Here is a 288,358-nt window from a genome sequence, read left to right as displayed (position 1 = left end):
GATTTTTCGTACTTTATGTCCAACTTTCCCGTTCTGTCCGTTAATTGGATTTGCTTTATTCATAAATCTCAACCGCGTGGAGTGGCGCTTTGTCTGAATGCTGCAAATTATTTGTGCAAGAATTAAAAGCACTAAAAGGTCGACATAAACGCACGTGCGTTTCCGAATGACGGTGGAGTTAGTCATGGTTAACTCCAGTGGTTGGGGCCCGTTTCTTAAAACTTGTCATCAGTGACAACTGCCACATTCCTATGACAAATTTGCTCTCAGCCAATCAGATGCAAGGATTTCAGTAGCTTGTCACATCTATGACAACTTGTCACTGATGACAAGTTTTATGAAACGGGCCCAATTGCACTACACAGCATTTATTTGATATGTCTATAAATCACGAGACATGAAAACAGAGTGTCCCTTAGAATTACAAACCCATTAGTCACTAACGGTCTTGATGAGCGCGTCTACTGAGCATTTGTCTACCACTCTCGTTGGCCAAAAGGCGGTTGAGTTTGTGTAACTATGTTTATGTTGCATGCATGATCTAGAGTACAGTTCTCATTTTAAATGTCTGCAGCTTTTGACTGTGCCTAAATCGCGTTTCATCAATGTTGATCCCTGGTCCAAAGTACACATTGTAGGGTATTCTCAGGAGAAGGCTAATGATCTTAGCAGTTTTCTGTTGTTCACAAATCAGTGTAATTTCCATGCATAAGGCACAACCTGTTGTTATAGATTGGTGCCTCATAACTCAACTCGAGCAAAGTGTCATAATGTTGAACCATTATACCTGTAAACGAGACATGGTGCACTATATTGTCAGGCTGTCCGCACCATTTATAGCATGGACTCTCTCTGACAGTCATTACGGCAGTAACTCAATTAAACGCGTGTACATTTTATAGATCTGCTGTTACACGATAACATAGTGTTCACTCCACCTCGCTGCATAGGCCTATGTAATAGTAATAACGTTGTTCAGACTTAAGATTTTTGTTTAGACTTGCAGATGTTGTATGTTTGTGTAGATGCGGATATATATGTATATAATTGTATATACGATGTAATTTACCGAAACAAAAAGACTCACATCACTCAACACAAGCACGTAATTTCACAGGGACAATCATAATTGTTATTGCAGTTAACAATGGGAACCTTTGGGAAAAAGATCTAACATGCAAAAAAAAAATATTGGACATACCTTGGAGTAACAATACAATTTGCATAATCTGAACAGTCATGTCTTGGTGCTACTGACCTCACTGGTATGTGAAAAAGGGTGAGACTGCTAACATTTCACAAACATCAGGTTTTAGGTCAGATTAATTAAGAACCCTTACCATCTCTCCGAAGCTGTTGGAGTTCTAGAGTTTGATTTGTAAAATATTCACTAAAGAAAAACTTGAATGCGGTGTAAAATTTCACTTTCAGTAGTTCAGCGGAGGCGGCTAACCCGGACCGGACGGGTATATGCGCAAAGAGCTTATGCGGAAGTATAGGTATGTGTTGCTAAGCAAGTAAACAACTGGAGCATAAATCAGGAAGATATATGAAAATACGCATTGTGCTGTTTGATAAAGCTTGCCGCACCTACCAATATGTATCAATACATCACTCGTGGCTTGTAATTCTAGAATGTTTGCCGCGCCCATGTTCTCTTTCGGTATTAGTCAAATCTCGAAGTTTGAGAAAATAAGGCGCGTTTTTTTTTTCCTGTTTTCAATCAGTTGTCATATTAAGGTCAAGAACTTCGTGATATTTGTGCTTTTTTGACCCGTAGGAGTATCCTTTTTTTTTTTCTTCAGATAAAGATGGCATCAAGTTTTGAGAGATGGTGCTTGAAGAAAAGACGGAAGCGGAGTAGCAGAAGTCGCCTTCGAGAGGAAAGTCCATGGACCGCGGAGAGTGTCGCTGGAAATTGTGGCACCAAGTTGTTCTTGAGGCATTGCCTATCGGAACACTGCAAAAACATCGGTGTTAGATTTAACACCGATCAAGTGTTAATAGAGGACCACACTCACAGGTGTAGAAAGTATGTTGTGATGGTGTTGAAGAGTGTTCACCTGGCACTTCGTGGTGTTAATTTGATACTGTAGCTGGTGATATTTTTGACACTGCGCGGGTGTTAATTCAACAATGCCACCGCATGGTGTTAATTTCATATTGGTGTTAATGTCAATGGCAAAACACCCGTCCAGCTTCAATAGGAGACCACACCAACGTGTACATGTGTTTACACCTTTTTTTTTTCAAAAATCAAGTTGAAGTTCAAAATCAACAAGAAGAACAGTAACTAAGAAACTATTAAAAACAGTTTTACGTTTTGAAATGACGCCAGGAGATGTTAATCTAACACCATAAATGAGCACCGGAAATTTAACACCAGCTCGATGTTTCATATGAAAGACCGGACTTTTTTTCAGTGAATTATCTTTCGTAAGTTCAGGGCTGTAGTCTGTCTGTGTTAGGAAGTACAATGCCGTCTGGTCTGTACACAGACTTCAGGATAATAAATCGTTGCAGCCTTCTTTCTTTCTTACTCGACTGCGCACTACACAACTTTCGTCCAATACCAGTTCTGATGTGACTAGTAGACAGAGCTGAAGTTCAAGGGGTTACGGGGATGACTAATTTGTCAAGGATGCGGCAGACAAACTGTATCGTACGGGAAGCAAGAATGGTAAAGCGTCTGGGATATTGATTGGTCGATTCTATTTTTGACCGCATATAAAAACGGAACTATTCCGCTGGCGACGCCGCGCCGCGCCGCCGAGTAGACTCCCGACTGGGTCCTTGATTCCCTGCATGGAGCCGAGGGGCTGCGGAGCCCTCAATAGAACATCAAAACAACGGTTGTGTGAAGAGGGCGCCCTCAACTTTGCAATCTGTACTCAAACTGATTGATAATTGTCCTAAATTGAAGTAAATAAGCACCGAATTAATCCGTGTTTATTAGTATAGCCACGATAAAAATCATGGGTATACATACTCGGGCAGGACTCGAGACTTCAACCTTAAACCTACGGCCTCCTGATCTGTAAATTAACGTCAATCTCAAAAAGCGACACCATGAGAACAAGTGAATAAAATTAACAGTGATGCTTCTTCAAGTTCAAATTCAAGTTTATTTATTTTCATATCCAACAAATCAGAGATACAATGTAATGTTCGCGTATACAAATAATGTCACGAAATCAGCACAACAGTGTGATGAACATAATAACATGCAATAAAGACACAGGTAAATTATCAACAGAGATACAAATAAATGCTATATCATTATGGTAAACACAGAAACAAAATTGCTGGGAATGGTGCGGACTGCTAAAAAGCAGAGCTTGTAGTATGCAGTCCCCTTATTTAAAAAAAAATCAAATTGCACCGAAAAAAAAAAGACAGAGTAGTACACACATACATGCACACGCAAGGACGCACATTAACAATCACGAGGCAGCTCTCTTGTACGGGAAGAAAAGTTGAGTAGACAGAAAGATTAGTGAGGAAGGTATGGCTATGAAGAGTCCGAGGTGGACAAGAAAGGGGGGAAGGAGAAGGAAATGGTGGGTCATAACCAGGGCACTACAGGCACAGAAGTTTGGGCTTGCTGAGGTACAAAAAGTAGTAAAATTAAACGGGAGCAACGATGTTGAAAATCAAGACTAACAAAAGAGTAACTCACTGTGTTGCATATTTTTTTTTTTAATAATTCTTTAACTTTAGGAAAAGTATTAAGACTTAAGGCATCTTTCAGACCATTATCAAGAGAATTCCAGATTTTTTGGTCAAGAAAAAGAGAATAAAGATTTTGTAAAAACCAGCCTAGTCAAAGGCAAATGATATTCATCGGATTGACGTGTCGGATTTGCATGAACAGTTCCGTTTTTCATAAACATGGAATGAAATACAAAGGGGAGAAAATGGTTGGTGAGTTTATACATGAATTGTCCTAATTGCAAACGGTATAAATCATGAACTTTCAAAACATTATTTTCGTGAAATGAATCATTAGTATGACTTTTCCACGATGCGTAACAAATGATACGAAGAACTTTTCTTGTTTTCAGTATGTAATAATAATATTCTTTCTATATAAGTAGAAAAAGTACTTCCCCATTCGAGCATCCCATAATTTAAGTAAGGTAATAACAAAAGTAGAGTATAACATAAAAATAATTTTTTTTTAAGACAAAATTTAACTTTGTTTATAACATCTATATATTCTTTGAAATGACGCGACATATAGAATCAATACGTAAATCCCAGGTGAGTTTATTGCCCAGAATCAAGCCTACAAAATTGATGGAAGAGACTTCTTCTTTGATATTGTCTTCCAGGAAAATATTTCTCAGTAAATTTTCCAGAGAATTACTGAAAAACATACATTTGGGTTTTTTATTCTCAGATGGATTGACAGTTTGTTCGCTCTTATCCATTGGAGTAATTTCATTAATTCAATGTTTACAATATCAATTAATCGATCTGGATAAAAAATCAGATAAAAATACATTAGTGTCATTCGCAAATAATAAAAATAATATTCTTGTTTTGGTTTCTTTGTTTGTTTTTCTGCGTCTGTGTGTGTTACTAAGTTTTTCTCTTGTTTTGTTTTGTCTATTTGTATATATGTTTGCTTTTTTTCTATTGTCATGGGGTGTTGCGCAATGAAGCGATCTACGAGAATCAATGAGTGCATAATTTTTCTTTGTGCACCACTCCAATGACGTGATGATGATAACATTATTTTATTTTCATGTTATTCATTTCAGTTCCAGCAAATGCAATATTGCAGTAAGACGTTTGAATACAGTGGACTACCGTTATAAGTCCTCGAGACTGGCAGTTTTCTTTTGTTATACAATGCATCGAAATCTCGTTATAACCGAACAAATAAACAATAAAAATACATAGAGTGGATAATGTTGCGATCTGAATTTTGACTTTGTTGTAACCGAAATTTCGTTATAACCGTCTTCGTTATAACGGGATTGCACTGTACTCATATTTACACAAAATCATTAACACATTATAATAGGGGGAAATACTGTGAACCAAAGTACTTTAAATGTTGTGACCTTTATGACAACACCGAATCAAAATTGTTGGAAATGGGGGGGGGGGGGGGGACTGTTAATTGTAGTTTGCACTCTCCTCATAATGATGATAATAGCAATATATAATGTTATGGTAATAATGATTACAGTAATGACAATAGTACCAGCAGTAATCACCATAACAATGATGGATGATATAATAACATAATAATACGCACATATACAAATGTAGCGCCTGTGTCATGAACGTTTACAATCACCTACTCATTTACAAACAAAAGACAAACTAACACTGCGTGAGTGATTAATTATGGACGAAGTCAAAGTATGGAATCAAGTTATGCAAATCCATGTAGACTCCTAATTCAATAAACATCTAGGATATAGCCTAGAAACACAATTACAAAGCAATGGCACAGTACATAAATAATCGATTAAACAGATTGAGGTAAGTTTGATGTTGATACTAACGAAAGAATCAATATCACAGTGTTTCTTAATGACCGGAGACAGAAGTGAAAGCGGAACGGAAGTGTTCGTGTAAATTAAGCGAATTTACCGAGGGCATTTGCAAAGATCAGAGTTTATACATGTATAACGTCACATTTTCACGGGGCGACAACTGTCAGCGTTTCTTGCCCCCTGAAACTGAGCTAATTGGTGGTACTCATTTTCAGTTAAGTAGGCTATACTGGGCAGAAAATCATTGGTATAGAACCAATGAGAAGATGAGGTGTAAGACAGTGACAATGAAAATGGACAAATTGAAGAAAAGAAGATGAAATTATGAGATATGATGCAAGAGAGGCAGTTAGTGGAGGAAAAGAAAAAAAGGAATCAGAGTAAAAAATAAATATCATTTTATTCCCTCGTTCAAACTTTTGTTGTCAACAGAGACAAATTACACCCTAGTTTCTTTGCAGTAAGCTGACAGATCCCTCGAATTCGAATTTTATTATCGTCATTTTTGTCAAGTTGATGAAGGTACAAAACGTATAAGTTGAGGGGCCTAGCTCTAACACGGGTTTGGATCTGGGAACAGTTTGGACCCAACCTATTACATTCTGTTTCCAAATTGCTGCGGTAGGTAAGAAGACTGTGAGCTAAACAACGTTAACTTTGTGTCTCCCTCTTATATTTGGGTATATCCTCGTATGTTAGTATAAGCTTCCTCTTTTGCAGAAATCGTGAACTTGAATAATGATTATACTGTACAGTATGTCCCCCAAAAAATACAGTCGAATTTTTGCATTGATAACACCCAATATTACGATTAAACCGTCTGAATGCTAGTTCAGGGTCTTTAAATATAACATCTTAGCTCTATTTTGCAGAAAATCCCATTCAGTTTGGTTTAGCGGTCACAGAGAAATGTGGATTGCTGTAAAGCATGTCATGAGTCTGATTCTTCCAAGTTTAGCGCTTGGGTGCTCTTGGAACTGCATATTAATGTGTAAACACAATAGACAGAACTTGGAGGGAAGGGATTCCCGACATGCTCTACAAAAATTCTCATTTCTCTTTGACCAATGAAGCAAATCGAATGTGATTTTCTGTAAGATGTGGGCATGTATGTAGTTTGATACCATGACATTGTGTTTTGATTAATTCGCTATTTTGAAAGTATTGTTGCGAAAGGCACCGTTGTAATTTTTTAGGGACATACGGTATAATCATTCTCCGTCGAAATGAGTTTGTTGGTAATTCTAAGAGCCTCAAGCACCGACAGCTGATCATTCATGAACTTTTGCATTTATTCTTGCATTTCGTTTCTTTCAATTGTGACCCATAAAAACCAGTTTCGGGGGGAAGGGGGGCCTTAAAAGTTTTTCCCCAATATGTTTTGTCGTGTGTCAGTGTAGTGTGAATTGACCACACCTTTCTTCGATCCATACCAACCATGCATCGTCATATCCGGCGAGTACTTGGAGGCTTCGGGCTTTCGGCCAAGTGTTTCGGCGAGCGTGCGAGTGTAATGCGGGGCATTCCCACAGCACAGGCCCACGTACGGAATCTTGAGCTGGGCACAGCGTTCGGCAAATTCCGCTATGTCTCGGCGCGAGGAGAGCAGACAGTTCAGGTCGGCTGGGAAGGCGCGATCACCTTCACACAAGGGCATAACAGGATTGAGAACAACGTGAAAAAATAGAAAAAAAAAGTGCATATAACATGATCATCCATTTCCATCCACTTTTTTGTGGGGTTAAATTTCTTGAAATTTACAAAATTGTATCACTGTCCATTGTTTGTTATTATTGATATGTGTATTCAAATGATATGATCATATGTGTTGGAAATGAAATAAAACGAAACGAAACGAAAAAAGTAAAGTCATACAAATTTCCACATACAACATTGTGATCATAATCATCTTATTATGCTCTTTTGCATTTTCCCCCGTCGACTTCAAGTTTGTTCTGCCTGCTCAACTAATTATACTCCTTGACTTTTTGGTGTGTGTGTGTGTGTATGTGTGTGTGTGTGTGTGTGCGTGTGTGCGTGTGTGTGTGTGTGTGTGTGTGTGTGTGTGATCCTGGCTGCCTGACAAAGGCCATACCTGTCAGTACAAACCTTTAATCAAATAGAAATATTGAACATGAAACGACTATTGCAGGGTACAATGACCACGTGACAATCACAATTATAAAATGTTTGTGCATAACTTCAAAAATTTGAATTCAGCCTGACAGACAGGAATGTGTTTTTCTTGTTTTTAAAAAAATAAACATGAGAACTTAATTATTTCAATAAGCCATTGTACCTGAAGGCAGAATCAGATGCTCTTATGACATTTGATACAAATTGCAATGATGTAAGTGATAGTTTTCTGTTGTTGTTGTTTTTTTTATAGAAAAGGTCGTCTTCCTTTTTTTCTTGTTAGACACAACCCATGTTAACACCTGTGGGGCATTTCGTGAAGCACTTTATCCTACAACTTGTCGGACAAACCTGCTCTCAGCCAATTAGATGCAAGGATTTCAGTAGCTTTTAACATTTTGTCAGACGAAATATCTGACAAAATGCTTCATGAAATGCCCCCCCCCCCCCCCGAAACACTTGAGAAGGAAGGATGGCCGGTATCTTTTAATACGGAGACGATGCGCGAATTCAGTCTGTTCGACACTCTCTCAAAGGTTTCCATGGCAACTTACCAGTCTTCGGATCTGGGATGGACGAAAACGAAGGATATTCTTTCGTTGTTCTGTACGTCACAGGTAGGACAGCTAACGGTGTCTGGTGATGTATGCATAGATAAAAAAATAATGAACAGTCTCTCAGTCAGTAGAGTGTGTAATTATTGTTCCCTTATTGATACACGCATACATGTGCACAAGTACCCGAGAAGATAAATAGAAAGAAAGATAGAAAGATAGATTGATAGATATAGATAGATAGGTCGATTGATTGATTGATTGATTGATTGATTGATTGATTGATTGATTGATTGATTGATTGATTGATTGATTGATTAATTGATTGATTGATTGACTGAAAACAGATAGCAGGAAAACTTGCAGTTTGGTGAAAAGTAAATAAATGAAAAGACAGAAAATGAGAGAGATAAACACCGAATATATAACATTTATACGCCAAACGCCAATTTAAGGAGATAGAGACATCAAAAGATTAAATCTACGAATTCATGCCGTGGAATGACTTTATAATAATGGAATAAATGTAAAAAAGAATACATGGGTAGAGTCAGTTACATGTACACAGAGTCAAGATGATAGAGAAAGTTGGAGAAAGAGAAAGAGGGGGCGAGAGGGAGAGAGGGAGGAGCGAGGGAGAGAGAGAGAGAGAGAGTGGGAGGGGAAGGGAGGAAACCAGAGAGGACCATTAGGATAATCATTAAAAATTTCCATCATGAATTGGTAGAGGACAGGCATGATATAATGTGCCCGGAATAATGTCTATTTACCACTTGTCATGTATATTATACCATGGCAGGTGGTAACGTTGGACTGACTTCAAATGAGCTTTTTTTTTTGGGGGGGGGGGGTGGAGAAGAAGAGATGATGACGTATTAGTCGAGGGAAGCTAAGTTCGTGATCAAAATGTGACATTTTAATGTAACATTTTGTAAACCGATGGAACACTGATGATGAAACGTCAGCATTTGAACATTACGGCCCGAATTCACGAAGGTGGTACAGTCTTTGTCCATTGTTTAAACCATAGACAAACGTATGGAGCGCCAAGTGTCGCATGACCTCTTTCGTTACGAAATGACTATTTCGTTAACGAATTATCATTTCGTCGACGAATATTAACAATTCGTAACGAAATGACTGAATGACTGAATTCGGGCCTACGGTTCCAAAACAAATTTTGACACTGGGGGCATCTCGACATAATCAGGGTTATGCATTACTGAAATTGCAGTGCTTACAAAAGATTGCAAAGATGATTCTTAATCACTACTTTATCTTTATCTTGTCCAAGTATATATATATATATATATATATATATATATATATATATATATATATATATTCTTTTTTTTTGGTGGGGGGGGGGGTTATGGCATATATTAATTCGTCAGATGATGTAAGACTTTAGGGTGATATGCCCCACATCATTACAAAGAAAGGAATTAAGAGCTAGAAAACTGTAAAGATTATTTTGACAAAGCCAGCTTAACGCGCATTTTTCTACACTTTGTAATTTCAGACTTTATACAGGTGATAAATTATAATAACACAAGGCATGATGATTATGGAGTTACCTTTATACCGTCGTTGAGGGCACTCTCTACAAGAGTCATAATAGTTTCAGGACCTTGCGTGCAGTTAAAGCCCACGACGTCCGCTCCAGCGGCGGCGAGCCTGCGCAGCGCTTCGTTAAACTCTACCCCGTCGATGGTGCATAGTTTGCCCTCAGCGTTCCGCTTCGGATGGGACGAGAGAGTTACGACGGCCGGCAGACCTGCAGCGGGTAGACAAAAAGAAAAAAGGGAGAGAGAGAGAGAGAGAGAGAAAAGGATAAATCACACTACATCAGTAACCTTCTTTAATTTGCATATGCGATTGTTATCCCTATATGTGACCAATATCCGCAACGCTCTTATTTTTGTCGAAACGTCATAAAGCTTTCGTCACTGTATTTACGCTTGAGCTTAAAGCAATTGTTATTTTAACTTGGTAAAACAAAAAGAATTTTCCCTTTCAGATGATGGCACTCACCTTTACCATGCTCTTTGATGGCCTCGGTAGCTAGGAGCGCCTCTCCAAAATAGCCAAATGTCTCACCCACGATGAAATCGGCTTTCTCTTCAACCGCCCATTCTATCTGTTCCTGTGATAGAAACATTTGCCATTTGAAAAGCATTTGCTTTCTCTTTGTTTGTCAGAAAGTGTACGAAATCAATATTGTCTTAATCATTTAAACACATATAACTCATGTGCACGTTTTTCTTAAAACAACAATAATAATAGTAATAATAATAATAATAATAGTAGTAGTAGTAATATTAATAATAATAATAATGATGATGATGATAATAATAATAATAATAATAATAATAATAATAATAATAATAATAATAATAATAATAATAATAATAATAACAATAATAATAATAACAATAATAATAATAATAAGGTCATATCTATCCAAAGTAGCCTCTTCAGTGATGCCACTGTTCTGCCAGAGGGCCCATTATTAGGACCCTAGAGTTGCCAGGTACCCATTTTATTCCCCGGGGTCGAAAATGGTGCGTAACACACCTTGTCCAAGGACGTAAGCACTGGGCGGGAATCGAAGCCCATTGCGAGTCGGGAGTCGTATCCACTGTGCAACAGCACCCCCACCGTTCTATACGCTGTACATGTATTCGATAAAAACAGCTATTTGCATTGTCTATTTTGTATAGTTTTTTTTTTAACCATCGCACTGAGGTCACATTGGGGTAGGTGACGTGTGGTCTGACTCTATGGTGTTGATATGTATGATAAGGCCAAGTTCGACGCCTCTATCGTCGAAAAATGCCCTCGCCTGTTGCGACGCAAGCACATGATTTTTAAGTGCTTTGTTGTTTTTTTTTCGGGGGGGGGGGGGAGGGTGACGGCGCTACATGCCGAAGGGGTTAACGGTCAATCATCCCCTTTAATAAAGTTCCGCTGCCTCTACTATTTTAGCTAAGAAAATTATAATAGTGATCACTACGTAATACGCATACCTCCCTCGGTCCCTGAATGATAAAGAAAAAGCAAGAAAACAATCGACGAAACAAACACATGAACACAAACAAATAAACAATCAGACACATGAACATAAGATTTGTGGACCCTCATGCTCACTCTGAACATGTCCGCCGTCTCCCGTCTCGCTTCGTCGTCGTCGGGTTTGTAGACGAACGTGTTGGAGATGTCGCCACACATCAGCGTCCCTGTCTCGTCGGCGACCTCGCGGGCCATCCGGAGGGCGAGTCGGTTCTGGTTCTCGAGGTCGTTCAGGCGTCCGACGATGTTCATCTTGTGTCGATTGCCGTAATACTATATATTGCGACACACAGGTGTAATGGTCAGAACACCGATGGGCAACTTTCAATACGAACATTACTTCGAGTTGGCCAATAACGTGAAAGCATAACAAATCACCTGTCAGTAAAGTAAGCATATAAAGCACTTCCTGCATGGCTTCTGGGCATAGACACATTGTTTTTGAAAATATTCATTGGTGGAAAGAATGTAGACACATGATATCTTACAGTGTAGTTTTGAGTTCAGAACAGTATCCTGAACTTATGTATATATGTGTTAAGTATATTATCGAAAACATGTCATGTTGTATTCACCAACAGTTTATTTCGGCACACCAAACATAACTTTGCTGTAACCTTAACTGTCAGTGAATACAGCATGAACTTTGTTTCAGTTTTGTTTTTGATGACATTATAACGCCAACACGTGGACAATTCTCTCTCTCTCTCTCTCTCTCTCTCTCTCTCTCTCTCTCTCTCTATATATATATATATATATATATATATATATATATATGAGTTCAGTCCAACTTTAAAGGGATGGTATAGTTTTGGTTGGGATGGGGAATTGAGATTTTAATTTTCTGAGAGATGATTAGAAACCACTTGTGAAATATTAGAGAGCATAAATTTCTGCAAGAGAGGTATTCAAAGTTTATTTGATGGTAACTTGTTTTGAAACGACCGAGATATCAAAAAACAAACAAAAAACCCTACAAAACAAAACAAAACAACAAAGTAAATCAGAGTGGTTCTTATAAAAGGTGGGTCTCATTTTTTTTTATTAGAACTTGTTTGTTTCCATGTGAGTGGAATACTTACTCCAACTTTATGGATAGTTATCTTTATAACCATTAGTACTTCACGTTATCAGTAATTTTTATGACTTCAACGTTATTTGCAGGAAAGTCGCGTCCAAAATTAATCTGTTATCATATTCATTTACAACCTCTATAATACAATGGGCAAGATTAGTATATTATTAAGTAGTCCCTTACAGTAAATGCTTGTACAACTTCACTTCCGGCGTGCACAAAATCGCGGTACATCTGCTTGACCATGTCGGGATGTTCCACTACTACCTCGGGGGTGAAGGGACCGGCCTTTAGGTAGCCAAGACGCTCGAAAGCGAAAATGTAGCCCTCGGCACAGATAACCGTCTCTCCATCCTCAATTCGTTGTAGGAGACCTGAAATCACAGCCAAAGTATAATGGTTGAAGTTTGCAAAATAATATATATATATATATATATATATATATATATGTGTGTGTGTGTGTGTGTGTGTGTGTGTGTGTGTGTTGCCAATGTAAGTCTCTTGCACCACCGCGCCATGTTTAGTCTTAGCCTATTGATACCACTATATATATAATATATATTTAAGGTATGTATCATGGCTCGATATTTACTTTTTCTTTTTGCGGCCCCGAACCACTTTGTCGCCGCTAATGTCGGGGACAGCATGCGCTGACAGACAGAGAAAAATCTGCTCAGTTTCAAAATTTGAATTCAAAATTTGAAGGATTCATTGGTAGAAAATGAGCTAAAAATAATATAAGTGGCTGTCTCTATTCTTAAGCATCCGTTGATCCGATTGTCAGGCGAAGTAAAATAGGCATGCCTTTTATAATGTTTCACGTTTCTGAGAGCATCTTTATTTAATTGGACGTCTGTTGATGTTTGCGATGTGTAGTTAACATTTTCGACATTTGCCTTTTCCATAGACCAGTTTTGAACTACGTTTGGGAAATCAGGCCAATTCGGGTTTAAAAATTGATACTCTTCTCCTTTCGCAAACTTATGGCACAGGCCGCACAGCTTACCTATCAAGCAAAGAAAGTGCAAGGAAATGTACCGAATCATTAAAGCATTAGATGAAATTGTCTCTACAACACATGAGACTCTTCGATTGAACGTGCTAGGAAATAAAAAGGATTGCAATGTTGTAAAGTGTCCAAATGTATTCGTTATATCACTGTATCACTCTCAAAGACGCTTGGCTAATTGTCTCTGTGGGCTTTGGCCCTTGGTGTATGCTTCAAAATAATTCTCTCTCTCTCTTTCTCTTCCTCTTCTTCCTATTTTTTGTTCCCTTTTTTCACACTTTTGCTTTCTTTTTTTTTTCTATTCCCGACTTTCCCAGTTTCCCGCACTCTTTAGCCCTTTTTACACTTGCGTTTCTTAACCCCGTACTTTCTCTGACCCAGGACTATCGTTAGTCCCGTTCCAATTTTTTCAGCTTTTTACACTCGCCAATTAGTCCCGTACTAAGCTCTTGTCCGGGGCTTAGGAGAAAATAGACCTTGTTACACTCGTATTTCTTAGTCCGGTACTTTCCAAACCACATGAATATTCATGATTACGCTGTGCACTGTACACGTACACGCACGCACCGGCAGCACTTGATTACCTCGTTTCTGATTGGTCAGTGGGGGTCGGACTTCGTCTCCGTCGCTTAGCCCAGGATTATTTTTTCGTTCTGTTTACACTCACTTGCTTGGCACCGCAATTGCGGTGCTAACCCTGCTATTTTGCAGGGCCAGATAGTACGGGATTATCGGTGGGGCTAGCCCACTTTGGCAAAAACGAGTGTAAACAGAAAGTGGACTAAGGATAGTCCCGTACCAACGGTGGGGCTAAGCCCCCCCCCCCCCCCCCTTACACCCACCGTTGGTACGGGACTAAGCAAAAATTTACAAGTGTAAAAAGCCCTTTTGTAATTTAAAGCTTTTCACCCCCACCTTATTCCCCCTTTCCCTCGGAGGCACCCACATGATACAAGCATAGTCTTTTGAGTGGGTACCTCTACTCCTATTCCGGAGAATAAGTTATTCCACCTTTGAGAATAGATTTCGGGGAATAAATCGCGTCATTTTACGTCACGAGGGCCTGATTTGCATAAGAGGCGTAATAAGTCGGCGGAATAAGCGGTGTAATAAAGTTATTCCACCTTTGAGAATTCGGGCCTGAGAGTATAATTATACAGTGTATGTTTCTTTTTGTACTGATCATGTAGACATGAACATGTTCTTATCCCCGTCTGGCTATGTACAGTATATTCTCAACGACTCGCATGTCAAATTTATCATATTGTTTCTTGTATCTGTTGGAAAAAGTGAAAATAAAGTTTGAATTTGAATTTGAATACCACAGCCCTGCCAATTAATGGGTTACATTTTTTGTTTTGTTTTTATTTGATATTGTTCTTTCTGAAAGAGCGTTATGATAAGCAGATGATAATAACATAAAATAAAGACGTGCAATTTCCAGAAAATATGACGACATAATATAAAACGTTGGCGTTCAGTCAAAATAGTATAAAGACTTGCGAAGTGAAGATGCTATGCACAGACCTTTGTAATGTTAATTCATGGAGTCGATAAAATGCTAATACAGTTCGACCTCGATTATCCGGCCTCCTTTTATCCGTAAATCTTTATTATCCGGACGCGTTCACGCAGTGAAGGACTATTTTTTCATCCAAAAATTGAGAAAAACAGTGACTTTCATGGATCTATTCCACTAATTTCATAAGATATGCATGATAGGTTTCTCAATATCTAATGAGGTAAAATATGTACGATTTTCACACAAAGATATACTTTATTTTTGTGAAGAAGGGACTTCAATTTTGCGCAGGCTAGCATAGATTACACCACCGTTGCGGGGTACGCTACCTGCCTAGCTGCCAGTGCACTGGGACGGCAGCTTGGACGGCAGCTGTATACATGAACATTGTGTCTCCCATGTCCGGCCAATTCGCTTATCCGGATGAGCGCCGGTCTCGACATGGCCGGATAATCGAGGTCGAACTGTACATGTATATCACATGCCAATACATGTATATCACAATCCGGGTACCACAACAAATGCACAGTGACAATTCGAGGGTCCATAGCACAGACAGTGATCATGTCCGTCTTACCTTTAGTCTTGGACATGATGTGACGTCACAAGGTCGACACGAAGCTCTTCGTTTAGGCCTGAGAGAGACAGGGGTTGGGAGAGACAGGGGTTTAGCGGTCGATGCCACAGCGTTTTTCATACAGCTACCACTTCGTGGTATATTGAAATGAATGAAGACTGCCAAGATCAATTGAATACGATATTGTGCTGCAGAGGCCAGCTGTAAACTTTTGTACCCGAGACTATTCCATTAGGTGCAGAGGGAGTAGGCGGGTTGAGAAAGGGATTTTCTTGGATTTATGTCCCGGGTTTGTGTCTACAATTTATAGACCATGTGATGAAATTTTTAAAACGTTTTGTAGGGAAAAGGATGTGCACGTGTATTTTTATATCACAAGAGGACGGACGCAGTATAAGAATTACGTAGGAACAGTAACTTTAACATTAACTTAGCGCTCAACAGACACAAGTTTTCAGATGGGTATCTGTCCAATCTAAATTCTTGAGACATTAACCAGTTCACACGATTATTGCATGTACTGTAAAGTAAATTAATATTTTGGTGCGTCCTTGCAACAAGAAAGGAAGGCTTTCAAATTCAACTGCAGTCAAAATAAACGCGCACTTTGATCGAAGCGACTTTACAGCCTTCAGTTGATATTTCAGTTGATATTTGATATGCATGTATATGCAGCTTTATTTAATGTATTTTTGTGAAAGTAATTATAACCCCGTGTATGTGTATGTTTCCTTTGTCCAAATTGTGTACTACATGTCGTAGGCAAACTGTATTAAATACCTCCAACTCAGATTGTGACGCGTGTATATTGAATGGTCATGAAGACGAAAGCATTTCTAGTGAATATATGACTCTTGATAATGTGAATTATATTCTTCCAAATGATTTTAACGACTTGATGAATAACATTTGTGCAGAAAACAACAATGTTTTGTCAATGGTACATTTCAATTGCAGAAGTGTGAAGAAAAACTTCGATAACCTTTGCAGCATTATTGCCAGTATTTCTTGCCAATTTTCATGTATAGCATTGTCAGAAACCTGGTTAACAGATGTTGATTCTATTCATATACCAAATTATACGTTTTTTGGAAGTGGGAGAAATGATAAACGTGGGGGTGGGGTTGGATGTTTGATAAGACAAGATTTACGGAGTAAACGGCGCAAAGATTTAGAAGTTTTTGATTCATGCATAGAAACCATATTTATAGAAGTATCTTTTAAAGCAGGTAATATTATTTTTGTTATTGTTTATAGGCCACCTGGGCAAAGTGTATATGACTTTTTATCTGCATTGGAAAAACCGCTAAGTGCAATAAGTTGTGAAAATAAACAGTGTTTTATTGTAGGTGATTTTAACATAGATCTTTTGGCCACCACTCAGCATGTCCATAGTTTTATTGATCTTTTAACATCTTTTTCTTGTATTCCACTGATTCTAAACCCGACAAGGATAACTCAAGAGACGGCTACTCTCATTGACAATATATTCACTAACAATGTTGAAAATATTTTTAAAAGTGGTATTCTTGTAAATGATGTTAGTGATCATTTAAGTGTATTTGCAATTGTCAATCATCAAAAAGATAAATGTTCCCAATTTAATTTATGTAAACGTTTTGTAGATGATAATAGTATTAATAGATTCAATAGTTTATTACAATCTGTAGAATGGAACGATATAAATGAAAGTAATGATGTTGACGGAAGATTTGATATTTTTATGACTAAACTGTCTACTGTTTATGATGAATGTTTCCCTCAGAAAGAAGTATTGTATAAAAAAAAAGATGTAAATCCATGGTTTACAAAAGAATTGAAAAGAATGTGCAGAAAAAAACATATTTTGTATCGTAAATACATGAAGAACCCAACAGATTATAGGAAATCGGTTTATACCCAATACAGAAACATAGTTTCCCGTTGTATTCGTCAACAAAAGAAACGTTATTATAAAAGCCGCTTTGATAAAGTACGTAAGGATATGAAAGGGACATGGCGTATAATAAATGATATTTTGAATAAAACAAGGGACAAAGTGCAATATATACATCTTCAACACAATGATAAGGACATATCTGATCCTCAAGAAATTGTTAATTTGTTTAATGATTACTTCAGGTTTATTGGATCCGATATAGTAGATAAGATACCGAATACATCCAGAAAATTCAATGATTACTTGTGTTTTAGAAAGTCTTCTGCTTCTTTTTTCATGAAACCTATAAAGCCAAAAGAATTATTTGATGTTGTTTTAACATTTAAAAATAACAAGAGTCCAGGCTGTGATGAAATTGATTCTTATGTGTTAAAGCAATCTATTCAAAATCTTGCCAAACCACTGTGCAGTATCCTTAATCTATCTCTTGAACAAGGTGTATTTCCCACATCATTAAAAGTTGCTAAAGTTATACCAATTTATAAGAAAGGTGATACTTTTAGTATATCAAATTACAGACCAATCTCTATTCTATCTGTTTTTTTCCAAGCTATTCGAAAAACTCGTACATAAACGTCTTCTTTTTTATTTGTGTCATGCTAGGATTTTATATCCCAAACAATTTGGATTTAGACCTGGGTACTCAACGTATATGGCTCTCCTTGACTTTTGTGATAGAATTGCACAGGCATTTGAGAAAAAGGAGTTTGTTATTGGTGTCTTTTTAGATCTTTCTAAAGCATTCGATTGTATAAGCCATGATATTCTTTTACACAAATTAAGTTTTTATGGTGTTAGAGGTATCGCTTTAGAATGGTTTAAAAGTTATCTACAAAATCGTAAGCAGTATGTATATGTAAATGGTTATTCTTCTCCAACTCAGAACATTAATGTTGGTGTGCCACAAGGCTCTGTTTTAGGTCCGTTACTTTTTGTATTGTACATAAATGATCTGCAGTACTCAAGTAGCATTTTACACTCAATTTTATACGCAGATGATAGCAATTTATTTATCTCTGGCAATGATATCACTAGTACCTGTGCAATATTGAATAATGAATTAGCCAAAGTTCAAGATTGGTTTTTAGCAAACAAATTAAAGCTGAATATTGACAAGACATCATGTATGATATTTAAAACAAGAAATAAAGTGGTAAAAGTTAATGATATTGATATTTGTATTGCAGGTATCAGCCTTCCCATTGTACATACAGTAAAATTTTTAGGAGTTATACTAGACGATCATCTGACATGGAAAAATCATGTTGAGGATGTATGTTTTAAAGTATCTAGGGCAATTGGGGCAATAAATAGAATAAGTGCAATAGTTCCTCCTGCCGTACTCTTAAGTTTATATCATACCATGATCTTGCCTCATTTCATGTATTGCAATATCATCTGGGGGAACTGTGCAAAATCTCTTTTAAACCGTATTTATATTTTACAAAAACGTGCAATAAGAATTATTACCCATTCACAGCCCCAAACCCACACAGGTCCCTTGTTCAAAAAGCTAAAATTGCTTTCTGTGTATGAAATTAATAAATGTGTTACCTGCACATTTGTATATTCCTATATTAACAATATCTTGCCACATTTTTTAGACAACTGCTTCATTGAAAACAATACTCGTGTTGTATACAGTACTCGTCAAAGTAATAAGTTATATATTCCATTTTATAAATACAATGCTTCTAGACGTACTATAAGGTATGCTGGCCCACTTTTGTGGAATAATTTACCAGACAACATTAAAAGTACCATTAGTCTTTCGTCATTTAAAAGAAAGTATAAACAATTTCTTTTGATTTAGTAATTTCGTTTGACACACGCATGAATGACTTAGATAATATATTGCTTGCCTAATCACTTATTTATTGTAATGTTTTGTCATCTGTATAGTCCCATGTATTCTGTAATGTTTTGTTCTGTGATAGTAATTAATAATCGTACCATTTTTAATTGTCAGGGATCAGCCTTTGAAAGGCCTTTATGGCCTATTGTTGATTCCTCCACGTGTTATACATTTATTGCATTGCATCTTGCATGATGTAAGTTGCGTTCACGTAATGCTTGTATGTCTTTTTATCTACCCTGTGGAAATAAATGAAATGAAATGAAAATGAAATGAAAACAGGGCCTATACCCGATGCGATAGATGGCGTGCCTTTATGTGCTCTCGTGTATGCCTGGGTCATAGTGTACCCTAATTGTGGTATTGTTGTGTGTACCAAAGTGGTAGAGTATTGCAAATTACTATTAATGACATAAAGATAAAAAGATACAAAACATAAACGGTATTTTGCTAACACTATAATACCAAGGTAAAAGTCTGCAAGGTGGTACATTTAGTATACGAATGGCAAAAGCGTATTAAATATAATACGATCGACAGAACGAACGTTTCTCGTTGCGAATGTAACTACGACATAACTTACCAGTGTTATCTTTGAATTCTGCTCAGGTGGTAACTATACACAGCCCTGACGCTCTATACAGAAGTGGCGAATCAAGTGGTAGCTTTTTGAAATGGCCGCATATCGGGGTTAGATGCCCCGAGTTTATACCCTATCCATTCGGTAGCATTGTGTGATAGCGCCAACAGGTGATATGAGTACTCGCTGGTCGCACTGTATCAGTGGTGAGTATCTGAAAAGGGTTCACAGAAGGGACCTACATGTAAGCCTAATATCACCGGCTTCTATAGTATGTTATAGAGGTCGGTACCTAATATCCATTCCCAAGCAGGAACTTGCGTTCAGTCCTGTGAGAAACGTGTTTGATACAAAACGTCAATGAAGGTTTTAGAATAGCGGGTCTGACAGTGTTGGTCAGGTAATGATATATATACACTATGGCATGGTATTGACCCTTTCTGCGCCATGGACGTTGGACGGTGTGGAGGCCTACAACCAACAAAGAAGGTTATTACAAGGTTATCATAATTTTCTTTTATGGGGTTGTCAGTGCCAATCGGCATTCAATGCATGCAAACGGTTTAAATGCAATCCAACGTCACCCTCAAAGTATAGCTCTTAATAATTGAAGGCACAAAGACAGAACAGATGTTCCATCGAAATCCGTATACATTTTTTTTTTATTGTCTTGTTTGAAGCGCCATGAGCACTGGTCCAAAAGGTTGACCTGTGCGCTAAACAAGTACATAGCCATTATTATCAACAATACTTTCAGTGCCTCAATACTTTAATATATATATGTATATATATATATATATATATATATATATATATATATATACATATATACATTTTTTTTGGGGGGGGGATTTGTTTGTTTTTATGTTTCTTTGTTTGTTTTTTTGTTTTTAATGAATGAATGAGGTAGCGAATAGAAAAGACAAAGGAGTACTACACAAGACATAACAAACTAAGAGCCTTTAAAGGAGGAATCCAGGGTTTTTATCACTGTTTAATCTATAGGGACTCCATTTACAATCAATACAGATAGATAGCAATTTAACTTGGAATACTCATGCGCAGAATATTACTACAGCAATATCTAAAACAACTGGTGTTTTAAGGAGAATAAAGTATTTGATTAATGATCAAACTTTAATAATGTTATATAACACTTTATTTTTACCATATGTAATGTATTGCAATATTGTATGGGGCAACTGTAGCAAAAGTAAATTAAATACAATTTTTATTCTTCAGAAAAAGGCTCTTCGTATATGCACACACTCAAATTTTTTGGCTCACACCGATCCTATATTTCATCGCCTAAAAACTTTAAAAGCCCATGACATACATATATATCTAACTGCTATATTCATGTATAAACACACTCGAAATTTATTACCATTTTTTCATAATGCCTTAGTAACCAATGACCATATTCATTCATACCCAACCCGTCGTTCCCATGATTTTCATTTAAGTAATCCAAAGCTTTTACTTGCTCAAAAATCGATTAGACATCACGGTCCGGATACATGGAACACTCTTCCTGAGGAGTTGAAACAATGTGCCTCCTTGTTTTCATTTAAAGCAAACTTAAAGAAGCACATTTTATTACAGTATACTTCAAATACAAATTAAAAACAAATAATTCATATGATTAATGTTGGTCTCCCAAATAGCAACATCGCATACCGTTCCCTTTTTCAGCAAACCAATTCGATTATTCTACATTCCAGCATATCTGCCCTTCTGCACTTTCTAGCACTTGCACGCACATCCACCACCATCACGTTTTTCCCCTGCTATCTTCGCAGCAGAATTTGTATTGTATTGTAGTATTACCAGTATACGCCCCTACCTTTTCCTCTGGCCGGCCATCTTTTCAAGCTATGCTTACAATGGCGGCCCTCTGCATTATCGCTCCATAATTATAATTGTTGTAATCCCCGCTGCATAGACATGCATACTGTATATTGTATCATTAATTACCTTTTATATCTTTGTTTACGCAAGTCAAACGACTCTGTTTTGAATCTATTTTGTATATTTTCCACATATTCATGATCATGTGCCTTATGTATATTGATTTGCTGATTGATTTGTTGATTTGCAGAAAATAAAGTATCTATTAAACAAATTAACTGCAAACTGTACCATAAATGGCTCGTTCTGATGGCTGACATCTCTATAAGAATGTTAAGAATGAAAGACATTTCATCATGCAAAACTTTGAATTCTTGAACATTTTATTCACATTTATCCACATCAGGTACAATGTATAACCAAGAACAAATAAAGTTAAGCGATTTGGAAAGTTTTTGCTTTTTTTTTGGTTTTGTTTTGAGTGTCTATAATTATTCGCTAATTCTTACGTATAAATGTAACATAACATTTATTATCTATTAGAAGCTCAGAGTTTTCTGCTGAGAACATTGATAGTGACATTAACGTTCAGTAAAGCTTTACGATGACGATGTACATGAACCTGGAGAACATCTTTATCGTGCAAGCTTAACCTGCCAACAAAAAATACAATTTATACTAATGTTGCACTATATCAAACTATCAGGGTATTCTTTCCTGTAGAAATGTTCGGCAGAATTATAATTATCAATATCATAATTATCAATATCTCTATTCTCAAGCGAGCTGATGCGATGTGCACTTACTCAGCACATAATCTATGGACTTTTTAAATCATTAGTGACACTTCTACAGTTTCCATAACAACTTTAACCGACAATCTATCCCATACAATAATCTTTGTTACACTCTGATGTCATATATATATATACATATATTAGAGTATATATATATATATATATATATATATATATAATATATATATACTCTAACTTCAGACTCATAGCAGAACACCCGTAGCAGAACACTCAGCCATGACCAGACAGGGCATAATACTTATAGCCCAAGACAGAAGATGAGCACACGGTGCTGTGATGCAGGACATCACGTCAAATTATACACGTCCCAGATCCTGATGAAGGCCTGATGACAGGCTGAAAGCTCGACTGATTAAAAGGGAGACTCAAGATCGAGAGCAACGTCCGCTTCAAGTCTAATTTCTTTCAGCATATGCTACCCACAATGAGGCACCGCGTACGTTTGGGAAGGAAACTATCTCTCGCACTATATATATATATATATATATATATATACATATATATATATATATTACATTTTTTAAAAGGTATAATGATTATACTCAACGTATTGATCGTTGTGTTGGTAGTAGATATTATAAGAATTAAAAAAATGAGCATGCATACTCGGGCTGGATTCAAACCTTCGACCTGGGACTACATTTCATAAAAAGTTGATATGATAGTAGCAACTCTTGCTGGAATGTCAGACGTCATGGTAAAGATAAGAATCCAGCTTCCTGAATGACTGTTGCTATGAAAAGCTGCCGTTCTAGCAAGAGTTGCTATCCTATTATCTTTTATGAAATGGAACCACGATCATCGGACAGGTGTCTTATCCACTGGACCACCGAGCTTCGTCCGACAGCCAGTGCTGGTTTTAATCCTTACAGCATGCAGTGGGTACTGCGTAATGATATTCTTGCGTCAAGATGTTTTTATTGCAACTGATCATCATCTGATAATAATTGTTTACGTCGATGTTGGGCAATTTGCCAATCAGTTGCAATAAAAACGATTCGAAGCAGGAATTTCGTCAATTTGAATATATCATACGTATTTATCATGTTTATATACATTGTAGTTTCTTTGCCGTCACCGTATATTTCATGAACCGTTGTGAAGATGTTACAATGACCTCATTTCACACAGTAGATATTTTCAACAAACAGTTTTATGTACAGAACATTCTGATGAAATACCTCGTTGCCCAAATTTACTTGACTTATCATGGCACTCGGTGAACACTGCACTCTAATCACTTTTTTATAAACTTCAATCAAAGAGGTCAGTCGAGTGATTTCTCCTTCTTTTGCAGATGTTGGGCAAGTCATGACAGAAATACATGTAGATCTGAAATTAAGTAATATCTTTCAAATAAAACTAGAGAAAGAAGAATGATTAAGTAATTAAAACATAGTATGGTTGTAAAGATTGATCCAAGGTCCCCGTGGAAGTTATTTTACTATAGATCTTATCACCCTTTATGCCATCTTACCCATTTTATGACAAAGGTGAGTACGTGACTCGGATATTGATGAGATTCCCCCCTCCATTTTTCCTATTTGGAGAGACTTTAATAGTCCATGAAATATCAAAAGTCCAGGAGTCACAAGAGACGTTATTATAAATGAGGAAAAAAAAAAAACCAAACAATCAAAATCTTGTAAAATATATCAGAACGTATTGCTCACGGCTTTATATGGCTTCATAACCCATTTTATGAACTTATCCCAATTATCACCATAAGAGTATAAAGTTGACAACTCAATAAAGATCGCGTTCACAAACTCTGAAATTAATCCGCATTATTTTTCATGAGCGAACTTCTGAATGAGACGGATAAATCGTCATGGTCCTCATGATAAGTGCACACACCTCATCAGATCATGTGATGCTGGGGGGGGGGGGGAGTGACCATTGGCCTTCGAAAATATCTTTTATCATTACTTATATCATTACTTTTATATACACCAACTCCCTTTGACTTCGATGTGGATATTGAGTGGATAATCACAGCATCGAAATTAAGCGGATTGCTCTATTACATATCATCCTACTCCAATTACGACCAAGTATAGATGCTGATTTAAGATTATCCACATAACTGAGTTTACCAAAAAAAAAAAAATAAATAGGGGGTCAGTTTTATATCTAGACAAATGAATATTTTCTTGTCATGCATTGCAGCGATGTAAAATATTCTTCTGCTTTGTATTCAATTAAATATGCAATTAGTATCTATTCGATAATTTTCCTGTTTATTAATGTAACAATGAATTAAGTCAAGTTTTGTTTTTTTTAGCAAATTTATACAAGTTCATCTTAAACGAATGTCATATACTTCTAGGAAATTTTCTAGGTAAGAAAAAAATAAAAAATAAACTTTTCCGCTTACAGGTTTAATAATAACGTTTATGAAGTTGTTCCTTTCTTTTCTTTCTTTGTTTTAGTCGAGGCCTTGTCACTGAATTTAACGATTCACTGTAGATGCGATAGTGTTATTGTGTATCAAGAAAGTAAACCTGTGTCCACCTTTGCCATCAAACTTTGCTCGGCAAAAGTTGAACGTTCTATTGTTTTCACATGAGAAAAAGAAATCTCCATCATTTTATTTATCAACAAACTTCCCTTGTTACCCTGTGGTTATGTCCACTATGATAAAACTCACAGTGATTCGATTTCATCTTCTACTAGTTCGTCTTGGTGAGTCCTATGGATTGCCTCTCTAGGTAGTAGGAATTCAGCTTCTCCTTGTTGGAGCCAAACATTCCATGGAGTGACATATCGGGCGAGTATTTGGAAGCCTCAGTCACCCGACCCAACGTCTCGGCCAGAGTACGAGTGTAGTGGGGCGAGTTGCCGCAGCACAGGCCGACGTAGGAGATCTTCAACTCTGCGCACTGACGGGCGAATGTTTCGATGTCGGTGCGAGAGCACTTATGAATATCCAGATCAAGCGGAAAGCATTTTTTCCCTGTGGCAAGACACAAAAATAGACATAAAAGACATACGAACAAAACAAAACAAAACAAAACAAAACAAACAAGCTTAGTTTTTCTCATACATTTGTTCAATACAAACTTCGGGTTAAATATATTCATTTACTATAAATTGGTGGATAAAATCATAGACGTGGTCGAATCCATGAAAATCTTGATCTAGTCCAGGCTAGGCTCCATAGAAAGTGCACCTAACCTTGTTTTTTGATATGTACAATGTTTTTTGATGGCTTCTTGTCAATTCGAGGGTGCTGATTCCAAATCTGATTGATGCCACTCGCGTAACCTTGAGCATTTTCGGCAAAATGCAAAAATCCAAAATGGCCGCCAGATATGCTAATTTGGCCATGATAATCCCAGTTATGTCAATTTTATGACCGATTATTCCATCAATTTTTTTTTAAATATTTGTTCCTTTAGTAATTCTATGTGAACATGCAAGAAATTTTTCATTTGAAGTAGGTACATTTGGTGTTTTAAGCTTATTTTCAATTCAAAATGGCTGCCACTCCTATATTCATGTACTATATGAATGGCAAAACATATGCATAGAAATAGAAGACGAATTTGCTGTATTTTCAGTCACTTACCTACGCCTTTATCAAGTTTTGCATGTGCAATGCAAATCTGATGAGTGCCACTAGCAAGCAAGCAAACAAACAAACAGAAAATATATTGTCTGTAGGCTATGTTCTTAATACTAAACTTCAAAATGGATGCCACTCATGTACCCCTGTACAGTGTGAACGGCAAAATGTACATGGAAATAAACAAATTTTCCTTTTTTTCTGTCATGCAGCTACATTGTCTGTCAATTTGGGTGCTGATTAGAAATCAGAAGGTTGTTACTCACAAAAAGCTGTTTTATTTGTGATGCAATTATCCAAATTTGCTACCTCAATCTGGATTTTTCCTTTTGAATTTGGAAAAAAAAAACCCACCAAACTTGAATTGACGCCAACATCAAGACCGTTTATCAGGAATTATTAGATATGAACATTGATACTTATTTGCCTCGAGATGTACACCTGTTTGCTCCCACCTCTGCTGCTGCCCAGCTGTTGCGACCGCGACCCCTTGCAATCCTGCAATTGCCTTACAAAAGGTATTTAGGGGTCACTGGGTGATCTTTCCATAGAGACAGGGTGAAGACATGAGGGCTTGCTTGAGCACTCCTTTACTGAAGATTCAAAGCCCAACCTTACCAGCAACCATCCACAGAGCTATCTGACAATAGGCATGCTGACATTGTTGCCTAAATGCAGCCATGGTAGGTGAAAGGCTTCATTGTTCTCGAGGTAGATGGATTTTACCACCAGTATTCTTGGAGAGAATGTATTTTCGTATGATGTCAAGGGAGCCTCTGAGATCTGTAAAGTGCTGTCTCATTTTGAAAGCAGTGCTATAACAACTTCACACTGCTTGTCTTTAATCTTCAGCACTTGCAGATTCAGGATTGCGCAGAGCAGCTGTGTTAGGACTCTGAATGATGGCCTCCTCCAGGGTGGCTGTAAACTAACTCCGCTCCTTTTTAACATGGTGACATGACAACTCACTTCATGTAGGAAGTTTGCTCGTGCAGATGATCTTGCCCTTACGTCTCATAGAAGGTCCTTGGATGACATCAGCTGAGTACTGACCCATCTCAAAACAATAGAGGAGTACTTCACCTTCTGGAGACTTTGCCCCAGCCTTTACAAGATTACCATCAGGCCCATGCCTTCCATCTTAGCAACCATCTTGTCAACGCTATGTCCAAGGTAGCCTTCTGTGGCAAGCCGTCCAAGCACAGGCTAGGGAAGTCCACCCTCCTTCACTGGCACTCAATCACTCTCCCTCCTTAATACGCTGGAAGGAAAGCATTGCAAGTGTCACCAGTGCCTCTATGCATACCCTGACCTTCCAATCACGATAACCTAAGGGCATTTCATGAAGCGTTTTGTCTGACAAATTTGTCTGACAAATTTGCTCTCAGCCAATGAGGTGCAAGGATTTTAGTAGCTTATAATAGTTTGTCAACAACAAAATCTGACAAAACGCTTCATGAAATGCCCCTTGAACAACCTGCCATCAATGCGTCTGAAATCCCACAAGCCAACCTTGATTTCCCTCCCATCACTTGAAAGCTTTGACCCCAAAACTGGATGGTGCAGATACTGGTTTGATGCCATCTCTAATACCACCCAAGTTACCTACAATACTGTCTCTGGCCTAACAACAAAGCCAACTGGCTTCAACGGGTGGTGAAGCAAGTATTAGTCTTCATGTCTTCATCCTGTTTCTATGGCAAATAATCACCCTCTGACCTCTGAAGAAGTGCTCAACATCATCAGATGTGGTGGCAATTAAGGCAATTCCAGGGCTGATATGCATCTTTAGCCTGAGAATCCTGCAAATTTGGGGCTAATGTCGCCTCCTGTCAAATATCCAAATAAACAGATCTTTGAAGACAATAAAAATGACAGTTTTAGTTCTAAGGTAAGACTGAATGACCTCATGATGTCAAAGTGTAAATTATCAACACCTGGGAACTGTGAGAGAACTGAAGGAGGTACCCCCATTGCTCCTTGGTTGATGTTTAATGAATAGTTTGTACGGTATTGCGTTTGGACAGTTTCGTTTATGCCTTCACCAGTTTTTCTTGTTGTTTTAATTCAAGAAGAAAATCAAGTTTGCTCGATAATATCAAGGCGGTACTCCTAAATTATGTCATATCAAAGTGATGGAGGTTATGATCCATATTAAACTCGAATCACGACCCCCCCCCTCCCTGTTTAAAAAAAGAAAAAGCTACATTTTAAAGGTTTTATAGTTTTTGCCATTAATGTCCGATGTGTTTTTGTACGTAACCATGTATCTCTGCAGTACTGTACAGGATTTTTTCGTACCTTATTAATAATGGTTTTAGGGGAATGCATATTAGAAGCTTTGCTTTCTAACTTCCCCTTCATTTTTAACATTATTTGATTAAAGGGATCGTATAGTATTGGTTGAAACCTAATTTCAGGCTTCTAACATTTTTTTGGTGAGATAATGAGAAACCTCTTATGAAATATGAAAAAGCATGTAATTCGATGAGGAATTCTACATTTATTTGTTGAAAATTGGTTTTGGAATGGTTGAGATATCCAAAAAAAAAAAGGGAGGGGGGGGGGCGAATCTGATAAAGTGTGGGACCCACACTTTAGTACGATCGCTTTGTTTTACTTTGTTTTTGGATGCTTCAGTCATTCCAAACCCGATTTTCATCAAATAAACAATGAATTCCTCTGAAAATGGTATGCTCTGTGCTATATCATAAGTGTTTTCATGGTATCTCGCAAAAAGTTAAAAGCCCAATTCTCATCTCCACCAATGCTGTACCATCCCTTTAATACCATGCATCTAGGCTTCTTAATATATTGTGTTAGTACGTGTATTACATTTTTATATTCAACCTGCATGTAGAATATGATGGTATATTGGTTTTTTTTTTTTTGCTTGATGTTTAGCGCACTTTTATTCTTTGTTGAAACGAAGTAAAAGCTATGAAATTGTGTTAAATGCTTGTGAATATTAAATACTCAAAACTCAATTCATAATTCCGAGTAAGAATCCTAATTCATGTGGTAAATTGGGACTTTTGCATTACAAAAGAATAACTTTTTGTTAAGAACATCTTTTAGATTTATGATCAGCACTAAATCTTAATAAACAATGTAGCTGCATGTCACAACCCCCCCCCCCAGAAAATTGGTTTGCTATTTCCACATTTTTTGCCATTCATATTGTACAGGAGAATAAGAGTGGCGACCATTTTGATTTTTGCATTTTGAAGAATAAAAATGCATGTAAGCCCTCTATATTGTAAGTGGCACCCAATATATTTGTATTGCACACGCAACAGTTTATAACAGCGTAGGTACAGGACTGGAAATACAGTAAATTTGTTCCATATTTCCATGCATATTTTTTGTCATTCATATTGGACATGAGCATAGGAATGGCGGCCATTTTGAATTGAAAATGAGCTTTAAATGCTAAATGAACCTATATGAAATGAAAATTCTCTTGCAAATGCAGATGGAGTAACTCTAGGAACAGAAATGTACAAAGTTTGGTGGAATGGTTGGTCATAGAATGCACTTTATTGTGATTATCACTGCCAAATTAACATATTTGGCGGCCATTTTGGATTTTTGCATTTTGCCGAAAATGCTCAAGGTTACGCGAGTGGCATCAATCAGATTTGGAATCAGCACCCTGGAATTGACAAGAAACCATCAAAAAACATTGTATATATCAAACTAGATATATCGCTACGGCTACTGATATGCCTCCGCCATAATGCATGGTTCTCCTAATAGGTCTATAGTACAATGTCTTGACAATGTGTGATGACAGTTTCACACAATTGGCAAAATATGAAAATGACAGGTTTGACACAAATGTGCTAAATATTCACTTTCCTAGAACTAGGTTCAAAATGTCAGAGTGCAGGTATTTGGGGAACTGATGAATTTTACTTGACTTTTGACCCTTTTATAAGTTTATGCATTGAGTAATTTTCAAGGTATTGAGAAAAAGTATAATTTCAGTATCAAATGGGAAAATAGCATTATCTAAACCTGGTCTTTGACCTTTGACCTCACAGTTCCACAGAGAATCACTGTTAGGTAGAACATGCATAAATATGTAAGTTTCATGATGATACCTTGAGTTACTTTCGAGATATGGAGGAAAAAGTACAATTTAGCACTTTCACTTGACCTTTGACCTTTTGACCTTTGACCTTTTGGCAAGAAACTTCCCCAAAAATATATATTGGGTAATACAAGCCATACATCAAGTTTTAAAAAAAACCTTCAGGCATATTGCATTTTAAGGAAAGTAGTGATATTTTGAGGAGTTGACCTTGACCTTTGACCTTGAACTTTGACACCCTGACCTTTGACCCATGACCCCAACTTCCCTAGATAATCACTGCCCATCGGTACAAGCATATTAAAGTTCCATGAAGATACCTTGAACCATTTGCGAAATATGGAGAAAAACATGAAATTTCAATTTTTTTTCACAAAATAACCTGTGACCTTTGACCTTTGACCCTGTGACCCTAAAATCCACACAAAGTATTATCCCCCAAGGATATACCCTCATGCCAAGTTTGATGTAAAACCACCACACGGTTCTTGAGATATCGACAAAAACAAAACGGGACGGACGGACGGACGGACGTACGGACGGACGTACGGACGTACGTACGGACGTACGGACGGACGGACGGACGGACGGACGGACGACCCGAAAACATAATGCCTCCGGCCACTTCGTTGCGGAGGCATAAAAACAAGGTTAGGTGCCTTCTAGCCTGGACTAATCTATATATATTAATAGCTTGAGTGCTTCGAGCGCCGATTGGTACCGAGAACCCCATAGCATTGTCCGCATTGTCCAAAGTCCTTATGGCAAAGAAAGGGCTAAACGAGGTGATAGGTACCATAAAATCGTACTACATTAACGTTTCACCGCCTGAAGATCATTTTGATAATAGAGTTTTCTATTAAGAGGCATTAATGATATTTTATGAAAACGATTTTGCTTAGATGACATATCAAAATAGATGGAAAATGTCAACAGTGTGGTGTAGACTAGATAATCTACATGCGTTTATTGAGCGTGAATTAAACAAGATTTTTGTTTTTCGTATCTGACATGTCAAATATAATTGAAATTATATATAATGTTGCTTTTAACATAACAGGAATGCATTTGTTAAATGCAAATAAGGAGACTTAATTAGATTTGCTCTTGACAATTACCTTTTGGTTTATGCACAATACAAGAAATAAAACAGGAAAAGGAGCTAATAGTTTCTTATTCTTTTTTTAATCTCGGGAATTTTTTTTTTTTCAAAGCATTTCCATTTCCATTTTCTGTAATGTGGTATAAAATGTTTAATTATGGAGACAATAGATATCCTGTTGGCGTAAAAAAAAAAAATGTGATCAACATAATATGTCCAAAGATTGTTTAAAGACAGTGGACATGATCATGTAACTTTGCGTAGTTGCACTCAAACATGAAATGATACTTTCCTTGTCGAGGTAATAGAACAAGCAGTTAGCATAAACCAAGAACAACACGTCTGCTGAGAATGAGAAGGGCTTTAAGTTGTCTCAAAGTGACAACTTAAGCCTTTATCATTCTCAACCGACGATAATTTTACTGTACATAAACGTGCTAGGCACTAGGTGTCTTGTTCAAGCAATTCCATACTTCACCAAGTACCTGAGGTAGGATCAGTAAGAACCAGGAAAGTTGGTTCCTCTTCGCTCGTCCGGTAGGGCACGGGTAGAGCAGCCAGTGGTGCCTGTATGGTGCAGGAAGATAGGAGAAAAATAAGGGTCAAAGGTTAACGGTGAGAGAATATGTGTATCCTCTCTTTGGTGGTCTCTACCATCTAAGTTAGCCACTGAAATTTTGCTTCGTAATCACGGAAGATATCTGACCGATTCAGGACATGGAGTATTAAGATACAATCATTATGATGCGACCACTATCATGTGTCGTTCAACAATTCACTTCATTAGAGTTGCAACTGATTCATCAATTTGAATCACTCGATTATATCCTGATGGTGTTAATTATGTCGGCCTGATGATTACAGAGGATTTGTAAGAAGAAGTTCCAAATGACGATCTAACTGACATTTATCATGACAACAATCATCATAATCATGACATATAGTCTTCATAAAGGAGCCTATTGGCCTCCCATCGTGTTAAAGTAAAAAAAAAAAAAAAAACTAAAATTCTACTAACAACACAAACTATCTCGTGTTTAGTTTTCAAGTAAACTAACTTGTTTGACTTCACTTCTGAAATTTATATATATTTGCAGCTAAACTCTGCTAGGAGATCTAGATCTGCTAGACTCTCTTCGCTCCAAATTTGTACGTGTTTTATGAATCTACTTTAATTTCTAATCTGAACGAATATAGAAGCCCTAATGCAATGAAAACGTGTCCAGCCTCCAGATGAGGTGTATGTTTTGAGACTCTGCCTCATCAACCACGCCTAATTAAGTTCTGACCAGCCAGGTGTGACATCTCTTTTAGATAAACAATAAATCTTCCCTGATATGCTTTCCGGCGTATCCTTTGATTCGACAGTGCTATTGGTCTTTGATTGATAAATATCATTTACAGGTAGTGCGAGACATGATTATGTACACGTACTACCTACCCCAATGTCACCGTTGGCGGCGTTCTGTAGCACCGGCATCATAGACTTTGGTCCCCGGAAGCAATTGAAGCCGACCACATCCGCCCCTGCAGCCACAAGTCGTCGCAGGGCATCGTTGAACTCCACTCCGTCCATCGTGCACGGTTTGCCCTCGTCGTTCTTGTTCAGATGGATGCCGAGAGTGATCACAGCCGGGACCCCTTCCAGAAAGAGATGTAAAACTTCATTACCTCTCCCGAGAAAAAAAAAATCAATTTATAGTCACCAATCACAACAAATAACGTTACTTTGTATCACGCCTCGTTTTATTCAGTCGATTGTCCACTGATCTGTATCCTTCTATAAAGTTACAAGTTATTAAATTGTGAACTTTTAGATCTAACTTTTAGATCTAGAAGTCACAAATTGTATATAGTATAGGCCTACTCACTTTAATAGAGTCATATCCAGGTCGTTCCGCTATAAAGAAATGTTTCTTTATTGCAATCTTGATAATCTTGACTCCCAGCTGATGAGAGAGGGAGAGGTGAGGCATTCCACAAACCTTTGCCATACTCCTTGATAGCTTGTAGCCCTAGAAGGGCTTCCCCGAAATGACCAAACGTTTCTCCGACGATAAAGTCAGCTCCCTCCTCCACAGCCCACTCGACTTGTTCCTTTAATGAGGGATAGAGAGGGGCGGAGGAGATACAGTCATAACAATGTCTTTGTTTGTGATGAACTTATCTATGTTAGAGTAATTGATCTTTGATCGCTGCGTCACTCAGGTGTAATTGGTTCACGGCGCTTCAGCACGCAGACATAACGGCCAAATATTTGGAGATGATAATATAATATTTTCCTTATTTTTCTTTTTTTAATCTCAAAATGTCACTCAGGTGTAATTGGTTCACGGCGCTTCAGCACGCAGTCATAACGGCCAAATATTTGGAGATGATAATATAATATTTTCCTTATTTTTTTTTTAATCTCAAAATGTCGAAGAGAAAAAAAGAAACAACGACACTGTATTAGATCCAAGGAACAAATTCTTTTTGAATGTCTTTTGTCACTAGCATACCTTCACAAATAAATGCACGAAACGAATAAACCGTACACTCTAATAATTTTACACATTGTGTGTAAAGCAAGAACTCTGTATCCGCGAAACATATCACAAGTACTCAGAATTTGGTTTACGAGAGCAAACGATTCTGTGGCTGTTCCAGACCCATTTTTTTTTTTGTATGTGTGTCATTGGGCTTTTAGTAAATGCTGCTAAGACCTATGGTTTGCTCAGTGTGAAAGGTCACTAGATTTCCATCAAAGTTGTGAAATTGTATAGTTTAAAAAGAAAATTGTTACTCGCCGTCTGTAGAGAGTAAAGCCCGCCGCATACTAGTCGCACGACTAAGCGACTTTGGATCTGAAATAAACAAGCGTGTTTATTCTGAGGCTATTGTGATTGATTTTGGATCCAAAGTCTGTTAGTCGTGCGACCGTAAGTCGTATAGTTTGTCTTAAAGGGGGAACTCCAGTCCAAATATAAGTTAGTCTGATGAGAAAAGTGAAATATTACGAGTTCGGATGAAAATCGGATAAAAAATAAGGAAGCTATGGCATTTTGAAGTTTTGCTATTTTTGGGGGAAACAGTTCTTGAACAGTTGATATGAATATGCAAATAGCAAAGTGAGCATGTCATTCCCTCACAACTTGCCATATAGTTTGTACATAAAGTTTTTAAATTTCCAGTTTTTCATTCAAACGCAATTATGACCGATGCTCAAATCCAGGTATATCTAACTGATCACTATTATGAAGTTATTCAACCAGGAATAACATCATGTTTCAGACTTAAATGACAAAATCATGGAATTCTCGTTAATTTTTTTGTACACGATCAATAGAAAATTGTGAGGGTACGACATGGTTAGCTCACTCATTTGCATATTCATATCCACTGTACAAAAATTGTTTTGCAGAAATTAGCAAAACTTCAAAATGTCATAACTTCCTAATTTCTCATCCGATTTCAGTCAAATTTTTACTGTTGAACTCGTAAGATTTTACTCTTTTTTTCTCAGAATAACTTATATTTGGACTGGATTTCCCCTTTAACTTTCAGCATATTTCTATTTGACTAACCTACCTTGAACAGCATCTTTGTTTCAGCGATAGCCTCCTCGTCGTCGGGTTTGTACACAAATGTGTTGGAAATATCGCCGCACATCAGCGTTCCGGTCTCGTCAGCGACCTCGCGGGCGATCTGGAGGGCGCGGCGATTCTGTTTTTCGACATCGTCCTCGCGTCCGATCAGCCTCATCTTAGAGCGATTACCATAGTACTATTCGTTTCAGACGGAAACAATATCTTTGGTTACAGTGTGAAAGGATCGACAATCATAGATGTGTTGAATGAAAACCTTAACGATCTTAAACAAGAATTCTGAAACAACAATTTACATTAATCCGCACAGCATAAATTCTGGAGATGAGTAACATTATTATGCTGTGACATGATCAATCACATCAGAGACATAGGCCCGAATCCACGAAGGTGGTGGAGCGCCATGTGTCGCATGGCCTATTTCGTTGACGAAATGTTGTCATTTCGTTACGAAATGATCATTTCGTCGACGAAATGACTGATTTCGTAACGAAATAGGCCATTTACCGTGAATGCTTGCACAACGTCACTTCCGGCCCTGACAAAGTCTATGTACGTCTGCCTGACTAGATCGGGATGGTCAACTACGACTTCGGGTACATAGGGACCTGCCTTCAGGTAGCCCCTGTGCTCAAAGGCGTAAAGATATCCCTCCGCGCAGATAATCGTTTCTCCGTCCCGAATCCTTTCCATTAATCCTGCGGTTAGAAAATTGAGCAACACAAATATGTTACCATTATATCTCATTCCCGACAGACAAGCACATTATGCTGATTTAAAATGCAGCCTCAACTATTATACACTCAATATGCACCCACACGCCGTCTCGAACACACAGGCAAACATGCATGTCTGCACAAAATATGTGAAGTTCTCCCTCCTTTTTTTTCCAGAAATATTTGTACGTTAACAATAACGCAAAGCCAATATATTCATATTTTCCTCTCCTTTTTCAAAGGCGTTGTAGCTCTCACGCAATGTATACTTTTACGTGGTAATATTCTGTATTCATATGTATTTTCGCCAACATGCATTAAAAATGAAGTATATTTTGTTTCTTTGCCTTACGCTTTCGCTTACGCTTTGTATGCTTATTTATTTCGTTTGTCAATCTACGTGATCCCTTGTGAAGAATACACACACACACACACACACACACACACACACACACACACACACACACACACACACAAATAAATGAATACAGAATATAGATCAAAGAAAGTCCTGTCTAGTTATTGTATTGCGTATAGCTAACATTTCTTTTTAATCTGAATTTTGTTTTCACCAAAAAAAAAGGGGGGGGGGGGCACTAGAAAATATAACAAAAGAGACTATCGCGAGGTTTTTCTGTTAAGCCCAATGCCCATCACTGTGCGACCTGAGCCTGCGAGCTGGTGGCGAGCTGGTGAGAGCTGTATGGGGCGCCAAGTGTCGCATGGCCTATTGCGTTACGAAATCAGTCATTTCTTTATAATGAAATGAAAAATATTGATAATTTCGTTACGAAATGATTAACATTTCGTAGCGAAATAGGCCATGCGACACTTGGCGCCCCATACAACTCGCACCAGCTCGCCACCAGCTCGCAGGCTCAGGTCGCACAGTGGGCATGGGGCTTCACATTATATTAGTGCTCCCCCTCTTTTGTTTTTTCAATGTAAGCTCTATAAGCAGTACAATCGACGAGACTTTGCACGAATACACCATGGAGCATGTGGTTGTCAGTCTCCTTGTTCTGGTCAATGGAATACGAGACATTGTCATGAATTTTTATCAATTTTGTCTTGCCGTTGGTTAATGAGGTTTAAGTAAACGATTGCAATAATTCCTGTTTAACTCTACATACAACCATCTCCGGTTTCCTAAAGGAATACCAAATGTACAAATACCATGTCAGACTGTATATCATATTCCCTCGATTCGGAGTCATGTAAGTAAGTTTTGGGATCCTTTTGTAAATGGTCTGTAAATGTTTACCGTGTCAATAGAAACAACAAACTCTGGCCCATATGTTCAATTGAGTCTGCTATTTATCCAAAAATTAGACAAAAAAAAAAGAAAAAAAGAAGCGTAGAGAGTTTATGGAAAGCGTTTGTAGAATAAGAACTCTTTAACTTTGAAGTTTTGCGTGTTTCAGTATTTACCATTATGGATTTTTTTTTTAATTCACTTTAATGTAACCCATTTAAATCCTATCTACTGAAAAAAAAAAAATACTCCCGTTCCTGAAAAATTCACGATCATGAATTCTACTGTCAATTTCCTCCTCAATTCAAAATGTTTACTTAAAAACAAACGCATCCCTGAAAGAAAAAAAAAAAGATCTTCTCAAGCACCAACGTCACATAATAACGCTTTATTCCAAACCAATCCCGTTTGATACGCAAACCATATCACCGACCTATTATGAATACCTATTTTTTAAAGGCACCTTTAATAAACAAGATGTTGAGTTGCACAATGGCGTTGACAAAAATTATCTGATACCAAATTCGACCTGTCAAAGGTATAAATTTGATCGAAACACAAGTGATTTCAAATAAGATGTACCCTACTTCACGCGAACTCGCGGTTACGGATTTTGTGTCTGCGTATTATGCTATATACGAGTACGTCTTTTATCTTGCCTGCCCTTTGATACACATAAAACACATGAGCATATACAGTTTTTACTATATCCTACAATAAATAGAATGTACATTTTGGTCTGTTTATGCAAAAATGACAACGGCGTTGAAAAAAGAAGACAAACTCTTGTATATAGAAGGAATGGATAAATCTACATACCTTTCGACGATGGCATTGTGGTAACCGATTTGCACTCTGTAAGATTATGTGTTCGTCTTGATCTTTTCCTCTTATTTTGTGAATAAGAAATCACTCAAAGGCAGAGACTATGCTTAGCTTAGATCGTAACCAACCGTTCTCTGGCGAATGGCATGCTTGCGCGCAGTGGTTGATATAGATGTGCAAACGAAAAAAAATTTTTTTTTTTTTCTTTGGCTGCAGCCAAGATGTCAATGAAGTGTGGAATCTGGCGGTGTGCGGGGACGATGGGGTGGGGGATAGGGAGTTGGGAGCTGCAGCCCCCGCCCCTAGAACAATAATGATTTCAACAAATCACACACAGAGAAGACAAAAATGGTATTTCCTGTCGAACAAACATCGGGACCTCAGGGGAGGGGAAGGAAGAGGGAGTATTCACCCGTGACCCAACCACACATGAGCACTCACAATCTGCCAACTATGGAAAAAAAAACCCAAACAAACAAACACGTTTAGAGGTCCCTAGATCGTACATGTAGTCACTCTGTCTTTGTTGAAGTGCGATTGTATCTCATTATGCAAGCAATTCCTTTTCATGAACCTAGTTGGTCCCTTGCCAAAGACACAATGACGAAATGGTGAGCCATCCATAAAATATTAAACAAGATTTCTGCAGACCGCTGAGGCAATGAGATCTTCTCTAAAATTCCTTTTCTAGCTCAGCCAATTGATAAAACATAATTGAACTTCCGTAGACCGTATGGCGCTACTTCCCTGGTTTGCGCGCCGCTTCCTGACTGTTGCTATTATAGTCACGGACATGGGGCGGACAAGGAGGGTGTCGAAATCTCCCTTCCTCCATCATTGTGTGTACTTGGGACACACCATTCACCAGTTTTCCACTCAGCTCCTTGCTAGGAGGGGAGCTAGATCTTTTACGTGCGTGACTTTTGACTTTCTCATGGACATGACCTCCATTTTATGCTAGGTATTTAAAAAAAATTCCCACTTTTGATCCTTAATAATTTGAAGACTATGGATCAGATAACACTGTCATTGATATGAGTAATAGCTGAATAGTGTACAATTTAGTTGGAGGTGATTTGGATATGAAAACATGAACCTGTTTCGTTAAATCCATGATTGATTTTAAAGTTAAGTTCCAAATTTTGGTCAAATTTGAACCCTCTGTACAAAATTGAACTTTACACAAGAACCAATGATGTGTATGTGAGTGTGTGCTTACAATGACCCGGAACAATAGACATGAATACTAGGAATACCACCTTTTCACAGCTTTGCTGACTAGGCTTCTGGACTCATGCTCCAAGGCACATGAATACTAACCCTAATTATGCATGATGGACTGCAGTGAGCACTGCTAGTCTGAATTCATGCTGAAGGATAAAATGCATGCACATGAAGAAATAAACACATGTTTACATGTGCTTGCAAACACTGCATTTCAGGATGAATAAAGACTAGCTGTGTTAGTCAAGGTAGTGGAATTTCTCATGAATATGTAATAGAGCATTCCAATCCCGGCCATTGTTCAGGACATTGTCAGGGTGTTAATCACACACTCCCATACACATCGATTGACCCCTGTGCAAAATTAAAATTTTGTACAGAGGGTTGAAAACAGAGCAAAATCTGAAACCTAACTTAAAAATAAATCTTGAATTTAAAGGGATGGTACAGTATTGGTGGAGATAAGAATTGGGCTTTTAACTTTTTGCGAGATACCAAGAAAACGCTTATGATATAGTACAGAGCATACCATTTTAAGAGGAATTCAAAGGTTATTTGATGCAAATCGGGTATGGAATGACTGAAACATCCAAAAACAAAGTAAAACAAAGCGATCGTAATAAAGTGTGGGTCCCACACTTTATTAGAATCACTCTTTTTGGGATATCTCAGCCATTTCAAAACCAATTTTCATCAAATAAACGTTCAATTCCTCATAGAATTACATGCTCCTTCATATTTTATAAGAGGTTTTTCAATATTTCATCAAAAAATGTTAGAAACCTGAAATTAGGTCTCAACCACAACTGTACGATCCCTTTAATGTAACTGATGTATGCTGTCATTTCTAAATTACCTCCAACAAAATTGTATATTATTCATCTATTGCTCATATCAATGTTAGTGTTATCTGATGTATAATTTTTGAACTAGAACTATTGAGGATCAAAAGTGGGAAATGTTTTTTTTTTTTTTGTAACACTTAGTGGCCCGAATTCACGAAGGTGGTACAAATGAAACCATGGTTTAAACCATGGACAAAAACCATGGAGCGCCAAGTGTCGCATGGAATATTTCGTCACGAAATCAGTCATTTCGTCGATGAAATTATTATTTTGTAACAAAATGACAACATTTTGTAACTAAATGAACATTTCGTCCACGGAATGATAATTTCGTTAACGAAACCTGTCATTTTATCGACGAAATGACCAATTTCGTAACAAAATATTCCATGCGACACTTGGCGCTCCATGGTTTTTGTCCATGGTTTAAACCATGGTTTTGTTTGTACCACCTTCGTGAATTCGGGTCAGTATGTCCTATGACATCTACAACGTTGTTTTCATTTCATTGGTCCACGTCCTAAATACAAGCTTGGCTTTTGAGTGGAACACTCTTTTTCGTCATTATGACTACTTAGTTTGTTTGTTTTTTTAACCATGACAAAGTGTGCATTGTTTCTTTTTTGATAATATCATTCGTGCATATACTTTATATTGTATTCGACGAACTGTCCTCGTCAAATGAATGAAAGTCAAATTGACAACTTGAAAAAAAAACCCCACAAAATCATATGTCCATGGTCCTATCGGGGCCACGGCACCACGACGCGCAGCGGCGCGCAGCGGCGGGACAGGGTGTTTTACCTCTTACTGGCCTGAAAATGCACAGTAATTTAAAGGTATTGTTTACCATTTGGAGCAGTGATAAAAACTGTTTGATTTGTCATATTTGATGCATATGTGTAGGTCTTATGAAGATTTTGCAATGAAGCCTAAAATACAAGGAAATAGCACTATTTTTCTCTGCAAACCACAACTGTATAGACGGTTTACTCTAAACACAATTTTATTATAACTATTATTCAAATTTTGTATAGCAATACTTAACATTGATTATATTGATTAACATTTCTACATTGGTTGTCTCTATTCCTAACTCACATCTTGTGTGATTTTGAAGCCTTAAAGCTGGGCTTTTGTTTCATCTGCGAATAGCAAATAATGCCTTTAAATTTGATAATCTCTCTGGCCCGAATTCACGAAGGTTGTACAAATGAAACCATGGTTTAAACCACGGACAAAAACCATGGAGCGCCAAGTGTCACACGGAACATTTCGTTACGAAATCAGTCGTTTCGTCGATGAAATGATTATTTTGTAACGAAATGACAACATTTTGTAACTAAATGAACATTTCGTCCACGGAATGATAATTTCGTTAACGAAACTGTAATTTTGTCGAAAAAAATGTCCAATTTCCTAACGAAATATTCCGTGCGACGCTTGGCGCTCCATGGTTTTTGTCCATGGTTTAAACCATGGTTTCATTTGTACCACCTTCGTGAATTCGGGCCATTGGGACTCACACCCGAGCCATTTGATGGCATGGTTGAAAGATATACTAAGCAATGTCTCCACCCATGCGTATCAATGCCATTAACATTTCTCCCGATTGCCCCCAAAGATTTATAAACTTCCATTTTCTTGCAACAATAGGACTCCTGAATCATCTTCTGTCGAAGTCCTGCCTGGGTAAATTAAGTTCACTTGGAAGTATTCTATGCAAAAAATTTAAAAAGAAAATCACTTGTCTAAAGCCACAGGTGTAACCTTTGCAATATTCCAGAGAATGCAGATCAAAATATCTACAAAGTGTTACTAGTTTCGCTTAAATGCTACGTAAAGGCTTGATTTAGATGGTAGAAACAGGGTCATTAATTTGTAGAGAGAAGTATGCGATATTGTAATAGTAGTTTTTCGTTCTCCCACAATATTGCGAGTGCATACAGCATTCATTTCTAAGTGCTGCTTGCTCGTCGCGCTTCGTGTAGTGGAGCGGATTCCGTAGCTTTGTGTTCGAGGTTGATTCAAATGGTATCGACGCGAGGGCGCCCACTATTGTGTTGCAAATCAGATTCTGTTCGGCAATTATTTCCACCACGGTAGTTTTGCACACAGCTTACATTGATTCAAAACAACTTCTCCGTTTTTTTTTTTTTGTTTTTGTTTTTGGATTATGGACACCGGGGAGAAAAATATTTCTTTATTCGTGTATTCTGATTTGATAGCCTGTTAGTGATGAACGGTGTCTGAACTTATATTGGTAACTTTGCTTATCTGTTCACGTTCTGCGAATAGTTGTAAACACTGTTGATAACCTTTGGAGCATAACCATTTTGAACTTGAGAGGATTGAGTGAATGCGCATCCATAGTTGGCATTTTTTTGCTATCATTTATCATTTTGTTGTTGTTGTTGTTGTTGTTGTTGTGTTCTCAATACCTGGGACCACTCTTGTTGCAAACTTTGGTTGTCATTAAACTGAAGTGGGTTTCGCCGTGACTGACCTTATAGGTTAGGAGGTTATCCTCAGGTTCTCTGTTTTATTTGTTTGTTTGTTTGTTTGGTTGGTTGTTATTTTTTTTTGAATGACCTCTCCGTAAGCTCTTGTCTATCCCACCTACTCCATGCGTGTGTTAATTACTCAAGTCCCGCTGGCCACACGTTTATGTAGGGTCCTATATAGGTGTCTGTCGAACGAGAGTTAAACGGAGGGTGAGCTTTGCTGTTTTTGCGTAGTAAAGTCTTCCAAAGCAGGACTTGATGACATTCTGCCAAGTGAATCTCTCTCTTTCTCTTTCTCTCTCAGCATCACCTGCTGGAAAGAACACAGTGTCCCACAGTGTGAGAAACACAGTGTGAAATCTCTTTACACTGTTAAATTAAATTAAACAGTGTGAACACAATGTGAGTCATCAATTCACAGTGTGAAACAAAGCATTACTATGTGAACACTATGTGAAAACCACACCACAGTGTGAAATCATGTTCACACTGTTAAATTCGAGCGTTTTCATATACATGACATAGTCGACTTTGTGCACATACCGTGAACACACTGTGGGACACTGTGTTCTTTCCAGTTGGGTCACCTTCGAATTGCCCGAGTTTCTATCCCCCCTGTGCTGTTTCTCATCCACGATAAGCATTCGATCATACCAAGGCCTTGGGAAACTATGCAAATTTATACGCATGATTATTGCACAAACACACTTACACGCACACACACACACACACAAAAAAAAACATGCTTTCCTCGCCAGGATAAAGCGTTTTAATGCCATTTTAGGTTTTAATCTCATTCACTTCTGTTCGTTATTGATCAGTGACTACCAGGAAAGGCTGGTTGACTATCAGGTAAAGTCTGATTGACTATCAGGAAAAGTCTGATTGACTACGGGAAAGACCGTTGACTATCAGGAAAGTCTGATACAGTATTCCATCACGGACAAGGCACAACTACTGGCTAGGATGTCTCTATGGGGGCCGGAGGTGTGAGTTTGCGTCAGTGAAAGACAAGATGAGGTGGGTCTCTGAACCGTTTATCTTCGTGATAGTAAATCGGAGCATGACGTTGGCAATGTAAGTCCATTGAAAAGCTATCAGGGATTCATGTTTGTCATGTTTTTTAAACTAATTTCATCCTTTCATCTTTGGCTCTTCACCGTGGAGGGAACCAGTCCATGGATGCGTCGTTGCTACGCCAAACGCGCACATACAAACTGCGCGGTTACCATCACTGTGGCAACAACTACCACCAGTTTAGACGCATTCCATCACAAGCAGGTTAGTTTTGAAATCCGTCCGACCAGGAGCAGACGTATACCCTTGTGTGTATGTTCTGCTTCAGAAACGGACTTTTAATCTAACATCACATCGCATCCTGGTCGCTGATGAAGAATGCGATGACTAACCTGTTTGGTGTCTTGTTTCAAAAACATGCGCTTTCCTCGCCAGGATAAAGCGTTTTAATGCCATTTTAGGTTTTAATCTCATAAATATATATATATATATATACATATATATATATATATATATATATATATATATATATATATATATATATATATATATTATAATACATATCATAGCCACCAGATAGTTGATGAATAAACTTCATCAGCTCGATATACTGTAGCATTTTGTTATGCCGAAAGTTCGTTGATCCGAAAATGAAATAAAGGTTCGTTATTTCGATGGTCCATTATAGGAAGCACCTTCTTTTCATTTTTGGATCAACAGATCTTCGGAATTATGTACCTTAATTCATTTCCGGAACCTTCGGAATACGCCACAAATTAATGCTCGGGTCAAGGAACCCTTTTCTATTTTCGGTTTAACGAACATCTTATAGGTATACGGAATTGTTGTTTTTCGGGAAAACGAACCTTCGAAATAACGCAACTTATTTCATTATCGGATTAACAAGCCTTTGGAAATACGAAAGATCACCCCATATCAACGTCATAATTTCATATGCAACTTTAAGTACAATTGTCTTATACAACACAGGCACGGACTGTCATGTAGCGAAATGGCTCATGGCACTGCTAGATCATCGCGACAATATCAAAATACAGTCAAGCTAGAGAATCACTATAGTTCATCACTAAAAGATACAAACATTTTTTTTCAAGAGTTTTTGATATTTTATTCTTTTCGCAATTCTGCATGCAACACACCACAATCATTACACTAGGAAACTTATCATACATATATACACACATTGATTTGAACATTTAGATCTGCATGCACGTTCATACGTTGAATGCATTCTATAACTGTTGAGCCAATAAACAACCATCTTCCAAAATGCGAGACATTGGAAGAATCCGAAAGAACTTGATCGTTTTAGGCTCGTACAACCTAAGGGAGGAAGGAAGACGCGAATATCGAACCTTCAGTCCCCTCATATAAACACAATGTATTTCTATCTAATACGCTGATAATAATGTCTACAAGAGTTCTGATGTTCAAGTAACTATAACAATACGGCCTACATGGTATGACGTCAGACACAGCAGCAGCAGCAGCAGAAGAAGAAGAAGAAGAAGAAGAAGAAGAATTAATTGTCCTCCAATGCTCCAAGGATTTGATCCTCTTCTGTTACGCAGCCATGAGTTCAATCTCCCGGTATATAGACGTGTATAGGTATCAATGTTTGTTTTTTGTTTTGTTTTTCTGTTTTTTGCATTCCGTGATAAGTCAGAACACTGTTTGATTGAAAGACTGACTGTTCTTTGAAGTTAGGGGTACCACAATGTGATGTCAGCACAAAGATCGAATACCTATGCGAGTTACGTGTAAGGAGAAGAATAATTAAGTCCATTATATATAAGTGCCATATTTGGACAAAGGCGAGAATGGATTCTTATAAATCTTCACAGTAGGCCTTGCTGCACATTCTGCTTGGCTTCAAGTCTTTGAATTTTGACTTCTTCATATCGTTCTCGCTTTTTCGACAGAGGTCTACTTTAAAAAAAAAATAGACATCAAATATCTATATGAAAGAGCAATTGAAGTTGGAAGTCAAACTGTAAAATTCTCCTGCATAGGGGATTATATCAGCCATGGAAAGCAATAGGTAGTCAAAACCTACGAGACGTATTTTCATTTACGCAGAAAACGATAGATTTCGTAATGCTTTCATAAAATACTGTGGTCACGCAAACAATGATGTGCATCAGTATTTATTCATACATTTCATTGTTTGGGTACCTTGTCGCTTAATACCAATGATATAACTTATAGTAAAGTGGCTTTCTTTTCTACTCGTTCGTCTCAGTGAGTCCGATGGATTTCCTGTCTAGGTAGTAGGAATTCAGTTTCTGCTGATTGGAGCCAAACATTCCATGGAGTGACATATCAGGGGAGTATTTGGAAGCTTCCGTCACCCTACCCAACGTCTCGGCCAGAGTACGAGTGTAGTGGGGCGAGTTGCCGCAGCACAGTCCGACGTAGGAGATCTTCAACTCTGCGCACTGACGGGCGAATGTTTCGATGTCGGTGCGAGCACACAAGTGAATATCCAAGTTCACAGGGAAGCATCGTTTTCCTGCGGTGAGACATGAAAAGATGGAAAACACGCTTTCTCCATTAAACACAAATACATAGCTCACTTGGTAGCTTTACGAAGAGACTCTTTGCTTACAATTCTTTTATTTTTATCATTTTCTGAGGGGGTGTTTTATTTCACGTTTTGTATCAGTGCGACTCTACACCATGTTTACGGTGAGTTCAATACATGCAGTGGAAAAGGACGGACAGAATGATCGGGAATGTAATCACAATCGGAATTTAAATGAGAAAGTTACGAAAATTCAAACTTCATGTGATTACAAGAAAGAGACGAGTTAGTCTCAAAACCACGCATGCATGTAGAATCCTCATCAAGTTTCCTCTATACTTGAAACGAAATCCAGCATAATTATATATGCCAAGTTCGATCACGTACATCCTTATTACAAAAATCCTCAACGGGTATCAATTTTCCCCTTCGAAAACCTCATTATATATCAGACTTTATAACTTATTCAGACAAAGTTGTGGTCAACGCCCGTTGAAAGACGAAAATTCAAGTACCGCGGAGTTATTGTTTGCACATGCACGAAATTGTATTTTTGTGTAAGGCGCGAAATTATGAAATCATGCTATCTTCGCCGAAATTACAAAATGAGCAGTTGGTGTGCCGCACATCATGTACTGAGTAGGTTCCCTATATGGTCATAACATGATTTTAATTTGCTCGTTTACCCGAGGTGGGATCAGTAAGAACCAGGAAAGTTGGTTCCTCGTCGCTCGTCCGGTAGGGCACGGGTAGAGCAGCCAGTGGTGCCTGCGATGGTGGGAGGTCGAAGGTCAGAGGACAAAGATAATAATTATGAGAGAACGACGTGTTGCCTTGGTAAGTTTCTACTCTTGAAGGCATATACCATTTGCAGATAAAACAAAAACCAAGCATTAGTGCTTCAAAATAGTTCTAAAAGGCGAGTTAGGGATAGAAACAACCAAAGTAAAAATTTGAACCAGTATAAATTGTTAAATATATACAAAATGTGAACAATAGTTATGTTTAAAAAAAAGTTTCCAGACTAAACCGTCTACAGTTAAGGTGTAATGAGAAAAATAGTGACATCACCTTATGTTTTAGGCTTTACTGCAAAAATGTTGTATGGTAGGACGTATTGTAATACATTTGACCTACACATATGCATCAAAAGTGATATCTTGAATATTTTTTAAATCACTGCTCCCAAAGGTAAGCAGGACCTTTAAAGTCTGCGGCTCAAATTGCACTACGTACAGGATCTGTAAGGAGACACTTGGTGAAAGACCATTTCAAAACATTGAGTCGAGTATGAAACATTTTCATAGTGATATGAATATTAATGTGTGGTAGGTCTATTATCATTTATTAGTTTAGGTTCGGGTATAATGCACCATTTATACCAAACTCGTTGGAGAAACTTTAACACTGAATCCAGGACTTCTTTTAAAACTTTCCAACCAATGTTCTTCCACAAGAGTGATGATTAAAATGATTAATAGTAGTGATTATGATCACAATATCAGCATGATCACTTTTTTTTTTTTTTTTAGAAAAAGAAGGATTTCCTCTCAAAAGTAGGCTCAACGTAGGCTCCTTGGTGTTGGTACATAACAAGTTCTAAAATACAGGTACATCTATAATTTGGTCACTCTGGCTTTCAAGAAGGGACTGTCTGGTCTCTAAGTTGAAAAGGTTTTGGGTTGATTTGGTGTGATTTGATTTTGATTTGTATTTATTTCCACTTTGAGTTCACAAAAGTATGAAACAAACATAACTAATTTACAATGAAAATTTCAATTATTACTATACAATATTTTTTCCATTTTTTTAACCAAAATAATTGAAGCAATAATACATGTACTAGTAACATCACTAGCAACACTTGGAGTAAAAAGAACCAAAGTGGTTGAAATAGCGTGAATTACTTAGTCCCACGGAAAAAATCAAGTGACATCAGTATGATATAAATAATACAATAAACGGAATATATATTGGAATGGCATAAAGAACCAAAGAACCGTTTTGTAAAGCAGTTCATCCTCGTCAACCGTATGGAACTAGTAGCTCATATCAACCTGATGGTTTTCATGTTTTCCTGCTTTCTCCCGAATTTACATAGAGCAGCCAGACCTTAATACGTGCTATACCTACCCCAATGTCACCGTTGGCTGCGTTCTGTAGCACCGGCATCATAGACTTTGGTCCCCGGAAGCAATTGAAGCCGACCACATCCGCCCCTGCAGCCACAAGTCGTCGCAGGGCATCGTTGAACTCCACTCCGTCCATCGTGCACGGTTTCCCCTCGTCGTTTTTGTTCAGATGGATGCCGAGAGTGATCACAGCCGGGACACCTGCGAAAAAGATAAGTGAATTTATCAGCATTATTCTAGGATGTTGACGCAAATTTGAAGTGTACTTCTTTTTCATGGTAAGGAATCGCAGAGATGTATATTGATATAGTAAATTAAACTTCGTTACAATTCACCTATCAACTCAGCCTGTGAGCTGCTATTACTAGATATCCATCCGCAAGCAAACACACGGTTTTTCTTTGATATGGTTCGAAAATTAACAGTTGTGCCGGAATCATTATAGCTACAACATTATTCAAGACAGTGATATACAAAGTACAAAGATTAGTTGATTTGAAGAGACATTCTACCCAAGTTAGATATAAACACGTGTTTATTCTAGTGAAGAAGTCAAAGGATTATTGCCCTCCCTCTAGATTCGACTTAGCAAAGATGACTGTGATATGAGAATTATATTCATGACATAAAGAAAAGTAAATGTATATCCCTATACTGCAAAGAACACAGTGTCCCACAGTGTGTTCACAGTGTGATCACATAGTCGACTATGTGAAAACGCGCGAATCTAACAGTGTGGAGATGATTTCACACTGTGCTTTGGTTTTCACAGAGTGTTCACATAATGATAATGTTCTGTGTCACACTGTGAATTGATGACTCACAATGTGTTCACACTGTTAAAACGCTCGAATTTAACAGCGTGAAGAGATTTCACACTGTGTTCACAATTGTGTTCACATTGTGTTTCTCACACTGTGGGACACTGTGTTCTTTCCAGCAGGGATGAGAGGTTGAGAATTTTTAGAGATAAGATTTGGGTTAAAGGGATCGTACAGTTTTGGTTGAGACCTAATTTCAGGTTTCTAACATTTTTTGGTGAGATAATGAGAAATCTCTTATGAAATATGAAAGAGCATGTAATTCTATGAGGAATTCAATGTTTATTTGATGAAAATTGGTTTTGAAATGGCTGAGATATCCAAAAAAGAGCGATTCTAATAAAGTGTTGGACCCACACTTTATTACGATCGTTGTCAGTCATTCCAAACCCGATTTTCATCTAATAAACTTTGAATTCCTCTTAAAATGGTATGCTCTGTATTATATAATAAGTGTTTTCTTGGTATCTTGCAAAAAGTTAAAAGCCCAATTCTTATCTCCACCAATACTGTACCATCCCTTTAAAGACTAAGAGTCATCTTGAAAAGACGGGCCGGGAGTAGTCTTGATATTAGAAATATTCATAATAAAGAAATAGGAAACATCTATGGTGCTTCACAAACAGGAAAGACACTTTCAGGAGCCGATCTTAAGACGCTTTCATTAAAAATGGACTCTTCAATTGTTTAGTCACAGATTGTGTTTGTAAAACCATGTGATAGCAAATAATTGATTGATAACACGATGTAAGGAATCTTATGTTATCTAAAGAACGCCAGTCTTTATAGTTTAGGGCAAAGTTTTTCATATCAGTAATAATGTTGCTCAACTATAGATACTTGTGAGTGTTTTGTGAAATGATACTGTAATAATCCTTCCCAACAATGTTTCTTGTTTTAGTGTAACACATTCATACTTCGTTTGTTATTTTCTGTGTGATTGAACAGAAATAGAGGACAGGGAAAGACAGAAAGAAAAAAAAAGAAGAAAGATAGATGGTAAAAGAAGAAGAAAAAGACAAAAAGACGCACATACAAACCTTTGCCATATTCCTTGATAGCTTGGAGTCCTAGAAGGGCTTCCCCGAAATGACCGAACGTTTCTCCGACGATAAAGTCAGCTCCCTCTTCCACAGCCCACTCGACTTGTTCCTTGAAGAAGAAAGAACGAGAAATACAGAGATATACATAATTATACAGAGAGATGGATTTAAGTAGATAGTAATTATATTTTTCGTTGCTCACCAGAACCAAAAACTTGGGGCCTTTCATGAAGCGTTTCGTCAGACAAATTTGTCGGCCAAATTTCCTCTCCGCCAATCAGATGCAAGGATTTCAATAGCTAATGACAGCCTGTCAGAAAAAAAAATCAGATAATTAAAACGCTTTGTGAAATGCCCCCTCCCCCTGATCAGCACTCAAAACGTTAACTCTTAAACAATTTAGAGGTTCTTGTTTTGCAATTACAAGTACGAAAGTAAAGGACAAACAAGTCAAGTATCCGCAAAACTGGCACCGAATAAACGGATGGTTCAAAGTCCTCCTCTTCTTAGGGCTATTATTATATTGGATTGACTTCCTGACCGCCTTTTGTTTTTGGCAAATTAATTCTGTTTTCTGATATGTGCTTTTTTGTGCACGTCATGAACTCTTTGTCTTCCCCGCGCGCTCTTGCCAGTAGATTAAAAGAGTACGTTGTACGTTGTTCATTAGATACCGCCGAACTTTTTTTTTTTTTTATAGCTCTTCATCAATGTCAAAAGATCTTTGATCAGCTCGCCATGAAAATGTCCTTGTCAAGCGAATTGAGGAAGTCGATAAAATCGCAACACTGCTGTCCCAGGTAAGTCACCTTCCCGCGTCCACGAATTTGTTCCACGTACCTTGAACAGTGCTTTCGTTTCAGCGATGAGTTTCTCGTCGTCGGGTTTGTAGACGTACGTGTTGGAAATATCGCCACACATCAGCGTTCCGGTTTCGTCGGCGACCTCGCGGGCGATCTGGAGGGCGCGACGATTCTGCTTTTCGACATCGTCCTCGCGTCCGATCAGCCTCATCTTAGAGCGATTACCATAGTACTGCAAATGTTGCAGAAGGAAAACATACTTCGATAAAACATCTACATCTTAAAAGGACAACTATCGAGTCTTGGAAGTATTACAGAAGGGAGGGAAATACTGGTGGCACAACAACATGTCACACATTCTGACAACAAAACAAATCACCACCACAAGGAAATCAAACTTGAAGTAACAAAAACTTAATTCTTCCCTCGCCTATAACGGCATCGTCCCAGTCTCGATCTATCTTTTTTCCAACGTGTGCCGAACAGGCCACACCCCCTTTGTACAAATGCATATTCATGACAGAAGGGAAACCTAAATAGTTTAAAACAAGTTAAACGTGCCGCTAAATTCATAGCATTTTCTAGAACTGAACGAGTTACGGTAAATGCTTCAAATATTATCTTTATCAACTATTAAAGTGAAAGTATTCGACAAGAACTGTTAACCATTATTGAAGAGCTTAATTGCTTCCAAAAGGCGCTAAATCCATCATTTTCAAAATCCATTTTCATACCGAATTCGAGAAGATTAAGAGTTGAGAATAACAGCCATTGCTCGTGAAATATGACATCCGAACATGAGAGCAAAAATGTAGCATCTACACCTGCACAGAAAAAACACACATTATAAAGATACATATAAAATATAAACCCCATGTATAATATCCAGATTTATCTTAACCATGTCAATATCTTACCGTGAATGCTTGCACAACGTCACTTCCGGCCCTGACAAAGTCCTTGTACATCTGCCTGACTAGATCGGGATGGTCAACCACGACTTCGGGCACGAAGGGACCTGCCTTCAGGTAGCCCTGGCGCTCGAAAGCAAAGAGATATCCCTCCGCGCAGATAACGGTTTCCCCGTTCCTGATCCGTTCCATTAATCCTGCAATTGGAATGTTGAGCAATATGAATTTGTCTTCTTCCGTGTCATTCATATTTCAAACATGTGCATAACAGCACTTTTGATCCCATGTGTTCATTCTTATAGTAAAGATGCAGCCACGAAGTTAACAGAATGATGCTGTTGTGAATCCAGTTCTACACCATGAACTAACTTCCTCCAATAAATGGAACAAAACCTAACAGACAGAATGGTAAAATGTTTATCAAAATCAGATTTCTTTTTATTTCATTTCATTTATCAAGTTTTTGCTCGACATTGACTACGTTCGTGACATAACTATATCTAGGCCTACAGATCGAACGATAGAAAAAACAATGTGAAAACCCCATGTACAACATAAACTTTACTTCATGATTAAGGTACATCATATTCATATTTGATCTCAACGGCATTTTGTGGTCGAACCTACAGAAAAGCAGATGCGGGGGGGGGGGGGGGATATATGGGTCCCCAGAAAAGAAGTCTTCGCGCACTTATCTACGCACAAGCGTGCGTAGACACACCAACACACAATGGGAAAAAAAAAAGGAAAGAAAGAGACGAGCTCCCAAAGTCTGTCAAAAAGAAAGCATTAGACAGATAATAATGTGTTTACTTTCATCTTTTCATTTTCAGATAAAAGAAATTAGCATCGAAAATTAGAAAGTGGGAGAAGAAACCAAATGGACATAAAAGCAATCATGCCAAGCAGCATATCTCAATCCCATATCTCTTTGAATTACTTATCATATCAATCTATCTTCCAAATTCATGAAATTCTTCCGTCGAGATGTTTTCATTGCAACTGATTGACAAATTGCCCTACATCGACGTAAATAAGCACTGAATTGATCAGTGTTTTAGTAGTAGCCATGATAAAAAAAAAAAATCATGGGCATACATACTATTTTTTTTTCAGCGAAAGTTTTGCTCGAAGGAAAGAAATTTATGAGATTATAACAATCGATCTCTAGTGTTCATTTGCCGTAACCATGGTAACTGCTCTTTCCTGAAAACATGTAAACAGTACACGATTCCAAAACCTCATCTATCGTCTGAATTAGATGAACCCTTCATCATTTCGTCGGTAGATTTCTTTTTGAATCATTATTACACTTCCACAGGTCTCTGACAATCAGACATTGAAAAAAAGTGCCTACCACAGACATTTCTTTTTAATTATACTTCAGTTTACAGGGTTTTCCGTTATCACATTATTATACTGATTTGTGTCACTCTGTGTATGTATATTTTTTGTGTTTTTGGAAAATAATAATTTGAAATAAAAGAATGAAAAATCTACAAATTCGTGGATTACAATAAGTATTGGTCGGAAAATGCACTGCATGTACACCTTCACCATAGCTGAAATGCACAACATGATTGTACGTCAGGGAGAATTGCAAACCAGTATGATTAGGATTAATAAGAAACCTATGAAAATATAAGGACAGCATGACTCTCAACATGTATTATACACACAAATATGATAGTAAAAATATTCAACACTTTCACATGCGCAGCCAACCATGTTTATTCATACCTCTCCATATTATGTTTACATACATTCCTATTGACAAAGAATATAATCAAATAGTCTAACACACATACACACACACACACCCACACACACACGCACACACACACGCACGCACACATAATCACATGTAAATGTATCCCCGGGCATTTCTGTCTGGTTTGCTTCCTAACAACCACAAGCGATTAAACCCATTATTGCTATTAAGAATAAGAGAGTAGAACAAGACAAGAAAACATGAAACTTACCTTTTGAAGCTGACATTTCGGTGACTAATACTTTTCAGCCCAAAAATGATAAGTAGTTTTAGAAGTTTTTTGGCGGCACGCACGAGTCCGACTACTTCGCTTGATTTTCCTGGCGCACAGTTCGCTTTCCGACAACGTTCAAGTCTGAGAGTGAAACAACGGTAAGAAATCATGTTTTATACGGCGGATCAAAAGATAAACAAAAATTCTGCAAGAGCAAATGTATGAACGTAAACCGGTCAAAGCCAGTATTACACAGTAGCTTTGTCCGCGTTAGGTACATAATTTTGACCCTCTGGCATGGCACCCTTTTTTGTTGTTGTTATCGTTACAACAGAAGTACAATCTTCGAACCTCACCGAGCAGAAAATAAAAAGAAACTGCTGAGTCGGCAAAAACATCATAATCTGACTTTGACCTTTAGGACCCTGGGAGATAAGTTCATCGAACAAACGGAAGGAAAATACGTTGACGATACGTACACATTTATGGTTCGGAATACAAAAGTCATTATCATGCTTATCTTATCTCGACATGAGCTTACATTGTTGACATTATGACAAACCCTCCCGTTATACGCTTGCCGAGTCTACACTAGTATATAAAATATATTGGGTAGCCAGTATCAACGCGTGCCATGCAGGCGTTTTGTTATTGGAATAAGATCACAAGGACACTTACATCCTTTTGTTGCGATATTCAAAGATCGGAGATAACAAAGGAAACGAGATGTAACCAAGAAAAAAAAAGAAAGAATACGCGGTGAAATATATTCTGCAAGACTTTCTTCTAAAAGATGTTTAGAATGAGAATGATGTACGTGCCGCCATGTAAGTGGGCATTCTTATACTCGGTTGCTTGGAGCGTACAAACTACTCGAAAGGTGCGGTCAGACTGGCAAAAGATCGAGAAATTTTAAGATCTCGAAGTTTTGCCAGTGTGACCACAAACTTCCCGCGAAACTTCTCGATCTGTTTGCGGGCGGTGCCTCCGAAGCGCGAGGCCATTGTCATGTACAGATGTGCATTGTTACGTCACTATCACGTTAAACCATTTTATATTCCAAATCAATGAAACTCCTCCACTTTGCTTCTTCATGTATTGTCTTCATTATCATCTTTGATGTGTCTTATTTATGATTGCTATCTTGTTTTTTATTACAATAATTATTGATTCCTATAAATAATTCTCCAATCTTAGAATTTTTGAATGCTACACTTTGACTCCTTCTATACCAGTTCTTTTGTCTTTGTGCTATCAAGTTGTGATCGACAGTGGCGAACTGTGATGAATGTTGCGAGAGTAAATGAAAGCGTCGGATGCAACGAAGACTCAGACACACACATATACACAGACACAGACACACACACAAATACACATGACCACATCACAAGCAGTATTATCTGAGACTAGAAAACGAAGGTGACACGGCAGAAGACGAAAAAAAAAAAAAATGAGTACAGTTCGACCTCGATTATCCGGCCATGTCGGGACCGGCGCTCATCCGGATAAGCGAATTGGCCGGATATGGGAGACACAATGTTAATGTATATAGCTGCCGTCCAAGCTGCCGTCCCAGTGCACCGGCAGCTAGGCAGGTAGCGTACCCCGCAAAGGCGGTGTAATCTATGCTAGCCTGCGCAAAATTGTAGTCCCTTCTTCACAAAAATAAAGTATATCTTTTTGTGAAAATCATACATGTCTTACCTCATTAGATATTTGCGAAACCTATCATGCACATCTTACGAAATTAGTGAAATAGATCCATGAAAGGCACTGTTTTTTTCTCAATTTTGGATGAAAAAAAAACAAAAAAAAACAGTCCTTCACTGCGTGAACGCGTCCGGATAATAGAGATTTCCGGATAGGAGGCCGGATAATCGAGATCGAACTGTACAATACTTAATTGAATTAAAATCAAGTGTTGTGTGATTATGTTACAGTCAACATAAACTGCACACCTCCATCACATCGAGACGAAAAATTGTGTTTCATGAAGCTGAAATAATAATTATCAAACAATGTACAACAACTGGACAACGTTTCTTTACATGATATACATTATGTTAAAACCATCGTTACACAGCACCTTTTGTACGTACTGATGCTACATTATGTTTTCCGTCCTCCCTCTCATCTTCGTTTTGTTACTTTACAAGTTCAGTGATAGAGTCTGTAAATGAATATATATTTCTATACTTTGTTATTTGTAATATGGACATATGTTATAATAGATGCATACACAATGTATATTCATTGGTGTGCATGATCAGATGTATACGGAGACGGCTTTTTTTTTAATCTTCGGCTATCTGGAGACATCACAGATGAATGTATACAAGTAATGTAAACAAGGGAATAATCTATTTTGTAGGCTTTTATTACGAGCACGTTGGTAAGAGCCCTTAAGACAATTAGCCCTTAACCCTATAAAGCCCAAGGGGGGCACATTGTGCCCCCCCTACCAGATTTTCATTTGCCACTCCTTCGCCCTTAGTCCGATTTCAACCAAATTTGGTGACTTTTCCTAAAATTTATTATTGCGAACATTTTGATATATAATTTAGCTATATTGGGTGTTGCTGGTTGCCATGGCAACCATAAACTGACAACCATGTCAGTCAGATTTTGCATCTTTTTTCTTTTTTCATTTCATTTTACAGCATTACAGTGTATGAAATGGGTGTTTCTTGGCTGAAATTTGTTGAAGGAGCAAAAGTTGAAGTAATTATGGTCCTGGAAAGTTTTTCTTATTATTTCCTTTGTTTTTTATGTTACAAAGGCATAAAACAATAGATATAATAGAGATAATTTGAAAAGAATAATATTTTCTAAAGATTTCCCTTCTATTTTGTGTTATTTTGATTCTTTCACCCAAGTTATGCTTCTAATATCATTAGTTTATCATATCTTCAATTTGCAATCTCAAAATTCCACTATTATGCAAATTTAAATGTCGTAACTGTACATGTAACCGTCCCAAACATTTCATATCAAGTCTCATAATGTATTTCTTTATGTTGATATGAATAGCGCCCTCATGTGGTGACCTTGAGAAATTTCAACCATAACAACTAATAAGATTTTGCTTGCTTATCATTTGAGGCAAATATGAAAATGATTGGTGTATAATAAGACATATATAATGGGGATAAAGAAATTATACAGAAAAATCATGTTTTTAGCATATTTCCTATGTATTCCTTTATATTTTGGTAAATAGCGCCCTCCATGGGTGACCTTGAGAACATTCAAATGTACCGTCATGTAGAGTATAAGTTACTCTACCCATGTGCCAAATATGAAGATGGTACATGAAATAATAAAAAAGTTATATAGGGGGGCACAATGTGCCCCCCCCCCCCTTGGGCCTGCGAGGGGTCAAAATAGCTTGGGCTTAATAGGGTTAAGACAATTACTTCTACCGGTCCTTCTTTCTGGAATGAGTTAGATTCTGTTCGGCTGCAATCAAGTTCTCTAAGTTCCTTTAAGCAAAATCTAAAAACCAATTTTTAAAAAATCCTATGTATAGTTACTTGCCGCGACCATTTTGATATATCTGTTCTTATTCGCAATGATGCCTCGCTCGGGTGACTTCATTTGACCACATTTCTTTGACCAAGAGTGCAATTTTATGGAGCATTGAATCCCTGAGTTTTACCTTGAACATCATAAACTATTTTGTACATTCCGTATACATGGTATAGAGTTTATCATAATCTCGACATACCGATTTTCGCTTGTGTTTCGTCATTTTTCGTAATTAGCATGTTGTACTAAACGCTTATATTATTTCTTTGGAACCTACACCCTACAAGCATTGCTTTTTAGTATGGTTCCTCATATTTACACATCATTATAATACTGTCCTTATACATTTGTGAATGTTGTGTTATACATATTTTACTCCGAAATCAAATGGAATATGAAACCTGAATATGGAATGTGGAATATGGAACTTGAATAAAAAAAAAAGAAAAGAAAAAAAAAAGAGCAGGGTAATGGAAAACAAACTTCTCCAAGTTGGGCTTTTCACGGGAGGTCAACAGTCAAGAGCTATGGCACTATTTGATAAAACATCTAAAATACCGACATAAACTGGTCTGAGCTGGTAAAATAAAGACAAGACTTCGTTCAGAGCACAAAAGCCCTCGTGATGTGACAGTGCATTAACCCAAACTAACGCTGTATCAACTTCACCGAGGGTTGAAAAATGCTGACTCGGCAAAAAAAAGAAAAAAAAAAAAAAGAAGGAAAACAAATCCAGCGTGATATCCGGACAGAGATTTCTATCATAGAACGATTAAGGGGAAATCACGTTTATGTTGTACGTTAATGTTAAAAGAAGAACAAAAACTCTGCAAAAGCAGACTGTAACGTATGAACGTAAACCGGTCAAAGCCAGTATTACAAACAGTAACTTTGTCCTCGTTAGGTACATAATTTTGACCCCCTGGCATGACCCCCTTTTAGTTGTTGTTGTTTTTGTTAAAACAGAAGGATAATCTTCGAAACCGTTATATACCGAGCAGAAAAAAAAAAAAAGAAGAAATTGCTGAGTCGGCAAAAACGTGACAAGCTGACTTTGACCTTTAGTACCCAGGGAGATAAGTTCATCGAACAAACGGCAGGATAATACGTTGAAAATACGTACAACGTACATACGTTTGAAATGAAAAGTCTATCATGTATTATCTGGAAGTGAGCTCACATTGTTGGCATTATGACAAGGATGGAAGGATGTTATTACGGTGATATAATTATATCTACACAAACATAGCTGATCGTAAATGTCTGGCTTGGTCTTATACATTATGTATATATCAGATTTTGTCCTATAACTATTCTCATACTTATGATTTCTAATGTTCGCCCCTGGCAAAACCTATTAATCTGGTAAGGGTGACAAAATCTATGTACATATTAGGCTAACATACCTGGGCCCTGTTTTATGAAGAGTTAAAATTGATTATATAGTTGATTTCAACTGTAAGTCTATGGCAGCCTGTGTGTTAAGGAAATTTTATCTTTTGATAAAACAGGGCCCAGTACTGGTTGTGGGCATGAAAGTTATACAGAACATATATTATACCCCTTCTGCTCCTCTATCGTCTGGATGCGGTGATTATTCAAATTTATGTTTTCTGTGCTGTGCGGTTTATTGAGAACATGGGCATGAAAATATTGCTGCTCAGGGTTATACTTATTTGTCCTTTTTTTGTCTTCCATACTCTCTCCAAGTTAGATTTGAAAGAGTTGAGTGATGTGCTGTTCACTGGAAACAGCTATACCTAGTGGTTTACTTTCCACTCGCTCTGCGGCAACTCCTGTCACTCAGTAAAAGGCACCTATACAACCACATTAATTAGGTAACTGACATTAAAGTGGAAGTGTATCGTAGCAGTGACAGTAAGGTGTGTTTGTCAAAATGTTACTGACAATCATTAATTTGGTAATGTATAAGACCACGTCCAATTCAAGCTTAATTGCTCACGATGGTGGTCTTTTGCCTTTAATTATCTCGGTATTCCCTGAAAATACCTTGTATCTTAAAGGAGACCTCCGGATGATTTTCAAATTTTTACATTTGAACATATATAAATTAGTTATACTGGGTACAGAGTTTGAGGATTTATAATGATTGGGATGAAAAATAAGAATGTTTTCGAAGTTTATAATAAATTGCAATGAACAAGGATGATGACATGGCAGCCTCACCATAAGAATGCATGAGATGTGGCTCAAGGAAGCAGCACAAAAGAAGAAGGCATGCATAGATTACACACAGGTGAGCTTGCAAGCATGCGGTATTGTAATGGATGACACTGCTACATTTCTGAGATATGTGAGGCTCCTATGTCATCATCTTTGTTCAGTGTAATTTGTTTAAGGTTTTTGAAAGTACTGTTTCTCTGCTCAAGAACCACAATAAATTCTACAAATCTATACATGAAGCTGTTGATTTATGTACTACATGATGTGAAATTATGAAAATTGTCCGGAATGCCCCTTTAATGTATGTTTCTGTATTATATATTGTATTATATATTAAATTATAGTGTACTACTCAATAGTGTAATTGCTTATGTGTATGTATTTGTGTAATGGTATCATGTATATTATCGTTTTAAACCACTGCACTTGTTATTCTTTATCTTTGTGCTTTTTAAATTCGTATACAGTTTGTATGTGATTGAATGCGGAAATAAATCAAATCAAATCAAAATCGAATGTTAACTGGGATTTTGATAAAGTATTGTTTATTGTGTGTGTTTTCTTGATTGATTTCATGTTTATTTCTGATTTTTTTTTCTTTTACTGTGACTGTGTCTGGATTTACAGAGAAAATGAAACACGGCCGGACACTGACACACACAATCAAACTACAAGGTCAAACCAGGGAGACTGGAAACCTCCCTCTCTTTCAAAACAGTTGTACATAAAGAAAATACGCTGATAGTTATGGCTTTATTTGTAAAAAATCGATTTAATGTAATACGTTGTGATGACGTGATATAATCGCGTAGGTCTAGGTCAAGACATATGTAATATGTTTCAGATTCAGTTCCAGTTTGAGTAATGTCTTCTCTGATTGTCTGGTGTGTACACGGACGCATCTCAGTATGTATATTACAGTACAATTGTATTTTGTTGCAGTATCCGATGTAACAAGAATTTCCATGGTGGACAATAAAGTAAATCAATCGATCAAAACGTTATTCTGCCAATCAGAATATCACGTGAACGCACAATACTGACATGCACCCCCCCCCCCCCGCCTCCCTAGCACGATGTGTGGCTACTTCTGGGGAATCTGACCATGGAGGTGTTACGCGAGGTGGAAGACTGAGAAACAAGAGAGTGAGGATTGGAATTGAACAGTACAGTCAACCTTGTCTATGTCGAACTCGCACGAGTTGAGAAAAAAAAAATCGCACAAGTCGAAAAATTCTACCAGAAATGAATATAAACACGTGTTAATTCTATTACGCACGTCGAAATTCACGCAAAGTTGAAGGATTTTCTCCGATCCCTTTGGATTCGACTTAACCGAGGTTGACTGTACTTCCGCCTGGCTCGGGGGTCAAAGCATGCGCTTCGACCTTCGACCTTCGGACAGGCGATCGACCGGACATCCAAAGACTGACCCCTGGTCTGATACTTCTTGAGTCACTTTTGATGAAGACAAACATGGAAAACATCTCGATTAAAAAAAAAGAAAGATCGTACCAAGCCCGAGAAAAGTACAAGAGCCTATCTGTATAATGATCGAAAGCACAGTAAAAACTTCTATTAAAGATCATTATATTTCCTGAGAATAGTTTAAAAATCTGTATACTAATTGACGACACATTAAACATTTCGACTGACGATCATGGTATACCTGAAAATAGTGTACCTGTATAATGATCGCGAGCATATCAAACATTTTGATAAAAGCTCAGGAAACACCTGAAAATGGTGCACATGTATAATGATTGACAACACACCACTCTGACAATTTAACGGTAGCAAGATGTACGGAGAGAGATCTATTCAAGATTGCATATTATTGTCAGAAACGCTTTTAAGTTCAGCGATATCAACACCAGTATCCACCTGTGATGATATACATGTACCTCCATACCACTCAGTACTTGCAGAAATTTTCAGCTGCAAGCACACGCAGAATTAAGGCCATTACAGCATGGTCCATATTACTAAGTATGATCATTATCTAAAATCACAAAATTGCTGTCTAGTTCAAGGTAAAAATGATTCGGCACCGAATGACCAGTTTCTTCCATTAAAGTAAAAACCGTGCTCTTGATAATATCGTATATCACAACTCTATAGCAGATTGGCGCGCTGTAAAGCTTGTTGAAATTGCCTGCCCGGTTTTCAATCCAGTGCGATTCAATTCAATTCTATTTCATACTTTTTCGTAAGAGGTTACATTGAAAATAACATGAACACATAATTGTACTTTGTCAATAGTAAACATACAATGATATACTTCTGTAATTATTCTCCCTCACTCTCTCTTTATTAGTCTTTCTCACTCTTTCTTTTATATTTCAGAATCATGTGTTTTTAGGCGTATTGGGAAAAGATATGGCTTAGATTTAAGCATAAAACTATATATACTCAAAATTTGCGACGTCGGCAGCTCAGTTGACATGATGCAGCAATGATAATTATGATTGTAGTATTACCACGGAACCCTGGTATTAACAGACTGACGTCGACCGACAACTATATAGTGGGTGTTTTATGGTGCATATCACCACATTGAATGTTTACGAATCAGCAGTAGATTCATGGTAGGCGATTCCCCTGTGGTATCTCACTTTGCCCTCTGGTATGTTGTATAGGGGTTAGAAATGTAGAGGTAATAACGCATTAAATCACAGTCCACAGTCAAGGCATAAATATTTAAATACTGCCAGCACTAGAGTCCCCATGGGAGCTCGAAACTGCGTTAAGTGAAACGTATCTTTTTATACGGCACTGTATTGCGCAACCAAAGAGACTATAAAGGGATGAAGAAAAGGTTCAGGGTTTCTAGGAATGATTATTTTGAGGTTGTTTTCTCTTCTATCCAAGAAGTAGATTCAAATCTACCTGATGTATTCACGGTTTGCTTTTTTGTTTCGATGGATTTTGATTTGATTACTTTACACCCATCTACATACAGTAAACCTCGAGCAGGACAGGATAAAATCTTATGCAAATGTCAACTTGGAAGGGTAAGTTGGTGGATGATACGGTATTCGGCGGTTATCTCCAGTCATCTCTGAGTTGTTGATGAGGGTATAGGACAATTACCCCCTGGGCAATTACCCCGGATCCTTCCCCCTGACCCTAACCCTAATCCTAATCCTGAACCTATAATCCTAACCCTAACCCAAACTCTAGCCTTAAAACCTACCCCTAACCCTAATCTTTACTCTAACGTTATCACTAACCAGTATTTAGCCGGGGGGTTGGTTGCCCTCGGCGGTTAATTGCCCTGATACGGTTGATGAAGTTCACGTACGCGTAGGATGACATGACACTGATTGCAGACTTCGTGCACTCTTGGGGTTATATGACCTTTGAACTGAACTACTTTCTCTCTTCTTCGTGACATCAGCATTGAACCGGCCTCAATCTTGGAATGCGTGATTATATTTTGAGTCATATCCGATTTATAGCCAAGCTCCGTTTTCTATGTGTCTTTATAGAGTAAAACAGATGGACAATGCAAAGGTCCACGGAAGTTTTGGGCATGTTCAGATTATCTACTTCCCGTCGCGTTTCCACGTGGTTTGGGGTTTGTCTTTTCCTCTTTTTTTTTTCTGCTTTGGACTTCTTCTAAAGACACATTGAACGCAAGAAGCACAATTTAAACCGAAAAATATAAACTTGGTGTTAAAAAAAAAATATAAACAAACAAGAAGTGAACTGCTTGTTATGAAAGATCTCATTAGCTGTTCCTGGTATTGGTGGGGATGAAGTTGAAAACACAGATTCGAATATTGAGGCTTCGGAACAGTCGGCAACAGCTGACCACGCGATGTATGTCAAGGGGGCGTCACACACCCACGCATGTATGCTTGGCAAAACGTATTATACTTGTGATATCTTTGCACACGACACGTTGAATCGCGCAAGTTTAAAAGTAACACCAGGCCAAAAGACTTTGGCCCGAATTCAAGGTGGTACAATCTTGTCCATAGTATAACCCACGGACAATTTGTATGGAGCGCCAAGTGTCGCATGACCTGTTTCGTTATGAAATCAGCCATTTCGTCGACGAAATTATTATTTTGTAGCGAAATGACAACACTTCGTCGACGAAATGACTGATTTCGTAACGAAATATTCCGTGCGACACTTGGCGCCCCATGGTCTTTGTCAATGGTTTAAACCATGGACAAGATTTTACCACCTTCGTGGATTCGGGCCTTTGTATTTGCTAGGTGATAGATACACTACTAAAAAACATAAAGGACAACTTTGTCATCTCAAAAAAAAAAATCCTGCCGATTTCACAACAGACAACATTTTGTGCAGTTTTCTGTCATTTTACCGATCTGTAACGAAACATCATTCAATGCAATGATCGATATATCGCTAGCCCCGTCATACACCTAGTCACAACTCCCGCAAGTGAAATGCCTGATAACAAATTAATGCCTAAATAACATTTTCTAAACTTAGTTGGCAACTTAGACCTAAAATCATTTTGACAAAGGCAGTGACATAGGTAAGTTGTTCTCTCGCAAATGTCAACTTACGGGAAGAATGTTAAAGGATATTCATACGAAAAAATCGACACACTGTCGATGCGTCGCCTTTAAAGCGATGTCGACCCCGATGTCGACTTACGCGATGTCGACTTATGCGAGGTTTACTGTGTACGGATGTGCAGAAAATTGTGCTCACCAGTCACACAAAAGCTGCAACGACGCGCAGAACCCACTCTTTTTAGTATTAGTTTAAACACATGGAGGCATTTCATGAACCATTTTGTCCGACAACTTTGTCGGACAAATTTGCTCTCAGCCAATCAGATGCAAGGATTTCAGTAGCTTTTAGCAGTTTGTCAGACAAAAAAAAATATCTGACAAAAACATTCATGAAATGCCCCCTCTTTATTGCATGAGTGGACTCGATCACAAAGTCATGCCTAAACCACCGTAAAAAACATGAAGAAAAAACCCCTCTGAAACACAAGAGGAATGTAATGATAGGGCCTATATCTTTTTATAATTGTTTTTCTTACCCTCGCTTCTTCTCTTCTCTTTTGTAGTCGCCTAAGACGCTCGTGTTTTTGTTTGTTTGTTTGTTTGTTTTACGTACTCATCATCACTCTTACAACACACAAACGGTTTTCTGTATCTATAGGACCTCTTCACATTGAGTTTGCATCGTCTCTAATTTCTTCGGGAATTATATTATGAGCTGTGTTTTCTTAAAATTCTTTCGTCATATCAAATTTGTTATTTGCGGGGTTTTTCGGTTAAACATCTCTAGTTATTCTTTTCGTCAAAGTAATAGGGGTTCAGTTTGCCCGTGTCCGTTCCAAAAATTCCATGCAGCGACATGTCTGGTGAGAATTTGGACGCCCCGGTCGTCCGGCCAAGAGCCTCAGCCAGGGTTCTGGTGAAGTGGGGTGCGTTGCCGCAGCACAGTCCCACGTATGGGATCTTGAGTCGGACGCAATCCCGGGCGAATTTCACGATGTCGGTCCGAGAGCAGAGAAGGCAGTCCAAGTCGGCAGGGAAAGCTTGTTTGCCTGCAACGAGAAACAAGGTACCTTGAATAATTTGCTCACTCACCTGACCATGGACCCCCACATATGAACATTCAGCGCCCATTGATTAATTCATGAACCTGTTTCTGTCAAAAGTGCCACAAAAACATTTTAAACATGCTGTCTTGCTTTTTATCATCACCGCCGACGACCAGCCTGGATAAGATCAAGGCAGCTCTTTGACAAATTCAAAACTACATGTTCAGAATATAACAAATCTATAAAAAAAAATCAAGAAAAAGGTTACATGACATTTTCTCCTGCGACAATATGACTGCACCCGTGAAATTTCTGCACGCTAAGCCAAACATAAATTCTATCCAGAAACATCACCCTAGCCCTGATAATAATCCCCACATCAAACAAGACCTAAAACCCTATACCTAACACTAACCCTAAGTCCTCGGAGAAAATAAGAGCGGAGCAATTGTCGCAGGAGCTAATGTCGTGTCACCCAAGAAAAATGGGCAGTTGCAGTTGCTGTAAAGCAATTTCAGTTGCGAAATGCACGTACTTTGCAAGAGAAAGCGAATATTTTGGCAGGTTGATTCTGATCTGCAATCCAATTTTCCCAATTTTTCCAATTTTCGAGCATTATTTCAAAGTAGAAAATGACAATATACAGTGGACGACATGATTTTTTTTTTCTTCATTAAGCAACGTGACATAATAGTGTCAACAAGTATACTCTTCAGTAATTAACTTTGAAACACAAAATTCGTCACGTTTTGAGGTTTGCTGCTACCCATACCATGGTCCTTATTCAAAGGTAGTTTGAGTGATTCACTTCGGCCAAATAAGATCGAAATAAGGGAAACGGTCCTTTTATCACTGACGATTGACGATTACCCAATCGTCATTGTCCAAACATCTGAATGAACTCATTAAGATGCACATAACTAGGTGGCGGCCGTGATGATTGATCTTTGAAAAGGCCTCCGTTAAAGGGGCATTCCAGATGATTTTCATAATTTCACATAATATAGTACATAAATCAACAGCTTCATGTATAGATTACATTTTTTTTGTGGAATTTATTGTGGTCCTTCAGCAGTCAAACTAGCGACCCCGTTTACAGTGAGTGAAAAAGCGGGGCTCGGCCGCGGCCGAGCCCGGCCTTTTCACTCACTGTAAACGCAAACTGGACTAAATGCGGTACCAAATTTAGTCTGGCTACCAGACCCTCTGCCCGTACTATTTCGCTATTCAGGCTATTAACTAGTATGTAAACTAGTATTGTTTAGGGTGGTTTTGTCCTGCAGAGGTTTTTGCCTTCGGCAAAGGCGGCGACTTTGTCGCGGGGCGGCGACTTCGTCGCCACGGCCACGGAGTCCAGTTGGCAAAGGATCTGGAAACCAGACTATACCACATTGCGACCGGCGGCGCCCTCCCAATAATAGTGTTTGTTTACAAGCAGAGCGCCACTACGACATAATATTGAAAGGTTTGAATTAAAAGCCCGGATCGAGCCCACAGAAGTCTACCGAGTTCTGTGGCCGAGCCCGGCACTGTAAACGGACAAAATTGCGGGGCCGAGTACATCAATTGAGGCCGGGCACGGGCCGGCCCTGCACTGTAAACGAGGTCCTATACTCTGAAAAATCTTACTGAACAGTGTAGATGACATAGGAGCCCACTTATTTCAGAAATGTTGCAGTGTAATTCCATTACAATTCCTCTTGCTTAACAAGTTCACCTGTGTAGAATCTATAATGCATGCCTTCTTCTTTTGTTCGGCTCCCTTGAGCCCAACTCATGCATTCTCTCATGATGAGGCTGCCATGACATCATCCTTGTTCAGTGCAATTTGTTATAAATTTTGAAAACGTTCTTATTCCTCATCCCAATCACTATAGATTCTGAAACTCTGTACTCAGTCTAACAAATTTATAGTTGTTCAAATGTAAAATTCTGAAGGGGAGGTCCACGCTCAGACCAACAAGTTCAGGCTGAGGCTTTATGCAATGTTATCTCTGATTCTGCTCACATGCCCACAACATTTTCCTCCTATTTTTATTATTTCCAAGTGCATACTAGCAAGTACATACTTTCTCAAAGTGATACCAAATTTATGCCATTAATATCACAATGAACGAGGCTCGAGCACAGGTAAGGAATGTAAGAAACAAACACACAATTATCAAACTTTTCCACTCATTTTAGCGAGGTATCACTGTCCTAGTTACAAAAATACAGCAGATCTTACTTACCCTCAAATAGCCCAGTTAGATCAGTTAGATCTGATCAGAGATCAGATCTCTGCCGCCGATGGCGCGATCGCCGCAAAATTTTGCCTGAACATAGAACCGGATGTTGACTACAAGATTACATGGTCACAAAATAAAACGTATTGATTTTCTATTTTTGTAAATTAATTTTGCAAATTCATGCATGAAATCATATTTTCACTTGTAACTACATTAAAAAGACTGAAGGATTGTTAATTTTTGTGTAAGAATCCCTCAAGACACATCGAACAATTTTCTTGTACAAAAATATCACAATCAAAATCAATTTCTTTTGTATTCTTTTTTTTGGCCAAAATTTGTTGCACTTTTTCAAGCTTATCTACATTAGAATTGATTAATTTAAATGATTAAAAGTTGACATAATCTAATCTGTATCAATTTAACAGAAAAAACCCCACAATTTGCATTGGATTTGCACACGATAATTACCATGAATTTGAGCTGTTTTCAGGTTGACATGCATATGCAAAACATTGCATAACTTCATGCAGAACGGTGTACCTGGACATCACAAATTTGGTCTGAAAATATGCGGGAGACTTCAATGAAAAAAGGTCTTGAAATGACGCGGCAAAATCTTTTCGCGTTGCGGAATCATGGCGCGAAGTGTCGGGGGGGGGGGGGACCCCCCCCCCAGTAAAGAAATGGTTAAAGACTTTCTCAAAATGCGTTAATTTGCATTTTGATCGAATCGTTTTATTATGTATTACACACTTTCTGCTGTAATAGTCATTGTTGATTATCTATATATCTCTGTTCAAATAGTTGAATATGTACTTTGATATTGACATAAATTGTAAATAAATGCATCTTGTACCTGTTTTTGGATCTGGGATGCTGAGGAAAGAAGGATGTTTGTCCGTTGTTCGGTACGGCACGGGTAACACAGCAAGCGGGGCCTGCAACGAAATGATCCAGTGCAGGTAGGTCAACGACTTTAGCTCCCCTCTAAGTCAGACAGCATACAGCCACGACATGGCAGCGGACTACGCAGTAATAATATAGTTTTCATGGAAGACGTCGTCGGCGTGTCGCCATGTGCAAATAAAGCGTGATATATGACTCACAACATACGAATTTCTTTTGTATGAGTAGTGAACCCGCAGTCTTCCATTGAAGGGAACCCAAACCCAAAGAGCAATGTGGATTAGGTGAAAGTGGCAACATTAGTAGAACACATCAGTGAAAGTTTGAGGAAAATCGGACAATCGACGCAAAAGTTATAAATGTTTAAAGTTTTGATGATGGAACCGCTGCATGAGGAAACTACTAGAGGTTATAACGTTTGTGTGGACAAAAATCATAAAGAAAACATAAAGAAACTTTCACAAAAATTCACTTTTCTACCATGATGAAAGAGCACTTGGCTAACCGCTTTTAGAAAGCAAGGGGGAACTCTACCCTTAACATACCGGGTATGTCAGTATCAAGTTGATGGAATGTGTGATTTTCGTGAAAAATGAATGTTTGTGGAATTCCCTTTTAATCTTCTTTATATTGTTGTCCACACATACGTCATAACCTCACGTGGTCTCCTCATCCAGCGGTTCCAACACCAAAACTTTAAAAATTCATAACGTTTGCATCGATTGTCCAATTTTCCTCAAACTTTCGCCGATGTGTTCTACTCATGTTACTGCTTTCACTCAATCCACATTGCTCTTTGGGTTTGGGTTCCCTGTAATGACCCTGAATGAAACATAGGACGAGTTTCGAATTTACAAACTAAAGTGAAACGTGGCATTCATTTGATACCAAACTCTAATGACATAAAATTTTTCGTGAATTCTATAGATTCTATAAAAACTTGTTTTCCCAATGGTCAACTAGGCATTTCTTAAGAAGCCGCCATCACGCCTTCTTACCTTTGTGCACAATACTGTAATTCTGTAATTTTTTCTGCCAGAAACAACAAGTCATTTTGTCATTTCTTAACGGATACATGTCAGCAAACTACAAAGGGTTGTATCCCATTGATTATTGGCTGGGTCTAATTTGTATTACAGTGCACTCCCGTTATAACGAAAGCAGTTAAGACAAAATTCTCGTCACAACGAAGTGAAAATTCCGGTGATCAAATTACCATATCTTTTTACACGTAACAGTTCGTCTATCACGAGATTTCGATGTACAGAAAACCGCCGCCGAGGACTTCGTTATAACGGGAGTGCACTCTATTTAGACTGTCTGAGGCTGTCTGCCAAATCGTTTAATTTATACCATGTATCATGCCGAATTACTTCTATTTGAATGTGAATATTTATATGTGAATAGAATTTCTTCGTGAGAAACACAAAAGTCAAAGTCAAGATTACGTACCCCAATGTTACTCTGGACCGCACTCTCAACGTACTGCATGATTTGATCGGGACCTCGGGTGCAGTTAAAGCCGACCACGTCGGCTCCTCCAGCTACAAGCTGCCGTAGTCCCTCGTTTAGCTCCACGTGGTCAGGGGTATATACCTTACCGTCCTTATGTATCATGTAATGGCTTCCCATTGTTATGACAGCCGGAACCCCTTCAAAATATATAAAGACCGGAACAAGAAATTATGAAGATTTTTCCCTGTAAAACAACAACCAAAACAACCCCCCCCCCAAAACAAACAAACAAACAAACAAACAAACAAACATGTTGCAAAGTGAAGAATATAAACGTAATATAAATCTTCATTTTAAAAGGGCTCTAGCAATTAGTGATGCAAGCAGAAAATGGAGTTGGACTGCTCATTTTAGAGTATTCACTGATGGAGAATTCATATTTTGTAAATGCTTTGCAAAGCTCACGAGATAGGTACAAAGAGAGAGAGAAAAAATGAACTTTTCGACAAACACACCTAATCACTGCTTGATCATGAGAATCACTCGTTTCTATCGTACTACACATTTCGTAATTTGCACACAGAAGGATACTGTCTCCGTGTTCTCAAATATTTGTTTGCTAGTTACAGTAATTTCGTATACTCCAGCTACAAGCTGCCGTAGTCCCTCGTTTAGCTCCACGTGGTCAGGGGTATATACCTTACCGTCCTTATGTATCATGTAATGGCTTCCCATTGTTATGACAGCCGGAACCCCTTCAAAATATATAAAGACCGGAACAAGAAATTATGAAGATTTTTCCCTGTAAAACAACAACCAAAACAACCCCCCCCCCAAAACAAACAAACAAACAAACAAACAAACAAACATGTTGCAAAGTGAAGAATATAAACGTAATATAAATCTTCATTTTAAAAGGGCTCTAGCAATTAGTGATGCAAGCAGAAAATGGAGTTGGACTGCTCATTTTAGAGTATTCACTGATGGAGAATTCATATTTTGTAAATGCTTTGCAAAGCTCACGAGATAGGTACAAAGAGAGAGAGAAAAAATGAACTTTTCGACAAACACACCTAATCACTGCTTGATCATGAGAATCACTCGTTTCTATCGTACTACACATTTCGTAATTTGCACACAGAAGGATACTGTCTCCGTGTTCTCAAATATTTGTTTGCTAGTTACAGTAATTTCGTATACTCCAGCTACAAGCTGCCGTAGTCCCTCGTTTAGCTCCACGTGGTCAGGGGTATATACCTTACCGTCCTTATGTATCATGTAATGGCTTCCCATTGTTATGACAGCCGGAACCCCTTCAAAATATATAAAGACCGGAACAAGAAATTATGAAGATTTTTCCCTGTAAAACAACAACCAAAACAACCCCCCCCCAAAACAAACAAACAAACAAACAAACAAACAAACATGTTGCAAAGTGAAGAATATAAACGTAATATAAATCTTCATTTTAAAAGGGCTCTAGCAATTAGTGATGCAAGCAGAAAATGGAGTTGGACTGCTCATTTTAGAGTATTCACTGATGGAGAATTCATATTTTGTAAATGCTTTGCAAAGCTCACGAGATAGGTACAAAGAGAGAGAGAAAAAATGAACTTTTCGACAAACACACCTAATCACTGCTTGATCATGAGAATCACTCGTTTCTATCGTACTACACATTTCGTAATTTGCACACAGAAGGATACTGTCTCCGTGTTCTCAAATATTTGTTTGCTAGTTACAGTAATTTCGTAATTTCGTCGGCGACCTCGCGGGCCATCCTGAGAGCCAGACGATTTTGCTTTTCGAGGTCGTCTTCCCTGCCAACAAGCTTGAACTTGGAACGGTTTCCGTAGTACTGTGTGACGTGGAGATAATACAAGCTCTAATTTAAAACTTTAAAATTTAAAATTTAAAATTTAGATTTTTACGATGTCTCATAGGGCTCACAATTAGCCTTGGCCCTGTTGCCCAGGCCCACTAAAAATTGATATTTATGTTAAATTCATTCGAAAAAGCAAACTAAAAGTTCTGTTAACGTTCGATATACAAAAATGTTGTATATATGATATATGTAGGTCTATATGTATATGTATATATATATATATATATATATATATATATATATATATATATATATATAGAGTTGTGTGTGTGTGTGTGTCCTGTAGGCATATTACAAAAAAATAAGAGAGACAGAGAGAAAGAGGGATACACTAACTGATTTGCCACTTTTTTTTTACTTGCTCCTCACCGTGAAGGCTTGCACTACGTCACTTCCGGCCCTGACGAAGTCCCTGTACATCTGCTTGACGAGATCGGGGTGGTCGACCACGACCTCGGGGGTGAAAGGGCCGGCCTTGAGGTAGCCAAGGCGCTCGAAGGCGAAGACATATCCCTCCGCAACAATGACGGTCTCCCCGTCCCGGATCCTCTCCATCAACCCTGCATGGACATAACCATTCCATTGTCATCATTTGCATAATATATAACTACGGGGTTATGAGAGTAAACTCACCTTTCAGTTTAGACTCATGAGAAAAAAAAAATAAATACAAGCAGGGGGGGGGGAGGGGGAGTCGGAATATGGCAAGAATTGTAAAAATCTAATCTTATCTCTTGATACTGTAATTTCACATTCTTGATATTGATATTTCATTTATTGATATTATCGAAAATTAATTCATCTTGTAAAAAAAAAAAAATCTTGACATAAGAATTTGACATTTGACAATATTCGTAACTAAAAAATCTTTTCTTGATTGGCCTTGTTGACATCACGAAATAATTTTCTTTATTTTCTTGTCATTAAGAATGCTATTTGTTGATAACACTAAAGGAGAGAGAGAAAAAAAGTCAAATTCAAATCACGTATTCAACGTATCTAGCTATACGGGCAATGACAAGGTCAGAAGGTAAAGGTGTCTCCATTACACCCGCATAGCCCCGCGAGGGAGGAACGGAAGAGGTATTGCTTTGTTTTTCGATCGTCAATATGCCAGTAAATCATGATTTGCCAAATCTGCAACGCCATTATATGCTTTAAAACGTGTTCATAGTCCAGATTTATGGGCGATTATCAGAGTATACAAACTTTGAACCGGGACTCGAAGACAATGATGAAGTGTTTGGATACAGAGGAAAGTAGCCTTTGTTGTAAAATCGTTCCGAATCTGTGCGATGTATGCCCATATTTTATCCGCGTTCCACATATTTATCTCCTATATTCATCTCTATAAAATCAGACACCTTAAGCACCTTGTGTAAGCCATGTGTACAAGTAGAACGAATATCAAAGACAGATTTTCTGTATACGTGTCAATTCAGAAAAAAAAAAAATCTTTGTTCTTTTTTTTTTCTTTCTTTTTTCGATTTCCTCACTCTTTAATTCGGACAGGGATGTTCATGAAGGTTGTTGTTGGTTTTTTTCCAGTTGTAAAGTGCTCCAATATCAATGGCGGTTATAGTAGGAGTGGGCGTGTTGGAAGATTGAATTCACTTTGACTTCGCAACTGTTAATGGCAACTTAATTCACGTCGATCGGGTATTTAAAAAAAAAAAAAAAAACTTTGGCAATTTATAACAAAAGTTTACAGTCTCTCCCATTCATTAATATTGGATGTCTCGTTTTGATCATGCCAGTGAGTTTTAGTTCAACAATGTATCACAACTGACTTGCCAAACTGCAATGTGCTAAACCTGCTTTCAATAGATCCTCAGTCCTCAGCATCACACTTTTCCCATAATCCCATCTTTAAAAAAGTCTTTACAGTGGCTATAATAGAGTCTGCAAAGGATAGTATATATATCAATTCTTCTCAACATATGCAAACCAATGCACTCTTGGCAGGGGAGAACTGTATAAAACCTCTAAACAGCATCGCCTATTCTCTTTTGTGTTTGGTCTAAGAAGGAAAAACAAACTCACAATAATCGTAAACATTACCTGTAATGATCGAGGGAAACAGGCCATATATAAGCCAACAAATTTCTCTTTCGCTTCAACTTTCCACAACACCCTCACTTTGACCCCGCTTCGAAGAGAAAAATTCAAGAACGTTCCCTATTATCACATTGTATTACGAATATAATGCTATTATGCACAATATGCACGAAAATCAATAGAGTGACTTTTAGCACATTGGAGCTCTTTAACCCTTGGAGAAAAAACAAACAAACAAACATCGGAATAGTAGGGTTCAAAGGTCAGCTGACTTACTAAACTGCGCTGTTGGTATCGAGGGACCTCTTATAATAGAATGGATCCTTGCAGATGTGTACACAGAACCAATCATCTACGATTAGTATCTCCAAATTGGAATACTGATTTGCTTGCAATGAAGAGTTTGTTTGTTAGTTTGTTTGTTTTTTATTCTCCTTCCCCATCTCGTAACTTCGCCCTTGAACAAGATCTGATTCGTATCTTGTAACTTAATGTTCTGCTCTTTTTTTTTTTGACAATTACTCTACATTGTTCAGTGATTGTGTTATTTTAATCATGTAAATTGTTGTAAATAGTGTGATTTTGTATAATTTTTCAATAAAACACAAATAAAAAAAAGAGTAACCCTTTGATCAAGCAATCTATAATGTAGGCCTGATACAGTGGCATACGAAGCATTCGCTATAATGTGGAAGTTTCTGGACTCACTTTACGCATACCAAGTGTTAACAGACCCGCAAGACTTGCTTCGTAGAAATACAAGCACAATTTGTTTCAGGATCAATAAGGAACCATTGAGCATTACAATTCTGGCGTAACTGAAAGGACCGTTGTTAAATAGCAGTCTGTTAGTACCGTATCTTGTAGATGAGCTATTGTTTGCAAATGTCGTATACCCTCGATAATCAGCAAAACATCAGCTCTTGTGATTCCGTTCTGTGTCTTACGAACCCGCATTTATTTTGATGACTTGTTAACCCCATCCCTTCCCTCTTCCGAAAGAGGGAAAAACTCGAAAGAAGTGCCCTACCATCTGTTAAGAGAAGGCAGAACATTAGCTAGCACTGACAAATGGCACCGAGGCCTTTCTCACCTTTTCACCAGGGAGGTGGGAAGAGATTCACCATCGATGTGAAAGCCTGCCATAGGCCTGTCCTCACATCGCCTTTCTCCTACAGTTGGAGTGTCCTTGAATGGCAACAGACTTTCACGTTTCGATTTTGATTTGGTTTTGCATGTTATTAAATTTTTTAAGTTTTATTGTTGTTGTTGTTTTTTTGTTGTTGTTGTTCTAGTTTCAATACCAGGCGCCAATCAACATAAATGTGCATGTTTAACGTTCCTTTGATTCATCTTTGGCAAATATTCACTAAGAAAAATCATATCACACCTCCTCTTCTGCGGAGTAGGGCCTATTAAACTTCCAAACCGAGGGGAAAAACGAGACAAAAATATCACGCGAGAGGTTGTTTTTACTGTCTCTCCCTTTCTCTCTCGCTCTGCACATCGGAGAAGTACAAGGGAAATTGGTATAAAACATTCAATGAGGGCAAGAACATGGAAGAAAAGATGATCAATAAAGCGACATGGGAATTGGGCTTTTAACTGTTTGCAAGATACCAAGAAAACACATGAAATAGTACAGAGCATACCATTTTAAGAGGAATTCAAAGTTTATTGATGAAAATCGGGTTTGAAATGACTGAAACATCCAAAAATCAAAGTAAAACAAAGCAACTGTAATAAAGTGTGGGTCCCACACTTATTAGAATCACTCTGTTTTGGATATCTCAGCCATTTCAAAACCAATTTTCATCAAATAAACGTTGAATTCCTCATGGAATTACATGCTCTTTCCTATTTCATAAGAGGTTTCTCATTATCTGACCAAAAAATGTTAGAAACCTGAAATTAGGTCTCAACCAAAACTATACGATCCCTTTAATGCAGGAAACAATAATTCTGCGCGAGCCGTGTATTGGCCTGCTCATGATAACATCACCTCTACTGAAGATCATGTGACCAGTCAATCGCAGCCGGGGATGGGGGAGGCGGGGGTGGGGAGGGGAGATGAATTAAGCAGCATTAACATGTTAATCGTTGTTGGGCTTTAACATGTTAATTGTTGTTGGGCTTTGAGTGATCAGGGAGGCGTCTCTCTTCCACCTCCCTGGAGTGATTCCAGTGATTACTAGTTTAACCGTTATCATTGGGGTAACCAGGGAGGTGGACCTTCCACCTCCTTGGGGTAACAGAATATCAGAGCTGTGAATACGAGTCCAGGCTACAACTGGCATGGTCTTTCTACTATAGCTACTAGTACTACTGCTATATACAAAGTACTATATATACATAAAGGTTTCAATAACAAAATACACGGAAAGAATATCATATAACCTGCATTGCATGTAATGATTCTTACCCTTTGTTGGCATCTTGTGACGATTTCTCTTGGTCGAGTATCACAGCAGCTTCGAGGTGAGCTCTGGTGCACGTTGCTGATTTCTTGATGTGAAAAGTGAGTCAGTCTTTTATACGATGCACCCCTGTATACTGTAGTTATTCCATCGAATACCCTGGGCACTCTGCATATACATGTACCGATACAACACAAAGAGGGATAGTCATGGCATTGGCATAGAAGCGGACAGTTCATTAAGCCCCGCACAGAGATCAAGGGGTGCGATTCACCTGACTGCACATAGTTTGCTATTATGAAACCTTTTACACGTTTTTTGTTGTTTTTTTTTTCACTGCCAGCGAAGCGAACCGAAACGCATCCAAGCAACGAGGGGGGGGGGGGGGGCATTGACTAAAGCCAACACGAAGGTGGAAATTCTTCCCGAGGACCAGTAGTACATGTACAGTGCACTCCCATTATAACGAACACGGTTACAACGAAATGCAGGTTACAACAAAATAAAAATTCAGGACGCAACATTATGATCTCTATGTTGTTGCTGTTGTTGGTTTTTTTTTTATTTTGTTGTTGTTGTTGTTGTTGTTGTTGTTGTTGCTCTTGTGCTTTTTGGGTTCGGCCATAACGAAATTTCGATATTGATATAACGAAAGAAAATTGCCAGTCCCGAGGACTTCGTTATAACGGGAGTCTACTGTACATGGAGTACGGTCAAACCTGCCCTAGCAGCCACCTGTCTATAGCGGCCACCTTTCCGGAGGCGGCCATTAAAAATCCCCCAAGGAGAAAAGCCATGTTATAGACCATGCGTACATCGGCCACCTGTCTAACGCGGCCTGCGGCCACCAATTTTGCCTCCCGTGGTAGACTTTAACCTGTCTACAGCGACCACAGACGCATACGGAGCCGCAGTCGAGCCGATAATTCAGCTCGTTTTTCGGCTTTGCAGCCGTACCAGTCATTCATGGCTAGCGTTCAGTCATGGCCACCGCTACATTCACCCGTCATTCAGTCATAGTAATGCACTTAAAGGGCCCCTGAATTCCACATGCATGTTGATTTGTGTTGATTTATGATACCCTCAACATCACTTTTGCGGTGAAACTAATATCTAGAAACATTCCATATAATAACGATTTTTTTTTCTTCTATTTACTTGGGAACGCCCACACACACACACACACAAAATCCTTCCAAACCAATATTCCTCTTGTGACCTCATCTGTCAATCATTGCTAAAGTACTGAAATGTTTAACAAAAGACATTGGAATGCACCTTCCCCTCGACTCAGCATAACTTGCATGTTTCTGTCATCAGGGAAGGTTTGGTCACACAGACGGTCTCACAGCTACGCCTGTAAATAAAATAATTAAACTTCCGGCTCTGTTACTTTGCTGTAGCTATACAGTTTATTGGGAGCATCAACTACAGAATAGATTAAATAAATGATAAATATGAAAAAATATATATATATTGATTACTACACATTACATTCAAATAAATTATACTTGACCCATCCGACCCCTCCCTATCCGCCGGCATTACTATAGAAGTGCTCTCCGCCCCTGTTTAGGCTGCTCCTATTATTACCGTTTATTACCGTTTCGTGAAAAAGTGGAATTTTATAACCAGAATTGGTGAAATGTTGCCCTTAAACCAGCTACTGTGTCCGATGCTTGGAATTAAGGTCGAAAAAGATTCAAGCAAGTACAGTTTTTCGAAAGAGAGGGAGGGGGAGAGAGAGGGGGAGGGAGGGGTATAGCATGGGGAGAGAGGGAGGGAGGGAGAGAAACTATAGTAGTCGTCAGTACCACTTTATCATCACCCCTCTTTTAGCCCTTGTGGGTGAAAAAAAAAAAAAAAAACCAGAAAAATATGTGCCGCATATCTTAGATGTAGTTCTTTTCTGACAAATTTTAATCTGTGAATTTTTGAACTGTGATTATTTTCTTTTCACGTGTACAGCGGCAGGCCTATGTGGGCGCCCCTATACATAGCTGAGGCACTTGAGAGTGTGTGTGTGTCTGTCTGTCTGTATAGTTCTGAGCATTTACACCACTTGTTAGTTTGAGAATAAAGGTCACTTGTTCGTCAACGCAGATGTAGCAGAAACTCATCAATACAAAAGGAGGCATAATCCCGATAGCACACTACTCAGCCATGGACATTCCGTTGTCGCATAATCGTATGGTGTTGTTCATAAGATTATAATTACATTACAGCATTTTCGATTTATATGCCTGCTGATGAACTTAATCTGCCGTTGTGATGGTACAAAATTAATTTACCTGGAGTGGTGGGTGCTTCTTATCCGAGCATAAACACTGAACAGCAATAATAAGCATTGATAAAAGTAGACTTTACTTCTAGACTATTCTTTTCGAAAATTAGAACCGTGCAAGGACTGGAATTCCTGGATCCGCCCCTGTCTAGTTCTTCAAAATAGTCCTTTGCCCTTAAATGTCAGTTAGAGATAGAAACAATCAATGTAAAAATACTAATCAGTATAATCAATGTTAAAGGGTATGTACAGTTCAGGTCGAGGTGAGGATTTAGCTTTTAACATTTTACAAGATAATCACAAACCACTCTATGAGATGTCAAAGAGCATGCAGTTCTAAGGGGTATCAAAAGTTTATTAGATGAAAATCGGTTTTGAAATGGCTGAGATATCCAAAAACAAGGTGAAACAAAGAGATCCTAATAAAAGGCGTGGCCTGTCGCCTTTTATTATTATCACTTTTTTGGATATCTCGGCCATTTGAAAACCAATTTTCATCAAATAAACGTTTAATCTTTCTTAAATTACATGTTCTTTCATATTTCACAAGAGGTTTCTCATTATCTCACTTAGGAATGTTCAAAACATGAATCTTCACCTCAACCAGTACTGTACAGTCCCTTTAAGTAATACAGAATTCGAAAAACTTTCATTCATTTCATTCATTCTCCCTCTCAGCATTTTACTAAGCGGCTCAGGTTCTATAAATATATTCAAATTCCCCCGGATTATTCTTTGTCGCAACTAGCAACGTCGTTTACTCTTCACCACTGTACTTGATTCATAGTCGAACTTATAGAATAAAATCTATGATGATTTCTACGCGTAAGAAACTCAGTAAAATGTACACAATAAGCTGCAATAAGCGAGATAATATTATAAACTCTAATCTTCACAGCGTCAGATGATCCTACAGTCCCACCAACTGATTTCTACGTTACAATGCATTAAGTTGCAGGCAGAATGTGAATGAATGACTCGAATTCTGTGGATGTCGAGAAGGCGTAGCCTTTTCGATCTTGAATTACAGTTATTCAACACTCATTTCACTAGTGTATGTGACACATATTGCAAATTTTAGCGTACTTTTCAATACCTACCCTTGTTATCGCCAATGCGCCGTTCAACGCTGGCTCTTCGATCGTACACAACAGACAATTGTATTGTATACAGTGTATTGACCTTGGCCTTGGGCATACTAATAGCAGGATTCATTTCGTCAGCTGCAAGCGCTGCAGTATAATACAGCAGGAGCCTGTAATGTAAAATGCACTCAAATAGATTTTTCTCTTGCTAACTCGATATAAGCTCTTTGAATGTACTTCAGCCGACTACACGCAGTATAAGTGTACGATAAGAATTAGGCTCGTCTACAATGATTTATTTCTTTGAAGACTGAGAAGAAAACCAAGGGTAAACTGGGATCAATGTACAAATACTAGGGCCAACGCAAATTTCTTTCAGCAAACGGATTACACGCACGTGTTTTGCGCTTCACGATCGTAAGTCGAGTTTCTAGCAAAGGCAGGACTTTAAATTTCTGGCTTAATATCAAACTTTCAGTCTTGGAATAGATATCAAAGTAGGCCTACACTGCAGGGGCCACAGAACATTTAAGATGGGGGGGGGGGGGGGGGAGTGATGTGGCTGCTGGTTAATGGTGCCCCCCCCCCCTTCCTCCCCCCGCCCTGACTAACGGGAAAGAATCTAAAGGACGAAATTCACTTTGTAAATATTGGTGTGTCTTTTTCCGACCTTTTTTTTTCGATCTTCGATCTTCGTTTTTGTAAAACCATTTTTTTCTTTCTTTCTTTTTTTTTTTTTTTTTTTTTTTTGGGGGGGGGGGGGGGGGGGACTGCAGCCCCTGCACTCCACTAGTACTGTTATCATGTCAAAGGTATAGGCCTACTGTTCACCACTGGAAGCAGCTCATAACATACAACCGAATTAGGCTCGTTTATCACCTCGGTCATGTCATCATTTCTCTAAACATCATACAATTATGTCTTTTTTTATGAGTGAAAAATATTCTGTTAAACACAAGTTCTCCTCAGATGTTCCTCTTTTAGTACCGTACATAGGCCTGCCATTGTGTCTATTCTCTTCCTCGTCTGCATTCTTACCGGTCTTATAATTACGTTGTTTTTTGTTTGATTGTTTGTTTGTTTTTTGCAATATATTCAATCCAGGTTGTATTCTTTCGTTACTCTTATATCATAGAATCCAGTTTGCTTGCGTCCATGATGGCAGGTGCTGTAGTTTCCTTTTTTGTTTCTTTTTTCCTTCTCTTTTTTCCTTCCCAATTTGAATTCATGTTAGTTGACATTGGTTCGTTTTATTTTGTTGTGTATCGGTTTGTAGCTTTATTCATTATTGGCTGTCTTATGTAGGTTTTCTGAGGGTCCATATCATACAAGCTTTGCTTTTTTTTGTGGGACCCTCCATTTCCATCCTCATCCTTAATAAACTCGTACTATGATTATGCATATGTATAATTATAATAAACGAAAATACAATTGTGGATTTTCTCCCATCTGTTACACATTTTCACATGTAGGCGTACTTTGTTAAATCACGTTTTGTTTTATTGTTTTTTTTTTTTTGCAAATATCTTCTGCTTGTACATTGTATGTAATTTCTCTGTTTATTTGATGGAAATGAAAATGAATTTGAATCTTGAATCTTGAACTTAAAAATGTTCGAGTTATCACATTTGATGCGTGATGATTGTGTAGGTCAGTTGTATCACAAAACATCTTAAGCAAAAAAAAAAAAATTGGCAATAAAGCGTAAAATACAAGGAGATATCACTATTTTTCTCAGTAAACCACAACAATAGACGGCTTTTATTCTAGAAACAATTTTATTACGACTATTGTTCACATTTTGTATATTTGACAATAGTAACATTGATTATACTGATGGATATTTTTACATTGATTGTTTCTATCTCTTACTGACATTTCAGGACTTTTTTGAAGTGTAAAGGGGGAGGGGGCGCAAAAAGATATCGTTGTCACTTCTATTTTTAAAGCACTAATGTTTTTTTTTTTCATCTGCAAATGGTTAATTATGCCTTTAACTGTTTTGTGCCATATAATTTCTTATTGAGTAGGTGCCTTTACATCATGACACAATCATGATACCGAAATTATAGGCCCCTATATGAACATGGGTTGAAATCGAAGGGATTTCTCACAAGACACTGCAGTTAATTATGATACCACAATACAAAGTAGCACAAAATCATGATATATGATTTTGTAAGACTACACAATTGACGATTCAACACATTTTCACCATGATATCCCAGTCAAAACTATTTGTTCCCATTTTCACAATACTGTCAACTTTGGTGTCAGCCAAACATTGCCGGACTGTGCGCTAAAGTCCTCTTCAAAACTCTCGTACGCCAAAACTACCCCTTGAACATAACACAGTTGTAGTTTCGAAGACATCAAAGTAAACGTCTTTTACACTATGTAGAAAACGGGTGCTGTTCGTTATTCCGAAAGTTTGCTATTCCGAAGGTTCGTTATTCCGAAGGGTCGTTAATCCGAAACACACAAATTCCCTATATACCTAGACGTTCGTTAATCTGAAAATGAAAAAGGGTTCGTTAATCCGAACATTTGTGGCGTTATTCCGAAGGTTCGTTATTCCGGAGATTCGTTAATCCGAAAATGAAATTCGGAAAAACGGACCTTCGGAATAACGAATCTTCGGACTAAAGAGCCTTCGGAATAACGAGCTGTAACCGTAGAAAATAAGTAGGTTGAATAGCAGTGACACCATGCATGGACAGGCCTAAAATTTGCGAAAGTGATAATAGCAATATGAATAATGCTAAGTAAGAACTTACGAAATAGGTCTTGGTAAGATTAATGATATCTTCTCCTGTTTGAGTGTAGGCCAACTTGATAATGTTGTCTTTGTCATTATCATTTTAGTGTCAGTCTCAATTTTCTTTCGCTTTCGCTAATTATTTTGCCTCCCTTACTTCCTGTAAATTTGCTAACATCTTCTACTTATCCTTTTCTCGTTCTTCATACGCTTTTATTTGTGTCTCTGATTATCATCTCATTAAAGGACAAGTTCACCTTCATATACATGTGGATTAAGTGAATGCAACAATATTAGTAGAACACATCAGTGAAAATTTGGGGAAAATCGGATAATCCGTTCAAAAGTTGTGAGTTTTTAAAGTATCTACGCAGTCACTGCTGAATGAAAAGACTACTACAGTGTATGATGTCACATGCCTACGACGACATAAGGAAAATAAACTGAGAATTTCACAAAAAAGTGCACATTTCTTAAACTTGTTACCGATGCATGTTAAGGGTAATATTATTTCCCCTACCTTCTGAAAGAGAGCAGTCGAGTATTCTTTTGTTATGCGAGAAAAGAGAAAATATGTTGATTTTTCTTTATTCTTTCTTTATATCGTTGTACACACGTGACATCACAAGCTATAGTAGTCTTCTCATCCAGCCGTGACTGAGCTGAAACTTCAAGAATTCATAACTTTTTAACGTATTGTCCAATTTTCCTCAAACTCTCAACGATGTGTTCTACTAGTATTGCTGCATTCACTCAACCCACATGTCTATGAAGGTGAACTTGTCCTATAAGTCGTTTCTCTTATTCTTGAACTCTTTCAGCTCCCTTCTGCTTCTTCTAGAAATTCTTTTCTTCAAGGTAGTACTTGTTCAGTTTGCTTTTATTGGTTCCAAAGAGACCATGCAGCGACATGTCTGGTGAGAATTTGGACGCCCCGGTCGTCCGGCCAAGAGCCTCGGCCAGGGTTCTGGTGAAGTGGGGTGCGTTGCCGCAGCACAGTCCCACGTATGGGATCTTGAGTCGGACGCAATCCTGTGCGAACTGTACGATGTCGCACCGAGAGCAGAGTAAACAGTCCATGTTGACAGGAAATGCTTGCTTGCCTTCAATGAAATAATAATGCACAATGATACCAATTACGCATACCTACTTCTGATCAAATAAACAGCTTATTTGTTTTTATTTCTATATATCCCTATATTGTGTAGAGGGTATCATCCTATTTCAAATAATGTGATGAATGAATTTGTGAATTGTTATCACCAAAACTTATTTGCATAGAAACAACTAATAGGACCTACATAATTATGTAAAGCAGAATGTTCTTGATTTGTTACTTTATGTATTCTGTATCATTGTTGTATTTTGTTACTTTATGTATTCTGTATCATTGTTGTATTTTGTTATTCTCTTGCAGGGCCCCCAAAGAATAAGGGTGTATAAACCTCGGATGGGGATACCAGTGGGTAAAGAATACTGAATAGATGAATAAATAAAAAATGATAATATTTGGTCAACTTTGCTAGTTCATGAATTCTTCCATCACAAATGGGGCTCCGCTGTTGACCTATATTTCGGTCACAAGTAATTAGTATCCCAGTTAACCAGGAATAGCAAAGTTTGTTTATTTTTTTTTCTGGAAAAAAGATTGTCCCCTTATTGTGAAAGATTCATTTTAGATACTAATACAAACGCTGAGCGCACTATACTTCCTATTTCTTACACTCAAAGCCGTAAATAACGTTTTCATCATTTAGGTTATAGACACGTTAGATTTAAAGTCAATAATGTTGTCGTTGACATGTAAACTTACAAAGTTGAGTTTTACAGCACCAAGCGGCAGGGGATAAAAAATGTTTCTAGGACTTGAATCTCGCGGGGTTGTATCGTAATTGATAAATTACCCAATAAATTACCCATTAAAGGGCAGATCCAGGGATTCCGTAAAGGGGGGGGGGAGGGGGAGGCGCCTTGGCAAAATTAAAGGGGGTGCATGCACCCCCTCCATTTTTGTTTTTATTTCTTTTGTTTTGACAAAAAAAAAAGGCGCGCCTGGTGCCGTCCCCCTCCCCCCCCCCCCCCCCCCGATCCACCACTGCTCGGCATTAAACCATGCAAGTACTAAGTAGATACCTGTCTTTGGATCTGGAATGCTGAGGAATGACGGATGCTCATATGTTGTTCGGTATGGTACGGGCAATGCAGCTAGCGGGGCCTGCAGTAAACAATACAATGAAAAATATTGTTATTTTGATAAAGCACAAAATCAATTTCGCAGAATAGGCTTGTGTATCATCACTGTGCAGAGTAACGTGACCTTTTAAAGAGGAAATCCACTCCAAAATGAATGAACTTCAAAAGAAAGAGAAAAACAGAACGATACAAAACTAGAAATGTTGCTAAGGCGACTGGTATGATAATAATAATCATAATAGTGTATACTTTTATAGCAGTCCATCAAAAGATGCTCATGGCGCTTTTAGTCTTAAGGTTAGGAGAAGAAAGAAAGAAAGAAAGAAAGAAGAGAGAGGGAGAGAGAAAAGGAATTATGTGACATCTTCACTTTTGTTTTGTTTCCTACAACATGTTAAACAGATATGTTTTTAGGGATGATTTAAATGATTCCACAGAGGATGAATGGAGAACAGTTACAGGGATATCTTTTCAAACTTTTGGTCCAATGTGGGAGAAAGAACGAGTTCCCCATGAATGCTTAACCTTATAGGTATCTGAAATGAAAAGGAAGTAGAGGATCGAAGTCTGCGAGGAGGGTTATAACAATATAAAGAATTCTGGAGATACTCGGGTGCAGTTGAGTGAACTACATGATACACAAGAAGAGCAATTTTGAAAATAATTCGCTTTTCAACAGGAAGCCAATGGAGAGAACGTAACACTGGCGTAATGTGAGCAGTTTTCCTACTATAGGTCAGTAATCTTGCGGCAGAGTTTTGAAGACGTTGTAGAGCGTTGATTTGTTGTTGTGACATGCCGAAAAACAAAGAGCTATGCCTCCGCCATAATGCATGATTCTCCTAATAGGTCCATAGTACATGTGGACAATGTGTGATTACATTTTCACAATATTGGCAAAATATCACAATGACATGTTTGTCACAAATGTGTTGAATGTTCACCTTCCTTGACCTAGGTTTAATTGGATGAATTGGAGAGCATGTATTTTGGGGATTTAAGGACTTTAACTTGACTTTGACCCTTTCATAAGTTTATGCATTGAATAATTTTCAAGATATGGAGAAAAAGTGCAATTTCTGTATTGAATAGTAAATTGTTGCCATCTTCATCTGGCCTTTGAACCTAAAATTCATAAGGGAATCACTGTCAGGCAGAACATGCATAAATATGTACTAAGTTTCAAGATAACTGAGCCACTTTCGAGAAATGGAGGAAGAAGTAAGTTCAGCACTTTCACTTGATCTTTGACCTTTTGACCTTTGACCCTTTTGGCTAAAAAAAAAAAGCTTCCCAGAGAATATCTATTGGGTTATACAAGCAAACACCTAGTTATAAAAAATGAAAAATAATCCTGCTGGTATTGCATACATATGAGGGAAATAGGAAAATTTTAAAGTGTTGCCCTTGACCTTTGACCCCCTGACCTTTGACCCCATGAACATCAAATTTCCTAGATAATCACTGCCAGTTAGTACATGGATATACTATGTTCCATGAAGACACCTTGAACAATTTACAAGAAACGGAGAAAAAAGTGAAATTTTGATATTTTTACATGACCTTTTGACCTTTCACCTCATGACCCCAAACTTTAACCAGAGAATATTAATTGGGTAATACACATATACACTAAGTTTCAATGAAATATCTTCTAGCATTGCATATAGATATGGGGGAAACAGTGAAATTTTAAGCATTTGACCTTGACCTTTTGACCTTTGACCTTGAGCATGTGCACCCAAAAGTTGATAGGCACAACCTCACCCCCTAATACAATGCCAAGTTTCATTACGATACCGCAAAAGGTTTTTTAGTTACGCTGTCCACAGTTCATTACGGACGGACGGAAGGACGGACGGACAACCCGAAAACATAATGCCTCCAGCACCACTACGTGGCGGAGGCATAAAAATGTCAAAAATCAGATAAGGAACGAGGAAGATATATCTTGAAATTGAAGTTTATTTATTTTGGGGTGGATTTCTCCTTCAAGGAATTTTGCTGAGGGACGCTTTGCAAGCATCCGTTGATTTTCAAAAATCAGTATGCATGTGTCGTGGCTCCTCTGTTCGTCAACAATCATGTATATGCTCACAATACACACAGAAATGAATGCCAAGGGCTGCTTTTGCAGAATATCGTATATATGCTTATTTAAGACAACATGAGGAAAGTCTTTGGTTTGAACGATTTTCTCTGAAGATACTCTTTTATTTGTCTGATATTACTCCAAATTGCAGCAAAATACTAAAATCAGAGCTCGGATAGGGTTTGTTTGTTTGCTTGCTTGTTTGTTTGTTTGTTTGTCTTTTTAGAACCCCTTCCTCTATCTACAGAACGTTTACAGGTCGACTTTGGTGGCGTAAAAGTGGCTTACCCCGATGTTGCTCTTGACAGCTCCCTCCAGCAGCCCCGTGATTTGCTCCGGACCGCGGATGCAGTTAAAGCCGACGACGTCGGCTCCAGCGGCAACCAGCTGTCGAAGGGCATCGTTGATTTCCACACCTTCCCTTCCTATGAAGAATTTGCCGTCCTTCTCGATTAAACGGTGAGTTGCAAGGGTCACGACAGCTGGAACACCTTAAGACGAATTGAGGTGAACTGAAACGTAAATGTGCCCATCAGACTGCATCACACACATGGGCCCTACATACACAATTTTACATTATGATCGTTATAGGCCTGCACGTAGACCTTTATGTATGTATGTGTATGTATGCAGTCAATTCCCTTTATAGCGAAGTCCTTGGGACCGGCAGTTTTCTTTCGTTATATCGAAATTTCATCATAACCGAAAAAAATATAAGCAATAAAAAACATAAAGTTGATATGTTGACGTATGAATTTTTTCTTCGTTGTAACCAGAATTTCGTTATAACCGTGTTCGTTATAACGGGCGTACAGTTTGTTTCATTGTGATCTATGTTATGATATCATGAAATCATAAGCAGTAATCAAAAGTCTTTACCTTTTCCGAGCTCCTTGATTGCTTTCGTCGCCAGCAGAGCTTCCCCGAGATGGCCAAACGTCTCGCCAACAATAAAATCGGCCCTTTCTTCGACAGCCCACTCGATCTGTTCCTATAATGAGTAAACCATTCGCCCCGAAACACGAAATTACTGTTTCAGTCATTATCATCGTCTTATTCTTGTTATTCTTGTTCTCTCTATTGGTTTCATTGTTGTCACATCTTCGTAGTACATTTTTCATGTTATCATATCTCTTATACATTAAAAAAAAATATTGTCTCGTCTCGTATGATTGTCACAGCATTTCGTAACTAAATGTTATATTCTATCATTATGAAATATCATTATACACGTATTTATTAGTGCTTTCAAGAACTATTTTTGTAAAGCTGGGGTCCAAGTGTGCATACTTAGACATCAATGTTTTCTTTCATTCGTACATTAGATTTATACAAGGGATTATCGAACAAAGAATAACCTCATACAGCGCCCATTTTTGCAAGACTTGACATGCTTGATTTTCAGAAATTACGCACTTTCAACGAAATACTGCTTACAGTCTCATGCTTTGAAATTCTGAAAAACAAACAAACAAACAAACAAACAAACCACCAAGGTGATTTCGAGGAGAGTCTTTTACCTTAAATAGCGCCCAAGTTTCAGCGATGGCTTCCTCGTTGTCCGGCTGGTAGACGAAGGTGTTGGAGATGTCTCCGCACATTAGCGTCCCTGTCTCGTCGGCGACCTCGCGGGCCATCCTGAGAGCCAGACGATTTTGCTTTTCGATGTCGTCCTCCCTGTCGACCAGCTTCATCTTGGAACGATTACCGTAGTACTGCGTGACGTCGTGGAAAAGATATACACGTAAATTTGGAGAGGCTGCCATATAGCAGAGCGTAACATGAATCATGATTAGAATGTACTCAAGATTTTCCATTTAATGGCAAAGGAATATGATTACTTTTCTGCTTGTGATTCCTCTTACCTTTTCATTTCTGTGTTTTGTTTGTTTGTTTGGTTGGTTGGTTACCTTTATTACTGCATTTTTCAACATTTCAGTACAAAATAACATCATTGATAACCATTTTTTAACATCATTGATAACAGTATAGAGTTTTATTTGTGTCATTTTATTGCGCATGTATTATTAAAAAAAAAAAAAAACCAGAAAGAGGAAATGATAGTTCTCCTCATGAGAGACATGGGGGGAAGGACACAAAGGAAAGTATTTCAAATTAGCTCTGAAAAGTGCTAATTTATTGCTTGACTTTGTACCGCTCACCGTGAATGCTTGTACAACGTCGCTTCCGGCCCTGACGAAGTCCCTGTACATCTGCTTGACGAGATCGGGGTGGTCGACCACGACCTCGGGGGTGAAAGGGCCGGCCTTGAGGTAGCCAAGGCGCTCGAAGGCGAAGACATATCCCTCCGCGCAGATGACGGTCTCCCCGTCCCGGATCCTTTCCATCAACCCTGTTTGAAAATCAAAAGGACGTCGATGAATCAGGCATCAACATTCTAACATTCAAACTGTAAAAAGAAACAAGAAAAATAAACAAGAATCAAAAAGAAATCAAACAAAACTAAACTAAAAGGCCCTTCCATTAGGACTGTGAGAAATAAATGCGTGCAGGCTACAGTATGTCCTCCTGCTTAAAACGACGCGGTGAGAAATTCATCTGACCTGCTATGCTAAGTATTATTTTTCTTGCTGTTGTTTTCCCGGGGTTAATTTATTTCATGTGCATAAATTGTCATTAAATATACTCTGTCTTGATTTTCGTGGGCATAGTATTGTCCGTCTGCGTTAGAAGAAATGTACATTTCGAGCATTATTTTGTATTTTGAACTAGGTCTGGTAGATTGGTAAACGTTAGCTATTGCCCGGCTGGCAACTGCCTTTGGCAGCTGGTGTTAGTTAAGCCGCGTCTTCGAGAATGATAATCTTGAATTTGCTATCTGTATGAAGGGACTCTTTTCTATAACTAGAGTATCACAGTATTATTACACGGGTAAATATTTCCCCATAGAGACGTGTGTTAGAATTAACCCCCCCCCCCCCCCCCGGAAAAAAAAAAATCTGTAAAATAGCTGAGATAAATGATCGATGAGGTGTTTCATCTTCGGTAACCTGAAAAAGTGAGATATTTTTTATACCCTTTCATCCATCAAATTTCCAAAGGGGGTTCTATAGCTTAAACTCTACTCAAGGGTCCGCAAAGCCAGTCTACGAGTTCTTTTCACACACACACAAAAAAAAAAAATCACGTATTTTCTGTACATGCACCCAATAAAATAATGTAGTCTCTTCAAATTCCATGAGAAAAGCTTTCATCTTCCAACCAAAATGCAGTTTGTACAGGAATTCATGCTCAATATCTGCAGCCATTCAGTTTCTGCCATAATATGCCTTTTCTAATTTTTAATTAAGGTTTTTTTTTCATTTATTTTAGTATCTTTGGTACGATTTTGTGATGCGGTCAGGGATATTCCATTATATTTACAGGTGCGAGCCCTATACTCTTGAGCTCACACCTGCAAATAAAATGGAATGTCCCAGACCCCTTCACAAAATCGTACCAAAGATACCAAAATAAATGAAGAAAAAAGAATTTTATAATTAATAATCAATAATGCAGTTTGGCAAAATACTGAATAGCTGCAGATATTGAGTATTAATTCCTCTACAAACTGCAATTTGGTTGGAAGATGAAAGCTTTTCTCATGGAATTTGAAAGGACTATATTTCATTTGGTGCATATACAGAAAATGGGTGATTTCTTTAGTGAAAAGAACTCGTAATCTGGCTTTGCGGACCCTTGACCTCCCTGCTTGAACAGAGTTTGAGCGAAAGAACCCGCCTTGTAAATTTGATGGATGAAAGAGTATATCTCACTTATCCAGGTTAATGAAGATGAAACACCTCATTTCTCCCAGCTATTTTACAGAATTTTTTGAATTTGAATTGTAACACACGTCTCTATGGGGAATTATTTACCCGTGTGAGCACTCCTAGTAGAGCAGTTAAGCCCTCAAAATCATGAGAATTGTGCAAAATTTGACTAAAGCATGAAACTTTCACTAGTGTTAGTACATACCATAAGATTCATCTTAAGATCGGGAGTTAAGTCTGATTTGACCTCTGATGACCTCCAGAGGTCAATGAACTTTAAATATCAGGATATTGATGTTTGGATGCATTTGTGAATGATAGGCCTAGATCTTGGTTAGGCTGCACTAAATATGTATTTGTAATCAAATCTTCCGTTTCCACAGGGCATTGACAGGTTTCTACCTTTGACCTCTGATGACCTTTAGAGGTCAATGACCTCAAAATACCATAATATTGATCTGTGATGTTATTAGTTAATGATAAACATGGTTAAGATGTGCAAAACAAGCATATCTGTTTTACAATGAAATTGTCTTCATATTCCAAAGAACAAAGACAGGTTTCTACCTCTGACCTCTGGTGACCTTTAGAGGTTTTTATGACCTCAAAATATCATTACTGTATATTGATCTGTGGTATCATTAGGTAATGAAAAACATGGTTAAGATGTACAAAACAAGCATATCTGTTTTACAATGAAATTGTCTTCATATTCCAAAGAGCACAGACAGGGCTCTATATACCTTTGACCTCTGGTGATCTTTAGAGGACGTACAAAACAAACATATCTGTTTTACATTGTAGCCCAGATGGCTACAACATATAAAATAAAGAATAGAATAGAATAGAGAGTAAAAGAAAACAGAACACTGCATTCGTTTTCCTAGACACCCTGTGACGTCAATATGCTCAGTATTTTCCCCTTCTTGGAGTTTATGAAATCGTTTATCTTCCTTCCAGCTATTTTTTGTCGAAACTCCCTCTCCCAAGAAAAGTCTATGGTCATAGGAATTTATAAGTTAGACATTGGCTACTTTCCCCGCTAGTGGTCAGTTCCAATGGCTCTCCACCCCCAAAGTCCCGCACCAAATTACGGGGAATGACATGATGGCGTTTTTTACCCTCTGATCCCCAAACATATATATAAATGATCTTCTGAGCTGGAAGGTCGCCCTCCTGCCAGAATTTATCCCTCTAAAGGGTTTTTTTACACTTGCAAATTTTTGCTTGGTCCCTAAAGGTGCGATCACACATCGCCGGTTTAGATGGCGGTTCATGGCGGTTCTCAAACCGCCGTGAACCGTGTCCCAATGATGGCGGAAAGCACTTTGACTACGTTCTCAACACGTTTTGAACACGGAGCAAACGCGGATTGACGCGGTAGTAACACGTATCGTCCCGGAAGGTGGAGGAGTCCATACCAAGCCCATGTAGTTGGATGCAATCAGAGCCCTTTCATTTGTCCTCAATGGGTTTCAACAAGGAGCGTTTTGCTTTGTTAGGTAAACACAATTCTAAAGAAATTATGAAACGTTGTAATCCCCTGTGTTTTACAGATTGATATAAATGATGCAACAAGCGATTATCTTCAAGTTTCAACGTAACTTTTCTCTTTCTCTTTTAATTTTTAAAATATCCGTATTAACTGTCATTAAAAAGACATACATATCAAAGAAGAATCCAAAATAGTTTCCAGAGTTTCCTGTTCATTTGTAGGTTTATTTATCAAGTGATGTACAAGTACTTGCTTGTTTCAACATCTCTCTTTTTCAAAATTTTTCTTAATTAAGTTTTAACATAATTATTTCGCGTGTTGAATTTAAGATCTTGTTGCTTGTTTATCCATGTTTTCACAAAATTGCTCCTTCTTATCTTTCACAGCTTCTCGTGAAATATGAGCCTAGGAGAGTTCCTAAATCGTAAGGGGAATCTGTATGTGATACCCTCGATCCATTACGAGAAACTACTATGGCAAACGTGGTTTATGCCGCCCCAGAACTGTTGAACAGCATCCCAAGTGATAGAACATGCAAGTTCCATCAATAAGTCCAAAATGTTTTAAATACTTAACTGTTAAAATAGTAACATAGTGACTGTAGATGATGATATATGCAGCATGTTACTGTTTCTGAAATTACATTTTCCTGTTTATCTTTTTGTTCCCCCTCTAAAGCGCATAGAGACCTTGCCAAAGGTATTATGCGCTATATAAGAACGGTAATGATGATAATATAATAATAATATCTTTAACAACAGTCAATAAAAAGACATATTATGTACATTATACATTATCACAGAAATATAGTATTATGTGCATAGTTTCCTCTTTACTTACAGGTTCATGTAACATAATAATGGTGTTTTTTCAAGTTTCAACATTGCTTTTCCCTCTACTCTCTTAAGTTTCAACATATCTGTATCAACATGCAGTCTTACAAAAATGGCATACATAATCACGAAAGCAGAACCCAACATATTTACATAAGTCTTCTGTGTGTAACACGTTGCTGGCCATCTTAAAAGCTGTTAACCTTTGATAAAATTATGAACTTACCTTTTAATGTAAATGATGTACCTATTCAACATACCTAACAACTTTTTGAACATTAAACTTTATTTGTTACTGATATGTGTTAAAGAAGTAAGGAAACTGTAGCATTTAATATATTTGCCCGATCTTGCATTATGGGTTTATCTTTGCTTTTGTCTCCATTTTTTATTGCTCCGCCACGAAGTGTCGCCGGAGCCATTATTCTCTTTTAAGTTCATTGTTTCTTTTCGCTTGAAAATTATGGCGGTGTTAACACGGTATTATCACGGATCTTGCGGTGCAAACACGGAGGATGCCGTTCTTAACACGATGAACGGCGATGTGAACACGGTCCATTTCAAACCGCCAAGACCGCCACGAAAAATTAAACATGTTTAATTTTTCTGGCGGTTCCCCGCGGTTCCCCGCGGTTCTCGGGGTTCATGGCGGATGGGTGACGGATGACCACGGTTTGTATACGGTGTAAACACGGTCTTTGGCGGAGCACGGCGATTTGCTGAACCGCCATGAACCGCCATCTAAACCGCCGATGTGTGATTGCACCTTTACCGACGGTGGGGCTAAGGGGAGGGGGGAGGGGGGTTGTTAGCCCCACCAATAAGGAATTCATTTCTAGTGAACACCACACCCCAATATAAGATTGAGCCAATGAAATGCTTTAGGGAAAGGAAGTTTGTTAGCATATTAAAAAAAAAATGTTTGATCCGAGAAATCAGTTATAGTGGCAAGCTGTAAATGTGATGACAAATCCAATACTAGTTTCTATGTATCTGTACAATAACATGGTCGCCGGCTTGAAAAAAGTCGTAAGGAGCTTTTAGGAACTTACACAATAATGACGTTGTCTTCATATGAATAGATTATATATAATATATATAAGAGAGAGAAATCGTTCAAGAGGAATGACTTCATTTACGTTTGAAGACATTTCAAGAGATGTAGTCTGATTCGTTAAGGGGCAAATCATTCTACTGTTTGCAGTCTTGTAAACATACTTGTATCTTTAGCGAAAACTGTTCGAGTCCGTGGACGGTGACAAGTAGGCCCCTTTAATCAAATTATGTATGAACCAAATGGTTTCTTTTGAACATGTTTTGTGTTGAAAAGTTCTTGGCAAAATTCCAGGAAAAGTGTGTACGTGAAAATTCCGATTATCAAAGCATGTGACGGGGAATGCAAACAGTACGTGCGAATGCTTCTATGTTTCCTACTAAACTTAGTTTTTAGTGGGGAAAAGAAAAGAAAATAAAAGTCTCGCTCTACCGTGTCTACACCACAACGCCTACGGATATAAGCTGGAGGTGGGTTGGAATGTCTTGTTTAGATAGCACCAACCTAAGTACAGATTAATTGGCACGCTCTCTTTTGAAGAGAAACAACACTTTGTTTCACATTGTTAGTGGGGAAAAGAAAAGAACAGAAAAGAAAAGAAAAGTCTCGCTTCATGAGAGATGTTCAGATCCCGCTCTACACCACAACGCCTACGGATGTCTAGGCTGGAGGTGGGTTGGAATGTCTTATATAGAGCACCAACAGTAATTGCATATTAATTGGCACGCTATCTTTTGAAGAGAAACAATACTTTGTTTCACTCACGATGATAGCAGAACGACAATTGATAATCATCCGCTCGTGTGAAATCAAGCAGAAGTTTTTCAAAAGATTTCAATAGGCATCTTGGTGAGTTACAGTCTGTTAAACATGTCAATATAATGTGAAAAACAAATTGAAGGCCACCTGCAATAGGCCACTTGCAATAGGCCACCTGCATTACAGCCTTGCATTTTCCGACATTACAACAACTTCACGTGAAATAGTCAACACGTTCCACATTATACTCGTGATGGAGAGGGAAAACAATAAACAACAACATTGCAAGATTGATGAAGACAACAGACGGGAACTGATTCCACGTAAAATACATAAACATGTACTTCTCCATGCCAATGGAAGACTCTGATGATCGCATACAGTGGCTGTGCACCTGGAAGAACGCTGGTCTGACCTCAGGATGTCCATTTGAAGTGTGGTGGAGATCTGTGTGCCGATCCGTGCAATGTAAGCTCAATCGCGTGCTTCACTGAAGACGCAGATGCTGCCCTGTCTTGAAAGAGATCGAGGGTATAGATCTAGACCAATTTCAGCAGGAGGTTACACTGAATCATCACTTGCTGGCAGAGAGTTTTAAACGGATGATATTACCCGCTGCCATATTACACTGATTCACACATTGGATGCAAACCGGATGGCGGCCATATTGGAAACAAGCAATATTTGGGCATGGGGGCACAACTCTTGGCCAGGCCCAATTGTTAAGGAGTATCGAGTATAAAGAAGACAATAAGAGCAAATAGTTGTTCCACTCCTATTTGGAAGTGAGGTACCTAAAGATGTCATTAAAAAAAAAATGCCCCAAGTTGCCTGACTTAATGACCTAAGATTAACTGGATGACAATAGCAAGACACAGGATTACTTCATGTAGAATGCATGTTAGGCCTCACTGTATCAACGGTCGTTTTCTAGATGGTCCATGACGTCACTGTACGCTCCAGGACCATGAGTCATTCATCGGAACCATACAGCCCACGAGCTCGAAACTAGGTAGCATTGCCCATGAGCTTGACACTAAGTTTAGGCAAACCAGGCCCCATAAGAGTCAGACACATGAGGGGGGGGGGGGGGGGGGGGCAGGGAGGTCCACAAGACCTATACACTTATTAGATTAAGCTCTCTGAAATACAATATTAATCTCGTACTCTGTTGGATCAGGACGTACATTGAAGAGACCCTGGATACAGGCACCCTTATTGTCAGGATATAGGGACTATAATCTTTTTCATAATTATATAGCTGTGAGGCATGATAAACTGCTGCCTAATGTAATACTAGTAATGCATAAGCAAACAAGACAATGCCATTATTTGCTTTCCTTTGTTTGATTTTTTTTTTTCTGACGCAGTATGCCATGTATTTATTCTTTGTGTGCTCCAGGCACGCTAGGTACCCTTTGGAATTTCGAAGTCTGTGTATGAGCGCAATGACTGGCTTATGTGTGAGTTTTGATCGATTGATATTGTGTGTATGTGTGTGTGCCTGTGCGCTAACCTATATGATATTTTTTTTTTCTCTCTCTGTTCAAGAAAGCTGTTCTTTCCACTGTACTGTTCCCCTTTGGCAAAAAGGAACAAAATAATCACAAAAGTGTATTTATTCCCTTTTTTTTAACGACTTGATAGAATTTATCTTAATTAGAATAATAGGGTTCCTAACTAAAATTTGACTAAATGATGTTTCAGGGGCCCTGTCCTTAACCGATCGACGTTTTATCTTCAGACGAACGGGCTCATGAAGGACCAAGACGAAGGATTACATTTCACGTCACACAGCACGCGTTAAGTTCATGGGTTAATCGACGACGCTGATTTTATCAGCTGTATAAATATTTGATGGAACAAAGTGGAGAGACGTTTTTTTTTTGTTTTTTTTTTTGTTTTTTTTTGTCGAAGATCAATACAGAATTTGTGTTCTGTTGCATTAATGTGCTCTTTATACGTTATTAGAGGTGATTCTACATATTCTTTTCAAAGCTAAGTGATGCCATAAAAATTCTTTTTACTTTACAGAGGTCAAATGGCCGACTTAATTCGCATGTGACGCGATGCATAAAGTTAAAGACCATATAATGTGGTTGTCTGTATATCACTATTAATGTATTGAGAAGATTCTGTTAGTGCCCCAGGTATTTTTGCCTTTCATTTTTGTTTCTCTTTATTTTGGTCCTACGTTGCATCTGTGCTCCTCATCTTTACACTCCGTTCAGAATTTGGGACCTACGCTTAACAAGCTCGCTTTTAAGTAGGTTCCATCATATTTCTTTAGCAGTTTAGCGTTATACATAGAACCAAACGTACGATGATTGGCCGCTATATGTTTTACATGCTTATATTAATTTACTGTACATCCAAGCCGGATATTATGATTCACTATGTTTTTATTATATTTGATGTACATTCCTTCATTGAGAAGTACGAAAATAAATTGAACTGAATTGAATTGAAATTGAAATATAATCAAATTATGAAGTAGTCGAGTTTATGCGCTTTGATGATTAATATTGTTGCTTTTAGTTTCTTATTGATAATGTCTTATTAATTTCTCATCATTTATCGGTGAACACAGTGATTCGGTACCATGATACAAGGAGTTACGGTTGAAAGTGTTATAATCTCAAACAAAGAACATACATAATTAATTACCGAGTATGAAGCGAGGTACTGAAAATAAAGGTGGATAATGATTATGTGGAAATTACAGTAGTAATTACCTTTCGATTTTGGCATCTCGACGCAATCGTTTGTCGATGACGATCCAAAATTAATGATGTAACGAGACTGTGATCCGGTTGACTCTTGATTTCTTGGGTTGGGTGGCCGCGCTCTGTTCATGCAAGATCTTGAGCAGTGTTGAGTGTAGCTTCGATGCAGTGACTCCGTGGAGAGTTGCGTTTCGTAATTGTTAAATCCGACCTTTGCACGTCGTGTAACACAAGTTCACGTGGCTATAATATTCCTAGGAAGGACGGTGCTAGGGTATGAGGGAACACTCGGAAAGGACATGAACAATTCAAACATGAATGCGACGGGGGGAAATTAAAAAAACAAAAACCAACAACGATGAAGGGGATGGAATAACGACCTGTATGGAAAGTATGTCAGCAATGACGAAGGGAAATAGAGACAATAGTAACAGTAGTTCGTTGTAGTTCGTTGTCCATTTTTGGCAAAAGGAAGCAAGTGAGAAACTACAGTATTTTTACCTCATCTGAGTCGGTCATTTATATTAACAGCCGTTGAAGATTCCGACGATTTGACTTTAAAGGCGCTCGTCTCTATCACAATATGTCACATTATAATTCACAAAGTTGCTGGAAGAGATAAGTTTCGAGTTCCTATTTGAAGGCATTAAAGTTGGATTGGTATAGAGAGTTCCAAACATGCGAGGCAACCGATGAAAAGGCTGTATCCTGTAATGATTTAGGTATAGTTGTTTGACACTTGAAGAATGCAGTCCATAAGAGATGATGTACTCCTAATGAGAATGGCATACGCTATAGTAAATGTAGCATTACGCTGACCATGCTGTCCCAACAAGTCAAGGGGTGATTTTGAAATCCTCGTCTGATCTTCATTTTGAAATGGAATGAAATGAAATGAAATTTATTCATATCCCACATATAGGACATTATATCATACATATGCAGAGTATAATGTATACAAAATATCATAACTTTTTTTTTAATATAATAACAAATGTGGAGGACTCCACTAAGAAGCACTGCTTGTAAAATGTAGACCCCCTACGGTTAGACAATATTATGAAAGAAAAGGCAAAGTGTTATAACGAAAACACTATATATACTAGATGCGCAAGAGCTCAAATAAATTATGAACCCTGGTATGGATATACAATACATGTAATGTTACATAGTACAGGTTAATGTACAAAGTGTTTACCGAGTGCATTTATATGCCATTAAAATTATGAGTGAAACAGAAGATAACCATCCGAGTATACGTAATGAAAATACTTCCAGAAAACATTGGTTAAATAATACAGACATTTCATTACCATGAAATCGATTATTAATACTTGTCAAGAAACTTTTTTTGGAGCTTCCTAGGCCTACTTAAAGCTATCAAAGCTTTGAGCTTGTTTCAACGAACGATCGAAGGAGTTCCAAAGCTTAGGACCAGTAAACATACAATTTATGTTGCAAACACTAGTTCTATTTTCAGGAACATAATAATCATTCGCTTGCCTTGTTGAGTAATCATGTATAACTTTATCCTCTTGGAATTTTCCTAACATCTCTGCATTTTCTTGCTTATTTGCTCTTAGAAAGAGATTATGTCAAACTGATCGATGTAATTTGATCGCAGGAAAATGATAGGCGCTATAGATAACTTTAATTAGGTGATGAAGATGCAGGAAGTTGTAACAAAAAAAAAAGAAGAAGAGAAACGAAAGAGATAGGTAGGATATCAGTAAAAATGCAGCATGATGGAGATAGGTGGTATAGGTGGTTTGTGAGGATAGAAAAGGTGAAAAGTATGGCAGTATTCCATGATCAACTTGAATTTTGATCAAAGACGCTTAACTACTATCTGTGATTTTGACTATCGCTTTTTACTACGAATCAGGAGAGGGGAGAAAACGTATGATGATACGTTTTTCAGAGAGAGGAAATACCAAAAGAATGATGATAGCAATATTGAAAGGTAGAGTTCAATGCGGTGGTAGGGATTTTGATGGATGAAAGGGCGCAAATAAATTGCAGTGATGAGGGAGAAAGCATTTAGAACTATACATGCATCATTATGCTCACGGGACAACAATTCTTGATTTTTCTTTTCAATATCAATTTGTCATTAATCTCCATCCCACAAAAGTTGAAACAAAATACAAAGCATGCATTAGATGAATTATTGTTTTACAGTTTTTGTGAGAAATGCATAATGGAAGGATCATAGGGTATATGATAAAATGTAATTGTGTGCAATTACGTGGAATAACAAAGAATTTTAAAAGGGAACATATATGAGGAGCGTGCTGTTCTCTATAGGTAATGTTACTGAAGAGGGTATATAATATTATGGCCATGTCTAACAAAACGAGGAGAATAAAGTTCACGCGCTCACAACCTTTGAACCAAGCAACCCTGGAGTAAAAATCAGTCATCTAATACCCTAGAGTATAATACTATGACTAAAGTATTATGCTCTAGGTCTAATACCACGTTTAGGCTGTCGTCACACTGTCCCGAAGTTGACACAAGATGGCAGTACGAATATTGAATTCACTAGCATCTGTCACACTGGCAAAAGAACGCGAAGCTTAAAAAGATCGCGATGTTTAAGATCTCGAAGTTTCGCCAGTGTGACCACAATCTTACCCGCGAACCTCAGCGAAACTTCTCGCGAAACTTCCCACTCAAACTCAGGATAATTATTTCCCCACCCCGGCCCCGCCAATCTTCTTGATCTTTTGCCAGTGGGAACGCTAGAAACGGAAACTTCTAGAAGTTTGTCTCGTACCTCAGAAGCTCTATTGTGACGTACAGGTGCTCATTGCTGTGTGATTAACAATCAGAAGGCGCGCTCTTTCTTCTTTCTTGCACATACAATGACCCAAACTCCTCGATCCAAAGATCGACAAGTTTGGCTACCAGTGTAAACGAACGACAAAAGGTTGCGAAGACTTCGCGATCTTAAATTTCTCGATCTTTTGCCAGTCTGACCGCGCCTTACACTGGCAAAACTCCGAGATCTTATAGATCGCGCGATCTTTATACTTCTCGATCTTTTGCCAGTGTGACCGCGGCTTCTTGTGTACTATGTCCCTTTGCGCTCAAGAAAGGGAAAATTACGAAACACAAACAATTGCAATTACAATGATACCAACAATGGCGGCTCAGGCTCCAGCAGCAACTTCGTCAGCAATGGCAAAATTTTCGTGTTTTCTTTTCAAACTCCTTCGTTCGTATTGGTTTGGGGGTATTAATGAAAATTCACATCTTCCTGTACATTGTTGTCTTGGTATGTGGTTCGGACTTGTCGAATGCCATCGTGATGTGACCATCTTTGGCATCGTACTTGATCATGATCGGGGCCAACTTCAAACGAAATTGAATATTGAAAATACGTATTGCCATCTTGTGTCAACTTCGGGACAGTGCTTACGCCTCCCTTAGTTCGCGAGCTTCGCTCGTGCTCCTTTAAATTGGCGGTTTGTTCTGCCCGAGCGCTATATAAGATCAGAGAGGCGCGGGTAATTTCGTCATTTTGCTGTCCTAAATTCGAACTCGATAACGGCGAATGGTTTGATGAGCAAACGGAGCGTTTGATTTCTAATGTTCTGTCCCGTTTTTATTGGCAAGTACATAATTGTGAAAACGTCCAACTGCATCAGAGAAAAAAATCCGCTTTTATAAAGAAGACGATAGGACATTATTGCCGATCTACAAGCATTATGCCGAAAGTCAAAGGTAAGTGCATTGAGCTCCCGAAGTAATATTCATGTTTGCTCCGCTCAGAAGTGATTATTGTGGTGTATGCCTACTTGTCTCGCAACACATAACATTCATGCCTGCTTTCCGAGACAAAGCCACAAATCTGAACGCTTGTAGGTTCTAGTGCGTAAGTTTGAATCTTTTTATCCCAATATCAATTTCTTGTTAGGACCCCATGGAAAAACAGCCATGTCTTCGTAGACAGAGGTGAATGGGCAATCCTACCGTACATATTCATTGCTTGCTTTTTGTTTTGTTTTTTTCTCTCTTGCTTTCTCCCCTTTTCCTTATGATGTATTTCATTTTTTTTTCTTCTGTTGGATGTTTGTATAGTGCCTGTCATACTTTCACTGTACTCTTTTTTTGCATGGATTTACGATGAATAAATAAATCAAATCAAATCAAATCAAAGTCATGAAGTGCTGACATAGATTTGTTCTACATATCATTATCTAGTCCTTATGATGAGTCAAGTAATCTGAATTTACTTCATGTGGGTCCTTTATTGAGAATTAGCTATAAAATCTAGTTAAATGAATTAATGAATTTGCACAAAATTAAGCAAATACGCATTTTCGACAATTTGAGACGTTAACTTGAATAGTTCAGTATGTTAAGAATGACAATTATATGGACAGGTTACTGTATCATTCTACATTATCAAATACAAGCAAAATTTTATAACACTGAGGGTAAAAAGATACGACACTATACATCGGACAAAAAGTGGTCCGGGGGCATTCATGAGTTAACGGATACTTATTCGTAATTGGGAGGGCGGGGGTGGGCCAAAGGGATGTGCGTTTCCAACACAGCTGTATATCCAACTGAATGTCTCATGTTTATTCACCATGTTTGTCTGCTTTCTGTGGGTTTTTTTTTTCTTAATTGTGAGTTTTTGCTTTTATTTCTCTTACGTTCTCTTACATTTTTATGTTGTCTTTTATCCGCACGGACCTGCGGAAGAACAGTCTCCGGACTGAAGTATGTGCCGTGCTTAAATAAATTAATGAAATGAAATGAAATACGCATTCAAGTAGGCCTATACAGATATTGGCTGCTCTTTTTTTTTTTTTTTTTTTTTTTTTTTTTGAGGGGGGGGGGGGCATTGTTGATATTATTGCCCCAAGGGACCTCACCTGACATCCTGAATAGGCCTACTATACGACGTGAGGAGCTCTCTCCAAGCAGGTGTCAAGGTTCATAGCATGCAGTTGATATCCTGAGGGGCAGTAATTTTATCAACAATGCCCCGAATGATAAGAAATCCATATCTGATTTACGTATCGAACACATTTAATTGCAATTGAACTTCATGTCAACTGGGAAATGCTTTATTTGTTTATGCTGCAAAGTCGAAAATCGATCGGTAAATAAATTGTCGTCTCGGCTGGCATTGATTGATTAATTTGATTTTGATTTTATTTTATTTCTGAATTTCTTTTTCATACATAAATGAAATACAAAGTCAATTGAACTAATTCGAGCACAGTATAATTTGAATCTGACAGTTAAAACAGATTAATGATAAATTCAAATATCCAACTTTTTTTCTAACACAACATTTGCAAAATGAAAAAAAAAAAGAGGCATTATCAAATGTATATTCAAACATAGGATCCCGTGTATCTGTCGTTCAAAGACAAATCAAAGGTCCTGTTTACTTTTAATTGGGAACAGTGATTTTAAAACAATCAAGATATCACATTTGATGCATAATCTTAGGCCTGTTGTATATATGACAAAACATCCTACCATATAACATTTTCGCAATAACGCCTAAAACATAAGGAGACATCAGTATTTTTCTCATTAAACCATCACCGTAGACCGTTAAGTCGGGAAACTTTTTTTATTATAACCATTGTTCACATTTTGTGTATCTAACAATATTTAACATTGATTACACGGCTTGTATGGATTCAAATTTTTACAGTGGTTGTTTCTATCCCAAACTTACATTTAAGAACTACTTTAAAGCACTAATGCTGAGTTTTTGTTTCATCTGCAAATGCATTGGCGCTTGTTGTTGCTGCGATGCATCGGACAAGGGTTATCTCCGACGTACCTCTACGAATCTTGCCTATTCCATATGGGGAGGGTGGTTTCAATGAATTTGTAATATGCTTAAAAAGCATCGCAAAGAAGAAATGTTGGTGAGTAACCGATCAAAGGAGTGATTATATATCAAAGCACTGCGTACCACATATTCCCTGTCCATAGGTCTACGTGTGTGAAATTTGTGCACCGATTGACTTATGGGTACAGAAAGGGTGAAAACAGAAGTGAGATAAATCGAATCCCGGTCAAAACAATCTTACTCTTGTCCTCAGTTTCATACTGACCATTGTTACTCTATTTCTTGTTCCTGTTCTTTCTTTTTTTTTTATAGAAAGACAAACTGTTTCATGCTGGCTGTTTTTTGTTTTATTTCATCTTGTTTTCTTTTGTTTTGTATTGTTTTGCCTCCCCCCCCCCCCCCCAATAGGATTAATGGAGCGTATTCGTGACGGGGAGACCGTCATTGTTGCGGAGGGATATGTCTTCGCCTTCGAGCGCCTTGGCTACCTCAAGGCCGGTCCTTTTACCCCCGAGGTCGTGGTCGACCACCCCGATCTCGTCAAGCAGATGTACAGGGACTTCGTCAGGGCCGGAAGCGACGTCGTTCAGGCATTCACGGTGAACATTAAAATCAATCCATTGATTTAATTACCTTGAAAGTTCATCATTCCAAATCTTCATCGTAATGTTATATTCTTTCATTTATTCGCATGTACCAAGGAGTCAGTACCGAAACTTACGTGATTTCTGTAGATTATGTACCATACCAGGTTCCCGAGATCAATTTTGTTCTATAGAGAAAATGCGTTATGTATTCTGTATGTTCTTCTAATTGTTACTATTTTTTCTCTCTCTCCTCCTCCTCCTCCTCCCCGCCCCACCTTTTAGTATTACGGACATCGCTCCAAGTTGAGGCTTGTCGGCCGGGAGGACGACGTTGAAAAACAAAATCGCTTGGCTCTGAAGATGGCCCGCGAAGTCGCCGACGAGACGGGTACGCTCATGGCCGGCGACATCAGCAACACGTGGGTCTACAAGCCCGACGACGAGGAGGCGATAGCGGAGTGTAACGCGATGTTCAAAGTACGCCTCGTATACAGCCACGCGTACTGTCTAAGTTCCCTTTCACCCAAAGGCAGGGGCGGATTCAGGGAGGACAGCAACCGGCGCACGCCCCCCCCCCCCTTTATTTTTTGTTGAAACAAAAGAAATAAAAAGAAAAAATGGGGGAGGGGTGCGTGCGCCCCCCCCCCCCCTTTATTTTTGTAAACACGCCCCCTCTTTACGGAATTCCTGGATCCGCCCCTGAAAGGTGTAATACGAAGACATCGCGACCCATTCAGATAAGGGTGACGTCACAATGTCCCAAAATTGACACAAAAATGACCATACGCATTCGCAATTTTCAATTTCATGGGGCCCGGACTATACCGAACAGAAAGCATTCTTGTAATACCCTAACACGAACCATTGTTTGTAGTCGATATACCCTCTAGTTTTTCACGACGACGATGATGAAAATACATGTAACTACGGTAAGTGATATGATAAATAACTTTTATAATGATGATAATCATAAGGATAATCATTGTTAGTAAATGTGATAACAGTAATAAGGATACTGATTACAAACAAGAAACAAATGATAATAATGCTAATAGCAAATATGACGATGACAACAACCGCACATCATCGTCGTCATCGTCATCATGATCATACTCATCTTTTTTTTTCCAGGAGCAAATTGAGTGGGCCGTAGAGGAAGGAGCAGATTTCATCGTCGGAGAAACTTTCGACCATCTTGGCGAAGCTCTTCTCGCCACCAAAGCGATCAAGGAGTATGGGAATGGTTTGTAGAAATATAGGGCCCTACAACTTAAAGAGATGGTATAGTTTTGGTTGAGATGGGGATTCAGGTTTTAACTTTTTGCGAGATAATTAGAAACCACTTATATAGAGCATCCAATTCTAAGAGGAATTAAAAGTTTATTTAATGAAAATTGGCTTTGAAATGATTGAGACATCCAAAAACAAAGCAACACAAAGTGGTTCTGATAAAAGGTGGGTCCCACTTTTCTTTAGGACCTCTTTGTTTTTGAATATCTCTGCCATTTCTTGCAAAAAGTTAAAACAGGAATTCCCATCTCAACGAAAACTATACCATCTCTTTAAACACACATCAACGTATATTGAGGTAGTTTTCTTCCTGAAGGGCCCTTATCAAATTGGCAACACCGAATTTTACGATTTATTCCATATCAGAAAACATTAGATGTAACTGGTTATATTCACTATAAATCTTCCCCAAATCAGAAAAGTATTTTCGTATTGCTATAGATCTTGTGTTGCCAATTTATGGATCAATTTATTGAGTTTTGGCTGTTAATAAATCTGCAGCCAAATTTGATACAGTGAATTCCCCTTGTCATGAAGTCGTCGGTTTCTTTTGTTATATCGAAATTTCGTTATAACCGAGCAGTGAAGGATAGAAAGATATATAGATGATAATTTTTGGACCTGAATTTTTTACTCCGTTGTCACAAGCATTTCGTAGTTATCGTGTTCGTTATAACGGTATATACGTGCACTGTATGACCGAAACGGGCCTCAAACGAAGGACATTTCTTTAAAGTCTTACATCATACGAAATGCTGACAATAAATAGAACAAATTATGATGAAAACATACACCAAACCACAGATTTGCCGTCTCTGGTACCTGATGAGTTAGAGTTGCTATGGTAACTGCAATTATTGCAAATTATCAAATAGGTCCAAGATGTAAGCAATCTTGTGTGTTCGTGTGTATTTATCTATGTCAATATCACTGGTAATATAATTTCACCTGCGAACATGCAACTTGCCCTTAATATCACATATTTTTGCCATCACCGCAGCATTGTCATCATATTATCCCCGGTTATCACTGCTTTACGTGAAGGACACGATTTGGCTTGAATCGAATTTTGTATAGGTGTACCGGCTGTCATCACAATGGGTAATCACTACAACAAAAAGACGGCCGATGGCAAGTCGTGCACGACGGACGGCGTCGAGTTCAACGAGGCCTTTCGCCGCCTCGTCGCCGCCGGAGCCGACATCGTGGGTTTCAACTGCCAGCGAGGCCCGTCCACCATGATGCCGCTACTGGAGAACGCCGCCAAGGGCGATATTGGGGTAAGAGTTCTACGACTGCAGTCCTAACTTCCACTTCCGTCGAAACTGTGAATCCGCTGTCATTAAAAACGTCATCTTGGCACGGATACTTCTTTATATCCCGATAAAGATCCCTTCCTCAAAACGTCTCATGTTCTACAAAATGATTCAAGGTTCACGTGAGCCAATGGGGGATTGCCCGGACAACATAATAATCGAGCAATGACTGCCGTAGGCTTCATGGTTACTTGCAATGACATGGCCTATATAGGCCTATTTAGTCGGTCAACTATTAATGTAGGCCTATGTCACCTTTATACTTTAAGTCCTCAAAGAACACTCGAGTGAGCACGGGGCCATCAAAGATATGCACAATAACTTTTGGATAATCATGCCAATGTATACAAAAAATGGGGAAAAAATGACCATGGGCAATGACCTTTGATCTTGTTCGCACAGGCGCCACTTGCTTCCATGCCCGTTCCGTACAGAACCACCGAAGAACACCCGACATTTCTCACAATCACTGACCCACTTACTGGTATGTATCATCCGCTTATCTTCGAAATACCTATAAAAAGCCCGCAAAAGAGGAGAATTTCGGACTGTATAGTACTCGAAGTTTAAGTTGATTCTAACCAAATAACGGAATAAGCTTTAAATTTTTTAATACTATCGAACCTTCGGAATAACGAACCTCATTTCCTTTTTTTTCCCAGGTTGACGAACCTTCGGAATAACGAACTTTATTTCATTTTCGGACTTCCGAACCTCATCTCATTTTCTTTCTCGGGATTAACGAATTTTCGGACTAACTTAACCTCATTTCCGGACTAACGAACATCTCGGTATACGAAATGTTTGTGTTTCGGACTCACGAACCTTCAGAATAACAAACCCTCGGAATAACGCCACAAAAAAAAAAAAAAAAAAAAAAAAATGTTCAGTTCAACGGACCCTATATTTCACCTTCAGACTAACAAAAGTGTAGATACACGGAAGTTGTGCCTTTCGGATTACAGAGCCCTCTGAATAATTAACATCTTCCATAATTTCATCTGCTTATTTTTTTTGTACGTCACCTTCACGTTTTGTTGTTGTTGTTGTTGTTGTTTTTTTGTTGTTTTTGTTTTTGTTTTTGTTGTTGTTGTGTTTTTGTTTTTGTTTTTGTTTTTTTTTTTTTTTGGGGGGGGGGTTGTCAACACAAACCAGGATTCGATTATTACCTAACAAAGTGTAAGCAATCATCAAAACAGATGTATATATCACCGTGTAGATCTAATATTAATGTCCCCATCAGATAGTTGCAGCAACTATCTGATGGGGACATGAATACCACCATATTTTGCCCCCCCCCCCACTTTTTTTTTTCACCCCGAAAGTGCATAAGTGGCACTAGAAAGAAAGAAATAGAAACCTTGAGCGTGGTAAGACTTTGTTTTTGTGCTGAAAACCTTTTTTTTTTTTTGCTTGTCAGCTCATGAAACCCGGAAGTGCCTCCCCCTCCCCCTTTTGAAAACGTAGGCAATGGTAATTTCTTTAGAATAACAACAATTACAACTGCGGAAATGATTATCTCTAAATGCCAGATTTAGAGCGCTTTGAAAGGATAATGTGAAATTTTAGGATCAAAAGTCTCCTTTGGATATTATAATCAATAGCGTGCGGGTAAATCTATTACATCGTTGTGTGTGTGTGTTGTTTTTGTTTTTGTTTTTTTTTTTTTAAATTAGGCTTTATTAGAAGGCTGCCAAGGTGAAAATTATATAATTGTTCTGGAATCGTCCGGGGGAATCGTCTACCACTCGGTCTCCGTGTAATAATACTATGATTATGAACTAAACATAATAAGTTTCGAACTAATAACACACAAAGCATCAAATCAATTTAGGCCCATAAACTTCCAAGAAAGGGAACATGGGATTTTTTTTTCCACTAACGCTCTTATATGGTCCGAACAGAACCAATGGATGTGCCAAAAGGCCTAAAGTACAAAAGGTGAAAATTTATTTTCATTCCAATTTAGGCCTACTGTGAACTGGAAAACGTGACCAAAAATGTAGATGACAGTTCCAGCACTTGAAAAAAAAAATGCACGCAAATTTCAGAATGAATATTACTGCATTTCCTTTCTCTCCTCCTCTCTTGACAAAAGGGAAAAAGGCTTTTCCAGCTGATCTCAACTGTCTGCTATGCTCCAGGAGTGACATAACGAGGTACGCCCAGCAGTGCGCCCAGCTCAAGATCCAGTATGTGGGACTGTGCTGCGGCAACGCTCCTCACTACACCCGAACCCTGGCCGAAGCGTTCGGCCGGGTGACAGAGGCATCCAAATTTTCACCCGACATGTCCAAGCACGGGATATATGGCACGGACAGCACCAAGCTGAACACGTATTATCTGAACAGGCTGGAACAACTAGACTAGTTGTCTTATACGCTCTTATAAGCTTAAAGGGATAGTATAGTATTGGTTGAGATGAGGATTCAGCCTGTAAATTTTTGCAAGAAGCTTATAGATACCATTTTATGAAATGTAAAGAGCATTATGATTCAAAGAGGAATTCAGAGTTCATTTGTTCATTCGATGAAAATCGGTTTGTAATTTGCTGATACATCCAAAAACAAAGTAAAACAAAGCGATCCTATTAAAAGAAAGCTTCCACCTTTCATTGGGATTGCTTTGTTTTGGATATAATCTCAGCCATTTCAAAACCAATTTTCATCAAATAAACTTTGAATTCCTCTAAGAATTATATGCTCTTTCTCATTTCATAAGAGGTTTCTCATTATCTTAGAAAAAAAAATCATCATCAGCGTTGGAAACCTGTACCCCCAACTCAACCGAAACTGTGCCATCCCTTTTATTATGCTTATTCTGATGATGTAAAACCGGTGAGCTGTAGTCGCTGCTACATTGGCCGTCCCACAAAATCACATCCTCAAAATATTTCTAAGGTCATATTTTACAAAAGAAAAAAAGAGAGGAGATCAACATACACACTTTCCACTGAAAACGTCCAGCTTGGTCCATATAATAGGACTAGGACCTATATGACCTAATGAAAATGACCTAAAATGACCTAATAACAAGTGAATTCTGACACCAAGTTCATGTTCAACTCACACGTTAAATACTAAGGGCCAATCTCTATACAATTTTGAAATCCCATGTGTTTCCTTTGGGTCTGTTGTCCTAACTTTTCAAGTTTCGGGCTGTACTACAAGGCATGCTGATTGAAAAAAAAAAAACTGTGTTGTTTCATCATCAACAGATCAATATGCATATTCCTGGAGGCTCTTCGAATGCTTGTACAACGTAAGAACAAACGAATGAATGAATGAATGAATGAATGAATGAATGAATGAATGAATGAATGAATGAATGAATGAATGAATGAATGAATGAATGAATGAATGAATAAATAGATAAATTAAATGAATAACTAAACAAATAGATGATAAATAAATAAACACGAACGAATGAATACTATACATATATGCGTACATAAAGAAAGAAACAAATAGATAATAAAATACGTGATGTGCCATGACGTAGTCCTTCTATACAAATGGGTTTAAGTTCACTTGCGTGTGGCCGAGTATAGTCCCAACCCTGTACCATCTGCAGGAATGCGTTTTCAAGCAACGCAGTACAACGTCTGATCTATTGATATGCCCTGGTATCTCAACGGATTATGACATAATGTATACGATTGATTGCATTATTTTTTTTTTCCCAGCATGCCGCTGTAACTCGTTTCCTGTTCAGCCTATTGCTGGAGCTGTCAACTGCTTTTATCATTATGATGTTTGTCGTTTAATCCTTTATGTGCTTTGAGTGTCGATTGACGTAGAAAACTCCGTGCATAGCACCATATACAGGCTGTCCAAAGTATGGGCAGAACGGGTTAACTTTATGCACATCTTGTCACTGGCAGAAATCCCAGTGTGTGCAGTGAGGGTCAGTGCCGCAGTGCCGTATATTAAGAGAGTCTGGCCAACTCGGTTTTTGGCTTATGTGTTTTGAAGCCTGTGATTGGTCAAAAGCTGGTCCCGTGATCTACAGGCGCCATGTCGTTACTGAAGTGCGCTCATACGCAGTGCCCATTGTTAACTACCCCTTATTTGGCTTGGTTATTTGTTACGTCTTAGCGTACACGCTAACCCTGTACCCTGTAACGCGTAATACGCGCGGTAACGACATGGCGTCCAAATTAGCAGTTGGCCAGACTCTCTTTATATACGGCACTGGTGAGGGTTAAAGATTCATTGAGGATATTTCCTTTGTTGAAGTGTACCTTCTCTTTTGACGCTGACAGTAATGAAAGATCTTAAAAAAAACCCACAAGTATCTATTTAATTGATGATCAGCAACGGTAAGGTTTACTCAAATCAAAGCTGGAAAGTCTACGACAGAGCAAGAGCTACTGTATCGAAAGATATGAAAAGTAGAGTATCAAATGCAACAGAAAATATCATGTTTGACAATCATGGTAACACAAAACAAAGTAAAAATTGTCATAAGCATTATATCACCACCATCATCTTTATTATCCATTATTATCCATTATTCTCCATTATCACCATCACTACGTGATCATTGTCATCAGGAAGTGTGTGTGGATTTAATGAGTGCAGATGGGTTAATTCTTATCTTCATTTCTTAAAGAGGAAATTCAGTCCAAATATAATTTAGTCTGATAAAAAAAAGAGTAAAATCTTACGAGTTCAGCGGTAAAAATTTGACTGAAAATAGATGAAAAATAATTTACGACATTTTGAAGTTTTGATAATATTTGCAAAACAGTTCTTGTACAGTGATTATGAATATGCAAATGAGTGAGCTATATAACCGTGTCACAACCTCACAATTTTGCATTGACCGTGTACAAAAAAAAAAAAATGATGAAAATTCAATGTTTCTGTCATTAAAGTCTGAAACATGATGTCATTCCTGGTTGAATAACTTCAGAATAGTGATCAGTTAGATATACCAGGATTTCAGCCTTGGGCATAATTGCGTTTAAATGAAAAACTGGAAATTTCAAAAGTTTATGTACAAACTATGGCAAGTTGTGAGAGGATGACATGCTCACTTCGCGATTTGCATGTTCATTTTGACCGTTCAAACAACTGTTTCTTGAAAAATTAGCGAAACTTCACCCGAATTCGATCAAAATGTTACCGTTGAACTCGTAATATTTTACTCTTTTTATCAGACTAACTTATTTTTGGACTGGATTTTCCCTTTAACTGTTTGTTCTTTTTTTTTTAATGTATGCTAATTGATATCTGGGTTTCTTTCCACTTCCATAATGGCATTGATATTCTGATTGTGTATTTGCATGATACATAATGTATATTGTTTGATTCACTCTCCTGTTGTATGATAATAGCTAGAAATTTATTGTATATGATAGTATGTTCCGTGTTTCTCCATAATGTATAAATCCATGTAAACCTGCAGGGTGCATACCTTTAGATACAAGTAGCAGTTTTGTACAACTGAATAGACCAACCCCGAGGATAATGTCAAGAAAACAAATATATCAATATATCAATAAATCAGTATTTTGATATCAAAGAACGAAAAGATTACGCAGTCACCGTTCTTGTTGGACCAAGGTTTCACTCCTCGGCATTTCATTAGATATAAGTGATCAATGTTTAAGTATTTAACGCTTCTCTTATTGCTTGCTAGACTTTGCTATCAGCAGGTCAGTGCAACAGATAACACCGTAACGGGTGTGTGTCTGTTAAGTTTATTCATTGTAGGGACTATAACATCCGTCCTCGAAAACGATCGGCCCTGCCGGAAACTTGGCACCGTCCCCTAAGCCTGTGTTACAGGACGCGCTTTATCGTTCAAACAAAATACCCTTCTCTACATACAAGGTTTGTATATCTACTCATATGTTGATATACCATGTTAAGTTCAGGGACATAGGAAAGTTTGCGGATACTTCCCCTGTTCATGGCATCCACAGCTCACAAAACTGCTGAGTTGACAAAACTACATAAAGTAGTTCAGAGGGTTCAAGTAAGTCTACCAATGTTGTTGAAAAGAAGAGGAAAGAGTCATGTGACTACGGACTTTGGAAGTAAACACTTTTCTCTCGCCTTGAGGACCTGGGAAATTTTATAGGATCGTGTTATTCCAGCGGGAGTTGACATGGAACATGGCGGGCTGTTACCATCGAGATCAGCTGAAGATCAGAGGACTTGAAAGCACCCCTCTCCTCTCCTCTCCTACGGATAATTCCTAGTATTAGTTTGTTTGTTTGTATGTGTTTTGTCCATTGGCATGTATTCTGTTAAAGAGGAATGAAACCCAAATATATACGTACGTCTTGATTTGGTGAATACAGCAGCAACATGAGTTGAACACATCAGTGAAAATTGAGGAAAATCGGACTATCCGTTCAAAAGTTTTCATGAAGTTTTGACGCTTTGGTGCAGCCATCACTGGTTGAGAAGCCTAATACAACTTTTGTACGTCACATTAAGGAGAATGATATTTTAAAAATGTTTGAAATAAATCAATGCATTTTCACCTTTTTCTTTTTAGCACAATAAAAGAGCACTTGACTAACATCTTTAAGAAAGCAGGGGATATTATTGGTTATTACTCTTAACTTATTTCAGTAACTAGTCGAAGGACTGTGCACTTTTCATTGAAAAAGAAATACATCCAGCGATGGTTTCACCTTTATCTGACTTGATTGTCATTCGCTTCTTAAACATTCTGCGGATGGGATCCGAGACCTGCACGCGTGACTCCCACTATGCTGAATCTCCGAAAGCAAAGTTCGTGTTCATTTAGTATTATGTGTGTGTGTGTGTGTATGTGTGCGCGCGCGCATGTGTGTGCATGTATAATGTGTACATATTGCCATTTACACATATCTGTATAGGACATTATTCTCGGAAGATGACTTGTCTTGATAAAAAGTTATGCCAGCTTGCAAGATTCATCTCTCTCTCTCTCTCTCCCTCTTCTAATTGGTCAAATTCTTATCGCTTACTACATAATGTCTGTGCGTGTGGTATGTTGTTCTTGTTCAGTTTGAACGGAGCTTTTCACGTGATGTCGCAGTAATCCAGAAATTAGCTGAGTAATGTGATAAGAATGTCATTCATAATATTATCTGTAATCTACACTGTACATTAGTACGTTGCCCTCTGGCGCAAAAGGCCCTATGAGTTCTGCTAAAAAAAAAATTAAACAAACAACAACAACAACAAAAACAAAAACAAAACAAAACAAAACACAAAACACAAAACACAAAAAACAAAACAAAACAAAAACAATAAAAAACACAAAAAACAACAACAAACCAAACAAATCAAACAAACAAAAGCAAACTAACAGAAAAAAAAAAACTAACAACAACCACCACCACCTTTCCCCTTAAATCCGCTCCTGACGTTTGGTGATTGTTGCTGGTGATTTTGGACCAAAGAAAGCACGAATAATAACATTTTGAAAACTTACTGGAACAATGTAAAACCTTTTATCTTTCAAGAACATCTTTCTCTCTTCAAATAAACGTCGCTAAATGCACCTTGCTCAGCCAGTTTCCCTTTTTTTGTCTTTTTTCTCCATTCTTCACATAAAAAACAACTGCTACAAGAACCATTCTGTCAAAAACACTAAATTTGAATCGAAAGATCTACCGAGTATCAGCACCTGCATCGCGTAGATGCAGATTATCGGGTAAAGTAAAACCATATTGTTTTTGCTTAATAACAACTACAATTGCCCGGCAAAACTACCTCATATGGGTAATAATACATATTATTCAATCCAAGTCTATCATGCTACTCATTATAGTAAGACAGCTTTAAAAAAAATTAACAAACATGACTGTTATAACGAGTAGAATCTGGCACAATTGTGGCGTTTCTGCATATACCTCTGCACAGCTTGCAATCAAACTGAAGTACTTTTTTGGGGGAAAGTTCCCAAAATGTAGCGTAACTGCTTTCGATGTCACTTCATTTCAACACAAATCATGCATTTTAAGATGGATATTAGATCTTCTCTTTTTCCGTTTTCCAATCAAAATGGAAACGCATCCGTGCTACTCAACACGTGACAAAAAGTATTTCGGAAGGGTGCTAACATAGCTGATATAATGCGTTTCGGTTTCATAAGCATTTTCTTTATAGTGTTGTGGTTGTGGGTGATATAGACTGTTTATTCCGATGGTCTCCTTAACAGTGTGAATGGAATGATTAGTCCGAAGATCCTTGAACCGCTGAGTTCACAAAATCAAAAGTAAGTATTATACCACTAAGCAACCGCTCATGTGCAGATCAATTAAGGTACCGCAGAGGTTTCAGTTCCTTATTATGAAGGTTTGTTATTCAGAAGGTTCGTACATTAATTCCGAAAATGAAGAGGTTCATTGTTCCATAGATCGTACGTTGCGAAGGGTTCATTAATCGGGGAAATGGAGTCCGAAAATGTTGTCATTCCGAAGGTTCGTTAATCCTAAAACGAAATAGTTTAGGCTCGTAAGGAGGATCAATTACTGTTAGCACGCTCCCTCTTTTTTTTTTTTTTCTGACTAACGAAACATCGGAATAATGAACCAGTTTTCATTTCGGATTAACGATCCTTCGAAATAGCGAACCTCATTTATAACGAGCCGTATTACATTTTTAGTGTAACGAACTTCCGGAAAAAAACAAAAATCTTCGGAATAATGAATATCACCCACTGAAGACACCGCTCACTCCGTGTAATTGCGAGTTGACATCGCGTAAAAAAGTCGACAGATCGACAGATACATGTACATTGATGCAGAAATGAAAGATCTAATGTATGCATTTCTAGTGATGTAAATATACGGTGCACACCCGATATTATAATGAACACGGATACATGTATAACAAATTCCGATTTAATACACAGAAGTAAAAATGAAGGTCCCAACATTATCCGCTCTATACAAATATTTGTTACTGTTTATTTGTCCGGTTTCAACGAAATTTGATATTATACCGACAATGATATTTTTCGCTGTATATCTCTTGTATGTCTATCATGTCCACAGGGTTCCCACAGGAATTTGAAAACAGAATTCCATGACTTTTCCATGACTAAATTGCTGCTTTCCATGACTTCCTTTCTGGCACGGTTTCCAAAATCAGACACGTTATGATGGCCTCCACCTCCCCTCACAGCCATCCGTTCCACCCACTACAGTGTATCTTACTCATGACATGTACATCTATTATCATTAGTATATGTCCCGGGAGTTACGTAGAATTTGGGATGTCACAAAACTGGGAAAAATGGAAATCATGAACACCAATTATTATAGCAGAGTATGATCACAGAGTATGAGAGTTGCGAGACACAACAAACTGGAAAGCTGCCATAGCCAAGAGGTAAATGCAATTCCATGACTTTTCCATGACTTTTCACACATTTTCCAAATTCCCTGACTTTTCCCTGACTTTCCATGACCACAAATTTTTCCAGGATTTTCCAGGATTTTCCATGACTGTGGGAACCCTGTGTCCATGTATTTACGTCATACGTGTGCTTTGTATATGTATGTATCAATGTAAGGTGTATGCATGCAAACAAAACAAATTTCCAGAAACGGACAATAACATCGAATTGAATTTGAAATTTCGCTATAACGAAAGAAAACTGTAGGTAACGAGGACTTCGCTTAACGGGAGTCGACTATAATTGTGTTTCTATCGTTCTCTCTTTCTTAGACATACGTTGCCTCGATATCACAATGATAATAATGTAGGTCCTTCGTATACCTGTACATAAATTGCTTTTTTGAGATTTTTTTTCTTTAATCCTAGAATGTGAACGCATTTACACTGTTAACATACAACTGCATGTATGAAACAACGAGAAACAAAATTTGGTTGAACCACAGTTTGACACTTTATTATACAGCAATACATTGGCACTTACAGCGTCACATTTAAAAACAATATTCCATGAACAAATAATGAGAGCGAGTCTCACTCACAAACTGCATCATAACTGACTCCGCATTCTCGACAAACATAACTCACTCATTCATAAATACATGCATAAGACATTATTCTTTTCAGGACAAGCTTCTGAAAACATAATCAAACTTTATAATTAACAAGTTCCTTGCGGTCGTGAAAGAGATTTTGCATTTCATCTGAATCATTACATGATCTTGTTTTAAAATCCCTTCTTCTCTTGTAATTTCCATCACAAATTCACATATTCGAAACTTGGGATGACTTCATACCGCGAGTACGCAGCCGGTTGATGAGGCAACATAAACCCCTCGCTACCGCCGAGAGAAGAGCGATACAAGAGTCCCTAGATAACAGCTGATTTCCAGACCGAACACGTGCACGTATAGTCAACCTCGCCTTATTTGACGTCGCTAAAGACACAGAAATTGGCTAAGTCGACGAAAACTATACCCCAATGCCCGATGGACATATCAAACACGTTAATTTCTATTGTGTAAGCCGAAATTACATAAGTCGAAGGATATTCTCCCGTCCGTTTGGACTGGACTATGAGGTTGGCTGGATAATTTACGTATAGGTACAACGATGCACAGACGTATAGGAAATAATACAGTTGAGTTCCCAAACGAACATGAAGAAAAAAGAAAGAAAACGTGGATGTGCACACATTTTTCCCTTTAAAACAAGACAATTGCACTGACATCGTGGAAAAAAAAAATATGGAATGCTCTTAACCATGTGGGCAGAATAAAACTGTAACTACAGGTATACGGAAAAGACGACACTGTTCATAATATTTCTCTTCCTAAAAATCAGTCTTTAATGTATACTTCTCTCTCGATTCCGTGGTCACCACTTGTCGCACACTGGCTGCCATTAAACATAATATAATTATTTTAAAGGTTTTTGTGATGCACTGAAACTGGGTAATCTCCATTCACACCGAACAGTATACAACACATACAACCCTCCCCCTCCTGAAAAAAAAAAAAAAAAAAAATGGCAAAGCACAGGACATTTTGTCAGAGAAATCAGCAACTTGCCTTGTAAATATCCCCACTCACTGAAGAGAGAGTTGCTGTATTACTAAATCGCAGGGGAGGGGCACACCTCTCCTAACATGCCTAAAGGCTGTGATTTTTTCCCCCCACGAATTCCATTTGATTTTTTCTTTCCAAACTACATGAACTGTCACAGACTTAAGAACAAAATCTTGTATGATTGAATCTAACTCTTGATGAAACATGCCCATACTGTAGCGTGACTTCTTTGAAAGACCTGTTTGAACGCCATATAATGCTCATCACAAATGCGGAGGGGCAGACTCCTGACAAGTCCGCTCGCAATCTCAATGGGCATCTCAAGAAGATGAAGTAACCCTCCGCCCCCTATACAAAAAAAAACAACAACAACAAACAAACAAACAAACCAAACCTTTGGGCTAATTTAACTATCTCTGACATCATTAGCGACAACCATGGGGTAATTCAAGACACATTTCATTTTTCAACCATCAAAAAACTTTGACAAATTCAATATATGTACTACCTTGGTTCTACATGCATTGACAGAGGGATTTTTTTTTTTCTGAAGAAGGATGATATCATACCTGGATTTAACAATCAGAGCAACATTTCATGAAAGTTGACAGCCCTGACATGTTGTCGTTCTCTGACAATTTCAGCAAAATCCTTGGTTTTGATTGACCAGCTCTGGTCAGTGACTGTTACTATGTCAGAGACTAGCAACTTGCCAAGACAGACAACTTTTATGAATTTGTGCCCAGGTCCTATCTCTGGTCCCCTACGAGAACCTCAGAATTCATTTCCACATCTGGACATCCAACACCCAATATGACTCTAAATGAACAATCTGTTGGCATTGCTAAAAAGAGATGGATTTGTGAAATGACCTACAGATGAAGTAGCAGTTGAAATTAAGCAAAATGCCCCATGGACAACTGACACGCCTTCATCGGGACGTTAGCTACTACAGTATCATTTCAACTAACTACCCATGAGCAATTGATTACTCTGAACATGTAGCGTGCTGCTGGTTTTTAAAACCTATGATATGTATTGCACTAGCCATTTGAGCATGTTGTGACTATTTTAAGGCCTCGACGTACGCATAACCTTTGCATAACCTTTGCTTAATCAGAGTAGAGATTCTGATAACACACATTCATAGCTTAATTGTCCTCAATATGCACTTTCAACATTTGAGTTGACATTGTACATGTTAAATGAGCTTAGAACTTGAGGTTGAAGTTCAGAGGGGTACAACGGACTATTTGCATTAAGGGCGAGTTTACATCCAACAGATAGGCTTTGTGGATTTGGTGAATGCTGAAATACATTGTATTAGTAGAATACAGAGTGAAGTTTGGGGTAACTTTGGAAATCCGTTTGTAATTTTTTAATGAGTCCATATGCCATCATTGCTAGACAAAACGGCTATGAGAATATGTATGCTCACATTGGTGGGTCAAGATTATAGAAGATAAAACATGAATTCCATGTATTTACTGTTTTCCAACAGAGTTGTGTGTAAGAGCACCTGACTCTTTCAGAACATAATATGTCAGTAAGAAGTCAAGGAAATTGCAACTAACGGACAAATTGTCCTGCGTCGATACACATTTCATTAATTTGAAAAGATGAGGGAATGCTCACTTTTCCGGTACACAAACATGACATTTTGTTGGATTCTCTTTGGACACTCTATGTAATTATTCTTCCACTCTGCGACATCACCAATATTGCTGCAGCCTTCTTTACCAGCGACAGTTCTGCATGGCTTTAACCACAACTTTGGAATTTCATACCTCTGCACAGATTGTCTTCAAACTTCATTAAGTGTTATATTATTCCTGCACTGACTGAAACCGCAAGTCAGTTTGGAGAACGACTGCTCTTATCAGAGATATGTTTATCAACTTCAGGGGGGGGGGGGGGGAGGGTTTGAATCAATCCCCCTCAACAACATTTTACGTGACTATTCCGCCGCGCGAAATTTGTTGACGGCGCCGTTCGCTGAGTTTTTACTTTGAAGTCTCGCGCATTTTTTGACACCATTTTCGCGAAAGTTGCGCATACCGTTATGATGCTGCATGACCTTTTATACATGCCTATCAGACCGAAAATGGCTCAAAAACGTGATTTTGTGTATAAAGTCTATGCAAATGGAGTTTTCTCACCTTATTCATAAAGATACGAGTATTTTCACTTTCATAGGCTGAAATCAATTAATTCTAGCATAATTATGCTTGAAAAAGGTTCTGTCATAAATTTTGCAAAAAAAAAAAAGATCAAACAAAAGGTCAAAAACAAAGAAATACATAAGGAATTCATAAAACAATAAAATACATAAGAAATAAAGTTTGATACCAGTTTTTTTTTTCTAGTACATGTTAGGAATGCTAAAAAGAATGATATCACCAAAAATTAGGATTCTAGGAGCTTTACTTTCTGATTTAGAGCAAAATGTATGATTTTATGCATATATTAACATAATTAATTAGTATAATGACAATTTCCATTTCTTTTTGTATAATGTGCTAGATTACGCCACAGGTAATGCATGTGCCAATCTCAGTGGCGATTGCGTGATCGACGGCCAAGATCTTAAGGGGGGGGGGGGGCGGTTGAAACAACCCCCCCCGGGCCACAGAACACCCAAAAGAGCCCGGCCTGGTTAGGGTTAATTCTCTTCCCTTTTCTTTCCATTTCTTCAATGGTAAAATCTTGCAATAGTTGAACACTTTGAATACTAACAGAAAGTCATGGTGTGCTGTGATTACCAATTCTGGGCCAAACTTTGCTGCAGAAAGTGTCACCTTGCCCCATTAAATTTGTAAGTCTGAAATTTTCTGTATATTTTTCATGTCAGACATTGAATATGAAGTACCTGATTTCATTAAATTTGCTCAAAAATCAGAAGAATATTGACCCGAATTTTCAAATTTGAGACAGAAACACCATTTGCAATCTTCTGAAAAGTTACTACCATTAAACGACCCATAAAAAATCCAGCAATTCAGGTTTTGTTAACCTTGTTTCAAAAATGTGCAATGGTATATGACCCAAATAGGGTTTCAATGAAAGAGAATTTTTGGAAATACATGTACAATTCACGAGCAAAATATTCCTTAGACGTAATGTCTGGAGTTAATTGAACATATTAAGTAGATACATTTGCATGTGGCTTCTGCCTCTAAGAGGATCTGAGGTGGGGGGGGGGGGGGCGTTCCCCCCCCCCCTTTAATGGAATTATGGATCTGCCCCTGAGGACGACTACATATCTGTAACATCTGCTACAGAAATGCTGCACTAAAATTCCTGCAGTCCACTCATGTGAATTTCATCTCAGAAATTCAGCATATCATAGTGTTCCTTATTTCTGCATCTTTTGTTGTTCTTTTTTGTGCCCATAATTTCTTAGCACAAGTATAGATTGAAACATATACACATAAATACACACACACATTAATCATAAGAAGCAAAAGAAAAACAAAATCACTTAAATTACAATAAAAGGGTGATGCTACAAAATGAACAATGAAGAAACTAACAGAGTTTGAAAAAAATGACTAAAATATCAAAAGATTTAGATCAAAGAGTTCAGGTTCAGGTGGAACAAAGATCATGATCACACACATTGTGAATATGAACATATCTCGATAAATCTTGACAAATACGGTACAAGCAAATAAATAACATACATCTGAGGTGAAATTCTGTTCATAAAGCAATTTTGCGGTCAATGGGAAACAACAGCTTCAAGCAGCCTCTGCCAATGATAACAAGAAAAATGAAGAAAAAGAAGAAAACTGACAAGTAAAACTGATCATGCTGTGATGTAAAAGTGACAATTGGTTTACCATGAAATTGTAAATTTCACCAACAAAAACAAGTGGAGAGAATATTTCACTGTAGTGAGCCGACATGATATAGTTGCATTCCACAACAAACACAATGAAGGTAAGCCTGTAAATATCACTGACAGAGAATTAGCTTTTTCATTTGTCAGAACTACACATCACTGCCCAGCAGAAGGGCTCTAGCATAAAATTCCGACACAAAGTCAATTTTGGTTTGTGACATAATTTGACTGAGTTTTGAAAGCCCTTTCATATGATTGATGTAACCATCATTATTGTGATTTTTGAGCCTGCAAGCCCTAAGGCCCGTCTGCCAGGCAGGCAACAAAAACCAGTATCATGCAGACAAGGACTGACACCACATATATTGTACATGCTACAGAGGAAGTCAGACATCCTAAAGGCAAGGTTAAGAAACTTGTGACTTCCCAAAAAGTGAGCACTTAAAATAATTGAGGTTAGAAAATGCTGTATATATTCCACACAAAAAAGACATATTCTGTCATATCAACTGGCATTAGTCAATGTGCTTTGAGGGGAACACATATCTATTCAACTAAAATTTACGACAGGGGCCATTTACGCACGGACACTGTAGCTAGCTGCACAAAACCATACACAGCACTTTGGTGTCTTTACACCTCATGCGTACAGAATATACCGAAATTGCTTCCTATAATTTTGTGATGTACTGCTTCTTTCATGTCATGTGCAATTTGTTTACAGAAGAACATTCTCCTTATGAGAACACTATGAATAGTAGTCACCACCACATGATAGGTGACTGGTATTTGACTGTTAACCCATATAATACAATTAAAGCCAAAACATAGATCTGGTACGCCTGCAAAAGTTGTCAAATTTCGCTCCCAAATGTGAATGTATGCCTAAGAAACGTGTGGAATAACACTGTAATAACAAGATATTCGATGGTAAACGACGCAAATGCGAAATAATAACCAGAAAGGTTCGCTGGAGTCGCAGTCTCAGAACTTACCCGATCGGGGTCAGGCTAAACTCGGACTAGGGGACAACTCGGCCTAGCTTTGACGGTGGGACGAGATGTCCCTCTGGATTGTACAGCGTTGTACTATGGGAGCGACCTGTAGCGCTTCGCGTTCTGGCTGGTCACAGTTATGGTCGGAGTTGATACCAAGGACACTTAACTGAAAAGACAGGAAAGTGCGCGCTAATCCTGTACAAAACAAATGGACAGCGCGCGGTCCTCAAGCGTATTATGCACATCACCCGAGACGCGCGGCTGTCTTTGAAGTTGTTTTGTTGTTTATCAAGCTTCTTTGATAGTCTTTTCAGTATGGCGATCACGAACTGCGTGTAAATTGTCTGAAATAGGGCAGAGTATTCCCTGAGACCAAGTTAGTCTGGATCCTTCTGGAATAAAAGTCGGTATACCAACTCTTATTTTTGATCTCGAAATACTCCAAAACAACTGCTCATTCCGGCAAATCGCGTCAGCCAGGTAAGTTTCTTGGTAGACTCTTTCGATATATTGCAAGCAAATATGAAATGTTGCCAGACGGGTTCTCAAACCCTTATCAAAACTATGTTTTCACTTTAACTACGTGTTGGTTACTGTCTATTCTCGGAGCATGTGAGAGTAATGATCTTTAACAATGTAGTGTACAGTGCAGTTAAAATGAACATGTTATGACGAAATTCCAGTTAAAATGAAGTAAAAATTTAGGCTCTAGAATTATCAGCTGTATGTTCTTTGTTTACTTCATCAGTTATAATGAAATTTCAATATAACAAAGGAAAACTGCCAGTCCCAAGCCCTTTGTTATAATGGGAGTCCTCTGTATTAATTGGGAGGAAAGTAACCTGTCCTGTCCGTGAAGGCATACTCAGACTCATAATAAGTGTGTGGCTTCTAATAGATTGGATGCAAAACAGCAGTGAGAATGTCCTTTCTGTGATCAGCAAGGAGCTGATACGTGATCGCATGGCGATATCATTCAAAATGTGCACAAGTATTTGTTGACCAGACATACATTTTACCAACAACCGGCCACTGATATCTTCTGAGCACCAAAGGAGTTTACACTTGTAATACACATAAAACAAAATGCAGTTTCGTGTACACCATTGCAGAGTGTGCTACATCTTAACCTGTTGAGGACGGACTAATTCTGCTACAACACGCATTTCCCATAGACACCTGCCCCCTGCCCGACTATACTCAGACTCATCCTCAACAGGTTAATACAGGATGTCTACATGTACAACATAATGCGACACAAAGTACTACAGAGTACTACTACAGTACTCCATTCATGTTGGCGTTTCATAAGACAGGTGTTTCTTTTTCCCACCAAGAAATATCTACAGTGTATGTGATATAGACACACTGTCCATGATGATACGCTGGCATGGAATTCAGATATGATTGGAGCTTGAGAGCCCTGTAACTTCTGGCAAGTCTGCGTTTGATGACCACATTACAAGACCACATCGATTGATGCAATCACTTTTGCACACACCCTGCATCGACAGCACCATAGGTGAGCCACTATTGGTTCATCATCTTATTCAGACCTTCTCAATGGTTCATCGGAGAAAGAGGGTTGGGAGATCTGCTGGTTACAACACACATTCAATAATGGCATGTGGAGTATTCCTTCCACCATCAGTGGCAATACATAGCCTGAAGTATTTACTCCTTAATTCAGAACATGGCTGAAATACCCCTTGGCTATTTTTATAGCCCTGATGACAACAAAAATAGACACAAGCCACGTCTGTACAATTATATGCATAAACTATTCTGTGACAAATTTCCCTCATTTCTCATAAGAACGTAACAAAACAACAACAAAAATTGACATGACCTTACACTTGAAGACACCTTCTCCGAGTACAAGACTTGAGTACATAGTCATAAGAGCTAGTCCTTGTCAAGAAAAATAAATATCCACTTGTTGGAGGAGGCGTAATCTCTTGGCATGAGAAAACAAGTGTCTGAACAGTTTGAGGTATTCCACTGAGAATGATCATGTGCGTACACTGCTTCAAGGTCCGAGTCCTGAGTTCGTGGCGGCGTCGAGAATCATAAATCGAGGGCCTCCTTCAGGAGTTTGGCTATGTCCTTCTCTTCATCCTCCCCTGGCCCAGCTGAAAAAAATATATGACGAGAAGAATCAAGACAAAAAAATTATTACATTCTCACCTCATTTCATATAGATTTTCTTGTACATTCAGAAGAGCTTTCAAAGCATATTCCCAATCATGACAGCTGTTGTAAAGCGAGGCTCACTTTACTCATACACCCCTTTCTGTGCCAGGGACTTTGCATAATGTGTATACGGTTATATGGTTTCCTGTGACAATCGGAACTCGAAGCACACAATGGGTTAATGATACACCGGACATGTTGTCCTGTACCAGGATACACAGCCATTTTTTACAATAGACCAGTTTACTAACATTGTCGAATTTTATGCATGACATTCTGATAGTGAACATTCTTCTTGACGATCGGAAAGCTTGCCCGAGGTTTGCCCGACACAGCAACAACTAATGCACGCAAACTGAATTTCAAGTATCATAAGCTGTTTTTGAGGTACAGGCTAATGGAATAGTTCATTACTACTTCAGGATGGAAGAAACATCCACGTCTAAATTTGAATGTTACTGATAGTTTACGGGTCTATTTAAAGGAATACATGAATCAGCCAAGGAGGAAAGGGTAAGGTTCAAAGTTTTGTTTAGCTGAACCTGGAGTTACTGATCTCTTGCTCAAATACTATGAGCAAAGAAATTTTTGTGGAATGAAATTTTCGCAAATTGGAAGCATCGGCCTATTTCATGGCATGAAATTTTCACGAATTGCCACTGGCATTCAATGCTTAAAGTGTCAACAAGAACTTTCATGTGCATTTTAATTTCGCAAATCTTGGCTCTCATGAAATTCACGAAATTAAAATGCACATGAATATTTCTGGTTTTAAAGTATTCTCCTGTTCTGTCTTGTTATAGGAATTTAACAATATAAATTTCTTCTTCTTGACATGACCCACAAAAAGACAATTGCTTTGAGTTACAAAAAGCCAAAAGTGTTGAGTCAGCAGGAAAAATTCAGGCCCACAGGCCTGTGACAATAAAGTACCCAGACAATGATTAACAATATTGTTCAAACAATGTGGTTCAAGGGCCTGCATTCAAACAATGGCATGTATAACCTCATGCCCTGTGCTCCAGAATCAAGCTTGTAGAATGAAGTTTCCTTTTCATTTGTTTTTTTCCCCATGTGCATACTGAAATACAGAGGAATCTATCTACTGCAGTGGAATACACCAATACGACATGGCTGCCATTAGCAAGTACTGTATAAGCTGTTATTTTCGTGAGGGTTTATTTTGTAAATTTCACAAATCACAGCTGGATCACGAATTTAACAACACACGAAAATATCACCACAAGCTATTTAAGGTAACAGCGCATTTACACTGACATCGCTGTCAATTTGAAAAAACAACATCTCGCAAAAATGTCTGTGACCTCCTCATTTGCGAGAATATTTACGTGAAATTATCAGCGTCTACGGTACACAGTTTGTATTCTAATGTTTACACCAAATATTTCCTGTGTTGAATGAATGTGGTCATTGCCCTTTCCCTTATGTTCTGCATTCTTGTTATTCTGCACATCACAGCTGCATGCACCTGAACTATTAAAACTTACTACTAGCTAGTGGCACTGCAGCATTTACGAAAGAAAAACAAGACAGCACAAGTAATGAGTGGACCAAAGTTTCTGAAATACTAATTTCATGTTTTCACCTAAAATTTACTCATGAGATGGCATTGCAGAATTCATCAAGATCTATATCTACAGATAAACTTGGTACATGTAGGCCGTGCTTGCTCCCACAAAATACAGCAAATATCTATGTGTCGTATTCCATTTGGTCTTCAGCCTCATGGAATATGGCACCAGACTGCAGACATTTGCCCGTATTTCTTGAACAACCTGGAGATAACTGATATGATATCTTCATATTTCAGAGACTTATAATAGCGAGTCACTATTCATATCACACTAAGCTCTTGGGCCTTGTATTATGGGCTCAGATGTGGTATTCCATCCACTGCAGACTTTGGTCATCCAGCCATCAAAAAAAAAAAGACCTTACAAAACTCTTTGCCCAGATAATTTGCATGATGGGGAAACATTGTAACTGTGCAGCTTTGTTAAGCCTTTGCGCTAAACTTAAAGCCAAAAGTCTAGGATTCCAATTAGATAATTCTGAAAAAAATGGGATATTAGATTGTATTAGTTTTGAATATCAAACTCTGAACGCTTTAAAAGTGAGACTGTCTGAAGTAACTGTGGATGTTTAGATACCAACATACTTTGGATTGTTAAATTGTTTTACATCCTTGCTAGGATTTGTGGGCTACAGTTCATGCATTGAGATGGCCAATGCACCAGCACATTTGGTATTAAAATGACGACATACATGTACTAGTAACTGATCCCTCATCCATCCTAAACTCTCAAAAAGGGGGAGAAGAGGGGTAATAAATTGAGAGATCCCCTCGCCCTGAAATAGACCCTATCGAGGGTTCCGAAGACTGACCTGTCTTTCCACTGGTCATCTGCCTTTCCAGCTTAAGCTTGTAGTTGGCACAGGACAGCATTCCCTCCTCGATTGTGTTCCTGCTGACAAGTCGGGTGACCGTTACATCTCTGGTGGACGAAAGAAAAAAGTCCTTAAACTGTCACTGGAGGGCTAGGACTGTACTATAACACAACAGCTGACACTAGCATCACTCGTACATACACCTTGCAATGAGGAAGTTGTTATTCTTAGCTGTAATTATTGCCATAATAATAATTATTATCATTATTATTATTATTATTATTATTATTATTATTATTATTATTATTATTATCATCATTATTATTATTATTATCATTATTATTATTATTATTATTATTATTATTATTATTATTATTATTATTATTATTATTATTATTATTATTATTATTATTATTATTATTATTATTATTATCATTATCATTATTATTATTATTATTATTATTATTATTATTATTATTATTATTATTATTATTATTATCATTATTATTATTATTATTATTATTATTATTATTATTATTATTATCATCATTATTATTATTACTACTACTATTATTATTACCTCCGCCAAGGGAGGAGGTTATGTTTTCGTTACCATTGTTTTGTGTGTTCGTTTGTTTGTCCGTGTGCAAAATAACTCAAAAAGTAGTTAACGGATTGGGGAAAGGTTGAGAATGACACAAGTAACAAACAATTAACTTTTGGTAGTGATCCGAAAATTTGGGGGGAATTCATGAAGGATTTTTGATATTTTGGCAGGTAGGGTCAGTGAACTTGGGAGTTCAGGCTGCGCGTATTTTAAGTTTGCATGCGCGCACTAAAGTGCGTGCTCTAGTTTCTGCTAGGGCGAGGTGCGCCGTGCATCTGAGGGTTTATGACGTAACAAAGGCTTCTATATTGGGAAATCGGGCGACTTTCAGCACACAATGCTATATAAGTAGGCCCCCTACGTATGGGTGGAAATCACTGATATCTCTATGAAAGAACAAGATCAGTGGTGGAAATGAGCTGCATGCTTGGCGGAGGTCTGCGCTCTCAGAGTGCTTCTCTAGTTATCATTATCATTATCATTATTATTATTATTATAACCTTTATAATCTTTATTATCATTATCATCATTATCATCATCATCATCATCATTATTATCATCATCATCATAACAAACATTTTTACCATTTTTACCTAAGTAGTTTTTTAACGCATGAAGTTCATACAAAGTACAACCTATATTTTGCAAAAAAGTAAGAAAATTATGCATTTGCAGTTCTTGAAAAAAAAAAAATAGTGTCTCATAAATTTAGTGAGAACAACAGGTCTCACAGTGTCATAGATTTAGGAAAAACAACAAGTCTTTTACAAGGCTCTAAAGCAAAGAAAAGAGATAGAAATCATGGAAGAAAGCATATTTGACATTGGGGTGTAAGTTTCAAATTTTAAAGGCATAATTTACCATTTGCAGATGAAACAAAAACCCAGCATTAGTACTATAAAATAGTTCTACAATCTATGTGAGTTAGGGATAGAAACAACCACAGTAAAAATTTGAATCTGTATAACCGATGTTAAGTGTTTTTAAAATACACAAAATGTGAACAATAGTTATAATAAAAAATTTTCCAGACTAAACCGTCTACAGTTACGGTTTATTGAGAAAAACACTGATATCTCCTTTATATTGTAGGCGTTACTGCAAAAAAATGTATATGGTAGGATGTTTTGTGATACGACAGACCTACACATATGCATCAAATGTGATATTTTGGACATTTTTGAAACCACTGCTCCCAAAGGTAAACTGGACCTTTAAATCTGGCCAATCAGAGCCAAGGGTAGTTTACCTTGTCTGGCCAACTCTGTGGCAGCGGTCTTCTGCCTGCTTGTCGTTGTACGGGTTGAAGTCGATGTCGTGGAGGACGACGTAGCTGGCCGCCGTCAGGTTGATGCCCACGCCACCTGCCCTCGTTGACAGCATGAAAATAAAGACGGAGTCGTCCGTGTTGAACTTGTCGATAAGTGGGCCCCTGGGGAGAAAAAGAGCAGGGCATGGCTTGTCGTGTTTCTTATTCAACTGAAAAGCATGAAATATTATTTTAGAGAATAACACTGTGGGTACAAAAACTCCTCCTCCTCCTCCCCCTCCCCCTTCCCCCTCCCCCTCCCCCTCTGACTCTTCCCCCAATGACCACCAAATTTGACTAATTCATTCCTACAATTTGTCAACAAAATCAGATGACTTCACGGCAGACACAAAAGAGCAGTTACCTTCCTGTAATTTTGTTTGGTACAAGAAATGCACTGATTGCAGCAATACACCGACCAGTAACAAGAATGCACACACACACAATTCAATTATCACATACTTTAAAACCCAGACAAACTAAACCCCATCTGTTTTGCATACATTGTGACATTCTATGCAAAAAGGTATGAAGGACTGGACAGCACGGCACATATTTTTTCACAGTCCTGCAGTGATATCGTGATGCAATATTACTACTATGTGTACGTGTATGTACTAAGTGACCTTGAGAGCTCCATGACATTTGCAACTACAACAATATTGCTCCCACGAAATATCTCCCTGCTAAGCCAAACATAAACTCTACCCGCAAACAAAACTGTAACCCTAATCCTAATTCTCACATTAAAGGGGCCCTGAAATCCAAATGCACGTTGATTTGTGTTGATTTATGATACCCTCAACATCACTTTTGTGGTGAAACAAATATCTAGAAACATTCCATATATTTTTAACAATTTTGTCTTTTATTTTTCTTCAGATTACTTGGGAACGCCCACAAAAAATCCTTCCAAACCAATCAATAGTAATATTCTTGAGATGACCTATCTGTCAATCATTGCTAAAGTACTGAAATGTTTAACAAAAGACATTGGAATGCACCTTCCCCTCAACTCAGCATAACTTGCATGTTCCCTCACCATGTCTTTTGTTAATCACATTAATATGACAGAAACAGGCAAGTTGGGACATGCTCCTTTCACAAACCTCTCAGACACTTGCGTCTGGCCGTCCATCCTCAGGAACTTGTGTCCTCGCATCTTGAGGTAATCCTCCACTATATCTAGCACGATGACAAACTGGCTGAAGAGAAGGACTCGGGTGCCCTGGACATGTAAGAAAAACAAACAAACAAACAAATTACACAGTACACTATTAAACTAGAAAAGCACTCGGAGAGTGCAGAGCTCTGCCAAGCAGCTCATTTCCACTCATAAATGAAAGCTGAAAATCGGCCCTATATCCCAATGATTAAGAAGACTTTCTGTTGTGTCTCAAGAGTCTACAGCACCTCATCAGCAGCTTACTGGACCCTGCACTCTAAAGCACAGGCTCATTGCACATATGCACACCTCAAATACATGCAGCTTGAACTCCCTCGTTTGCTGGCCCTATTTGCCAAGAATGATAATCTTTCTAAAAAGAATTTGAAAAAAGTACTCTTGATCCAGACGGTTATTTGGATCCCTAACAAAATTTAATCATCAGCTCCTTGTGTCATTATCAAACTTAACTACAAGCTTCATCCAAAACTGTTCACAACATTTTGACTTATTTTGCAAACAGACAAAAAACAAACAAACAAACAGACAAATGCTGGCAAAAATATAACATCCTTAGTGGAGGTAATAAGCAAATGGACAAAACAATAAAAAATTAACCAATCTTTGATCAAATCATCCTTTCTTTTTCAAGGATTCTTATAGGACAAGACCAGAAGGTGAAAATTAGCATTGAACAAGGGATAGATCATGAGAAAAGGGGCTTGCAAAATATACAGACACAGATAATATACCAAATTCAATAACACTTTGAAATACAAATCAGAATGAATACAAAACAATATTGTTCTTCCTTGGGAACTGGTCATGCCATAAACCATGACTGACTGGGCAAAATATGTGATTTACATCTTTTTATAATGTCATGCTCTCAAATCAAAATGTCAGTAACAAGATTATTTACAGAGAATATAATACGTACAACCAGAAATTTTTGCAGGCCTGAAACTTTTGCAAATTTTGCGAGAAAATTAAAATGCATCCAAAAGTATTTGTCTACACAATGCATTAAATGCCAGTGGCCATTCGCAAAAGTTTCATGCCATTAAAAAGGCCGTCAGCTCCAATTCGTGAAAGTTTCATGCCACAAACTTTTCTGGTTTTACAGTAACTACTCTAGCAGTCAACACCATTCTTATATTGAGGCATATTAAACAGAAGAGCTACAGAAAATACCAATCACTGTAAAAGTGAAAATTTTCTTGCAAGCAATTCTTCTTACTCAGCCTGGTACGATGAATTTCGTATATGTTTTTAATTCCATATATTAAAACATTGCATAGCATTCACATGTACAACATGCGAAAATTAGGACTTTTGCGCTTCTTTATTTTTGCTCGAAATGTGTGAAAATTTCAACAAAGCAAAAATTTCCACTTTTACAGTGATTCAAAGAAGAGGATCAAAGAAAGTACAGCCACAAATAAAACTAGTGGATTACAATCACATCTACTGTTCCCACCTTCTGCTTGAGCTCCGGTAGCAGCTTGTCAAGGTACCTGAATTTACCCGAGTCCAGAATGGTTTCCTTGTCCAGCCGGTACTCAGAGATCACGGCGTACTCGTGGCACAGGCGGTGGAGCTCATAGTCGTTCATCACCTGCATGTCCTCAAAGATGTAGTCCTCGTTGGCGTCATAGTGGGTCGGTTCCTATGGCAACAGGAATGACTAAAACTTGTCAACAAAGCTGGGTTATTCACACTGCTGTCGTCAAACAATGACTGGTAGTTTTACATCACAAGCGTACACTAACAGAAAAAAAAGAGAAACTTTAAGGAGACAAACCACATTTATTGACATGGATGGATAGAACAGCAAATGATCATCAGCAGGACAATTTTTGCTGATACTCTGAATGAAATGTTCTTAAGTTGGAAGAGCTTGAAAGAGAAGTTACCATCTCTTATTCAATTTGCAGTGAATTCATGTACAATCACGGAGCACACAATACATTCCTGAGTAAACCATGCCAATGTTCCATAAAATTTCACCTAATGAATCTTTCTTCTTCTTCTCCTTTCATTTGGCAAGATGCACTCGAATGAATGTTGCCAATTTGCTGCTTTATTACTAATCACCTGGGAAAAAGGTCAAAAGGTTTACATCATCCTTGCTCACTTTCAACAGAGTGTGTGAGACAGAGCACTTCAGCAGGTGCTCACTTTGTTCTTTGCAAGAAGTGAAATACAATCTTTTCCGGTGTTAGATTTACCATTGTTCATGTGTGTGGCTCTCCCACACGTATATGTAGGGCTGTCATTTTCATCCTCTGGGACAGAGTGACTGAACCTTTAACCCACTGAAGACCAGTCCCGAGAATACTTCGGCAGGTGTCTATGGGAAACGTGTGCTATAGTAAACTCAGCTTATTCTCAGAGGGTTGATAGTGGGGATGACATACGTGCAATTACACACAGCACTGCTCACACAGACTTACTGTCTCTCGAGCCAAAGCCTCTTGACGGTTTGGGAGACAGACTATTTAGTAAAGCCAATTCCCTGTCCCCCCCCCCCCCCCCCCGCCCCCCTTCATCTTAACCCATTGAGGATGAGTTGATTTTGATACAATGCACATTTCCCATTGACCCCCGCACAAGGCATACTTGTGACTAGTCTTCAATGGATTACGTTACAGCTGACTCACCTTCAGCATGAGTTTGGCCATTTTGCGTAACTTTCCGTCGTCATAGCGACGCCTGATGAGGAGAGGATGGTTGGCCTGCTTGCGAAGCTCCATCATGGCCGACGACAGCTTGCCGGCACTCATCTTGCTCTCACTCGACTTCAGGCTACGCGAGAGGGTGGAGACCAAGTCGGCGTAGCCACGAGCCTGTTCCTCCGTCATGGCGGAGTGTTCAACGAGTTCCAGCTTCTTCGGCAGCTGCTTGAGAACCTAGGGATACAATTTCCAGAAAAGAGTGTATTTAATGACCTATGTGTATTGCTAGTGTGGGTGTTAATTCTGTGTAATGCATGTGGGTTCAGTCCAACACTGATGAGACATTATTTTGAATGAGGAATGAAACTTAAATACATGTATACAATACTAGCATGCACATTGAAGGAATGCAGTAATATTAGCAGCACATATCAGAGTAGTTTGAGGTAAATCGGACAATCCATCTAAAAGTTGTGAACTTTTCAGGAAGTTTTGGAGCAGCCATTGCTGGATCACAAGACTATAACACTATGTGATGTCATGTATGGGAAATGACATATAGAAAATACATCTGTACACAGAAACTCGAGACATTTTCACTTTTCTAGCACAATAAAAAAACAAAACACAAAAACACTGGACTTTCTTTTTGAAAGCAAGGGGAATAATATTACCCCCAACATATAGCACGCCACTCACAAGTCAAGAAAATGACTGTGTACCTTTCAGAAAAAAAAAATGGAATTTTGAGAAATTCTCTTTATACATGTATAAAAATTGTTTCTACTGTTGCACATTAGTATAGGACGTCACAGACTGCAGTAGTATTTTCATCCAGCAATGGCTACATCAAAACCTTAACCCTAACTAGGCCAGGCTTTTTGTCCTGTTCTGTGGCCGGGGAGGGTTGATTCAACCCCCCCCCCCCCAAGATCTCGGCCGTTGATCGCGCAATTGCCCTGAAAATTGGCACATACATTACTTGTTACATAATCTACCAAATTATAAAAGAAAAAATTTAATTTTTAATTTTTTATATTTTATATTAATTAATATGCGTGAAATCACAAATTTTCCTCTAAGTCACAAAATAAAGCTAATGGCATCCTAAATTTTGGTGACATTATTCCTTGTAGCATTCCTACCAATGTACTTGAAAAAAATCTGGTATCAAAGTTAATTTCTCATGTGTTCTATTGTTTTATGAATTTCTTATGTATTACTTTGTTATTTGACCTTTTGTTTTTTTCATTTTTTTCCACAAAATTCATTACAGAACCTATTTTAAGCATAATTACGCTAAAACTAATTGATTTCAGCCACTGAAAGTGAAAATAATCATATCTCTTTGAATAAGGTGAGAAAACTCTATTTGCATAGACTTTGTACACAAAATCATGTTTTTGAGCCATTTTCGGTCTGTCAAGCATGTATAACAGGTCGTGCAGCGTGGTAACGGTATGTCCGATTTTCTTGAAAATGGTGTCATAAGATGTGCGAGACTTAAAAGCAAAAAGTCAATGAGCGGCGCAGTCAAAAAAATTTGCGCGGCAGAATGGTCGCGGAAAATGCCGGGGGGGGGGGGGGTTGATTCAACCCCCCAGCCCTTATAGGGTTAAAATTTCTAACTCTACATACAGATGGTTTGATTTTCCTCTAACTTAGCTAATGTGTTCCGCTGATATACACTTACGTCGGCCTTGACCCTGCGCAGGACAAAGGGTGTCATGATCTTCTTGGCGTGGTCTATCCTCTCCATCTCATAGCTGCTCTGCTCATGCAGGTTTTCAGTTTTTTGCTTCTGCAAGGTGAAAGAGGAGGATACAGAAAGAATTTAAGGCTTCCATGCCAATAAATAAGTGTTTCAGATACTAGTAACAAACACTTGTGATTGAATTTTGTTCAACTGGACTTACCTGTGAATATCACGGAGAGAACAGTTTCGCAATTGGTATGAGGAAAATCCCTCAACGCACAAACAATACAGGCAGTAATATCGCCCATTCAACCATCATGGGAGAAAGCTCGCCAGCCAGACAAAACTGAAGAAGCGACTCAGATGAGTCGCAAACTGTTCTCTCTGTGATTTTCACAAGTAAGTCCAGTCGAAGAAATTTAAGTACATACTTTTATCATACTACCTGCACGAATCAAAATCTGCATTGGTAATGGTAAAAAACGTTTTAGGCCATGCCACATAAATTGCTTTCAATCACATCATTGTGCTAGGAGAGATATTCCATCTATCGAAACCCTGTATACAAATATATTTGTTTGGAGGATGAAAATTGACAGAAAATCTGTCAGCACATCTTCAACCCTCTGCATTAATCTCAGTCTCTTTTTTGTTTTTGTTTTTCAATCACATCACTGCTCGAGAAGGATCTAAGTATTTTGTTGCTATATTCCCTGAGTGTTTTTCTTCAGATTCTCTCTCTCTCATAACACGTCAACTCAACACTGATAATTTTCAAAAGGTGATGTTTCGGTCTTCATCTAACAATGGATCGTTAATGGACAGACACTTGAAAAGAACATGATGGAGTATCCCACAAAAGCAACTTTTAGAGTTTGTCAATACGCACTCCCGCGTCATATACTTAACCCGTTGAGGATGGGTTGATTTTGCAACAACATGCATTTCCCATACAAGACACTTGCCTGACTATACTCACAACCTTGTCCTCAACAGGCTAATGTCATAAAAAGTGCATAGACTGAACTTTCCCTCATTCGCCCGCTTCTCTCTTTCTCGCCCCCCCCCCCCGCTCTGTCTCTATGTCGTAATTTCTGTTAATCTGTTTCTGTAAATGACTTTCACATCTTCCTCTGTCTTCTCGAGCTCTACAACTAACTGCGCATCTAATCGATTCTTCATAAGATTTATGATTTAACTGTTTGCAAACCAGTGATTGATGTGCACAATCACTTTGTAATGGATGATAGAAAGGCACTATGTAAGTGCTTGTTTCATGTTATCTATGTCCTCCGACCTACCTTTCTAACTCTCAAGTATTCTGCAGGATTAGATAATGTCTGCTCTGATCGACATCTACTTCTAGCACACTTCCTTGTTATCAATCTCCCTCCATTCGCCTCTTTATTCCCTGAGGTTTTTTGTTTGTATTTTTTTTTTTATCAGCATAGACCAGTTGAAGCAGGTCACATGCTCAAATAAAATAAACTGAACTGACCTGAATCTCTTTCTCTTTCCTTTTTCCTCTTTTTCTCTCTCTCTATTCTAATTCTCTCCTTATTTCTCTATGTCTCATTCATTACCTTTCAAATTCTTCTATGCCAATAAACGCTTTATTCTCAATGAAAAATTAGAAAAGCACTCGCAGAGCGCAGACCTCCGCCTAGCAGCTACTTTCCACCCATTATACACGGATGCTGAAAATCGCCCAATTTCTCTATACAGACGCATTTTGTTTACCTCCTCAGCTTCCAGCTATGCTTTAGAGTGCATATGAAAACCTCAAATATGCACAGCTTGAACTCCCAAGTTCATTGACCCTATTTGCAAAAAGATTTTTAAAAAATCCTTCAAAAATCCATAAAAATTCCAGGATCACTATCAAAAGTTAATCATCTGTTCCCCATGTCATTATCAACATTACCTACAGCTTCTATTCAAATCCATTCACAACTTTTTGAGTTATTTTGCAAAGAAACAAAAAACAAACCGACGCTAATAAAAACATAACGTCCTCCTGACAATAACAGACAACTTTATTTCATCTTACCATTAAATCACACACATCTCTCACAATACCATCTCCTGCCTTAATAGTGTTGCTTTCTTCTCTCACTTTCACTGTCTCAATACCAAACAACATTTCTCTCATCCCTCTATCAAAGCTGCATTGGTTTGTTGTTTTTTTTCCAGCCTTCCTCCAAAACTCTCCACCTTGTTGCCTAGATGATGAAGAGAAAGTTTTTATAGGTTTGTTTGTCTGTTTTTATTTTGCATCTGATAAGGTGTGGCTGGATAAATCATATTCGGCTGCACTGTCTGGTCTTCCTACGGGGTCCAGATGTGAGTACTTCAGGCAGACCACTTCACTGGGCTACACACCCTGCTCTTTGCAATGAATGAATGTAGCAGGGTTGTTTTTTGCTTTTTTGTTTTTGTTTTTTTCCATGTGTGGGCTGCAACTCTTTCACACACATGACCTCCATTTTATGTCCGATCCGAGGGATAGAATGTTTTGCCTCTTGTAGAGAAAATAGCATGATAAGACACAACATTGCTCAGCTGGATTCACTTGGGTTCAAACCCACCTCTCAACCTGAGCTGTTTGGTTGAGAGGCAGATCGGTGACAATCCAACTCAAAACCCATAAAAACGTAGGTCAAATTGAATTTCAACTTTTCTACATAGTTAGAAATAAGTAAGCTCTAGACTTTAAAATGATTTCTAACTTGTTAAAAACTGGACCATCTTGACCCATTCAAAAAGAAATTGAAATAAGACAGAGCTAGGAGGAGCAGTTTCATAGAAAAGGGAGAAAAGAGGATTTTTAAAGATTTGGGTTGCTCAGGCGTGCTGTGCAGAAGTATCAAGTATCAATGAAAACATGTTCTATTTCACAGTGAAAGCAGCCCTGTCTGAAAAAAAAAAAAAAAGGTCCACAAAAACTGCTAACATTGCAAAATCAGTTTTGTTTTAAGCCAATAAAATGTTGACAGTAGGTCGAGAAAAGACTACTCTTCCAGGCAAGGCAAACTTCAAAATCTTAGGCTGTCAACCTAAATGACATATTTTGGTGCAGCACAGAGAATCCTACTTTATGACTTTTTGTGGGTTTTAAAGGGATTGTATAGTATTGGTTGAGATGAGAATTGGGCTTATAACTTTGGCAAGATACCAAGAAACCATATATGAAATAGTACAGAGCATACCATATTAAGAGGAAGTCAAAGTTTTGGAATTGCTGAGACATCCAAAAACAAAGGAAAACAAAGCGATCCTAATAAAAGGTGGGTTCCACTTTTTATTAGGAATACTCTTTTTTTGGATTTCTCAGCCATTTCAAAAACCGATTTTCATCAAATAAACATTGAATTGAATCTCTCTTGGAATTTCATGCTCTTTCATAGTTCATGAGAGGTTTCTCATTATCTCACCAAAAATTTTTAGAAACCTTAAGTTAGGTCTCAACCAAAACTATACGCTCCCTTTAAGCTGGGCCTTCACGTATGCTACCGACAAACCGCCATCTTGCTTGATACCTTCATACAGAAGACCTTCTGGAGGCGCTCTGCTTTTCCCCCGATCAGGTTGGGCAAGGTGAAGGCAAGGAGGGAGATCAGCTCCGGGAGGTTGTTCTGCAACGGCGTGCCCGTCAGGAGTAGTCTCCTTTCAGCCTGTCACAATTTAAAAAGAAAAATTATAAACAACATAGGAAAGCCATTCAGTGGCACACTAAACAAAAGACATTGGAATGCACCTTCCCCAAGAACGAGCATAACGTGCATGTTCCCTCACCACATCCTTTGTAAGTCACATTTTATGTCATAGAAACATGCGAGTTATGCTGAGTTGAGGGGAAGATGCATTCCAATGTCTTTTGTTAATCATATCAATTCTTTAGCAATGATTAACAGATAAGTTCACAACCAAAATCTTCGTTTGGAAGGTTTTTTGGGTTTTTTTTGTTTTTTGTTTTTTTGGCGTATCCCAAGTAATCTGAAGAAAAATAGAAGAAAAATTATCTAAAATATATGGAATGTTTCAAGGTATTCATTTCACCGCAAAAGTGATGTTCGGGGCATCATGAATCAACACAAATTAACATGCATTGTATGTCATAAAACCTTTAATGTAAATTGGGACTTTTTGTTTTTATTGACTTAGATTGCTCATTACTACTCAACAATCACACAGTCAACTCATGCAGAGTTGACTTTATAACTTTATCATATAAATGGTTAATATTATATAGCAATTAAGGGCAATGTAGGCAAGGTTAACGGACTTCATTAAATTCTGTAAAGTTCTGCAGTGGATGCTCCTTCCAATTGGTTGGCCACCGTAAGGATTATCACATCATTGGTTCCTGGGAATCGCAACACTGTATCACTATACATATGTGACCCTACATCACAAAACCAACAAAAAGTCGCCAGACGTGGATTTTCAGTTAAGGGCAGATTCTGAAAGAGCAGACTCTAAGCTTTAAAATGATGTATAACTCAACTGAAATGGACTCTCCTAACCTATCTTAATATTGGAAAGAAAACACACACTCTGGAAAAGTGTGAAGCGAGAAAAGAGGCTCTGAAGTACAGGGTCTATTCATAACAAGCGCTTAATCTCCTCCAAGCCGTGCGAGCTGTGCGATAAAAGGGACAAAACACAGGATGTAAACCACCGGAGCAACAACAATGAAGGGATTATCAGATTAAGTTGAAATTAAGCATGTTCTATTAACACATTCTGTCCACGATTAATGCCAAATTTCAAAGCAGTAGCCTAATTCTTTCAAAAGTTATTAGACTTGAAAGTAAAGAGTGTGCAAAGGATTTCAAGAAATGGAAAGGGGCCTCTAAGACATACTTGATCATTCTACTCTCCGCCCAAAGTGGGTTGTAGAAAAGCTGCTGAAATCATACTTTCCCATTCATGTTATGACCACAAACTAAAGAATAATGTAGAAGAAGGATAGCTCTTTCAGAAAATATGAACAGCTCAAGATTGACTCAGTTGACCCATTTCATCTTTTATGAGTCCTCAGGTAAAATCAAGGGGTGCGACTTTTTGTTTGTTTTGTGGTGCACGGTCACATATGTTTGTTTTTTTTTTTTCAATATTGAATGTGTACTGTCTGGACAATATTCTGCTCATGTCTACGATGTTGTCTACAACTTGATGAAATACAACTGTACCAATATTGAAACTGAATTGAGAATCAAAAACAGGTAGCAAGTTTTTTTTTTTTTTTAGCACAGTCTGTCACAGTCCCTGTCAGTGTTAGTTCTCATAAATCACCAATATAATGAGATTTTACTTTCAGTGTCTAGACTCATGGATTGCTTCATATGATATGAACATATGACTAGTGTAATATCATTTAGAAAAAAAGTCATTGCATTATTAATGACCCTCTTTTCTTAGAGGACAAGTTCACTTTCACATACATGCGGACTGCATGAACGCAGCAATATTAGTAGAACACATTAGTGAAAGTTTAACCCATTGAGGACGAGTCCCGAGTATACTCGAGCAAGTGTCTATAGGAAATGTGTGTTGCAGCAAAATCAGTCCGTCCTCAACGGGTTAAGGAAAATCAGACAATCCATTCAAAAGTTATGAATTTGTACATTTTTGCGCAGTCACTGCTAGACAATAAGACTAAATTACAGTTTTTGATGTCACGTGTCACATGATATAAGGGAAGTATAAAGAAAGTTTCATAAAAATTCATGTTTTGAAAAAAGTACCCATTTCCTTGACTTGTCACTGATGTACACATGATTGGGGTAATACTATTCCCCCATCTTCTGAAAGAGGCAAGTCAAGAGCTCTTTCATTATGAGAGAAAAGTGAAAATATGTAGAATTCACTTTATATTTTCTTACGTTCTACACACGTGACATTCCAAGCTGTAGTAGCCTTCTCATCTGGTGATGGCAGTTCTGAAACTTCGAAATTCAAAACTTGTGAATGGATTGTACGATTTTACTCAAACTTTCACTGATGTGTTCTACTAATATTTCTGCATTCTCTCCATCCACATGTGTATGAAGGTGAACTTGTCCTTATAATAAAGTCCCATCCATGATGCCACCGCACAGTGAAAACATATGTATACTGAAGGATCAGAGACTTGGTGCAAAATGAAGAAAAGTGAAAACTTTGCTAGGTTTATTTTGTCACATTTTAGAAACAGTGCCAGGTAACCAGAAATGTGCAATGTACAAAAGCTTTTATATATTATAGATATTTATACTTTTTTTTTTATACACCCTGCAAAGAAGAATATGACATGAGTATGAAAATGATAAATTCACTTTCTTAACCCGTTGAGGACGAGTCCCAAGTATACTCGGGCAGGTGTCTATGGGAAATGCGTATTGTAGCAAAATCAGTCCGTCCTCAACGGATTAAAGAAGGAAAATTTGTTTGAATATATTATTTGATCAGAGGAGCCGACATCTTGACCAATCAGTTTGAGAGATCTTCACAGGAGAGCGCATTTTATTTTGGGGCGTGGTCAAGCGGGGTGCCTATGGTTTGGAAGGTAGGGATAATACCAAGTATTACAGCCACTGTACCTTGAACTTCATGAGATGGATGTACCGCTGCGACTTCATGTTCTTCAACATGTGGCCCTCGTCAAAGATGGCGTACTGGAGCGGCAACTTGCGGAACAGACTCCTGTCGTCCGAGCAGCTAGTGCAGAGGTTGTACCTGGGTCAAAGGTCATTGGGTTATTCGGTCACTTCAACCATTTCAGAAGGAAAACACTTCTGTATACATACATTTTGGGAAGTTGCCAGAATGATGTCAACACACTAGAAAAAATATTCTGTCACTTCAACCATTTCAGAAGGAAAACACTTCTGTATATACAGTGTATACATTTTGGGAACTTGCCAGAATGCTGCCAACACACTAGGAAAAAAAAAAAAAATTTCACAGAGCAGAGAGATGCTATCATCAACTGGTTAAACTGTACCTCATTTTGGCTCCATGTCCATATACAGGCAAGGAACAACATTAACATTAGCACAAAATATCTCTCTTAAAGGGGATGGCTAGTAACTGATGAGTGGGAATCAGTGGGAATGCTGGGTAATGATTGGTGATGGTTAACGGGCTGTTAACCATCACCCCCTCACTGTGCAAGCATGCTAAGCTGGAAACATTAAATTGCATATTACTTGAATATGAGACCATTCTGAAGCAAATAATTTTCACACAACAGATATACTCTTAAATGAATCCCATAAGGATTGGAACAATCACCCCCCAGCATTCCCACTGATTCCCACTGATCAGTTACTAGCCATCCCCTTTAACTATGACATTTTGCAGTAGTGAGAGTTCTATCTGCTTTGGTGTATATCTTTTGGGAATGAAGCAATACAAATGCTTCATTACTGTGTTGCACATGGAAATGCATGCAAGAAGAGCTAAAATGATATACCTGTACCTTCTATTGGAAGTTCTTTGTGAATCATACAAACATGATTTGTGTGTGTCTTTCACATCGGAAGGACAAATTTTATTAGCAGTTATGGTTCGTATTTATGTAGCTTATGTGTATGTACAGTGCACTCCCGTTATAACAAACACGGTTATAACGAAATTCTTGCTGCAACTGAATAAAAATTCAGGTTCCAAAATTATCATCTATATATCTTTATACACTATACTGTTTGGTTATAATGAAAGAAAACTGCCAGTCTCGAGGACTTTATTATAACAGGAGTACACTGTATGTGCACACGCGTGTGTGTATATCTAGCTGTATATACATATAAAGTGTTATCTACATGTTTTCGTATATGCCTGCATACTTGTACAGTGAACTTCCGTTATACTGAAGTCCTTGGGACCATCAGTTTTCTTTTGTTATATTGAAATTTTGTTATAACTGAACAAATAAACAATAAAAAAACATAGAGCAGATAATGTTAGGGCCTACACTTTTACTTTGTTGTAACCGGAATTTCGCTATAACTGTGTTCGTTATAACGCAAGTGCACTGTACATGTACATGTACATATATGATGACACAATTTGAATGTGTATGCATGAATAAGCTGTTCATCATCTCTAGGTATTGATAACCTGTTGAAAACTAGTCCCACGTATACTCGGGCAGGTGTCTATGGGATATGCGTGTTATAGCGAAATCAGCTCGTCCTCAAAGGGTTTAAAAGAAATGCAACAAGGCATTAAAGGGAATCTCTCCCCTCAAATCTAAATTTGAGAGGTGTGAGAGCATGTCCTAAGAACTCTAGAGGAAATTCAATCCCATCACAAAAAATGTCCCAAACTGTGAAATATTAATTTTAATAAATACGTTTCCTTCGTTTGCCTCCGTCTGCACACAGCTATATCAAATACTGTCTATTGGTATCGCCTCATTGCCGCGGCTACCTGGTCAGTGGCCCGGTGCTGCGCGGTAGCACCAGCCTTGTAGCTGCGTACGTGGACATTTGCGTGCGTTTGCATGTCTTGAGAGTATCGTAGTACACGGATCGTACATAAAATTATAGAACTATGCAATCGAATGCACTTGATAAGGCCAGAAAACTACTCTTAGATCTAGGTACATGTAATTTTTGGCATTTTAGAGATTGCTCTATGTTTCTTTATATATTGTTATATCTCTGTATGTGAGTAACGTTGCACTCTTATATTTGATAGGGATATTACCAGTACAATAACCTACAATGTCAGAAAACTAAATTTCTGTGTACAGATACACTTTAAAGTACAGAGTATAGGCCTTACGAGGTAACGATGACATTGCAGGAGCTCTCCCCATAGAGGAGCTCGTCCCGTATCTCATGTCTGTCTTCCTGGGAGCCGTGGTACAGGATCACCTCCAGGGCTGGGCACCACGTGTTCAGCTCACGGGCCCAGTTATCTGGAGGGAGGTGAGGGACAAGGACAGCGAGGGGGGGGGGGAGGGGGAGGGTGAGACAAACAAACAGACAGACACACAGACAGACAAAGAGACAGACAGAAAGACAAAGAGACAGACAGACAGAAAGACAGACAGAAAGACAGACAAAGAGACAGACAGAAAGACACACAAAGAGACGAGACAGACAGACAGAAAGACAGACAAAGAGACAGACAGAAAGACACACAAAGAGACAGAGACAGACAGACAGACAGGAAGACAGACAAAGAGACAGACAGACAGACAAAAAGACAGACAGAAAGACAAAGAGACAGATAGACACACAAAGAGACAGAGACACACAGACAGAAAGACAGACAGACAGACAGATAGATAAAGAGACACAGAGAAAGTTTATGTCACAAATATTGTGATAATAACTGACTACAGTATACGGCATATCCCTGTTGGGACTAAAAGACCTCATATCTCATAAATGACAAATGTTCAGGAGAGCGAAAAAAACATGACAGGCAGAGCACTGTTACAAACTGGGATTGCCTCTCCTTTAACATGCTTCATTTTTAGAAATAAGACAGCTAGGATTTGGACAGGACATCAATTGACTGATTATTTGGCAATAAATCCAAAAAAGTGATTTTCAGTAAAATTTGAGATACAAGGTCTTGTCACCCCAGCAATGATACATTTTGCATGGTTTTTGTTTTCACAAACTTTGCAAGTCGGGTTCTACACATATTCACAAATTCAACAACACGCAAAAATATTTCTACCTCCAGTCTGGACATGAATGCACCATGCATGTGTATGTTGCTCTGTTGAAAACTGCACTCCATGATCGCAAATTTAACCACTCGCGAAACTATTGGGTATGAAGTCCTGATTTATGAAAATCAGACACGCTAGATATATGGCGTAAACAACATCTTGATATTTCACCTGTGGTTCTTTTTATACAAGATGTAATTCTGTCCCCACCTTCAAATTTCCAGTCACATCTTGCGAGATGTATCCAGTATCATGAAAAGGAAACATGCCATCACAAACAGGATGCCCATTCTACAATTCACACAGAATACTACACATTTCATATTGCATAAAACCATACAGGTGAGACATACCTATCACCAAGAAACCTTATTCAGGGCTCCACACTAACTTTTATTTTTGGTGGCCCAAAGGCAAACATCCGACCTTTTTTGGTGGCCCGATCAGGCCACCAAATTCTTCATTTCTGAAATTTTGGTGGTCCGACGTATGTTTTTGGTGGCCCCGGGCCACCGGGCCACCGTTAGTGTTGAGCCCTGCCCTATTTGTTGACATTCAAGGTGTCTTCACTGTATTTCATTATCTTTTGTTTCTCCGTGTTACTCTTGTAGGAAAATAAAAGTTGACAGTCAATTAAAAAACAAATTCAAATTCTGAAGGCAAAAATCATATTTGGGATTAAAGAATATAAAAATCATATATTCATACACTAAAATGATTTGGGAAAAAATTCTTCTCATAACCAAATTTCATATAGCTGAAGAAAACACAAATATATATTTAGTCTAAATATTGTGGAAACATGCAAGTTAAAAGCTCTGGTATTCTACAAAGACTACACTATGGTCTTTGTCCAAAGAGCTTTGTGGTGTGAAGAGGTAACATCTACAGGCCCTGGGCATAAACTTACCAACAGTTGAAGACGGTGCCACGACGAGGTGGGGCCCTTTGTTTCCTTCCTCCAGTAGATGGGCCAGGAAGGAGATCACTTGGATGGTCTTACCCAGTCCCTGTAAGACATAACCAAAAAAAAAGGCAAAATGACACAAATCTTCAAATTTACGCTATCCAGAAGTAGCACAAAATTCGTGAAAATTAATATCCTGCAAAAATTTCTGCATTTACAGTAAATTTTATTGAACTGGATTTAAACATTATTTCCAATTCATAATCACTGTATGCACACATATCATTGAGTAATTACAACTATCCAGTATTTATGTCAAGGTGGTAAAAAACACCGAAGGAACAAAATAATATATAAACAAATGCACATATGAAACAGATAAACTTTGAAGAGGTCCATAAACACATGTAAGCTCAATATCAGAGGGTTTGTGTGTGTGTGTGTGTGTGTGTGTGTGTGTGTGTGTGTGTGTGTGTGTGTGTGTGTGTGCTTGTTATGTTGCACATTACACAAATTGAATGGAGCTGTAAACTGGCCCTGTTGCTACCAGGGGCAGAAATTGTAATGAACAAAGTCTAAAACTTTAAAGGTATTAGCCCACATTTGTAAACCTGCAGCAATTGGTCTCATAGTTAACATGGAGTTTGGGTATGATTGCAGTAACACCTGTGCAAAATTTCGTTCCAATTAATCCATTACTTTCATAAAAATAAATGAAAATGCACCGTAATCCGTATGCATGCGTATAACGCTCGCTAGCTCCGATCCACGTACATGTTACATGTACAATGTACGTAGCTATAGCCCGCGCTCGTAATTCGATTTTGGGTCGGGTTGACCCAGTTTGAAAATTGATTTTAAAACGATGATTTTCTCTCTTTTATCGAATGGTATAGACAAAGAGCGACAGGTGAGGTATGTTACTGTTATAACTTGTACTTGAAGTCATATTGGACCTGTTTTATGCAGTTTTGATTTTCGTGGGTTTGCAAATGTGGGCTAGTACCTTTAAAACAATGATGCCGACTATAACGTTGACTACAAGAAGAAGAAGAAGGAACGTTTACAATTAGGCAACCATGGAAAACTGTTGTCGTTTATGGTCTTGACAGAAAAGGAAAAAGTATGCACACAATATGTAAAGATGTGGGAGAGGCTGCTTACACCTCTGCAGATAAAAAGATATAGTGATACATAATAAATCTACAAAAATAAAACAAAAACCCCCAAAACAAAAACAGATTTGGAAGGGGAAAAACATATTTTGGTTTCAAAATTGGAAAACTACACAGATTTAACATGTAAAATGAAATTTCAAACTAGGCTCTATAAAATAGAGAGTGACCTACACTGTAGCATATCAACTCATCGCTTTTGTTGATTCCAAAAAAAAAAACATTTGAATGGGACACCTGGTACAAGGAGGCAATGGTATTAAAGGATCGAGGTACCTGGTTTAGATGGTTTAGAAAGTGTTTTAAAGGTAGGGGATACCTTTAGACCTCCCAAAATGCAGCAAAACATTAAATATGAACCTCAGGGGACTTGTTTAGGCCACTGCTGAGAAATTTGGAAGTCATGCAGTTATCTACAATTTGAATAATGCACAAAACTCAACTACTCAGTAGTTCTGTGTGTCAGCCACACTTTAGCATTTTTGTTGCAGTCTTCTGTATTTCTTTATCTATAAACACAAATCTAAAAGTATAAGAGCTGATGTAATAACATATAGAGTGTGTGGCAAGAATATATATAAAAATGTTTGTAAGTTTTGATGAACTTTCTTCACAAAATATACATGATGGACACACATGCAGTGCATGGGTCTGCAAAGGTAGCCTAGTAATGTACTGGAATTTACGGTGAGCCCCGAAAAAAATTCAATTCAAAATCTAACGGTCAATAAAAATGTACTAAATGTTACCTTCCACTTTCAATACTTCATGGGAGTTTCTAAAATGATACTCTCTTCAACATACCACTGTATTTATACAACTCTTCATTTGAGGCATGCAAATGGGATTCTCTACCTTTAATACACTATGCATGCCTGGAAGTTAAAGAAAAAAAAGTGCAGGTCTCATGATGCAGAATACAGTCACTCCAATTTAACTGGGACTGTCTGGAAAGTTTGTTTATTTTAAATTCCATCTGGGAAGATGGCTGGAAAGCCACTGGAAAGCCCATATTCAAGGAGATACCAACTTCTGGACATAAAAAACAACCCCAACATATTAGAATTATATTTTAAAAAAAAAAATCAGATTTTGGAGAAGAAGATCAGAATTTCAAGAAATCTTGACACCACAAGCCCATTGGCCATGGGCCAGTGAAATGTCAGAAAAGAATGGGCAATTCAAAGAAAAATGTTGCTATTTTATCAACATTGATGAAAAAACTGTAAAGCATCAACATATTTCCTGCCCATTAAGGCTTGTTGTTCAATGCTTTTGTAGGGGTTGCATGAAATTATAGAAACTAGTATATCTTTCTATATGATAATGCGGTTTTCTACAGTTTTCTGCAGTGTTTCTTATATTGGCTTATTTTTTTCTTTTCAAATTTAAAAGATACTAGAAATGTCGCTATGGCAACTGGTATGCCTCCGCCATAATGCATACGTAGTACAATATCTTGACAATATGTGATGACAGTTTCACATAACTAGCAAAATATCAAAATGACAGGTTTGTCACAAATACATTGAATGTTCACTTTCCTTTAACTAGGTTTATTTGGATGAATGTCTATACTGTCTATGAAGAGTGCAGGTATTGGGGGATTTAAGGATTTATACCCAACTTTTGACTCTTTTATAAGTTTAAAGAAGAAGTGAAATCTAGCACTTTCACATAAATGACCTTTGACCTTTTAGCAAGAAACTTCCAAGAGAATCTGTATTGGGTAATACATACATACACAAAGTTTCAAGAAAAAAATCCTGCAGGCACTGCATAGATAAGAGGGAAATAATGATGAGTTGACCTTGACCTTTGACCCCTTACCTTTGACCCATGACCCCTAAATTCCCTACATGATCACTGCCAGTCAGTACATGCATATATACAAAGTTCCATGAAGATACCTTGAAATATTTGTGAGATATTGAGAAAAAAGTGAGATTTTAACATTTTCACTTAACCTTTGACCCTTGACCTTTGACCTTATGACCCAAAACTCTCTCTGGGGAATCTCTTTTAGGTAGTTCATATATACACCAAGTTTCAAGAAAATACCTCCAGGCATTGCATAGATATAGGGGAAATAGTGAAATTTTGAGCATTTGACCTTGACCTTTTGACCTTGAGCATGTGAGCCCAAAAGTTGATAGGCACAACTTTGCCCACTCATACATACACATGCCAAGTTTCATTAGGATTCCTCTCACGGTTTTTTAGATATGCTGTCCACAAATTTGATTATGGACAGAAGAACGGAAGGACGGACCGACGGACGGACAACCCGAAAACATAATGCCTCCGGCGACACTTCGTGGCGGAGGCATAAAAAAGTTGTACTTTCAAGAGGCAATATCACAGAATCGATCTTCCCTCTGTTTATCATACTGAATACCATAAAATCATATTGGTTGCATCTCTGTATTCAGCTGCACTAGCTTGTCTTTCATGTGGTCCAGTTTCAAGTGTATGGTGTAGTTGGGGCAGACTACAGCCTTATTATCAACTTGCTGCATAACAACCTGTATATCAAAGCTTAAGTATGGTGGCTCTATTGTAAAAAAAAAAAATGCTTGTCAGTGATATTCAAGCGTGTTAGGATACGGTTTGATGGGTAGGCCAATGTAATCATATTTCATATGGATGGCTAACCTTCCAATATCTTTTATAAAATGGGCTTTAGAATCTCTGCAATCTGATTGGTCAATTGTCATGAATTGATTTTTACTGATCCACACTGAGCCATGCATCCAGTCAAATCAGAACACATGGCTCAAGCCTTGTATAGTGTTTTCAGTGTACTGGATGCATGCTGGGGAAAAAGTTCAATTTCATGAATTTACAGGCCCATTCTATTTTTTTTTTAAAAAATATGCACAGGTCTATTTGGTGGATCAGTGAGAATTGGGTGCTCTCATTTAACTTTGCAAACAGTCTAAAACCCACTCGCTGCACTCGTGTGTTTAAATAGTTCCAAACTAGTGCATCAAATTCTCACCAATTCACTCTGTTCTGTGCATAATTTGCATATGAAACTGGGACAGCCGGATACTTGCATAAAAGGTCCAACTCCAAAGTCGTCTCAATTAAAGCAGTGACGGTTGTATGACTAGGATCAAAATTTTTGGTAAACAAGATGATCAAGACAATGTCCAGGCATGGATGGTCCTTCAGTTTGGATGAGAGAGTAGTTCTGGGTAATTTATCATGAAGTATCTCCATTCATACAGAGAAACTGAAGTGGTATCAAAACCCCATTGTAACATTCTTGAACGAGACAGAAACTTTGCACATGTTTTTCAAGAGTGCTCTGTCTCTTTACCGCATGCCCACTTCACTCGGGCACTTCAGCCATTCTCCTACAGCCATCATTCTGGAGTAGAAAGTTCATAAATCCCAGTCACGCCTTTTTGGAGTTGATTTCACGCCAGGAGAAGATAAAGGAAATAAAACAAAAAACAAAACAACAAAAAATGACGGCATAATAACAGCCTACATCTTTTCATTTCGAGAAGAAAACACATTGCGTCATTCGGCTTTACACCTGGTATCATTAGGGACAAAACACATCCATCAAAAGTATTGGCGCTGACCAATCACATTAAAAGGCCGATTCCCTGGTACGGGTTTGTCCAATCACAAGACGGTAGTTACTTGCATTGTTTTTGCTCTCATGTCATAACAAAGTCACATTGCCGCTCTCATTTGTCCCTGCTTTAATACAAACGAAAATCAAATCTCCACCAGACTGATGGTTGTTGAATGTCTCAATTCCTGGGAAGGCCAACCAACGCAGGAAGAACATGGCATCCCTTCAGTTGCATGCGATTTACAAATTTGCTGTACTCGTTTTATTCACGACGATGATTGATCCAGTACTTGGCGGGATTGGTAAGGAACTCTGCTCTATTCATTATTTTCTTGTGTTTTGGATGTGAAAGGACTTTCCTTTTGCACACTGTAATCCTGTTGACATTGTGCATTCACATTATTAAAGGGAAATAAGAACAAGGCCTATCAGGGCAATTATCCCCCCCCCCCCAGCTAAATACTGGTTCACAGTTTAGGTATCAAAGTTAACCCGCTGAGGACGAGTTCCAAATATACTCAGGCAGGTGTCTGTGGGAAATGCGTGTTGTAGCAAAATCAGTCCGTCCTCAATGGTTTAGAGTAAAGGCTGGGTTTAGGGTTGGGTTTAGGGTTGGGTTTAGGGTTGGGTTTAGGGTTAGGTTTAGGGTTAGAGGTTGGAGTAGGGTTAGGGTCAGGGGAAGGGTCTGGGGTAATTGTCCAGGGGGTAATTGCCCTTGACCCGAACTAGGAGGCTTGCGTAGGAGACAACTAATACTGTATAGAAGAGGGGAGGAAAAAGGGGACAGGAAGGGGGGAGGAGAGGCTTCTGAGATGCAGACTAGGTAAGACACCAAAAAGTGTCAGATTAACATGGATAAAACTCTCAACAGTCCATGCTTCTAGACTTCAATTCCAAAAACTTGGATGGGGTGTTTTGAGAAGTTTTGAGAAAAAAAAAAAGTACTGTAAAAGTGGAAATTTTCGCGGTGTTGAAATTTTTGCGCATTTCGCGCAACAAGAAACAAGCGCGAAAATAAAAGCACGCAAATACTTTTGCATGCTGTATGTTCCAGTGGTTGATGTCTTGATTCCGCGGAATTAAAAACACGTGAAACTCTTTTCGTTTGGCCAAGCGCGAAAAATTAGTCGCGCGAAAATATCCACTTTTACAGTAAACAGAAGAATTTAGGGCAAATTAAAGCAAAAAATGAATGTGGGGAAATTATCAATGTGCTCCTTTTGTCTATGGAAGCTTCATGATGATTGTTACCTTATAAAGTACTGTAAAATCTGTCATAATTACCATTCCAGTACAAACAGAAAGCAGAACAAAAAGTAACGAAATCTTACAGAATAAGTCTGTTTTCAAAACACAGTCATGAATATGTTTTATGATTTTAATACTCTAATACTCGGAATGGCCATGGAAAGATGTCTTTGACTTACAGTTCTTTTTTTTTTGGGGGGGGGAGGGGTTACAAAATATTTCAGATCTCACGATTCAGCAAATTTAGTCTCTTCCTCATATCCATTGCTCAAGTCATGAAAAGGGAATAATTAATCAATGTGAAGGGTATAATCCATTTGTTTCCACTTCACATCAACCAAAGGAAATCTCGTGAACACTGCTTGCATGCAGGTGAATAGGAAACTTGCGAAGTTTTGATCTCATTTCATTAAATTTGCAACAGTGGTACTTCACTGTTCAGAGAACATCTTAGAAAAATTATTTTCTAGTGTTTGGGGGCCTTATTGTCATGTGACTATCTCACTTGAGTTTGTTAGATTTTATTTTTCCTGCAGGTCAATATTATGAACATTGCATACTGAAAAGGAGCTGTTCTGATTTCGCCTTTGGAGCACTGAACAAACAGCGATCTGACTTTAAAGAGATCGTATAGTTTTGGTTGAGACCTAATTTCGGGTTTCTAACATTTTTTGGTGAGAAATTGAGAAACCTCTTGTGAAATATGAAAGAGCATGTAATTCTATGAGGAATTCAACATTTATTTGATGAAAATTGGTTTTGAAATTGCTGATATCAAAAAAAGAGCGATTCTAATAAAGTGTGGGACCCACACTTTATTACGATCACTTTGTTTTACTTAGTTTTTGGATGTTTCAGTCATTCCAAACCCAATTTTCATCAAATGAACTTTGAATTCCTCTTAAAATGGTATGCTCTAAACTATATCATAAGTGTTTTCTTGGTATCTCGCAAAAAGTTAAAAGCCCAATTCTCATCTCCACCAATACTGTACTATCCCTTTAAATAACGACCCTACCACTTCAAAGAGAATATTCAGACATCTTAATTTCATGAAGTGCAGGTATAAAAGCCACGATACAGTGGATAGGGTTTTGGGACCCTTGAACATAAAATCCTGGGTTCAGGTGCATACATCTTTGGACATGATGTTTTGTCAACTAATCTAATTTTCTGGGGCTGTAGTAATACAAGCTGTGCTTTTGATTATTAAAAGCACCCCCACTTTGGTTCTTTTGACTACTACTACGTTTTACGAACATACCCCCCCCCCCTCAAAAAAAAAAAGACGACAAAAGGTTATTGTATAGAAGTAATCATTGTAACTCAGTTTTGTTTGTTTCTTGTTTTTGAGAACACAAAGTGGAAATAAGTTGAAATCAATCAAATCAATCAAACTATGCCCCCTCTTTAAGGAAGGTGTATGAATTGGAACCTGACAATGCTGTGGGTAGTGATAGTAGCTTGGCCGTTTAGGAGAACAGTGCTACCCAGGTATGGTTATAATTTGTCACTCTGAAAATGAAATAAGGTTGTTGTTCCAAAAATGGTGTAGGGTTTGTTATTCCAAAGGTTCATTAATCTGAAAATAAAAAAGGTTAATCATTCTGAAGGTTGGTTAATCTGGAAATGAAATAAGGTTTGTTAGTATGCAAATTCTTTTCATTTCTGGATTAACAATTGATTTTATTTCATTTTTTGAAGTACTGAACTTTTGGAATAATGAACCTTATTTCACATTTGATTTAACAAACTTTCAGAATAACAAATATTTGGAATAAAGAACTTCATCCCCAGGTATAATGCCATATCATAATTATTCAGATTTCTCTCTCCCTTTCTTCTATGCAGAGCGGGAAAGAGAAAAAGAAATATGTACCCACACCAATAGAAAACTAACTAGAAATGTCGCTATGGCGACTGATGCCTCCGCCATAATGCATGATTCTCCCAATAGGCGTATAGTACAATGTCTTCACAATGTGTGATCCATGACAGTTTCACATAACTGGCAAAATATTGAAATGACAGGTTTGTCAGAAATGTCTTGAACTGGGTTTGCTATAATTTTCTAAGAGTGCAGGTACACATATTTGGGGAATTTTGGGGAAGTTTATGCACTGAGTAATTTCCAAGGTACGAAGAAAGAATGTGATGACGGTACAAAATAGATTTTTTTTTTTTTTTTGGGGGGGGGGGGCATTGAAACCTGACCTGTGACCCTTAACCTTTGACCGTTGACCTTCTGGCTGGAAATTTCCCAGAGAATCTCCATTAGGTAATGCATGTATTAAGTTTTGAAACTAATAATGCAAGCATTGCATATACTAGTATATGTGGGAAATAGTAAAATTTTGAGGAGTTGACCTTGACCTTTGACCCCTGACTATTGACCCATGACCCCTAAATTCCCTAGATAATCCCTGCCAGACAGTACATGCATATGTACCAAGTTCCACGAAGATACATCGAACCATTTGCGAGAAAAGTAATATTGCAACATTTTCACCTAACCTTTGACCTTTTGACCTTTGACCTTATGACATGAAACTCTCTCTGGAAAATCTTTACGCAGTAGTACATGTCCACACCAAGTTTCAAGAAAATACCTTTGGGCATTGCATAGATATGGGGGAAATTGCAACATTTGTAGCATTTGACCTTGACTTTTTGACCTTTGACCTCTAGCCAATGTCACTAAAATCTACTCAACTAATTGTCCCATCATACATCATCCTTGGACCAAGTTTGATGAAAGCTACTTCATCCAGTTTTGAGTTATCACGTAAACAGAAAAAATTTAGGATTTGACCTTGATCTTTGACCTTTGACCTCTGTCCGATTTCACTGAAAAACTAATCAAGTAATTGTCCCATCATACATCATCCTCCAATGAAGTTTGGTGAAATTTGCTCCATCCAGTCTTGAGTTATCGCATAAACGGATACAATTTCATGATTTGACCTTGACCTTTGACCTTTGACCTTTAGCCGATTTCACCCAAAATCTAATCAAATAATTGCCCCATCATACTTCATACTTGGACCAAGTTTGGTAAAATTCCAGTAAATATTACTCAAGTTATCGCGTAAACGAAAGCGGACGGACGGACGTACGGACGTACGTACGGACGTACGTACGGACGGACGGACAACCCGAAAACATAATGCCTCCGGCACCACTTCGTGGCGGAGGCATAAAAAGCATTTAATCATTGCTAGTGGCAATTAATCACAGTTGTACTGTCTCATTTCAAACAAGAACACATATCCTTAGCCAACGATGATTACATCACAATTTCATCGGAGGATCTGGCAGACGGTGTGAGGCTTTCTATTTGGACTTTTCAAGCGCAAGAAGGGCGTAAGGTTTGGTTCGGCTTTGATCGCTTCAATTTCTACGAAGGCTTCCAGTTTCTGAAGATTGGCGATGGTCTCGATCGCCACCCCGACACCACATTGGCTACATTCAGCGGCAAAAGTACTCCAAGCAGTGTGAGGTCTGTTACAAACAGTGCCTGGTTGAAGATTATCTACCCGAGAAATTTCCAGGAAAGTCTTGAATTGAATATGACGATCAAGTCCGTAGCGGATGAAGGTAAGTGAATTCTTCACACTAAGCTGATGATAACTATCCCTTTATTAAATGCAAGGGTTTACTACACGACAGTAGCAACAGTATACTTGATGCATCACCCAAAATTAGGAACAAAATCATACTGATCACTGCTGTAATAGTCTCCCTGCAACTACATCAGCCATACTAGCTACACTATTGATGGTCTAGATTGTTTGTGATATATATATTCTTTTTTATTTGCATGTTGCACACTGAAAGTGCTCTGAAATATTTTCTGATAGATCTCATCAGAGGAAAGAGAAGGGTTTTTTCAATCATTGTTGGGAAAAAAAAAATGAAAAAAATGTTTTACTGCCAAATGATGTAATGCAAAAATTAATGTAACTGCACATAAACATTGTTGTATTTGTACTTCGAAAAAAAAAGAAAAGAAAAGAGGGAGAACTAAAGAAAAATATATAACAGACAGACATTTAGTCAGTTCAAGTGGCAAATGATATTTCTTTTTGCCACAGTGCATCAAGTATTTTTGGTCTGTTTTGAAGTAGAGCTAGTTTCAGTTTCACTTCAATGTAGGTAGATCCAGAGAATGGCACCTGTCTTGCATCATATCTTTTAGATGTTTTTTTTTTTTTTTAACTCTCACAGTACTGGTGCTTGAACATGGCATGAACCTCACAATCATGTCCACTGACCATCCACAAAACTACCGCAACAACAACTACCAGTACTGGCACATCGTGGCCAATGAGGGCGCGCTCATCTCGCTGTCCTTTCAGTATTTCTACACTGAGGGAATGGAGGACATTCTTTTCATCGGTGACGGAGCTGACCGCTTCTTATTCAACAGCAATGAAGCTGACCGTTTGACCACAACCAACGACATCTGGAGAGGGTGGTCAGGTCATCGCAACGGAATGCTCCTCCGCGAGATGGACTTCACCTCCACCACCTCCTCCATCGTGGTTATCTTCAGGAGTGACTATAGCAAGTTCAAACCCGGTTTTCTGATCACAGTACGAGCCATCGATTTGCCATCAATCAGCACAACACCTCTGACAGGTTGGTTAATGTATTTCACATTGAGAGCAAGTTGGAAGAGATCAACCATGACTATTACTCACTCAGTATCACCTAGATAATTAAGAGACATACCAGTTCATATTCTAATTGCAATATTTCTTCTGGGGTGATTGAAGAAGTCTTCTCCAGTCATTTATTTTCTTCAATTTTAGGCAATCGCCGACTAAAAAAAAAAAAAAAAAAAATCCCCCAACTCATATCCTACATCTCCAAAGTAAGATGTCAGGACATAATCTAAAAGACAGGTAACAATTGAATTAATTCTTGCACCCACGGAAAGATTGCTACAAAGTTTTTCCTTAAAAATGTCTTCACTACATACATTTGTACATGACTATGAGTCAACAATCAAGTTTGTCTGGTCTTGTACTCGCAGACATTACGGCTCATCCAACTTCAAGGGATATTGTTCAGGAACACGGGAATGGCTGGCCAATTGGCACAGACAACGCATCATCGGTGACACAGGGTGCCATCCCAGCAACATCTCTCATCTCTATGGCAACATCACTACTTTTAGAGCAACAGACTAGTCCTTCAAGGACTTCATCACCCACTAATGGATCCACAAGCCATGGTATGCACCCCAAAACCAAGCCTTCATCAATACTGTCTCAAAGAAGATCGTAAGCTTTGGCTGACAAAAAAGAAAAAAAAAAAGGAAGAAAAAAGTAACCAGAGAGGAGTTCAGCTGCATACGGCGGTCAACTGGGATACCTCCATTCCATCATCTTTCTGCTCTGTCATCACTTATATGTTCTAACAGGAGCCCATTTTTGCCCTTCCTCCCTACTAAATTTGATCATTACTGTACACCCATGAAGGCATTATATTTCAGTATTAAATTTGCACTTTTAAATCATACTTAAAGATTGTAGTAGGCAGATGGATGGATGAACAACCTGAAAAACAGAGTGCCTTTGGCAGCCTTTCAGGGTGAGGGCATTCTACAGAATGGTGTGGAAAAAGAAAGTTCCGGTAAAAAAAAAATTCCTTTATGTACACCTACATGAGTGACACCAATAAGTCATCTTGGGAATCCAAGCTTTCAATTAGACAATGAACGGGAGAGTGTTGGTCATGGTACTAACCGCATTGACATGAGGCAACTTGCCTTGCCAGATGGTGTTTCACACGGTTGGAAAAAAAAATGAAGTATACACTCTAAAGTACCCTGAATGAATGGAACAAAATAATATTAAATGCAACCTGCAGAAGAGTCACAAGATAGAGGTGATAAATTAGATACCTGACGACTAAAAGCAGAACTGCACAAACGTCCAAACAAAGATTACATTTCTTGCGATAATAAATGAGGATAGGAACAGTAGAGGCAGTAGAGGCAGCAAGACAGCTCCACGACCAAAGTTTCCTCACAATGAGAGTTACAGTTGCAAAGTCATTTGGACTCAAGAGTCTTTGCAGGCAAATCTGCAATGACCTTTGACCTTAGCACATGACCTCAGTCACTCAAGTTGGTCGCAAATTGGCATAATGGTGGGTGGGGATGTTACTTGCAAGGAGAGAGTCAAGAGGGGGTAAACTTCAATGTTTGCAACGAACGACATACAGATGATGGATGAAGGCCATTTGTCCTATTGTCCCCACCCTCACTCTCGGTGAGAAGCAGAACAATGACGTCCAAGGGTGTGAGAATAATTTCTCTGAAGGACATCCTTTATATGTGACCCGCTACAACAAAATGATCCGAAAGTCACTGATGGCTGAGCCGAGAAAATTGAGTTTGAAGTCAGATCATCAAAATCGGTCAAAACGATTGGATTTCTGTTCTTGGCAAAATTTTGTAAGCTAATGTATCGCCTATCATCTAAAGAAATTTCGAAGCTAAATGATCAAAGGAAATTCAAGAAATTAGCATTTTTCTAAGCCATGATTTTCTGACATTCAACGGAACTGAAAAATGTCTGAAGACTTGGATTTAGCGCCGCAAATAAACTCTGCCCCTAGCAACGAGCGATTGATCTCATTGGTTAGTGCGTGGCACCCTGGTTACTGATTGGTCGTGCGTAGACCGCTGGCGCTAAGCTTGAATGAACATTGCGGGGGTTGCTATGAGCAGACCTTCTATTGGCAAGAGGTGAAAACTGTCTTACCTTCCCTTGATCACGATTGCGTCGGAACGAAAACTTTGAAGGCGGTTTTCTCGAAACGCTGATTTTATAGACTACTCGACATAGTCTCATAAAATCTTCAATATCTCCGCAACCGAGTACTTTTATGAGTCGTGTTATATACGAAATTAAAACGGAAAAGTATTAAGGGGATAATGTCATGTCATTTTCAGAAAATTTTCCTCCCCCGACTTTCGGATCTTTTTGTTGTAGCGGGTCACATATTCTATCAGATTATGCGATTTGACTAATATGGTAGTCCCACTTGTGACTTTCAAATTGCGTGCTCACTAATTGCTGACCGCTTGAACGGTTTGATGTTTCACTTTCTACAGAGTATGACATTTATGAGTAGTTTAAAAAGAGTTCACATCCTTTCACTTCCCTCTAACACAATGACTGAGGAAAACAATGTATTCTTTGAAATTTAGAATATTTACAAAGGAGCTAGATCAATGAAAGTCTTCAAAAACAAAAAAAAGAAAGAAAGCATAATCACTGTTGATGTTTAAAGTGCTTTGCCCTCCTGTCCACACTAGTGAAAAAATTGAAAAGAAGACAAAGCAATAGAAAGTGGGGGTGTCATTGAAGTCACGTTCAAAGTGCAGTACTCTTGCAATGTGACACACAATTGTCTTTCAAATCAATGATTCTTGCATTGAGCTGTTTTTAATAGTTGCAACTGATTGACAAACTGCCCTTCTTCGGCATAAATATACACTGATCATTCAGTCTTCAGTAGCAGCATGATAAAAAAAAAAAAAAAAAAAAAAAAATCATGAGCATGCGACTACCCAGTTTCCGCCCAATAGCAAATGATTCAACTCCCTTATACACTTTGTAGCAGCATGTTTAGACAAAACATTGCCTGTCTAGCAATTAGGAAATTATTGGTTCAAGACCAACTCAAGTATGTATGTCCATGATTTCTTTCTCATGGCTACAACTCAAACAGTGAATAATCAGTATTTAGTTAGGTCAAAGAAAGGCAATTTGTCAGTCAGATGCAACATTCTTCTTTTCTGTCTTTGTGTAATTGGATACAGATACTTCCAATCGCCTCCTCCTACTAATCATGGTGGCAATCTCTTCCTTCACCACCTTGGTGTTCCTACTGAAGTTCCTGAAATGGTTCTACAACAAGTATCAACAACGGAACAGAGGCAACATACATGTAACAAAGGTATTATGGATCACTCAATCTCAGGGCAAATCCTCCCTCTATTCCTGCTGCCGATGCTCATGTTGCTGTTGCTCCTCCTTCTCCTTCATCTCCTTTTTTCTTCTCCTTCAGATGAATCTCCCTTCTTTCATCCCAAAGGATCCTAAGAGAAAATCTTCCATTGCAAATGTCTTCTTTACCAAGCTCATCAAATGTTTATTATTGTGATGCACTCATGACATTTAGTAATGACTTGGTCTGCTTATGTTAGAAAAATATTACAGATTTGTTACAAATCTAGCCCCTTTGATTCACTGCAGTATTAAAGAATGATATCTTCTTGCCAACCTGACTTCTTAAAGAAGCAAACAGTGAAGCAAAAAGCATTTCTTGATATATGCAGTTTTTTACAAGTGACCATTATTCTGAAACTTTGACGTAGGTCAAAAAGATTGAAACCTGTACGCTCCTCAACAACTGTCCATTCTCTATCTAATGCTACACAGACCTATCATAAACGCAGAGCTCGACCACCAACTCCACACGACATCTCTACCAAGAAAGTAATCCGCAAAGAGGAAGTTGTCAAGGGTGTTCCCTCGCCCTATGATAGCCTGACCCTTAAAGATCAGGAGGAGGAAGGGTACTATGAATCCTTGTCTGACATCCAGGAACGATACCACATAGCTGAGGATCGTGGTCCCATATGGGACTATGACGCAGACACCGAATCTTTCTCCTCATCCTCGCGGCCAACGACAATGGTCCTCCCTGATGATGGTCCCAGAAAGGGAAGCAAGCCGCACCTTCCATTTCGCCCGGGGTTCTCCATCCCAGGAATGGAGAGAGTCATTGGTACATGTAGGATGCACCATACCTATGAGGTTCCTGGTTCCTGTGAGAGCCTTGAGAATCTGGATCTTGCCACGGTTCGCCACATCCAGCCTCGAAGTGCACAGAACACCTGGCGCACCAGGTCCATGAGGGTTTCGGGCACTCCACAGGCAGTTCCTGCAGAGCTGTTGAATGCATACGCAAACCGACGAGCGATCTGGATGCACATGCCTGGAGCTGGGGGCGAAAGGATCATGTCATGTTACACTGGAACTCCATCTTCAAGCGCCGCGGCAACGGTTCTACCGGAGGAAAGTGACAGCCAATGCAGCAGTGGCACAAACCGCTCATCATCAATCCGGTCATCAAATTCCTCGAGTATGGGAGAGGGCAGCATTGAGCTGGGCTGTCCGGAGAACTTGCAGATGACATGGCAGCGGTTGGAAGATGCAGACTGCGATAAAAGCACCGATGAATGTGGCTATCTTGTTCCAAGTAGTCCCATCAACTCGGGCACGCCTTAGACAAACTTTACTTCCTTTAATTTTCTTCTTACAAGGAGAAACGACCACATAAAAAGCAGGCAGAGACTTTGTCATGCAAGAGCTCACATGAGAGATACACAGACCATAACAATAGTGTCTATGATCCAATCATACTTGAAGATTCATGTATTACGATGGACCTTGGATCATGAAGACTGTTCCTTCTCTTCTTGCTACATTGCAGAACCTCCCTCCAAAGCACAAACTGAAATGCTCTCAGTCACTGCAAACAGGTATTACAGCATAAATGATTGATGCAAAGTGTCTATTTTCTGAAGAGTTTGATACATTTTGAACTAAGTGGCAGTCTTGCTTTAGTCTATGCAAGGGATTAAAGAAAGATTGATAAATGTCAAGTGTATAATTCCTGAAATGACTGTACATCTAAAAGTGATCGATGCCTTGCTGTACATTTTAAAACTAATTGGCAATTTACTTCAGTCTGGTAAACAGGATGTCCCAGCATGATCAACCAATGTCAGTTGTATACTTTCTGAAGAGTTGTACATTTAAAAGTAATCGGTGTCTTGCTGTAGTCTATAGGAGGTGTTGCAACATGATCAATAAATGTCAAGTGTATACTTTCTGTAGAGAATTTGTACATTTAAAAGTAATTGGCATCTTATTTCAGTCTATAAAAGGTGATGCAGTATGATCACTAAATGTTGAAAGTATACTCTCAGAATAGTTTTATACAAGTAGATTTAAAGCTATTCTAGCACCTCACTGTAGTCCATAAGAGGTTTTGAAGCATGATTGATAAATGTCACGTGTATTTGTTATCTGAAGAGACCTTGTATATTTAAAAGTAATCTGCACCCTTTTCAGTCTATGTTAACAGGTGTCTCAGCATGATCAATAAATGTCAGTTGTATACTTTCTGAAGAGTATGGTACGTTTTTTAAAGAACTAATTGGCACTCTTGCTTTAGTCCAAAATGGGGTCGCAGAATGATTCAGTCCTTACTTCAGTCTATAACAGGTGTGGCAGTATGATCAATACGGAAGTGCCAAGTGTATACTTTCTGAAGAGTTTTACACATCTAAAGCTAGTTGTCACCCTGCTAAAGTCCATAAGAGGTGCTGCAGCATGATCAAATGCCAAGTGTATACTTTCTTTTGAATTTTTACACATTAAAAACTATCCGGCACCTTGCTTTAACTAAACGATATACCACACAGTATTGTGAAAGACGCATGTAACTATTTGTGCAAAGTTAACTTTAGTACAGACTGTTCCCCTTGTGGAAGACAGAACACAGAAGGCAAAAACTGAAACATGGTTGTTCCTTTGGGTTCAGATTCAACATGATAAACACGATGAAATCATTATCAAGTTATTACATATATGCTTTGGGTTGGCCAAGCCCGGCAAATTGAGGTTTCAGTTCAATACTTCCAAGAATACTGACCCGCCGAGGAGCAGTTTGGAGACCTGTAACAGGACTTTCCATATCCCTAAAGCTATTCTTGATGGGCTCTACACTTATAGCTGCCACAGTTTTAAAAAATGATGGATACTTCAAGATGCTAATGGCATGAAGACTCTCGGACAGACTAAGAGCTGAAGAAGAAGAAAAAAAAAATGAAGAAGATTTATATGTGAACAAGAAGGACTACATTGTAGATACCATCATTTATCTCCTCAGCCATGAGGAGAATTCCAGACGGTTGTGAATAAAGCATTCTAGTTTGTACCTGTATCACCCTTTCTCAATGTTAATTGCTGGTACAGAGGCAATAAATCAAGATGGGCATTGTTAGAAACTGTCATCACAGTTTTTGTTTGCATTCGCATCACAAGATCACGACAAAGGACGCTCTGGCTGGGGATCACTACACACTCTCCCATTGAGAATTTCGGCCGAGCGGCATAACTGGCAAAATTTTGAACCCCTCCTGGCAATATGTTTGGAAGAAAAGTGAAGGTGTTTTTGATCACGTTTGCTACATTGCAGTGCATTCCGGTGGAGCCGTCAGGTAAATAGATCTTGGAGAGTTGAGTTACATTTTCGAGTGAAAAATTGAGCAAGGAAAATGGGATTCCATCAAGATTCACACCCGAGACCTCAGGACTGCTAGACCGGTGCTCTACCGACTGAGATATACTCTCATTTTCTTTGCTCAATTTTTCACTAATAAATTATCTGGTCAGTTTCCCTTTCTTTGCATTTATTAATTATATTTTGGAGCGAAATTAGCAACTTCATGTAGGCCTACTTTGGGCAAAGTCTTCTTATATGACGCTACTTAAGGCCGCATGAAGACAAAGTAAGAGATGTAGCATAAGTGAATATTGCTGATACCACTTTTGATAAATGAAGGAAAATATTTCAGGTGCACCTATTTTGTATGTACAGAAATATATTTTGTGTATATAACTCTACATATGTACATGCCTGTATGCAAGTATTTTACATGTCAATGTCTATGTGCACATTTATGAGTTTGTATACACTGTACTAAGGATGTGTTTATGTACATTTGTAGATGAATGACTTGTGTATGTGTAGTAGAAGGAAGGCGCTTGCTGTTTTTTGTTTGCTTTTTTATTTGTTTGTTTGTTTGTTTGTTTGTTTTTTGCAATTTGGACACCATGCTATGATATATATCGTCGCTGGGGTGACAAGACCTCATATCTACAAAATGTCAAATGTTCAGGAGAGCCAAAAAACATGGCAGTCAAACCACTATAGCGAATGGGATAGCCTTTCCTTTGACATGCCATGGTGGCTTCATTTTTGGGGTAAGACAGTTGGGATTTGGCCAGGACATCACTTAATCCGCTATTTGACCGCTAATCCAAAAGAGTCATTTCTACCAAAATTTCAGATACAAGGTCTTGTCACCCCAGCGACGATATGTGATGTCGTAATTCCTTTTGGCAGAATTTTATCACGATAATTTCTGAAAGTACTGTGATGATATTGTTAAAGTTCATAATACGACCATGCACAAAGTAGTCTTTGAGGCAAATAAACCATTCTAAATAGATGCTGGACTTTGCCTACATGTCTGCCTGTATTTTCTGTAATGCTAAAAACTGGAAGATGTCAGTTTGTAGTGCATATATGAAAGTGTGATAGAAGTACAAGCTAGTGTACAGTAACTGAGAATACTGCAGACTGCAATCATGTACTGTATACACCATATATTTCGTGAGTCAAAATTTTTGCGAATCAAGAACTCCTGACGATTTCCCGAGTGGTTAAATTCGCAATAGTGGAGTCCTGTACTGAACGGAGAAATGTACACATGTACATCACATTCACATCGGGATCAGAGTCAATATTTTCGTGTCTTTAATTTCACAAAAAGCACCGACTCGCGAAATTTGCAAAAATAAAATCCTCGTGAAATATTCGCCGTATAGTACCTGATCATGTTCTGAGGAGAGTTTTGAAAAAGTGAATGAGCCATAAAAGTGAGGATGACTATTAAAGAAGATTTGGAAGAGCCAGGTGAAGGAGGAAGAGCTGGGAAGGTTTGCTCTTGAAAGGAAGGGAGAACGCCCCAAATCGGGCAAGATGGCGAGGTGTGAAAGTGGTTCCTGTAAGAGTAAGGTAAATCCGGCCACCCCTGTTATCTGGGACAGACCGAGATCAAAATTGGATGATGATGATAGGATAGATAATGATGCTAAAAAAAAAAGAAAGAAAAGAAAAAGTGGAAACAACAGAAAATTTAATCTAAAAGTATTTGTTCTCATAACCAAGTGCTTTAACTATTAGACTTACATGACTCTTGCAGTAGGGGAAAACATGAATTGCCCTATAACAACTAACATTTAGAATACTACTAGGAAGAGCTGAGAAGTCTCTTAAGATTCCAAACCCTTTGGATGGAACTGCTTTACTGTAGTTTACATGTTCCCTCCCCTAGCAGCCTATATCCATGATGTAGCATGTGTTCTTTCCTTATTTTAATGGAATAGATATCAGCATTCACCTTCAAGAGAGCGATACTCATATCATTGCATCAAAGGACATGAATTCAGCACGTCAGTTTACCAGGGTCTTCACCACAGCAGCCCACCTCAGAATTCACTTCACCTTCATCGAGTTCAGCACGTCCCACGAAATCCAGACCGTGGAAGTCGGGGATGGCATCCGCAGCAATGACTCGAGTCGTTTCTGTGTCTTCAGCGGAGACAAGGCACCAAGTAACGTTACTTCAGTGGCAAATTCGTCTTGGATAAGAGCAAATTTCCACACGCACCCCTCGCCCGCTAAACTCAATATTCGAGTCACTGTGGTACAGCACCCAGGTAAATGATTACTTCCATTACCACCCCCATCCTGCTTGCACACAGGGTTAATCACACTGTGGGATGTTGGTATCTAAATGAAAGACATCATTTCACTGTCAACACCTTTTAACTGCATATTTCCAGATTTTGTTCTCAAAATCCATTTTTCAAAAGAGAGCTACCTCAAATAAGGGTACCGTTGTATTAACCTGTTGAGGACGGGCTGATTTTGCTACAACACACATTTCCCATAGACTCCTGCACGAGTATACTCGGTACTCGGGACTCGTCCTCAACAGGTTAAGCAGTGTTCTAGATTTAGGGTGGTCTTTGAGGCAGGGAAAGCCTATGAAAAGCCCTGTAAAAGGGAAATGTAAAAAAGAAATGTTGGCAGTTCTTGAGACAGAAGGATCCTTTCAAAATGATGGAATGAACATCAGCATACCCTAGATGATACCCAAGGTTTTTTTGTTTGTTTGTTTGTTTTGTTTGTTTGTTTTTTTGTGTTTTTGTGTTTTTTTTTTTTTTGGGGGGGGGGTTTTCAAACAAATATATCCACATCTCTACAATATCCACATCTCCTATTTTGTAGTTTTCCAAGATTGCACTGAAAATTCAGTGTGGTTAATACACAGGAAAATACTGTTGTTGTGTTTCCTCCTGTGAATAAATTTACAGCACTCTATAAAACTTTCCAAATATCACAAATCAATCTAACCCAATCAATCTATCTGTATATTCATCTATCTATCCATCCAGCATTATATATCCATCTATCTATTCATTGATCTCAATATTCATCTATTTTAATACCTCAAGTGTATCTATCTATTCATCTCTCTTTAGTTGTCTCCATCCATTTATCTATGTACCTATCTATCTATCTATCTATCTATCTATCTATCTATCTATCTATCTATCTATCTATTTATCTATCTATAAGCATATCTATCTATTATCTATCTATAAGTACATCTCTCTATTTGTATATCTCTCTTTATCTCAAAGTTCTAGTTCTCCGAGAAGAAGTAACACATATACAGTCCCCTCGATTCCCAGCCAACTACCCACACAATGCCTTCCAACTGTGGGACATACACCTGCCAGAATGGCATAACACCTCTGTGTACTTCAACTCATTTGAGACAGAAAAAGATTATGACTTCCTGTATGTTTACACTGGTGATGAAGAGGAAGGATTCAACAAAGATGACCACCGCTGGACGACCCTCTCGGGTGAAAAGTCGGGCAAATCTCTTGCATCTCTCGACTTCCACACCAATAGGTCCTCCATCAAGTTTATCTTCACGAGTGACTACGGCAGAGCACTAAGGGGCTTCTCCATTACCATAGAAACCGTTTCATCACAAGCTGGCATCATCTCGAAACCAAGTTAGTAATCCATGCACAGGGATTGTACCACTTTGCTTTGCAGTTAAGACAAATTCTTTTTACCATTTAAATTTAAGGAAGGTTTGCATGCTTGAAGCTTTAATACTTTGCCACGTATTGATGTGTCACCCAAGAGCACATTTGGAAAGAATGTACTGAAGTTAAACACACACTTTACTCATACTGACAAGAAAAAAAAAAAATGCTAAAGTTTTGTTTATAGGGTAAAAAGTATCTAGCATTAAAAGACTCAATCACAGATTCAACATGAATAGCATCATATTGTGTACAAGCAGCAAAAAACAAACAAACAAACAAACAAAAACAATGATTCCCATATACCCCCTTATACACGTTGTGTATGCGGGGGTATAAAAACACAACCCAAAACAAATACAAACAAACAAAACCCAATAATAAATGTAAAAAAAAAAAAAAATTGTGGCTCTCTGGACATTTTAAATTTCCCTCTTGCAGAGCCTGGTTCAGGAGTTGCCATGACAACAGCAACTACATCTGCTAAAGAGGTCATTGCAAATTCTACTTTGAGCCATGCAGCGACATACTCAACTGAGCCAGCATCAAAAGCACCTGAGTCCCTCAAGGAAGCCACTATAAGACTGACGAATGACACAAATGAGCAAACGTTAGTAGGTAAGTACGAACTCCGCAGTGACCCTCCATCACAGCCATCCAGCTCTTAAAGCCCTGCGCTGAATACTCTTTCTCTGACTGTACGGTCCAGAAATTCCCTTATTCTGGCTTTACAATTATCATTACCATCATCATAGATTTCCTTTCCATCATGCCTATGAACATGGCATTTCATATTTATGTCACATTTCGTATTAAATAATTGTTGTGCTTCGTGTGCTGATTGTTCTTCTTTTTTTTGGAGGACACAAATTTAAATAGAGACCTCCCACATTACAGTTGGTACAGAATCCACCGAGTTGTGAAATACTATACATTGGCAAGTGTGTAATTTAGTCCTACATTGTAATATCATTCCCTCATCATTCAAAAGATGGAATTTCAAAGTGCACAGAAATTTTGTTCAAAGTGTTGACACAAATGGTCGGGTAAAACAGCGGCTCAAATTCAAGTGCAATATTGACATAGATATTGTATGCAGGGCTCGACATTACTGGTAGTCCAGTGGCCCAGGGCCAGTAAAAATTTATAACGGCCACTGAATTTCCACAAAGGCTACCTTTTGGTGGGCCGATAAGGCAACCAAGATTAAAAATGGGTTTTTATGTTTTGTTTTGTTTGTTTGTTTGTTTGTTTTTTACTCTGGGCCACCAGAATTAAAGCTACAATGTATCACAAGTTAGTGTCCACTCTGGGCCACCAGAATTAAAGCTACAATGTATCACAAGTTAGTGTCCACTGCTGCTATGTACAGAATAGTTCATGTATTTACAGCAAGTTGCATTGGAGTGTACATGTATACGCCGTGAGGTGTGCCAATGTAAAAAAAAAATGAAATGCTGAATATAATACTCCCAATGTTTAAGGAAAGGGTGAACTTGCTCATACGTAATGATTACAAAATTGTTTGTATATCTCACATTTTGGAGTTGATATTTACAGGAATATGCTGATAGAATTCTTCACACTGAAAAAATATTTGTGCTGCTCTTCATACCTACATCGTGTACATGAGTGTATTCCTCATTTCTTTAAAGAAGAGACAAAAATTCAGTGGATGACAGTATGCCCTGGTATGTGACCTTAACAGCTGAAGAAAAAGAAGATTGCTGTGGAGTTTTCATATGATGTTTTGAAATATGTGACGAACGGACATCCTACTGTCAAGAATAGAGCGCAAAAACTCATCAGTCCCCATACAGTGTGCAAAACATTTTGAATACATAGAATATTACTGAGACTTCTTTCCCGATTCCTTTGAACATCCTGAACAACAGATCCCGAAGACGGGGAGCTGGTTATATCGGTCCAGACACTGGTCATTGTTCTTCTGGCTATCACCTTGGTAATAGTCATATTGGGCTTGGTCTATGTCAAGTGTCTGCCTTGTCGAAAATCAAGGGTAAGGACAATATTGTATAAAACTTCTGTTGCGGTGAGGCTTAAATATCATTACAATACAAATCACACACAAAAATAAGCAATATTGAAATGGACTCTGCCCATAAAACTGAAAATGAAGACTGAGAGACCTCATTTCCTATTTTTAAGAAAGGATTCAAAACACTTCTGATGTGGTAACTTGCATGTTTTTATTTTTCATTGTGGCTCCTTAATGAATCAGCATCAAAGCGAAGTCTCACTTTTCTGTGACAGGGATGTCATTGTGTGACAGGCATTGTGCAGTCTGAGACTATGCAGTTAAAGAAAGCTACTATTAGAGAGATTCTTGTGTGTGGCCTGCACCCATATAAACAGGAAACTCCCCCACATCTGGGAAGTTTCATATTCTTTTAATATCAGAACATTTTGTAGTTCTGTTTTGTTTTGTTTTAGTTTTAGTTTTAGCTTTTTTTCTTTTCAGGTAGCCTCCGGCAGAATATGACAGTCTGCAAATGACACACAAAACTATTTCTCTGAAGTCTATCCCTTCAAACCCATTACATTGCAATTCAAAACTACGGGAGTAATAGATGTTGCATGTTTCATCACATAGGGTCAACATTAATCAAGTACGCTCTATGATTATGCACATGTGACAACTCCTAATTGATATACGATGTACACACGTAATGGCACACATTCACTAATGTCATCCGTGTGATAAGATAATTCAATAAATCATACAGTGCATATCACAAAAGAAAAATTAATGTTTCTCTGCACATTGAAGGAAAGAAAATAAAGACATTAAAAAAAATAGACATGAGAGACAAAAGGTAGCAAGGCATCAAGGTAGCACACAGGCTAGTCCATTTACAAAGTAAAGAAATATCTTTAAATAAAGACTCCTCTATTAATATAATATAACTGTAATCTGATTTTTAATAAAATACTTGAAGAGTTTGTTTGCAAAAACCAATAAGTCCATTTTTGAAGATTTTGAAGTACGGTATCTGTCATAAAATACAAAATGATACCTTTTAAATGATATATTGGTCACTACACATAAAGGTACATTTTTGAAGTTATGGTCAAAAGAAGCAAAAATTTTCTTATTATTCTCTTTATTTTTCTTGACCTTTAATCGCAAATATCCCCATTTGACATATATGGACTTATCAGTTTTTGCAAACAAACTCTTCACTTGATAATCTCTCCATCAATTCCAGACACAATGTGAGGTCGTCGGACTTTCTTCACTGGCCCAAGAAGCATCGGCTGCGATGCCGATGACGCTGACTAACCTGACCGATACCGGCCACGACTCCCAGGGGTTTCCTGTCATCTCCCAGCAGATGGCATGCACAGCAGAGCCAAGATACTCAACTATAGATGAACTCCCACGGGATATCGTGTGGCTGCAAACGCCGGGTCACGGACCTCTCAGAGAGAACTTCCAGTACAGAGACCAGACAACTACCCCACCCCCACTACCAACTAAAGGGCATCAGGGTCAGCCTGTTCAGGCACAGACGCCGGGATACTTCACTCCGCCACTGGGGACAAAACGAGGACACAAGCATGTCTACTATCACCACCACCTCAATCGAAGATCCATCTCGGCGGAAAACATGAATGCGTACTTCTCACCAGCTCTCGCAGCGCCGGCCCAGCTCACCATGTATGCAAGCTTCCCGGATCTCCTGGACTGCACTCGGGGCGAGTACGGGTGTGGCACGAGCCAGGACGAACTGGTCAACCAGTTCCTGGTGTCCCACAGCACTGGAGTAAACCTGCATGCTGGCACAGCCACGGATACAAACGACACGACTCCAGCATACAGGCAAGAGAGTCACGCCCGTGGTGCAACAGGTGTCGGCCACTCACCATCCAGTGAAAATCACTTTTTTTATACCCCTGCTGCAGAAGAGATCCAAGGAGATGTACACGTAGCAGCTACAGCGGGTTTTGTCCCCACAGACTCGTTTGTAGAATCAGAGCCTTATTACATGAATGTGCGCCAAGACTTTCCTAGGCGGAAATAAATCCTGAGACGTATTGAAAAACAAACTGAGGGTGATCTTTAAACAGAATCAAGAAATGTAAAGGGAATTTTTCTACAAACCTTGCATATTTCATTCAAAGCACTACAAAAATAGAACACTTGGCGCAGGCAACAGTGTTAATGCTATATAATTTACACATGGTGTCAAAAGTGGAATTATATCAGTGAAAATGGCACAATTCATTATTATTTATTTTTCTTATTTGTACATTTACCACAAGGGGAAAAACAAGGGCATTTCAGAGTAAAAGAATAAAAAGGATGAATGAGACAACTCTGAAATATTTGCACCTAAATGCTTACAAGTAAAATATATTCCTTTATGTTTACAGCTTCCTAGTTGCTCTAAGACATTGTCTATATCTAATCAATACAAAACACAATTTTCAGGTAGTCACATTGTTCACATTCATGTGTATCTTTATACGAATTAGTAACTATTTCAACTTGTAAATGTGTATCAAAGCAATTACCCCCAAGGGCAATTAGCCCCCCCCCCCCCTGCTAAATACTGGTTAGTGATAAGGTTAGAGAAAAGATTAGGGTTAGGGTTAGAGTCTGGGTTAGGGTTAGGATTAGGTTCAGGATTAGGATTAGGGTTAGGGTCAGGGGAAGGGTCCAGGGTAACTGCCCAGGGGGATAATTGCCCTAGACCCACCATCAATTTGAGTGCACCTAACCATTTTTCTGTGAAGACAAGTTAAAGGACAAGTTCACCTTCATAAACATAAGGATTGAGAGAATGCAACAACATTATTAGAACACATCAGTGAAAGTTTAAGGAAAATTGGACAATCGATGCAAAAGTTATGAATTTTTAAAATGTTTGTGTTGGAACTGCTGGATGAGGAGACTACTACAGCTTGTGAGTCATATGGGTACAACAGTATATAGAAAATGTAAAGAAAATTCAACATATTTTCACTTTTTTCGCATAATAAAAGAGCACTTGACTTGCCTCTTTCTAAAGGCAGGGGGAATAATATTACCCATAACATTTGTCGGTAACGAGTCGGGGGAATGTGTACTTTTCTCGAAAGATGAAATTTTGTGAAATTCTCTTTATATTTTCCTCATATTGTTGTATGCATGTGACATCTATTAAAGTGATTCACACACTGCAGTAGTCTTCTCATCCAGTGGTTACTGCACAAAAACTTCAAAAATTCATAACTTTTGAACGGATTGTCCTATTTTCCTCAAACTTTCAATGATGTGTTCTACTAATATTGCTGCATTCTCTCAATCCTTATGTTTATGAAGGTGAACTTGTCCTTTAAAATGGATAAGACTCTCAACCGACAACATTGTACATACCACACAACATAGTTTAAGTCGGGCTTAATTTTGCATATTTAGGGATTTTTCAGTTACATTAACGAGTGACACAGTGATAGAAAAAGTGTCGTTATATGGCTGCAAGGAGACAAAAAAAAAACCGCTATATCTATGTCCAGCCTCACTGAAACTCATCTTGGTTCATAAATACTGGAACAGGACAAATTTGATGACAATATTATTAACCTGTTGAAGACGAGTCCCGAGAATACTCAGGCAGGTGTCTATGGAAACTGTGTGTTGTACCAAAATCAGCCTGTCCTCAACGGGTTAATGTCATACCGGTACATTACTTCGGGTTTGCCGAGTCCAGGAAATGAAACAGGTTTATTCTACCTGAGGGGCAATTCCATGCTTCCGAGAATGTTGGTTATAATGCGTTGAGGACAAGGTGATTTTGCTATTACGTGTACATTCATTTCACATAGACACATGCCTGAGCATACATGTATGTGGGACTGGTCTTAAACAGGTTAATAAACAAGATTCTTGGTTTAAAGATGCCCTGCATTACTCTCCGTGCCATTAAAGCTATTAATATTTATGGGCTCTGGACTCGTAGCTGCCACATTTATAGTGATTGGTGAATATTTCATAATACTAATTGCACTGAATCCATCACATAGACTGGACCCTGGAACACAAAACTAAAACAATAAATTTTTGTTTAAACATAAAAGGACCTGCTATACATACCCTTATTTATCTCCTCATGTGTAAAGGAGAATTTTATACAGTCTTGAGCAAACCACTTGAGTTTGTGTCACCCTTTCTCAAACTCAATTGCTGGCACAGAGGTGATAAATCACAGTGTGCGACTTAAGAAACTTTCCCCAGAGTTTTGTTTGCATTCACATTTTGCAAGATCACGCCAAAGAACACTCTGGTGGGTGATCACTTCGCACTCTCCTGCTGAGAGTGGCAATATTTTGAACCACTCCTGGCAATATGTTTGGAATAAAAGTGATAACGTTTGTGATTCCACTGGCTGTGTTGCAGTGCTCTCTGGTGAAGCGATCAGGTAATCAAATCAGGGTAAATGAGTTATATTTTGTGCAGGTGGGGGAGTGAGCAAATACTTTTGGTAAGTTTTGTATTACTGCAGTTTCAATAAGTGAAGATAAACTTCTCATGTATATTTGTGTATATATATCTCTACATGTCTGCAATTTCAAGTATACTTCTCTGCTATTGTCAAAGTGCATGTTTGTGAGTATTAAAGTTTATTTATAGTGAATGAATCTTGTACGTGCAGAAGAGATGTGCTAATTGTTTTTAAAAGTCCTGTTGACCTTTGGGAGCAGTGATTTAAAAAAAAAAATTCAAGATATCACATTTGATGCATATGTGTAGGTCAGTTGTATCACAAAACATTCAACCATATAAAATTTTTGCAATAACAGATTTAAGGAGATATCACTATTTTTCTTAATAAACCACAACTGTATACATTTTAGTCTGGAAACATATTTATTTTAAAAATTGTTTAAATTTTGTATATTCAACAATACTTAACATCGATTATAATTACTCAATCATTTTTACATTGGTTGTTTCTATCTCTAACTCACATTTTAAAACTATTTTGAAGCACTAATGCTGGGTTTTTTGGTTCATCTCAAATGGTAAATTATGCCTTTAATACATCAGTGTAATGTGTAATGTCCTACATGTACTTGTTTCTAAAAAAATTTTACCATTAGGATTTCTTAAAGCACAACTATGATTGCAGAGTTTATATGATTTTGTGGGATCTAGCCTTAGGCCCCAAGGATCGATTTAATGAATAAAATATTTTAAACACACACTACTTTCGTTTTGGTATGCTATGTAAAGCTGAAAACTGGGCATTGTGCAGTGTGTGTGAAAGTGTGAAAGTGTGATAGAACCAGAAGTAGGTGCAAATACTGCAATTGCATGCTGTGGGTTAGACGAGTCATGCTGTGTATCAATATGGATATCAAGGAAAATCAAATTGAAAGCATTAATTCTTACGGCCAAGTGCTTTGACTAACCTATATTACTGATGTAACTCTTGCTGTCAAGAGAAAAACATGAAAATTGCTAACCTCAGTGTTCAAAATATATACGATTAGGGAGAGGTAATAGGTCATTTAACTGCATTCCAAATCCTGTGGATGGAACTAGTCAGCCTGTTTCCCTCTATGGCAGTCTCAATCTACTGAACTGTGTTTTCCTTTCCTTTTGTAATGGACGTATTAAACAGAAGAAAACATCCACCTTCCAGAGAGCAGTACTCATATCATTGCATCAGAGGATATAAATTCAGCGCACCAATTTACCAGGATCTTCACCACAGCAGCCCAACTCAGAATTCACTTCACCTTCGTTGATTTCAGCACCGTCCACGAAACCCAGACGGTAGAAATCGGGGATGGTAACCGTAGCAATGATGCGAGTCGTTTTGCCATCTTCAGTGGAGACAAGCTGCCAAGTAATATTACATCCGTGACAAATTCAGCCTGGATCCGAGCAAATTTCTACACACACTCCTCCCTCGCTAGACTCAACATTCGAGTCACTGTGGTACAACGCCCAGGTAAATTATCACTGCAACTGCCACAGCCATCATGCTTTTGGAAAGCAAGATGGAGACTCCACACACCAAAGTTCTAGTCAATTCACAGTGAAAAAGAAATACATAAAGACAAGATATCAATCTAGATATATGGTTGAGGGGTCTAGATATCGCGCACGAAAATTTGTGATGCTCTTATAATAAAAATTATTCCACAATCGTACCTGAATTTCTCAATAAATATCACGAAAATGCAGAAAAATCACCTCCCAGAATCTCCGCATGATACGATGACGGAGTAGTGCGCTGTCGCCGTTTGTATGTCGGACTTAATTTTATGCGTTCAATTTCTCGGGGTATGTAAAGGTCGCGCAGCTGCCCTATGTAGTTTCATGCGTGAAAGTGTCTGCCCCTCTCTGCGGCTGTAACGTGCTTCGGCTTTCGTAGAATACGCAAACGATCGATTGAACAAATTACGAATTCTATCGGCTACGATCATACGAACGAGACAAGCGAGATGACACGTCTAGGCTACAACATCCTTAAAAAAAGATTTTAAGCTAAGGTAGGTAAATTACAAGGTAAAAAATTGGAAATTTAGTGAAAAATTTGTTCGAAAAAATTGGAAATTTAGTGAAAAATTTGTTCTAAATCAAAAATTTCTTACCTGCTTCCTTCTCATGTTTAGCGGTTGTCAGGTATGTTTATTCCATGGCGTATCGGCAAATTTTGCGCTTAGTCCTACGCGTAATATTGCTTGCTATACGCAGTTACGCTATGCGCGATCATTAAGTCCCTGCGCGAGACCTAGTACCCTTACTATACATAAAGACAAGATATCACCTCCCAGGCCTCCCAGGCCCCCCCCCCCCCCCCCCCTGATCTCGGCCATCGACCGCGCAATCGCGACAAAAATTGGCACACACATTGCCTATGATGTAATCTAAAGTACCATGAAGTTAATTTTTCAAAAAATTATCAGTTATGCTAAATTATGCTAATTTATGCATAATTTAGCATAAATCAGGCAATTTGCTATAAATCACTACTTTAACCTCAAAACAGGCACATTTTTTGTGTAAACATTCTTTTTAGTGTCCTTAGCAAATGTAAGAGAAAAAAAAATGTGCCACCAGAAAAAGCATTTTATTTTTTTTTTTAATTTATGTATTTTTTTGTTTTCTCAACTTCATGTATTTCATTGTTTTTCGATGAAATTTGTCTGCAACATTGTTCCAAACAAGAAAATATGTTATAATTGATTTTAATCAATAAAACCCCCAAATAATCATGCTTATATGAAATTTGCCTGTGAGCACAGTTTGCACTGAAATTGTAACACGAATTCACGTTTTTGAGCAATTTTTGGTCTGACATGCATGTACATATTTATGCGCAACTTTGGAACCGTGTGCCCGGGCATCGCAAATTTGGTGTCAAAAGATGCGGAAGACTCGAAAGAAAAAAGTCATGAAACATCGCAGCGATAACTTTTTTGCGATAGTGATACATCGTCCCCACCCCCCCCCCCCCCCCCTCCCCGGTCTAGTTAGGGTTAAATGTCAGTCCAGTATCAGTTCTCATTACTGGAAGCAACTTTGATACAACATGCTCAGCAGGGCCAAATTCTTCTAAGACCTCATGTACAGATATCAGATGATATATACATACAGTGTACCATCTTTACATGCTCTAGAATACTATTCTTCACACATTATCTTTTGAAAATGTACTACTGTATACGCCATATATTTTGCAAGTCTAACTTTTCGCGAATTGGGAATCTCCGACAATTTCGCGAGTGGTTAAATTCGCAATCGTGGAGTCCTGCACTGAACGGAGAAATGTACAGTCGTACATCGGGATCAGAGTCAATATTTTCGTGTGTCTTTAATTTCGCGAATAGTACACGACTCTCAAAATTTGCGAAAATAAAAACCTCGCGAAATATTTGGCGTATACAGTATATTCTATTGCCGTAAATTTCGTTTGAATTGTGTACCACTCGCTTCCAGTTTTGAAGGTATAAAATGTTGTATTCAAGAGTGTGATAAGATATAACAGTGAGGCTGATACATGGAGAACACTTTAGTCATGTTTTCTAACCTAAGCAAAATTTATGGCACTCTTTCAAACCTTTACAACCAATCACTTTCACCAAATTAGCTATCGCTGTACATCATCTCTCTTCCTATCTCTCCGTCTGTCCAGTATGTACGTAGGTATGTATGTATGTAGTGTACGTATATCTATCTATCTATCTATCTATCTATCTATCTATCTATCTATCTATCTATCTATTCATCTATCTATCTACAATGTATCTAATACATCTATCTATTCATTTATCTATCTCAAAGTTCTAGTGCTCCAAGAAGAGGTAACACAAATAGAGTCTCCTCGCTTCCCAGCTAATTATCCACACAATGCCTTCCAACTTTGGGATATCAGCATTCCAGCATGGCATGGCACTTTTGTGCACTTCCACTCATTTGAGATGGAGAAAGGTTATGACTTCCTGTATGTGTACACTGGTGGTGAACAGGAAGGATTCAACAAAAATGACCCCCGCTGGACGACCCTCTCAGGAAAGGAGTCGGGCAAATCTATCGCATCTCTCGACTTCAACACCAACAGCTCCTCCATCAAGTTTGTCTTCACAAGTGACTACGGCACAGCCCTGAGGGGATTCTCCATCACTATAGAAACCGTTTCATCACCAACTGGCATCTCCGAACCAGGTAATTCTCGCACAGTAATTGTGCTACTTTAATTTGCTGTCAAGAGAAGAGTTTTTCTATTATGGCATTTGATAAGCATGTTCTCCCTTTATATTATGCAAAAAAAAAAAATTAAAAAAAGGATTGAAATGTATGATATGCCATATAAATTCAAGGAAAGCTTGAGCGCATGAAGCTTTTTCTGAAGAGAATGAGACGGTTTGGAAAGAAAACCATACTGTACATCACTATTGTCACGATGCTTCGTGACATGATCACAAATAAAAAGGATTTCATGGTCTTACAACATATGATGTCAGACTGACAGGTCTATATGCCACAATCAAATGTACTCCCTTTCTTCAATTGGTATTATATTAGTTTGCTTCCAACCATTTCCCACAATGCCATTTTCAACAAATGTGAAAAAAAAATAAGCTGCAGAGGAATTTCAATTTCTCTCCTAGCTTTTTTTTTTTTTTTTTCAGGAGTCTAGAATCAAGATCATCATGGCCTTTGGTTTTTCCCTCTTGGAGAATTTCAAGCTTCTGTTCAATATTTGAATTGTGATGATGATATCAGACAATATTTTAGAGATTGGTAAATCATCAACCACAGGGAGCTCTTGAATGTCCTCTTCAGTAAAACATCCTGAGAAAAACAAATATATTCAGTGACTTTGCTGTCCATCGTCAGATGAAGTTTTATCTACTGGCCGGAAAGTGCAAACCCTGAGTACAGTGGACTTGGTATTAGATTCAGACTAATGTATTCCCAAAGTGACTCGAGCCATGTCTTATGTTTTCTGTAAGTTGACTTTCAAACTCTCCTTTTGCAAGATGGATTTCTTGCACGCTTGTATGATATCCATGTTGAGTCAAATGGCTGCCTCCTAAATGTCTTCCAAACATTCTTCTTTGCACTTACAGCAGCCTGCCTACTTCTAGACATCCACGGTGCCTTATTGGTGTGCTATTTCCTGTTGCCCTTCCTTAGGAATGTATTCATCAATCAATCCATGCACACCTTTGTATAAACCATGTCCCAATTAACTTGGATATCACTGAAACAGAGGGCATCCTCCTCATTGACATCTCCACTGAGTAAAATGCTTGAATATCATATTTCTAGAGAGAAGAAAAGTCTTGCATTTAGAATCCTGCTTTTTACCATCAAACCTGGAAATATAGGTGAAATTGTAAGAGGAAATAATGATAGAAGGGTGGTCAGTGGTAATTGTATGGAGACTGTCACACAGACTACACACTGGAAACATAACAAACCAAGATTTGATCTTGTCACTGAGATGTGACAGGTGATATGCAGGATCCACAGTCTGTCCATGTAACACAGTCTTAACATGTACAAAATATGGGGGCGATAAGGCGATAACCAAGATAAGTGATAACGTTCATTACCTTACATGTATTTGCAGTGCCCTGTGGTGGGGCTGTCATCAGGTAAATGGATCTGGAAGCTTATTTAAGTTTTGGGAGAATTAGCAAATACTTTTGGCAAAGTCCTCTAATATGATGCAGTCTAATGTTGCATGAAAAACTAAAGATGTAGCACAATAATTTAGGTATTGCTGCAATTTTGATGAATGAAGATATATAGTTCATGTGCATTCGTGCCTGGAAATTATATATTCTGCATTTGTATAACAAAGGCATGTATATTTGGATGTACATGTTTAAGAATGTCTACGAAGAGGAAATATTTAATTAATTAATTAATGTAAATTTTGTTGAATCAAGACATTACATAGTGGTAAATATAACAAGTAAACATATTCACGTTTTGATTTTTACTCTAGTTTCTGGTTGTGCGAAATATACCAAAATTTCCACACCGTGAAAATGTTCACATTTACTGTAAACCATTTTAATTTTGATATACAGTTTTTATACAAGTCATGTTTACATTCTATGAGTTATGACAATTGGCATCATGTATGAAAGTATGATAAAAATAGGTGTGAAAACTTCAATATCTATGCTGTGGGCTTGGTGGCTTGGTGACTACCACAGAAACCTGAAAGGTGAAAGTATTTATTCTAATGGTCAAGTGCTTTGTATTGACTAATCCACAATTAATGAATGGATGTACATAACTCTTGCTGCCGGGGGAAAAACATGGAATTTCCTAACCCCAGTGCTAACAATACTATCTGAGCAAGGTGATAAGTACCTCAGCAGCATTTCAACTTTTGAGACCAAATCTGCAACCTCCGTGCATACTTTCATGAAACCACTACGTTGGATGTTACCAGTCAGCATGCTACCTCCCCCAGAAGTTTCCATCTACATACAAACATACATCAACTACAGTATATACGTGTATAGTTCTTCAACTTTCCTTTTACTGGAACTTACAGAACTCAGCATCTACCTTACGGAGAGCAGTACTCATATCATTGCATTAAAAGATGTGAATTCAGCACAAAAATTCACCAGGATCTTCACGACTGCAGCCCACCTCAGAATTCACTTCACCTTCATCGAATTCAGCATCATCCAAGATATCCATACGGTGGAATTCGGGGATGGTAACCGTAGTGATGACACAAGTCGTTTCTCCATCTTCTGCGGAGACAAGGCGCCAAGTAACGTTACATCTGTGACAAACTCGGCCTGGATCCGAGCAAATTTCCACACGCACCCCTCACCCGCTACAAAACTCAACATTCGAGTCACTGCAGTGAAGCGCCCAGGTACTTACATGTTAATAAATGCTTCCATTGCCATCAAAATCCAGCTTGTATAAAGAATAAATGCATATCGGGATATTATTAGTAACGAAAGGCACATTTAGAGTTTTCACTCCTTGAAACTTGCACATTTCTAGATTTTGTTCTCACAACTCATGTCTGAAAATATCTTCCCTTCCTGCTGTGGCAAGTGCTGGTGTACTCACCACACATCCACACATAAAGAAACACACATACAAACACACACACACACACACATGATACTTTTTAACAAGTATGATTACATTATTCTAAAGATCTTGCTTCATTACAATACATTCAAAGTTTATCCAGTTATCAGCTATAATAAGCAGGAGCAACTTTGCCTTACCATGCTCAGGAGGGCCAAATTTTATTAAAGCATCTCCAGTTTACAGATATCAGATGATATACAACCTTACACACTCTTTATGCTACCCTTCATACATTGTCTTTAAAAAATAAACTTCTTATCTTTTTGTACACCATGAAATTTGTGTGTAAAGTATACTACGCACTTCTACTATTTTGAAGGTTTTCAAGACTACAATAAAAACATGAGTGACAAACTTAGACCACTCTTTTAATATTCCCTAACAAATCAATCTACCTAATGTGTATTCATCTGTCCATCTATCTATCTATTTACATTGTATCTATCTATCTATCTATCTATCTTTCTATCTATCTATCTTTCTTTCTTTCTTTCTATCTATCTATCTATCTATCTATCTTTCTATCTATCTATCTATATCTATCTATCTTTCTATCTATCTATCTATCTATCTATCTTTCTATCTATCTATCTATCTATCTATCTATCTATCTATCTATCTATCTTTCTATCTATCTATCTATCTTTCTATCTATCTATCTATCTATCTATCTATCTATCTTTCTATCTATCTATCTATCTATCTATCTATCTATCTATCTATCTTTCTATCTATCTATTTTTCTTTCTATCTATCTATCTATCTATCATTATATCTATCTCAAAGTTCTAGTGCTCCAAGAAGAAGTAACACATATCCAGTCCCCGAGATTCCCAGCTAATTATCCACACAACGCCTTCCAACTCTGGGACATACACATTCCAGCGTGGCACAATGCCTCTGTTCACTTCAACTCATTCGAGACGGAGAATCAGTACGACTTCCTGTACGTTTACACTGGTGATGAAAAGGAAGGATTTAACAAAGATGACCACCGTTGGATGACCCTCTCAGGTGAAAAGTCAGGCAAATCTCTCGCATCTCTCGACTTCCACACCAATAGCTCCTCCATCAAGTTTATCTTCACAAGTGACTACGGCAGAGCACTGAGGGGCTTCTCCATCACTATAGAAACCGTTTCATCACAGGCTGGCATCATCTCAACACCAGGTAATCCACAAACAATGATTATACTATTTTGGTGTTAAGGGGATGGCTAGTAACTGATCAGTGGGAACAGGGAGGTCACCTCCCTGGTGGGGATTAGTGGGAATGCCGGGGATGATTGCTCCAATCCTTGTAGGATTCATTTAAGACTACATTATATAGCTATTGCTTCAGAATGGTCTCATATTCAAGGATATAGTGAGCATTTTAATCGCCCCGTCACTGTACAGGCCAAACTGCGCATTACTTGAATATGAGACCGTTCTGAAGCAAATAATTTTCACATAACAATAGATATATAATGTGCTCGTAAATGAATCCCACAAGAATTGGAACAATTACCCCCCCCCCCCCAACATTCCCACTGATTCCCACTGATCAGATACTAGCCATCCCCTTTAAGAGAAGAATTCCCCAGGGAATGTGTTGACAAGGAAAAAAAAAAAAAAAAACTTCTTAATAGTTTTATTCTAGGGTAAAAACTACCTGGCATTTACAAACCAAATTACAGATCAGATAAATATCTGCCTTGAGTCAAACCAACCACTTAACTAAACCAATCAATGACGGCACTGTGTCCACTTTGAATGTACTTGTTGCAGAGCAGAGTACAGAAGTTGCCGTGACAACAGCAAATACATCTGCTGCAGAGGTCATCAAAAATTGTACTTCTAGCCAGATGGCGACATGTACAAATGAGCAGACGTCAGCAACAACTAAATCCCCCAAAAAGGCCACTACAAAACTGACGAGTGATAAGGAAGTCACTACAAGACCGATAACAAGTGGCACAAATGAGCAAACATCAGTGGGTAAGTATCAACTCCCCAGAGACCCTCCATCAAAGAAAAATGAAATGATCAAAGTAAAAATGGCCTCCCCCAGCCTGGTTTTATGTAAAATTAGACAGTATCGTATCACAGTGCAGAATTGGAAGAAGTTCACCACTAGCATGTCACAAATTTGATTTAGTTGATTTTCTGCAAAAATTCTTGTTTTACAGCAATTCTAAACATTGTTGCATAGAAAAAAAAAATAAAGGAGATGCTGAAAAGCTGGTGAAAACTTCTTATCCAACAGTGGTAATGGAGTGAAGGAGTATTTAAACAAAACAGAAACAGAACTGTGTATAAAGATTCCAGCAAAACTATTTCTTGGAGTTTTGAACAGAATATAATCCCAAATAATTTCTACTTCTAAAGTTTGAGTCCCCTACGAGAACAAACATACATGTAAATGTAACTAATAATGATAACACTTTAAAAAAAAAAGATGCAGCGCATCATTACATTGGACAGGCGTTGTGGTGTGCACCTGTAATTCAGCTACTTTGGAGGCAAGGGCAGGGGATATGGCTCAGTCGGTAGCGCATCTACCTTCATATCCAAGAGTGGGTTTGATTCCCAAGACTCACTGAGCAATGTTGTGTGTAAGCATTCCGTCCCCTCTAGTAAGAGGCAAAAACACTCTGTCCCTCGGATAGGACATTAAATGGAGGTCCTATGTCTGTGTTAGCAATGACACACCCACATAAAAGATTACACTTCATTCATTCATCATGAAGAGCAGAGTGCTAATCCTGTGAAGTGGTCCCCCTACCCACCCACACAAAGAAAATGGGCGAATGATACTGACCCTCGTGGTTCACCCCAGGTGACTAGCAATAGTCAGCAAACGGTATCAAACAGGCACAGGGTGCCACACGATTGAATGAATGAAAGTCAAATTTAAACTGGTTCATGTGAAAGTTTTGCCTTGCAAACTTTCCTCTCAAACAAGTTGTTTGCTTTCAATGCAAAATGCCACAATTGAGATCCTCCTCAAATGTAACTTTGACTTTGACTGCAGAGGTTGATATGAGTTTTAAATGCTAGAAAAGTTTTACCCCAAAGGATCTTGATATTGCATTGACCACAGTTATCGTCATGTTTCTTGCATCTTGCTATCAATGACTTCATGGGCAGTGTAGCTACTTTCAGTACAATACATTGCTCACGCTGCTTCATTTTTCTGTCTGTGTACTGTATTTAATGCAGAAATTTTTGCAGTACATTAATTTTCACATATTTCATGCTACTTTTTGCTAGAGGAAATTCTAAAACCCGCAAAAATATCTTCACAATTTCATCTGCACAATTTGAATGGGTTAATAATTGCACAGTGCGAATTCAAGAATCCACGAATATGTTTTTGAGCCGCCCAGCGCAAAAAATCAATCGCACAAATATATTAACAGTTTACGGTAATGGATTTGTTTCATTTTATTTTGTTCAGAAAAGGTGCTGAGTCGACTACCACCACAGTAATCAAGGCATTGGTCATATTTTCTCTCATCATCTTTCTACTCTTGAAATCTTCACACTGGATATTCTCCAAATTCAAAAGGCACTGCAACCTCAACCGGGTAAGACTGCACACAAGAGACTCCAGCTAAACATTTCTGCTATCAAACCCACTCGGCTTCCAGAAAACCACACTTCTATGGTTTCGCATGTCTCTTTATAATAATTAATGATATTTTGTTATTCCCTGCCGAGTCATTGTAGTGCTTCATAACAAATTGATTCAACTTTCTCTCATCCAAACCACATACACTGTAAATGTGTATCTTCTACTTTCACTTTCAGACATACTACACAGTGGCAAGAGTTCCATCGGGCGCCCCGCCAGCACTACCCCCACCACGGCGGAGACACCCACCGATGGAAATGGCAGAATGCAACCAAGCCTTAACAACACCTTTACAGCAGCAGCCTCCAGAGGGCTCCCTCACCATACACAGGGCAGAGAGGGAAGCGTCTGATGACATGGAAATTCCTGAAGCTGTCAGAAACCTGGAACAAAGCGGACTGCTGCAGCCCCCTCCCCACCTCTCAGACACGAATGAGTATGTATCTGACCAAGTGGTAGTTTCACAACATCTCTTGGTTGTTGATGATCAGCCAAGGGGTGAGGGAGTGGGGGTGTGCCCCATGGCCTGTCAATCAAAATCAGAGGAAAGTCTAATAGGACCCGGACGGAGACCATCCACTGGAGTGGTCAGTGAAGATGAGAGGTCAACCACAGTTTTTGATGACCGGTACTCCAAATATGACCGGCCGAGACTGGATGGTCAATCAAAATCAGGAAATCATGAGGAAAGTCTCACGGGACCAAGATGGAGGGCAAAATATCTTGTGGATGTCATACCATCCACTGAAGTGGTCAGTGAGGATGAGAGGTCAACCAGAGTTTTTGATGACCGGTACTCTATATATGACCGGCCGAGACCGACCAAAGCCCGAGAGGGTGCTGTGGCTGGAACAGCCCCATCCCCGGGAGACAAACACAGAGATGGATCGACAGAACATGACACTTACAAGGCGATGGCACCCAAATGCAACACTCCAAGCTCTGATTCCAACACCCAACAAAGTACAGAGAATCTGGCATGTGCTCTTCCTGTCAAAACCAGGAAAGCGAACTCAAAAATGACTTTGAAGTTGGAGCCTGATTGTGGAGGTGAAATTGAAGAAGACTGCCATGGCTATGTTGTGGCATCACCCACACTCCAAATTTAATGGGCATCCTCATCCTAAATGTTATCATTTGAGTATGAATGGAACAGAAAGAAAAAAAAAAAGGAGCTCATTTCAGCATTTTCCAACAAATACTTTCCACTATTTTCAAAATTTGATAGTTATTGATTCACCAAAGCTTTTAATTATAACTGCCTTGGTTCCATGTGTGCCCATTCCTTGTATTTCAAAATACATGGAAATCACTGGCAAGCATTATTATCCATTAAGTAGTGTTAAGACGTATACTCCGAGAATCATTCTCAGTTCCTGGAACCTATTAATACAGTTCGACCTCGATTATCCGGCCTCCTTCTATCCGGAAATCTCCATTATCCGGACGCGTTCACGCAGTGAAGGACTTTTTTTTCATCCAAAAATTGAGAAAAAAACAGTGACTTTCATTGATCTATTTCACTAATTTCATAAGATATGCATGATAGGTTTAACAATATCTAATGAGGTAAAACATGTATGTTTTTCACATATACTTTATTTTTGTGAAGAAGGGACTACAATTTTGCACAGGCTAGCATAGATTACACCACCTTTGTGGGGTACACAACCTGCCTAGCTGCCAGTGCACTGGGACGGCAGCTATGTACATGAACATTGTGTCTCCCATATCTGGCCAATTCGCTTATCCGGATGAGCGCCGGTCCTGACATGGCCGGATAATCGAGGTCGAACTGTAGATGCATTATTATTGAATGTGTATTGTAAAGATGTATACGCAAATTTGTCCTACGGTGTATGCTGATTAGTCAAAATTCAGCATGTTGTTTAGATCAAGTACACAGCCATGTAAAAATCCAAAAGTCTAAGTACATGTATCAATACCAGGCACATTGGTTACAGTAGACTTAATATCTTTGATTGGCAAGTCTTAAACACAAGTCCTTAACCCTAATCCCACCGGGTTTTTTGAGGGACTTGAAAACCACCGGGGGGCTTTTTGGCCCCCCCTTCAGATCTCGGTCGTGGATCGCGCGATCCTCACGAAAATTTGTACTAAGGTAAAGACCAATGTAATCTATAAGACTGTATAGTTAAATTTTTCAAATCTTAATCTATGTATTTTATATTAATTAATTTATGCTAATTTATGCAAAAAAAAAATTGCCTATAAATCAAAAAACAAAGCTCCAAGACTTCTAATTTTTGGTGAACATATTCTCTTCAATATCCTCAACAATAATATTGAAGCAAAAATTCAGCTTCATAATTATTTCTTATGTATTTTATTGTTTATTGAATTTCTTATGTATTTCTTTTTTTTTACTTTTTGGGTTTTTTTTCATCAAAATTTGTCGCAAAAACTTTTTAAAGCATAATCAGGCTAAAATAAATCATTATCAGCCATTGAAAGTAAAAATATTTATTTTTATATGAATTGATTGCAAAAACACAATTTACATTGGATTTGTACACAAAATCATGTTTTTGAGCAATTTTTGGGTCGACGAATTTTTCACAAAGGGGCGTGGCTTCAAACGATACGCCCGGGAGCAACAAATTTGGTCTCAAAAGTTGCGCGATACTTGAAAGAAAAAAGTCATAAAATGTCGCAGCGAGAGCATCACGCGTTGCGGAATAATCACGCGAAACGTCGGGGGGGGGGGGGGCAAAATGTCTTTTATGCATGACTTTCATATTTGATGGGTGATATCATGCTATCCATGGGTAGAAAGCTCAAACTAAAAGAGCACCATGCTGCTTTGCAAGCAGACTACTGAGGACAATGTCTACTCTCACACTGAGTTGCTGTGGGGGATCATTAATATAACAACAACAATTCCAATCATAACAATTATTTCCATGTTTGGCAATGGTTGCTGTACAAATGTACTCAAAGAGGTTGTAAAAATGTAGTTAGCATGTTGGTAGAAGCATATGACAGCACTTTTGAAACCGACATCCTTCCGAAGGGGGCAAGCTGTCCAACAAGCTGTCCAATAAGCAATACTCTGTCTCACAGTCACATGATCGAAGCTAGAGACAAAACAGTTACCAAACTTTCAATTTAGTATCAATGACACCAGCTACAAATAAATAATTTGTTATACTTTGAAAACAATGGGTAATAAGATCTCTGGTTGTGTCATGTTTTTGCCACTTGCACAGAAAACAAAACCACATCAATCTGAGCTGGTGAATTAACCCATCAAGTCCCAGGAATTGCATTTCTGTGGTTTGGCAGGTGCAGCTTCGAAAAGGGGGAGTTTTATAAACTACACAATGTGGATTGAGTGAATGCAGCATATTCAGTATCGAGAACACATGAAGTGAAGTTTGAGGAAAATCTGACGATCCATACAATGTTATGAATTTGTGACATAATTGCAGAACAAAGATACAAAGAAATTGTGAAGGGAATTCCACAATATTTTATTTAATGAAAAATACAAATTTCCTTGAACTATTACTGACATACTATGATAGGAGAATTATTATTCCACCAGCTTTCTAAGAGGTGAGTCAATTGCTCTTTCACTATGCTAGGAAATAAAATTTTCTGAAATTATCTTCACTTTCTTTTTTTTACTTTGTTGTTCTGTAGTGACATCACAAACTGAAATCACCCAGCGATGGCAGCTCTGAAACTAGAAAAATTCCTAACTTTTTCACCGACTGCTCGATTTTCCTCAAACTTTCAATGATGTGTTCTATTGAAAGTACTGCATCTACTCAATCCACATGTTTTGTGAAACTTCCCCCTTACTAATGATTTTTAGTGCTCACTGTTAGTGTTTATAAAGCTAGAGCAAATTCTCTTCAATTTGGTTACAGAATTACAGCTGTATAAAGGCCTCGGCACTCTAGGACGGTAACGGCAACAATCCTGAGTTTTTGTTGTTGTTGTTGTTGTTTTTTGTTGTTGTTGTTTGGGTTTTTTTTTTTTTTTTTGCTATGGTGCAGCAAAAGGAACCATGTCTGGTTCTGTTACAATATCACATTCCCATTAATAATTTTGCTTCAAAATAAATCTTCAACTGGTGATTATGTTGCTATTAATTTTGACATAAGAATAGGATTTGGGGTGATTTTGTACCATATTACTGATTTTTTTTTTTTTTTTAGACAGAAAACCAAGACATGCTTCCTTTTGGCCGCAACATAGCAAAAAAGAAAAAAAAAAAAAAAAACAAGAACAAATCTCAGAAACAAAAAAAAAAACAACAACCCTGGATTATTGCCATAAAATGTTTATAAACTGCATGCCCAGCAAATATCTGTCTAATAAATGAAACTGCTGTGGTTACATTTTGCAGACCTGTTGTGCTGACTGCTAATTCAAATTATTGTGCATAGGTGAGTGAGTGAGTGTGAGTGTGTGTGTATCTGTCTGTATGTATGTCTGTCTGTGTGTGTGTGTGGGTGTGTAATGAATAACAAACAGTACAGAAATCCCACCAGAACAGAACTTTAGAATCTAAAAATTGTCTACATCTTTCAGAAAAGGTGATACATTTTTGTGAACGAAAAATACTCATCATCTGGCATGTGACAAATAGGATATGTGTTGAATCGATTGTTCAAATTTGCCCAAGGAGTATCTCACTACGTGTACATACTATTGGCTTGTACTTCCTGTGGATCTAGAGATTTTTAAAGTTCAAACAGATTGGGGCATTTTGGTGGACAGCTAAAAATACAGCTTGAAAATGACAGTTCTATTTACGGCTCAGAAACCGGTGACTTTCATCTCGTGACTAGCGGATAAAAACTCAAACACTTCACTTCATATAACATTCATGTTTTTGACCTCAAGATCTGACGAAACCGAAACGACACATGAACGATGGGTATGTGAGCAGTGTATGGTTATCAAATGCACTCAAAGCACCTTCAGCAGTTTAACCCTTTGTTCGCCAATGATTGGCAAGCATACTGGGGTCCCTTCTTCACCAGTGCAGAGCTCTGCCAATGCACAAAGATGCTCCGAAACTGATTGCCAATGGATAGGGATTAACTAATCCCCTTAATCCCAATTGCATCACTTACAGTGGTCTTCTGTTGGGACTGGGGCATGTTGCTACACCTGAGTGGGCGTGCTATAACTCTACAACTAGGTAAAGTTTGGCTGGACTGCTGAATGGTGATGAAAAGGCCTGGCAAATTAAGCTAAGTGCCTGGGCATATAAAGGGTTAACTAAAACACACTTTCAAGCCAATGTGTACCATTCTCTGTCTGTGTGGTAATGTATTAAATCAAACTTGAGAGAGGCTGACATCTGAATATCAATCGCCAATCAAACAACAACAACCAAACAAGAACGGACGACAAGACGGAAATCACTCAACAATCCTCGCACTCTTCCACTTCATTGTGCCTGAGAATTCTCCACACAATTGACGGTCGCCATTTCAGGAAATAACAACACAACTGACTGTCTTCATCACAGAACCCCAAGAGAAATATGTACCGATTTGAGAGACAGGGCGGTGTGCGCACTGCCACTGTATCATTCTTGTTGTGGATGCCTTTGTTGGCACTGTCTGGGAGTGAAATTGGTAAGTATGCATATAAATCTGAAGAGCCGCTCTTTGTTCATGTTGATATACAAATTTTAATGTGTGAAAGCAAAACTGAACATAAATCATGATGGCAGTTTTATTACAACTTTAAAAGTATGGAAACATGTGTTGATGTCATAACCCAACAACTCAACCATACAAGAATTTTTGAACAAATGTGACTGCCCTGCTCAGAACCACCCCCCCCCCCCAAAAAAAAAAAAAAAAAACTATGCCAAAACAAAATTCCAATTTTCTAGATAGTTAAATTGACTAAGTTATAAGCTTTAAAATGATACAATTTTACACGTAACTTGTTAAAAATGGACCATCCAAGCCCATTCAAAAAGTGATTAAGAGCTAGGGGGTATAGTTTCAACAAAAATAGAGATAAGAGGACGTACAGTTGTAAAGACTATTAAGATCAGTCAGGCATGCTATGCAAAAGCATCAATGAATTTCAGATTAAAGCAGCAAATGTCCAAAAAACTGCTAATAATTCAATTTAAGTTTTGTTTTAAACCACCAAAATTTTGACGGTAGGTAGAGGAAAGATCAATCTCCAAAGTAAGACAACAAATCTTTTGTAACAAATTCAAGTCGGTCGAATGACATCTTTTGGTCCATTACCAAGAATCCTAGTCTGCAACTTTTCATGGGTTCTGAACTGGGTGGTCTAAACTATAAAATCTCACATTCAATCAATGATGCAGCAAAGCAGGTTACCCTGTGCCCCTCCCCCCCCCAAAAAAAAAAAGCATTGCTCTCAAATTATCAAAACTCTGCCATAATATGATGCCAAGATCACAAAATATTGTTTTTCAATATATGATTTCTGCAGAGTTAATACCATACGGTCAGACTTCTTGATATTTATGTGGCACTGATGTCTAATATCACTTTGCCCGATTACACATGCGGTGACAACTGTACCACTGTTTGCTGGAAAAATGCATGGATCTTGTAAATCTACTTTCTCATGCTGTTGCTAAGGACTTTGATGAAAACCTTTCTGTTCATTGCCTTATCCCAATAAAGTCTGCTATGACATGGCAAAGCCCAGTACAGTTTAAAAGGACCTATTTCTTTCAGTTTTATCCTTTATTAAAAAACTAGAAATGTCGCTATGGTGACTGATGCCTCCGCCATAATGCATGATTCTCCCAATAGGCGTATAGTACAATGTCTTCACAATGTGTGATCCATGACAGTTTCACATAACTGGCAAAATATTGAAATGACAGGTTTGTCAGAAATGTCTTGAACTGGGTTTGCTATAATCTTCTAAGAGTGCAGGTACACATATTTGGGGAATTGAGAATTTTTACTTGAATTCTGATGGACCTTTTTATAAGTTTATGCATTGAGTAATTTCCAAGGTATGAAGAAGACTGTAATGATGGTACAAAATAGATCCCTTTTTTTTTTGGGGGGGGGGGGGGGAAGAGCATTGAAACCTGGCCTTTGACCCTTAACCTCTGACCTTTGACCTTCTGGCTGGAAATTTCCAGGAGAATCTCCATTAGGTAATGCATGTATTAAGTTTTGAAACTAATAATGCAAGCATTATATACTAGTATATGAGGAAAATAGTAAAATTTTGAGGAGTTGACCTTGACCTTTGACCCCTGACTATTGACTCATGACCCCTAAATTCCCTAGATAATCTCTGCCAGTCAGTACATGCATACGTACCAAGTTCCACGAAGATACATTGAACCATTTGCGAGAAAAGTGATATTGCAACATTTTCACCTAACCTTTGACCTTTGACCTTATGACATGAAACTCTCTTTGGAGAATCTTTAAGCAGTAGTACATGTCCACACCAAGTTTCAAGAAAATACCTTTGGGTATTGCATAGATATGGGAGAAATTGCAACATTTGTAGCATTTGACCATGACCTTTTGACCTCTTGCCAATGTCACTAAAATCTACTCAACTAATTGTCCCATCATACATCATCCTTGGACCAAGTTTGGTGAAAGCTGCTTCATCCAGTTTTGAGTTATCACGTAAACAGATAAATTTTAGGATTTGACCTTGATCTTTGACCTTTGACCCCTGTCCGATTTCACTGAAAAACTAATCAAGTAATTGTCCTATCATACATCATCTTCCAACAAAGTTTGGTGAAATTTGCTCCATCCAGTCTTGAGTTATCGCGTAAATGGATACAATTTCATGATTTGACCTTGACCTTTGACCTTCAGCCAATATCACCCAAAATCTAATCAAATAATTGCCCCATCATACTTCATACTTGGACCAAGTTTGGTAATATTCCAGTAAATATTACTCAAGTTATCGCGTAAACGAAAGCGGATGGACGTATGGACGTACGTATGGACGGACGGACAACCCGAAAACATAATGCCTCCGGCACCACTTCGTGGCGGAGGCATAAAAGGGGGGGGGGGGGAAACAATAATGCTTTTCCTATGGTGTCATACAGACAGTATCATACATGTATATGGTCCATGTCAGGAAAACAAAATATACTATCCAGTATTACCATGGAAACAGGAATGTGTTGATGCTTATCACACATCATTTCACTTCATTTTAAGTTAGGCTGTCTGATATGATAAGCTGTCTCCTAAATTTGACTTCCCCCCCCCCCCAAAAAAAAAAAGCAACCTTCAAAGGGGACTGCCAGGCTGAGGAAGGCATATGCTCATCTGTTCCTGCTTTAAACACACCTTCCAATGAAATATCTATAGCCTGGCTATGATTTCCGTAAAGAGATAACCATGAACTACTAAATTGTGTAATTCATCACGTATATAAATTCTGTCCACAACTTTAATTGGTTTGTGCTTTTTAATAATGCAGTAGACATTCAATGTTTAAATCAATATTCAAACTTTTAAGTTACCCTGTATCAGCTGCATGCAAGCATGTACATGTACATTGTGTAGCAGGTTTAGATGGCCAGCATTTTCATGCTTGCACACAATTAATAACTTTCTGTTATTTTTCTTTCCAAAGACTACATCAACATAGAAAATGCTGGCATTCTCATCTCATCAGGGGACTTTCCCCCATCATGGATACGGCACGAGTGGATCATATCAACATCGGACAAATCACGAATCATGTTCTCCTTTGCGCAGTTCAACTTGATTTCTGGCCAGGATACCCTCAAAATTGGCGACGGGAGCACGGTCGAAAGCACCACGAGGCTTGTAGAATTTACCGGCAGCACGCTCCCCAGTGATGTGACTTCGGTGACAACGTCTGCCTGGCTGCAAGTCGACTTCTTAAAGCAAAAGAAACCTCTTGCCGAGGAATTCACGGTTAACATCACAAAAGTGAATCCCAAAGGTACAAAGTGTACGTAACAACCAAGAAGCCTGCAACTCGCAATTTTAACATGTGAACACTTGTTCTCGAGAACTGAATTACAGGGAATTTTGTTTTGCCCTTGTAAATAAAAAGAAAAAATGCATCTTTGCAAGATTGCTTAATGACTTGATATATATTGACTCTTATCAGATGCACTTCTGTTTTGTTTGTTTGTTTTTTGGACAAAGTTGCTTCTAATAGCGGGGTGGGGGGGGGGGGGGTGGGGATTAATGACAACTCTGATGGGGGTATGTAACTTACAAAAATGCCAATTTCTAAAGCAAGAATATCAAAATGTCATCAAAAACTGCATGGAGTTAAATGCAATATTTATTCAAGACTGCCAAAATGGGATGCAAAGAATACAACTTATTCTTGCACATTTCATGTAAAAGAAAGAAGGAAAGGATTTTCATGAAGATTGTACAGATTAGTGGGAGACTTTTGAAGTGATGATGGAATTGTGACTACCCCCAATTTTGCATGTGCAGATGCAACAAATTTGTTTTAAGCAAGCGTGTGAAATCTTGGAAATTCCTCAACTTTTCAACTCCAGGTTCAATTTTTATGAAATCTCTGCCAGTCTGTTGAACATGAGTTTATTCTCCAGATGAAACAATTAATGATGATGATGACGTATTATCATATAGTCAGATTTAGTAACAACAAGTCTGCGGCAACAGTGCTGATGAAGATGATGAGGATGAGAATGGTAATGACAGTTATCACTATCATTACAAATTATTGTCATCATAAGAGGGGAAAAAATGTTTGTACAATCGCTTGATTAATTGGTAAATTTGTGCTTGTTGTCTCAGTAATAGCACTTGGCGAGGGGTATTATCACCATGACAAGAAAATATAAATTGCTTAAAAAATAAATTTATTTGTAAATTTGTGCTTCTGTTGTCTCAGTAATAGTGCTAGGTGAAGGGTCAATGACCATTCTGTCTCCAAAGCACCCTGAGAACTACCCCAGCAACTCCTATCAGTTTTGGGACATCCAGCTTTGTCTTTATTGCCAAGCGCTCATCCACTTTCAATCATTCGCCATGGAGCACTTTTTCGACTTCCTTTACTACGGAGACGGGCAAGAACGGTTCTCCACCGAAAATGGAACGTGGGCGGCATGGACAGGACACAACGCGGCAACTGGGGATGTCCGTTCAACGAGCCCCACTGTCAAGTTCATCTTTGCAAGTGACTACGGCAGAGCCTTGTCCGGATTTGAGATATTGGTTGAGGCAATATTCTCACATAACGACACGGACGCATTGGAAGGTAGGTATCGTCCACGCTTCCAGGCACTTCTCGGTAACTTTCTTCATTTGTAGATAAAGTAGTTAAAAGATTGTTCTAAGAAGTCAGAAAAAAACTCAGTGATGAGCATTGCTGTTATCCTTGAAAGGGTGATTATATATATATGCCAGATACAGTGTATATATTCATATCTCATTTTTCAATCATATCATATGCGCTTCTACTCTCACACTCTGCACTGTATCTCCTACATCATAGCAATATGATCTGATTGAGGGTGAAGGTTAACTGCAACATCGATACAAACCCCAATAAATCATGAATGCATGTACCGGTATGTAATATGTGAGCCTGCTTCACAAAGCCATCAAAAAGTCGCCAGACATGGATCTCCTGTTAAGGGCAGATTTCGAAAGAGCAGACCTAAGCTTTCAAATGACATATAATTCCATACAAATGGGCTTTCCTAACCAGTCAAAACAATGAAAAGAAAGTGCACAATCTGGAAAAGTGTGTGCTGAGAGAGGAGGCTTTGAAGTCAGGGGTCTATTCAAGTGCAATAATTAATCTCACCTAGCAGTGTTCTGTGCAATTAATGAAACAGAGTACAGGAGAGAACACTTAATGAATACTTTCATTGGTTGGGGATGATAACATAACATTGAACTTATGGTTTCAACCAACCTTTAGCATATTAAGTGGGCCAGCTTTCATCCACTCCTGTGGACTTTCTCAAGTAAAATGATCACACCGTTTCTCCTTGCAGTCTGATAGTTTTTTTATCGTTGAACCAAAGATCAGAGACAAAGTGTAGTCTGAATCCCTGTTGAGTGTTGGGTATACTATCCAGATGGACTCTTTCACCTTAATAAGGTCTTATTTACCCTGCAGGGTATCCTTTTCACTGCTCTATCAGTGGGCTCTTGCCATTATTATTACGCTAGCGTTACCAGGTACTCATTTTGATACACCCAGGTTGAGAAGGACATGGTGGGTAAAAGCATCTTGTCCAAAGACGTACGCACTGGGCGGGAATCGAATTTGGGTCCTCAGACTGGGAGTCTCTAGTCTCATGCACTGTGCCACAGCACCCCCATTGCAGCTTTAAAAAGGAACTTTCGGTTAAGAAAGGTGGAAGAGTCTATCTGGATAAAAAGAACTAGCCCCACACTCGACAGGGACTCAAACGACATTTTGCCACCAATCTTCGGTTTAATGATGGGAAGACAAGCAGACAGCAAGGAGAAGTTTCCACAACATTTGCTCCTGGGACAATCACTCCCATGAAATATCTGCATGCTATTAAATGCCAAACATAGAACCTACCAACAAACATAACCCGAATCCTAATCGTTATCCTCGCATCAAACTGCACCTAAAACCCTATCACAACCCTGACCCTAACCCACAGGCTTTGGCAAAAATAAGACTGGAGGAGTTGTAGGAGCAAATAGTGGGGCAGCTTAGCAAACCTATTGTGCATTTTGTGATACAAGCACCAAATTTGGCACAAATGTACATTAACATATTGCAAACATTTTCAGATATTGGGCCACTTGGAATTCTCTCTTTATGTCCGCCATATTGGATTTCAAAATGGCCGCCATTTGAAATCTACATTTGCGACTATCTCTGGGTCTAATGGTGCTATTGACTCGATTCTGGTGTCTAAATGTATGTTTTGGGGGCAAGGAATCCAATGGTAACAATCTGCATTGCGTATTTTCACCAATGGGCCGCCATATTGGATTTCAAAATGGCCGCCATTTGAAATCTACATTTGCGATTATCTCTGGGTCTATGCTGCTATTGACTCGATTCTGGTGTCTAGATGTATGTTTTGGGGGGTAAGGAATCCAATGGTAACAATCTGCATTGCGTATTTTCACCAATGGACCGCCATATTGGATTTCAAAATGGCCGCCATTTAAAATCTACATTTGCAATTATCTCTGGGTCTAATGCTGCTATTGACTCGATTCTGGTGTCTAAATGTATGTTTTTTTTTGGGGGGGGGGGTGGGGCAAGGAATCAAATGGTAATGATTTGCATTTCATATTTTCACCAATGGGCCGCCATATTGGATTTCAAAATGGCCGCCATTTGAAATTTACATTTGCAATTATCTCTGGGTCTAATGCTGCTATTGACTGGATTCTGGTGTCTAAATGTATGTTTTGGGGGGCAAGGAATCCAATGGTAACAATCTGCATTGCGTATTGTCACCAATGGGCCGCCATGTTGGATTTCAAAATGGCTGCTACTCGATCTACATTTGTCGTTATCTTAGGATCTAATGACTTGATTTTGGTGGTGGTGGTGGCGGTAGTTGTAGTGGTAGCTGTAGTGGCGGTGATAATAACAGAAGTATTACATTGTGTCATTCCAGGTTCATTGTGATGTATGCATGCCTATAGACTGACAGTGCTGGTTTTTTGTTTTTATCAAAGAGGTTCAGATTAGCTCATGCTGAGCGAACTTCACCATCAACATCACCGCAACTCACCACAACTGACTGGAAATTATGCCTCATATGTCAAGAAGACAAGATGGCGACACTGATCAAACCTGATCAATCAAAGAGGAAAGACATTGGTAGTGGGTAAAGTTCACTCGCATAGAACTTGATCAAATTCAATGAACTTTGAGAGCTTCCAGGATCATTCACTTGGAAAGACTCAATGATGGTCATGGCATTGAAGCTGCGATGGTTGAACACGGTGCACAATATCACCAGACGTGCAGGCTCCAGTACAACAACACCAAACTACAGAGGGCACAAAAGTGAGCACTCAAGAAAGAAGGGCAGAGCAATGAGGAACAATCTTTATGCAAACACACCAGGGTACATTCATGTTCATCGAGTACAGAGAAGGTCCAAGAAACGTGTTTCTACTGTGGATAACCTACTGGGGCTAACAGTCTTTGGAAAGCTGCAACATTGTCTCGGTGCTGCACTTGACAAAGCCTGCGAGCTGGACAGTGATAGTGATGCAGTCCATCTTGCCCGTGCTGCACACATTGTTCGCCATCACATGTTTGGAGAAGCCAAGCCCTTCACAGGATTCCCTGAAGGATGTCAAGAAGAATCTGTGCCACCGTTGCTGCTTGCCCTAGTCAGCATGATCCTAGAGGAACCAAGCATCAAGGACCAGACCGCAGACACTAACCCTGCAGCACTTACCGCAGCCCAGATACTGAAGTTCAACAGCGTCAAACACATGTGAACACGTGGCACCACATCATCCCCCTGTGTCAAGCACAGTGTTGCACAGGAGACCCCACTTCCAACATACATAGGGATGATGTTTCATGCTCATACACCCAAGAAGGAATTGGACGACAGACTGTCACACGTTGGCCTGAGCATCTCTCTCTCTCGTCATCTTCGGCTGCATTTAATGCCAGCCAACAGCCACCAGATGCTCGAGTCATCTGCCCCATGTCGCTGCTTCCGCTCTTCCTGGAAAGTGCCCACATTGTGGCCATGACCCGGCATTCAATGGATGTGAAAAATGCTGTAGAACAACTGAATCCTGGACAGACACCAGTGGTCACCTTTGATCAGCTACTGTTTGCTTTGGCCAGCAGATACAGTAGAAGTGGCCAGAGAGTTATGGTGAAGACCACATAGTGGTGATATTTGGTGGTCTCCACATAGAGATGGCGGCACTGAAAACACTGGGGGACTGACTGCAAGGGAGTGATTGGGTGCAAGCACTTGTGCAAACTGAGATTACGATCGTGACAGCAGGGACAGCAGACTCATTCCTGCGAGCATTTCATGTCTTGCGCACAAGAAGAGCACATCAAGTGACTGCAACAGCACTGTACATCCTGCAACACCATGCCTACAACCACTACTGTCTGGGAGAAACCAGGGACGCACAGGACCTTCATGCGTTTGAAGACCGGTGTCGCCAGAGACGAGACAACATCACCCAGTTTCGCTACTGGGCAACTGTGCTAGAACTAGAACTATTGGTTCTAGTGTATGTGCGTTCTCTCAGGCAGGGATCGTTGATGATGTACCTCGATGCTCTGACAGAGCTGGTCCCACCTGTGCTAGGTGGATACCAGTGCACCTAAAGGACATGGCAAAACTCACTACCAAACACCCAGATGTAGCCAGGAAATTCAGTGAAGGCCACTTCACAGTTCAGAAAACACAGAGGGTGTTTTCTTCAATTCCGATTGACCAGGCACATGAGCAGAATAATGCCTGCATCAAAGGAGACGGTGGCGCAGTTGGGCTCACTGACAACCCTAGTGCCCTTCGTCGCTGGATGGTTGCGGGACCGGAGGTTGCTCGTGTGATCGAAGAATTCCAGGATGGGAACCAATACTGTAGACCGCAAACAGCAGACAAACAAGACAAACAAGTTTCTGGGACCGTCTCTGTACTCAATGAACGTGAATGTGCCCTGGTGCATTTCCATAAAGATTGTTCCTCATCGCTCTGCCCTTCTTTCTTGAGTGCTCTCTTTTGTGCCCTCTGTAGTTTGGTGTTGTTGTACTGTAGCCTGCACGTCTGGTGATATTGTGCACCGTGTTCAACCATCGCAGCTTCAATGCCACGACCATCATCGAGTCTTTCCAACTGAAATGATCTTGCGAAGCTCTCAAAGCTCACTGAATTTGATCAAGTTCTATGCGAGTGAACTGTACCCACTACCAATGTCTTTCCTCTTTGACTGGTCAGGTTTGGTGAGTGTCTCCATCTTGTCTTCTTGACATATGAGGCACAACCTGCAGTCAGTTGTGGTGAGGTGCGGTGATGTTGACGGTGAAGTTCGCTCAGCATGAGCTAGTGTGAACCTCTTGGACATGGTGGAACTGTCTTGAATAAAAACCAGCACCGTCAGTCTACAGGCATGCATGCATCACGATGAACCTGGAATGACACAATGTAACATTTCTGGCATCATCACTGCCACTACAGCTACCACTACACCTACAACTACTACTACCACCACCACCACCACCAGAATCAAGTCATTAGATCCAAAGATAACGACAAATGTAGATCGAGAAGCGGCCATGTATAAAAGCAGCCATTTTGAAATCCAATATGGCGGCCCATTTGGTGAAAATACGTAATATAAATTGTTACCATTGGATTCCTTGCCCCCCAAAACATACATTTAGACACCAGAATCGAGTCAATAGCAGCATTAGACCCAGAGATAATCGCAAATGTAGATTTCAAATGGCGGCCATTTTGAAATCCAATATGGCGGCCCATTGGTGAAACACGCAATGCAGATTGTTACCATTGGATTCCTTACCCCCCCCCCCCAAAAAAAAAAAGAAAACAACAACAAAAAACGTACATTTAGACACCAGAATCGAGTCAATAGCAACATTAGACCCAGAGATAATCACAAATGTAGATTTCAAATGGCGGCCATTTTGAAATCCAACATGGCGGCCCATTGGTGAAAATACGCAATGCAGATTGTTACCATTGGATTCCTTGCCCCCCAAAACATACATTTAGACACCAGAATCGAGTCAATAGCAGCATTAGACCCAGAGATAATCGCAAATGTAGATTTCAAATGGCGGCCATTTTGAAATCCAACATGGCGGCTCATTGGTGAAAATACGCAATGCAGATTGTTACCTTTGGATTCCTTGCCCCCCAAACATACAATTAGACACCAGAATCGAGTCAATAGCAGCATTAGACCCAGAGATAATCGCAAATGTAGATTTCAAATGGCGGCCATTTTGAAATCCAACATGGCGGCCCATTGGTGAAAATACGCAATGCAGATTGTTACCATTGGATTCCTTGCCCCCCAAAACATACATTTAGACACCAGAATCGAGTCAATAGCAGCATTAGACCCAGAGATAATCGCAAATGTAAATTTCAAATGGCGGCCATTTTGAAATCCAATATGGCGGACATAAAGACAGAATTTCGAGTGGCCCAATATCTAAAAATGTTTGCAACATGTTAATGTACATGTGTGCCAAATTTGGTGCTTGTATCACAAAATGCACAATTCCTTTGAATTTTCGAGCTAAACCGCCCCACTAAAATACTTGTGTCACCCTTACAAGGAGAAATGGTATGATCACTTGGTTTGAGAATGACCACAGGATGAAAGCTTGCCCGTATATGCTAAAGGTTGGTAGAAGCCATGACTTCCTGTCACAGGAAAAAACACTCCATACGGTAGCAACCGCAACTAAGGAATTTGCAAACTAAACTGAAAGTTTACACCCTCATCATTAAAGAAAAATTTATTCAAGGCTGATACTAACTTTCAATGCAACAGCATCATCCTTTCAAAAGTTATGATAGTTGAAAGTGAGGAGTGTTTAAAGGATTTCTCATGCTCTGAATCGGTAAATTTAACAGAGCCAGGATACATCAAAATAAGTGTTCTAGAGAAAAAAACAATATATTCATATATTCCATTTTGTTTTATGATCCCAAACTTCAGAAATATATTGAAGAATTGCACATTCAGAAAAAAAAACAAAAACAAAAACAAACTAAAGATTAGCTGTGTTGACCAATTTCACCTGTTTAGAATCCTCACAGAAAACCAGGTCATACGACCATTTGTTGTTTTGTGATGCATAGTCACATGTGAAGGCTTCCTTATTTTCTTGGTTGGGGAAAAAAAATATCAGACTGAAATAACTCTGTACAGTTTGAATTGCCGAGTAATGTCACAAATGGTAACAATTTGAGTACACTATGGCTAGGAAGCATGGCCTGTTTTCTTGTCTGTTTGTTTGTTTGTTTGTTTTTTCAGGGGGGGGGAGGGTTAGACCATTTATAAGCATTTGATGGATGTACAGTCAAACCTGTCTACAGCAACCACCCAAGAAGGACAGAAAAGTGGCCATTATAGACAGGTGGTAGCTATAGATAGGGTCTTTTACATTGCTTTTTACTTGGGGAATTTTTTTGGTAACCATATATGGCAGGCGGCTGCTATAGACAGGTGGCCGCTATAGACAGGTGGCCTCTAAGGCAAGTTTGACAGTATTCAGATTAAATATATTTTAATCCTAGGTTACGCCAAACCAAATGACCTGATCGCAGCTCAGCCAGGAGTGACACAAACAGTCTCAGGAGAAACGGTGAATTGCAGAGAACCCTGTCAACATAACTCTCTGGTTACCATGGCAACAGATCATGCAGGTATAAACGTTTAGAATACCGCATATGTGACACATATTTTGTGACCATAACAATTTGCGAATCAGGACTTTCAAGACAATTTTGTGAGTAGTTAAATTTCTAGATTGAGAACAACTGCAACGGCATAAGTAATTTATATCCCTTTTGAATAACCACATGGAGACAAGATTCAGGGGAATATTTGGGCATGCTGGAAACCTCCCAAATTCAGTTGACATGTGAAATTCATGACAATAAAATGAAAATGACAGCACATGTAATTTGTTGCAATATACGATGAATTTAGAATAATTTCTGTGTTGAATCACTCGCAGACATTGACTATAATCTATAATGCAACTGAAGTGATCAGCATGCACTGTTAACAAACAACAGAGAAAGCAATGATTCTATATAAAAATACCTTGGTCAGCCATGTAAAGTTCAAACTACAAGAAACATTCAGAAAACTTGTGACCAGAAGGGCATAAGTTCCTAGACAGTGTAGTACTCTGCTAGTGAAACTTGACAATTCCAGAATATCATCACTATTTGATCTCAAGGATATCGATCACAGCATTTCCACTTCCATTTCCAGGGTACGACATCGAGACACTTCAACAAGGAAACGAATCAAGCGGGCCGGCCACAGCTTCTCCAGACGAAAACACTGAACCTACATTACGACTAGGTCAGTACATATCACTTAACTCAAGAATGGCAGGACACATCACTGGACATCCAAAACGCCACTTCCCAGGAGGGATGTAATGTTGTGTAATGACACACAAAGTTGTCACTACCCCCTCCCATTCAACTATGATGACCAGATATCGTGAATATCTCTTCACCTCCAGCCAGTCAATGACCCCTACCAATTAAAAATACTCTTCACCTCCAGTGAGTCATTGACCTTCATCATCCCTTGAGTGTACATCTTCCCATCTAACTTACTGCCAGGTTGATTCAACCCCAAACATCCTGCCCTACCCTATTGATTACTTTAACAGAATTGTCGTTGAATCCAAATCCAAGAATATATATGTGCACCTCCTTTATAAAACTAGTCCTGCCTTTATTACTATAACAACCAAAGTTTTGCCCAATTAAAAACCTCTCTTTGAAATGAAGACTCCACACCCATTCATCCATTTATAGTATGTTGTAACCAATGTCTATAATTCAATGTAGGAAGAGAATTGTATCATTCCAAAAAAGGGCTTGCGATCTGAAGCTAGAGGAGAGTAGATCGCTCCCAAACATCTCTCGAATAAAGTGCTCTCCAAAATCAACCCGTTGAGGAGGGGCTGATTTTGCTACAACACGCACTTCCCATAGACACCTGCCCGAGTATACTCGGGACTCGTCCTCAATGGGTTAAATTCAACCGAGTGTCGAAAGTCATTCATTGAGCGTACCTCTATTAAGATACCGATCCCAATACACAACAGTAAATTCCATTTGCAACCCAAAATGCAAAAATACATCACTTCCCATACAGTGTGGATGACATTTTGAACACCTCACCAATTTTGTTTTCGTTCCCTGCACAATCATTTCTCGGACAACAGATTCCACAGACAAGAAAGTGGCTATATCAGGCCAGACAATAGTCATTGTTCTTCTGGCTCTCATCTTGGTCATCCTAATGCTGGGCTTGGTCTATGTCAAGTGTCTACCTTGTCGAAAATCAAAGGCATGTATCAAATCTTTGTTTGTTTGTTTTTGCATTGAGACTAGAAGTGGATAATATCTTTCCTATACAATTGAATTGGCAGACACAGAAACAAATGCTGAAATGTTGGTCAAGTCTTCAGCCTTCCAGGTCTGCCAACATTCAAATGTCAAGATTGGAAGGTTCCATAGCTTTCAGCCAGGTACATGAGTGCTACAAATATCTATTTAAAAATAAGCAATTATCTCTTCTCAAATTGGAGATAAACTATATTATTCTTTAGTCAGGAAGTACAAATATATTTATTTTTCATTTTGTCAGGTAGACTAAAACATGCAGAGCATAGAAGCCTCGGACTCTATGAAACTGTATATATATATACAAAGATTGCTTCTGTAAATTACTACCTCAAACCCATAACATGACCACTTAACCTGTATTCTTGGGCATGGGTGAATGAGAAATGCACGTTATAGGAAAATCTGTGTGTTTTAAAAGGGTTAAAATGATGCACATTGTACAAGATGAATGTCTCAAGAAAGTGAAAGATATGATCTATCATGTACAATGCAGTGCCCATATATAGCACATATTATTTTTTTCTGACAATGCACAAATGAAAACTTCAGTTGACATAAATGGCACATTTTTGCCCTCTTCCATGCATTCTACCTAAATTTGAATCAAATACATGATTGCTGCATCAATTCCAGACACAGCGGGAGGTCATCAAACTTTCACCACTTGCCCACAAAGCACCAACTGTGATGTCAACGGCACATGCACCCATGCTGCATATGAACCAAAAAGCTGATAGCATGCAGATTGCATGCACGACAGACCCGACCTACGCAACCATAGGCGAGCTTTCAACAGATACCCTCCAGCAACCCACACCGCATCAAGGGCCTCCGAAAGACAACTACCCATACAAAGGCCAGACTAGTACCATGCCCCCACTACCAGGCAACGGGCAGCATTCTAAGTCTGTTCACGAAAAGTCGCCGGGATCCTTAACCCCACCTCTCGCATGGAAACAAGGACACAGACGTATCCGCCATCACTATCATTATCGAAGATCCATCTCAGCGGAAGACGGGAGCTATGAATCGCCATCAAATTTCTCTGCATCTGACCAAATCACCTTGTATGAAAGCTTGCCCGACCTCACGGGCTTGACTCCGGGCGAGAACGGGTGTGGTACAAGCCAGAGTGAACTGGTGAATCAGCCCTTCGTATCCCAAACGAGTTCTGCCCAAAGCCAACAGCGCATTGGAGCATCCCTGCACGCTGACATAGCCACAGATACAAATGGCACGACTCCAACATGCGAGCCCCTGAGACAGGCCCCTGGTGTAACAGGTGTCAGCCACTCAGCATCAAATGAAAATTACTTTAGCCCTGCTGGAGAAGAGACCCAAAAAGATGCAACGGCTACCAAAGACTTTGCCTCCAACAAATCATCTGTACAATCAGAGCTTTATATTAATGTGCGCCCAGACTTTCACAAGCGGAGACGAACACTGAAGATACGAGCAAAGTTAGGTTATCAGTAGGCAGAACTAAGGTGATCTTCCTACGAACCTAGCATTTTTGACAAAGATCTTAGAGTAGTGTCAGTGTAAAAACATAAGAGAAATATGAACGAAATTGGCAAAAGTCATAATTTCATCTTTTATTTACACTTGTTAGGAGGGGGAAAATGAAGAACATTTCAAAGTGTAATGAATACCTTCATTTCACTTACGAGTGACTCAGTGATAGAAAAAGTGTTGATATATATTGCCACAAGGGGGTAATTTCAAAGTGTAATGAATACCTTCATTTCACTTACGAGTGACTCAGTGATAGAAAAAGTGTTGATATATATTGCCACAAGGGGGTAATTTCAAAGTGTAATGAATACCTTCATTTCACTTACGAGTGACTCAGTGATAGAAAAAGTGTTGATATATATTGCCACAAGGGGGTAATTTCAAAGTGTAATGAATACCTTCATTTCACTTACGAGTGACTCAGTGATAGAAAAAGTGTTGATATATATTGCCACAAGGGGGTAAATATATCAATGGTAGGACCAGCCTTGTTGAACTGGCAGACAAACAATATTAGTGATGTGTAGTCAAGTGAGGGGGGGGGGGGGGGGGAGGCTTCTTCTAAAAACCAATGAAGAATGGTTGCAAGAATTTGGAATGCTTTGTCGTGTTCAGGTTGTATTACCTTAACGATTCACAAATCTCTTCAAACAGAAGTGTATTTTACTCATCCTATACAATTGCTGCATCAAATCTTCATAGAAGAATGGAATATTTCGAGACTGACCAGCAGCCAACATGTGAGGGAAAACAGCAGTGTCCCACGGCCTGCCAGTCAAAGACTTCTAGGGGAAGTCTCCCTGAAACCCAGCAGAGGCAAAAAAATCTTGTGGAGGCCATATCTTCCACTGGAGGGGTCAGTAAAGACGAGAGCCCAACCAATTTTTGTTGACCAGCGCTCCATACTGTAAAGCAAGAAATATCTGTAGCGTGAAATTTTCGCCAATTGTAGCCGATGATCTTTTTTGCGGCATGAAATTTTTACGAAATGCCACTGACATGAAGTGCATGATAGTGTAGACAAGAACTTTCGTGTGCATTGTAATTTTACAATTCTTGGCTCTCATGAAATTTGCAAAATCAAAATGCACGCAAAAATGTCTGGTTTTATAGTATATGACTGACTGAGATGGACAAAAGCCAGCAAGGGCTAAAAGGCTGGAATATTTAGCTTTAAGGTGCATAGTCCCGGTAGTGTAGAGGGCGCTGTTGATGATACTGCCGATCACCATTAGCACTGATGCGAAGATTAACCGCAGTTGAGCTGTCATCAAGAGTAAAGTGCGTAGGTGTTGCTAAGTAATGTTGCCTTCGTTGTCTTCTCTGCGCATCGCGCAGACTGTAGTAATGGCAGGGTGCGTGCATATGTGCTTGTTATTATGACATCACAAAAGAAGTTTGCTAAAGCTGTCATCCCCCTAAGCCAAATCATGAGCTGAACTGTGATCCGACCAATGACTACAGTGAATCGGACTTCTTCGGACTCGGGGAAGTGAGCCACAGCATAAGCGCTATAGAGGAGTCGATAGCGTAGGTCTCTACAGGAAACTTGCGCCGTGCGCCCGTGTACACATTTGACTTAAACACCGGGACCATGCACCTTTAACATCCTTGGGAGACAAATAAAGAGATGAACTGACAGAAAGTCAAACTGACCAGCTACAGACATCACAATGCAATTTTCGCTACTGCTTATGAATTATATGTAAATATTTTGTCGCTCGCAGTCGTGTTTGTACACTGGTCTTACACTACAAGCAATTAAAGGTAATACACTGTATTACACTTGTGCATTTCTGGTAACTTTATACTGTGCAGCACACATGGGCAGAGCTTTATATGTATGCCATAATAACATCTTATTTTTCCTCTCTCTCAAAAAAAAAAAAAAGGATGTAAAACTCTATAGGAACCACAATGAAAGGATTGTAAGATTAAGTTGAAATTTTGCACTCTCTGTTGATACATTCTATCTATGACTGCAGCTCAATTTTACAGCAGTAGCATTATTCTTTCAAAGGTTATTAGAGTTGAAAGTGAAGAGTATACAGGTTTTTTCAGAAATTGAAGGGGCCTCTAAGACATACCTATAAAATCACACTCTTCTACCAAAAAGTGTTCTAGGAAAGCTGCAAAAAAAACATGATTTTATCATTTGTTTAATGATCCCGAACCTTACATAAAAAAGGAACTGCCTTTTTTTTCTTCAGAAAATACAAAAACTCAAGATTGACGAGTTTGATCAATTTCTTCTATTTTGATTTCTTACGCGAAATCGGGCTATGCAACCTTTCGTAGGTTTTGTGATGCATGGTCACATACAGTGTATGTGCAGTAATGTCATGATGTACAGATGCACTGCGGTATTAAAACTTGCAAATTATTGTACATGAATATGTCCCATGCGGATCACTCCTTCAAGTTCTTGGAACCCACATAACACTATCCTGAATGAGACGTGTAATGACATGTACTGAAAATCAGTGTATGCAAATTTGTCTCATGCTCATTGGTCAATTTTTGTCATGTAGCTCACCTAGTACACATGTAAAAATCTAAAAGTCTAAATATCAATATCAGACACTATTGTTAAAGCAGATATTCATTATGCAATTACCCAGCTCAAAACCCAGAAAAAGACACAGATTAGAATTCTCTGTAATGGACCAAAGTATGTCATTTGAATTGACCAACTCAATTATTTGAAGTTACAGTTCGACCTTCATTATCCGGCCTCCTTTTATCCGGAAATCTCTATTATCCGGACGCGTTCACGCAGTGAAGGACTTTTTTTTTTCATCCAAAAATTGAGAAAAAACAGTGACTTTCATGGATCTATTTCACTAATTTCATAAGATGTGCATGATAGGTTTCTCAATATCTAATGAGGTAAAACATGTACGATTTTCACATAAAGATATACTTTATATTTGTGAAGAAGGGACTACAATTTTGCGCAGGCTAGCATAGATTACACCACCGTTGCGGGGTGCGCTACCTGCCTAGCTGCCAGTGCACTGGGACGGCAGCTTGGACGGCAGCTTGTACGGCAGCTATATACATTAACATTGTGTCTCCCATATCTGGCCAATTCGCTTATCCGGATAAGCGCCGGTCCCGACACGGCCGGATAATCGAGGTCGAACTGTATGTCTAAACCTGAGAGAGTAATCTTTTCTGTACCTAATGTCAAAATTTGGTGGCCTAAATTAAAAAACAAAACAAAACAAAACAAAACAGAAATTGAGACATTAGTACATTTCTTTTCCTCGAATATATTTGTTTTGTTTTGTGTTTTTTTACTGATACTTCTGCACAGTATGCATGATTGACCCTATTCTTTAGCTCCTCTTCTCTCACTTTCCTATGAACTATACCTCGTAACTCTCTCTTAATTCAATCAATTTTTGAATCGGTAGGATTGTACAATTTTATAAAGTTATATATACTATTTTAAAGCTTATAGCACAGACTATTAGTTTGTACTCTCTTTAACTACGTAGAAAAGTGAACATTCATTTTGGCCTACTTTTTATGGGTTTTTGAGCTGGGCATTCACCTAATGATGATTGACAGCTCGGACACATAATGAGTTCTCAAGTCTTTTGTGCAGGACTTTCACATTTAATGGGCAATGTCATGGTTTCGTGTACATATTAAAAACTAAATGAGCACCTTACTGTCTTTCAAGCTGAATATTAAAGACAAGCTCTGTTCCCACACTGAAATACACTTGTGTTATATAGAGCATGGTATGATGCGATTGTCACGACGTGGTAGGTTACACTGTCCATGTGAAAGTTCTACTGATAATCTCATCAGCCTGTTTACATCAAATTTACATTTATGTGCAAGGCATCCCTAAATGTGAGTTTACACAGTACAGGGAGAAAGAGTGCAGTCACCCCTCAGGCCCCCATTACGTCAGGGGCACTAGCGAAACACAGTGTAACATAAAGGGAGAGGGTGACTCACACCAAGTGGAGACTGCTACCAGGAGCGAGGGTCGTAAACCTGCCACATGTCCACCAGTGGGAGGACAGCCCAAAAGAGGCATAAGTTCAGAAACTGGTACTCACAACCAGGATGCAGTGGTCAACTAACGTTAACCCTAAAGGGGCCGGGCTTTTTTGGCTATGCTCAGACCGGGGGGGGGGGCAGATTCCCCCCCCCCCCCCCCCCCCCCCCTTGAGATCTCGGCCATCGGTGGTGCGATCGCGATGAAATTTTGCATGCGTGAGACCCGCGTCATAATCTACAAGATTGTGTTATAAGATTTTTTGAAACAATCAATTTCTAATTTTAATTAATTAATTAATTATGCAAATTAAGCTCAAGGTGATATTTTAGCTTAATTAAAAGCATTGAGAGTCTAATTTTTGATCTGTAAATCTGTTTTAGCATATTCAACAATTGTACATCACAAAAACTTCCATAACTCATTTCAATTCTTATGTATTTTATTGTTTTCAGAATTTCTTATGTATTTCTTTGCTTTTCAACTTTTGTTTTTTCTTTGTTTTTTCATTGGAAATTGTCACTGACCACTTTTCTTCCATAATTAGCACAAAATTAATTAATGAAAGTGATTAATTGTAAAAATAATCAGGTTTTTATGCCTTTCATGACAGAGCACTGTTTTCCATAGGAAATGTACACAAAATCACAAAATTGTGCCCGTTTTGGAGCGACATTCCGTTACAAAAATGGGCGTGGCTTCGCAAAAGTATGCGCGGACGTTGCAAATTTGGTCTCAAAAGTTGCGCGAGACTTGAACGAAGAAAGTCAAGAAGCCTCGCGATGAGGCCTTCTCGCGTTACAGAATTATAGCGCGAAACGTCGAGGGGGGGCGGATTCCGCCCCCCCCGGCCCTTTTAGGGTTAAAGGAATATCCCCTTCTTTGTAAACCATGTTCAAAAACAATTCCCTGAAATTAAGGAAAAGTCACTCGTAGGGGTGTGACCATTTTGACCAATTGGTAGGAAGTTTTATGAACCATTTCACCCACTCCTCCAATAAGATAACTTGTGTAATAAATTAATGTACAGTGATTGGTCCTACATAGGCAAGTGTGGTTAAGAAGGGAATTTTGGAAAACAACACCAGGATGCAAAACCCAAAATTCTTCAGACCAGAGCACAAAATTGTTTGTGAAATCACTACGTGTGTATCCAGTTCATCGGGAGGGTTCGGTCAACAACAGTGGAGCAGACATACTGGTCTACCCTTTGGTAGATGGATTTGGAACGAGGAGAAAGTGGTGGTGGCAAAAGGCCACATAAATTGTGTTTGAAAATCTGAGCAATGGCAATCTCTCATCGTCTCAAAAGAGGTTGTGGCAGGGGTCAGGGAGAGAGTAGCTTGCACAGAAAGGGGAGAAATGCCAACGAAAGTTAGCGTTTAATGTTGGAGTAAAATTCAACCGAATTGGACTAGAGAGTCTAGAGAGGGATCGAGGGGACTTCGCTCAAGGGGGAACACAAGTTTGACGTACTGTAACTAGGACCCAGGGACGGAGACCTTAAAGGACAACTTCACCTTCATAAACATAAGGATTGAGAGAATGTAGCAATATTAGTAGAACACATCAGTGAAAGTTTGAGGAAAATTGGACAATCAATGCAAAAGTTATGAATTTGTAAAATTTTTGTGTTGGAACCACTGGATGAAGAGACTACTAAGGCTCGTGATGTCATATGAGTACAACAGTATAAAGAAAATGTAAAGAAAATTCAACATATTTTCACTTTTTTCGCATAATAAAAGAGCACTTGACTTGCCTCTTTCTAAAGGCAATGGTAATAATATTACCCATAACATATGTCAGTAACGAGTCAAGGGAATGTGTACTTTTGTTAAAAGATGAAATTTTGTGAAATTCTCTTTATATTTTCCTTATATTGTTGTACGCATGTGACATCATACACTGCAGTAGTGTTCTCATCCAGCGGTGATTGCACAAAAACTTCAAAAATTCATAAATTTTGAACGGATTGTCCGATTTTCCTCAAACTTTCAATGATGTGTTCCACTAATATTGCTACATTCTCTCAATCCCTATGTTAATGAAGGTGAACTTGTCCTTTAACAGTTCATCTCATCCCAAGAATCAACCGGCTGGAGTGATTACAATAAATCACGGTATCTCTTAATTGGCAACAACTTTGTCAATGTTTGTTAATCACCATTTTTTATTCCCACCTTGTAAATACATTTTAAAATTCAGTACAATAAACCAAGCGATTATTGAACTGAAGAAGCGAAATTTGTTTCGCCTATTTTGTAGACTCTCAGAAGAGAATGTCTTCGATCCAGTTACGGGGTGGTGCAGCGAGCAGCGCCCCGTGACAGCGATGGCCAATACATGGTATTGTGTAGTTCCCATAATTTGTTCTCAGCGTCCATTTTAGTGCCAATCTAAATCACTGAAAGTTTGAAATTGTCAGACTTTTAATCTAAGATTTGTCTGGTAATGGGTAAAAGGGCAAGGGAATGAAATAACTGTGATTCTTTGTCTGGATGATGTCGCAATATTGAGACAATAATGAGGGATACTGGAAGGTGACATTTTAGCCAGCTATACAATATGCCCCAATGTGGGCTGTAGTCCAGACTGCACTTTGACAATAACATCTCCCAAGATTTGTCACACAGAAATGTTATTCCATAAAATAGGAATACTACCTTTTTAAAAGGGTGAAAAGTGGTCCTAATAATTTGGTAACAAAAACAAAATAAAAACAAAAACAAAACCCAATCAGATCATAAAAATGATGTCTGAGTCTGAAAATGTTTGCTGAAGTAAAAATAAGTTGTAAAAGAGAAGTGGCTTCAACATTGGTCCCAAACTATTGGGTGCTCGCTGTATCTGTATCATCAAAATAACCACAATAAAATGTCAGATCATTACAATCAAGTGTGCGTTTGACAATGTCCGCTGTACTCATAGAAGTAGCAAATATGCAGTCAGCATTTTAGTGGAAGCATCGGACAGCACTTTTGAAAAACACATCATCCTGAAGGGGGCAAGCAGTCCAGTGAGCAATACTCTCACATCTGAAGAGACAGAGTAGCCATTCTGTTTCACCAGTATCGATGGCACTACATTGTAGCTACAAATAAATAACTCACTATACTTTGAGAAGAGTAGGTACTAAAGTCTTGGGTTGTGTCATGTTTTTTGCCACTTTCAATGAAAACAAAACTACATCGACTGGAGTTGGTGAATCAACCCATCAAGTATCATACTTTTATGGTGTGGTGTTGCATCCTTTAAAGGTAAACATAGTTTCCTTTACAGCCACACAACTGTCAATTTTTGCTGTAAAATGGACACATAAACGGTGCGAAATAATGCTGTCATACCATGACTTCAGTTAGTTAAAACAAAGAAAGTGCGAAACATTGGCCAAAAAACTACACTAGCACATTGCAATCTGAAAACATATCTGATTATGGTTTTTAAGTGATGTTTTTTACATGTAATTGATTTCTGACAATCGACACATCGGGCCATAGCAGCACCAGTTGATCTTCTGTGCGAGAGTGAATTGCATGCAGCTAATAAGGAAATACAATTGCGAGGGCATGATTACTCACTACATAACATTCTACTTACCCACTACTGAACGAGGAGGGCCCTTCAGGTATAAAAGTTCGGAACACCAATCACAACTATTTTCTCAAAATAACTTATTATCCTGGCAAATGCATCACCCAGACATAAGTTTCTTGGTAGAACCTTTTGATGTATTGTACGCAAATTCCAAATGGTGGAAGATGAATTTTGAGCCCTTCTAAAAACCATATTTTACCTTTAATGATGATTTCTACTGTTCTTTGTCAATTGTTTCCAAAGGATGAGTGAAATCTTTTTCATTTGAGATCTTTCCTGTTCTTGTACTATATTTGTTTTGGCTACAGAATTTTTCAGTCTGTTAATTGCCAAATCATTATCTCATTCTTTAAGTCGAAAATATAGAACGGAAGATTAGACTTCATTTTTTTTTTTGTGACAACTATACTGAGTACAAGATGAAAATTTCTATTGTTAAAGTAAAATTCCCCCAATCCTTAATGGGTTCAGGGGAATCATTATCTAAAGGGGAAGTTTCCCTCAAATAAACATGTCCAATGAGAGAATGCAGCAATATAGTAGTAGAACACACTGAATGAGGAAAATAGAATGATGCTTACTACAGATGCTGAAAAAAAAAAAATATATATATATATATATTTTTTTTTTTTTTCTTTTAAATAGTTCGGGAGCTGCAATGGCTGGATGAAAAAAAAAAAAAAAAAAAAAACTTCAATAGTTTGTGATGTTATGTCATCTCATAACCTTATTACTGTAGGTACAGCCACCTTTAATAAGGTGGTGGCAATTAGCACGGCACAAGTGAGTCATTGTAGAGTATCAAAACTTGCCCATTTCTCTCTTTACCACAACTTGTGCCCTATCGTACCATCCATAACAATGAAACAGAAACTACAAATAGGGTAGGTATATCGTGAGCATTATCAATACTTAATTGCCACACATGCCTGCAAAGTAGCTTTTAGATAGTGAGTACAGACACTTTCAAGCCAATCTGTATCATCTTTCGCATGGTATCCAGTGGATCAAACTCGAGAAAGAATGATGATCTTGAGAAACAATGAGATCCGTCGCCACCCGGCAATCAAACGACAATAGCCAAGCAGGAATAGATCGGAACGGAAACTGACGAGAACCGCAATCTCACAATCCTCGCACCTTTCCCCTCTGTTGTGACGAGGAATTTTCCGCGCAACCGACAGTCGCCATTTCAGGAAATAACATCACTTGGTGTCTTCAGGAGAACTACCGCACAATTATGCAGCATTTTGAAAGAGAAAGGGGTGCTTGGACCACCATCGTATCATTCTTGCTGTGGATGCCCTTGTTGGCAATGTCTGGGAAAGACATCGGTAAGAGTACAAATAAATCTGAGTAGTAACTCTTTCTTCATGGTGACATAGATGAGTGGAGAAAAACTGCACAAAGATAGTGGTGGCAGATTCACCATCATAGAATTAGTACTCAAGTCAGTCACGCCAGAGTGATAGTAGTAGTCGAAACAGCATAACATGTAAATCAGATGACACAATGAAGTCATCACCTGACAACTTCAATACCAGACAATAATTCTATCATTTGTTTGTTTGTTTTTTTACCTCTGCCAAGGCAGGAGGCTTGTTTTCTTCAGCGCTGGTTTGTTTGTTTGTCTGTCTGTTTGCAAAATAACTCAAAAAGCTGTGAACACATTTGGCAGAAACTTGCAGGAAAAGTTGATAATGACACAAGGAACAGATGGTTAGTAACTTTTGGTAGTGATCCAGGAGTTTTTATGGATTTTTAAAGGATTTTTAAAAATCTTTTTTGAAGACAAGGTCAATGAACTTGAGAGTTCAGGCCACGCATATTTGAGATTTGCATGTGCACACTACTGTACAGTGCATGCTCTGTGCAGGAGAGGTGCCAAGCAGCTGGAAGCTGATGATATAACAAAATGCTTCTACATGTATATTGGGAAACTGGGTGATTTTCAGCATGCAATGTATGGATGGAAATGAGCCGCTTGGTGGAGGTCTGCATTTTCAAAGTGCTTTTTTTCAGCTTTCTGATGTTTTTCTTTCTTTGAAGATTTCAATGGCGCTTATCAATTTCTGTTTGTGTGACTTTACTCCACTCAATTACGTCAGCTATAACATGGTGGTAAAGCCTAGTACAGTTTATGAAGCGATTATCTATCACCTTTTATTCAATGAAAAAAAAAATGTTTTTACTTTAGTATCATATAGCAGAGGATATCAAATGATTCATTCTTTGAGTAAGCACTACTCTGCTGGTTTAGTTTCAAAGTTTGAGAATCTTTATCCAGTCTCATCAAGTTCATGTGCAGTATTTCCACTTCCCATTTTTAAGATAACAGCATGGAGACATTTCAAAGGGGACGTAGATCACGCAGGCTGGCCAGCTCTTCCCTGGTAGAAGACCACACACAGACAATCCCGCCAGATCAGTTCACGTCATTCGACTCCGGAGAAACCAGAAACACCTCTGGACATCCACTTCCATCTACAGAGCACAGTGTTAACACTTTGCTGGGAGAAGACTCCGCAAAGACATCCCCACCAGGTCAGTTTATGTTACTCAACTCAAGTTGTACAGCCCGACACACAGTTCTAAACAGGACCACTCCTACGGGTTGAATTCTATATCATTTTCATGCTCTTACGAGTTGAATTTCTATCCTTTTTATAGTGGCTTTTGAACATATAGCCATTTTAAAGCAAAAAAGTCCCCCCCCCCCCCCCGTAAAGATTTGAATATAACTCAAAAAGTTTCACCTAGCAATTTTTCATCTGCTGAATTCAGCAAAGATCCATGTATGTCCGGTTTTGGTCTGCTTTTCTATGCAATACTGTATACACCAAATATTTCATGAGGTTTTTATTTTCGCGTGTTTCGCGAGTCAGGTGCTATTCGCAAAATTAGAGACACACGAAAATATTGACTCTGATCCCGTTGTGGATGTGATGTATGCGCGTATATTTCTCTGTTCAGTACAGGACTCCACGATCGCGAATTTAAGCACTCATGAAATCGTCGGGAATTCCTGATATGCGAAAATTTAGACTCGCGAAATATATGGCGTATACAGTATTTAATTCCCACACACAGACACATCTCCACAACGAACTGGGATTCAATAGCAGAAATTGATATGAGTCCCACCACTGTCTACTTTAAATTCACACTCAGGAGCAAAATTATTGCTCTCCATTTCTGGATACAAAGTTAGGGACATCCTACAAGATAGAAGGTTAAAAAAAAATCTATCAATTTTCACACACACACAAAAAAAAAGTGGTAATATGCATTGGCAAGTGTCAAACTTAGTTTCAAAACCAATCAACACTGTTCTAACAAAAGAATTTAGAGTACTGAAATTTTGCATTAAGTGTTGACACAAATGATCAAGCATGCAGCAATTCAAGCGCAGGTGACAGTGAGTAATGTTCAGAACAGGAAATAGCTCAGCAAGGCATGTTGGTGCGTACAGCTGTACATATGCTGTGATGTATGACACTGTTCAGCTGACGACAGTATGCCCTGGTAGCTAAGAAGCTCAGACAGCTGAAAGAAAGAGAAGATTGCTGAAGGGTCTTGATTGATTTACAGCAGGGTAATACAAATGTATATTCCACTCTCCAGACTTGAGCGAGAAAAAAAAAAAATCATCATTATTTCATATAAAGTGTGCATACCATTCTGAATATGAATAGTGTAACTGATTTTCATTTTTCCTCTGTGAAAATAATATCTCGGAAAACAGATCCCACAGACGTGGAACTGGTTATATCAGTCCACATGCTGGTCATTATCCTTCTGTCCATCGCCTTGGGCCTTTTCATCCTGCGCTGGGTCTACGTCAAGTGTCTGGCTTGTCGAAAAAGAAGGGTATGTATTACCTCTGGTGCAGTACGACTGAAGTAGACAAAATCTTTACCATACACATTATAAACACTCAAAAACAAACTAATCATGGAATGTACAAGGCTTCAACATACCAGGGTTGCCACCATTCACACCTAAGATGTGGAATGTTTCAAAAGCATTCAGAGAGGTACTTGTCGATTTACATGCATCCAAAGAGGCAATTATAATTCCCAAATCGACGAAGTTTTTTCTTTTAGTCTGGACATGCTCAGTGACACAAGATACAAAATAAAGGGAGACTCCTGCACAAATACTGTAGAAGTGGAAATTTTCACGGTGTTGAAATTTTTGCGCATTTCGCGCAACCAGAAAGTACCGCGAAAATAAAAACACGCGAATATATTTGCTTGCCATGTGTTCCTGTGCGTGATGTATTGATTCCACGGAATTATAAACACGCGAAATCCTTCTTACCCGGCCAAGCGCGAAATATTAGTCGTACGAAAATATCCACTTTTACAGTACACAATCTGTTTGTGTTATGAAAATTTATCTAGAATGTGTCACCATTAACCCATCACACTGTCACTTGAAATATCTCTGATCTATGTCCTATGGAGGTAAAAGATGTGTTTTTATTGCACAGTGTGAATGTAAATCAAGTACTAGTACAATCTTCTTGAGTGCACGTATGTGACAATTACAAATTGACATACAAGTAAAAGGCACAATGTCACACATTTCCATCTCTGTGATGCTATTTAATCTAATATCAAGTATATGATAACTACTGTATCAATTTCAGACAAGCCGAGAGGTCTCCAGACTTTCTTCACTATCCCTTGAGGAACCAGCTGTGTTGCCGATGATGCAGACTAGCCTGAGAAGTACCAGCCAAGACGCTCAGGGGCTTCCTGGCAACTCCCGGCAGACGAAATGCAAAACAGACCCGACCTACTCAACTATAGATGAGCTTCCACGGGACATCATCTGGCATCCATATCGCGGGTCTCTCAAAGACAACTACCAGTATAAAGGCCAGACAACTCTCATGCCCCCATTACCAGGTAGGGGGCATCAATTCCAGTCTGTTCACACAAAGACACTGGGATCCTCCTCTCCACCTCTCGCTTGGAAACGAGGACACAGACACATCTACCATCACTATCAGAATCGTCGATCCGTCTCGGTGGCAGACGCGAATGACGGCGGCTCCCAGTCCACTGCCTTCCTGCCGGACAGGCTCACCATGTACGCAAGCTTGCCCGACCTTGCGGGCTTGACTCAGGGTGAGAGCGGGCGTGGCACCGGCCAGAATGAAAAGGCAAACAAGTTCCTGGCTCCCCGAGTGGGTTCTGCGGAACACCCCAAGAGCATCGGAGCACCTACGGATGCTGGCACGGCCAGGAAACCAAATGACACGACTTCAACATGCAGGCAAGCGAGACACGCCCCTGGCGTTGCAGGCATCCAGCACTCCACATCCAGTAGAAATCAGAACACCCGTGCTGGAGGAGGGACCCTGAAAGATGCAGCAACTACCAAAGACTCTGCCCGAAAAAACTCATCCGTACAAACTTACTATATCAACATGCGTCCACACTTTCCCATGGGGAGACGGATCCTGAAGATCCTGAAGTAGATGAATCTAGGTTTTCTACCATCTCTACGCAACATTAAGGCAATTTTTCTACCACAGCACTGACCCTTTTGCAGGCAAGAGTATACACTACACATGATGACAAATGTAAAATATAAACAAAATTGCCAAAGGTCATAATCAACTCTTAAGATCAATTGTATCTTTTAAGAAAGTTGGGATATTCGGTAAATATTTCTTCTAGTAAATCCGCTGAAATATTGAGTGCACCTGACCATGTTCTAACAAAGACACTTACTACAAAGATCTGCATTTCATATCAATGAACATATCCACACAATGTTCTCATTCAAGTCAGGCTTAGTATTTTATGATACTTCAATCCTATTCGTGACCCTGCATCACAAAACCACCAAAAAGTTGCCAAATATGGATTTCAAGTTAAGGATAGATTTTGAAATTCAACCAAATAAAAAGAAAGTACACACTCTGGAGAATGGTTTCCTGAGAAAAGAGGCTCTGAAGTTTAGGGTCTATTCAAGTACTTAATCTGGCACCAAGCTGTACTCTGTGCAATGAATAGGACAAAAAAAATACAGGAAGTAAAACTTTTAATAACATCCACAATGAAGAGATTATCAGATTAAGCTGAAATTGTGCACATCTTATCAGCACATTCTATTCATGACTAATACTAACTTTCAATGGAGCAGCATCATCCTTTCAACAGTTACTAGAGTTGAAAGTGACGAGTGTGTGAACAGCTTTCAAGAAATTAAAAGGGGCCTGTAAGACGTACATGGTACCTAATCAAGATATTTTATGAAAATATGTTTTTGATAGAATAAACACAAAAAACAAAATTTTCCATTTGTTTTATAATCCTAAAATTTAGAACAATGGAGAAGAATTGCCCTTTCAGAAATTATCAAAAAAACAACAACTGAAGATTGACTAGGTTGACTTATTTTCACCTATTTTGAGTTCTCACATATAACTGGGGCGTGCAACTTTTTGTTAGTTTTTGTGATGCAAGGTCACATCTGACAGTGACCCAGTGGTGGTAAAAATGTTGTTTTATTGCCACAAGTGGTCAAATGTATCAGTGGTCATCACCAACTTCATTGAATTGGTAGACAAACATAGAGTTATCTTGTGTTCAAATTCATGTGTTGTTTGTTATTTCTTCCTGCAAAGGGGCTGCAATGAATTTGAGTGTGCTGAAGGGAGGTGGGTGACACCACTAACCTATAAAAACACACTATGGTTGCAGCAACGTGTAATGTTTTGCACATTATTATTTAACTCAATGTCCAGACAAATCTCGTGACTGCTGCACCAAATTCCTATAGTAGAATGGAGAGACCCTGGGCCTGTATAGGGATGGCTAATGGCTGAGGGCAGGGGAAAAAAAGTCAGAGGACTGAATCAGGGCTACAGTGGATTCAAAACTCACAACCATGCAGGAGAAAAGGAGAAATAACTTTCAGGGAGAGGATGTACGATCAAGAATGGATGTGTTTCTTGCTGAAGCTCAGGGTCCCATTTCATAAACAGCTGACATGATAGCAACTCTTGCTGGAATGGCAACTGTCATAGTAATGACAAGTATCTACATTGTAGCTTCCTGATTGGCTGTTGCTATGGGAAGTTGCCTTTCCAACAAAAGATTGCTATCCTAACATCTTTTGTGAATGGGGCCCTGCTTAAGATTGCATTGATTGATCTGTACGTCTACAATAACAAGATAATGTGCAAAGGAACCAGTAAGAGCATTGAATCTACTGCTCACCAGGCAGTGGCACTACCGAGCCGAAACCAGTTCACTGCAATGACACAATGAATGACACGTTGAACTTGAAACAAGCACCCAAATGTCTTATACATGTGATATTTTTTTTTTCATTCTCTCTAGAGAGAAAGCAATTATAAAATAATGTTTTTGGCCGCAGTTTTCGGTAAAGATTGCAAAAGAATGTGTATGAATGATTACTACAGTGGTTCCACCAGGGCCTCCATTTCATTAAATTAAGAAATGAGTTGCAACTCTTGTTGCAATGACAAGTGGCATGAGTAATGAAAAGAATCCTATGTGCTGGTTGGCTGTTGCTAGGAAAAGCTCCTAATCTATAGTTGCTATTCTAACATCTTTAATTAAAAAAAAAATAGATTCAGCTGGAGTAAATACAAGGACATGGTTTATTGCTGAAAGATGTCTTTCTTGCAGAGTAGAAATGTGGGTCAATTCCATCTCACTGCGTAGGTACTAGCAAATTCACAACTATACACGTCTAGTTTTGCGGAACTCTATGGCTGGTGTGCATTTGATGGATCACACAATGACAAGGCATTGCACCAATGTCTGCACGAAGAATATATTTTGGACTAATACAAGAATGATTGCATGATGCAATCAAACATGAGTTTAAATACAATCTTCCTTGCCTCCCCCCCCCCAAAAAAAAAAGAAAAGAAAAAAAGATAACATCCTTCAGTGGCTGATCCAGGAGGGGGCGCATCAAAAAAATGAAAGGGGCCCCCTTTATTTGTTATTTTGTGTGGCTTCCCCCCCCCCCCCTTTTTTTTTTTTGAAATTCCTGGATCCGCCCCTAACTCACCTTCTTACTGCAGCACTATATATATATCTAGCACATGATGTTTTCTGAGAAAACCATATAATCACCCTGGCAAATTCCAGGAGAGTTACTCTTCCAAGAAAAATCTTTCTACATGGTCAAATCAATAAAATGACAACAGCAGCATTTCCACATCTGGCAAAAATTATCCCCCCCCCCCACCCCCCCCCCCCAAAAAAAAGAAAAGAAAAGGAAAAAAAACACCACTAACAGGTTGTGAATATTTATAAGGAAGCAATGGTATTGTGAATCAAGCTACTTATATATTTTACAACAGACTTGGGTGAACCCTGAAAAGTTCACCTTTACATTCAAAAGAGTATCAATGTATAGGTTGAAAGCCATTCATCATCGTGGAAACTGGTTCTAAACAACCTCAAATGGCAAGGATAATAATGCCCACTCCTGGCCCCAACCAAACCTATAGACCACAGACTGTGACATCATCAGTTTAGTACTCTGTAATGTAACAGTGATCCATAAGTTAATTTTATGGATGATTAAAGTGTGTGCAGCAATGCTAACTGAATGTTTGTCTGCCATCTGTGAAAGTGACTATGGTTGAAAGAATGGGTATTGTTGTTGTTGTTATTTTTGTTGCCGTTGCCATTGCTGCTGTTGTTGTTGCTGTTGCTGCTGTTGTTGTTGTTGTTGCTGCTGCTGTTGATGTTGATGTTGTTGTTGTTGTTGTGTTGCTGCTGCTGCTGTTGGTTGTTGTTGGTTGTTGTACACTGCTGTGTAGCCACACAAGAGGAGACTCCATAACAAAGCTAATGACATAATTGAACATTCCATCATGAGTTTACTACTCGTGATAGCTAGTTCACAAACCATTTCGTCCGCAAGGATCCCATTGACTGCCTGTGCGTGCATCAGCTTCAACCAGTTCAGTCCAACCAGCTGGTATGGCTTCAAGGTCATACTGGACAAAAAATAGAAAAGTTTGATATGATGTCTTTGCGCGAATGTCTATAGAAGAGCATAACACAGCATGATTCTACTCAGCAGACAGTTCATGAAGATAAATGCGCAATTCTTAATACAGCACATGGCATGAATTTCTTTTGAAGTGAAAACTAATGACAATAAATGTTGTATATACAATGCATGCAGACCAGAATTCATAGTTTTACAAAGGAGAATGATAACACATTTGACACTTTAATGTCAACATAAAAGTTGGCATAACGAGGAATGTTCGCGTGCATTTTAATTTCGCAAATTGCGCGAGCGGCAATATTCGCAAAAAAGGATGGTACAGTATTGGTGGAGATGAGAATGGGGCTTTAAACTTTTTAAAAAGAGGAATTCAAAGTTTATTTGATGAAAATCGGGTTTGGAATGACTGAAACATCCAAAAACAAAGTAAAGCAAAGACATCGTAACAAAGTGTGGGTCCCACACTTTATTAGAATCGCTCTTTTTTGGATATCTCAGCCATTTCAAAACCAATTTTCATCAAATAAATGTTGAATTCCTCATAGAATTTTATTTTCTTGTTTCAATAGAGGTTTCTCATTATCTCACCAAAAAATGTTAGAAACCTGAAATTAGGTCTCAACTGAAACTACACGATCCCTTTAAAATGCACGCAAAAGTTCTTGCCTACACAGTATCCAGTGGCAAGTCATGAAAATTTCATGCTGCGAGAAAGGCCGTCGGCTCCAATTCGCAAAATTTTCATGACGCGAATATATCGTGTTTTACAGTATATGGGTAGTACATGACACACTACATTTCTATCAAAGGAAAGGAAGACATAGCACAAACAAAAAAAAATATACAAATTCATTCAACAGAGACAATAGGTTGAAGCAACATGTGGTCCATATCAGTTTATTTTCCAACATTAATCTTAATATTGGAATAATCTTAGTTGGTCAAGCCATTCACAGGCCTCGAAATAGGATTTTGGAGGGGCAAGGCCATTTAGAAAAGTGCACTTTTTCCAAGAGGCCAGGGCACTTAGGTCAGTCAGAGGGGCACCAAGGCCACATTGGAAAGGGCATGTTGGGTGTTTATACGTGATGTGAATGCCCCATAGAGCTGTATGCAATCGACCGTGCTGCTACACTCCAGCAGCGCACGCACGCATAAGATCCCTCCGCAGCAGATGACGTTATGCAGTAGGCCATACGCAATACGATGTAGGTTCTGTAATACAGTACGTTCTCAACGCGTACGCCGCGCTCGCTTTGGAGCACTTCTGGCGCCATTTTGCTTTAAGCATGCGGGCATGAATGCAGAGCGAGAGAGATGGCAATGCTCGCAGCCGTCCGACAGGCCTGGCATTTTTTAGCATGGCTTGCGACCACTTGCTCCGGCCCGCTGCTGCCTTGCCTAGCTAGTAACTCTATGGCCGCTGCGCTGCGGAGGCAGTTGGGACGGTAAAAGCCGGTCGGGCGTACATGTACGTAGACTTCTACACGTCGTCTCGTATCTCGGAAAGATACTTTGAGTTTGAATCAGATATATTGGGACGCGAGTGAACTGAAGGTATGATATTTGAGATCAGGAAAGTTGTTCAAGCTTATTAAAGAGTAGACTTTGAGAAAGGGCATATTATACGTCATAAATAATAACTTTCATTCTAAAAGGGCACCACGGCCACAAGAAAAAGGGCACATTTTTTTTGGCCATAACTTTGATCAAGGAAAAAAAGGCATTGCGGCAAACGAGAGGGGCACCGACGGCCATGGCCGTCGGTGGCCTTCGGTTAATTCGAGGCCTGCATTCATATCCGTTCTCTGTAATTTCCACACCTATGAATTTCTTTACAAGCTAGCTTTTATGTAGGCCCCATCATAATATCACTGTTACTTCTTAGAGACCTCTATAAAATGATATAACCATTAGCATTTGTACTCTGTATGTTCTTAATTTGCTGCAAACAAAGGACATGTTTGTATAAACTTTGTATTCTTAACTGTTGTATAAATGCTAATGAATTTGTTATTTCTTTGGAGAAAATGGAAATATGAAAATAAATGGAACTGAAGTGAACAGCACATGATATCTAATCCTGTTGAACTGAAAAAGTTGAGATAAATGTATATCTTTACAATGCATAACATTAATTTCTCTTCAAAGAGGACAGCTTGGACAATACATGCATCTCCAAATATACACTGACATTCACTTTTCCAGAAAAAAAAATGCCCTATTTGAAAAAGGATATTCAGCTCATGGTACATATTTCTATTCAGTCCTCAAATAGTACAAGTCTGTTTTAAAATGTGGGCAAACAATTCAAGCTTAATACAACAGTTGCTTGAAAGCAAGGAGAGCAAGGTGATGTGAGGAAGAAACTTGTTGGATTTCCAGAGAGTGACCATTTTTCCAATATTAAGGCCACCCAAACCAATGAGCAGTAATTTCCCAATCACAAACCTCCCTCTCACCTGTCATTCAGCAAGTACGGTTGCCGAGTGATCTGCCCCTCGACGGACACGTCGGGGCTCTGGCCGCCAGCGTCGTCGCGGTTGCTGCTGATGACGGCCGTCACCATCTTCTGGATGCGCTCTGAGATGCCGACGCATCGGGACAGGAGGTCCTCCATCACGCTGCGCTCTTCGAAGACGGCCTCACAGTTCCAGACGATGTGAGTGCCGAGCCCCTTGTAGTCGTCGAGTCTCTCCAGCTATTACAAAAGTATTTCACGGTTGCATTGAAGATAAAACAGAAGATGCATACACATGTAATTGCTGTAGCATTGCTGTAGTAGCTGGTAATGCTGATGAATAGACCTACAGTGGACTCCCATTATAACAAAGTCCTTGGGACTAGCAGTTTTCTTTCGTTATATCGAAATTTTGTTATAACTTAACAACTAACAAAAAAAAACAATAAAAATACATAGAGTGGATAATGTTGCGGCCCGAATTTTTACTTTGTTGTAACCGGAATTGTGTTATAACTGTGTTTGTTATAACGGGAGTGCACTGTACGAAAGAAAATGCTGACAATAATTATAGCATTGTCATTCCCACTTCAATTACCATCATACCATCTAACCATTCTTGTACAGAAGAACTTTTTGGTTTTGCTTTTCATTTTTGTAAAGTAAACAAATTTAGGGATATGCCTTGAACATAAGTGTGCCTTAAGCCCACCGCACACTATATGAGACCGTGCATCACAAAACGAACAAAAAGTCACACTTACTGATTTTGTGTGAGGACTGAAAATATGTGAAAAGGGTCAACTGAGCCAATCTTGACTTTTTTATATTTTCTGAAAGAGCAAGCCGCCTTCTATGTACATTATGCTAAAATTTGGGATCATAAAACAAACAGGAAAGTGTGCTGTTGTTTTTTTTTAGAATAGTGTGATTAGGTGTGTCTATAGAGTCCCTTTTCACTTCTTAAAAAATCCTGTACACACTCTTTACTTTAAACTGTACTAACTTTAGAAAGAATGATGCTACTGCTTTGAAAGTTGGCATTTATCATGGACAGAATGTGTTAATAGAACATGCTCAATTTCACCTTAATTTGAAAATCCCTTCATTGTGGTTAATCCGGTGGTTTTCATCCTGTTTTTTGTCCCATTCATTGAACAGGTAGCACGCCCTGTTTTAAAGATTAAACGCTTGAATAGACCCTGTGCTTCAGAGCCTTTTTTCTCAGTTCACACTTTTCTGGGGTGTGTGCTTTCTTTCCAACATTTAGATAGGTTAGGAGAGTCCATTTGATTTGAGTTATACATCATTCTAAAGCTTAAAGTCTGCTCTTTCAGAATATGCTCCAAACTAAAAATCCATGTCTGGCGACCTTTTGTTGGCTTTGTGATGCAGGGTCACATATGATCAGACCTGTCGCACAACTCTATAGCATACGACCAGTCACACGACTGGACACCACACACTATACGATCATACCACACAACTAGGCTTACGACAATTTTGGCTTCAGTACATTTTACCAATGAGCATAGAAGCACACACAGTTCACATTGCGTACACTTCTATACTCTTTGCATAAAAATACTATTTCGTGATCGGCTGGAAGCCCACGACTGGCCGTGGAAATTCGGCATATCAAATATCTACAACATTCACTAAGATCCAGTCACATGACTGGAAACTGGGAAGGCAGGTGACGTCACACTTCCGGTCTTTTAGGTCGTACGACCAGTCTGATCGTATAGTGTGCGGCAGGCTTTACTTGTACAATTCTGCTGTGGGTTTATGTCTGCCTGCGGCTGTGTCTATGCGGCACTCACCACATCTGTAAAAGAGGTGAATGGTCGCATGCTGCATATCCGGTTGGCCTTGACCTTGGAGCATCCATCGATGCTACACAGCTCCTCCACCGTCGCATCGTTGATGAAGGAGACGACCTGGGCTCGAAACTCCTCCGTCACCTCCACCTCCTCCTCCTCATAGTCCGACTCACTTCCCCCGCTTTCGGCTTCATCTTCGGAATCGCTGTAGTTTCTCCTCTTTGCCTTGGGGGTGGGCTTTGGCTGCCAGGAATTGGCTGCAAGCTTTGGCTGCCAGGAATTAGCTGCACAAGCAAAAATTCAACAAACAATTGGTCAAATTGGTGTTTAAATTGGTCAAATCACTTGCTACAATGTAAAACAAAACGATTAAACTTCAACCCTTCATTACTTCTTCATATATGTTTATGTGAAAAATTTGTGCACATTTAACTCATTGGCAGAGAAAGGTTAATAAGCTAGGCCATGCAGATCCTGACATGGTGATTTCTGAACGGTTCTTTCCTCTCTTCTGCCATTTCCCATTTTTTCCCTCAAACTGTTCTGTTCTTCAGCCTCCTTTTTGCATACAGTCAGCGATGTGTTTTCAATTATTTCCTTGAGTTTTCTGTCCATCCCCGGCAATAGGGAACATACAAGCTTGTTGCAAAATTCTGTCACTGTGTAGGCCCTTTCGTATTTCCTGTGCACGAAAGTGTCTTGAGCAAAACTTGTTCCAGTTTGTGATATTATTTATGATCAGGTCAATCAGACCAATTTCTATGTCATAATATCAAAATATTTTAATGGGGAAAAATAGTGGACAGAAATCCATATTAATTAACATACACATTAAAATGCTCAAGAAATCGGGCTGTAGCAAACTGTACAAAGCACTGATATGATGCCAAATGATGTGACACACAATGGTTGATGGCAGTGGATAAAGCATAGACATACACCAATAGAGTTTGTGCAGAAGTATACAATTCTAATCATAATTGTGCAAAATATATTCCCCTCCTTATTTTTTTCTCAGCAAGGTATTTTAAATGAAAACTTCACAGGCTCAAATGATTGTAATTCAGCTTTGTGGACCTGGCAAAACCCTTTAAAAACAGTGATTAATATAGTATGTATTTGTGACCCGCTACAACAAAAAGGTCCTAAAGTCGCGCACGGTTTAAGCCATGAAAATCGAGTTTGAAGTCAGAGCATTAAAATTGGTCAAAACTTACGATTTTCTGATTTTGATATACATGTATTATTGGAGTCTAACATGTCTTCTATCATCTGTCGAAATTTTGAAGCAAAATGATCAAAGGAAAGACCAAAAAATAGCGTTTTTCTGAGCCATGTTTTTTGGCGTTTCAACGAAGCAGAAACTGGTTCCAAAATTTGGATTGAGCGCCACAGAAAGGTTCCGCCCCTAACAACGACCAGAGTGATCTCATTGGTCAGTTAGCTGCTTGCTCCTAACCGAAGCGTGAAGCTCGCACACTGCCCAGCCGACTGGTGCGTGCGGGCGGGGTGCGCTATGGTCAGCCGCTTCTCACATCCTGGTCACTGATTGGTTGGTGAGGAGACCGCAGATGCTGATGTGCTTGATTGAACCTTCGGGGGTTGCTAGGGCTTACCTTCTATTGTCCAGAGGTGAAAACTGACTTGAGTGTCCGTTGATCGCGATTGTGTCGAAAGGAAGACTTTTAGGGCGCTTTTCTCGAAACAGTGATTTTCCAGACGTCTCGACATGCTCTCTTTTAAACATCGATATCTCCGCAGCCGATTATTTTTATAAAATGTGTTATATATCAATTTAAAGCAGAAAGATTAGGGGATTATATCGCGCAATTTTCAAATAATCGACCTCGCCCGACTTTAGGATCATTTTGTTGTAGCGGGTCACATTTACACGTAGGCATAGTATAGTAGGTATAGTAGGTATAGGTATATAGTATGTATTTACACGTAGGTATAGTATAGTAGGTATAGTAGGTATAGGTATATAGTATGTATTTACACGTAGGTATAGTATAGTAGGTATAGTAGGTATAGGTATATAGTATGTACTTACACGCTGCAGGTACAATGTTTGAGTTCCAGTAAATGAACACCACATCTCATTGTACACATTTGCATTGCAGAAATCTGGTCATAAACTTTGTATCAAAATAGTTACATTCTTTTGTACAAAATGTATCAATAATTTTCATGTTTATTTTTTCCTTTCTTTCAGTGTCACAAATCCTCAGATTCCAAAATATTCAGATGACTGTTTGCTGATTAAAAGCTTGGAAGCATACATAGTTCTGTTTAATTCAGTGTAGAAAGTTTAACATCTAAATACACACTAGATCTCTGATTTTAAAGGTTGTTTTTGCCAATTCCACAAAGTTACGAGCATTTCAGCTTGTAAAGTTTTCATTTAAATTGTAAAGTTTTCATTTAAAATACCTCGCTGAGAAAAAAAAAAAAGAGCAGAATATATTTCACACAATTATGATTAGAATTGCATACTTCTACACAGACTCTATTGGTTTATGTCAATACAATCCAGTACTATAAATCATTCAAGACCTTAAAATATCTGCATTTTTAATACATACTTGTACACAACAGATTGATGTGTAAACTTACAAGTTTTCTTCATCTGCTGTTTCTTTCCTGCTGATTTGCCTGCCTCCTGTTTCTCCTTCGGGAGAAAGCCGCACCAGACTTTCCTGACTGGCTTCCTCCCTCCGCCATAGAATTTGGCAGGACCACCAGTCACATCCTTACGAGGCCCTGATCGTCCCTTTGCCTCCTCCTCTTTCTCCTCCTCCTCCTCCTTCTCCTCCTCCTCCTCATCATCATCATTTTTCTCATCTCCATCACCTGACAACGTCCTAATGCGCTGGGCCCTCTTCACTGGGCTTCTCTTTTCGGTGCCACCCGCTTCATCTCCATGGCAACCATCGGGTGAAGCAGGCCTCCTCTCATCGTCACTGCGTTCGTGGTCGACGCTGTCGTCCGAAATCACCCTGATCCTCTGCCACGGTTTCGACTTCTTCTCCGGCGAGATGTCCTCCGTGCCGTCGGAGGAGAAGGTTCTGATTCGGCGATAAACCTTCTTTGCCTGACCGCTCTTCTTCTCTGTGGTCACTTCTTGGACCTCATCTTCTTCTTCATCATCAGAGGAGCTGGACGTTTCCCGCCCTTTCTTCTTCGACAGCTGCAAGTTCTTGGAACTGGTAGATGGTTTCTGCAGCCATCCATCAGAGGCCCCCTGTGAAAAGGCACACCATGGGATAAAATTCTTGGTCAGTTTTGCTGTTTGCTCTGAATATCACCTTCAAATTGGATCCTGTATGTTGATTTTGCAATAGAAATGCAAGGAAAGTGCATAAGCACTACATTCAGAGTCAATGGACAGCTTACCTACATGTAACATGTTACAGAGATTCTAACTTTTGGCAGATTTCCCGCTTGGATACCATTTCTCAAAATCTCCCACTCTCACACTTGAGTTTGAATTTCTCCTGCTCTAGCTGCATGTCTCCTGATTAAGATGTATTTTCTCCTGCCTGATTTTGTTCTGTTGAATTAAGGTATGTTACAAAATAATGCTACAGCTGTAAGATAGCATCAGAGAGCATCTATAACCCTTGGACATCTGGACCCAGGCTGCAAAGAAATTTGGGCTTGTGTGTAAACATGCACTCATAATTTCTCATGGAATTTCTTGCTTCAATATAAACATGAACACAAAATTTCTCACGGGATTTTGTGCTTTCAGTGTAAACATGCACACATAATACCTCATGGAATTTCGTGCTCTGATGTAAACATGCACACATAATTCTTCATGGACTTGCCCATCTATAAGCTTTCACATGATGATAAAAAGACGTTATCAATGTGTAAAATCTGCAAGGACAAAGTAAACCATGTCTAGCCTTCTGTGTCATATCATTACAAAACACTTCCTTTTACCTTGTAGTGGCTGTGCTTTTTGTTGGGTTCTACGATTCCATTCTGCTTTGCGCTCTCTGGAGATGTTCTGGCTTTCCTCCTTGGTGGGCTGCTGCCTTCATCAGCCATGAGTGCATTCGCTGCCTGATTGATGTTCCAATTCATGGACTCTAGGGTCTGTCGAAGCACCTGTGATAGCACAGTTGAACAAGTTTAGTACACATATCGAATGACCTTTCACCTTTTGTGTGCGTATGTGCACCCATCAAAATTAAATTGTCAAAATATTTTATACTGGTGTTAGCTCAATTCTCCCAGCAGAACTTGGCTGGAATGTAAATTAGACTGAACTATTTAAATAAAGCAATGCCCTGTCATTAGACACAAAGTTTTGAAAGTCCTAGAAGCGCAATCAGAGTAAACTAGTAACCTTGTTGGATTTCTGTGGAAAGCATATCCTGAGTTGTTCCATGGCATCATCTCGCTCCTTTTGACTCCCCCTTCCACCACCATCACCATCCTCTTCCTCATCTCCACCCTCATTGGCGCTGGACATCTCTGAGAGTTTCCTCTTCAGGCCTCCGGCACGTCGCTGAGACCCCTCCTCCGAATGATCCTCGTAACTATAGGTAACCGTTTCCAGACTGTCTTGGGTCTCTGCGTTAGTGATGTGGGTCGAGTCTGAATCATCATCACTCATCGTCTTGTCACCTGACTTGGTAACTCTTCGCGAGCTGCCTGCAGTTTCCTGGGTGTCTCCGTCTTCAGAATCGCTCTCGGAGTCAGTAAAGCGGATATGTCGGTTCCTATCCTGCCGACGTTCTGACTTCATGTGTCCATTCGAGAGCTGCTTATATTTACCAAATGTCGGACTCTTGGTGGCACCTGAGGAGAGAATTAAGATTTTCATGCTTTGTTTTGTTTTTTTAATGAAGAAGAAGAAGAAGCAGTCAAACTATTACAATAAACATGTTGTTTGATGTTAGCTCCAATCAAGCAGGATAAAAATTATGCAATTTGATGGTCACATCATACAAAATAAAGGCATGATCAGGCATTCTTTAACATTCCAGATGCAAGAAAAGAAGCAACATGACCACTTTTACAGACCTGGTAGTATGGGGCGTACTATGCAGTGGAAAGGCTTGCCTGACTCAAATATATTCAAGGATCCTAGTAATGAATGGTGAACAACTTTATCACTGATCTAAGCACACACGCAGCCAAAGAGTCTCAACAGGAGTTGACCATTGCCAATGAGCATACCCTTCCACGCACATATTCGCTGACCAGTGCTATTCATGGTTTCCAAATGTACCCCAGCGGGCAGCGAATAGATCAGGCTATCCATGAAGCCCCATCCCAGCAGGTCTTTATTTCGAAAGGTAAGAAGAGAGAATATCAAGGCCTTCATCATATGCACCATGCCCCCTCCCCTTTCCAACAGCAACAAAAGAAACACTGTCCACATGAACACAATTAAACTTTTGCAACTGATTGACAAATTGCCCTCCATCGACGTAAATAAGCACTGGATTGATCAGTGTTTTAGTAGAACAATTGTAGTCATTATCCAATGACAAAAGAAAACATGGGCACACATAATACTCGAGCAGGATTCAAACCTACGACCTCCTGATCATCGGACAAGCATCTCATCCACTAGACCACGGAGCTTCCGCCTGACAGCCAGTGCTGGTTCTAATCCTTATAGCTAGCAGCGGGTACTGCGTAACTTAATTATTCAAATTAATGAAATTAAAAGAAACAACTTGACAGAAGAATTTCATCAATTTGAAAAATGGATGAAAAAAGTTGAGCCCCTCTCATGTAATGGAGTAGCCTAGGCAGGTGGACAGCCAATCACGGCCCCCTCCTTGCTGAGAAGCCTGCTCAAGGGAACGAGCCAGGCTCGCCAGAAAATATGATCGTCGATTAGGCAATTTTGAACTGAGGCTAGTGAGAAAGACTATTTTGATATTTTTTGAATTATTTAAAAAAAAAATGAAAACAATGTAGGGCAAAATTTGAAATTTAAAGTTATCCTATATTTAAAGATTTGGCATAAATATGCTTAGGGGAATGATAAACGCCAAATAAATTCAAATAACAACAACAACAACAAACTTTACCTGGTGAGTACAGAGATGAGATGGCTTTACTGGCCAGAGACCTCTGACTAGTCTTGGCAATGTTCTTCTTAGCCAAGGATGACGGGAAAACAGGACTTCCTGACTCAATGAACTCCGGCATTTCTGACGTTGGCGTCTCAGGGATGCATGTTATCACTGAAGTACAAGTGGTAGATAATTTTGTATGAGCTACAATGTAGGTCGTAAAAGGACTAGAGTACTGTAAATCAACTTAAGTAGGTTATTATTTCATAATGATATATAGATGTTCCTCTTGAACTAATTGCAAATAGACCTATGCAACTAACATTTACAAGGAAATACAGACCTATGCAAATAAGGTTTACAAGGAAATGTTTTTTCCCCCTAAAACCCATCTACTAACATGTAGGCCATTACCTTTATTTGCAAAGGAAGACATTTTTAGCAAAGGTTTCGACAAGGTATACATTGGTACAAGTTGTAGTAGGATAGTAGATCCAATTACTGGACACTTTTTTTCGTGGCTTTGAATTCCGTGCTCAGAGGATGATATTTCGGCTAAAAATAACATCACTTATTCACAGACTCCTGGAAATTACGAATTCAGCCAACTTATGCCAATTGTTCGCTCCAGTTTTTAGAAAATATGCTTCAAACATTACCCCTCTAGTAAAAGTTGTCTTTTTGCGTGGTGCAAAATTGCATTGTATTACCGGACACGATTTTCGCAATGAAATAATTGACATCTTTCGCACCTAGTCCTTGCACCAGAATCACAATTCATCCCACAAATCACCGTACACATTCTCACCGAGCGGATGACAAAGAAAAAATTGGCAAATGAGGCTCAAATTTCGTATTTTACGGTAAAATATCTGTCTTGAACATTTCGAACAGTTCACGCAATAAAACCTTGTGAGAAATCAACAACTGGTTGAACTCTACTTCTAGTTTACGTGCTTTGTCTATGGGAGCTGCACGCGCGGGCGATGAGTTGCAGGCCCCTTAGCGCACAACTATTCCGCATCGTTCGAGGACGATAGCTACAAATTTCCGATATCAATCAGTGAACTTTTGGTTCTGTTGGAATCTTCAGCATTTTTCCTGTACGTGAGTGGGATTTCATAGAATTTCAGTCGTGAAATGTGATTCAAACATGCATAAATATTAACTATGACAAGGTGCAGGTCACTCAACTATAAATTTGAGGTAAAATGTGAATTTCTTCGTGTTTTTACATTTTTATGTCACATTTTTTTTTTTTTGCGATTTCGGTCCACACAAAGTTCTGTGAGGCTAATCAACGAAGTCTCGCGCGTACAGAATGTCATTAGTATGCAAAAATATGCGTGTCCGGTAATACCATGGTGTCCGGTAACACCATGCTTGCATATACCACCATCTCGTTGGTGGAGGAGAAAAGAAACACTAGTGGGCATAATGGAAATGATAGTTACAAATGTAATACCGTTACAGGAGATCTAACCTACCAATCGTCCCATTCACTAGGACTAGGAAATGACATTTACTTAATAAGGATTGTATAGTTTTGGTCGAGACCTACATGTAACTTCAGGTTTCTAACATTTTTTTTTCTTGTGAGATAATGAGAAACCTCTTTGGAAATGTGAAAAAGCATGTACAGTGTAATTCCAAGAGGAATTCAACATTTATTTGATAAAAATTGGTTTTGAAATGGCCGAAATATCCAAAACAAAGCGATGTGAATAATAGGTGGGACCCACCTTTGTTTTACTTTGTTTTTGTCTCAGCAATGTTCAAAATTATGATCGCTTTGTTTTACTTTGTTTTTGGATGTCTCATCCATTCCAACACCAATTTTTATCAAATAAGTTTGAATTCCTCTTTGAATCGTATGCTCTGCTGTCTGCACTATTTCCTAAGTGTTTTTTTGATATCTCACAAAAGAATTAAAAGCCTTATCCTCATCTCCACCAATACGATACCAGAGCTCTAAATTTATCCCTTTAAACAACAAATGATTCATTCAACAACACAAAATCTTGACCAAAAGATTGGTCTGTATCTTGTCATCGGGGATACATTGACATGTTCGGCGGAGCCTAGAGATATCTGGATTCATGGAAGCAGAGTCAAACAATGAAAAAAAATCAAAATCAAAACAACCCTCCGGACAGACGGATTTTCTGTCAACACAAAATTGAGCTAACGTTCAACTTAAGCTTCAAATTCCATTTCCACTTCCACTAATCCAGTTCTACAAATCTTAGGTACCTACCGGTGCCGCGGTGGTAAATTAAATTTAGGCCTAGGCCCTAAACTGTGTCTGTGTATTTACTAATACTAATTTTACCCTCGCCGGCCTTGGCCATGTCGATTGTCGGCATTGAAACTATACAGTATTATCGTCTTCGTGGTCTTTACCACTTGTTGACCTTTGTATCGAATCTTTTGTTTTGTTTTGTTTAGACACAGTTTTTAAAAACAAAATGATCAATTAATTTGACACTTGCCGTACCGTAAACTTTATGCAGGTCGCAGGCGCAGGCATTGTGCCTGGCCTACAGAGGTGTTTACCTTGTGACTCGGGGGTCGCTGGTCTCCCGGTTGTTCGGCCGTGCTTCGCTGTTGTCTGACTGTGAGTGTCATCAATATCGCCAGACGAAGATGTTATCCTTTTCTTTGGTTTCTGCTCAAATCTGAAACGGTCCAGAAGTGACGACATTCCTGAAGAAGAAGCCATTCTATTGGATTCTAATCAAAGAATCACTGATGTGACATTTACCGCAGTAAAGCCGTCGTGCACTGTGAAGTTTTCACTGATTTTCGTTGGATCAACTGCTTGTTCTGGCAAAATTATGTACAGCATGCATTCACGGGAAATTTTACACAATACGTGCGTGTCTTTTCATGCAAACAGCACCACCGGCTGTAGCGCGCGCACCGGTGTTGTTTGTCTACCAAGCACGCTTCTATTTGTCTCGAGATAAAAATGAATCGAAAAAAATGAATCCTCATCAATTTCCCTAATATGCATCTTATATGTTCTGTCAAAAATTATTATAATGTTATCTGGCATAAATTTTGATAGAAATGTATGATAAGCGATAAAACATCACACGTATCTTTCTTTTTATACTCCAGATGTCTGAATTGAGGCTAAACCGACATCAACAGTTTGAACTCAGTTGAACTTTTCCGTATGTTGTTGTCTGGATGGATTCAGCTGAAATTTTTGTCGTTGTTGTTGTGTTCGTTCTTGGCATTCTGCTCTTGTTCATTGTCGGAAAATACATGTATCTGAAGATAGGTCCATTAAAAATATCAGACTTCATGATTTTCTTTAGTAGACCTAGTCAAATACATTGAAATTTCACAGTTGGAGCGACTAGCTCAAAGTTGTTCTTCATTTAGAGGAGAATGATGTTCTTCGTAGTGAATTTGCGTTCCTTCAATTTCGAATTAATTTCACGTGTGTGTGTGTGTGTGTGTGTGTGTGTGTGTGTGTGTGTGTGGGTTTAACGGAATGATTGAAAGAAGCCTGAAAAAGCATCATAATGAGCAGAAACACTCAGAAAATCACAGAAATTTTGCTGCGATCATTAGAGGCCGACTTTGCCATATTATAATGTCTCGTGTGGATCATTCAAAACAAAACAAATAACAACAAACAAACTTCATGCCTAGACGTAGGACCTACCTGCTAGTAAATCATTTTTTTTTTATTCTTATCCATGTATCCATAAAGTATGTTCTTGGCATTTTACAAGGCCGCTTTTGCCGTTGTTTGGAGCGGTGAAATGATAAAGTCTCTAAGTTATTGATTATAACTTTACCGAATTTTGAGGATTTTTTAAACGGATTTGAATGATGTTTCTTATTGGCAGAACAAATTTGAGTAATTACAAAAGGAAATTCAAATGGGAAACCGGTGATGTATATGACCACAATTCAATGTCTTAATAAAAATGTTTTTTGTTTTTGCGATGTGTTCAGGCTAATGTAGATGTTATTTTCTTCCTATTTTCTGCGTGGAATACCTCAAGGTAAAGCGCTCTTTTTACGACCTTGAATATATATATTATTATTATTTTTATTATCATTATTATTATTGCTATTATTATTATCATTATCATTATTACTATTATTATTATTATTATTATTATTATTATTATTATTATTATTATTATTATTATTATTATTATTATTATCATTATAACGTATACCTATATCTCATTCTTTATGGTTTTGTCGACATCATGCATTGTTGTAAAGTTCTTAAAGATATAAAGGGCAACTACACGGACTCAAGCAAAACCTATTGTTTGATTTCCGCCCCTTTAGTTTTCACCTGACGACTTTGCTTAATCTCTAAATCTATAATTGTTATGTGGAAAATGTACCTGTTATTGATATCTATGTTATTTTGTCATTATTCAGAATCATCTGATTTGCAGTTTCACATGAGTCATTCTACATGCACTTCTGTTGTTCCCATAAAATGAAGTCAAATCCCTTTGTCATAGGAAAATTCAACCTATTCATCATAGAGAAAAATGATAACATACTAAAATTTAGAGACAATATTCCTCATCCTATTGCTTACGGAGTTAGATTTGATATCGTGGCTACGTAGGCCCTAGAAGGTCAGGCTGAACTTTACATTATTCTGAAGATGAAGCAGGCACGATATGATTTCCGCCATGACAAGGGCAGCGAAAACGGGAGGGTGGGCTGCACCAGCCCCCCCCCCCCCATCGTTTTGTATAATGATGAATTTATAGATCATGATGACGTAAAGTGCTGTGAAATATTTTTTTTTTTTTTTTTTTTTTTTTTTTTTTTTTTTTTTTTTTTTTTTTTTTAAAGCGCCATAACAAGGAGTGGAATGAGACGTCTCACCTCCCTGGCTTTGCAAAATTTTTACTTATTGCATCAACTCTCCAATCCTCCCTGCAGTGTTTGTTATAATATATACTATCATAGTTATACTCATTGTTTACAGATAATATTGCAAATATTGGGCGAACTACAGAAACGAGTTCGGACAACAACGCAGTTCTTAAACCCTCCTTGCATTGCTTGCACTCAGTATCAGGAAGTTGGATTTCACAATGGTTGCACAATATTTGCACGGCAGTATTGAATAAGTGTCATGTGACTGATCAGGTGACCACACCATAGGTTTAACACGCGCCATGCCCCAATCTAAAACGCGAGCAGGTTCGGTATGCATATGCAAATCGGATCACACATCCCCGATTCCCCGATACGGATGCCCACAACCGAAGCGGCGAGGCGGCGCGGTAGAACGACACTGCTTGCTTTGCCTCGTCTTCTCCTGAGGGATCCTGCTCAGCTCAGCGAAAGTTAACGATCTTTTTCGACAGTTAGTGGGCCGTGGTTACTAAAACAAAGGATGTGAGTAAAGCGTTGTTACTTGTGACAAGTTGTGTTCAACAGTCTTTCTGTACGACGGGATGCAAAATTGTTGTTTATAAATGTTTAGAAGCCTAGTACAGTATTCATCGCATAATCGGGCATCTGATAATCGGGAACCTCGCTTAAATGACATACGCTTCCCAGAAACATTTCCAATGCACGTTATTTTCACTGGATAATCGGGCGGGGACCTCTGATAAACGGGACAATTTTTCTTCAAGCGATCTTTGATTTTGTTGATATTTTACACAAAAAGTCTACCAAAATACCACAACAATATTTCAAAGATTCCCTATCAGTTGTCGTTTACATCAAACTTACAAAGCAAGCTTCGGACTGGTGTGTTTTGACCTCCGTCCATCCAGTACACGTACATTTCAGCTCACTGCCCGCCTTCGCTTTTCTGTACATGTGTATAATGGCGAGCTAGATCGCTACAACACACACACAGTGCAGTGATCGCGGCAAGTAAACAATCAAGCAGTGATGATTGAATGATTGAAGGACTTTTCATTGACGTTCCCACATCAGTTCTGGGTAATCATTGCCCATGGTTGTGGATATGTATTTATACGGAACGCCCTACGTGTCCAAGAATTCTACGAATGTTTAAGAAAGTGCTAGCTTTTAATCCACATATTTTGTGTTCGAAGAGAGGTGACAGAAGAAGAACCCGGTTGCGATTACTCTACATCATTGCGAGAATGCAGGGAGAGCTAGAGGGTCGTGCCGAGGGGTAGCGTGGTTGTGTATTCATGTACATGTACAGTACGTCAGTATGCATGTGTGTGTGTGTGTGTGTGCACTACATGTACATGTCGTATGCAGTTAGTGTATGGTGAGTGCTCATCGCGAAATCGGGCACCCCGCTTAAAGGGGCCGTGTTTGCTACTCCCAACCTGTCCCGATTATGCGATGAATACTGTACTATAGTAGACCTAGACCATTTTAGCATCGCATCATCGCAGAGCTCAGAGCTTGCGGGCTCGCTCGAGACTCGTCCTCAGTTCCTGCAAGGGATTGTCGCATTGATTTCTTGCAGCCGCGTTTTGACGTAATACAATATTGTAGATTCTTTTCATCTGCCAGAATTTCAAAATATCTATGAATTTAGATTCAGTAAGTGGTATAGTCTATACAGTTAGGTGTGTTTCAGTAGTGAATTTGTGTTTCGGAAATGATGTGCTTTTACTTGATCACTATTCAGAAAGAAAAAAAAAGGAAAACTGTGGGACTGTAGTGTTGGTTGGTTGTCATCAGAGTTCGGTAATTGGAAAGATTTTTTTTTTTTATTTGTTTCATATTGTTATATTCACAGAAAAAGAAGAAGAAGAACAACAACAATGGCATCTCCAAGATGGGAGGAGCTTGGTGTCAAGCCAGACGTCATCGACAAGGCCCCGCCCCTAAGAGCAGAGATCGTATACCCTTCCGGGGTATCATGTGACTTTGGGAATGAGCTCACTCCAACACAGGTCAGTGCGCTTCACTCATAGTCATCGTTAGAATTTGATCAGAGTGTTTGCTAGAGTGCTTTATTGATTTTCATGTCATCTAAATCATCTTATTTTGATAATAATACTGATCTTGATGAGACAGAGTAGGTGCCTCTGACATGCCTTGGAGAATGAAATTGGTTGTTATTTGATATCTATATAGCAGGCTTGACATAAGTGGCCCAGGGCCGCTAAGAATTGATGTCGGGCCACCAAATTTCCAAAAAGGTTTTCTTTTGGTGACCAGATTAGACAACTAAGCTTCAAATGGATTGTTAATTTTGCTTATATTTCAGGCCACTACCAGGTATCTCTTTCAGGCCATTGGATTTTCAGATTTAAAGATTTTAGTGGCCCACACTGTTTATATACCGTGGTAACATGGCTGGAAGTGAAGCCATGTGTTAAGTCCTTATTGTACTTTGCATACCACATTAGCACAATTGTGTGAGTGCTGTCATTACCAATCTGTATAGGAACTATTAAATTGCCTAGCCTAGATTACCTAATCCTCTTTAATCATGTTCATGGTCTGAGGTGCATTGCTTTACAGTAGGCCTACACCTGATTTGGCAGGCTAACCTACACTAAGGTCAAGTTTGGAGGGATATGATGAATGAAGTGTGCTCATGAAAACACACTGCAAGTAACTACTATAAAGTGTCTGGGCACATAGAAGAATTCAGTTGGACAAATACCTATTGAAATACATGACTTGTGAACTGTACTGGAATATGTGTAGAGTGATTGTTAGGAAACATTTAAGTCAGAAGCTGTTTATTGTAGCCTTTAGATTTATATCAAATATTATCACATTTTCTCTGATGTAATGTAACCACTGTATATCAAGCCACACCCATTGGTGTTGCCAGTACTATTTTTTTATCATAACACTCAGTGTCTTTTAGTGCACTCAAACCCTCTGAAGAACTACCTGCATTATTGTTGCAGGCATGAAGGCTTTACCTGCCGCATTGAAAGACAAGAAATATGCTGGTACATCCAACATATCGCAATGACTATGATGGTGTCTGCAGCATTCATTATACAATGTAGTATTCAGGGGATAAATAAAATAGTTTGCTTCCTCTAAACCTTTGTCACTATGATGTATCTATATTCCTCACAACGTCAGCCATATCTTGGAGCAAATGTTCATCATTGTGAGTCAAATTCCTACTGCTAGATTCTCAAATCCCCAAGAACAGACTCGATAAGTTTGTTTCATGTGAAGTTCCATGTGTTTGGTAATGGGTTTGATAAATTACGAATAGGTACTTTGCAAGGAAATATTGATGTATGATATATTTACAATGATCAGGGTGATAGTTAGTGTTACACTTTGAATGATGCAATTGTTTCATCTACCACAGATACTGGAAGCCATTGGTAGCTATCAATCTTAGTGCAAATATGAGGCACTGTATGTTACAAATTACACCCTAGAGTAGAAGCATCATGTCATGTTTTCTCCATTCTCAACAAAATGCATATATAGTATATATATATTATGTATATATATATATATATATATATATATTGTATATATATATATATATGTATTATATATATATATATATATATATATGTATATATATATATATATATATATATATATATGTATACATATACATATATATATATATATATATATATATATATATATCGACGATCCGTGTGTGTGTGTGTGTTTGGCAATGTAGAATTGTCAGATGCAAGAAGTACAGTGTACCCTTTACCATGACTTGCTTGCCATGCACCCACTTGCATAAACTTTGTTTACTAAGTGTGGTTACAAGAATAACCTTTAGAGGTTAGAGCACCATGCCAGCAATGCCATAAACTACACATTAAAAAATCAGAAAAAAAGAAATGAACATGGTGCGTGTAAGTGCAAAAAATTCTCACAGGTTCTTGTGACAACCAAGAAAGAGAAAAATGAATGCTCAAAAGTTTGATGAAACTTGAAAAAAAGAAAGAGTGACATCTTCCTTCTGATAAACTATGAACTTTGCTCTTTGATCTTCATTACGTTACTATAGGTGAAGGACATGCCACATATCACATTTCCAGCTGAAGAGGGAGCCCTTTACACCATCATCATGACTGACCCCGATGCGGCGGAGACAGTGCGGGAAGTCCACCATTTTATGATGGTCGACGTCTCGGGTGGGGACTCCAAGACGGGCAAGATCCAGACAGAGTATGTTGGATCTGGTGCCCCTGAAGGCTCAGGTACCAAAGAAATCTCTTTTAAAATGTTTTTGGAGAAAGAATTTATTGTGCTGTGTATCCGCCCACTTATCATTTGACCACAGATGGAGTTAGAATTGAATTCAATGTTTTATGCAAGTGAATTAAACAAACTGTGCACTGAACCATTTCTAGAAAGAAAATTGTTAAAAGATAATAATGACGTACATATAAAACCAGGTATTTTGAATGCAACATACATTGTACCTCACTACTTTCCGCACAAGTACGTGTACTGTGTACATGATGGAATAATGTTCATCTCTTTGGTATGCAGTCGTGTGCATTTCATATATTTCATATTTTGTATATTTTCTTGGAATATTCTATAGTGACAACAGAGTCAGTAAATCCCATGTGTGTGCAAACATAACTGTTAGAGTGTGATGAAGTTATGTGGTGAAGACCTTGTTATAATAAGATTAAGTGGAGTCCCAGAGGGCATTCATAGAAGGATAGTTCTTGGCTAATCCTAATCTGTGCTAATCCCTTTCAGAAATGTCAAGCCTGAGCTTGATTGCATTGAATCTCACACAATGGTTTTAGAAGAAAAGACCACAAAACTGTTTGTCTATACTCACTTTCTCTCCTTTTTGTCTTTCTCTATCCTCCTTTCCCTTCATAACGCTCATCTCTCACACTGTATCATTATGTTTCTCTCTGTCCCTCTCTTCTTTCCCCTCCTTTTCCTGCCTCGCTACCTTCCTTTTTCTCTCTGGTATAATCTGTTTCTATCTTTATCCAATCTCTCCCCTCCTACTTCCATTTCTTTCTATTGTCATCTTTCCCTCTCCCTCTCCTCTCTCTCTTTCTTTCTCTCTCCCTGCAGGCTTGCACCGATACTGCTTCCTCATCTACAAGCAGCCACCAGGGTACGTTCCTTCCGAAGCTTACCGGCCGCGGAACAAGGAGCGGCGCTACAAGTGGAGCCTGCGCAGGTTCGCCGCAGAGAATGGCCTGGGTGACCCCGTTGCCGGGAACTTCTTTAGGGCTCAGTATGACGAGTGGGTGCCGGTTCAACGTGCAGAACTGGAGGCTGCGACACCACAGTAAATTTGGATAGATTCTGTGGTCTAGATTAGAAATAGATGGTATCGTGACTGTGTCATGTAACGGTGGTCAGACTACAAAATCAAGTCAATCCATTCCTATTTGAAAGGGAAACTGTGCAGCATGCACATGCAGTAGGCTCATGTATTTCTGTTCAGTTGTAAGACCGCGTATACAAGTTGATAGGAAGTACTTTTTTCTGTTGTAAGACCATATATGTTAGCCTGTGGGAAGTAAATTTCACTGTGTTTTGTTTTCACAGCAGTGCCTTTTTAGTGAACATTAACTGTAATCATACTACATATATATTGTGATATATAATGGCATAAATATTGTTCACAAATTAACAAAGTGACACAATTTTACCAAAGTTTGAGAATCAAAGATGCAATGTCCATAACAAATGGTTTCTCTATTTTTTTGATACTTTTGTTTTACATGGTGCTCTTGTGGCAATGATTAGAAGTAAAGAGTTAGATCTTCACAAGTTACGCACACAGTGCACTCCTGTTATAACAAACACGGTCATAACAAAATTCTGGTAGCAACAAAGCAAAAGTTTAGGTTCCAAAATTATCATCTATATATCTTTCTAAACTTTGCTATTCGGTTAACATGAAATTTCAATATTACAAAAGGAAACCACTGGTCCTAACAACTTAGTTAAAGTGGGAGTGCACTGTGTATGTAATTATATGGGTAAGTTTTTTTTTTTTTTTTTAATGCAGCATTTGAAGGAAGTTTATTTATTGTCCTGTTTGTTACAATCATATCGAATGACGTATGTTAATCTTTATGTTTCTGATATGAAGTATGTTGTACAAGCCATGAAAGGATGTGATATATTTCATCATGGAAAATGTATGCTATGCACTAAACATTGAATTTAGTGCATGTATATCTTTGATGTGTTTGCAGCAAAACTTTATTTTCCCTTTCAGGCTGAAGTACTTTTTCTCTTCTTTTTTCCCCTCCCTATGTTCACATCCAAACATACAGACATACACTAACTCTTTCTCTTTTAATTAATCATCCATCATATTATTTGGTTCCATGAGATTTGTTCCTGCGACAATTGCTCCCATGAAATATCTGCACGCTAAGCCAAATATAAATTCTACCCACAAACATAACCCTAACCCTAATCCTGGTCAGAATCCTCACATCAAACTTAATCTGAAATCCTGTCACAATCCTAACCCTACGTCCTTGCAGGAAATTAGACCGGAGCAATTGTCGTCAAATATTATTTTGACATTCTTCTGATGCTTTCTATTAACACTGCCCTCTCTTGGCCAGATACAGGTATTATACCAGCTGCTAATCACACCATGAATGTTGTTTGTCTTTTTAATACTTTACTCAGCCATTTTAATGTTCAGATGACCTGTGGAACTAGACAATGATTGTAAAAACTTTTTTTTTTAATATTGGACTCCATTTCTGTTCATTTGTAGCATTCCAACATTTGATGTGAAATCTGTGCCTTATCTTGATCCTAGTCATGTGCAATATTCATTTTGTAAGGAACAAATATGTGTACTTGAAAGTTGTCATAATGCACAAACATATATCATGTATTCTGCAAGCTCAATATACATTGGGCAGCAAGGCATCAGTTTGAATTATTTCAACTCAAATATTTAGCTTGCTCTTCATGTTCTCTATATAAAATCCTTTATAAATTGTTTATGGATTGACAGTGAGGGTATGGTCATTATGATCTGTCACAGCACAGGTTTGAAGATCATCCACCCATCAATTGGACACATTCCACCAAAACCAATCTTGTGTCATTTGTGGCTATTCACCCCCTCAAAAAAGGGTATGAATGAAAACTCTAAAACAATGATGGCACAATACAGAGACTTGTTTGTGACCACATACATTATAGGTTACTTACATATCGAGACTATTCAAAAGAGATATCCGATGTTATCAAATCAATATGTCAAATTTTAATGTGTATCTGTTCGTAATATTGCTCCTGAGGTAAATAAGGGTTGATAGAAATAACTTTGATTTACTCGGATGTATAAGTTGTTTTTTGCTCATTCGTAATAAAACAGAATGGAAAGAAATCTGGATGACTCCTTATTTATTTTGTGCAGTAACAGCCTTGCTTTTCATTGCAATCTTCTGTAGCATGTATGTTGAGACAATCGAGTGTCTGAACGTAAAATGAATATCAATGTGAAAATGTGATCTTTTTTTTTGTTGATTTTGTTGATTTTTTATTTTTTTTTGCTTCATTTGAAATCTGTAAGATGTACAGGTGTGAATGAAGTCTAATGGCTGTAACATGGCAGCTTTGGCATACGTTGGAATTATGATGTCAAATGGAATGAAGCAATAAAGAGCTGATGCTCCGTGATAGGATGGAATTTCCCCCGTGATCCCGTGAAGGGTTTTTGATATGTTTTTTTGAGATAAGCAAGTCAGATGTCAAGAAGTTTGCTTTACAGGTGTTTATCATTGATTACCCTACACATTATATGTACATGTAATTGTTCGACAATCGTAGATATTCATACTTACTAAGGTACAGGGTAGTACACTCGTATCATACTGAACAATTACTGGCAGGTGAATTCATCAGTTTGAAATTTCTTGTTATTGGTTCAAGTAAAGAGGAACCTTCTTGTAACGAGGACCTAAAAAAAAACTTGTTATATGACATTTCTCACTATATCAATGTTCAAAAACAAAGAAAACATAAAGAACTCGGGAACCGCAAAATAACCTTGTTATGAGAGGGTTTTATTACATGCGACCTCTTTATGACGAGGTTCCACAGTAGTACAGAAATGATATAACTTTTAGCTTTTGTCATAATCCTTCAGGGGAACATGGTTGAATACAACGGGAGCACGAAGTACCGAGTATCTCTACCAGAAGTGTGAAGAGACTTCTGTTGAAACGTGATGCCCTTTATTGTTGGTAAAAAGATGTAATGTGATGTGATGTGATGTGATGTGATGTGATGTGATGTGATGTGATGTGATGTGATGTGATGTGATGTGATGTGATGTGATGTGATGTGATGTGATGTGATGTGATGTGATGTGATGTGATGTGATGTGATGTGATGTGATGTGATGTGATGTGATGTGATGTGATGTGATGTGATGTGATGTGACGTGACGTGACGTGACGTGACGTGCTGTGCTGTGATGAGATGTGACGTGACGTGACATGTGATGTGATGTGTTGTACGTGCGTCCGAGCACTGCGTGGGAAAAGCTTAACTCGGAATAGCTCGGCACGAAAGAATGTATTGATACATGTAGTTTGTAAACATTTTAAAAATGTATGATAAAGGAGACACTTCAGCTAGCCTAGATGACGAAAATAACGTTAGCTTTTATCTATCTTCTTCCCGTGCACTTGCCACTGGAAAATTGGAACATAATCATCATATTGTGCGCGGTAGAAGTTTCCCGCGACGGGGTTTCCCAGGTCGTACTGCCGGGCAAAGTCCCTGGTGCTCCACGGTTTGCGACGTTCAGGGCGAACGCGTCGTCGGTAGGCGTCTTTCGGGGTGATTGGAAGAGTTGAAGGTTGCTTGTAGATTAGATACAAATAGGTGTGGATTCCTGTAATATTGTTTGAAGAAAATGTGTGAGAAGTCAGAAATGATAAGCGACCGCGTCATCCGCTGCAGAGTCTAAGTCTGCGTGTTTGAGGGTATATATGAAGAGTTTGTTTGCAAAAACCGATAAGTCCATATTTGTCAAATGGAGATATTTGCGATTAAAGGTCAAGAAAAATAGAGAGAATAATAAGAAAATTGTTGCTTCTTTCGACCATAACTTCAAAAATATACCTTTATATATAGTGACCAATATGTCATTTAAAAGGTATAATTTTTTATTTTATGGCAGAGAACGTACTTAAAAATCTTCAAAAATGGACTTATCGGTTTTTGCAAACAAACTCTTCATATCATTTCAGATATCTTCATGGAGTTCAAAGATGGAATTACTTTTAAATGCAGTTGGCCCTGCCTAAACCCAAACCTTGAAAATAAACTTCAAATAGGAATAAGAATTGACATGAATAATATTCGACTTCATGAAAAGACATTTTGATGAAACTTCTTTCACAACGCTGAAAACAGGACTCAACCTGTTTATTGAAAGCGAAATATTTTGGAGAATATTTCATGTTTGTAAAGAATAAGTAATGATGTTCTTTTAAGTCACTATGCACTTTTTGGGAGCTGGGCGCCTTTGAATGTTTCCACAGATAAATGGCGCCATACAAATGCTGTTTCATCATCATCATCATCATCACTTTAGCTTTTTCTAGGTTTAAAGGGGAATTTTGAACCATCAAAAAGTTAGTCTGGTAAGAGAGAGTAACATTTCAAGCACAGCGGTGAAAATCTGATCAAAATCAGAAGAGTCAAAGGAAGTTATGAAATTGTGCACTTTCGCTAATTTTCACAAAACATCATCAGCTCACTCGGTTTCTAACTGTTTTGCCAAATGATTGTTAATTTGAATTACCTTTATGTTTGTTTCAAACATTCTGTTGATAATCCTTACGTATCAATCATTTTGAATCCTGGTTGTGTTGGGGTTACGAAGCCTGGAGTATTTGGTAGCATGGTACTTATTCAATTGTGATAATTATATTAATAATTATTCTCATAGTCCAAACAACCTCCTTAAGAGTGGTCTTTTAGAATAAATGCTGGACCCGTGAGGATTAAAAGAATGGTATAAAAATGCATCAAGCTTATGTATTGTTCACGCCGATGTAAAACAAGAAAAGGCGTGTGTGCTTGTGAGTGTGTGTGTGTGGTTATTGTTGGGGTCTCTTGGTCGGAACAAGGCAAGAATTACCCGTGTCTTTCGGTGGACCCGATTCAAGATATTCGGCGTGGACGAGTCCCTTGTTGACATCATTACCGGGAACGTTGAAGACGATCCAGTGACATACCTGAAGTTGAATTGTTGGCGAGCCAACGTGGACGAAGAGTACGGTGTACAGACTGTCTTCGCTCGCTTGCCAGTCGAGGGCAGGTTGGCGCTGGACCTGTCAAAACGGCACGCGGCGGACAGAAACGAAACGAAATAATTATATACGTATAATCATTATTGGAGATTTCATTGTGAATTACAGTCTACTACACTTGAACATCATACACTATTCCTTCCAAACCCATCCCTCCCACATTCTCAAGAAAAAAAAAAGTGACTTTCTCAGCAAAATCGCTTACATTATTATATAATGGTTATGGAGTAGCGTGCACAGTCACATTTTAGAAATATGTATATGATCAGCTACAATTCTAAAAAGGACAGTGTCAATAACAGTTAAGTGGAAACAGCCAATTTAACCTAAAAACTACCAGATTCAGATGGTGAAGATGTCAATGTCTATAAGGACTCTTGCGGTTTAATCATGTTTCTCAATGATTTAACTATTGTATGTGAATTGTTTTTTTTTTTCATACCATGAGTGGCGAGATGCACGCAGTGAACTCTCATTATTGCAATGTTTTCGTCAGTCGGGATCTCGAAACATCAAATACAAAGAAACTTTGGTGCCATGGAGCAAGATCTGACTGTGTTTACAAGAGTTGGTTATACAATGTATCAAGGTTAAAGGGGAGGGCTAGTAACTGATCAGTGGGAATCAGTGGAAATGCTGGGAGATGATTGTTCCAATCCTTATGGGATTCATTCAAGAGTACATTATCATATCTATTGTTGTGTGAAAACTATTTGCTTCAGAATGGTCTCATATTCAAGTAATGTGCAGTTTAATGTTTCCAGGTAAGCGTCCCTGGTCAGTGACGGGGCATTAATCTGCACATTACTTGAATATGAGACCGTTCTGAAGCAAATGATTTTCACACAACAGTAGATATATAATGTACTCTTAAATGAATCCCACAAGGATTGGAACAATCATCCCCCAGCATTCGCACTGATTCCCACTGATCAGGTACTAGCCTTCCCCTTTAACTATAACGTTGTATATGTATCAGGGTTCTTTCCGACGAAGAGTTCGGAGCGTTGTGGACAGTATCAAGCCCCTCTAACGCACTTCCGTATCGAGAGGTCCGTGTACCAGTATATCTTACCACATATTTCACACAGACATGTCATAGGAATCATGTTCCGAGTTCTTTATCGGCAATCTAACATCGACAGCCCAATTATTCTCCATAGATCACCATTGTGGTTATGATAATAATAATAAAGGACATTTATATTGCGCAGCTAATGATATACTCTGCTGTGCATTACAGAGTAATAATCACGACATACGTAATTGAAACATAGAATGCATTGTTCAAAAGATGACTTTTTTTTTAAACCTGGTCTTAAGCTCATTAAGAAACTGTAACTGCTTGCCTTACAAAAAGAGGAATATTATGCCATAATTTCAGTTCACTTCAATTTCAATTTATAGCAATAATATGATGAATTGACATGAAAGACGCAAGATGAAAGGTGAAAGACATGCTTTCCCTTATTCACTCACCTGGGTTGGAGTCAGTTCGTTTCCCAGCTCACATCGAACGCCACTGCTTGGCCAGGTTACGGACAAGACTTCGGGCGGCACTTCATCCAGGACTTCGGGCACGATGTCGTACTCTCGATAACCGTCCATTGTGTCTAAGCGAGCTCATATAATCCTTATATGAAACGTAGAGGATGTGTTAATATACCGCGTCAAATCTCTGTTCTGAAGTCTGCACGGAGACAGAATGTCCGTTTCAGATCCGAGTCACTAAAAGGCCTACCTACCATTGAGAAGGCATTATAAAGTTTTTACATTGTACCTCTTGCCGTATCTTGAATGTGCGTGCACTGTAGTTTAGAATGCTATCAGCTGTCGTATAGATGCTGGTATAGCGTCGGTGAGTTGAATTACAAGAGGGAAAGATTTTGTGGTCTGCCGAGCATTTTCTTTCCTTTCTTAGGATTGTTGAAGAAAACAGTAATTCCACTGATCTGCTGAGCAGATTACTTGATTTCGCAGCACCAATTCAGGAGTGTCTAACTTTTGTCAATCATCAGTCATAGATCTCCAATGTAATCTCTATAATGTACTTTAAATCACTCATTTTAGTCCTTGTGATTATGATTGTCGACATATTTGATTAGAATTACAAGACATGATCAAAGTAAGAGTAGTTGAAATAAATTATCATTTCCCATTGTCTTTTCGCATCGCGTTAATGTTGTGGGGTGAATTTCCTTTCTGGCTGCTGCCTATACCATAGCATCTCTTTTTACACTGTTTAACTGATATGTTTGTTATTGTTTGCTAATGTTGTTGTATGTGTTTGTTTTTATATATCTTCTTTTCTTTGGTGAAATAAAGAAACTTGAATTGTGTGTGTGTGTGTGTGTGTGTGTGTGTGTGTGTGTGTGTGTGTCTTTGCGTGTGTATGTGTGTGTGTGTGTGTGTGTGTGTGTGTGTTTGTTGATTTAGTGCTTGATAATGTTAATGAAACTTAGCTTTGCTGATATCCTAGTTTTATTCTGAGAAATTTTAATAATGCGGTTTAGAACCGGTACAGACGAAAACGTTTCTCCCCTATACTTGATATATAGAGCATGTAAAGTCTCATAAACTAAAACGCTTCCTCTTGTTTCCTAAAAAAATCACACGCATCACCAAACTCACGTGACTAACAGACTAACAACAAATGATGCCTCTTAAAATGTGACGAATGAATATGTAGCTCAAATCATCGCATAGTAAGTTTTATTCTGTTCATGGAAAGTTAATTGCTATAAAATATGTCATTGTGATGTTACCGATCTACAATATCACATAAATGTAAAATTGTACACTTCAGCACCGCGCATACAGTAGGCCTAATACTGCCTAAGGTCACATACGATTGCATTTTGTGTAATGAACAAGCATCTCTGCTTTTTAAACGATCTTTTTGAATTCTATAACATTGCATAGATTTAAACAGCTATAATAATGTTCAGCACTGTCTATAATTGACAGATAAATGCAAGAAATGTTTCTTTGAATCATACAAGTGTCTCTACATGAAATAATGACACACACTGCGCAGAGATATTCAAATCTAACAAACACGGGTGACGGGATATGCAGTAGGAGAGTATAAGTATGCAATCTAATGCCAATAATTGACTACATGTATATTGTATTACAAGGTACTGCTCTGAAGAATAACGTACACCATATATAAATTCGAACGTAAAATATTGTGTGATCAAGTCTTAAAAGACATATTAAATGCGTGCATTGATTTATCGCTCCATGACAACTATTTACGAAATACACCATACACATTATACTATCATAGCCTCAGTTGAGTTGCATGTATTTGAAAATTTGTTGGCATCACATGACGTTTACTGAGTTCTAGTTACCATCTGTTGCTTTTCACACTCGGTTTAATTTAAAACGTATTAAGTCATAATTACGCTATGTCGAGTGCCGTTTATGTACATGCACTAATTTTTTTTTTTTTTAATATATAACACCGAAATTAAATTGTTCCCCTCATAACCTTGGTATAAAATCACAACTGTTTATTTTCCAGACATGTTCGGCAACGTTGTAAAGCAACGCATTTTGATTTCTGCCTTTTTGTTTTATCCACATTACATCGAAATGCCTTGAGATGGCGGGTGCATTAAAACAGCTCAAATAAAACTTTATCATGCCCTATACGTGTAGTTGTATGGTTATTTCTAGATTAGTTTGGCGTTTTAATGTGCTATTACGTCACTCATCCTACTTTTGAACTGAAAGTGACGATGACATGGAATGGAGAAAGAATGCTAAAATGCTGAAAATCATTCTTTACTTGATTCTTGCTTGCATTGATCATAACAATCTTGAAAATGATAACGATGGAAGAAGTGTTGACTTAGAAAGTTGAAAGAAATTAAGAAGTAAATAATTACGGCAACTTGTTACTCTTAAGACAATCTGGCAATTCAATTGCTATTATACACTTACAATTACACATCAAATCGTGACCTGCACGAGACATTTATTTATTGATCGATTACAACATCAGAGCGGCTTTTCAAGGTGTACAGTAATCATGACCAATAAAACTTCACCCACTAAATCCATTCACCGCGTATAACTGTATAAAAACGTAAATAAAAACGTATAAATCAAGCAAAAACGCGCGATTAGCAAGGAATAGAATATAATAGAATAGAATAGAACAAAGCTGAAGCACGCTATCAAGCATAGCCATAAGATATGATTCACTTATATTTGTCACTAACCCTAATAAAATATCAGCATTTGCAATAAAGTGCTTGGAGGTTTAATTCGTGTTAATTGATTCATTTAGCAAACATACAGTGTCTATTTTGTCATTTCAAGTGTTTTACAAAGTTTTTTGTAAAGACCTGTAAGGGGAGAGATAAGGACATGATTACATCTTATACATGATGAAGAGTGCAAGATAAGTGAGAAAAGTAAGGATCATCTCTTAATCATTCGTAGTAGTGTTTTACACAGTGGCAAAGGCCTGTATAATGTGGAGAGATAAAGATATGGTATTAGCTCACAATAGTGAGGAGTGAAATTATGAGAAGAATAAGGACATAATGATTATTTTAATGCCACATTAATTTTTTGTCTATAGGTATAAAAGTGCAAATTGCTTGCACATTAAACTAATTGGCACAGAAGGGGTTAAAGAAATGGAGAGCAGCGAAAGGGTAGCATTCAACGAAAGAGTATGTCCGCTTTAATCGGTCGGTTTCATGCCATGGTTAATGCATCATTTTCGAAGCCGTCGTTTTCGTACCCAATCTTTCGACGGGGACTGGCCTCATAGACGTTTCCGACTACGTTGCGATCTTCTTCTTTCTCGTACGGGGGTGGAAACGGAGGCAGCGCGCACGCCCCCTTCAGTTCGTCGTCTTCGTCGATGCGGCTCAACTTAACGGCGAGATCGGACTTCTTCTTCTCGTCGATGACCAGGCCCTTAGGCGGTAAACCCACGGCAGCCACAGCGCCCTCAGTCGGTGAAGCAGTAACGGAATAAACAGTGACGTCGTTGGTGGCTTCGATTGGAAGGCTACGTTTCTTCACCCTGAAAATGACATAATAATGACCACGAAGTATACGCTTTTACTTAATCACGACACAAAACATCCCTTATTTATGATAAAATTGCAAGATGTCCATCTGAGATTCACAGAAGACGCAAATTTCAATAATGGTGAGACTGATGAAATTAGAATTATGCATAGCATTTATTATGGATATCAATATGTCTCACTTTATCAATCCCGATCAAACGTATGACGTACCTACTTTGTATTATTTATACTGATATTTCTTTACTTTGACTGACATTGTACGTATATGTTATAATAATGTTGAAATGGAGGAAAAATGATAAACCTGAACTTGAACTTGAGCTTGTACTGTGAGGACCCAAGCATGTCGTAACCATATGCAATATGCAACGTCTGCATATCCATATTATAATGCTGATTGTGTAAAATTAGGAGTGTATTATATGCGATTGTAAAGAAGATATCAAAAATAAAGGAAGACTGGAACATATAATCAGAGAGTGATTTATTTTACTGGGACATTTTCGCATACCCCGATAACATAGAGCAATGTACTTTTTTTTTCGGAAATGACACATCCGCACTAATAAGTATAGGCCTATGCGTAAAGGTAGTATGGAATACTGGTAGCAACTTAGCCGTGCTGCACACAAGGACACGGATCTCTGCCCCCCTTCCCCCCCCCCCCCCCCCCCCCTTTGACGCATAAAAAGACTCACCTCCTGACTTTGACGAAGAAGAGAACGGCGAGGAGAACGACGAGGATGACGAGCATTGCGATGACGATAAGATACCACTGTGTAAACGCCTGTCGGGGAAAATGCAGCAGTGTTAACACAGTCCGACTGCGATGCTCAACTTATAAAGATATCACATCGTTCTACTCGTCACTTTGGGCGTATACATGACGAATGAATGCTACTCCTACACAATTGAAATATGTCTGCATCGGGTGATTTCAGAGCAGCACATTTTGTTCATAATATGCAGACTTTTAATTTGCATCTATACCACATCACATGATTCACTACACGAATAGATATGCAAGTAAAATAATATATCTTTCATATGTCATGTATGTCTACAATGAAATCGCGTTATTTGTGATTACTTTATCATAATAAATTACTGCATATTACATGTACATTCATTCATGTTAAAGGGGAAGGCTAGTAACTGATCAGTGGGAATCAGTGGAAATGCTGGGAGATGATAGTTCTAATCCTTATGGGATTCATTCAAGAGTTAATTGTATATCTATTCTTGTGTGAAAATGATTTGCTTCAGAATGGCCTCATATTCAAGTAATGTGCAGATTAATGCTCCGTCACTGACCAGGGACGCTAACCTGGAAGCATTAAACTGCACATTACTTGAATATGAGACCATTCTGAAGTAAATCATTTTCACACAACAATAGATATACAATGAACTCTTGAATGAATCCCACAAGGATTGGAACAATCATCTCCCAGCATTTCCACTGATTCCCACTGATCAGTTAATAGCCTTCCCCTTTAAAGGCACACTGGCCACAAGTTTTCTTGACTTCTAGAGATGTGCCCAATATGTTTTAAATGAACGCACTTCACTTGCATTTATGTATATTATTTGTTGGAAATAAGTGTCATTGAACTGATCTGAAGAAGATAAAAAAGAAAGGAAAAGGAAAAGTAAAAGGATAATGCCAAACCCTCATTATTCCGTTTTATATTCCTGAAGGACCTTCTCCATAGATTACATTATACAGAATTATGTGTGACGTGTCTCGGGTATAGGTATATGAACTTTTCAAAAGAAATTTCAACACCGAAATATTTCACAGCGGTGGAATTCACGGATATAATTTCTGACAAAATATTCAAAATTCAATTACATTTAAAAACAAAATCAATCGCTTATTTTGATCTAAACTACTCCATGATCATTAGATGTATTCATAACGATATTGATAACAATAATATTTAGCGTTTTTACCCTGATAAGAGCGCATTACAACAAAAACTATAAACCTAAAACGAGATTCCTCAAAACATGAAAGCAATATTGTGAAACTCTAAACAATTAAGTTTAGAATTAGAAACATAAAATGGCGTACCGCATATTTGTTTCTTCACATTTAGTACATGCATAAGCAAGATTATTATCTACTTATAGAACATTAAGATTTACTTACGCCAGTTCCAGAGCCACCTACAAAGATATGGAGAGGAAAAAATTGATCAAAGTTGAACGGAAAAAGAAAATTATGATTGTGGGAACCCCACGGAAAGAAACGCCTTTAAAATAAGCTCCGTCAGTACACATTTATTATTAAACAGGAAGATAGTGGCGCATTAATATGAATACAGGAGCAAAAGGGGACAACAAATAAACTAATAATTCATTATGTATCATACACAGGTAGATTTGCAAACAGATGTGGCAAAAGAAGAACAAGAAAGAAGCCAAGAAAACTTAAAAAGTGAGGAGGAAAATAGGCAAGAAACAGGCAGAGTACGAAATTTATAACATGATACAGAATGTACAATACAATAGCTTTAAAGGTATACAGTTTACCTTTGGGAACAGTGATTTAAAAAATTTTCAAGATATGACATTTAATGCATATGTGTAGGTCTGTTGTACCACAAAACATCATATCATATACAATTTTCGCGAAAAAGCCTAGAATATATGGAGATATCTGTATTTTTCTCAATAAACCGTAACTGTAGACGGTTTAGTATGGAAATATTTTCATTATAACTATTGTTCACATTTTGTATATTAAACAATACTTCACCTAGATTTTACCAATTCAAATTTTTACAGTGGTTGTTTCTGTCCCTAACTCACATTTTAGAAACATTTTAAAGCACTAATGCTGTGTTTTTGTTTCATCTGCAAATGGTAAATTATGCCTTTAATACACACGGGCGGATCCAGGAATTCTGCACTAATATTTCTGGTGCCACTTCCGGGTTTTATTTTTTTTTTCCTTTTTATTTCGTTTGTTTTTAACGAAAAATAAAGGGGGCGTGCGCCGATTGCGCCCCCTCTGGATCCGCCACTGATACATAATTCAATTCTACAACATTACTGTATCATTAAAAGAGGAAGAAAACACGCGATCCTTTCTTTCACAACCTTACCATGCTGGCTACCCATATTACAGTTCACTCCGCTGTATCCAGAAGGGCAGGCGCACTGGTGGAAGACCGAACCGTTCAAGGCCGTGTGGACCTGACAGTTTCCGCCGTTTGCACATGGGTTCGGGAAGCACGGAAGTGTTGGTGTCTCACACAGTACCCCCGAGAAGAATTCGGGGCACACACACCTATGATGAAAGTGAAGCGTTGAGGTTGTTAATATGTACATTCTTCTGCAACACACGTGAATAGTTACAATCATTAACCCTATAAAGCCCAAGCTATTTTGACCCCTTTCAGGCCCAAGGGGGGGGGGGGGGCACATTGTGCCCCCCCTATATAAGTTCTTTATTATATGATGTATGACCGTCATATTTGGCACATGGCTAGAGCAACTCATACTCTATATGACCCAACATTCAAAATTTCTCAAGGTCATCCACCGAGGGCGCTATTTACCAAAATATACAGAAATACATAGGAAATACGCTAAAATCATGTATTTTTCTTTTTATTTCTTTATCCCCAGTATATATGTTTTTATTTCATATCAATCATTTTCATATTTACCAAAAAGGAAAAGCAAGTCAACCTTCACTATTTGTTATGGTTGAAATTTCTCAAGGTCAACACGTGGGGGCGCTACTCGTTACAATATAAAGAAATATATGAAACCTATGATGTATTACTTGGAATGGGTACATATATTGGTATCACATTTCATATTTCCAAAATATTGAAATTTTGAGTTTGCAGAAAAAATTTTAAAAAATGATATTACAGGCAAAGCTTGTGTGAAGATAACACAAAATAAAAGGGTAGTCTTTGGAAAATGCTGTATTTTAGATTATTTCTATTATATCTATTGTTTGACGCCTTTGTCATATAAGAAATAAAGGAAATAATAAGAAGACCATTTCAGGGTAATTCACAACCATAATTACTTCACATTTTGGTCCTTCAGCAAATAACAGCCAAGAAAACCCCCATTTCATTCATTATTATATTGTTAAGTGAAATTGGAACAGAAAATCATTCAAAATCTGACTGACATTGTTGTCAGTTTACGGTTGCCATGGCAACCAGCAATATCGAACATAGCTAAATTATATATCAAAATGTTTGCAATAAGATTTTAGGAAAAGTCACCAAATTTGGTTGAAATCGAGTAAAGGGTGTAGGAGTGGCAAACGAAAATATGGTAGGGGGGCAACAATGTGCCCCCCCCCCCCCCTTGGGCTTTATAGGTTCGGTGATTATGGTACAGCACTGTGGTCGGCACATCAATTTATGACAAATTTTGAATACTGAGGTGAATGCTGATAATTTAATGGTAATTATAGTGATTAATTCTTGCATTTGATAATATAAAGACACTAAGGGGAATGGTTAAGTGTGCTATTATGAAAACTAGTGACTATACTCTCGTCAGATTTGTTCGCTGTATTGAGTGTGAAGATCAGTCCTGTAACTTCCGAAAAAAAGTATCATGTTGATAATAATTTATGTTAATAATATGCATAATATTCACCTGTAAACCAATTCGATTGAACTCATTATCAATGTACGAGACTCGCAAGTTCATTTCTCTCAGATTTCTTGCATTTCTGTACCTTGTGGTTGGTGGAAAATGACGACAGGTGTGCAAAAGTAGAGGTAACAATACTCTCTCTCTCATACAGGTGTACTCACGTGTATCTATCATCTATGATACTGCATGAGCCGCCATTGTAGCAGACATTCACCCGACACAGGCCCGGAATGTCGGGAACAGTCGGCGTAGGAGGCGGGAGTGGAACGCACACGTAGGAACCGGGATGGTTGACGCATGTGGTCCGCGGCGGGCACGCTCCTTCGTACTGGCATTCGTCGATGTCAATCTCGCAATTCTGACCCGTGTACCCGCTGTTTGAGCAATGGCATGTGTAGTTATTTGTCGTCTGCGTATCATCGCATCTCCCGCCGTGCTGGCACGGAAAACTGTCGCACTCGTTGATGTCGATTTCGCAGAACTCGCCCATGAATCCTTCATCACACACGCAGTAGTAGTAGCCAAAGGCGTCTACGCAGGTCGAGTTAGGCATGCACTGATTCGACTTGCATTCGTCGATCTCCCTGTCGCAGTTGACTCCCTCGTATCCGAAGTCGCACTGGCACGAATAGCTGTCGATTCTGTCCTCGCAGTAGCCATGCAGGCAGGGGGAAGACAGGCATTCGTCGGGGTCGGTTCCGCACTCGATGTCCGGGTAACCCCATGTATGACACTGGCAGTGATAACCTTGGACCAGGTCTTTACACTCCGCTCCGTCTGGGCAAGGATTCGACGCGCATTCATCGATGACATCCATTTCACAGTTCTGACCTTCGTAACCGGTTATGCACAAGCATTTGAAACAGCCGATCTCGTCGATACATGTGCCCCCGTTTAAACACGGATTACTGCTACATTCGTTGATGTCGACAGAGCAATCGGTCCCCGTGTAACCGTACTCACACATGCATACGATATCGCCTACCTCATCTCTACCCAGGCATGTGCCATGCTGACATGGCCTCGGATACAGGGAACACGGATCCACCATAAACTCGCAATTGTATCCGGAGTAATGCTCGGGACAGACACAGTGGTATGAGCCGACAAAATCCTGACAGGTGCCTCCATTCAAACACGGGTTCTTGGCGCACTCGTTAATGTCTGTACAATTCTTTCCTGTAAGAAACAATCCGTAATCGCTTTATTTGTACGTACATTACTATCATTTTGTAGGCCATATAAGTATGTCAGTGAGAATCGTTTCTAAAACGTCAAGAGAGAATTAAAGAAAGCAATGAGACAATAACTTACTTGTATGTTAGTAATACAAAGCATTCGTGGTCAATGTCACCGAAAAAAAAAATGGTATGTAATCATATCATGTGTTCCCGGTCATACTTTTATCGCATGGCCGAAAAGCATCAGTCAGGGCCGGTGGTTTTTTTTCCCAGGATGGGAAAGGCATTTATTTGTCTTGGTGACTTGGATAGAGAATAACTATCAAGTCTTTGACTTTATTGCTCTCTATAAGCCTGACGGAATAAACCGTTACAAACTTATTATACTCTACAAATTAAGAGCAAAAAGGGAAACAAGATGGTAAGCAAAACCCAGCATGGGGTTCGAACCACCGTCCATCTTTTAAACACTTATAGCTCCATGATCAGAGCACTAACACATCGTGCCACAACGAGGAGCTGCCGAGAATGGTGGTCATTGGGGTTTTGAAGTATGCAAACACAATTTGTCTCCCTATAGTTATAGTTTCAGACGTTTTTTGTCAGTAGACTGCCGTAGACTTTACACACACTAGTGACTTTCCCATCCTGGGAAAAAAATATTGCTAACGGCGCAACCGCCCGGGGTAATGGGGGGGGGGGGGGGGGCTATTAATATATTTATTCTGCAGAAGATACACTGTCTGACTCTTTGCCCACCCCCCCCCCCCCCCTCCCAATTTTTTCCCCAGAAAATATAGGGTCTGACTTCGGATCTTTGTGTTGCTTCTCAGGCGATGCTGGTAAAGAATTGCCAGCAAAAACTGTGAAGACTCTTTGTTATTTCTATTTATTTATTTATTTATTTAATCAATTTTTGCTTTATTGCTCGCTTGCCAGCCGATTTTGGTAGAGAGTTGGCAGCCAAAATTGCGAAGACCTTTTTTTTTCGGTCCCCTCACTTTGAAAAACTCAGCGCCGCCACTGCTATTAAACGTATTGTCTTAACTGACGAGAGAAATAAATTTGTAAGTAAATGACGCTACTACATACCTTCCGTCCCAACGGGGCAGTGACAACAGTAGTCGCCTATGACGTCTGTACACAGAGCACCATTCTTACAAGGATTGGGAATGCACTCATTGATTTCCTACGACACAGAGTGAAATAAAACGATAAATTGACAAGTGATGATGTAAATAATACGTCACGTAACTACACAAAGCATACGTATGTTACCATATTTGTATTTTAGATACGTAGGTATTTATAAACACATTTTTTTTTTTTGGTCATTCGAGCATGAACAATGAGCATGATGTGCACATTATTTTATTGTGTGCAAACAATATTTACAGAATAGCTTTTTGCTGAATCGTTTGAGTTGTATACACGATCACCCTTTATCATTAAGGGTAGAAGCATGGTTGCTCCCTCCCTTTGAAAGCGCTCCTGTCTCAGGAATGCCCATGTTTCTGAATCCCCCTTTTTTGGGATTTTCGCAGGCTTTTCGGCCACGGAGACCCACCTAAATCTGGAACACGAATTTTACTTAATGCACCCCCCCCCCCCAATGAATGTCCTATCTCTGATAACCTCAGAGATTTTGTTTCGTCACCATCCGTTTTCTGAGTCGAGGGAGAACTGAGGGCCAATTTTTCTACTTTTCGAAAATGAAATGCATGTAATCCTGAATGAACAATGAGCTTTCAAAACTAGCATGGATTCCAAGTATTTGATCTCTGGGTGTGATCATCTTTCATTATTTTCAAGATTTTCTAAAACCCACCTCTTTTAAATTTCTCAGGAGTCCAAAGAGGGGGAAAAAAGAGAAGAAAAAACACTCTTTTTTTAAAAAGAAATCTGCGGGATGAAAACAACAACTCATTTTTCCTACTATTCTCGGGCAGGATTTCGTCGCGCGAAGAGTACCGCTCTAGGCTACCTGAGATTTAGGGAACACAGTCCATGAAGCGGTACCTCGGACTTCAGAGTTTGGCAGCCCGGAACCTAACAGTCTGACAGCACCGGCTTATAAATATAGGCCTACTTACGGACAATGTGGTTGACGACACGAAGTATTGTCTCCTTACATCATATCATTACCAAGAACATCATACCATCCCCTTCCATTTTGTTTTCTTTCAATAACAACAAAAAAAAAAAAAAAAAAGAAGATAGATGCAGGTTCCCTTGGTGGCCTCTGAAACCACCCGAATCTTACCACGGTGCAGTCTGATCCAGTCCAACCAGGCAGGCACACTTTCTCGCCAGTCACCGGATCGCACTCATAATGCCGCCAGTCATCATGGGGCACGCATATCTCGCAGACCGCTGGATCCCCATAGTCGTACCAGTCGCCGCAGTATACCTTCACCTCAACAGTAAGCCTAGTACATAATCATTAGAAGAGAAAGAGAGAACGGCGTAAGTAATAAGGTAAGAAATTAACTTCTAAAGACATGCAATATGATATCTTCATTGTACATTATCCACGCAAAATGTGGAAGTGAGTTGCAGAATTGATCTCCTGTTCAGTGTGTGAAGAGCTCGACTTACAATCTAAATTTAAGTACCCACACACGTACACATCAATGCACATATAGTGTATATCATGTGTAGGCCCTATTATGTACATACAGGATAAATCAAATTCAAATTCAAATTCAAATGATTTCATTTCCATGTAAAGTAATACAAAGCAATATACATTACGCTTACATTAGTACATAATATTTTATAGAAGCTTCAACAAAACATGGATACAATTATAATAATATCAACTTTGTTTTTAGATAGATAAACAAGTAAGCAAATACAATTTTATTTTTTCAACTCTATGGAAAAGAGAATTTCACAAGAGAAGCGTAGCTTGTAAATTTTGTGAATTACTCCAGGAGATGAGGGCATCTCAAGATCCGTCAAAGACTCCATGTATGAAAATTTTGATATCGACGTCTGGCGAAACACAGAAAGAAAGGACTATGACAAGGATAAGAACGAATGCAATATACATAGTAAATAAATAAATAAGTACTGTATATATATATATATATATATATATATACATACATATACCTTACATACAGAGACATGTGTCATTATTTTGTCATAATTATAGGTATGTATTATATAATTGCTTTGGCATCGTCAATTCCGCTGCTGTCACTCATTAGGCCTACAAATATTGAAAGACCTAAACCTTCAAGAGTGATCTGAAATACATGAGTTTGGGGCTTCGGCTCTTGGCGTAGTTCTAGACTTACGTGGCGTTGCCACACCCATCCAAGTGAATAGTGTGAGGGACTGCTACGTCACGTGACTTGTCCGGGGTAATCTCGTGATCATAGCGGAAGAAGTCGACCTTGTCAGGATAGCCGTGGAAACGCGAACTGTCGCTATCCCACACTTCGATTTTCGACTGAAATCCGGTCTGAAGAGTTGAAGAAAAAAAGATGAAGAAAAACAAATAATCACATGCACTGATTATTATGATAAGCGATGTGCCACCTTTTGACAGCGAAAGTTTACCTTCTTATGTAAGGTACATCAGTTGGACAAAACACAAATAGTGGAAAGAAACTATAAAGAACCAACTGTATAAAGGACTGCATGACTTGTGTGGTTGTGTGTGTGTGTGTGAATGAATGTGTGTGTGTGTGTGTGTGTGTGTGTGCTTGTATGTAAGCAAAAGATCCCTTAGGCAGTGTTAGGGACAATAGCGGCTCTAGAAGCATAATATTCTTCATTTTGTCCTGTAGAAGTGGACCCACTAACGAACTTTAGTTAGTTTGTTTGTTTGTTTGGGTTTTTTTTCCTGGATTATCTTTTCAAATTTCTCGAAAAACATAAAGTTAATTAATGCAACTGTGAAATGACGCACAATTTTACATAGTGATAATCAATCATCTCACGTCGCGATTTGTAACTTCCTCGGAATAACTCAAAGAATACTTATGCAATATCACGACAAAGTCATTGCACCTTGCCAACAGCGGTCAAAAGAAATACAAAATACATGTACAGAATTGTTTTCATCCTAGCATACAAGTACCTTAAGGACTGTGGCCTCGAAATCATAATGAAAATGTGTACACAAAAATCATTGAGTCTCAAGCAGGTAAAGACAACATGCATGCGATGGTCTGTTATTAAGCGATTTCGATAGAATGAATTGTAATGTAAAATTGTTTGATTTTGGTAATACGAGGAAACACTGAGCTACAATTTATTCGATCGTTATATTATAGCCAAAGGAGAATAAGAAGAAGAAGAAGAAGAGGAGGAGGAGGAGGAGGAGGAAGGAAAAAAAAATCACTTTCTTATTCTAGAACTCTGTACAGAAATTATAAGATGATTATTCTGTTTTGATATCTGCGGCCTGCTGTGTTGGATTGGCGCCGTAATCTATACTTGTAAGGACCACGCAGCTTTATATGGTTGATGTTTGTAACATTTCCTCCGATTTTCTCGAATTGCCATTATGTAAATTACTAATCACAGGATTGCAGCCAGGTTCTCGGAGGCAATGGGCAAATGATTTGTGTCAATGTATTATAGTTGAACACGGGTTCGAGCGAGAACAATTTAGCAAAGCTTGGTAGTAAACAAGCGGACATTATGTACTTACGGTCAAACCTGCCTTAGCGGCCACCTTTCTAAAGCGACCACCTGTCTATAGCGGCCATTTCATTTTCATTTCATTTATTTTTTCCATCTCCAACAGAACTTGTAAGTACGTTTTTCCTTCCACATGAAATATAAATACATATAATATATGTGAATATTATATGCCCTATACGGCCACAAAAAAAAAAAAAAACTTTTCCCTCCGAGAGAAAATGCCTTGTTTTAGACTCTCTCTACAGCAGCCACGGGAATAGCGGCCATCATTTTCGTCTCTCTTGGGTGGCCGCTATAAACAGGTTTGACTTATTTGTGTGTGTGTGTGTGTTTGCATGTTCTTGTCACAGCATACTCTTGTAGGACACCCACAGTAAGTTCGTCCCACAAACGTATACTAAATAAAGCCAAAATCTATTGTTTGCAGTTGTGGGACCATTATTCTCAGGAATTTCTTTTGTTGGTTGTCCTACAACAGTATGTCATGCCTACCAACACATACACACACACACACACACACACACAGGTGTGGGTGTGTGTGTGTGTGTGTGTGTGTGTGTGTGTGTGTGTGTGTGTGTGATGCTTACCCACCACCCGTAGACCTGGAAAATCATCGGATTTATTATGAATGGCTCAGTCTGACTTGTCGGAAAGTCAAAATCCTCCTCCGAGTTGAGGAAAATGGCCGTTAGGTAGTTAACGTACTGGCAGTGCTTCATTCCCGAATACCTGAAATGAGAAAATGGAATGCACACTTATAGATAATGTTCAGTTCAGTTCAGTTCAGTTTGATTTTATTTCTGCATTTTTTTTTTCAAAGAAATCATATATGAAAATGACAACACGTATATCTGACAACAGAATAGGAAAAAAAAAATTACATTCATGTATCATAATCACGATCTTTAGAATATAATACATGTGATCCGTGCAGTTCGAAAGAATGATGGGGAAGGATATCGAGAGAAACCGAGAAACCGAATGGATAGAACTAACCAGTATACGTCGTTTATTACTTCAAACACTGATACCATAGAATGAACCGAGATGCTGTTAAAGGAGGATTACTAACCACTTGATATATATTAGAGCAAACTAAAGACCATTTCGATTAGGCATACTACAATTAATTCATTAACCACCCCTCCCCTCTCTCTCCCTCACACACACACACACACCACACACACACACCCTCTCACTCGGGTCAAGTGACTGAAGCTTCACTCACACGAGTAACGCAAATCTTCAGGGAATTTGTGGACACTGGTGGAGTTTGGAACCAAACCTGCATGAACAGCCACTGACAATGGACATGCCCTTAGTTGGATGACACGCTGGATGAGGGGGCGTATGGTGACGAACACACTCCCTTCACTCTGTCGAGACAGACTTTAATATCTACATGATTTATATGTATGTATAAATATATATATATATATATATATATATATATATATATATATGTTTAAACACACGCACACACACACACACACACACAAAACAAAACAAACACGTACGATATGCGGCCTCTGGAAAGGAAGACATAGAATTTAAAACAAAGTACGCAGGTATGGAGAAATTATATTTTTAACTATATGAAGTTTTATCGCAAAACGAACAAACTCCATTCTTTTTAAGTTGAGATATTTGTGATTAAAGCTACTAAAAACAAACAAATGATAAGAAAATACAGGCTATTTTTAATCATATCTTCTATGATATTCCTTGTTATGTCACAAGTGAGTTAGTGCTGGAAAGGTTTAATTTTGCTCTTTCTGATGATGGACTTACTTTGAAATGTTTAAAATGTCGCTTAGCGAAACTCTTCATTTATCCCTATAGTGCTGACTCATCTTACCCTCCGTAAACGTCGAAGCAGATGTTCAATCGGTTGTCGCACGACGAGCAGTCTCGTTCACAACAATTGCCATTGATATCCAAGTGACGTCTATTCTCGAAGTGCTTCAGCTTGTAGGACACCTCGACCACGCCAATAACCTTCAGGGCGAAATGATAAATGAAGAATAAACCATTTTTAGGAATTCTAGGTTTAAGTCGACTCCCATTATAACAAAGTCCTCGTTTCTTAGGACTTCGTTATAATATCGAAAGTTCGTTTTAGCAGAACAGTATTATGGTTATAGATGATAATTTGGAGTCCTGTGTTTCACTTCGCTGTTAGGGGAATCGGGTTATAGCCATGTAAGTTACAATGGGAGTGCATTGGTTATAGTTCAGGGTTATTATTCAAAGCAGCATTGCAACAGGGCACGCATACGACTTTGATATAATACCATGCATTTTGTTAAACACGAAGAGGTCGCAAAAATATTTAAGAAACAATATGTAATAATATTACCATGACGTAAATGCCAAATGACAGAAGTCACAACGGCAGCCGCTGAATATGATTTTTTTTTTCAAATATAATACGCGGAGTTTTTCTTATTTTTCCATCTCAGCCTCTTTCTTGCGAGATTGCTTAAATATTTACATGTCGCTTTCACTAAACGAAATAAAATCGAACCAACACTATCATAATTATAAGTTTAATGGAAATCGAAAATAAGATGAAAAGTTTAATATGTTTTATTAACTATATATGTATATATATATATATATATATATATATATATATCAAAATATGAAAGTTCTGCGTCGGTGTGTAATAAACAGATATCAAGAGTAAAAACAGTCATATATAAACACCGCAGGAGCCAAATGTTGTTGTTTTGTTTGTTTGTTTTTTTGGCTCCTGCGGTGTTTATATGACAGTTTTTACTCTTGATATCTATATCTGTCTATATATATATATATATATATATATATATATATATATATATATATGTATATAGTGTTTTGACACTGTATGGAAAGACTACTATGATCCGGTTCCACTGTGTCTGAACTCTCTACTGAAGATGACATTTATGTTGCGTTAATTTAACGACATGCCAATGAGGCACAACCGAGTGACTGACAATCGTGGTAGAGCCCATATAAGTGCCCAAAGAGATGAATATGAACAAAAATTGCAGTTATTATTATGACTTCATAATACATTGTAATATGCGTAATAACAAAGAGCCCAAAACATTTGGATGATCCAAGTTTAGTGACTCAACGTTTCTGTGCGATTGTGCCGTGTGTGTGTTTGTGTGTATGTGGGCGATGATGTAATGTGAGTGTGCGCGGAGGTGGACGTGTGTGTGTTCAGTTTTTTTGTTTTTTTTAAACTGGTTGGGTGTTGATCATCACAAAGCGATCCTCTTCCTCTTCTTCTTCTTTGACTAAGCCTTGTTTCTTTTGTGTTGACACACTGCACAACCCGGATTTACAATGCAAATTTTGAGGAGAAGGGACCTGGGGAATATATAAAAGTAAAATGAACTTTTACCGCTTTCGAATCTGGACGCTGGTAGGAGCGGCACAGTCGGTGGGGTTTGGACAAGCATCAATCAATACGCTTAATCACGAAGTCAATATACATAACGTTTGTTTACACGCGCGGGGATTTTGTGTCCATTATTTCCAATAGAAATATAGAGAGGAATGATATGATGTTTTCAATGTATTTTTCTTAATGTTTTGCGACAGCCGGCAGGTCACGAGAATGAGGATATTTGAAGGCAAATATTAAAAGTGGTTGTGATCTCCTTTCAGTTCCAACAAAGTGATTCAGAAGAAAGAATGAAGATTATCAAAAAAAGAAATGGCTTCATAAAAAAGTGTCAAGCAATTTAGAAAATGTATTTATATATTTCATTTCATTTTCATTTCATTTATTTCCACAGGGTAGATAAAAAGACATACATGTACAAATATTACATGAGCGCAACTTACATCATGCAAGATGCAATGCAATAAATATATAACATGTGAAGGAATCAACAATAGGCCATAAAGGCCTTTCAAAGGCTGATCCCTGACAATTAAAAATGGTATAATTATTAATTACTATCACAGAACAAAACATTACAGAATACATTGGACTATGCAGATGACAAAACATTACAATAAACAAGTGATTAGGCAAGCAATATGTTATCTAACTATATATCGTATTTATATATAAATACTTTTATGCGTTTATCTGGTGTCTGTATACTGGACAGACTATTGCTCTAATTACGATCTCCGTTTGATGTTCGCTTTGGTCAAAGACCATCTCGCTGTCGAATAATGAACTGCAGAATAACTAACTTTAACCATGCTACCATTCAAAAGCAAGCAAGAAAGAAAAAACAAAGAAACATTTTTTTTTTTTCCGAGTGGTTCGCAATGCTATAGTAATTGCCATAAGATGACATGTATCGCTGACCAGTAAAGGAACCACTCCCTCCTTTCATGACCCTTCTCAGAAACTCATGGAAAAAAAAAATAAAAAGATGTAAAGAAGAGGTTAGAGACGTGACAACAAGTTCCCCCATAACAATGCAAGTCAATTTTGTTCATAGTCACTGATATCCGGCAGACGTCGACCAGATTCATCATGACCTACGAATCGATTAGTCTGTGTTCGTGTGCCTCCACCCTTTCGCTGAGCCCCCGCTTTTTTCGGCGTACGTGCGTTTTCAAAGGCAAACTATTGAGAAAAAATTCGATCATATTCGTTTGCATTATTTATACAAGATTAGAATAGACATATGGTACAGTATGATGTGAGTTACGGCGCGCGAACGAAAATGAAGCGAAACGATACGTATGGTATCTGTGGAACAATAAGAGATTTTCATTTTTTCCTTTTAAGCACTACAAAATCTTAGTGATACATGTACTTTCTAACTTTCTATAAATTGCATTTCAGTTCATTATGAACATGATGGATATACATGCGTGTCACAGTGAAGAGATCTCGTCATCTCTTCTGCAGCAGATAGATTAAAAGAAACTGTCATGGATGTTTTGTGTAATACTTAAATTAGATACCTTACTACACTTGTACTAGTGATTTTGAACTTTAAACTTTGAACTAAAGGACCTGGTGCACTGATCTTATCAATTTCTTCACACATTCACTTACTGAACCTCCCCCCCCCCCCAAAGGAAAAAAAAGTGTTAAAAGCTTGACTTGTAGGCCAATATTTCATATAATCGAAGCACTGTCATGTATATTAAAACAAAACAAAAAATACTATATTTTCTTCAGTCTTACTGATTTTCAAATGAGTAGAATCAATTTTCAGGATATTAGCACTGGATGAAGCTTTCTGATATCTCATTAATACCTTGCCAATCACCGCGATTTAAGAACACACAAATCTGATGGTATAACGCAGTGTCATTCCTGTATATGTTTGCTGATCTAAAGGGATTCTCAACAATATCTCCCTCCAACAAGATGTTTTTCTGTTATAAAAGAAGCTGCTTTAATCCCATTATACTAGATTAATGAGAACAACACGACGTCAAAAACTAAATTTTAGTTTTAAAAAAATCAAACGCATTTTCTTTTCTTTTTTTTTTACTTCAGAGGTCAACACGACGCTTCATCGAATGCTAAAAATCTCCCGGTTGATCAGAAATAAAGATGCATATTTCTTTTTGTCGTATAATTTTGCCAAAACCTAAGGTTACCATATATTGGCAAAAGCTATATGGCGATTGCAATCTGTTGTGAACGTGTATATTATGCGTTAAACATTTTTGGCACTTTTTCTTGGTGACTTTCATTCTCACACAGTTTAATATTTCTAAGACGAGTTTAAGTTTACAGCGAAATGAGCACTAGTTTAACGAGCTCTGGCACAAGATTTACCTGTCAAAATCGATGCAAATTTGGAGGGCACGCCGGGGAAATGAGGATTTGATTTTCCCTACTCCCATTTCAATTGACAGTGATGAAGCACGATTATTTAACTGGAATGTAGGCTGGATGCAACTTGCGTCGAGGTTTATACCCGTTTAGACTATTGAATTTGAATTATTGAAAGCTATACGTATTTAGATTATTGAAACCTATCTAGATTATTGAAGCCAAATCAAAGATTACTGCACCCATGGGTCTGGATATAATAAAGAGACCATGTTTATGCTCAAGCAATCTAGCCTCTATTATTTGCTGAATAGAATGCGTCATGATTAGCGATTTCCCCGTAAAACCAGTTGTCTTTTCTAGGTAAAAGTTTCGTCACGAAGAAAGCTTAAACGGAAGTTCTTTCTTCACCTCAACAAGAGAATAGGGAAACCAACAAATTTGCATTACTTGATACTTAAGTCACTGTGACAATATTATTACTATAGGTAACCCCGACAAGAAACTTGATCTTTAAGATAATTATTGTTATATGTGGTAACTGCAACTCTGACGTCTTGTATCAATGCAAATTTCTGTACAATATACGGTCCTTTCCTGATTTACCATTTTCAGCCGTGAGTACTTTTGCTTCTTCTTCTTTTTTTTTTTTTTTTTTTTTACCCCGCATTACAAGCTTCGAGGCCTATAGCTATTATGAGTTAGTGCCGGAGTTATTATGGGTTTGCATCATTGTGACTACATTTTGAAAACAAGAAAACTGTTCACATTATTATACTATAAAGTGACGTCATTTAAGGTGACGAAACAAAATTGTGCTCATGGTTATCCTTTCTAGGGTTTTTTTTTTTTTTTTTTTTTTTTTCCTAAGTCATACTCGGGTTGCACCCTTGGTCTTACCTGGCAGAGAATTGAGGAAAACACGGCGGCCAAGAGCAGTCGATGCATTTTGACTAGTCGAGGAGTCCGTTGGTAGAGCAGGCGACAGGAGGGCTGTTCCCACGGCTGAATGACCCGCTTCCAGGGAGTACTGACAGCAGACGGCCAGGAATTCGCGCCGCCCGATTGTTCGCCCCTGGCACCGCGAGCTCGCCATGTTTGCCGAGTGCGTGATTTTGCCAATATTTCTCGCATTTTGTGCAAATTTACAGAATCATCTCGCCACGTCGCTCAATTAGCTGTGAAGATCATCATAATCACAGACGCCATTTACAAGTACACAGACATACTCACAGCACCCGTTAATGTCTCGTTTCCAAATGTAATAATGTAGGAACATGAATTGATATGATCAGAAATTTGAGTTTCTGTATCTATGAACAATATCCTTTAAGCTGATAACGACGACATCACACTATTGAGGTAAATTTGCTCAATAAAAGAGAGAAATATCATCAAATATTACTTTTCTTTCACGAAATTTATTCATAAGTGAAATGATATTCCATGTCTAAAATTACTTCAATAAAATAGAGTAATGATTATGATAAGCCCGTAACATGTTCAATTCAAATCCTCAGATCTTTCTTATTTCTTTCTTATTTTATGTCGAGATATAAGTAGGCCTTATATCTACTTTTCTGTGTGTTTCAGTTTTACCTAACTTAGAGTACGTTTATTAAAATGAACTTGAACTTGAGCAAAGGCAAAATAGAATTATTTTCCAATAACGAGTGTCATACATTTTGATATAAGTTTAGTGCGACTTATCCACGGAACAAAGACAGATGAAAAATGGATGTCGTGGCTGGGACAATTTTCTTTCAGATTAGGAGTTCTTATCAAGCCTATATTGTATGATGCTTAAGTCCTACTTGAGTAGTTCTTATCATTCTTGATATAGTTTGAGTATGTTGATATATGCCTATGTCATCTTTATGTTAAGAGCACTCGACTGCGTGAGTCGGCGAAAAACACTGAAAACACAATATCCCTGTCGCATTGCTTGAGCTCAAGTCCCCGTTTGAGGGCGCTCTATTTTGACAGCTCCTCGTCTGTGATAAACCCTCTCCTTAAAGGGACATTCCAGACGATATTCATACTTTCACATCATATAGTACATAAATCGACAACTCCATGTATAGATTTGTGAAATTTATTGTGGTTCTTGAGCAGAGAAACAATACTTTGAAAAACCTTAAACAAATTACACTGAAAAAGGATGATGACATAGGAGGTTCACATATTTCAGAAATGTAGCAGTGCAATTCCATTACAACACTGCTTGCTTGCGAGTTGACCTGTGTATAATCTATGCATGCTTTCTTCTTTTGTTCTGCTTCCTTGAGCCCCAACTGATGCATTCTTATGGTGACTCTGCCATGTCATCATCCTTGTTCATTGCAATTTGTTCTAAATTTTGAAAATATTTTTATTTTTCATCCCAATTATCACAAATTCTGAAACTCTGTCCTCGGTATAACTAATTTATAGTTGTTCAAATGTAAAAATCTGAAAATCATCCGGAGGTCTCCTTTAACTTTGTGCCATAATACTTCTCTGCCCATAGGTATGTCTGTGAAATTTGTGTACATTTGACTCATTGGCATAGAAAAGGTTAAAGTGCCACACAAATACATTCATAGGGTCCCACAAGTAGACGTACATCATCAGCATTATATCCAAAGGACCCGCAGCAGTGTTTAATCCAACAATAATTATAGAGGGCGGAAACACTGCTTGAATCGCTTGAGCATGTTGAGTGCATCAATTTTTGCATAAACCTATGTTACTTTCAATGCTCAATAGAAACCACAAACCGCTTCCGGGACATATTTGGCTGTCAGACTGGTATTCTCAAGCATTGATGTCTGAATATCAAATCCAAATGAATAATCACTGGGAGTTCATTTCCGTAGCACAACCCTTATTTTTAATTCCAGACATAAATTGTGCCGACCGCACAATCTAAACATTCGTCGAAATCGTATTTGCCTGGGTCCCTCCGTGAAGAACCGTATTTTTTTGTTTTGTTTTTGTCTGTGTGTAAAGACTAAGACCGTATAAGCAATTTGCTCCATTAGTATTCACAAGCGGGCAAACCCGGGCATTTTTACCGGACAGCCTATTCATAAGTGAAATCGAAATCGAAATCGAAATTGGCCAAGAAATTAGCTCTGCTTTTAAACATTCCATACGTCTGTCAAAGTAATTAGCAGCGTTTCTTCTTTTATCCCATAGTAGCAATGGTCTCTGTTATACAGCTGTTCTGTGGTATCATATGCTTTTATAGGGATGGTATAGTTTTTGCTTGATATGGGACTTCAGGCAGTCAGGTTTCAACTTTTTTTTTGCGAGATAATATGAAACCTCTTAAGAAATGTGTCAGAGCATGTAACTCTAAGGGGAATTAAAAGTTTATTGGATGAAAATTGGTTTTTAGACATCCAAAACCGTATCCGGGCAATTACCCCCGGAGGGCAATTACCCCCAGGCCAAATACTGGTTAGTGGTAAGGTAAGAGTAAAGATTAGGGTTAGGAGTTTGGGTTAGGGTTAGGGTTAGGTTCAGGATTAGGATTAGGATTAGGGCCAGGGGAAGGGTGCGGGGTAATTGCCCAGGGGGTAATTGCCCTAGACCCATCCAAAACAAAGCGATCCTAATAAAAGGTCGGACCCAGCTATTATTGAGATCGCTTTGCTTTACTTTGTTCTTGGATATCTTATCCATTTCAAAACTGATTTTCATCAAAATAATATACCTTAAAGGGAACGCAAACCCAAAGAGCAATGTGGATTGGGTGAAAGCAGCAACATTAATAGAACACATCAGTGAAAGTTTGAGGAAAATCGGACAATCGATGAAAAAGTAATTAATTTTTAAACTTTTGGTTTTGGAACCGCTGGATGAGGAGACTACCAGAGGTTATGACGTATGAGTACAATATAAAGAAAATACAAAGAAAATTCTATAAAAATTCACTTTCCAGCATTATGAAAAAGCACTCGACTAGCCGCTTTCAGAAAGCAGGGGGAATAATTGCTACTCATAACATAATGTCAGTATCAAGTTGAGGAAATTTGTAATTTTCATCAAAAAGAGTTTTTTGTGTGGAATTCTCTTTACATTTTCTTTAAATTGTTGTCCACTCATACGTCATAACCTCTAGTAGTCTCCTCATCCAGCGGTTCCAACACCAAAACTTTAAAAATTCATAACTCTCGCATCGATTGTCCAATTTTCCTCAAACTTTCACTGATGTGTTCTACTGATGTTGCTGCTTTCACTCAATCCACATTACTCTCTGGGTTTGCGTTCCCTTTAAATTCCTCTTGATATCTCGCAAAAAGTTAAAAGCTCAATCCTCATATCAACCAATACTATATCATCATGCCGCTTCACGATACTGTATCTACATTGTTTATGGTATTAATCATGTAGAATAAAAAATATGTAGCACACAAAGTATAGAGTATGTTATGTATTTAGTATAATAGTAATTGTACTTATTAAAGTAGGGCCTATATAATAGAATGTATTTTTCCTCTTTTCTACACGTGAGTGCATCGTCAGAGTTTAAGTTTAATCGTTCGCTAATCACAACGGCAGCAAATTTATTTAGACTGACAAAAGTTCTCCGGATTATCATTACTTCACTTAAAAGAGATAAAACTCGTTTGATCTTTCGCCCTTTGGACCCGAGGGGTAATCTGGGTACAGGATGACGTGCTTTTCCTTATACGTTTCTAACTATAAAGGACCTTAAATCACGTGCGTATAAATCACTGCTATACTGATATGGATATAAGTCAGTGTCGCGTGCAAGCTTTTCACTCCTGATGTAAAAAAAACAAAAAACAAACAAAAAACAAACAAAAACATTGCTCTTGCAAGCATAAAAACAGTCGGCTCAATTGCTACACCGCAGTTGCGCCTACGACTGTTCCCGATACAAAGCGGCTACGACAAGCGTTTCGACTGTTATCCGCTCAACGAGACATACTCTTTATAAGGTTTGTATAACTTGCATTTTAGACGCTCACAGTGTTACTTAGTTTGACGACAAACAGTTTTGAACTTAATCAAGTAAATTCACGTCATTGTATTGAAAGAAGTAGGCCTAACCGGGGTGCAATCGTTCTACTCGCCCCGAGCGCGATAAACGTCAATGGTGGATCAACATTTCAAATGCTGCCACCCCTCCAACCTTGTGTTAAATGTTAAATTTTTTAATGGTGGATTTACCATTTTGAAAATGTGAAATCCAACATTCCAGTGTCAAACTGAACATTTTGCGCTTAGAAACACCCGTATAAAGCGCCGTATAAATGCAATAATTATTGCTACTATTATTAGAACTTTAAAAATTGAGTGCTAATTAACGTCTAACAAAATGCTGGAGGAGTGACAAGATTTGAATTGTTGAATTACCATTTCATTTTTTAGAATGTTGATTTTGTTTTGTTTTGAATCTGAGCCATCATCATGAAATATGCTCATCCTTAAGTTAATGGTAGGGGATACCTTTTACAGACCTCCCAAAATGCAGCAAAACATTAAATATGAACCTCAGGGGACTTGTTTAGGCCACTGCTGAGAAATTTGGAAGTCAACAGTTATCTACAACTTGAATAATGCACAAAACTCAACTACTCAGTAGTTCTGTGTGTCAGCCACACTCTAGCCTTTTTTGTTGCAGTCTTCTGTACTTTTTTTTTTTATCTATAAACACAAATCTAAAAGTATGAGCTGATGTAATAACATATAGAGTGTGTGGCAAGAATGTATATAGAAATGTTTGTAAGTTTTGATGAACTTTCTTCACAAAATATACATGATGGACACACATGCAGTGCATGGGTCTGCAAAGGTAGCCTAGTAATGTACTGGACTTTACGGTGAGCCCCGAAAAAAATTCAATTCAAAATCTAACGGTCAATAAAAATGTACTAAATGTTACCTTCCACTTTCAATACTTTATGGGAGTTTCTAAAATGATACTCTCTTCAGCATACCACTGTATTTATACAACTCTTCATTTAAGGCATGCAAATGGGATTCCCTACCTTTAAGGCTTACCATGGCTATTTAAACGGAAGTTCCATTTGTATTGTTTCCTACACTGTATTGACTTGAAATGAAATCTATCGCCGGCCGAGCCATCACCAACACAAGCATCATGGATGTTCTTGGATGAACATCCGTGTGTGAGGTTGGGCCAGGGATTGAAACAACCAAGTGAATGTCCATGTAAAAGCTTGCCGTATACCACATTATGATTATGGTGTGAATTGGCATGCTTTCCGGACTGTTCGGCTTTACCCATTCATATCACTTATACTGCTGCACATCCTCATGCTATGTATCATAATGAAGAAAGAAGAAAATAGCGAAGGCGAACTGCGCTTATACAACTTCAAATTAGAAATTCTGTTAAGATAATACCAACTCAATTGCCCCATTACCTAGTTGTGGATGCAGTTTAATTGCATGATCCATCAATATTGAATATGGGTAGAACTTCAATAGAACAGCATAGCACCACACCACTATACTTCACTGTAAGGATCTTAAGTCTTTTCTTGTCGCATTCGACGTAGGACCCCCTTGAAAATCAGCCCTAGCTATGGCTGAAAGGGCAGTCTTTCTCATGAGTGGGGAATACATAGATAAATACTGAGATAAAAAATAAATATTATATGCTACTATATTTTCCCTCTCTTCCTAATGAAATTGTTCACACAACGATCCATACTATAGCCTTTCGTTGAAGACTATAGAAGGCCGTGAACTCTGTCCAAAGTTTACAGCATTGTAGTTTAGACGACTAGTCCTTTTACATTTGTAGATGAACAGAATGTTTAAAGAAACCTTCATATATTTGCCCTACATTATTGACAGTAGCTATCCATAAGTCCAACCCCAATATGTACGTAGTTAAGCGAGTACTTCGGGCCTGTCAGTGTGCTTTATATAGCTTCGATTGTTTACTGCGCAAGTCGGCTAGCTCGCTCGCTCTCTCTCTCTCTCTCTCTCTCTTCTATTTCCATCATTTCATTTTCTGCACACAAGAAGACTGCAGAACGTAGGTTTGTACTTTAGCAGTACCTCGAGTTCAAGCAATTTGAAATCTAAAAGTGTGATAACTATGGTTGTGTACCATCCTGTATGTATATCATAATGAAGATAGAGGTAAAGATGCTGTCATTTGGGAGCAGCTGCTCTTCTACGTCTGAAAGAGAATGTGATTAAATTTGTGTTAAGTATTAATGGTAGTACATAAAGGTTATAACATAATTGCGGCACCCCCCCCCCCCCGTCATTTCAATCATAATGGTTTTGAATGTTATCACGCATGTCCCGATATCACACACACGCTTCAGAGGAGAAAACGGATTCTTCTGCTTGATTATGTCGCCGTAAAGGATGGTAACGGCATTTGCGCTAATCACTTTATACTACTTTTGTATTCTTAGATTCATCTACTGACTCTGGTCCTTCAAGAGGATAATCTGCCATGGCGAGCACAGTAACAGACAGCTATCTCACCAAGCTTGGGGAGGATCTCGAATGCCCACTTTGCATTGAGATTTTCAGGGATCCAAGATCCCTGCAATGTCTGCACACATTCTGTCACGGTTGCCTCCAGAAATACCTGGAACGGCAGAGGGTGAGGACATCACTGGACTGTCCTGTCTGCAGGGAAACAACCCGGATACCTACGGGGCACATCGGCATCCTGAAACCCAACCTTGTTGTCAGCCGACTGGCGGAGACATGGAGTCAAGTCCAAAACGCGGAAACGAAAGACCACGCGGTTAGTGCGGCACAGGGGAGAATAGATTCCCCGCAAGAAAGTGCTAGATGTCCCAGTCACAGCAACGAAGTTCTCACGCAGTATTGCTGCGCGTGCAAGGTGTCCATCTGCAGGAATTGCGTTATTGGCGATCACCGCAACCATACCATCGAAGCACTGGACGCGGCAGTAATCAAAATGAAGCAAGACATCAAGTGGGCGACAGAGGTCATAGGTGCATTCATCCCCAAACTGCAGAGTGTCAGGATTAAGATTGCTGAGGCGGAGAGGACGAGAGGGTCCTTTGCAGAGGCAGCAGCGGCACTGGAGAAAGAGATCAGGCTGGAGGCAGAGTCTGCCCTTACCCTCGTCACTGATGTCATCAAGAGAAAGCGAGACACTCAGCTGGCCGTAGTAGCAGCCCTCAGGAAAGTTTCCTCGGGAGAACTTGTGGAGCAGTTAAGTGTCAATGCTATAAGAAACCTAAATATCGCACACAAAGTCACTGATGAGCAATGTCTGTCCTTGGCAGAAGTTGCTGATATCTACCCGGAGCTGCGTCGCAGGCTCGGAATGATGGTGGATTCTTGCATCGACGGCGGATTGCTGGACAACATAGGAAGCCTTACTGCCCCTTCATTTCGACCGAACGAACAGTTGTTGGAACAGGTGACCTTTGGTCGGTTGGATCATCCAAGGGCCTGGAGACTCACCAGAACTTTCACACTGCCGCAAAGAAGAATCGGGGAGTTCTTTCGGATGAGGGCTCTTTCCGACGGCAAGCTTGCCATAGGCTACAGGAATGGCGGTATTGATGTCTTCGATCCTATCAATGCGGGAGAGCTCAAAGTTCTCTTGCCAGACGTCCCTATCCGTGATTTCGCCATCTTCAAGAGTGGCAGCATAGTGATTGTCACCTTAAGGAACACGTTGCAACTCTACGACTCCAAAGGTGAGAAGACAGACGTCACATTCAACACCCCTCCCACGAGTGGGTTGATGTCTGTGGACGTCGACGAAGAAAGCAACATCATTGTTGGTTTCGCCGAACACAAGTCCATCCACCTGTATGACAAGAACGGTGGAAATCCTACGCAAGTCATAGACCTCAAGGATTTCGACCCATGGCACGTATTTGCAACGACAATGGGTAAGATCGTTTGCAAGAACCTCAACTCTGTCAAGGTGTTCGACCGCTCGGGCAAGGTCCACGCCACCATCTCAGAGTCCCCACCTCTCTGCACCTTCACCACCGGGGACAGCACCGGTCATCTCTTCGTCGTGGTGCTCCGCAAGCTCAAGAAGATCTCCATCGCTCGCCACAAGTACGATGGTAGCCTCGAGCAGACAATCACGAAAGAGCAGGAAGTCTTCAAGATCAACGAGGAGAAATACTGGTTCGGACTGGCAGCTCTGTCTCCCAGCTGCCTGGCTGTGTCAGACACCCGGAACATATTCATCTACCGCAATGCTCCGGTGCTGCCAGATCTCCTAAAGCTTGCTAAGTAATAACAACACATGAGATGAAATCTGTTACCGCATCAATATCGTCGAGGTAGCTATCGTACTTCCCTATGAAGTCTGCCTCGCCCGCGTGTCATAACGCAACTCGAATCCTTGTGATTCACTGCACTTTCTTTTGCTTTCCTATGACTCTCTTGAAACATGAAAGAGGGATTGCTTTTACCTGATAAACAAAGATTCCCTTGTTTTGGTTTCACCTATCAGACCCTAACGTTTTGGCCACTGCACATCTTCTGAGACTCTTGACACACAGGGGATTTATGGGAGGCACAAGAAATAATTTACGGTAAACAGACAGACAAAAAGACAAAACAAAAACCCAAACGAGCAAAATCAAGCAGGTCCTCTCCGTCATCCCCTATCTTAATGTAAGTAGGTCTGTTTTGGTTTGCTCGTTTTTCTTCTTTTCATTTTTCATAATGTGCCGCGGAAATATTATATTCTTGCTGGAGAGATCATGCAAAGAATGTTCATTGATATACAAATGCCTCTTGTTTCATAACGACCCTAACAACGGCGTCTTAAAGTTTTACACGAAATACGTGTGATTTTAACTCTGATCAACGTTTCACCAAAAGACAGTTTCCTAAACGCTAGCTTTCACAACACCTGGCGTCTTTAGCTGAATAAAATGCTGAACCAATGTCGCCCAGACCCATACTTTATAATATCATATTTTATACTTATCCTTAAGTCAAGGCTTGACGTTTACTGATTTTTTTTTCTCCCTACGATTTTCTAAAATCTTTGAATATGATATTTTGGTGGCCCGAAATAAAAGGAAAGCATAATCCATTATGGAACTCGGTTTTTCAATCGGGCCACAAAAGGACTGCCTTTTTGGACATTATTTTTGTGGCCCAACATCAATTTTAGTGGCCCCGAGCCACCGAGTCACCGCTAATGTCAGGCCCTGCTTGAGTAGATACGCCAAAATATACCTTAAAAATGAATATCATTATGACTTATAACTCACTGAGTGGTATCGGAATGGTAAAAAGCAATATGTATGAAGTAGTGTTGTGTATAATCAAAGGTTATTAAACATATTTAATATCATGGCGCTCCTTAAAAGTATCGATAGCGCTTGAAGTATGCATAGTTTTGTTATAGTAAATTGTCAAAGCGCCACCAGACGAGAAACATATAGGTACCTTTTCTAATATCACACAACAATTCCTATTAAACGATTGCAGCAATGCCTCTAGGATTTAATTTGAAGATCAAAATATAGCATTCATTTTATGCACTTTAGAGCTCTTGATGTTCGTCTTTCATTGTCATATACTTGTTCAGAATAAGTGGCCAAATGACATCCACAAAGATTTTAAGAAAAAACACAATTTCAGTGTGGATGCAATTATAAATAATTTTATACATATATATGTATATATACATATTAATAAATTATATATATATATATATATATATATATATATATATATATATATATGTGTGTGTGTGTGTGTGTATTATGTATACATACACATATATACACATACAAGTACATATATATATCTTTAAACACTACACACACACATGTGTGTGTGCGTGTGTGTGTGTGTGTGTGTGTGTGTGTGTGTGTGTGTGTGTGTGTGTAGAGTGATATATTTCTAGGAACCCTTGGTTGACCTGTATAGAGCAAAACAGAGCAAGACGAGCAGTACACAGCAAGAATTTCATCCTTAGAAATGGCCTTTGCTGCCATATTTTATTCATATACATATAGGGAAGTGATACACAAACAGAGAAGGAGGTTCTTTCAGCTCGTATAAAGTGAACTCTCTTCTTGTTTAGTTTTTATACTTAATCAATTTTGAAAAAGTGGCAAAAAATGCTGTAAAATTCTTGAATGACAAAAAGAGAATTGAGAGTAGACATACAGGCTTTCACGTAGCATGCAAACATGCAATATTGATAATTTTTTTTTTGAAACTGCTATTTACAAAAAAAAAAAAGTGGTTCTGTATTTACAACAACAACAAAACACACATAAAAAGAAAGAGAAGTTTAAGGAAATGTTTTTCATAAAAAGGTTACAAGAGTTTGTACCATATAGAGTATTTACAATCATCTTACTGATCTCATGCACACATTTTTTTTTTTGGGGGGGGGGGTATAACATAGTAATTTTACACATAAAAATTGAGAGATGTTTACACTCTCTACCATGAATCGCAAAACTCATCAGAGCTTTCTGGCTGGAATAGGATGAAATATCTTTTCAAGACATTTCTTTTCATGTCTGATGACCTGTCAAATCTAAATTATGCTGCATCATTTGAAAACATATCACAACGGCAATCTTTAAATTGTTGAATAACCATGCAATACTGAGCGGTAAATATGACACAATGAAAAACGTAACAACAACACAAATTAGACAAACAAAATCTATGCAAAAAAAAAAAAAAAAAATGGGGGAAAAACTGAGAGAATTCACAAGACTGGCAAATATTGTATTAGTTTTCATACACCTTACTTGATGGTCTGTAAGAGATTTATGCAATCTTATGCACACCAGCATCAATAATCTTCATTACTGTCTAGTGCGCTTAAGCAAGAAAGAAAATCACACCCAAACTATTTACCTTGTGTAAACTAACATTTTAACCAACTGAAAAAAAAAACAACCTTATCAAAACAGCACAATCTTTTGTGGTCTCTGCTATGAAATAAATAAAAAGAATCATGTGCCACTGTGTACAACAGTAACAAATGATTACATCTTCAGGGGCAGATCCAGGAATTCTGCAAAGGGGAGGTGCCAAAATTAAAGGGGGCACACGCCCTCCCCCATTTTTCTTTGTACACTGTATTTCTTTTGTTTTAACAAAAAAAAAAAAAAAATAAAGAGGGGTGCGCGCCCCTCTGGATCCCCCCACTGCATCTTGCTAGGTGCAGATTTCACAATATGTTATGTTTCTCGTTTCTCTTTTGAGATTTTTTTCTTTTAATTAAATGAGGAACCACTCATTTTTCTACATTGCATCTTATTGTCATTTCTGTTTTACACTGCACTATTGTAGTACAACAGACAATATTATTTAACCACTTGAAAAGTGACATATATGATAAACTTAGCAGTCAGTCATTTGCCATACCCAGGCTTTTGTATTTAATCACCGCATGTAACATTGAAAACTCTGTCACAAAAAACCAAACCAAACAGAAACTGAACAAAAGTTGCAAATCTCATTAGCTGTCTTGGGAAATGAATGCCAACATTTTGCGATTTTGGGAGGATTGAAAACTACAGCAGCAGTGTAAAGGCTCTTGGAGGGGAATCTGTATTACTTTCATATTTGATCATAAGTAAAATGAATTTGGATCATACTCTGAGTCTATGCATGGAACAGAGAAAGAACACATAATCTAATACTCAAAAACAGTGTTGTAGGAAAAAGAGAAAACTGCTAAATCATGCATTCTCAAACTAATATCATGGACAAAGTGAGGCTCAATGCGCAAAAAAAAAAAAAAGGAAAAAGAAAAGAGAGACAGAAAAGAGTAAATCGTTCCTGTAAGTTGGTATCAACTGGTATATAAAGCATTAATGTTTAGCCAAATATTCTATTAGAAATGATAACTTGAAAAAGAGTTTCCCCCCTTTTTTTTTTCTTTTTTTTTTTTTGGCAGAGTCCTGCTGGAAGCAGGTTTCTCACTTTTCACCTGCACGTGGTGATCGTTATCCATGCATGCACATGTTTGATTTCATATGAATGGGAGACAAAGATGAGTCCATGTTTGTATTTTTTCATACCCTGTGTGCGATATATGATCTCACCAAACTTCCCTGCCATTGATGTATGGAATCAGAGCATGCTCTTTACGTTCACACCTTGTGCCACAGTGAAAGAAAAACAAAACAAAACAGACAAATACCCCCACCACTAATCTACTGTGTGTATTAACATCTATGCCAATGTTCATCAGGTCATAGACAAAAAACAAAGCAAGAACAGCAAGGACATCTAAACCCTCATCTTTCAGGAATTCTTTGGTAAATTATGCAAAGTGGTGTAAAAAAATTAAGACCAACAAACAAACAACTAACTTGAAAGCTGGCACTAAAATAAGACGTGTCACAATTCATCCAACATTTAATGGCTTTAATATGATAATGTAGCCACACTAGATGTAATAAACTTACACATTCCTTGACTATATCCCTCTTAATGGTTACCTCAAGATTGGTGGGATTCCTTTATTACATAAACTTTATGACATGAAACTGGAGTGAAAAGTTGAGGTATGCCTATCGAATGAGGTGTATTTTTTCTTGCACCTAACTTTTTTTTTTTTCATGAAACTCAGTCCTTCCAACCTTTCTGACTATGAAAAAAAGAAATTGGGATGATTTAGCTCAAAAGTATGAAAGGAAGAGCAGTTCCCACAGGAGTGTGTGGTAAAATTACCAAGAAAAATAGGAAACTCCTACTGGGAAAACAAAAAAGGTGGGTATTGTCAAAAGTCAGATTTCTTTTCCTCCAATTTCAGAATGGACGGGAGGTCTGGAAACTTGTGCATTGAGCTGCAAGTATGTGCTGCACAATGTTTCAGCATACTTTAAACCACTTTCACAAAGCTTCAGTGTAATCAAAACCTCAGAAAAAAGGCAAAAAAGTATGAAGTATTTAGGCTGTTCAAGACAAACGATGTATCATCCCATAGGAGTTGATATCTGAATGAATAAAGTTAACAATCAATACATCATTACTCATTTGTTACAACTAACTGTCTTGCAAAGTTTTCCATTTAATCTCTTTTGAGGTATGAGAGTGACATAGATGATGGGATAATGACGCCTTCTTCCTACTCAAAATTCCACATGATATTTACAAAATGTACAAAACTGTTTGAATTAGTAATAAACTGACTTATGGGAATTTTATATCCTAAGAAAACAGTGATTTCATAATGAAACTTACATGTACATTGCACTGGCCTGACTAATGAAGAGTGTTTCCAAACTGTGTTCCACCCACTCCAAGCATGGTTTAAGGAAACTGTACAGTGTATTTCAGAAATTTAAAGCACTGATCTTAAAAGTTAAATTATTTCAGTAAATTACTTTCTCCCACACAGAAAAATAGTGTTAATTCATTATCATGCTTTTAGATCACTAGTTTTAACCTGAAAAAAAAAATAGATGTATATATAAATATATATTCTGCTGGTATCATTTATTTCAGAACATTAGTTTTTCAAAATCCCAAAGGGTAATTTCACCGACACTCTGGGATATGACAAGGGTCTACTGCATTCACAGCACACTGCAAAGAAAAAAATGCACAAAGAAGCAACACAGGAAAACGACAACAACAAATATATGCTTTAAATAAGGTTTGGCACAAATAAGTGACAGTACAATAGCGACATTACAACTTCTCACTTTACACAATGTGAAGTACACATTCCATTGTTATCATCGCAACTTTTGGATTTCAGTTGTCAACTTGAACAAGGATGATAGCAACAAGCATTACAGGCATCGTCACAACTGACAAAACTTGTTGATTGGATGCGTTCAATGCATACAGGACATAAGCTAAACCTTGAGAGATCAATCTTCAGCTGGACATTCAAAATTTGCCAGGGGATCCCCCTCCCTCCCCCCCTCCCTCCTCGGCACACATGTGTTGCACAACACAACTTGCCCTGCAAAAAAAAGGCCATTAGATAATCATGGAAAAGCAAAAAGCAAAATCAAATACTTTGCCGAGCAGAAGAAAGAGGATAAAAACGTCAATTTTTTTTTTTTTTTTTTTGCATATTTGAGTTGAGATCCAAATAGAAGGATGTCATCCCATAAAGTATGATTCTCTGGCAAGGGATTCTAAAGATTCTGATGGCAAAATGACACTTCATAAATCACGAGAGAAATGAGATAACTGCAAAGACAGTCGCTCACTGCACAAGCAGCATACAACATTGTCGGTTGAAGTATTCATCATCGTATATTTAAAATTGTAGAGATATGGCAACTTCTCTTTTTGCGTGTGTGTGTGTATTTCTCCTTTTTTCTTCTGGTTTCATGCTTCATCAAGAAATGACATTCACTTTGCCGTCAGACTCCCCTAGGTTTCGCAGTGATCTCTCGTGAGTGAATTATTGAGAAAAATTGCTCCAGACATGCAAAAAACATCACAACACAGCTTCAAACCACAATACACTATAGCTTTAAAGTATGCAACACACAACACGCTGGTACAACCATGCATGTGCATTGGTCTGCTTCTCTTGTTCTTATTTGTGTGTTCTTTTGTTCAAAGCTGGCACACACACACTGTTCCAAAGTCTTGCAAGGAATCAACTGCTGAACATTACACATCCTAAACTGTTCATAGCATTGACTTCGTTTGAACCAAAGGCAAAACGAAAGTTCAATCAATCTTGCCATCAAGATTCGTTTCGAACTATGCGAACGCATACATACATGTGATTACATCTATACATTCAAAAACTTTTTTTTTTTTTGTATGCAGTTCAGGGCCCTGTTTCACAAAGGCACTGTAAAATGTTTACTATTTACAATAATTGCAGTCACCGTGGCGACAGCTTAACAAACACCAATCAACAAGCAGCACTTCAGTTGTCGCTATGGAAACCGAAGGTGCTGTGACAAGAAACAACTTTTGCAAGATAACTTCATGAAGCAGGGCCTGCAACATGCACGACGTGTATTGTCTACAGCAATGCATTCCAGTATCCTGGTTCATCTTGTTCATCAGTCTTTCCGTTCAGACCATGCAAGCCTGTTTGCTCATTAAATGAGCTCCCTGGCTTACCATTTTAATGCTTTTACTGTTACACAAGATTCATATTTCAGCCGTTTCAATAATGACAAGGTTCTAGGCTCGATAAGGAGTGAACACCTCATACTGTAAAATACAACACCATCGCATTTCTCTTCTTCTCGGACAACTTGTATGAAAATATAATGTATGAGCACAAATGTCACAATCATACGCATGCACTCAGTCAAGCTACACTGTTCCAGCTCTCTTAAATTTGATACCCTTTAGTTGTATATAAAAGAAATAACAACATGGAAGGCAAAACATAGACCCTTTCAATTTTCAAACGACAATTTATGTAATAACTTGACCAGTCATCACATCCAGCTGACTCTGATGAAGACTTCTAGAAATAGGGGAAAAAGTTGCAATTATGAATAAAATTTGCAACAAATACAACAGGACAGAATTCAGCTTTGGTTTAATATGTCTAAATGCTGCTCTGCTGACAATATCAAAGGCAAGTTAAAATGTGTGGTTAGTTTTCATTCACTGGGCCCTAGAGATAATCCTTTCACACTATAACCTATAGTGGAAGAGCAGCAACTGTCATTTAACCAAGAATTTACAGGAATTAACAAAGGGATGTACATATCTTTTAAAAAAAGAGCCATCATTATGCACATTGTGGTAAAGTGTTCTCATGTGAAATAGCGAAAAGAACACCGGGACCGAACAGAAATGATCAATTTCATGACCCAGTCTTTCATGGTGTAAATGCAATTCAGTAATTCCTTTACACCTTTTAAAATTAAAAAAATATGAAAAAAGAATGATATTACTGAAAGATTTATCTTTACTAAGCTTGTCAAGGTTCGAGATTGATCAGGTCAAATCGAGGGCAATATACTGAGGATTTCAGAAGTATATATCAGCCACTTTGTTCTACATGTAGACAGCATGGATGCCACAGGACACTGTATACATCTCAGAGACCGCAAAAATATCCTCTCTGACCACTGTCGACAATTCACACTCTGGAGGTGAAAGCATTCCGAAGACGGGCCAAGAATCATTTTTTTGAAGAGTCCACATCGCATCAGGAAGGATCACCACATATTCAAGATACACGGAAAAGTTGTGATTTACATGATACATACGATTAATGCGTGGAACATGCTCCAACACATCAAACATGTCTGCTGCACATGCAAACTGTAATCAGAAACTGCATACAAAACTGCCACTTGGCGGGGACGTCTGATGCCTTTGTTTTTCTTGCTTGTTTGCGTCATTTGACAGTGTGAATGAAGACAGGGTTGTAAAAGGGTGGAGACAAAAGTGAAGTATGGATACTTTTGATTTTGTTCTTTTTGATTCATCCATACATGCAATTCTTGATCCAGCGAGGCAAGCGGGGACATGGCTCTGTGGCAAACAATACTTCCAGTTCGTCACCAAGCACAGACCACTGGCAATTTGCGCAGCACTCAAAGGGTTAAAAGCGGAAGAGGACGATCCTCCCTCCAAGTGGCGGGGATGGCGGTGTGACATGAGGTATGTGAGGGGTCAGAGGGCAAAAGGTCAGGGCTAAAGGTCGGGGCCATTCTCCCATTTATCTCTCTCCCTCTCCTTAGGCGTTGGAAGAGTGCGTCAGGGCAACTTGGAAGCCATTTTCGAGGAGGGACCCACCCCCCGCCACCACGCCCTTCATCTGCGGTGCCCCGCATGGCATCATCGCAGACAGGAACTCAGACGACAGGCTGGAGTCAACCAGGTCCATCAAATTCAGGGCAGTGTTCTGTGGTTGAGGGCTGCCACCAAAGGGAACCTCCTGTGATGGAAAATATGAGAAGAGAAGGTAGGGATGGGGAAGTTGGAAAATCATGGTTGGCAATTGCTTCAATTGCTGCAAAACTTTCCACATCTTGACCTCCATACAGTGGACTCCCATTATAACGGAAGTCCATGGGACCAGCAGTTTTCTTTCGTTGTATCAAAATTTCATTATAACCGAACAAATAAACAATAAGAATACATACTGGATAATGTTGCGGCCTGAATTTTCGGAATTTCGTTATAACCATGTTCATTATAACAGGAGTGCACTGTATTTTGTTCTATACATTAAGTTATCACAGAAGTTGTTCAGGGATACCAAAGAAATGCTGACTGTCAGCGAAAGTGGATTATAACACCTCTGGCAGATCATGGAATGTTCTTCACACATCAGTCACAGTGTGGTTCTCATCTGAAAGTATCACTTTAATCCTTATCCACTAAAGTTCAAGTTCACCTCAAGTTTGAAGTAGTTTACTGGAAGAGTGTAAATGCAAACTACACAGTATGGTAGAAGCCTCATCATAATCAGATGCACATAAGAAATTGTGACCCGCCACAACAAAAGGATCCTAAAGTTGCCAACGGCTGAGCTGAGAAAAATCGAGTTTGAAGTCAGACCATCAAAATCGGTCAAAATGATTTGATTTCTGTGTTTGGTATAATTTTATAGTCTAATGTATTGTCTATCATCCTGCCAAAATTTTGAAGCTAAATGATCAAAGGAAAGGCATTAAGAAATTAGCACTTTTCTGGGCCATGATTTTCCTACTTTCAATGGAACAGAAATGTGTCCGAAGATTTAGATTTAGTGCCGCACATAGACTCCGCCCCTAGCAACGAGGGAGTGATCTTACTGGTCAGTGCATGGCATCCTTGTTACTGATTAGTTGTGCATAGACCGCTGGGCTAAAGCTTAAATGAACATTGCAGAGGTTGCTAGGAGCATACCTTCCATTGTCAAGAGGTGAAAAATGTCTTGCTTCCCCTTGATCATGATAGCGTCAGAAGGAAAACTTTGAAGGCGGTTTTCTCGAAACACTGATTTTTCTGAACCATTGACATGTGCTAATAAAATAATCTATATCTCTTTTATGAGTCGTGTTATATATGAAATTAAAGAAGAGTAAGGGAATAATGTCATGTCATTTTTTAAAAATCCTCCTCCCTCAAATTTCGGATCCTTTTGCTGTAGCGGGTCACAATCATGGACTTTCATATGTCCTCATAAAACATCCATGTTAGTTAATAACGCATACTACATACAATGAGATGAAGTCATCTGATGATGCCATCATCTCACAAGCCTACAACTGCCTTGGGCATCAAATCTTCAATTGAGTTCCTCTTTAAAAAATTGTTTTGAAGAGGATCATAGGTTCTGATTTTAAGTTGTGGCTGTTCACGCATCGCACTTGCTTTATCATTGGCCGTAAACAAGATGCTTGTAATAATTTTGTGAACAATGAGGAGGAAACCTGCAAGGTGAAAGATTGTCATCCCATGTACCAAGTGGCTTGAGTGGTTATGACTTAATATCAAACTGATAGTTGAAAACATGTGGCAGTTGAAAATCTCATATTTTATTTAGCTTTGTATCAGAAAGTAAGCCTGCAGAAAGCAATATCATATTCTTACACTCCAAGACACAATTATCAATTCCTTCACATGAATTTCATAAATCTATCTGGAAACCAAAGAAACCTAGAAGAGCTTTAGACAGAGCCCAACTGGTGTGTGCATGATGAAAACATACCTGATGTAGCGCCGGCAAAAGTCCTCCAACACCATTGGGCATCCCTTTCTGGTTGCTGTGGTAACCTCTCCTCTCCATCATCATTTTCTGGTGGTGTGCGTGCATCATCTTTGGTGGCAGGGGTTGCTGCTGTTGCTGATGGGGAGTGGCACATTGGACTAGTCCTGCTGTCATCAAGGGCAGGCTGTTGGTCTGGAAGCCAAATGCCTCTTCCTGTTGTGACTCTGGTGGCTGTGTTTGCTGAGGCTGATGGTTTGGCTGTTGCTGCAACTGCTGCTGCTTACTCCTGTGGAGCGCCTGCTCTGTGGTCATTGGGGGTAGGCTGGTTTGGAAGTTAAACATCTCTTGTTGTTGTTGCTGCAGCTGCTGCTGTTGTTGCTGTTGTAGTTGTTGCAGATGGTTCTGCTGCAGCTGCTGCTTTGGATGTAGCTGTTGCTGTTGCAATTGTTGCATCCTCAGCTGCTGTTGTTGCTGTTGCAACTGCTGCATCTTAAGCTGCTGTTGTTGCTGCTGCAATTGTTGCATCTTCAGCTGCTGCTGTTGGTGCTGCGGAATGGGGAGACCTGTGGCTGTGGACTGGCTGGCAAAGTGATTGTGCTGTGAAGAGTTGTGACTCTTTGGCAAGGTTTGAGGCTGCACTGCTGACTGGTGCACAATGGAAGGGTAACCATGAGAGTTCTGTGTAGTGGCCATGCTGTTTTGGAGGCCAGGAGTCTGCACAGTGCCCTGCTGAGAGTAGCTACCCTGATCAGGATCTACCTGGTTGTGCTGCCAGTGGTTCTGATGGGCTTGCTTTGAGGGCGCTCTGTTTGGCAAGTGGTTGCTTTGTGGGCCTTGGGGCATGGCGTCAGTCTGGAAGGCCTGGGACCGCTGCACAGGCTGTGAGGGGTGTGAGTTCATAGAGGACTGTCCAGGAGGAGGATAGCATACCCCTGGGGGAGCTGTTGTAACTGGGACAGGGTTCCTCCACTCTACTGTGTTGGGGTGTGTCATAGATGTCACAGGGGAAGAGATTACATGTTCCTCTTGCTTGCAGGATGTGGAGGGATTGGGGTTGCTCAGCAGTGACCGCAGAACATTGCAAGAGCCCTCCTCGGGCCTTTGGTGAAGGGTGCGGGGTGGCTGATATTGCATAGCGTTAGTCTCAAGCTTTGGTCCAATTTGTTCAGGCATTGATCTGAATGGCTCCTGTGGGAAGGTCTGCCCACCATCCTGCAACTTGTTTGTGATGAGGCTCTCATCACCGCACATCAGGAGTGCCTCCTTAATGCCAGCCTGCTGCGCAGGGTCCAATGAAGACAGTGAGAGGGCCTCATCAAATGTGGGGATGTCATCCCCATTCTCAAAGGGGAGGTTCCCCATGCCACTGTCCACACTGCCTGTGCTCAATACAGGGCTCCGCTTCTTGGTGCTCTGCTGGATCTTCGGCACCTCCTGGCTTGCCTGGCAGGGGCTCACCACAGCTACTCTCCTGGAGGGGGTATTCCATCCCTTCTGGCCCGGTGGCAGAGATGTGATTCCACTGTCCCCGCTGGAGACAGATCGGGGCGAGCAGGTGTTGGTATCACTGCCGTTCAATGGAAACGAGTGTGACGGAGATGACTGGAAGTGACCATTTGGCATTACTCCACTGTCCACATTGGCTGAGGGACAACCATTCCAGCTTTGGCCTACATTGATGTTCCCATTATCAAAGCCCTTTGAGAGTTCCATCTGTTCGGATGCAACGGAAGGTGATGGCATCGAGCCATCTGGACTGAAGTGTCCACTGAATCCATTACTTGCCCACTTCCCTTCTCCATTCATGCCCTGCCACTGGCTATCTCCAAACATCCCGCTCATGTCACTGTCCCCATTCATCTCCGAACCTGCTCCATCGCACGCGTAGCTTGGCGGAGAATACGAAGGGGATGACTTGAACTGTGAACGCTGCAGTCCCTGGTCGAACGACGGCATCACTCCTCTGTCTGGGCGAGGCGAGAACATGCCATTCTGCGGGCAGGCGAATGGAGGAGGACCGCCGCCGTCCCCGAAAGGCATGGGCCCGCCAAAGGGTGGCATTCCTCCAGGAGGGGGGAAGTCAGCCATTCCTGGAGGCAGGCTACCCATCCCAGGGGGCA

General features: G+C 38.7%; 11 protein-coding genes across 11 annotated transcripts in view; 2 read left to right on the top strand and 9 right to left on the bottom strand.

Annotated features, from left to right (window-relative positions):
- Window positions 1-6,870: 6,870 nt before the first annotated feature.
- LOC140242959 (betaine--homocysteine S-methyltransferase 1-like) lies at window positions 6,871-15,474 on the bottom strand. Its single transcript, XM_072322703.1, has 7 exons — window positions 15,459-15,474; window positions 12,534-12,724; window positions 11,354-11,548; window positions 10,238-10,349; window positions 9,781-9,980; window positions 8,204-8,285; window positions 6,871-7,154 (listed from the first exon to the last, which is right to left on the bottom strand). The coding sequence occupies exons 1-7, from the start codon at window positions 15,472-15,474 to the stop codon at window positions 6,871-6,873; spliced, it is 1,080 nt and encodes a 359-aa protein (XP_072178804.1).
- Window positions 15,475-25,173: 9,699 nt separating this feature from the next.
- LOC140242958 (betaine--homocysteine S-methyltransferase 1-like) lies at window positions 25,174-37,660 on the bottom strand. The gene is made up of 7 exons (XM_072322701.1): window positions 37,645-37,660; window positions 35,362-35,552; window positions 34,838-35,032; window positions 33,253-33,364; window positions 32,709-32,908; window positions 31,753-31,834; window positions 25,174-25,457 (listed from the first exon to the last, which is right to left on the bottom strand). The coding sequence occupies exons 1-7, from the start codon at window positions 37,658-37,660 to the stop codon at window positions 25,174-25,176; spliced, it is 1,080 nt and encodes a 359-aa protein (XP_072178802.1).
- A 6,711-nt stretch (window positions 37,661-44,371) lies between these two features.
- On the bottom strand, window positions 44,372-53,607 carry LOC140242496 (betaine--homocysteine S-methyltransferase 1-like). The gene is made up of 7 exons (XM_072322228.1): window positions 53,478-53,607; window positions 51,502-51,692; window positions 50,622-50,816; window positions 49,779-49,890; window positions 47,919-48,118; window positions 46,472-46,553; window positions 44,372-45,773 (listed from the first exon to the last, which is right to left on the bottom strand). The coding sequence occupies exons 1-7, from the start codon at window positions 53,491-53,493 to the stop codon at window positions 45,487-45,489; spliced, it is 1,083 nt and encodes a 360-aa protein (XP_072178329.1). The 5' UTR covers window positions 53,494-53,607; the 3' UTR covers window positions 44,372-45,486.
- A 10,812-nt stretch (window positions 53,608-64,419) lies between these two features.
- Window positions 64,420-75,802, bottom strand: LOC140242957 (betaine--homocysteine S-methyltransferase 1-like). Its single transcript, XM_072322700.1, has 6 exons — window positions 75,695-75,802; window positions 71,584-71,774; window positions 71,103-71,187; window positions 69,327-69,526; window positions 67,825-67,906; window positions 64,420-64,740 (listed from the first exon to the last, which is right to left on the bottom strand). The coding sequence occupies exons 1-6, from the start codon at window positions 75,705-75,707 to the stop codon at window positions 64,475-64,477; spliced, it is 837 nt and encodes a 278-aa protein (XP_072178801.1). The 5' UTR covers window positions 75,708-75,802; the 3' UTR covers window positions 64,420-64,474.
- A 6,851-nt stretch (window positions 75,803-82,653) lies between these two features.
- Window positions 82,654-96,922, bottom strand: LOC140243028 (betaine--homocysteine S-methyltransferase 1-like). Its single transcript, XM_072322768.1, has 7 exons — window positions 96,751-96,922; window positions 88,264-88,454; window positions 87,622-87,816; window positions 86,981-87,092; window positions 86,390-86,592; window positions 83,950-84,031; window positions 82,654-82,919 (listed from the first exon to the last, which is right to left on the bottom strand). The coding sequence occupies exons 1-7, from the start codon at window positions 96,869-96,871 to the stop codon at window positions 82,654-82,656; spliced, it is 1,170 nt and encodes a 389-aa protein (XP_072178869.1). The 5' UTR covers window positions 96,872-96,922.
- Window positions 96,923-102,986: 6,064 nt separating this feature from the next.
- Window positions 102,987-108,227, top strand: LOC140243029 (betaine--homocysteine S-methyltransferase 1-like). Its single transcript, XM_072322769.1, has 6 exons — window positions 102,987-103,173; window positions 103,444-103,638; window positions 104,293-104,404; window positions 105,529-105,731; window positions 106,170-106,251; window positions 107,866-108,227. Exons 1-6 carry the CDS (start codon window positions 102,988-102,990, stop codon window positions 108,135-108,137), a joined length of 1,050 nt encoding a protein of 349 aa, XP_072178870.1. The 5' UTR covers window position 102,987; the 3' UTR covers window positions 108,138-108,227.
- A 15,190-nt stretch (window positions 108,228-123,417) lies between these two features.
- On the bottom strand, window positions 123,418-236,338 carry LOC140242956 (SWI/SNF-related matrix-associated actin-dependent regulator of chromatin subfamily A containing DEAD/H box 1-like). Its single transcript, XM_072322699.1, has 21 exons — window positions 236,331-236,338; window positions 232,657-232,823; window positions 230,116-230,271; window positions 228,414-228,868; window positions 228,005-228,172; window positions 226,941-227,297; window positions 226,670-226,805; window positions 224,054-224,337; window positions 222,232-222,470; window positions 219,662-219,752; window positions 144,234-144,333; window positions 142,420-142,555; window positions 140,229-140,364; window positions 137,184-137,318; window positions 133,642-133,749; window positions 131,934-132,182; window positions 130,751-130,939; window positions 129,215-129,333; window positions 128,046-128,228; window positions 126,187-126,296; window positions 123,418-123,719 (listed from the first exon to the last, which is right to left on the bottom strand). Exons 1-21 carry the CDS (start codon window positions 236,336-236,338, stop codon window positions 123,655-123,657), a joined length of 3,591 nt encoding a protein of 1,196 aa, XP_072178800.1. The 3' UTR covers window positions 123,418-123,654.
- A 509-nt stretch (window positions 236,339-236,847) lies between these two features.
- On the top strand, window positions 236,848-240,591 carry LOC140243043 (protein D3-like). The gene is made up of 3 exons (XM_072322782.1): window positions 236,848-236,996; window positions 239,060-239,252; window positions 240,100-240,591. Exons 1-3 carry the CDS (start codon window positions 236,865-236,867, stop codon window positions 240,321-240,323), a joined length of 549 nt encoding a protein of 182 aa, XP_072178883.1. The 5' UTR covers window positions 236,848-236,864; the 3' UTR covers window positions 240,324-240,591.
- Window positions 240,592-243,677: 3,086 nt separating this feature from the next.
- Window positions 243,678-246,950, bottom strand: LOC140242954 (protein D3-like). The gene is made up of 3 exons (XM_072322698.1): window positions 246,822-246,950; window positions 245,171-245,363; window positions 243,678-243,916 (listed from the first exon to the last, which is right to left on the bottom strand). Exons 1-3 carry the CDS (start codon window positions 246,948-246,950, stop codon window positions 243,678-243,680), a joined length of 561 nt encoding a protein of 186 aa, XP_072178799.1.
- A 3,111-nt stretch (window positions 246,951-250,061) lies between these two features.
- LOC140243048 (uncharacterized) lies at window positions 250,062-267,592 on the bottom strand. Its single transcript, XM_072322787.1, has 11 exons — window positions 267,545-267,592; window positions 262,748-262,887; window positions 261,477-261,618; window positions 259,533-259,699; window positions 258,491-258,656; window positions 257,320-257,416; window positions 255,208-256,225; window positions 253,519-253,703; window positions 252,561-252,577; window positions 251,104-251,192; window positions 250,062-250,395 (listed from the first exon to the last, which is right to left on the bottom strand). Exons 1-11 carry the CDS (start codon window positions 267,590-267,592, stop codon window positions 250,062-250,064), a joined length of 2,403 nt encoding a protein of 800 aa, XP_072178888.1.
- Window positions 267,593-281,582: 13,990 nt separating this feature from the next.
- The window catches only part of LOC140242532 (uncharacterized), a 33,492-nt gene continuing 26,716 nt past the window's right edge, over window positions 281,583-288,358 (bottom strand). Inside the window, exons 9-10 of the mRNA XM_072322271.1 lie at window positions 286,239-288,358; window positions 281,583-284,477 (exon numbers count right to left, since the gene is read on the bottom strand). The exon at window positions 286,239-288,358 is cut by the window's right edge and continues 78 nt beyond it. Coding sequence (XP_072178372.1) covers window positions 284,277-284,477; window positions 286,239-288,358 — 2,321 coding nt within the window. The 3' untranslated portion in view covers window positions 281,583-284,276. The remainder of the gene's footprint in view (window positions 284,478-286,238) is intronic.

Source organism: Diadema setosum, chromosome 19 (genome assembly GCF_964275005.1).
Source record: "Diadema setosum chromosome 19, eeDiaSeto1, whole genome shotgun sequence".
Lineage (NCBI taxonomy): Eukaryota > Metazoa > Echinodermata > Echinoidea > Diadematoida > Diadematidae > Diadema > Diadema setosum.
Note: the sequence above shows the minus strand (reverse complement) of the source record. Positions and strands in the feature narration are given on the sequence as shown.

Coding starts and splice junctions, on each gene's coding strand:
- LOC140243048 (XM_072322787.1), bottom strand. CDS start 267,592: ATGCATCGACTGCTCTTGGCCGCCGTGTTTTCCTCAATTCTCTGCCAG. Junction 261,619..262,747: donor TGCTTCGACGTTTACGGAGG/GTAAGATGAGTC, acceptor TTCTCATTTCAG/GTATTCGGGAATGAAGCACT. Junction 258,657..259,532: donor GATGGGTGTGGCAACGCCAC/GTAAGTCTAGAA, acceptor ATTATGTACTAG/GCTTACTGTTGAGGTGAAGG.
- LOC140242958 (XM_072322701.1), bottom strand. Junction 35,033..35,361: donor ACGTTGTGCAAGCATTCACG/GTAAATGGCCTA, acceptor TGAAACGAATAG/TACTATGGTAATCGCTCTAA. Junction 32,909..33,252: donor TATCAAGGAGTATGGCAAAG/GTTTGTGGAATG, acceptor TCTTTCTGGAAG/GGGTCCCGGCTGTGATCACT.
- LOC140243028 (XM_072322768.1), bottom strand. CDS start 96,871: ATGAACAGAGCGCGGCCACCCAACCCAAGAAATCAAGAGTCAACCGGA. Junction 87,817..88,263: donor ACGTTGTACAAGCATTCACG/GTGAGCGGTACA, acceptor GACGTCACGCAG/TACTACGGTAATCGTTCCAA. Junction 87,093..87,621: donor AAACTTGGGCGCTATTTAAG/GTAAAAGACTCT, acceptor TACTCATTATAG/GAACAGATCGAGTGGGCTGT.
- LOC140242954 (XM_072322698.1), bottom strand. CDS start 246,950: ATGGACGGTTATCGAGAGTACGACATCGTGCCCGAAGTCCTGGATGAA. Junction 245,364..246,821: donor ACGAACTGACTCCAACCCAG/GTGAGTGAATAA, acceptor CCGTTTTGACAG/GTCCAGCGCCAACCTGCCCT. Junction 243,917..245,170: donor GGGTCCACCGAAAGACACGG/GTAATTCTTGCC, acceptor ACAATATTACAG/GAATCCACACCTATTTGTAT.
- LOC140242959 (XM_072322703.1), bottom strand. Junction 8,286..9,780: donor CCCTCAACGACGGTATAAAG/GTAACTCCATAA, acceptor ATACATCACCAG/ACACCGTTAGCTGTCCTACC. Junction 7,155..8,203: donor CATCCCAGATCCGAAGACTG/GTAAGTTGCCAT, acceptor CCTTGTGTGAAG/GTGATCGCGCCTTCCCAGCC.
- LOC140242496 (XM_072322228.1), bottom strand. Junction 50,817..51,501: donor ACGTTGTGCAAGCATTCACG/GTAAGATATTGA, acceptor CAACATTTGCAG/TACTATGGTAATCGCTCTAA. Junction 45,774..46,471: donor TCTTACTGATCCCACCTCGG/GTAAACGAGCAA, acceptor GTCTCACCGCAG/GAAAACGATGCTTCCCTGTG.
- LOC140242956 (XM_072322699.1), bottom strand. Junction 227,298..228,004: donor AAAAGCACAGCCACTACAAG/GTAAAAGGAAGT, acceptor GCCTTTTCACAG/GGGGCCTCTGATGGATGGCT. Junction 140,365..142,419: donor TGCAATGTCATCGTTACCTC/GTAAGGCCTATA, acceptor CCTTTGACCCAG/GTACAACCTCTGCACTAGCT.
- LOC140242957 (XM_072322700.1), bottom strand. Junction 69,527..71,102: donor TCTGGCTCTCAGGATGGCCC/GCGAGGTCGCCG, acceptor TATATTTTGAAG/GGGTTCCGGCTGTCATAACA. Junction 64,741..67,824: donor CATCCCAGATCCAAAAACAG/GTACAAGATGCA, acceptor TTCTCGTTGCAG/GCAAACAAGCTTTCCCTGCC.
- LOC140243029 (XM_072322769.1), top strand. CDS start 102,988: ATGGAGCGTATTCGTGACGGGGAGACCGTCATTGTTGCGGAGGGATAT. Junction 104,405..105,528: donor GATCAAGGAGTATGGGAATG/GTTTGTAGAAAT, acceptor AATTTTGTATAG/GTGTACCGGCTGTCATCACA. Junction 105,732..106,169: donor CCGCCAAGGGCGATATTGGG/GTAAGAGTTCTA, acceptor TTGTTCGCACAG/GCGCCACTTGCTTCCATGCC.
- LOC140243043 (XM_072322782.1), top strand. CDS start 236,865: ATGGCATCTCCAAGATGGGAGGAGCTTGGTGTCAAGCCAGACGTCATC. Junction 236,997..239,059: donor ATGAGCTCACTCCAACACAG/GTCAGTGCGCTT, acceptor ACGTTACTATAG/GTGAAGGACATGCCACATAT. Junction 239,253..240,099: donor TGGTGCCCCTGAAGGCTCAG/GTACCAAAGAAA, acceptor CTCTCCCTGCAG/GCTTGCACCGATACTGCTTC.